Consider the following 288,358-nt stretch of genomic DNA (forward strand, 5'->3'; position numbering starts at 1 on the left):
AGGTAATCAGTCTCCTAGAACTTACAACTACTTAAATCTAACTAACCTAAGGACATCGCACACATCCATGCCCGAGTCAGGATTCGAACCTGCGACCGTAGCAAGTCGCGCGGTTCCGGACTGAACCGCGCGGTCACAGCGGCCGGCTATTTAATAGTACTTCTTCGGATTCATAGAGAGTATTTGTAACGTATTGCAATCTGCATTAGTCAAGTACACCGCCCGTCCGGCCCAGTAGCCAGTACCAGCTGTGCGACCATGAAAACCAACATCTCCTCCCCTTCCAACTCCTCAGCAAGCTACGTTTTTAGTGCAGGGTGACGACTGGTAATAATTTGATATGTAACAGACAGTAAGTTTCGCTGCACCTGCCTGTCGTTCCCATATGGATGGATAGTTTGTATGTACGATGGTTGAATGAAAAGTAATGCCTCCACCTTCGTTAATTGGTACTGGGTGGGAATACTTTAATAAATCAAACGCAGAAATAATCCTTAGACTGTGATCTTTAATTACCAAAATTCACTTTTCCACATAATCACCAGCCAATTGGATACATTTCTGACAACAAAGAACAAGTTTCCTGAAGCCATCAGAAAAGAAGTCGACACTCTGTTTCCGCAACCACAGTCTCACAGTTCTCTCAACGTCTTCATCAGAAGCTTAATGATGTCACACAGATCGTCTTTCATTATCGGAAACAGATAGAAGTCAGATGGTGCTAAATCATGGACTGTATGGAGGATAATGTACAGTGGTGATTCAGTCTCTGAAGTTCTGCTGTGGTGGCATGGGAAGTGCGTGGTTTGGCATTGTCATACTGCAGGAAAACATTTCCCTTTTTATTTGAACCCTTGCTAGCCATCGTTTCAGAGTTTGCAGCATTGTGAAGTAATGCTCTGTAGTTATTGTTGTTCCACAATCAAGGAAATCGACATGGAAAACACCGTCTGCAAGTATTGGGCCAAGGGTGGTTCTGGAATACTCTGCATTGTTGACCAGATGCATCCAAGATGGCGTCGTGTAGACTTGGCAACAGCGCAAGACGTCATTCAAGATGGTGGCCAGGACGTCATTCAAGATGGCGAATTTCGGTGGGAAGTTTGAATTTTGGCGGGAAGTTTGAATTTTGGCAGGAAAGTGCCACACCCCACCTCCCTAAGAAAAATGGCAGTAAGTCTAAATTCCAACACAACCACGGTTATCTCTACTAAGCAAATAAAATTGCGGGGAGATAGCTCACTTGACCTAACTCCACTAGTCTATGTCACCCAACTGCCACCTCTTCCTACAAACTGGGGCCAAGTTTGAATTTTGGCAGTAAAGAAAGGTCACTTGGGGTTTCACTACCAACTTAAGAAAATTGCTGGAAAGAAAGGAAATTTGGACTAACCACAGTCACCCAACCGCCACCTCCTCCAGGAAAATGGCGACAAGTCATATTCCAACAGGATAATGCATCACACTGCAGTTATATCTACTAAGCTAAGAAAATCGCGGGAAGATAGGCCACTTGTCCTACCTTCACTAACCTAAGTCACCCGACCATCACTTCTTCCTATGAACTGGCACCAAGTTTGAATTTTGCCAGTAAACAAAGGTCAATTCCCATATCTCTACTAAGCTAAGAAAATGGGGCGAAAGAAAGGACACTTGTACTAACCTCTGTCACCCGACCGCCACTTCCTCCTAGTGATTTGTGGGGAAAGGACTTGCACATAAGTCTTTATTTAATCATTTTCATGCAGTATGGCCAATCAGTGTGTTCACTATGAGGCGTAGTAAACATCGCCACCAGCAGAGGGCGCTCTCATTTGGGACGTAATCCAAGATGGCGTTAAACAGTGCATTCACCAAGTACTCCAAACGCCAACTGACTTAGTACACAGTACCGGCACCAGAGTGAGCTGTCGTTCATGACGTCATCTAATGACACAACTACCGTTATTCAAAATGTTGGCATACATTGTGGTCACCACGAGGCCTAGTACACATTGACTCCACCAGAGGGTACTACCGTGGACTTGGAATGAATTTTCGTGAATGCCACACCCACCTGGACTTGGAAGGAAATACTTAAACTCTTCACCACGATCCTCAACCGACCACCACGTCCCCTACCAACCAATGTTGTCGGGCTAATGTACACTAATGTGCACTAAATTGTACTAATGTGTACTAAAGTGAACTAACGAGCACTAACATGTACTAATGTCCACAGTGAATGACGTCATCCAAGACAGTGGGGGGAAATGGCGTGAAAACGACTCTGCCTATGATGGACATAAGTTTTTATTTTGCAAGCAATGACTTCACCATGAGATCTAGACTCCAACTGACCTAATACACATTACTGCCACCAGAGGGTTCTGTTATCCCTTCTGTGACCTAATTCCAGATGGTGGTCTTTATGGGGAAAATGGTGTGAAAATGACTCAGGCTGCGCTGGGTTGCTGGGGAGAGTAGAGAAGCAGTGCACTCTATTTATTTTGGAACATTTTGTTTAGGGATGGAGTATATTTATCACACTGACACATAACACTCGCCCTTATGTGCTTCAGGTCACAATACACAGTCTACAGACACTCATGCAACTCCTAATTTTCCCAAATAATTTCAGTACACACCAGCAATCTGTTCCTAAATAATGCAGCAAGTGATATGTAGACATGCTCAGTACTCGTAAACTGTCCAAATAACGCATATCACAACCCACAGACATGCTTGCAAAATAATGCAATCAACTCACGCAAGCACCCTCCGCAAACCCCTGTCCAGCAGAGCGCACAGTAGTTTAGCGGCAATCGACGGCAAGTGACGCAGCCATCAACTGTCAAACCACGCACAGCTGCCCTCAAGCATGTGGTGGCGACATCCCATTCATACTTGACACTTGACAAATTCCTATCCAAATACGAGTTCAACTAGACACCGGTGCAGACGCTGCCGGAGCGTGCACAGCCACAAGCCGACGCCGGACGCAGGTGAAAGTTTCCCCTAACACAACATACGAGCTGCGTTCTGCCATGCATACCCACAAAACGTCCACTTGGCGACTTGCCATCTAAAATGTTCTCAATGTTCTTCTTACGTCACATGGCTTTGTAAAAAATAACAGCCAAGTTGACCTCTCGGGAATTGTATAGTGTCCTAGAAATAGTTTAACACTCGCTTCCTTGATGTCTCAGCTTGTATGCTGGAAATTCTTGCCCTAACAGAATCTGTTAACGAAAATAACAACGAATGAACTCCGCCCAGCGCTCCTAACTTTATAGCCTTCATACTCTTAACATACGCAAATGTTCTCACCACTATGTAGAGGCTCCTATATCCCAGCAGAAAAGATGTGAATAAATGGAGCATTATGATTGGCTCTTATCGAATTTACCTGCCAAATTAGTGATGCCACCGGTATCGAAGCACCGTCAGCCTTTTTTTTCCGTTTGTAGATGAGACTGTCAGTGGTTATTTTACCAGATCAACGAACTGCAACGACAACTAAACCCGCAAAGTGCCATAAGTATCGTCAAATATGGAAAGAATCTTAATCACGCTGTTCTCCCACCGAGAACAGGAGCTTCAATATTAGACCGTGAAACCGACCTGCGACCCATCAATATATCAATGCGTACGCTACATAACATCAAATACTTAAAGACTCCTACTCAATTACTGTGTTCCCCCACCGAGGACAGGAGCTTAATATTAGTGCGTGAAACCGAGCTCCAACCCAGCTATATATCACCACGTTCTGTGTCAATGTAGTAAACATACAATTCATATCCTCTGCCAAACAAAATCATCCCTTTTAGATCAGAGTACCCTCAGCGGACCAAAGTCACATTCAGAACTGTTCTACAAATTCGCGAACGTCAGCCCTCAGCACAAACACGTTACTGTTTCTGATCTTGCTTGCTCGCTTTTCTATGCACATCTCCAGACTTGGGGATTACAAGAACACACGTATTTTCACCATAATATTACACCATTTTCGCACTACTTCTCGATATCTAGCACTAGGCAGCACCCTACCGATCACTAGCGCAACATAATTCCCAAGATATAGCCTGGAAATTATTTCTCTACAAACCCCAAACTTTTGCGAGGTGCAGTGTGCTGTAAACCACTGAGTAACTAGAAAAAAATAGAGGAAACTGATATTCCCACTCTCGAACACCGAAGTCGGCTATGTAACATATTCAAAATCATTCCTATAATTCACAAGCCAACTAAAGTCTTCCCCATGTCAATGGAACAGGCAAATGTGTCTTCCACACACCACAATTGATCTTATCTCAACTAAATAAAGACGCGAAATGTGCAGAATCAGTCAACCGAACAATTTAAATGGGAGGGAATAATGGTCCAGCGCAAATGCACCATCTTCTCAAATTTCCACTGATCACAAAAGCCACCCAACTCATACTAATTATTAGTTTGCTATTCGGTCGTCTAGACGATGGGAAAGTAAACTCAGATACATTCCTATGCTCCAACAGGCCTCTGCATTCGGACAGCTGCTGCCATTAACGGGAAATGTGAATCATTCCCACCACAGGCCATGCATGCACGGAATCAATCTAGAAAACCGGTCATATATATGTTTTATCATTATACTTACAAGTAAATGTTACGATCGTGATCTCATTGAATGGCATTCGACAATGAGCCAAGTATCGGAAATACACCCTGCTGTCGGCAGTGGCTATAGAAATAGAAATTCCTGCTTAGTAGAGATAACCCAGGTGTGGTGCATTATTGTATCGGAAAGACAGATTAGACACCGTAGAAGGTGGTGTCTTCATTGCAGTTGACAAATATATTGTGTCTACTGAGGTCGAAGTAGAGTGTGACTGTGAAGTTATCTGGACACGTTTAACAGGGCTAGGGGAAATAAAGTTAATTGTTGGGTGTTATTACCGGCAACCAGGTTCCACCGTGACAGTTATAGAATCATTCAAAGGGAGTCTACATTCTGTATCGCAGGAGTACCCGGATCATGCTATATTAGTCGGAGGCGACTTCAACCTACCTAGTATAGACTGGGATGTCTGTGGATTCATTAAAGGTGGTACAGACAATCTGTCATGTGAATTACTTTTGAACACATTATCCGAAAACTGTTTTGAGCAGCTAAATAGACAGGTAAAGCGTAATGGAAATATTTTATATCTGGTAGCCATGAACAGAGCAGACCTCATCGACGGTGTCAGTGTTGAGGGTTGGGTTGTTTGGGGAAGGAGACCAGACAGCGAGGTCATCGGTCTCATCGGATTAGGGAAGGATGGGGAAGGAAGTCGGCTGTGCCCTTTCAAAGGAACCATCCCGGCATTTGCCTGGAGCGATTTAGGGAAATCACGGAAAACCTAAATCAGGATGGCCGGACGTGGGATTGAACCATCGTCCTCCCGAATGCGAGTCCAGTGTGCTAGCCACTGCGCCACCTCGCTCGGTTGTCAGTGTTGAGACAGGGATTAGTGATCATGATGTTGTCATTACCACTATGGTTAAAAAAGTTGAAAATTCGGTCAAGAAGGCTAGGAGAGTATTCTTACTAGAAAGAGCAGATAAGTAGTTGTTAGCTTCCCACTTAGTAAATGAACAGACTTCATTTACTTCCAGTACGATGGACGTGGAAGAATTATGGGTAAATTTTAAATACATTGTAAATCACGCATTGGGCAAGTATGTGCCGAAAAGGTGGGTTACGGACAGAAAAGACCCACCTTGGTTTAACAGTGCAATTCGGAGAATGCTCAGGAAGCAACGACAGTTGCACTTGCGGTACAAGAAAGATCGGGAGAATGAGGACAGGCAAAAGTTAGTAGAGATTCGTGCTGCTGTAAAAAGAGTGATGCGCGAAGCATTCAACCACTACCACCGTCATACCTTAGCAAAAGATCTTGCTGAAAACGGTAAGCGGGTCGAAGGCTGCCATCCAGTCACTCACTGACCAGTCTGGCTTGGTAACGGAAGACAGCAAAACGAAAGTTGAAATATTAAATTTAGCATTTGATAAATCTTCCACGCAGGAGGATCGTACAAACATACCGCCGTTTGAGTCTCATACAGATTCCCGTATGGAGGACATAGTGATAGACATCCCTGGGGTTGTGAAGCAGCTGAATGTGTTGAAAATAAATAAATCGCCAGGTCCTGATGGGATTCCCATTCGGTTTTACAGAGAGTACTCTACTGCATTGGCTCCTCACTTAGCTTGCATTTTTCGCGAATCTCTTGCCCAAAGTAAAGTCCCAAGTGACTGGAAAAAAGCGCAGGTGACGCCTGTATAGAAGAAGGGTAGATGGACGGATCCTCAAAATTACATACCAATATCCTTAACATCGATTTGTTGCAGGATTCTCGAACATATTTTAACGAAATCGTCGAAATATTTGGAATTGATTTTAAATTTCGTTAAAGAAGAATAATAGATTTTATCTTTTTGCTTTTAAGTTAATTTTCTTTCGTGCGAACTTTGTTGTAGAACCACTCTCTTATTTTCGTGTGGTAATAAGAAATTTTACTTTCTTAATAATTACGTACATTTAAAGAAAAAATATTACGTGCACTCATATTAACTGGATAATAATATTAAGTTGAGAATTGAGTCCTTTAGATCATTCGGCCTTGGCATACACTTTCCTGATGCAGTGGGTTTTTTTGTTAAATATTTTTACTGAATTTTATCCCGGCAATAGCCATAGAACACAAGATTATCTCTATCAGCAGAAAATGTTTTAATTATTGCCAAGCCGACATTTATCACTGATCAAACCTACTTCACTACGCAATTGAGTTATTTTAAAGAACAAAACTGTTTAAATTTCAATGTTAACTAACATTAACTATCCCCCTACAAATGCACAAACGTATAATTAATTCAATTCTTATCAGCCACAGGATCACTGAAAAGGAAGAACAATTTCTTAATTCACTATTGATTTTTATGCATCTGTTCCCGATTTACGGGTTTGATAATTTTTTAAATGTGCCGCCTCTTCAGATCTGCGATTGTTGGTCGCGGCACAGCCCAGCAACACCGCTAAAAAATGCTGAAAAATTCTTAAAGAAATTTTATAGATGACGTGGGCAAGCTAATTTACATAAATAATTCACACTTTTGATAAATACTGATATATTTAGCTCAAACAACAATTCAACTCACATTAATTCGTAACGCATCGTCTAATGGCGGCTAAAACCAGACAGAGACAAAAGAAGTCTACACATTCGTTAAAAGCTTCTTCACAGCGACCTACCTCGACAACGTCTGATCAGAGACGACCAAAGAATACATAATGTTTAGTCCTTATATAGCATTTCCCGACTATTAACATTTCTTTGTAAATTATTCTTTTCTGGCAAATTTTTATATCTCTGATACCGTAAATACTGACACATTTTACATTCACATATTAAATACAGAAAAATTCCTGTCCTAAATACAGAGAAATATTACAATAAAACATAATGAGAATAACAAACGTATTTTATACCACATTCAGTAATATTTTTGTTGAATAATTACGATGTATATACAACTTGCCCAGAGCGGCGTATATGGTACAAATAAACTGTGAAAATGCCAGGGAACGTTACAATATTCTCAGTTCGAATATAATGAATTTCCTTGAGACAGAGAAGTTGCTGTCCATGCATCAGCACGGATTTAGAAAGCATCGTTCCTGCGAAACGCAACTCGCTCTTTTTTCACATGATATCTTGCGAACCATGGATGAAGGGTATAAGACGGATGCCATATTCCTTGACTTCCGGAAAGCGTTTGACTCGGTGCCCCACTGCAGACTCCTAACTAAGGTACGAGCATATGGGATTGGTTCCCAAGTATGTGAGTGGCTCAAAGCGTTCTTAAGTAATAGAATCCAGTACATTGTCCTCGATGGTGAGTGTTCATCAGAGGTGAGGGTATCATCTGGAGTGCCCCAGGGAAGTGTGGTAGGTCTGCTGTTGTTTTCTATCTACATAAATGATCTTTTGGATAGCAATGTGCGGCTGTTAGCTGATGATACTGTGGTGTACAGGAAGGTGTTGTTGTTGAGTAACTGTAGGAGGATACAAGATGACTTGGACAGGATTTGTGATTGGTGTAAAGAATGGCAGCTAACTCTAAATACAGACAAATGTAAATTAATGCAGATGAATAGGAAAAAGAATCCCATAATGTTTGAATACTCCACTAGTAGTGTAGTTCTTGACACAGTCACGCCGATTAAATATTTGGGCATAACATTGCAGAGCGATATGAAGTGGGACAAGCATGTAATGGCAGTTGTGGGGAGGCGGATAGTCGTCTTCGGCTCATTGGTAGAATTTTGGGAAGATGTGGTTTATCTGTAAAGGAGACCGCTTATAAAACACCAATACGACCTATTCTTGAGTACTGCTCGAGCGTTTGGGATCCATATCAGGTCAGATTGAGGGAGGACATAGAAGCAATTCAGAGGCGGGCTGCCAGATTTGTTACTGGTAGGTTTGATCATCAGGCGAGCATTACGGAAATACTTCAGGGACTCGGGTGGGAGTCTCTAGAGGAAAGGAGGCGTTCTTTTCGTGAATCGCTACTGAGGAAATTTAGAGAACCAACATTTGAGGCTGACTGCAGTATAATTTTACTGCCGCCAACTTATATTTCACGGAAGGACCACAAAGATAATATAAGAGAGATTAGCTCTCGTGCAGAGGCATATAGGCAGTCATTTTTCCCTCGTTCTGTTTGGGAGTGGAACAGGGAGAGAAGATGCTAGTTGTGGTACAGGGTACCCTCTGCCACGCTCCGTACGGTGGATTGCGGAGTATGTAGATGTAGAATTTGAATGTCCAGCCATTTTTCTTGGGGAGGGGGTGTGGCACTTTCCCACCAAAATACGCCATCTTGAATGACGTCATGGCCGCCATTTTTGATGTCGTCATGCGCTGTTGCCAAGTCTACACAACGTCATCTTGGATGACGTCATCGTCGCCATCTTGGATATATCTGGCAACAATGCAGAGAGTTCCAGAACCTCCCTTTCCCCAATACTCCTGCATCCCAGAACACAGTGGCCATGATTTTTCTAATTGAGGGTTGCGTCTTGATTTTCATTTTCTGGGGAGATTCTCTCTGGGACATAATGGTGTACCCATATTCCGTCTCCTGTCACAACTGAATAGAGAAAGGCGTCACCGTCATTCTCGTAAGGCACGAGGAGTTCCTGGCAAATTTCAAGCCTGTGTGCTTGCCCAGCAAGGCAATAATGTGATCCACACGCTCTTGTGAAATGCTTGCAATTTCTCTTTGAGTGATACAACGATCGTCCTGAATCAGTCTGTCAACTCGGTGGTTGATGTCACAGGATGTCCAACTCTTTGTTTGTCACGCAGGTAGGGTGGTTCTGCCTCAACATCTTTAAACTTACTCGCCCAACGACGCGCAGTACTCACATCAAAACAATCACCATAAACTGCTTTCATTCTCTGATGAATCTCCTTTGGTGTGACACCTTCTGCTGCCAAGAATTCAATGACTACACATTGCTTAAGGGGCTACGGAACGCCCTATACTTGCAATGTTAAAATAACGCATATAAATTACATCTTTCCTCACAAAGTATTTGAGGTAGGAAGTTGAACTTTTTACAGATTATTTGTTGGAATATGGGCTAAAACTTAACACAGGGATTTTACAAAATTTTAGTTCAGTTCTTAAAGATGATTTTTTTTCAGTTGTAATGAAGGTACTGTGTAACATTTACTGAAAGTTTGAAACAAATATGTTTGGAAGATCCTTAGAAAACATGTAATTAGTATGAGAAAATAAAAGTTTTGGGAATCGAGCGACAAAGATTGGATTAGCTTTTTAGTGCATTCCAGGTCCATAGGATGGATTATCTTCATCCTCTGCAAACTCCTCCTCCAGCTTCCTCTTGTTCCTCCTCCTGTTTACTCTTGCTTGTATTTCTAGACTCTTTACAGCCCTGTCTGCAGCCCGAAGGCGTTCGTTGTGTAAAGCAAGCATCGCTCGTTGTTGTGTCCGTAGATTTTGCTACCATTTTCTTCAGTTGCAGTTACTGCAACACTGTTCCAAAAGGTGGTCATGTATGAACACTTATCACATTTCAGTTGTATTTCACTAGCAAGTTACGTGCTTTATTATGGAGAGTTCCAGACCAACTTCACTACAATGAATACATCTTACACAGTTTGAAAAAATTCCTTTGAGAACCGACATATCAAATATTTCATTCACATCCGATTCGCCCATAAAACATTCATAGTTTTCACTCATTGAACCAAGCTTCTTCTGTGAAGTATTTTCTTTCCCACTTTGACTGCTATGGGCAGGTGTACTTGAGAGGTTAGGTCCACTCACTTGGTTATCGTCTTTATTGTTTACAGTAATAACACATACCTTTGGCTTTCCAACATTTCTCCTTTTCTTAAAAGCCTTCAGAGGATTTCTAATAACTTTACTTTTACTCATTATTATACTTCAACAAAACAGAGACTCAAGAAACAGAATTAATTACGAATATTTTCGAGATAACGACAGAGTAAATAAACATGAAACAATCGACAATCACACCAGCGATATATATTGAACCATCACAGGTTAGCCACAACACATACTTTATCTCACATCAGTAAAATGTACCTGATGAACACGGACGTTAATAATAACACCATTTGACAGCAGTTTAACAGCGCCACAGTGGGTCACGCCCATGTAGAACACATTTCCAAAAAAATTTAAAAATAGTTGTAGTCTTCGGAATTGAATAAATTATATATCTATTAAAAGGTAATAGTCTGCAGATTCAGAAAACGCAAAAAAGTAAAAATTGAACTTTTCATGGTTCAAATGGCTCTGAGCACTATGGGACTTAACAGCTATGGTCATCAGTCCCCTAGAACTTAGAACTACTTAAACCTAACTAACCTAAGGACATCACACAACACCCAGCCATCACGAGGCAGAGAAAATCCCTGACCCCGCCGGGAATCGAACCCGGGAACCCGGGCGTGGGAAGCGAGAACGCTACCGCACGACCACGAGATGCGGGCGAACTTTTCATGTTTTCAAGTTTTTAACAAGAGTTGAACCAGTATCAATTCCTGTGATTATTCCCCATTCTGTGTATGTTGCTTAAGTGTCTACATTTCCTGGATTTCTTAATGTGGATCACTGCTTGGTTTTCATGAGACAGGGATGAGAAATAGTTTATAGCCAGATCTCTGATGCCATAATACTTGAGTTTCTGCAAGAGAAAATTTGTGATCTGGACAACCAAAGGCTTTTCACAAGAGACACAAAATACCATCTGGCAATATTGAAAGTTTTGTATAATCTGATCTATGAATTGAAAAAGTCACATTCTGTGGAGAGATCCTTTTGAAATCCAAACTGATACTAAGAATCTTATTTTGGGATAGGTGTGTTTTGTTTGTGCATACAGTTTGTCACATATTATCACCAATTTATGCAATTTGCAAGACCTGTTATCTCTAATAACCATCATATTTGCTTCCAAATGCACATAAACAAAGACACACAAAATCCAGGGTCATTTGAATGCTTTAAGGGGCTCCGGAAAGGCTCAAAATCATGGAAAGTTCAATTTTTACTTTTTTGCGTTTTCTGAATCTGCAGACTATTACCTTTTAATAGATATATAATTTATTCAATTCCGAAGACTACAACTATTTTTAAATTTTTTTGGAAATGTGTTCTACATGGGCGTGACCCACTGTGGCGCTGTTAAACTGCTGTCAAATGGTGTTATTATTAACGCCCGTGTTCATCAGGTACATTTTACTGATGTGAGATAAAGTATGTGTTGTGGCTAACCTGTGATGGTTCAATACATATCGCTGGTGTGATTGTCGATTGTTTCATGTTTATTTACTCTGTCGTTATCTCGAAAATATTCGTAATTAATTCTGTTTCTTGAGTCTCTGTTTTGTTGAAGTATAATAATGAGTAAAAGTAAAGTTATTAGAAATCCTCTGAAGGCTTTTAAGAAAAGGAGAAATGTTGGAAAGCCAAAGGCATTTGTTATTACTGTAAACAATAAAGACGATAACCAAGTGAGTGAACCTAACCTCTCAAGTACACCTGCCCATAGCAGTCAAAGTGGGAAAGAAAATACTTCACAGAAGAAACTTGGTTCAATGAGTGAAAACTGTGAATGTTGCAATTTTCAGAGACTTAGCAGCACCTGAACTGTTGAAAAAGTGTATTCTCGGAAAAACTCAAAACCCCAATGAAAGTGTAAATAGTGTTATATGGTCGAGAATCCTCAAGACTGTATTTGTTGGAATAGAAACACTTCACTTTGGTGTGTATGATGCTGTTGCGACTTTCAATCATGGCAACATTGTAAGGTGCAAGGTATTTAGAAATATGGGAATGAAGTTAGGTTCTAACATGGTACGAGCGATGCTTGCTTTAGACAAGGAACGCCTTCGGGCTACTACCTGCTGCGTACAAATGCTGCCAACTATTGAAGAGTTACGAAGGTGGAGGCATTTCTTTTCAGTCAACCTTCGTCTGTAATTGAGAGCAGAAAAATAGAAAAAATTGCTGAAAAGTATTGAGTAGACTTTCACAGCCGGGATTATCTCCAACTAAAACTTATGTCCTCTCAGTCCATTGATAATATGTGAAACTACTCAGAGAAGAAGTGGTGGAGTGCATTGTTGGATGTGACAGACAAGAACTGACAAGAAACTTCGTGGCAGATTAAAACTGTATGCCAGACCAAGACTCGAAGTCAGGACCTTTGCCTTTCTTGGGCAAGAGCTCCACCGATTGAGTCACCCAAGCATGACTCACGACCCATCCTTACATCTTTAATTCTGCCAGTACCTCGTCTCCTACCTTTCGAACTTCCCAGAAGCTCTCCTGCGAACCTTGCATAACTAGCACTTCTGGAAGAAAGGACTGACAGTATTGTAGTACTAGCAGAATAGTTATAATTTGTAAAAGGAGGTGTAATTTTTACTTATAATAGAAACAGTTTCTAATTATTATTATTATTATAGTTATTTTAATTGAAGAAATAGTTATGTGAATGTAAAAATGTGATGGCAGGTAGTATTGTGTAGGTGGTAATAATGTAAATTGCATAATTTGTGTAAGAAGCAATACAACCTGTGTTCAAATTACAGGTAATAGGTTTAAATTTATGTAAGAGACAAAAAAATGTTTTATTGTTTGGAGTTTAATAAACTGTTATTAGCATCATCTGTAATTGCAGAGAATCCTGGTTGTCAATAGTTATTATGTATGGCAGTTAATTACATGCATGTTGTGGGCAACAGGAGCAATTTATAATACTTTGACTAGTGCGATCAGTTTGTAAATGGGCTCTCTTTAAAAGATACAAATGCAGTATTTAGAAAATGGAACAGGAACTTGCAGGGAACTCATATGGAATGGGATCCAATGATACAGGTGAAAAGTGTAAATAATAAATGTAACATTTTCTTTATCGATTTTTTACCCTATGTGAAGTAGTTTTTCCTAAGTGATCTTTAAAAATTACGTCATTAAATGTTTACAGTCAACAGGAATCAGAACATTCAATAAAATAAAGAGGGTGCTGTATGCCTCAGAACCTCCAGAAACCCTGTGGATAAGTTATGTTACAAGGAAGACTCTAATATATATATATATATATATATATATATATATATATATATATATATATATGGATAAGTTATGTTACAAGGAAGACTCTGACACACACACACACACACACACACACACACACACACATATATATATATATATATATATATATATATATATATATATATTGGTATTTACTATCTTTGGAACAAAATTATGTATTGTTGCAATTTTGCATGGTAGCGCATTCCATAGCTTTTTTCAATCTGGGCACGCGTTTTCCAGCAGGTGACAGTGCAGCAATGAATTAAGTAAGACTGTCGTTTGAGCAGTGCAAGGCCATATTGAATTGATACTGGACGTATGAGAACAGGATGGAGGTACAATGGCAATGGCGTAACGTGCTCAAAACTCATTCACCAACACGTACAACAGTTTATCGTAGTCAGGTTAAATTTGAAGCAGATGGTACTGTTCAGGATGTGCCTAAGGAAAAGTCTGGCGAACCAAAAATATCAACAAGTCCAGCTTCCATCACGGCTGTGATGCAACATTTCACTATGTTACCTCAAAAATCTGTGAAGCAGTTGAAGCAGAGTGTACATGAAACGGGGTAAACTGATCAAGCACATGACGAATTCTGAACATTGCAAAGTGGAAAGTGTACATTCCGAGATCACTGCATGCTATGAATGAGGACGTGCTGGATTAAAGAATGGATTACTGTGGTTGGTTTGAAGGCATGCTGTGCAGGGATGAACACTGTGCAGGGATTGTTATCTGGTCTGATGTGGCTATTGAACAGTACTGTAGCACCCAAAACTGTGTGGACTGAGTTCCTGAAGATCCTCACATTCACATGGACAAAAATATTAATCTACCAGGTGTTAATGTGTGGTGTGTTCTGTCATCATGCAGTTTGATTGGCCCATTCTTTGAAGGTGCCATAACTGGGCCCTCTGTGTATATATGAATGTATTTTTCAGATGATATAATTTAATCTATGCATCGATTCAAGAATAAAAAGCAATATTCTGGATTGATTTATTTTTGGTGTGGCAAAGGCTTTATACAAGAAGTTATGAGAGTCATTAGTTAACAGTTATTCATGCTAATCTTTTGCATGTGACTCATCTCTGTAGCTGAGCAACCAACACAGATGGCTGTAATGCAGAGGACCTGGGTCTGATTTTCAGTGCTGCCCAAGGACTTTTCCTTCGTGGGATAACAAGTATGGTGTCCATTCTGTATCATGTTGCCAACTGAGGCGCTGCTTGATTGAGAAGTAGCGGCTCCGTGGTCTGGAAAGTCGGTAAAATGGCCTGGAGAGCCATGTGTTGACCACATGCCCACCATACCGCATCATGCCAGAAGGTGCGAAGTACACTAGCAGTTGTATCAAGGAGTATGTAGTTTGATGTATAAATGTCAATGAGATGAGGTGAATTGTCGAATCTTTATCTTTCAATGTGCTGTCGTCCTCCCTTTTGGATAATATGATGTTGGTAACTTTCAGGCAAGGTCCATTTATGTGCAATAGAATAAAATCAGTTATATCATGCCTTGTGTGTTTTGCCTTCATTTATTGAAAAGTATCATCAGCGGCATGAAATTATACATATCTCTGAATATACTACTTTGATTAACAAGTTAGATATTGATGTGTAAGCGTGGGACTTTACAGGGAACTCATATTGAATGAGATTCAGTGTATCAAGTGAAAGGTATGAACAATAAATTTAAAGTTTTCCTAAGTCCATTTCTTGCCCCATTTGAATCAGTTTTTCCAAAGTGAGCTCTAAAAATTATTTCATTAAATGTTTACAATCGACAGTAATAAGAAAATCCAACAAAACAAGACACCATATGGATACGTTAAACTATCTGGAACACATTAATATGCTAAACAGTGTGATTAAAAACAGTATGTTCGTAAAGTCTGAAACTGACAGCTCAAAGAATGAAGTAAAAACTTTTTCGAAAATAACAAAAAGCGAGATTGGTTGGCGCAATGGACAAAAGACAAATGTACTTTAATCGCAGAAGGGCAGCAGCAGTATCATTTGTTCTTCACATTTGCAGTAATCGTTTTACTACAGCAGCTGTTCGGATTGGTTGTAAGGAATTTGTTACTAAGGCGATTTGTCTCCAGCAACAGCTATAGACAACACAATTAACCAGATTTGTGTAATCCTAATAACTTTAAACGAATTAGATAAATGTATCAGAAAAATTAAAAATCGAAAGCCCACTGGTGTGGACAATTTATCTAACAAAGTTCTGAAGTTCTACTTTATATTCATAAGTCAAGTATCATCTATTCAATGAATCGAGCAACTGAAATACAGCCAGACGGTGTGAGCGAGCGGTTCTAGACTCTACAGTCTGGAACCCTGCGACTGCTACGGTCGCAGGTTCAAATCCTGCCTCGGGCATGGATGTGTGTGATGTCCCTTGGTTAGTTAGGTTTAAGTAGTTCTAAGTTCTAGGGGACTGATGACCTCAGAAGTTACATCCCATAGTGCTCAGAGCCATTTTAACCATTTTGAACTGAAATACACTCTCATAAAATCACTTTATAAGAGAATTAATAAAACAAAGCTCTTCAATTTTTGTGCTGTTACACCAGTGACAAACATTTCTTAATTTTTTGAAAAGCTCGAGTACAATAGATTTATGGAATATCTTATCGCAGCATGCTCAACAAAAACCGATTTGGATTTCAAAAAGTCATTGCAACTGAAGTGACTGTGTTCTCATTTGTAAATAAAGATTAGAGTCCCTCAACAATAGCATGACACTAGTGGAAATATTTTGTCACCTCTCTACACTGTTCGACAGTATGAACCACAACATGTTATGTCATGGAAATGTGGCTTTAATTGTATTTAAATAACGGGAACACATGCTGTTTCTAAACACAACACCAGCACCCTCTGTCACTAACTTTTCCACATTTTTATAAAATAATAATCTGCTTATCTGTACAAGTGAAAACACACACTTAGCGCTATTTACTGATGACACTATCTTTCTAACTGATAGGTTCCCCCAACAACAGTCTGAACAGCCCTAGCACCACTACTTTTGAAAAGATTCTGGACTAATTTGAATCAAACAGTCTCTCTCCGAAAGTCAACAAGAATAGATTTATACAATTTTGCACAATAAAGGAAATTACAAGATAATGTGACCACAAAATGAAAAGATGAAGAAATATCAATGGTAGAATCTTCCTGATTCTTGGATCTAAATATCGTCAGCAGGTTCAGCTGGAGAGTATGCATATAGTTAGAGACAGAACACAGTACAGTTTCTATTCATATGGCTGTGTCTAACAGCTAAGAAAAAAGCGTAATATACCTGCAGGGAATCATTCGAAGAGGCAGGGATACTCACTGTGCCTTGCCAGGATATTTTCGCAGTATAAAACTTCTTTGGTATTATCGCTTTTGGAGTTTCTCCAAACAAGAATTCCATATTGTAAGTAATCATATAGCTCATAAAGAGAATGGTACACTGTACACAGAAGTTGCTTGTTAGCATAATTTGCAAGCCATTTCATGATAAATATTACAGTGCTTAACTTATAGCAGATATTGTATATATTGGAGCTTATTGTCAAAAATATTTCACAAAAAACTTCTAGATGTCACTTCTTCCTCTCTTGCTTCGTTTATGAATATTGCTATGTGATCATTCTTTTCTTGGTTCTGTCTGAGTAGCTGTATCATGTCATGTGTTGAAATAACAATATTTCATGAATTTTTTACATTTACTTATATCATGTAGCCAGCGTGCAGTATTTTTATATCCTTCTCAGTGACTTCTATATTGCTTATAAAGAGGTTGAAATAAGTGTTCTAAGAACAGATGCTTGAGGTATATAGTACTTAAAACCACTGATTTGATATATGCCTCCTGATTCTACAATCACAAACTGCTTGCTGTTACCACCATATCATTTTATCCATTGCGCTGCATTTCCACATAAGCCATAGCTATAAGGTTTTCTGTTGATGCCGCTTGGATGGTTATGTGAAAAGTTTTACACAAATCCAGACACGTAGCAGATATCAAGTTTATTTCTTCTAACGCATCTATAAGATATTGTGTTAAGTTTTTCTGTAGAGTTTCCTTTCTGTAAACCAAGCTGTACAGAAACCACTTCACTCACTCCACACACACACACACACACACACACACACACACACACACACACATACACACACTGGTGGTCTCTGGGCCATTCCCTGTAGCGCAACTTCCCATTTGTTATCCTGGAAAACTGAGTCAGCATCCCTCCATAATGAGTGAGATGTTGAGCTCAGAAAGAGGAAGAGGTGTTAGTCTTGTGCATGCATAGCTCAGGGGTAAGTATTTCTAGTAAGGAAAAACAGAAGGAAAAAAACATAAAGTTGGGATGTAATGTGGAATGTTGGATATTTTATAATCATTACTATTGTTATTATTATTATTATTATTATTATTATTTATTTGTATAACATTTTTTATCAAACCCCTACTCTGTTTTAGCTAAGTAATCCTTGAATGTATAAAATGTATTGCAAAACAGGTACTTTTTAGCTGCCTTTTTAAATAAGTGTATTTTTGCAATTTCTTTAATCTCTTTTGGTAGAAAATGCTGTTTTGAGTTTTATTTTTATTTTTTCTTGGCAAATGTAAGTTGAGTCTATCTCTTGTTGCATGGTCATTGACAGAGCTGTTTATGCAGTAATTACCATTGTTAGTTTTGATGTGTACAACTGACTGATAAAGGTTTTCACATGGAGTAGTTAAAATCCCCAGTGTTCTGGACAGATTTTTACAATGAGTTCGACTAGTTTTTTAGTTCCAGAATGAGATTTTCACTCTGCAGCGGAGTGTGCACTGATATGAAACTTCCTGACAGATTAAAACTGTGTGCCCGACCGAGACTCGAACTCGGGCACACAGTTTTAATCTGCCAGGAAGTTTCAGTATTTTTAGTTGTTATTCTTATGGCTCTTTTCTGGAGTTTGAAAATTGTGTTTATATTTTGTGCATTTGTTCCCCAAAAAAGAATTCCATATATAAGAATTGAGTGTGCATATGAATAATATGTAACTAGAAGAGACTGCATGTTACACACTGATGATAGTATTCTAAGGGCATAACATGCTGATGACATTCTGTCTGCAAGTACCTTCGTGTGGTCACACCATTTCAACTGAAAATGGTTCAAATTGCTCTGAGCACAATGCGACTTAACTTCTGAGGTCTTCAGTCGCCTAGAACTTAGAACTACTTACACCTAACTAACCTAAGGACATCACAAACATCCACGCCTGAGGCAGGATTAGAACCTGCGACCATAGCGGTCGCCCCGGTTCCAGACTGTAGCGCCTAGAACCACACGGCCACTCCGGCTGGCACATCTCAACTGAGAATTAATATTCATTCCTAGAAATTTAATTTGTTACACAGTCTAGAGAGGTGCCATCTACATTTAATTTAACATTGCCATTTTTCCTCTTCAAACTGAAATTCATGGCATTAGTTTCCTTTATGTTCAATGTCACTTTGTTACTTATTGACCAATCATAAACTTCCTTGAGAGTTTCATTTGCTTTCGTGGCAAGGAGTTTTCTTGTTTTCTCAAGGACTATAATATTGCTGTCATCAGCGAAGAGGATTTTTTCACCATGAGTAACACTACTGGAAAAGACATTGATGTATATCAGGAACAGTATTGGTCCTAATATGCTATCTTGTGGAACCCCGATATTAATGTATTTTGGTACTGATTAGTGTTTTACCAAATGTTTAGATCTATTTGAAGTGTGTGTTATCTCTACTGTTTCTACCCTATCTGTTAGATAAGATCTAAACCAGTCGTTAGCTACCTCTCTTATTCATAATGCTTCTAATTTATTTAATAGAATCTTGTGGTAGACTGTATTAACCGCCTTAGAAATATCCAAAAATATGCCTGTGACACACTCATCTTTATCAAGAGCATCAAGTACAACTTTTGTAAATTCTACTATGGCTGACTCTGTATTTTGCCACTTCGGAAATCAAACTGTAATTCGCTTAACAGAGTGTATTGATTCGTATAATTCATTATTCTGTCTTTCATAATTGCTTCTATTATTTTTGAGAATACTGACAGCACAGAAATGTGCCGATAATTCTCTATGTCTTCTGCATTACCTTTTTTAAGCAAAGGTACAACTCTTGCCTGCTTTAACTGCTCTGGAAATGTCCCTGATGTGAAGGATTGATTTATTATATTTATTAAGGGGCCTTGTATAATCCCTGTGCGTTGTTTTGGTACACACATTGGTACTTCATGTAAGCCTACTGACTTCTTATTTTTTAATTTTTGAATTGTTTTACTGACTTCATTCTCTGTGGTTGGAAGTAACATCATTGTATTTAATGCAACATTATTTACAGGTGTTATATTTGCTTGGCGTAATTTTTGCTGTAACTTTTCTGCAATACTTAAAAAATGCTCGTTTACATAGTTTGCTAAGATGTGTGGATCATTTATTACTTTATCCCCAATATACGCCATCGATTTCTCTTCTTCGTCATATTGGGTAACTATACAGCAAGTAGTTGTTACATGTGACATGTTCCATATCCGAGTAATACAGTTCCAAGGAACAGATCCAAGGAACAAGAAGTGAATAAAATAGAATATAAGTAATCGCTATATGCTCTCTTTATCGCTTCCTCCAGAATATCGATACATACAAGTCGATCACGTTCGCGTTTGATATATATTTCACGTTTGTTTATTTAGTTGACATGTGACAGCAAAATATATTCGTTTCCGTGTTTGTGTGTTTATGCAGTATGTATGTTTCATGCACTGCAGTTTTGTGACAGATGAAATAAAATTTTCCGAAATTATGACAATGATAATGACAGTTTAGTCATCGTTTTGAATACTTACAAATGTGATTAATGAATGCACCAAACAAAAACGAACAGAAAGGAAGTCACACTTCAGACAACATTAAATATTATCGTAGGCGAATGGTGAGTTGCGAATATGAATATTTGATGGATGGGTTAAGTGAGAGAAACAATTTGTTAAATGGATAAATGATGTGCCGACCGGTTTGTTCTGTATGTGTGGCGAAATTTTATATTAATGAGTTAGTTTCTGTGCTTTCTGTTGTCAATACGTAAAAACGGTTTATATTAATTGAAGGGTAGCTGAGAGTTAATTTATTTCTAAATGTCGAAAATTAGAACCAAGTATTACTTGCAGATTTAAACGTCTTTCCAGTTAAATCCACATTGGACGACTAACTTGGACTAGATCATCTACCGGTTCTACAGGTTTTTTTGGTGTTTTCAATTTCTCTTAGTACGCCACAGAATTGCATATTTCATGGGCACTCTGTCGATTAATTCACATAAATTTATAACGATTATTTGTGTATGTGTAACACTATACCAGCCTTTTTTTGCAGGAATATCTTGATCGCAATGTGTTAGAAATTAATATTTTTCACGAAAAAATCTCCAAATCTCTTTTTTAACCGAGAAACGGTAGAGTGGGCTGGACAGCTGAACTCAATCCGTAACCACATATTTCCTTCCCGCCCAAAATATTATGAGTGACAACTTTTAAAATTTCTTTCTCCACGCTCCTTCGTAACACATCATTTAAACTTGCTTCAACTTGAGGGCTACAGATTCTAATTAAATTCAGGAAGCGATTCGATGTTTAATGCGTCAAGGGTTTTAGTAACCCTTTGCTTTACGATTATGTATCCCGAATAGTTTGAGTTTCCCAAATTTCTTCGCTTTATCACAATCTGCTTCTAATTTATCATTAAGTTACACATCCATTCGAAAATCCCTTTACACCATACTGTGCGAATGTTTCCCTGTATTTGTCACAGGGAATCTGCTCATGACCTGTTGGCACATAATAATGAAACACCTTTTACTCCCTCACTCTGCAGCTATCGACGTATGTTACCATAAGTTACAGGAAGATTCAGATGTGACCTATGTTGTTTTTCATAGAATTTTTTATTCAGTGCAAGAAAATCACATCCACATTAAGTGTGAAATGGTATAATAAAAATTGAGCTATTGTATGGCTTAATCTCAAAATTGTGATGGGGATTTCTGAAACAAATCGAGAAAAAATATTTGTTCATTCCACATAGATGTCACATAATGGCCATGACGGTTATACTAGAATTGAATGGAAGGCATAATTTACTGTGCACCGTCTGACGTACATTGACTGTAGTGGCTTGTGGATTACGTATAGTTGTATGCATATAGGCTACAGAAATTATTTAGAAGGGAGAACTTTTGTAATATTCCTCATAGGTAATACTCCTGTTTGTGATTGTGTGGTATTCTAGTACTGTTCTAAATTAAGGAATGCATAAGGAGCAGATAGAGTTATAGCACACTAAAGTTAGGTACAGTCTAATTTTTGTTCTTCAAAAAATATAATTTAAGGTAATTACACGAGTTTATTATGTGAAAAAATATACATATCAGTATGGGGGGGGGGGGGCACACAATTGAATAAATAACTAATTTGCACTAAGTTGCACTAGATCATTTATAGCAATAACACACACATTCAGACACAGAACCACACAGATACCCAAACGCACACTCCTGTGATGATGGCAAGTCTTGCCTAGCCACAGGAGCCTACATTTTGGTACCAGTGTGGTTGTGTGGTGAGTGTGTGTTCTATTGTTAGGATAAGAACTATTGCTCAAAGTTAGTGTAAGTGCTGTTTTGTCCACTGTAGATGAGTGGTTGCCTTATCCACTATGTGATGAAAAGTATCTGGACACCGCCAAATTCGTATGTTTTTCATATTAGGTGCATTGTGCTGCCAGGTACTCCGTATCAGCGGCCTTACTAGTCATTAGACATCGTGAGAGAGCAGAATGGGGCGCTCCACAGAACGCGCAGACTTTGAATGTGGTCAGGGATTGGGTGTCACTTGTGCGATATGTCTGTATACGAGATTTCCACACTCATAAACATCCCTAATTCCACTGTTCCTGATGTGATAGTGAAATGGAAACATGAAGGGACATCTACAGGGTCAATCGATATGAAGTGGTCCAGTGATTGTTGCTTGGCCATTTTTAAATATTTTAATTTTTTTATATGTGATTGCCCTATATTTGAGAAGTTCAGAACAGTTTTTTAAAATAATTTATCTTGCACCTTTACTGGATGGTGGCCATTTTTATTTGTAGGCCCGTGACGATTTTTCAGTCTGGAGACATTAGCGAAAATTTGGATATCTCTGCACTGGGTTAAGTTACAACATTGCAATTGACATGATTGTTTTTAGAAAAGTGTCCTCTACAACATTGTCTATTACACGAAGTACCCTAAATTCAAAAATAACCACTCAAAATGACCTCCCAAGTTGGGTATCCAAATTCTCAAAAACCCACTTTTTAGGCCCAAAAATAACAAACAAGGCGTGATTTATGAGAGTCTATTTTTTTCCTATAGTTAGATAACATACACTACTAGTCTCATATAGAGGAAGAACACTTAGAAATGTTTTCTTAATTTTTTATGAATTTTTGAAATTTGAAAATTTTCATTTTTTTGTGAAGTTTAGGGTTGGTTATCTCAGGTGGGACTGAATATAAAAAATGATTTTTGCACAGTTTGTACACCTATATGATAGCAATGTACTGTAAAATTTTCAACATTGATATCTGACTGTGAACAAAGATATGAATTTTTGAAAATGAGGATATAATTCTTTTCCCAAGGGCATGCAGATTTACTGTATGGTTAAACGATGATGGCATCCTCTTGGGTAAGATATTCCGGAGGTAAAATAGTCCCCCATTCGGATCTCCGGGCGGGGACTACTCAAGAGGACGTCATTATCAGGAGAAATAAAATTGGCGTTCTACGGACCAGTGTGTGGAATGTCAGATCCCTTAATCGGGCAGGTAGGTTAGAAAATTTAAAAAGGGAAATGGATAGGTTAAAGTTATATATAATGGGAATTAGTGAAGTTCGGTGGCAGGAGGAACAAGACTTCTGGTCAGGTGAATACAGGGTTATAAATACAAAATCAAATAGGGGTAATGCAGGAGTAGGTTTAATAATGAATAAAAAAATAGGAATGCGGGTAAGCTACTACAAACAGCACGGTGAACATATTATAGTGGCCAAGATAGACACGAAGCCCACGCCTACTACAGTAGTGCAAGTTTATATTCCAAATAGCTCTGCAGATGACGAAGAAATTGAAGAAATGTATGATGAGATAAAAGAAATTATTCAGGTAGTGAAGGGAGATGAAAATTTAATAGTCATGGGTGACTGTAATTCGAGAGTAGGAAAAGGGAGAGAAGGAAACATAGTAGGTGAATATGGATTGGGGGTAAGAAATAAAAGAGGAAGCCGTCTGGTAGAATTTTGCACAGAGCATAGCTTAATCATAGCTAACACTTGGTTCAAGAATCATAAAAGAAGGTTGTATACATGGAAGAATCCTGGAGATACTAAAAGGTATCAGATAGATTATATAATGGCAAAACAGAGATTTAGGAACCAGGTTTTAAATTGTAAGATATTTCCAGGGGCAGATGTGGACTCTGACCACAATCTATTGCTTATGACCTGTAGATTAAAACTGAAGAAATTGCAAAAAGGTGGGAATTTAAGGAGATGGGACCTGGATAAACTGAAAGAACCAGAGGTTGTACAGAGTTTCAGGGAGAGCATAAGGGAACAATTGACAGGAATGGGGGAAAGAAATACAGTAGAAGAATATTGGGTAGCTCTGAGGGATGAAGTATTGAAGGCAGCAGAGAATCAAGTAGGTAAAAAGGCGAGGGCTAGTAGAAATCCTTGGGTAACAGAAGAAATATTGAATTTAATTGATGAAAGGAGAAAATATAAAAATGCAGTAAATGAAGCAGGTAAAAAGGAATACAAATGTCTCAAAAATGAGATCGACAGGCAGTGCAAAATGGCTAAGCAGGAATGGCTAGAGGACAAATGTAAGGATGTAGAGGCTTATCTCACTAGGGGTAAGATAGATACTGCCTACAGGAAAATTAAAGAGACCTTTGGAAAAAAGAGAGCCACTTGTATGAATATCAAGAGCTCAGATGGGAACCCAGTTCTAAGCAAAGTAGGGAAAGCAGAAAGATGGAAGGAGTATATAGAGGATCTGCACAAGGGCGATGTACTTGAGGACAGTATTATGTAAATGAAGAGAATGTAGATGAAGATGAAATGGGAGATAAGATACTGTGTGAAGAGTTTGACAGAGCACTGAAAGACCTGAGTCGAAAAAAGGCCCCGGGAGTAGACAACATTCCATTAGAACTACTGGCGGCCTTGGGAGAGCCAGTCCTGACAAAACTCTACCATCTGGTGAGCAAGATGTATGAGACAGGAGAAATACCCTCAGACTTCAAGAAGAATATAATAATACCAATTCCAAAGAAAGCAGGTGTTGAGAGATGTGAAAATTACCGAATTATAAGTTTAATAAGTCACAGCTGCAAAATACTAACGCGAATTATTTACAGACGAATGGAAAAACTGGTAGAAGCCGACCTCGGGGAAGATCAGTTTGGATTCCGTAGAAATGTTGGAACACGTGAGGCAATACTGACCTTACGACTTATCTTAGAAGAAAGATTAAGAAAAGGCAAACCTACGTTTCTAGCATTTGTAGACTTTGAGAAAGCTTTTGACAATGTTGACTGGAATACTCTCTTTCAAATTCTGAAGGAGGCACTGGTAAAATACAGGGAGCAAAAGGCTATCTACAATTTGTACAGAAACCAGATGGCAGTTATAAGAGTCGAGGGGCATGAAAGGGAAGCAGTGGTTGGGCAGGGAGTGAGACAGGGTTGTAGCCTCTCCCCGATGTTATTCAATCTGTATATTGAGCAAGCAGTAAAGGAAACAAAAGAAAAATTTGGAGTAGGTATTAAAATCCAGGGAGAAGAAATAAAAACTTTGAGGTTCGCCGATGACATTGTAATTCTGTCAGAGACAGCAAAGGACTTGGAAGAGCAGTTGAACAGAATGGGCAGTGTCTTGAAAGGAGGATATAAGATGAACGTCAACAAAAGAAAAACGAGGATAATGGAATGTAATCGAATTAAATTGGGTGATGGTGAGGGAACTAGATTAGGAAATGAGACACTAAAAGTAGTAAAGGAGTTTTGCTATTTGGGGATCAAAATAACTGATGATGGTCGAAGTAGAGAGGATATAAAGTGTAGACTGGAAATTGCAAGGAAATCGTTTCTGAAGAAGAGAAATTTGTTAACATCGAGTATAGATTTAAGTGTCAGGAAGTCGTTTCTGAAAGTATTTGTATGGAGTGTAGCCATGTATGGAAGTGAAACATGGATGATAACTAGTATGGACAAGAAGAGAATAGAAGCTTTCGAAATGTGGTGCTACAGAAGAATGCTGAAGATAAGGTGGGTAGCCCACGTAACTAATGAGGAGGTATTGAATAGGATTGGGGAGAAGAGAAGTTTGTGGCACAATTTGACTAGAAGAAGGGATTGGTTGGTAGGACATGTTTTGAGGCATCAAGGGATCACAAATTTAGCATTGGAGGGCAGTGTGGAGGGTAAAAATCGTAAAGGTAGACCAAGAGATGAATACACTAAGCAGATTCAGAAGAATGTAGGTTGCATTAGGTACTGGGAGATGAAGGAGCTTGCACAGGATAGAGTAGCATGGAGAGCTGCATCAGACCAGTCTCAGGACTGAAGACCACAACAACAGCAGCAACAATTCACATTACTGTACAATTGATCTTAGGGTGGTTGCCTATTTAAGTGATTTATTGTTTCTTTGTAATAAAATTTAATTGTGACATATTTAGTTAACACCATCACCCAATATTCATCTAGTTTATTTATTTTTAATAATGCAATATTAAACAATAGGAGCTTTTGCTTTTGTTTTATGGTAATAAAAATACCCATGTACGTTTAGGTTTATTGTCAATAAAGAAGTACATTATTGCTGGGTGTGGCATTGTGGAAGTACATTATTGCTGTGTGTGGCCTTGTTGTAGTCAGTATGTTCTGAAACCTCTGTTAAAGTGGATGTACATACTTCGAGAGTGTAGGCTGTGTTAAGTGCTTTGTTCTGTGTGTAATTTGTAATTAATTTTGAGAGATTAACTTGGATGAACAGTGCTCTGTTGGATGGATAGCATGTGAAGTGTGTCACAAAACAGTTTATGGTTCAGTTTCAAAAAACTTGAAAAAGTCATTGACTTTGATGAAGTTTGACAAACCCTGTTTAAATTCTGAGTAAGTTCTTCTGTAACATCAGTGTGTGAGTATCATGAGAAGAAACATATTCTGAAGTACAATCACATTTTTGGAAGAAAGTGCTGTGATCTACTTAAAGTTCATAAAAGCCTATTACTAAACGTTTGAGGGAAATAAAACTTGAACATTTTTCCTTGTTATGTGAAACAGCTTCCCAAATGAAACGTAATGTGATTCCTGGAAATTCTCTGTGCCCAAATTGTTACTCAAAAATATTTGTTGTGAAAATCCAGAGCCAGAATCATGTAACCTTGTTAATGACATCTATATTCCTACTGAGGAAGCTGTTAGCACATTGGATTTTGCTTGTTCTAAGTTAGACGTATCTCCTGCGTCGAAAATAATAAAATGAAGTAACAGAAAAAGAAAAGCATCTATTGAAAATAAGGTTCAACAATTTTCAGACAAAATTAGAAAAGACTTGGAATCCTGCTTTAATAATACAGATACTGTACCAACATTATTTCTAAAGAAGAAGGAAACCTACCACCAGCATCATCTGACACTGAATATTTGAGCTTAATAGAGAAATTAAAATTAAATGTTCAATGATATCTAAAGAGGAAAAAGTTAAAATTTTAAGTTTGCTCCCTGACTCATGATCAAGAGAAAAAATAGTTCATGAATTCAATGTTTCTCATTGTTTGGTTAAACTAACCCGAAAATTAGTGAAAGAGAAAGGCATTCTTCCAGTTTTAGGAAAGAAAAAAGGAGTAGGTATAAGTGAAGATTAGATTTTAAATTATATTAGATTAAGTATTCATTCCATAGACCCATAAAAGAGGGAATCATCCTGGGTGTGGAATATGTCAGACAAAGACATTACAGAAATATAATTAGAATAACTTGAGTTTCATTAATTTTAATGATCCCCAGTCAGTAAACAGTAAAATTATGTACATGAATTAAATTTTAACTTCTAATATTTACAGGTTTAATACTTACATCTGCTTTCATTAAATCCATCATTCAAACATTTGCTAGTTTGTTGGCTATTACAGCCAAAACAATTAAAAAGATCCAGCAGTTTTTTTGAAGATGATGAAAATAGTAGAATGTGCCCAGGTTGCAAAGATAGCAAAAGAGTTGTTATAAATGGAGTTAAAGTAACAAAGCAGAAACGACCAATGCTGTCAACTTTAAGTGAACTTTATGTAGCTTTCAAAAATTCTCATCCTGAATGCAAAATTGGAAGGCCAAAATTTTCTGACCTCTGCCCGAAGTGGTGTATTTTGGCTGGATCCTCAGGGACACACTCCGTATGTGTTTGTTTATATCATCAAAATGTCAAACTGATGAGTGCGGGTGCATAACTCAGTGATCTTAACTACAAACAGTTACTAGATTTAATGGTATCACGAATATGATGAGGAAATGCCAGACAGTATTACCTTCAAATAGTGTGTCACAACTGACAGGGCAGAAATGATAACAATGGTTAAATCTCAGGAAGAGTACTTGGAATCTTTAATTGACAACTTAACAAAAACTCAGAAGTCACCACTATGTTTCTAAATCCAAAGTAAGTTTTTAAAGGACAAAAAAGCACAACTTCATGAAACTGAAGGCAAAGTGCTAGCTGATTTTGCGGAAAATTTTACATTTGTGATTGAGAATGCAATACAAGGGTACTACTGGGCCAATGACCAGGCAACAGTGCATCATTTATTCTCTACTTTAAAAATGAGAAAGATGAAGTTTGCAGTTCTTCAATTTGCATTCTAAGTGACTACTTGGAGCACAACACTTTGGCTGTACATGTGTTTCAAAAGTATTTAATAAATTACATAAAAGAAAATTTTCCCTATGTTGAGAAGCTGATATACTTTTCAGATGGAAGTGGTAGTCAGTATAAGAACAAAAAGAATTTTTCAAATTTGTGCAACCACAAAGTAGACTTTGGGTTGGAGGCTGAATGGCACTTTTTGCATCTTGCCATGGTAAAAATGCATGTAATGGAGTAGGAGGTACAACAAAACATGAAGTAAATAAAGCCAGCCTACAAAGGCCAACCACAGACCAAATGCTCACAGTACAGGATATATAAGGCTTTTGCAAGGATAATATTAAAGGCATTGCATATTTTCTGATCAAGAAAGAAGAAGTGGTTCGGGCATATGAAAACAACACCTCAAATCAGGTTTGAAAACTGTATAGCTACAAACGGAAGAAGGCATTTTCACAAATTCCTTGACATTGCAGAAAACTTAGTTTGATGTTATGTACCATAACACGAGAAACCGAAATTTATGGGGATCATTATGTCAGTAAAATCACATCTCTGTCTTTAATGTTGAATGGCATAGCAGCATGTGTGAAAAAAGGTACATTGGTGGCTCACAGAGGTTGAAAGAACAAGTTTGGAGAACATTGATGTTTTTGTGCATTTTTACTACCATGCTGGTCCAAGAACATCATTCAAGAAATCTACTAGTGATAAAGTTTAGATACCAATGAAAAATGTTTTAAGGAAACTTTCAGTGCTTGAACTTACCACAGCAACTGAGAGGTCTTCTTCTATATCAAAGAAGCTGTCTGAAGAAATAAGTGTTCTTAACATTCACCACCAGTTTTAGGAACAGTCGCATCTCAAAGGATGTTAACTGAAAATATTTATTTTTAGTATGTCAAAATAATATAAATGTTACTTTCAGTAATGCTTCCACTTTTTGTGTATAATTCAGTACCTTACTTCAATAATAATTGATTATATCCCGCCAACATCACATATGAATAGACTACAGCCATAAGATCAGTTGTAGAGTAATGTGAAGTATCTCCTCATTTTCAAACATTCATATCTTTGTTCACAGTCAGATATCAATGTTGAAATTTTTACTGTATGTTGCTATCATATAAGTGTACAAACTGTGCAAAAATCATATTTTTATATTCAGTCCCGCCGGCTGGTGTGGCCAAGTGGTTCTACGCACTTCAGTCTGCAACCGCGCGGCCGCTATGGTCGCAGGTTCCAATCCTGCCTCGGGCATGGATGTGTGTGATGTCCTTAGGTTAGTTAGGGTTAAGTAGTTCTAAGTTCTAGGGGACTGATGACCTCAGATGTTAAGTCCCATAGTGCTAAGGGCTATTTTATTCAATCCCACCTTAGACAACTAACCCCATACTTTACAAAAAATGAAAATTTTCAAATTTCAAAACTTCATAAAGAATTAAGGAAACATTTGTTAGTGTTCATGCTCTATATGAGACTAGTAGTGTATGATAACTAACTATAGGAAGAAAATAGACTCTCATAAATTACTCCTTGTTTACAAAATTGTTGAGGCTTGTTTGTTATTTTTAGGCCTAAAAAGTGGATTTTTGAAAAATTGAAAACCAAACTATGGAGGTCGTTTTGACTGGTTATTTTTTAATTTAGGGTATTTTGTGTAATAAACAATGTTGTAGAGGACTCTTTTCTAAAAACAATCATATCAATTGCAATGTTGTAACTTAACCCAGTGCAGAGATATTCATATTTGTGCTAACGTCACTAAACTGAAACATCGTCACACGTTTACAAACTAAAATGGCCGCCATTCCGTAAAGGTGAAAGGTAAAATTTTTCTAACAACTGTTTTGAACTTCACAAATATAGGGTAATCACATATAAAAAAATTAAAATATTTAAAAATGGTCAAGCAACCAACTTAATTTTTATTGGACCACTTCATTTGGATTGACTCTACAGCACAAAAGTGTACAGGCCAATCTTGTCTGTTGACCGACAGAGACCGCCAACAGTTGAAGAGGGTCATAATGTGTAATAGCCAGACATCTATCCAGACCATCACACGGGAATTCCAAACTGCATTAGGATCCACAACAAGTACCATGACAGTGGATTTCATGGTTGAATGTATGCTCATAAGCCCCACATTAGGCCGGAAAATGTCAAATGACACCTCACTTGCTGTAAGGAGCGTAAACATCGGACGATTGAACAGGAAAATAACACTGTGTGGATTGATGAATCGCGGTACACAATGTGGCGATCCAATAGCAGGGTGTGGATATGGCAAATGCCCGATGAATATCGTCTGCCAGCATGTGTAGTGCCAACAGTAAAATTCAGAGGCGGTGGTGTTATGGTGTGGTTGTGTTTTTCGTGGAGAGGCTTCCACCCGTTGTTGTTTTGTGTGGCACTATCACAAGTACCATGACAGTGGATTTCATGGTTGAGTGTATGCTCATAAGCCACACATTAGGCCGGAAAATGCCAAATGACGCCTCATTTGCTGTAAGGAGCGTAAACATTGGACGATTGAACAGGGAAAATAACACTGTGTGGAGTGATGAATCGCGGTACACAATGTGGCGATCCGATAGCAGGGTGTGGATATGGCAAATGCCCGATGAATATCGTCTGCCAGCATGTGTAGTGCCAACAGTAAAATTCAGAGGCGGTGGTGTTATGGTGTGGTTGTGTTTTTCGTGGAGAGGCTTCCACCCCTTGTTGTTTTGTGTGGCACTATCACAAGTTCCAATCCTTAGGCATTACCTCCTTTATCCATATTTCCTTTATCAATTCATGGACTGCCTCCTCCATTTTCTTCCCCCCATATTTTAATAATTCGGCCTCTATGCCATCTTCTCCTGCTGCTTTATTATTTTTTAGGCTCTTGATAGCATTCTTTACTTCTTCTAGCTCTGGTACTACTTCCTCTTTCCGATCCTCTACATCTAACTCTGATTCCAATTCTGAGTCCTGTTCCCTTTCATTCTCAATCACGGTTCCTTCTTCTTTATCCCCTTCTTACCATCAAGCAGTTTGGTAAAATACTTTTGCCACCTTTCTAGGACTTTACTTTTATCTCCAATTAGATTTCCATCCTTATGCTTATAGAAAACTGCGCGCGGTTGGAAACATTTCTTCAAATCTCTTGTTCTTTCATAGAAACTTCTGATCCCTTTATTGTCTTACATTTCATCCAGCTGCTCTATCCTTCTCCTTTCATGCTGCCTTTTCTTTACCCTACGAAGCTTAATCCGCTCTTTTACCTCTTTTCTCTGTATTCTTCTGCTGCTAACCTTGTATTCCTTTGCAACATTCTCCGTCTCATTTCATTTCTCTCATGTATTACCGTTAAGCATTCCACAGCGAACCACTTAACCACCCTTTTGCTCTGTTCTCTCCTCAGTATCTCTTCTGCAGCCTCGCTAATTGCAGTTTTCAATGACTCCCATTTAGTTACCACATTATCTTCATTCCCTGTGTTTCTCCTTGCTTCCAGTATCTCTTCTAGTTTCTTCCTATATTTTTCCTGTGTTTCCTTCATTTGGGGTCTTTGTATATTGTGTTTCATTCTTATCTTATTCTTTTGGTTTCTTACCAAATCTATCTTCTGCCTATATCTAATTCATACTAAGTAGTGCCCTGTGTCTCCATCTGAACCTCTGCAGCTGCTAACTTCCATAATATCTGTTGCATGGCTTTTGTCTATGAGTATGTGATCTATTTGTTTTCTTGTGTTTTCATTGCGTGATACCCGTATACATTTCTTAATATCTTTCCTTGGGTGATAGGTGCTTTTTATTATCATGTTCTTCTCACTGGCGAAGTCCATCAGTCTGAGCCCATTATCATTACTGTCATCGTGTAGGCTTTCCTTTCCTATTATACTTCTATATATCTCTTCTTTCCCTATTTTTGCATTTAGGTATTATTTTCACATTGTGCTTTTGAATTTTACCAATTTCTTCTTCCAATTTGGCATAAAATATCCTTTGCTTCTTCATCTGCCTCCTCCATAGGGGCGTAGACATTCACTGTTGTAACATTAAAAAATTTTGCCCTTATCCTTAGAGAACACATTCTCTCTCTTATTGCCATAAAACCAATTACATTAGCCTTCATAGAACTATGTAGAAGGAAACCAGTGCCATAAAATCCTGTATCTCCACCATTGCACATCATTAAATGTTCCTCCGATGCTATCATTCCTTGCCCTTTCCATCCAGTTTCTTGTATTGCTGCTATTTTCACTTGATACTTATCTAGTTCATTCCCAATTTCTTGTAGCTTTCCAGGCCTCTTGAGTGTCCTCACATTCCATGTAGCTATCTGAATATCCGTGTTCCTTCACTTTAACTGTGTTTCTTGCCGGGTCATCAACAGGCAATCCTTTCCGTTCTGAGGCACGTGTATAGTATCTGCAACAGCACTTTTTTCTGGGGTGGAGTTGTTAGCCACACGCCCAACCCCCAACTTGTGAGGACCTGGATTTTTTTTAAGGTTACTCATCTAGGAGGGTTGGCTGCCCTACGCCTATAGAGACCCCCCACCCCCGCCCTACGTTGTGGGACACACTTTGTCTGACCCCTCCATTGAGACCAATCTGGCTTGTGTGGCCCTGCCAGTAGCTACACTACTGCCGGCACAGCTCTGGACTTTGTCAGAGCACGCAAACACTCCCGCCCAGCACTGAAGGTGCCTTCGATAAGGCGATGTCCCCTGGGAGGGAATGCCTATTCTAAGCAGCTCTAATATGGTGCCTATTATGTCAGTACATACACATGGCAACGAACATGAAAATACATATAAATAAGTCAATAACATCTCCCTCCAAAAATACAGGCAATCTAACAGAAAAACTGCGGAAATTGGGGGGGGGGGGTGTTAGGGTGGGGCAAGCTAAATATAACAGTAAAAAAAAATTGCACCACTATCCCAAAACACACAAAATGACGAGAAAAAAAAACCAACAAAATTACAACATTCCACAAAACCAACAAAAGTCTATAGGTATTGGACAATTCACTTGACCTGTATAGGTCAGCCACAGCTGACAATACCAAAAGACCAACACCTACAATTAAAACTACGAAAATTGTAAAGGGGCATTTCCCTTATCTATATAGATCAGCCACAGCTGACAATACCAAACACCAATACCTACAGCTAAAACTACAAAAATTGGAATTGGACATTTCCCTTGACCCAAATAGGTCAACCACAACTACTGATACAAAAAAAAACCAACACCTTCAACTACAAAAAATAAAACCACAAGAACTTAAAAATCAAAATATCCTGATGCTTGATAAACCTTATCCTAAGCACCTCTAAAGTGTTAACATTTTCAGAATGAGATTTTCACTCTGAAGCGGAGTGTGCACTGATATGAAACTGCGAGATACTGGCAGAAGTGAAGCTGTGAGACCGGGCGTGAGTCTTGCTTCGGTAGCTCAGATGGTAGAGCACTTGCCCGCGAAAGGCAAAGGTCCCGAGTTCGAGTCTCGGTCGGGCACACAGTTTTAATCTGCCAGGAAGTTTTGTTAACATTTTGTTTGTTGATCTCATACACCCATTTCTTATCTACAATCATTGTGCTGTTTTGGAAAGCTCTATTGCTTCTACGCTTTTCACATGTGATTTTTATTTTATAGCCGAAGCCTAAGAAAACAGTGTGTAATTGCACTTGTCCATCATACACACAATAAAGACATCTTTTTACTTCCTTAAACATTAAATCTGTATTACTAATCACATTTCCTCTGTTTTCTGTAGATTATAAAGTAATGAAATTGCTTTTCACTTTTTTCGTTGAAGAACTTGGTGTGTGGTTACAGTTATTAGCATTCCCCTGCAAATTACTGTCTTTTTCCATGATAACATGCATTTTTTTTAATTTGAAAATGTTTTGCACTTTTTTGTTTCCAAATCAAAAAGTATCATCTCAATAATCGCAATAAAGCAGCTACAGAAAGTCATATGCACACTCAATAACATGACACAACTGAAGCAACAAAAAGTTCTAAAGAGAACAACTGAGGAACTGAACATTGCGTGACAAGTATGAGAAATTTATAGTGACATCTGGCCTCTGAGAAGTATGAGATGTATGTGTGAAAGGAAAACTCAGTCAGGAAACTAAAAGTTCCGTGTTAATGGCTGAAGTGAGTGTGGAATGTTCAAATGTGAGTTGGAATGAGAACAGTTCATTAAAATATGACAAAATAGAAGAGTCGGGATTGAAGCTTAAACATATCATAAACTTCACTCTTAAATGTGTGAGAAAGATAATATGAGGGAACAAAGATCCATTTTGGTTTGATTGCAATATTAGAAGAATCCACATCTACATAGATACTCCACAGGCAACTGTACTGTGCATGGCGGAGGGTACCTTGTACAACTATTTGACATTTCCTTTCCTGTTCCATTGCAGATTGAGTGAGGGTTAAACAACTGTCTATATACCTCTGTATGAGCCTTGAGTTCTCATATCTTATCTTTATGGTCCTTATGCGCAATGTATTTTGGCTGCTGTAGTATCGTTCGGCAGTCAGCTTCAAATGCCAGTTCTCTAAATTTTCTCAACAGTGTTTCTCGAAAAGAACGTCGCCTTCCCTCCAGGGATTCCTATTTGAGTTCATGTAGCATCTCCATAACTCTTACATGTTGTTCAAACCTACCGGTAACAAATCTAGCAGCTCTCCTCTGAATTACCTCAACGTCTTCCTTCAGTCTGACCTGGCATGGATCCCAGACACTTGAGGTGTACTCAAGAATAGGTCGTACCAGCATCCTATATGTGATCTCCTTTACAGGTGAACCACTCTTTCCTAAAATTCTCCCAATAAGCCGAAGCCTACCTATTGCCTTCTCTACCACAGTTCTCACATGCTTGTTCCACCTTATATCGCTTTGCACCATTATGCCCAGACATTTAAATGACTTAACTGTGTCAAGCAGGACACTAATAATACTGTATCCAAACATTACAGTTTTGATCTTTCTGCTTATCTGCATTAACTTACATTTTTCCACTTTTAGGGCTAGCTACCATTCATCACACCAACTTGAAATTTTGTCTAAGTTCACTTAAATCTTCCTACAGTTCATCAACTTCAACATCTTATCATAACCACATCATGATCAGCAAACAACTGCAGATTGCTGCCCACCTTGTCCGCCAAATCATTTATGCATATAGAGAACAACTGTGGTCCCGTCAAACTTCCCTGGGGTGCTCCTAACGATACCCTTGTCTCTGATGAACACTCGCCGTTGAGGACAAGATGCTGAGTTCTATTATTTAAGAAGTCTTCGAGCCACTCACACATCTTTGACTTATTCCATATGCTTGTGTCTTCATTAACAGCCTACAATGGGGCACCATGTCAAATGCTTTCTGGAAATCCAGAAATATGGAATCTTCCCATTGTCCTTCATCTGTAGTTCTCAGTATATCATGTGAGAAAAGGACAAGCTCAGTTTTGCATGAGAGATGCTTTCTAAAACCATGCTGATTCGTGGATATAAACTACTCAGTCTCAAGAAAGTTTATTATATTTGAACTGAGAATATGTTCAAGGATTCTGCAGCAGACAGAAGTTAGAGATTTTGGTCTGTAATTGTATGGGTTCATTCTTTTATCCTTCTTGTACACTGGAGTCACCTGCTCTTTTATCCAGTCACTTGGGACTCTGAGCTGGACAAGAGACTCATGATAAATGCAACCTAGGTGAGGGGCCAGTGCCATAGGGTACTCTTTGTAAAATTGAACTGGGATTTCTTCCAGACCTGGTGATTTATTTGTTTTCAAATCTTCCAGCTGTTTCTCCATGCCAGGTATGCTTATTACTATGTCGTCTGTACGGGAGTCTATCCAATGGTCAACTGATGGTATGTTTGTACGTTTCTCTCGGAACTTGGGCTTTCGTTTTGCTTTTTTCAACTGCCACACCAGACTGATTAACAAGAGACTGATTGGTAGCCTTGGACCCACTCAGTAATTTTACATAAGACCAGAATTTTCTCAGGTTCTCTGTCAGATCTTTCATTAAGGCGTGACGGTGGTAATTGTTGTATGCTTCACGCGTAGATCTTTTCACAGATGCACGAATCTGTGCTAAACTTCACATGTCGACATTTGTGCATTCCCCTTTGAACCGAGAGTGCAACAGCTTCTGCTTCCTTTATCTACTTACTATTTACATAACTCTCCAGACCATGATTTACAGTCTGCTTAAACTTTGCCCATATTCCTCTATATCTACCTTACTGGAACTGAGTGATGACAATTCACTACCTAAATGAGATGCTAATAACCGCTTATCTGCTCTGTCTAGCAGGATACTGACTTTGTCGATAAGGTCCAGCCTATTTTTAGCTACAGGGTCTAAGATATTTACACTGCATGTGAGATACCAAGTTAACTGCTCAAGACAATTAAAAAAAAAAAAAAAAAAAAAGTAGCGAATCATGTGGCCAGTGAAAACATCCAACAGTTAACTTTTTTTCACCTACACCATTTCTACGCGACCAGATGACCTTGACTGTCACACTAAACTTCAATTTCAATAGAGAAGGTACTTTGTCAAATGCAATGAACACTTCCCCTCCTATGGCATCTAACCTGTCTTTCCAATATACATTCTATTACTCGCTAAATATCTTGGAACTTTCCACTTCAGGTTTCAGCCAGCTCTGGATTCCAAGAGTAATTCAAGCACGAGAACTTTCCTCGAGGGCATTAAATTTGGGAGCTTTATTACATATACTTCAACAGTTTACTGATAAAATTCTCACAGTCGAACTGTCTTTACTCTGAACTCTGTTTGCCTTCCCTTGCTGCATATCGACTGGTGATTGCTTATAGCACCTCAAACTAGTGCCTAGGCTAAAAAACCCTCATGCGCACTCCACAAGTACTCTGAGTAATTGCTTCCTTTGTGTATTGCACCCCTGACCTACCAAGGGGAGTCCTACAAATCCCCATAAGATAATGCAGGTCTAGAGATCTTCAGCCAAGACCTTCACAGAATTGACAAAGCCTTTGTCTGATCAGCCGCAGTAACGATGCTGCAAATTGTGTGCTCTGGTTGCACTCCCCGTGTGTTCAGCAGTCTCCACCACCTCCACCGGTCGCCCATACGAATGTTGCAGTAGCAGATGTGTGCGTTGCATAAAAAGAGAAGGTAACATAACTAATAGGGAAACAACGTAACAAGGATCTCTTGTGCAGCGTAGATTGATGCATTACACGAAAAGACCTCAGTATACTCCTGTTCTTAAAAATGATTAGAGAACAGATGTACAAAATTACATTCCAGTATCTGCATCATGTGTCTGTTGCAGAATCCTGGAGTATATTCTTAGCATAAGCTGTAGCTAATTTCAACAAACCAGCAAGGGTTCCAAAAAAGACGTCTCACATGAATTCCTGAGTATGTTTCAAAGAAAATGGATACCTACATTTGTACAAACAGAGTAGTTTACAGTACAGTACAATTTCTCGTGAAATTTCACAGTGAACATTCCTATGCAAGTAACAGAAATTTTCAATACTTGAATTTAGATAAAGAGATAATTTGTAGGAACTGTTGGTTATGTAGTTTGTTCTTATTTCTTTTTATTTTCTGAATTTATGAGGTTTCTCAATTTTTTGCTTTATATTAAATGAGGTACTGTTAAATTCCTTTACTCCAATGTACATACCTCCACTCTGAAGTACATTAAAATTATTTTTGGTTGTACTATTGTGATTTTGCAAATCACTGTGCAGCTGAAATGGATATGCCAAGGTTACTCAAAGTACATTTCTTTAATGTACTTTGTAATTGTAACCATGGACTCACTTGTTACTAAAATATTTATTTATTGTCGTGCCAAAATGCATAATGTGAAATTATTTGTTTTATATTTTTAATACTGATGTGTATTTTGCTCGACATAGAGTTTCACGACAGCATGGCAGTTAAATTTTAAATGTATTGCTACAAATAATTTTAAATTGTTCACCCTTAATTTTTTCACAGGATTATCATGCAGTTTTTCTTTCAGGCTCAATGGATAAATCAATAGAAGATATAAGAAAACAGCATTCAGAACAGGAATTTCTCGAAAGAACCATTTTGTCTCTAAATCAAGATTCACATGAGATCAGTCCAAGTGATCTTATTGTTATTTTGTTGTACACGTTGATGTTGGAAAGTGAATTCTCTCCATGTGAAACAGACTGTGGAGGGATCCATGAATCTGAAACACTAAATAGTGGAACTGCGAGTAATCTCCCTAATGCTTGGAAAGATGATCAGACTAATGTATACAAAATAACATTTATACTAAATCAGATTGCAGAACATAGATGCAGGCTTGTTGGTTTCTTAATTGGTGATATTTTGGAGCTTAATCTGATTGTATCGAATATTGTCCCAAAAATAGTATTTGGTTTGAGTTTCCGTTGTTCTGATGTTATAAAGAAGACTCAGCCATCGACTCCTGTGTTAGCCAGATATACAAATATAAGACAGTTAAAAGAGAAATTAAAGAAAGAGCTGCTGTACCCTGTGAGGTGTATTATTTTGAATGAAGTACATGTATTAAATGGTTCCCTCCTGGGTATTCCAGATGACCTAAAACATAAAATATACTCACAACTCAAATTAAATGATATTTATAGTTTATTGATGTCATGTCACTACATGAACAACTTAATTGTGTCTGACCGACGGCTGTGGAAGAAATTGTTTTGCAGATATTATCCAACTGCTTACAATGAGCTAATTGTAGACAACCGAGAAAACATTGACTGGAAAAAGGAATTGCAGAAGAGGAGGCAACAAAGGATTGCATCAAGGGGACCTTTTGGCTTTTCAGATTTCAGGGTACTGTCTTATTGATTGTGTGTTTTGCATGGGTATTTGAAGTGTGCTGTGTGTTCTTGTCACGTAAATATGTAATATTTTGTGTTCAGATTTAATAAAATTAGTGGTCAATTGATGCACTGAGAACCATAAGAACGCAAAGCACAGAGAGAAAGTTTTGAGAAAAACACATTTGTGAAAATCGACTTTATAGACAAACCACCAGTCTCAAAGGTCTGACTTATTTTTTAATGAAGTGTTAACTACTATATTTTGTATGAAAAAATAATGTACCCATTTTATTAATGTTAATTCATGATATATCTATATCTATGCTGGTGACAGTAGTGTCTTTTAATATGTGTAAAGTTTATAATTAATTTTAAAATACAAACAAAACATAAAGAACAGACACATACACAGTTATGACCTATTCCAACAGTTTATTGTCCTCCTTAACATTATTTTCACAAAGCATATTCTGTGACTTGAGGTTCAGATAAAACTGCTGATATACCTCTGGTTAAGAAGTACTACTACTATGTATGTGATGTAGACACTAAATTAAGTTGCCAAACCTAGATAACAATTGAGCAGCGTAGAGCAACACAGTTATGCATTTTGTTATGGGTCTGTATGGAAATAAATGTGCGAGAAATCAGGGAAACAGTTTTTCATGAATGTTCATATATACAGTGTTGGCTTACAGATATGGGCGAAGCTGGTTCACCATAAAATCAAAAGGTGTCAGGAAAATGCATACATGCTTAAATCTCAAAATCGATTATAGTGGGCTTTAAGTACTTGTGGTTCTCAGCACGTCAATTTGTTTAAACAATTGAAAGTCCAGGTTGCAATATCAATGATATTAGAAAAGTATAGATTCCTACTCATTATAAAGATGACACATTGAGTTTCAGACAGGCATGAAGGAAAGACCATTACATATAAGCTTCCAGCTAATGCCTTCTTCAGGAAGGAGAAAAACATGCACACATTTACACAAGAAAGCACACCTCATACACATGACCACTACCTCCAGCCAGACTGGCTGGAAGTAGTATTTTGTGTGTGTGTGTGAGAGAGAGAGAGAGAGAGCGCGAAGTGTGCTTGCTTGTGTGAATGTGTGCATGTGTTTCTCCTTTCTGAAGAAGGCTTTGGCCAAAAGTTACATGTAACAGTCTTTTCTTCTTGCCTGTCTGCAACTCAATGTGTCATCTATATAGGGTGAGTAGCAGTCTATCCTTTTCATAATACTGTCGACCAGCTTATTTTGTAAGCGGGTCATGTTTGCCATTTTACTTGTATGGAGTAGCAGTAATCTCATATCTTTTTACACAAAATTTCAATTGGTAAACCAATTTTGGTTTAGCAGTCATTTTCATTTGCCTGTGTAATGATTGTTGCCATAAGGCTGTGTAAGAATATGTTGAGGTTCACCATATGTGCAAACATTATCAGTATAGTCTATTTATAGGAGCATTACACATGTGGTAATCATTGACTTATCTTGACTGATAGATAGAAATCAGGATAGATGCTGAATTATTTGATGTGGCTGTAATAAAATTTATTATTTTTTTATACAAAATATGTAACTGAGGACTTCCTTACTATTTATTTAAATCCATGATGAGTGTGATAGAAAAACTTATTTCAGTATTCAAAAATCACACGATGCTTCAAAATTGGGTTCCTCTTCTTCAAAAATGATGATAAAATTGATTAATGATATGGAAAGACATTCCTTTTGGTAGCCACTTACATTTTATCTATGTGAACTTCAGGCCTTTGTTTTTATGCTGTTCTAAGTTCAACTTCAGGCTTCCATTTTTATGCTGTTTTAATTGAAGTTTTGTGTAACAAGCAGCTTCATTGATTTATTCCAATCTTAATTTGTTGGGCCAACAGTGTATACTTGTATACAGAATAAATCTTTCACATTGCATGAGAAAATATGCCGTATTGAAACTCAGTAACTTATTAAAATTGTGTACTAAGCCTCTGCCTTTGTCCACTGACTGCAAATCAAACATGAAAATTGTAAAATGAATGCCAAAGTTGCAATTCTGATACATTAGCTATCACAGGCAAGTCATGAATAGCTACTAAGTGCGACTGTGGTGGGTGGATGCCATGTAAATTAATCACATGGCCAAGATAGTCAATTTCAGTGAGCAAGAAGGAATACTTAGAATGGGTGGATGTCAGTGTTGCTGTGGACAACACTGGAAACAGTGCCTCTGAATTTTTTTAAGTGTTCTTCTGGCATACGTCCAGATACAACTATATCATCTAAATAGTTAGAACAAGAAGGTTACTTGCAACATCCTTTGCTCAAGGTTTGAAAGGTAGCTGGGACAGAAGTGCTACCGAATGGTAACCGCTGAAACTGGAATAATTACTTGTGTGTGTTGATCACAAAAATCTTCTTTGACTCTTCATCTAAAGGCAGTTGCAAATAGGCCTTCTGGAGATTACCCTTACCTTGACCCTGACCTAAGTGGTTCATCAAATCCTCAGGGCAGGGCGACAGAAAAGAATCAACAACAGTTTGTGGGTTGACAGTTGTTTTAAACTCGCACAGAGTCCCAACCCGACCGACGGTTTAGTAAGGACCGCCAGGGGTGACACCTATTGGCTGGTCGACACTGGTTTGATGACATCACTGTCCTGCAACTCTGCAGCAGCCTGGTCCCGTAATGCATAAGAGACAGTATGAGCGCAAAAAAACCGCACATTGTGTTTCAGTCCCTTGGGTCTCAAACCCTTGGGCCTTGTCTAAACTACCATGGAACAGAGAACTGGTCTTATCACATAATGCATTAATATTGGCAAGGAACTCAGCTGAATTAATTTTAACACCTTTTTGTGAACTGACAATCCAAAAAGGTCAAAGCTATCCTTGCCAAAAATGTTAGTAGACTCACAAGAGCACAACACATGAAATAACACTTTTTTAGTAATACCACGGAATGTGGCTGGCAAACTGCTCACTCCAAGCACTGGATTAGGTTTGTCCATTGTATGCGGTCAACAAGTTATATGGTTGCTGAAGCTGTTCCAACGTGTTTCATACGTGGCATTTTTGAGCATCGTAACAGCACCCCTAGTATCTAAGTGGAAATTAACACATGCAACTGAACATACAACTTATTGGATAGCTGGTTGATAAGTTCAGAGTTTGTGTCCTGGCAATCTGCCGAAACAACAACAGGATTGGCAGATGAGCTCTTTTGGCTCCTAAACTGTTTTCCTCTTGTTACTCTTGACAGTAGATAAAGCAGGTGCTTGATCATGCTCTCAGTTACATCGACAGTGTCCTGTTGTGACTCAATGATTGACAGTACTGTACTGAGCTCAGGGTTTGGATGCTTTATTAATGCAGCACGAATATGGGACTCAGACATGTTCTGAGTAATTGCATTGCTTATCATAATGTCACTGTATCTTAACCCACATGGAAACTGAAGGAGACATTGTCTAGTAAGACCACTAAGTTCTGTTTCCCACTATTTGTAGGACTGTCCTGGCTGCTGTTTTAATAGGAAAAACTTATAACAAGTTGCTGCTACATGCACTTGTGATTTAAAATGATTTGACAGTTTATCAGCGCACTTGTCGCAGGGGGCCTTAGGAGGTTGATAATCTGGAAACAGTTTTACATCTGGCCGGAATACAGCTACATCTACTTCTACATCCATACTCCGCAAGCCACCTGACGGTGTGTGGCGGAGGGTACCTTGAGTACCTCTATCGGTTCTCCCTTCTATTCCAGTCTTGTATTGTTCGTGGAAAGAAGGATTGTCGGTATGCCTCTGTGTGGGCTTTAATCTCTCTGATTTTATCCTCATGGTCTCTTTGCGAGATATACGTAGGAGGGAGCAATATACTGCTTGACTCCTCGGTGAAGGTATATTCTCGAAACTTCAACAAAAGCCTGTACCGAGCTACTGAGCGTCTCTCCTGCAGAGTCTTCCACTGGAGTTTATCTATCATCTCCGTAATTCTTTCGCGATTACTAAATGATCCTGTAACGAAGCGCGCTGCTCTCCGTTGGATCTTCTCTATCTCTTCTATCAACCCTATCTGGTACGGATCCCACACTGCTGAGCAGTATTCAAGCAGTGGGCGAACAAGTGTACTGTAACCTACTTTCTTTGTTTTCAGATTGCATTTCCTTAGAATTCTTCCAATGAATCTCAGTCTGGCATCTGCTTTACCGACGATCAACTTTATATGATCATTCCATTTTAAATCACTCCTAATGCGTACTCCCAGATAATTTATGGAATTAACTGCTTCCAATTGCTGACCAGCTATATTGTAGCTAAATGATAAAGGATCTTTCTTTCGATGTATTCGCAGCACATTACACTTGTCTACATTGAGATTCAATTGCCATTCCCTTCACCATGCGTCAGTTTGCTGCAGATCCTCCTGCATTTCAGTACAATTTTCCATTGTTACAACCTCCGCCACACACCGTCAGGTGGCTTGCGGAGTATGGATATAGATGTAGATGTATACCACAGCATCATCTGCAAAAAGCCTCAGTGAACTTCCGATGTCATCCACAAGGTCATTTATGTATATTGTGAATAGCAACAGTCCTACGACACTCCCCTGCAGCACACCTGAAATCACTCTTACTTCGGAAAACTTCTCTCCATTGAGAATGACATGCTGCATTCTGTTATCTAGGAACTCTTCAATCCAATCAAACAATCGGTCTGATAGTCCATATGCTCTTACTTTGTTCATTAAATGGCTATGGGGAACTGTATCGAACGACTTGCGGAAGTCAAGAAACATGGCATCTACCTGGGAACCTGTGTCTATGGCTCTCTGAGCCTCGTGGACTAATAGCGTGAGCTGGGTTTCACACGATCGTCTTTTTCGAAACCCATGCTGATTCCTACAGCATCTGAGCCTGCGGTGGAGGAAAATAGTAAATACGCTGGTTACCTGTTATGCCATAGGCATTGAAATGTGCCATCAACTGCTCAACATAAGCAGCTCATTCTTTGCTTTACCTCAGAATATCTTTGAATTTAGGCGGTTGAACTTCTTATGGAGTTGTTTCTGATTGAACAGGCTGGGGTAGCAGTCATGGTGCTGCCACAATTTCTTGCAGTGCTTGTGGTATGCAACAAGCCCACTAAAGAGACAGCTTACACTACACTCGTTCGTCCTCTGTTAGAATATTGCTGCATGGTGTGGGATCCTTACCAGGTGGGATTGACGGAGGATATCGAAAGGGTGCAAAAAAGGGCAGCTCGTTTTGTATTATCACGCAGTAGGAGAGAGAGTGTGGCAGACATGATACGCGAATTGGGATGGAAGTCATTACAGCAAAGACGTTTTTCGGCGCGGCGAGCTCTATTTACGAAATTTCAGTCACCATCTTTCTCTTCCGAATGCGAAACATAGGTAGGAATGATCATCAAAATAAAATAAGAGAAATCAGAGCTCGAACAGAAAGGTTTAGGTGTTAGTTTTTCCCGCGCACTGTTCGGGAGTGGAATGGTAGAGAGATGGTATGATTGTGGTTCAACGAACCCTCTGCTAAGCAATTAAATGTGAATTGCAGAGTAGTCATGTAGATGTAGATGTAGTAATTGTTTAGTCCTTTGTCATGTGACTGTATAGCTTGCATTAAAGACACACCTGGAAGATTTATCATGAAACTCAATACGACAACATACACAAACAGAAAAATAACACTGCTGCAAGAGAGGGTTAGTGACACAATATGCCACAGTGACCTAATCACGAGCTGCAGCCTCATCGACACTTTAGTTTTTGTGTCTGACTTCTTGGACACTAAGGTGGCTAGTAATAATACAGTTAATTAGAACACTCTGAATAAGTAATACTTTATTAAGTACAACAAAACTTATCTTTGCTCACCAGGCTCGGCTGTAACTATGAAACTGCACATGTGGACTTGTGGTTCAGAACACACTAAATGAGCCATGATTACTGAGTGGTGAATTGAAACAAGTTCAGAATGGCCATAGTATGGCTTCACTACAGTCACTAGAAAAAGCAAGTTTTTAGCCTCTTGTTGACACAGTTCTGATGGGGTTGGTGCATAGGCAAACCTCTGCCCCCCCTCCCCCCTCCCCCTCCTGCACACACACATACCAACACACATGAGACAGAACTGTCTTCACTCTGAGTAGGCAGGATGACGACGTTACTCTGGCAGGAACTTTTCGGAAGTGGGCTGAGTCCAACCTCGAACAGAACTGCCCTCCTGTCCTCTGGTGATACTGTTTCAGGGCAGAGCCACAGTGGTAGCACCTCGGAAGTACAAGAGGCACTGCTTTTTCCTAGCACCTCATTGGTGTCTCATGATACCTCTTTGCTGTGCAGTATCTCTGTGGTGACTAATTCTTTTTCCCCTGCTTTCGATACTTAAAAGACACCGCAAAAGTCCTAAATTCTGTCTTCCGAACATGCTTAATTGAAAATCACCATAGAGCGTACCATTCATTCCACTGTCATGCAAATGAGGTAATGAAAGATATAGAAAGAAATGAGCACATAAATGAAACACAATTCCAGTTTTTCAATAGAGGAAAGGCCACAAGATTTGATGGTGTGCATTGTAGATTCTGTATTCAGTATGTGGAGGAACTGGTCCCACTTGTAGCATTATTTTACCATAGGTAAAGACTAATGTGCCAAACTATAGGACTATCTCATAGACATCAATTTTTTGCAGGATTATGCAAAATGTGTTCTGCTGTTGTTTGATGACTTTTCTGGAGACCAAACAATCCCATTGTATGAATCAAGCACAGATCCTGTGAAACTCATCTTACTCTTTTCATTCACAAGTTCCAGAAGGTAGTAAAGTGCACACCATTGCCCAATAAACAGAATATGTATGCATGGTATGTGTCAACCTGTTTGTAAATTACAAAGTTGTGGCTGCAAAATAGGGACATGAACATGATAATTGGCCATTGCAAAGATCTGCAGGTGACCCTAAACATAAGCAAATGTTATGTAAATGTTGTAGGAGAGTTCTTGTAGAATGTAAATTTGTTTTGATTAAAAGAGACCACTCACTGAAAAACAGAAGGGTTAAGCAGTCGACAGGCACACACAAAAGAAAGAAACATTGCTAGCTTTTGCAGGTGGCCTTTGATGAGCTAGAGTAAAAGCATCCTGCCCCCCCCCCCCCCCCCCCCCCCGCCCCACACACACACACACACACACACACACACACACAAACAAACAAACACTGCTGTTCCCCTAATTGGTGCTGACTAGGTTAACAGTGCCTAGGGTAGGGACTGGGGGTGGGTGGCTAGCATCTGGGAAAGAGGCGGCTGGTTTTTTGCCTAGGAATGCAGGAGGGAGGGGTGGCAGGTATATGGGTCTGCCTCCCTCTACCCACTGCATGCAACAGTACCCCCACCACAACCATTCCCTCTACCCATTGCATACAACAATACCCCCACCACAACCATTCCACCTGCCAAAAAATAACATTGGCACTGTTAACATAGCCAGCACCCTGTAGGGACATAGGTGTGTGTGTGTGTGTGTGTGTGTGTGTGTGTGTGTGTGTGTGTGTGTTAGTTTTACTCTAGCTCATCATAGGCTAACTCCAAAACCTACCAAGGTTTCCCAAGGTTTCTTTCTTTTGTGTGTGCCTATCGACAACTCAACGCTTCTGCTTTTCAGAGAGTGATCTCCTTAAATGCACATATAAATAGGTGAAAAGGTTGAACATCATTTGAATATATGACTGGCAATTGATTAGTGGAATAGGTCACAACCTTAAATGTTTTACGAGTTTATCCGCAGTGATTTAAAGTGGAATGATGGCATAAAGTTAGCCCTTGAGAAGATAGATGTCTTACTCATATCTGTTGGCACTATGAAGCTTGGTTATTAGGGGAGGACAGGGATGAAAGTCGGCCGTGCCCTTTTAAAGGAACCATCCCGGCATTTGCCTGGATGATTTAGAGAAATCACGGAAAACCTAAATCAGGATGGCCAGATGCGGGATTGAAACATCGTCCTCCCGAATGCGAGTCCAGTGTGCTAGCCGCTGCGCCACCTCAAACAAACACTGTGCATAATGATCATAACACTGTTGTTGTTGTTGTTGTGGTCTTCAGTCCTGAGACTGGTTTGATGCAGCTCTCCATGCTACTCTATCCTGTGCAAGCTTCTTCATCTCCCAGTACCTACTGGAGCCTACATCCTTCTGAACCCGCTTAGTGTATTCATCTCTTGGTCTCCCTCTATGATTTTTACCCCCCACGCTGCCCTACAATACTAAATTTGTGATCCCTTGATGCCTCAAAACATGTCCTACCAACCGATCCCTTCTTCTAGTCGAATTGTGCCACAAACTTCTCTTCTCCCCAATCCTATTCAATACCTCCTCATTAGTTACGTGAGCTACCCACCTTATCTTCAGCATTCTTCTGTAGCACCACATTTCGAAAGCTTCTATTCTCTTCTTGTCCATACTAGTTATCGTCCATGTTTCACTTCCATACATGGCTACACTCCATACAAATACTTTCAGAAACGACTTCCTGACATTTAAATCTATACTCGATGTTTACAAATTTTTCTTCTTCAGAAACGCTTTCCTTGCCATTGCCAGTCTACATTTTATATCCTCTCTACTGCGACTATCAGCAGTTATTTGGCTCCCCAAATAGCAAAACTCCTTTACTACTTTAAGTGTCTCATTTCCTAATCTAATTCCCTCACCATCACCCGACTTAATTTGACTACATTCCATTATCCTTGTTTTTCTTTTGTTGATGTTCATCTTATACCCTCCTTTCAAGACACTGTTCATTCCGTTCAACTGCTCTTCCAAGTCCTTTGCTGTCTCTGAAAGAATTACAATGTCATCGGCAAACCTCAAAGTTTCTATTTCTTCTCCATGGATTTTAATACCTGCTCCGAACTTTTGTTCTGTTTCCTTTATTGCTTGCTCAACATACAGTTTGTACACCTTAGGGGATAGGCTACAACCCTGTCTCACTCCTTTCCCAACCACTGCTTCCCTTTCATACCCCTCGACTCGTATGACTGCCATCTGCTTTCTGTACAAATTGTAAATAGCCTTTCGCTCCCGGTATTTTACCCCTGCCACCTCCAGAATTTGAAAGAGAGTATTCCAATCAACATTGTTAAAAGCTTCCTCTAAGTCTACAAATGCTAGAAATGTAGGTTTGCCTTTCCTTAATCTTTCTTCTAAGATACACTCCTGGAAATTGAAATAAGAACACCGTGAATTCATTGTCCCAGGAAGGGGAAACTTTATTGACACATTCCTGGGGTCAGATACATCACATGATCACACTGACAGAACCACAGGCACAGAGACACAGGCAACAGAGCATGCACAATGTCGGCACTAGTACAGTGTATATCCACCTTTCGCAGCAATGCAGGCTGCTATTCTCCCATGGAGACGATCGTAGAGATGCTGGATGTAGTCCTGTGGAACGGCTTGCCATGCCATTTCCACCTGGCGCCTCAGTTGGACCAGTGTTCGTGCTGGACGTGCAGACCACGTGAGACGACGCTTCATCCAGTCCCAAACATGCTCAATGGGGGACAGATCCGGAGATCTTGCTGGCCAGGGTAGTTGACTTACACCTTATAGAGCACGTTGGGTGGCACGGGATACATGCGGACGTGCATTGTCCTGTTGGAACAGCAAGTTCCCTTGCCGGTCTAGGAATGGTAGAACGATGGGTTCGATGACGGTTTGGATGTACCGTGCACTATTCAGTGTCCCCTCGACGATCACCAGTGGTGTACGGCCAGTGTAGGAGATCGCTCCCCACACCATGATGCTGGGTGTTGGCCCTGTGTGCCTCGGTCGTATGCAGTCCTGATTGTGGCGCTCACCTGTACGGCGCCAAACGCGCATACGACCATGATTGGCAGCAAGGCAGAAGCGACTCTCATCGCTGAAGACGACACGTCTCCATTCGTCCCTCCATTCACACCTGTCACGACACCACTGGAGGCGGGCTGCACGATGTTGGGGCGTGAGCGGAAGACGGCCTAACGGTGTGCGGGACCGTAGCCCAGCTTCATGGAGACGGTTGCGAATGGTCCTCGCCGATACCCCAGGAGCAACAGTGTCCCTAATTTGCTGGGAAGTGGCGGTGCGGTCCCCTACGGCACTGCGCAGGATCCTACGGTCTTGGCGTGCATCCGTGCGTCGCTGCGGTCCGGTCCCAGGTCGACGGGCACGTGCACCTTCCGCCGACCACTGGCGACAACATCGATGTACTGTGGAGACCTCACGCCCCACGTGTTGCGCAATTCGGCGGTACGTCCACCCGGCCTCCCGCATGCCCACTATACGCCCTCGCTCAAAGTCCGTCAACTGCACATACGGTTCACGTCCATGCTGTCGCAGCATGCTACCAGTGTTAAAGACTGCGATGGAGCTCCGTATGCCATGGCAAACTGGCTGACACTGACGGCGGCGGTGCACAAATGCTGCGCAGCTAGCGCCATTCGACGGCCAACACCGCGGTTCCTGGTGTGTCCGCTGTGCCGTGCGTGTGATCATTGCTTGTACAGCTCTCTCGCAGTGTCCGGAGCAAGTATGGTGGGTCTGACACACCGGTGTCAATGTGTTCTTTTTTCCATTTCCAGGAGTGTAAGTCGTAGGGTCAGTATTGCCTCACGCGTTCCAACATTTCTACGGAATCCAAACTGATCTTCCCCGAGGTTGGCTTCTACCAGTTTTTCCATTCGTCTGTAAATAATTCGCGTTAGTATTTTGCAGCTGTGACTTATTAAACTGATAGTTCACATCTGTCAACACCTGCTTTCTTTGGGATTGGAATTATTATATTCTTCTTGAAGTCTGAGGATATTTCGCCTGTCTCATACATCTTGCTCACCAGATGGTAGAGTTTTGTCAGGACTGGCTCTCCCAAGGCTGTCAGTAGTTCTAATGGAATCTTGTCTACTCCGGGGGCCTTGTTTCGACTCAGGTCTTTCAGTGCTCTGTCAAACTCTTCACGCAGTATCGTATCTCCCATTTCATCTTCATCTACGTTCTCTTCCATTTCCATAATATTGTCCTCAAGCACACACAAGTCAACACTAATGTTCGAAAAATTCAAGGCTTCTTTCTTCCTTTGTAGCATCCACGAATGCAGTAGGAAAAGGGAAAAACTATTCTGGTACACCATGTACCCTCTGCCACTCAGTTTATTGTGACTGATGCAGGTAAAAGTGAATGACACAGTTAAAGTCAGTTAAGTACTTAGTAAGTGCCCCCCCCCCCCCCCCCACACACACACACGCACACACCCCTCTACTTTGATGTAACACTGTGGCAGTGCTCCTGCATCTTCTTTCATCTGCAGATGAGTGTGTAGTCGCCTTTTTTTTTCCTGAAGTTTCTACCATCATAATACTATCTTAACAGCCGAGTATCATAAAGACTGTCTGAAAGCCTCAGTTGTCAGTACTGTCAATACCTCTCTCCTAATGGTCAAATTAGACTGTGCACCAGATATAGAATCACACCTAGATCCTTGCCTTTCAAAGTTGATGGAAAGGAGGAGAGAGATACTGTCAGATGAAAGGTTTCAATTGGGATGTGAAGTATTCTTAAACATTGCCTGTGAAAGGCAGTGGTCAGGTGTGAGTTTGTATGGCACACAGGTTTAATGTGTCAGTAATTTTAACTTAAATTTTTTGCCTCGCATAGTTATTCCTAATTTGACATAATTGAATGATCGTGGTCTTTTTAAATTCGAAATCACTGAATGGCATTACAAGTATGCTCTTATGTCATGAGTTGAGATTTGTTATAATTTTGGTGATGGGTTTGAAGCTAGGAAAAAGCATTCAACAGTGCAAGAAGTCAGTTATATTTAGATAAATAGTAAAACACTAAGGTAATACTCAATTCTAGTGAACCCAGCAAAAGTTTGCAATTGCCTAGTATGTATGGAAATTGAATAAACATCCTAAACTCCTTCCTCCCCTCTCTGTCCATCTCCTCTCTCCGACCTTGAGCCTTGTTTATTGTTATTGCAAATGTTGGGAACTGAATTCGCTTAAAATGAATGGGTAAATCGGTTGGGATCATTGTTTTATGGGGCAAAAGAGACGCCGCTCCAGCCACTGGATCTGAGGAACACAAGTGGGTAGGATTATAAAGTTTTGGAAGATTCAAATTCCATTGTGGTATTCTGATCATAAGTCATAAATACAACTTTCATATTGTCTGTAAAACTGACACTAAGTAAGAAAACAAAACAGCACATCATTGTGTATATAATTTTGTAAAAAAATTATGTATAAGAAGAAAAAAATTATATGGGAGGAACAATTTGTCTAATGATTTATGTGCCCTACTAGTGCAGTTAAAACTTACTTTGAGGAAAAAAAAAAAAACATACATTTTCACACCACAGCGTTTTCTTTCTCATATCGAAGAAGCAATGAAGGAAATAATGTAATGGTTTGGAGGTGGGATTAAATTTCATTGTGAATGGGTGTCAGTAATGAGTTCATTGATTATGTTACTATTCTTTGTAAAAATATTGCAGAATTATAAGACCTGTTGACTGGAATAAACAGTCTACTGAGCTCACAATATGGATTAAGAGTAAACAAATTAGTATTGAGGAGAAGCAGATATGAGATAAGTGACAAATTTAACATGAAAAAATGGCGGCCACATGGTAAATGAAGTGAAGGAATTCTCCTGAATCTACTAGTATCAAACATAGGTCTTAATTTGAGAAACCAGTCTTTCTGTATCTAATTGCATGATATTATTTCATGTGGCTACATCTGACTTATCGATTGCTTCAGTTTTGTGTGTCGATGATGAATCTTCCTTCTGTGCTCATGCAGACATTGATTTTGAACATAGTTCAAACCACTTTTATAACAGTAACTGTATAATAATCAGCCATAACTGCCCTGCTGTTTTGTGCAGGAGGTGCTTCTACAATCATGGCTACCAAGTGCCTTCCCTATTAACTAACTACTAACTACTTGGCACTGTGCAGTTGGTGTGCTCAGCTGCATATATAAATCACATAGCATGGCTGCCAACTCCAGCATTCCCTCTGTTGAGGTGAGCATTTTTTGCTTCATTATTTATATTTTTACATTGCATTGAATTCAGCTGGTGCCTAGATGTGGCATCAGAATCCTTTACAGAGCAAAATTAAGATAATAAGTCAAAGCTTTATACATATCTTACAAAAATTCAAAATGGGTGTCCTTCATGATATGGTAAATATCTTTTCAATGGTTCATTACCTACCATACTCAAATCAACATGTCTCTTGTAATAACAGCAAAGGCTTTTTGATCCACTCTTTCAGCTCTGTCAGGTCTTCAGGTAATGGTGGAACAAAGACACAGTCTTTGATAAAGCCCCATTAAAAGAAGTCGTACCAAGAGACCTCTAGAGCCATCTCAACAATGCTTCATCGTCAGCAACAATGTGACCTAACCAAACTGTCAGAGATGTTCATTCAGATACTCTCTCATGTCATAATGGAAGTGGCTGCAGCTCCAACCTGTTAGAAAAGAAATCTCAGGAGTCTTCCTCAAGTTGTGGTATCAAGCACATCTGGAGCATGTCAGGTATGAGTGTCCCATTACAATTTTTCTGCAAAGGAAAATGCCATAAAGCATCATTCTGCACATGGCAGTGAAGATTTTCAACTTGGTAAAATCTCAGGCATGCTCAGTGATTTGCCGAGAATGTTCTGCACCCCAGCTTTGAATATTATGCCCCTGTTGACTTTGCCATTGATATGGAAGGTTGCCTCACCAGTGAAGGCTACCCTGTGAATAAAATTGACATTTTGTGGGAATCCCAAACTGTCTCCACTGAAGACAGTGGGTGCCTTCACAAGTTGCAGTTTGTAAAAATTTGATGCCAAACACTCTTATGAAGAATGTCCCAGATTGTTGAACTAGGCAGTGCTAAACCATGGCTCACTTTTAGAATTCACTTCGCAGGCTGCATTGGAAGGATTGCCAAACTCTATCCACTGTCTTCTCTGAATGCAAAGGACAACCTGTATGTTTGCCTTGGCATAGTGAACCTGTCTCCATAAGTCGCCTATGCCAGTGTTTAATGTATTCGTTGTCAGATGGATTGAAACCAAACTCCAGCTGAAAGCTGGAATGAGATGTGGTAACGGACATTGTTTTTGCATATTCTGCTAGTCTGCAGGTAGACAGATATCGGTGCACGTGTCAGAGTTCCGAAGGATAAGGGGAAGTGGAGAAAGCTAACAGCGGGATGCCTCCTGTGTAAGAATAACCCAAATTAATAGTAGATGAAATAAATGCAACAGATTGCTTTGGACAAGACAACAGACTAAGACAAGGACAAACAACCTACATGACAACTCGGTGCTACACAAAGCCATCACCACAACAATGACAAGAAGGCCAAGAACAGCAGAGAGACAAATCCAAGATGCAATCAAAGAGAGTAATCAGTTGACAAGCAAGGTAATTATCGAGCAGTCCCAGTACAGTGAAGATAGACCCTGAGGTACCAAGCGCGAAGACTGAAGTGCTTTGCAGCCACCTATATACCTGCCTCATGGAATGCTATTTGCTGCCGTACTCACATGGCGAGACTGTGGCATTCTCACTGTGCAAGCATAGCACTGTGTGGGTGCATTGCCCCCTAAGGGCTATTTAAGTCAATCTCCTCTGGTGGGCACTCAACATCTGTGCCGCCTGGTACCACATATTCTACAGCACCGACTCTCTTTCGTTGTTTGGAGGCAATCTGGAAAAACTCGTGGTGTTGGGAATGGCAGATATTCAAAAACGGATGTTCAAAAACTGAAATGTACTGCTGGGTGACATTCAATACAGTGTTGCTACATTTTCTGCATTGTAATATAGTTGGTTCCTCCTTGGTGTACTATACACATGATGAGCAAGATATTGCTGCACAACCCTATCCCACTCAGACAGTGGCTCTCCTGAGATTGTCTTGTGTCTGAGGATGATTTCTGTGATGATGCACTGAAAATTTCAGCTGGTCCCAAGTTGCTAAATCAAGTTCATGTTAGCATGTATGCAGGTCATTCCATTAGGTTGATTAGTACCTCCTGGAAGAAGGCATTAACAGATGGGTGTGGTGTGACTGCGCAAGCTTTCCCAGTGTAATAACTCTTGGTAGTCCCATCATGTTCGCTGCTGGATTCCAAAATCAACAAGACTCAATATTGTGGCAATCCTTCTGTCCAGCATCTTCAGGAAAGATGCTGCTGTTGCTGCTGAGTCCAGTTGAAACCTGATATGAAGGCCAGAAACCACCATCCTATACAGACCCCCTTACTGCACACAGTGCCTGGGCCACACACCTCTGGTGCTGCCCCAAAGACTGGGTTTGTGGCATGGCTCACAGTGGACACCCAAGCCAGTGTTATATCATAAAGGGTCTGGCTGCACCAAAGAACACTGAGCTTTGATGCAGGATAATACAGGGCTCCATGTCCTGCTAAGAGGAAAACTGTTATATCTATTAATCAAGATGTCAGCCAACATAATTTCAGTTGACTCCTTATAAACAACGGAAAAAAAAAAAAAGAGAGCAGTCATACTGGCTACTATCTGGGTCGCATCTCATTTCATTCCAGGGCCTTCGTTGTAACTATGCTTTGCTACCAGCAATTTTTCAGGTTTTTGTAGCCTCATGTGACAGCAGTCTCTCATGCAGCTGTCATGAACTGCGTGACTCAAACAGTCAGTGCAAGTTTTCCCACACTAATACAGAATTTTATATATGCTGGCCTTCCTGAGTGCCAAATCATGCATTACAGAGCCAAGTAGTGCCCTAACACTGGCGGATGGACAAATCTCCTTAAAATTATTCCAGTCTTAAAATATATGCCCCCAGCATGCCTCGTCATGCACCTCTGCTCCAAACTCCTGAGGCTGATGAATCTCTCTCTTGGAGTATCCATTTTCCTCAAACTTAGATGCCATGTGTGCAGGTTCCTGTGTTGGACTATGTACATCAGAAATGGCATAATTATGCTCTGTGTACCAGTGTCCTAAGGATGACACTGTGTTGGTACTGTGTGTGGCATCTCTTTGTATGCAGATATTGGTCAGTATGTGTCTATTACATCCAAAAGTAGAAGCTATTCATCACTTTCCTCCATGGTAAATTTAATGCTGGAATGATTGGGGAGATTGAGTAAGAGCGTCATGTCCATGGGTGTGATGTACTTGTGCTTTATATTCTTGAAAGACAAAACCTTCATTGGAATTCTGTGTGTACTAGAGCTGAACAGCGTGTTGGATGATCCTGTCTCGATACAGTTCAGCTCTCCAAATTACCCTCAAGAGGGATAAGACATTTGGCATTCATAGACTATGAGATAGCGCGCCTGAGATATGCATTGGTGGTTAATCATCTCCAGCCACTTCTTCAACGATAATCAGGTGTCAGACAAATCCTGCACTCATTGGTGAAGAGAACCTGATGTCATTGACCCGGGTTCAGTTCCAGGTGTTCCTTACTCTGCCTCCTTCATACACCATGCTTCTGAGGATTGATACGTTGTTCGTAATGATGCCCAGGGACCATATTGATCACATGGAGACAGTTACATTAAAAAAGGCAGCACTCAGTTCTGTTGCATTGTTCTTGGGGTACCTAGGAGCTTTAAATGTGAACATTTTAGTTTAGGCTTTACCATGACTTATTGACATTAAATGAAACGACAAGTTTACTGTTACCAGTCACTGTTTATTTATTTCCATGATGTGTTTCAAAGATTTAAACCTCCATCATCAGATGGATTTACATTTATGACATTTGTGTGTGTGTGTGTTGCGTTATGATTTTTTGGAGAAACTTGTGGCACTGTCTAGTGGAGAAACAAAACACTATTTCAGAACATGGTTTTGGGTTTCTTTTGACAAAAAATTAAACGTGTATCTAATGGTAAACATAAAATAAGGAAAATAGAGTTTCAGTGTTACAACAGTGAAAGGAACCTGTGACCACTGGAGGTACTCAATTTTACTTATTTTGTGTTTATCGTTACATACACATTTAATTTTTTGCCAACAGAAACCCAGAACCATGTTCTGAAATAGGTTTTGTTTCTCCACTAGACAGTGCCACAGGTTCCTCCAAAAAATCGTAGCACAACACACACACAAATTTCATACTAAGAAATGTAAATCCACCTGATGATGGAGGTTTAAACCTTTGAAACATGTCGTGTACCTAGGAGCCATAATATGTAAATAGTGGTCAGCAAACCAGCCGACTATCACTGTTGTTGTTACTGTGGGTGACCTCCAGATTTTTTTTGTCTCATGATAGCAGTTAATTGAATGATCTCATTGCCATGTGCACCATTTATATGGGCTACTTTCTGTGCTATCAATCCGTCACATCTTAAAGCAACAGTGTGCACACTGTCTAATGTTGAAGTGACCTTTCAAAGCATGTGAACAGTGTACAGAAGCCACATTGTCCTGCTCATGGTTGGAGACGCGGCCCACACTGCTGAACTGTACCGAGAATGCAGGTTTACTTTTACCTCCATTACGGAGGTGGCTTTGTGCAGAGATTTTCTATGGTCTGAAAACTACTGAGGACAATTATCCCAGTTATTATTATTCTTTTTAATACCAACTGTGCAGGTCATGAGGCTCCTGCAAAAGTTTTTCAACAGTTTATATTGGAGCAAAATTTTATCCGCTTATCTGTTTACAACATGCTTCCTCTCTACTAGTTTGAACTTCTACATTGTTCCACATTTGTAACCTTATTTGTTTTTGTATCTTCATAATCTGTCTTTATTTATGAAACTCAGTAATATAAATATTCAGTGCAACTCAACACAGTGACCCTTATCATGTAAAGAAATTTTAGTGAGAATTTATTAAAAAAAAAAAAAAAAAAAAAAAAGGAAAGAAAGAAAGAAAAGGGGTGAAACTTCCCATTAACAACAGTAGAGGTGGTCTTGGGCAACAGACACCAGATTTTCCATTGTTATTGTTTTAGTTATGAAATCTTAAGAACATTAATACCTTTTGTATAAGTACTACGTTTCAAATTTATATTTTGTAGTTGATTTCAAACAAATATATTGAGCACTTAACCTGATTGAACTGTTTGTTTTAGGCTGACTCATTCCATTATCTCCCACTTGACTGGATAGAATAATATATTCCCAATATGACAGAATTTTTGGCTGACAATAACCCATGTGGTCAAACAATCTTACGTCTTGTATCCAGAGGAAATGCTATTATAGCAGAATTATTACGGCTGAAAGATTATGTTCCACCTGTTTTCAGGTAAGAGCATTATAGTCTTATTTATTAATTCTACTCTTAATGGGAAATGTTGTGTGTTTTGTGTCATAATAGAATAGCAGTGTTGTTTTGAATCACTGTTTGCCTCATTCATACACACATCATGTCCTGCAAAATACATAATGATGGACTGTTGTGTAAAATTAGTCAGTGTATGAGTTAAGATAAAAGTAGCTGTCAGAAATTACTTGTTCATGCTATATTAACTATTCTTGAAGGTAGCCTGATGTACTCTGTTTGTGCTTAAGAAAGAAAGAAAAAAGAAAGAAAACTAGTACACAAACCACTTCTATCAGAAAAGCTGCTGCTTGTCTAATTATGCTTAATAGCTTTAGAAGCTTAGGCAAAACTTTTAGAATTGCAGCATGTATGAGGATTCATGAGTGGCTGCTATTCATTTCATAGTGCAAGTTCTTCATTTCTTTGACAGTATTTTCACACATCTTCTTCTGCAAATACCAACAGATAAAGAGTAGTTTCAGGAATAAAGAAAAAACTGAGAAATGTAAATACTTTGGGAGTAAAGGAGACAACTCATTAAAAGGCAGAAGCATTGAATTGTTGACAGGCACACAGAAAAGGGCAAAAAACTTGCTAGCTTTCAGAGTACATCCATTTTACACACACACACACACACACACACACACACACACACACACACACACACACACTCGTACTTATACTTACTTTTCTTCTGACGATAATTCAATTAATAGAAAAGATGTTTGTAATTTTGCAAATCCACCGCAGCTTCGTATTGCTTACCCAAACCCTTTAGATCATTCCAGACCCTTGCATTATGTTATACACTCTTTCCATATTTTGAAGTGCATCAGAAATAATTGGTTGAATTTGAAAGATGAATGTCTGACATTTTACGTCCCGTCTATACGACTGCAAGCTTCATTTTAGGCAATTAGCTCTATATTTGATATTGAAAGCAACAAATTATTAAAATTTGGGAATGGTTTATGTATGAAGTCACCGGGCCTTCTTCGTTAGAAGATAAAATGTAAAGCTTGGTTGTCAAATTTTCAGTGACAACAACAGGTGTAGTGTGGTGTTCGAACCTAAAAATGACATTGAAAATTATGAAGGAACTGCCGAATTTATTAAAATAATAAGCATGTGGCAGAAAATTTTGGATCTGAAGTCTTCTTTCAAAAAATGGTTCAAGTGGCTCTGAGCACTATGGGACTTAACATCTGAGGTCATCAGTCCCCTAGAACTTAGACCTACTTAACCCTAACTAACCTAAGGACATCACACACATCCATGCCCGTGGCAGGATTCGAACCTGCAACCATAGCTGTCGTGCGGTTCCAGACTGAAGCGCCTAGAACCGATCAGCCACACCGGCCGGCAAAGTCTTCTTTGAAAGGCATTAGACATACGGAGGAAATGCAAAAGCCTATAACAAGCCACAAGGATGATGAACCACATGGATTTGTCAGTTGGCCAGCTCAGTAAAGAAATACACTGCAAATAATCATACAACATATCTGTTATTAGAACTGAGAAATTATTGTCAGTCAGAACTTGAAATGTCATATATGCCAACCAGAAAATTTAAGACTGATGCCTTAGAATCCAGGTTTGGACTGTATTGACAGCTTTGTGGATCCCAGTACCATGTATCAACAAGGAAAATATTTGAGGCAGATGGAAAGCTGAGATTTGCAACTTTGTTAGCATTTTTTGTACAAGATGACCCAACTAAGAAAATTGTAAGTAGATCTCTGCAGATGTGTAATGTTTGTATATTATTATATCGCTAGTTTCGCTTTGGACATATACGTATTCAGCTTTTTTAATTTTATACTGAAGCCTCATACTGCCACTTAGGAGGTGTTAACTATTTACAGGAAGTATACTTTTTGTAAAAACTGCAGGACATAGTAAGGCTTCATTCAGACTTTTGACTTCAAGCAGGCTATGTAATAAATCTAGGTGAGACTGTATTCTTTCATATCCAAATGGAACAACACAATGTGCATTCCATTGTTCTGTATGATTTATTTTGCTGACAAATTGTATACTCAGTTAAATTAAAAGCCTCTCACATTACACTTGCATTTTGTGGTGTGTAATGCTCACTGTGCTGTGTTGGGTGTACTGTTTGTTGGATACAAAATCCAAAACGTAAAATAGCTCTACTGCTTTTTTTTCTTGTAATATTGATTTGCACATTTAAAAGTGTGATTTTCACACTTTTTGTTTTCCTGCAAATCTGCTGCAAACCCAAAAATTTGTGAACCATTAATTTTGCAAAGAATGCCTGGAAGATGATATCATTTAAAAATAGTTTTTGTGTGCATTTATTGTTACATATTTCAGTAATTTTGTGCCCTTATGAGTAATGTATTGAAAAACGTTCTTAATTATATGAAACATAGTTACATCAGCCTCTTAGCTTATTATGGAATTTTGTTGCAGGCTGGAAACGAAACAAGAGCAACAGAAATATGGGGAAATTATTTCAGACTTCAGTTATTTTAAAAAGTCTGATGAGTTTGATTCCAAAATAGATAATAATGAGGTAAGTTGTAGTTTATAGTCTTTGACGGATCAATAATTTTTGTATGCTCATAGAAACACAATAATTAAAGCAACATTGGCCGACTTCAAACAGTAGATACGGGACGAAGGTACAAAAAATCAAATTCTGTCTTCACATAACTACAAAAGGAGTTCCTTGAGAAGGAGAAAAACACAGACAAGAAATGGAAGTATAAGAAATAAAAGTAATAGAGAGTAAGAAAGATGAGAAGGTATGGCAAGGTGGTCAGAAGTAGTGTCACTAAATGCCCAGAATAACTCAGGTATGCCCTACATTTCACCCTTCTGTTCAGTGTTCCGGAAGCATTTAAGAAATATCTTGAAGGCAATTCAGCTATACAAGCATCAACAATGTTAAGTGGAACTCTTTTTCTTATGCAATTTCATGTGCAAGGGAAAGGGCATCTGCTGGTGTATTTAGTTCCTAATTAACGTTGGACTATTTGTGTCTTGAATTGTGCTATGTGTTGCAGTTGATGTGGCAGTGCTTTATTTTCTCTCTGATAAAAAGTGTAGATATTGGCTTATGATCAGTGACCAACGTAAACAACCAGTCTTTAAGCCGTGGGAGAATTTCTTTATGGAAGCATACAACTTGTGGTCATATGATGACCATCTGTGCTGTGACATAGATAGTTTTGGAATGAAGAATGCCAACATCTCCCAGTGTTGGTCTATTTGTTGTTGAAGTTCAGCACCTATTCCAGTATTAGATGCATTAACCATCAAAGCAAAAGATTCTTGTGGAAAAGTGTGTGGCCCCAGCTATAGCAGTATTCACTTTGTTAAAAGCAGTTTCTGCTTCCTAATCCACTGTAATTTATCATGTGGTTTCAGTGAACCTTGCAAGAAGGTGGTCAGCAGCACATTGTTATGCACAAAGCAATGACAATAGTTACAGAGAGTATATGCCCTGTGACAACGGGAAATCCAGGAAAAACATGGGAATTTTTTCATCCGGGAAAAGTCCGGAAGAAACCCAGGAATTTTTAGAATTTTGGAAATTTTTTATTTTTTTAGTTTTCAGTTAAATTTTAGTAATTTTGACTGGTATGAGCTGATACTCTAATGAAGAATTTTACCTTATCCCGCTAGTGCAGAATAACAATGCAGCTACAAAATATACATGAGAGAATAACACCGAAATAAAACTTTAATTGCAAAGAAAATGCATCATATACAACAATAAAACATAGTGCAGACACAAATGTCTACAGACAACAAAATGTATCAAAGGCTTTAGGACGAAAACTCTGCACTACTTTGTATCAACAAACTGCTTCGTATGTGTGTGATGTCACAACTGTTTACATTTCTAACTGGCCGCTGTAAAATATTGTGAATGGTAGTTTGAGAAGCGTTACTTTCAAACTAAATTTTGTTTTATGCAAGATGAATTATGTTGCTTGTGAGAATGTGCAATAAATTTCGTAAATCATGGAGCATTTGACTCTCGTTCAGAACTTTATGCTTTGAGGACCAGCTACTTCGAGAAGTTTCAGGCCCAGAAGACCAGCTATTCAAGCCATTATGTAAAATTTTACTGGCATGTTTGTGTTTGATAGACTTTAAAGGGTAACACACACAAAAAAAGACCAACCTTCCAGGTTACTTTTTCGTACTTATTTTAGTTCTTTCATAAATTACAAATTATGAAATAGTGATAGAAAAAAGTATAGTTATCCAGAAAAAGGTTTGGGGGGGGGGGGGGGGGCAAGTGAGTTCTTGAGCAATATCAGACGTTGTTGGCTTTTCCATGGAAGAAAAATTGAAGTGCTTGGCAGGACACGTAATCAGGTAACCCATGAAATGTTCAGTGCACAGCAGTGAAATTTGTGATCATGCTCATCAGTAATTTTCAGCTGCTGTGATTTAAGCTGTGCTCTTAGGATCCTGCGTAACAACAGCCTCTGGGGAGGGGGAATGATGACCAGTATTATCGGTGAAAGATTACCGTAGCTTTTCTTGTAACTATACCGTATGTATTTTGTTTGGCTTACTGCATTACATGTCCTGTGCTCTGAATATCTGCTGTCGTTGGCTGGTGAGGTCACTTGACATGGAATGTGATTAGCTGAAAATCTTGCTTTCAGTGCTTAGGAAGCTACTGTACTGTATTTCGTAACAGAAAAATATGCAGTTTACGTGTCACTGCTCATCAAAGATTTTCCCCAAACGCTTTTTTTTTTGAGTTTGATGTCTGAAAGTGCCAAGAAGTTCTACATCGGTGTATAAAACCTTCACCATTCAGAGGATTGAAGTTTTACAGTTCTGGGGGAGAAGGTGTATTTTCGCCCAGCAAAAAGTGAATTTTTAACTGGGAAATCTGGGATTTTTTTGTCCTCATGTACACCCTTTAATTAAAAAAAAAAATCATCCTTTGCAGCATGTGGGCTGTGGACTGCCTTTCACTCACTCTTACATCAACCAAATTCTTGGGTGTTTATGGCATGACCCAGGAAATGAACTGATGCTCCACATATGCACTTTGATGTATTGAGGAATAAACCATGTGAGTGGAGATAAGTGAAGATTTGCTGTAAGTGGTGCAGGTGTTCTGTTTCGGAGCTGGAAATCACCAAAAAAATCATAATCAGTAAAGACATAAAAGAATTTGAAATTGTGTGTGAATTTGTCCATAAAGGGCTGGAAGGTGTGCAGTGTTGCATAATCCTAAAGGAATCCTAGTAAATTCGAATAGGCTGAATTTAATGCCAACAGTGATCTTAGATATGTCTTCCAGAGCACTGTGCATTTCATAGAAAGCCCGTACCAACTGTGTTGTTTAGAAGATGTGTTTTCCATGGATATTGAATGAGAAATGTTCAACATACAGGACAGGTCATCTGTCAGAAATAGTTGTAGTGTTAAGTTGCCTTTAATCGCCAAGTGGATGCCATCTATTGCTCTTCTTTAGAACTTTGTGGAGAGGCGAGGCCCAGCTGCCGTTTGACAGATGACCGATCCCTTGGGTGAACATAAGACAAAATTCCTGCTTCACTATCTTCAAATTCTCAGGTGGTAATTGACAGGGTTGAGCATGAATAAGCAGTCCTGGTATTGTTAGAACATAGTACGTTGTTTTATGCTGTATGGGCTCTAGAATGGGTGGCTGCTGAGTAATGTCAGGAAATTTCTTAAGGAGTTCTAGATATAGGATATTACAAGTGATCATGCATACAGCAGTGTTGTCTACACGGTGTTAACACCCGCGGCTAGCTAAGTTAGATGTTGTGTCAAGAAGATGGTGGTGTCGATGGTCTGATTGCAGGCCACAAAATCATAAAATATGCTCCAAGGATGGTGTGGATCATGTCTGTCGCTATGATTTGCCACTTACACTCACAATGAAGCTGGAGTTAAGTGAGAATGTCACATGAATATATGTCTTGATTGTGGAACAATTGGGAACAAAGTGGCTACGGCCATCACTGTTGCAGCGAGATAGCCGAGAAGAAAGGTATATCGATATATCAGCACTAACACTCCACACATAAATTTTTTTGTGCCATGGGTGCTGATGGGGGCTTTTGGAACCTAAAATTAAAAAATGCTGGGGATCAGCTGACCTTGATGTGAAGCTTTGGGGGACATCACTTCGCTCACGAAAGCATTGTTCCTTTCCAGGCCAGGCACTGCAGTGGTCTTGAGCTTGAGGAATGTGTAGGCACCACCCTAGCTGGTAACAGCTCCGCACTGTGACATAGTGTGGACAAGTCGACCCATGTGCACATGTCAGAACAGTTGTTGTAGCTAGCCACTGTGCCCATGCTCATAGGAATATGAAAAAAATGTTCTAGTCTGTGAAATAACAACTATATCTTCATACATATACAGTGCCTCATGGCACCGTCTTTCATGTACACTACTTAAAACATAACTAACCCCTTGAAAATGCAGTGTCTACTAAATAAGCACTAGTACTCTCACTGCAGCTGACTACTGGCAGACTTTTCCTTCTCGTGGGAACTGCGGGTATTGTCGAAATATACTCTATGGGTCCTTGCTGTAAAGAACTTGGCATAGTGGCAAACTAATATTCTCATGTTTTAAACTGTTCATGACTTGTGTTTATTTCCGCAGTATGTACTAAAAAGATGTCCCTAATTCCTCATCAGTGCACACCACTGGGTTTGATTGTCGATGGTGGTGAGAAATCCAGATCTGCCTTCATTTGATTCAAGAAATTGGTTCCAAATTTCTGACTTAAATTGATATCCATTGTCACTTAAGATGCACTATGCCTTGATTATGTTTTCAGAAAAAATTCCTTGCAGTATCCTGACCATGATGTTTTCATTGGCCTTTCTAAAGGGATAAAGTTTTACAAATTTCAAAATCATTGCTTGCACTAATTTTTGTATGGCGGTAGGGAGTGTGTCATGAATAACATGAAAAATCTCCACCGGTGGGGTGGGGTGATGGCATTTAAAGGTAAATTTTTTATGTTTTTCTGTAACAACTGGAAAACCATGTCTTGTAGCACAAATGTTTCCCAGTACAAAATTAAACTACTTTCAATTTCCTGCAAAAAGGTCCTATTCACTTTTTTCTAAAGGGCTTACAGCTTCCCCATTGCAAGGGATGTAAAAGTTATAGATTGTTAAAAATAGTATTTCAGTAGTATAAAATTAATGTTTTCTGTTAAGTGAAGTGGGTTAAGAACAAATATTAAGTGAGTGTACTATTTGTAAGAGCAGTAGAGGCATATTAAGGGATAACTTGTGTTCGGGGGCTGTATTTCGGTCTGGAGGGTCAGGGGTGGAGGATAGAAGCGTGAGGGAAGGTAGGTGTCAGGTTGAAGTCATGTGCTTCCCTCCTTTATAGATCTGAAAACTGAAGAGCAAGCAAGGGATTCTCCACTCTGTTTACCCCACTACACCACTACATCACAAGAAATAAATACAAAAAGAAAGATGATGAGACTTACCAAACAAAAGCGCTGGCAGGTCGATAGACACACAAACAAACACAAATATACACACAAAATTCAAGCTTTCGCAACAAACTGTTGCCTCATCAGGAAAGAGGGAAGGAGAGGGAAAGACGAAAGGATGTGGGTTTTAAGGGAGAGGGTAAGGAGTCATTCCAATCCCGGGAGCGGAAAGACTTACCTTAGGGGGAAAAAAGGACAGGTATACACTCGCACACACACACACATATCCATCCACACATACAGACACAAGCAGACATATTTATGTGTGGATGGATATGTGTGTGTGTGCGAGTGTATACCTGTCCTTTTTTCCCCCTAAGGTAAGTCTTTCCACTCCCGGGATTGGAATGACTCCTTACCCTCTCCCTTAAAACCCACATCCTTTCGTCTTTCCCTCTCCTTCCCTCTTTCCTGATGAGGCAACAGTTTGTTGCGAAAGCTTGAATTTTGTGTGTATATTTGTGTTTGTTTGTGTGTCTATCGACCTGCCAGCGCTTTTGTTTGGTAAGTCTCATCATCTTTCTTTTTAGATATATTGTTTCCACGTGGAATGTTTCCCTCTGAAATAAATACAAAGTTATACTGACCTTCTACGGTACGTCTTATGAATCACTGGTGATGCAGTGCGCAAATGTGCATGGAATGAGAAGGGGGGCAGCTGTTTATTTTCCACAAAGTGTTTTGACACTTCATGGAATGCAGATAAGAGTTATGAATAGTAGTAATGCAAGACCTCATACGTTCAGAATTTATGTAAATTGGTTCTTACTCACCCTGTACCGCAGCTGTAGCATTCGTTCAGAAAGGCAGCTTACTTCACCATGAGTGCTACTCGCTTTTCATTTTGCAGACAGAGTATAGCTTCGCAGCATTTCCTGTCCAGTTCTTTTATGTGAGTAGACAAAATAAGTTCACTGAGCTCCTGTTTATATGTTGGAGTTATTCTCAGTTTATTAAATGTAAGTACTTATCTGCAGTTGTTAAGTGAGTTGTTGTAAAAAAAAGATCATCAGCTGGAGCCTGCAACTGTCTTCCAAAATGAAGAGTCTGTACCAAGGGTAACATGCTGTCAATATGTATTCGACAATGTTGCTTTCTTTCTATCTATTTAACACTAGTTACCAGCAGATTACTCTTCTAGGCCTGAGGTCATTGGTCCCCTAAGCTTACACACTACTTAAACTAACTTAAGGGTAAATTTGGAAAAGGGAGTGCAGGGGTAAAAAATAAAAACCTTGTGGTTTGCCAATGGCATTGTAATTCTGTCAGAGATGGTGTAGCACAGTTGAACGGAATGGAAACTGTTTTGGAAAGAGGTTATAGGATGAAAATCAACCAGCGCAACACAAAGATAATGGGATGTAGTCAAATGAAATCGGGCAATGCTGAGTTCTTTAAATTAAAGATTGAGGCACTGAAAGTAGTAGATGAGTTTTGCCATTTGGGCAGCAAAATAACTTGTAGAGAAGATATAAAATACAGACTGGCATAAAGGGGATATAAAATTCAGACTGGGAGTAGCAAGAAAAGCAATTTTGAAGAACAAGAGGAGTTTGTTAACATCTGTTATCAATTTAAGTGTTAAGAGGTCATTTCCGAAGGTATTTGTCTGGAGTGTAGCCTTGTATGGAAGTGAAACATGGACAATAAACAGTTCAGACAAGTAGAGAATAGAAGATTTTAAAATATTGTGTCCTAGAAGAATACTGAAGATCAGACAGGTAGATTACATAACTAATGAGGGAATACTGAATCGAATTGGGAAGGAAAGAAGCTTATGGTACAACCTGACCAGAAGGAGGGATTGATTGATAGGACACATTCTGAGGCACCCAGGAATCTTTGAGATGCCAGTGGAGGAAAGTGTGGAGGTTAAAAATTTTAGAGGCAGAACTTGGCTTGAATACGGTAAGCGGATTGAAATGGATGTAGGATACACTACTTTTGCAGAGATGAAGAGGCTTGCACGACTGAAGACCATAACAATAACAGCATATCCAGTGCCGTGTGAGTGTGAATGATGTGCTCAGTCATTCGACTGTTGTGGATCCCTACTTATCTTGCCACTCGGGAGTACCTTATGATGCTCCCATTGATATTTATGGTCATTGTTGTTTGCATGTTGTTCTTGCATGACTGTTATGGTACTGAGATTAGGAAGGACCACTGTCTTAATGTTTGATAAGTGTGTGGACTACTCATCATCTTGGAGTGTAACATTTTTATATCTTAATTGTTTTGAATGTATGAATTTACCTTCAAAAGTGTGTGTAAATGATATTCAAAGCTGTATTTAGGTTTTGAGCGATAAATTTGTGTTGTGACATATTATGTGATTTAAATACATTTTTAGAAAAAAAATGAAATTTGTATTGATAAACCGGTGAGATTTTTCAGTGACAGCAATATTTCAGTGACAGCAAGCATGAAAGTTGTCACTGAGAGCTACTGAAAATAATAGAGTATTTTTCTACTATTCCAGTGCATAATGCAAATGCTGAATGTGTTTCTTACTGGTTTTTCCCCAGTGGAAATATGAAAGAGAAAGATTCAATATTAACCCTCAAAAGGCTGCTATATTACTGAAATACTATAACAAAGATATTAGTTGCTCAGTAGTTGTTCAGAGAAATATGGTTAAAACTTCAAGAAAAGTGTTGATATCTGTGAGTACAGTATACCAGGGTAAGTCAGTAAATAAGTCAGAAATATCAGTTTACCTTATACAGTGATTCAATTACATGCACATGTTTTGGTGGCAGGTTGCGGCAAACATATGCTTGTCTCACAGGCTGCTAGATATAGCAAGGCAGCCAGTGCAAGATGGTGATTGTGCCACATGAGTGTACTGGGGTAGGACAGCATGCGATCATGCACTTTGTGGACCAAAAGACTGTTCATAGAAGTAGTGCATTGCAAAATGCGTCCTGTGTATGGTGACAACAGTTTATCACAGGAAGCTGTGTTCAGTTGGATCCAGGAGCTTAACAAAGGAGGGAAAAGCATCAAAGATTGAGAGCATCTGGGTCATCCTGTAGTGGTGACAATAGATCATTCGTTATGACCAGCATGTGACGATTGGTGACATTGTACGTGCTGTAGGCTGTTCACATGGAACTATGTACAACACCATGCATGAGCAGTTGAATTTTCATAAAGTTTGTGAACAGTGGGTGACCCACATGTTGACTGAGGAGCATAGAATGAACAAAATGGCTGAGTCTTTGAAGCACTTGTTTGGTACTCTGAGGAAGGAGAGAACTTCATAACATAAATTGTTACAAGGAACGAGCCTTGGGCTCACCAGTTTTAACCATAAATCAATCAGTCATCTGTGGAGTGAAAACATTCCAGCTCCCAAACAACAACGAAGTTCTAGGCTGTTCCATCAGCTCACAAGTTCATTCTCACCGTGTTTTGGGATGTGCAAAGGGTCATACTAATGAAATGCCAGTCTCACATTGCACCACTCCATAGGAAATCCAACAGGGTGCTCGCTGCAGATGACCTGGTCTCCTAACAAAGAAAGCAATTTTTCTGGATGACAATGCCTACCCTCACACAGCAAGACAAACACAGGAGGTTTTGTGAACATTTCATTGAGAATGCTTGAAACATCTGCCCTATGATCCAGACTTAACCCCAAGAGACTTTCGTTTGTTTAGGCACCTAAAATCTCATTTGGGTGGCTGACGTTTTGAAAATAGTGATGATGTAGTCAAAGAGGTTGCACATTCACCGTGACAGCAACTAAAATACGAGTACTTTGCTGCCTTATATCAAAGACTTTTAAGGAGATTGTGTGTGTCTGAATGTATACATGTGTAAATATCGGGAAGCTACATTGATTATTATTGCTGCTGTTCTGTTTTGTGACTTACTTGTTGACTGACCCTTGTATAAAGTAGTTATGTTTTAAAATAATGAAATAATGGAATGTCAAATCTTAGCTTTCAGTGTCTGATCCTCTGCTGTATCATGATGTTTTATGGTGAGGCCTACATTTTACTCCTTCATGTTCTACATTTCTCTAAAACGATCTAGTAACCTCACTCAGAAGTAGTACACACACATTACTTAATACCATGGTTTGTGAAATGTGATGGTGTGATTTAGGTGCTTTGGCAGTTTGAGGGGTCTGGCACTCATTTGAAAATTGATGTTGGAATCATAATTTACCTTTTATAACTAGATGGAGATTGTATTACCATATGCAATTTCCTTGTCTCTGTCACCATTAACTGATAGGAGTACAATAATGTAGCTATGTTAGTGAGGTTCTGTATTTGAACTTAGCTACACCAGGATGCCTGATCAGATTAAATTTCTGATTAAATTAAGTTTTGTTTTTCAGTTTGATGATTGTGTGTTATGCTTTTTATGTTCTGTGATGGTGCTTTCGTAAGACAGTATTCACAAAAATTCACGTGATGGTGCTTTCATAAGACAGTATTCATAAAAATTCACTACTGTAACTTTTTTAATGTGTGATATTGTTATTCTGTTCACAGCAACTACAAGATTTAGATGAGGAATTTCGAGAAAATTATACAGAAATTTTGACCAGGTTCTACTTAACATTTGAAAGTATTCACAAGTATGTGACCGATCTCAACCACTTTTTAGAAGAGCTGGAGGAAGGTATTTATATTCAACAAACTTTGGAAGGAGTACTTCTCGATGAGGAAGGACGACAGTTACTAGTAAGCAGGATTGATTTTTTGTGGTTGTTTGTTTGTTAATGCATTGATATTCTGTTCTCTATTGATTCTTAGCTATGACTCCATTAAAATTATCAAAGCAGGAATTATTGATTAATTGGAAAATATTAAATAAACAACTTTTTGGACATCTACTCAGATATTTACTGAAAAGTTTGTAGTTCAAACTGCTTCACCAAGATCTTCCACTTGGTCTTCTATTCATGTTGTTGAATATAACAGCACCAATGTAAATGTTGCCGCTTTTTCCACGGTCATAAAATACTATCCGTCCATCAGGTTGCTGAAAAAGCAGGAGATGAAAGATAGTAGATTGGTAAGTAAGATGCCAGCTTCAGTTCAGAGTTGATAGAAGGGACAGAGTGGGAAAGATGGATTAAAAATTGAAAAGAAATTAAATTTAGAGAGAGTAATTCAGTTATTGAATAGAAAAAAGGAGAAAATAAGGAAGAGGAGAAAAAAGAGGGTGAGAGACAAGGAGGGAGTTGGGGGTATGAAAAAAAAGGGGGGGTTAAGTAAATAATTATGTAGAGGAGAAAGGGGAGCTTATGCCAGTTGAGATTAAAACATGGAAGGGTGCAGGATGAGGGGATATGTTGAAAAGTAAACAGTAGCCAACATGCCAGTTGGTAAACAGCAAGATTGGTTTTAGAAGTTGCTGTCTCTTAACTGTTGTAGGATTTACCAGTGTGGGTCTGGAGTTAAGTGGTTGTGGGTAAGTGCATTGGCAGGCCTCACAAAGGGAATGATTACAGGAGCAACAAACTTGCTGCACTGTAATGTTCACAGACCGTTGTCCACACCCTACTGTTGTCATCATGAAATATTTTCACTGTTAGACAATCTTGTAGCACTATCTGATTGATTTTGCTATGTCACTTACATGCTCTCTGATGGATGGCTTGAAACATTAGTAGACTAGTGATAAGCCTCAGGCACTGATGAGCTTTATTTAGTTCCAACATTTGCAACTCCATATCCTGCCATGCGGTATGAAACCCATGTTTCACTTAAAGAAAGACAATTTTTGTTTCATGAAACTTGGCAGTTGAGTTGTGTAACTTATAATGCCATACTTCCTGTGATTTAAATTTTTTTCAACTTTATGTGTTGACAATGTTAATTACCTTAAATTTGAATTCAATGTAGGGCTCCAGTGCATGGTACATTTTCAGATTTTCTTCTGTTTCCAGTGTGAAGGTCTGTACCTGTATGGTGTGATGCTGCTGTTAGTTGACCTCCACATAGAAGGAACGGTCAGGGAGCGCATGCTTGTTTCTTACTATAGGTACAGTGCACAGAGATCCAGTGCTGACAGTAACATTGATGATGTGTGCAAATTGTTGCGCTCTACTGGCTTTGTAAATACTCCTGGTGCGAAAAAAATACCAAACTATCCAGTAGAATACTTCAGGTAAATGTCCTGTACTGATGCCAGAGTTTTTACGTCTATTTACTTTCTTTAATTGTATTATTCAAATTTGGCACACTTTGTGAACTGTATGGTGAAGTTACTTATTACCAGCCGTCATTAGAATTCAGAAACATGCTGTATGAAAGTGAATTTGTTCGTGACTTTTGTAAAGGCCTTCATGCTGATCTGCTCTATGAAATGCTAGTAAGTGTAATAAAATTCAACACAGAATACATTCCTATTCAGTTTAAATTTGCAGCCCTAACTATATGGCCATTCAGTTTTTGCCAGTTTAGAGTGTAAGTTCTGATAACTTTATCTCAGTTATCATTGCATTTTAGATCTGCTTCTTATGTTCTCCTTGATTTATCCATCATCAGGGTCTATACACCCTAGGATAACCAGGAATTTTATCATATGGGCTAAAACAGGGAAAAACCCATGAATTTTTTAGAATTCCAGAATTTTTTGTCTTACCGTATTTACTCGAATCTAAGACGCACTCGAATCTAAGCCGCACCTGAAAAATGATACTCGAAATCAAGGAAAAAAAAATTTCCTGAATCTAAGCCGCACCTGAAATTTGAGACTCGAAATTCAAGGGGAGAGAAAAGTTTTAGGCTGCACCTCCAAATCGAAACAAAGTTGGTCCATTGTAATATGAAAGACAATTTAGGTCGAATGAATGACGATACAGCTACAGTAGTTTGGTTCGAGTCATAAGCTTAGCAGTTAAGCTTTACCAGGTAGCCATTTCTATGCGTCAGGCACTCCGTCCGTATTTATACGGGTACCCTTCCTTTTTCACGTGCTTTGTCTGGTTTGAATTTATTGCTTATTTTTCTTTGATCTGATAAGTGCTGTTCTCTTTGTTTTAGGCGTTTACGTCACTCTAAGCTGAAAATGCATTACTGTACTGTGTCATGCATTGTTTGTCACATTCTGATGATGTGTTTTTGCGAACCGGCCGCGGTGGCCAAGCGGTTCTAGGCGCGACCGCTACAGTCGCAGGTTTGAATCCTGTCTCGGGCATGGATGTGTGTGATGTCCTTAGGTTAGTTAGATTTAAGTAGTTCTAAGTTCGATGACCTCAGATGTTAAGTCCCAAAGTGCTCAGAGCCATTTGAACCATTTTTTGTGTTTACGACCTGTTGCCGCTCGCAGCATGGCTTGCTTTTGTGCACGTTACCGCCGCTTACAATTAAAAAACGAAAGAGAGGAATCGTCTCATTAGCAAAACAATGGCAAGAGACTCCTATTTGTTGTTACTTACACTGCTGCTTTCTTCAATAATGATCAACAAGAACCAAATAATAGACTGCGTATGATAGAAGATGTTCTGAATGAGAGTTTAGCGAAAATTTTTCTCTGTTTGAAAATCTTTGCAGACACCTCTTTAGTGCATTAGATTCTGCACCGAAATTAGTCATCTTAGATTTAAAAATCTAGTCAATTGCCGTGCTTCATTTCTGACTGTACCACTATTAGGCATAAGAATAATACAAATATAAACATGACATGATATGTATATTTTTCCGCATTTGCTGTTGTCTCACTCAAGTTTCGTAGTTTATTAGGCAGACTGGATTTAAATGAGATAGCAGCAAACACGAAACAATACATGGCAAAATGTTTATATTCGTATTATTCTTATGGTGAAGAGAATACTGCATGTGATTCACAATACATAAAAGTTCCTATTAGCAACCATCTCTTCTCACAGGTAGGAAAAAATTCAGAACGTAGAGTTGGCCATATTGACAAACATCCCAAACAGTCTTGCCAGTCGGATTTTCGTAGTACATTGAAATGCTGCTACATTCGAAGATGAACAATACGGAATTTGTATTTACTTCGTTGGATAATGTATGAAAATGCAGTGGTCGAAACTAGGGGCAGAGAAAAAAGCTCATCTTCCACCTTTTTTTATTTTTTTTTTTTTTAATTTATTTACTTACGCAGAGGTTTTGGCACCAGTATCTATCTTTGTGCCTGCAAATCATGCCTGTGTAGCGCTTCATATATTCGATGGCAGAACTTAGTTGTGGCAGCACCTACCAACATTTTTCAGAACTTCCGCTTACTTTGCACTCAATTCTAAGCCGCAGGCGGCTTTTTGGATTACAAAAACTGGAAAAAAAGTGCGGCTTGGATTCGAGTAAATACGGTAGTTTTCAATAAAATTTTTGTAATTTTTACTGGTAAGAAATGATAATCTAACAAAGAATTTTACTTTAGCCTGCCACTGCAGAATAATGTGCACCAATAAAATGTAAACAAAAGAAAAAACTCCAAGATAAAACTAAATTGCAAAGAAAATGCTCAATATACAACAACAAAACACAGTGTGCAAGCAAACATCTGCCGACAGCAAAATATGTCAAAGGCTTTACGATGAAGACTGTGCAATGCTTTGTAAAAACAAACTGCTTTTGATGAGCATGATGTCACACTGTTTACATTTCTAACAGGTCACAGGAAAATATTGTGAATTATGGTTTGAGGAGTGTTACTTTCAAAGTAAATTTCCTTTTATGAAAGATAAATTACATTAAGTGTGACAATGTGCGATGAATTTCTTAAATCAAAGAGCATTGTCTCTCATTCAAAACTTAACACTTTCAGGAGCACCCACGGAGCAAAATTTCGGACCCATAGGACCAGATATTTTATGTCATTTAAAATTTTACTGGCACATTTGTGTTTGATATATCTTATAGGATAACACATTCAAAAAATATTGATATTATATGTGGAAGCTTAGCTTTTCTTCTACATCTACATCTACAAGGTTACTCTGCAATTCACGCTTAAGTGCCTGACAGAGGGTTCATCGAACCATTTTCATACTACTCTCGAATGGCGCCTGGGAAAAAGGAACACCTAAACCTTTCCGTTCGACCTCTGATTTCTCTTAATTTATTATAATGATCATTTCTCTCTACGTAGGTGGGTGTCAACAAAATATTTATGCATTCAGAAGAGAAAGTTGGTGATTGAAATTTCGTAAATAGATCTCGCCGCAAGGAAAACTGCCTTTGTTTCAGTGACTGCCATCCCAACTCGCTTATCATATCAGTGACACTCTCACCCCTATTGCATGATAACACGAAACGAGCTGACCTTCTTTTTGCACTTTTTCGATGTCTTCCGTCAATCCTACCGGATAAGGATCCCATACTGCGCAGCAATATTCCAGCAGAGGACGGACGAGTGTAATGTAGGCTGTCTCTTTAGTGGGTTTGTCGCATCCTCTAAGTGTTCTGCCAACAAAGTGCAGTCATCGTTTCGCTTCCCCACAATATTATCTATGTGGTCATTCCAATTTAAGTTGCTCGTAATTGTAATTTCTAGGTATTTAGTCGAATTGAAAGCCCTTAGATTTGTGTGATTTATCGTATACCCAAAATTTATCAGATTTCTTTTAGTACCCATGTGGATGACCTCGCACTTTTCTTTCTTTAGTGCTGACTACCACTTTTCGCACCATACAGAAATTCTCTCTAGATCATTTTGTAATTGGAATTGATCATCTGATGATTTTACTAGGCGGTAAATTACATTATCATCTGCAAACAATCGAAGGGGGCTGCTTAGATTATCACCTAGATCATTTATATAAATCAGGAACAACAGAGGGCCTATGACACTACCTTGCGGAACGCCAGATATCACTTCTGTTCTACTCGATGATTTGCCGTTTATCACTACGAACTGTGACCTCCCTGAGAGGTCAGTTTCCTCTCTGAGGGGAAATCACAAATCCAGTCACACAACTGACACGATACTCCATATGCACGCAATTTGATTAATAGTCACTTGTGAGGAACGGTATCAAAAGTCTTCTGGAAATCTAAGAATATGGAATCAATCTGAGATCCCTTGTCGACAGCACTCATTACTTCATGGGAATAAAGAGCTAGCTGTGTTGCACTAGAATGATATTTTCTGTTGGTTATGTATCAATAGGTCATTTTCTTCAAGGTGATTCATAATGTTCGAGTACAGTATATGCTCCAAAATGCTACTGCTAATTGAGGTCAGTGATATGGGTCTGTAATTCAATGGGTTACTCGCATTTCCTTCCTTCAATATTGGTGTGACCTGTGCTACTTTCCAGTCTTTAGGAACAAACCTTTCGTCAAGTGAGTAGTTGTATATGATCACATGACATGAGCTGTGATTGGCTAACAAAAACACATCACTATCTCGATTTCAGTGCTTCAGAAACGAACGTGCTGTGTTTGGTGGATTTCATGTTTATATTTTCGTATTATGAAAAATGTGGTGTACTTGCTGCTGCGCATCAAAGATATTCCCAAAACACCCCTCCCCCCTTTTTTTCTGCATTTTGTTCCCTAAAATGCCAGATGTTCGCGCTAGTGTATGAAACCTTTACCATTCAAAGGATTGAGAAGTTTCTCAGTTGTGAGGGAAAGTATACTGTCACTTGAAATGGAAGAAGTGTATTTTCACTTAGGAAAAAGCGTCTTTTTAACTGGGAAATCCGAAAATTTATTTCCTTGTCTGCATATACACCCTGGTCGTGCATTACTTTGCTTTGAAGGTAGCAGAATTCCTTCGCTTCATGTACTATATGGTCCCAAATTTTTATGTTAATTTTATCACTAATCTCATTTCTCTTCCTAATAATTCTTGTCTTGATTTGGTTTACTCATAGTCCATATACTGTGCTCATTTGACTTAATTGCGTTCAACAGGCCCTGTAATTCTTCGTCTGAGGATAGCAATGTCAGCAGTATATCTTACCAGTGGAATCCTTTCACTCTGAATTTTAATGCTATTGTAGAATCTTTTTTGAATTTCTGATGTTGCTTCTCCATTGTACAATTTGAATGGTAGGGGAGAAACCCTGCAGTCTTGCCTCACATCCTTTATTTTTCCTTAACAGTCAAATCTGGGCTTCACTGTACCCATTTTGGTGGAGTCCCTTAATATGCTGCAACTTAGCTGTGACTCTTGTCCTCGTCACAGAGATGGGATGGGTACTGTGGGTAAAAATGCTTAGGATCGTATACTACTGCATTGGATGATGAGTTTTGAACCTATGAACTTTTAATCATTATTTAAAGCAGTAATGTTGTGTACTGATTGATTTAATTTCTGTTTTCTTACAGGCGATTTACAATAAATCCACTGTATGTGGAAATGGTTTTGGGTCGTTTGCGGTCAGATGATATTTATAATCAGCTTTCGGCTTATCCTTTACCTGAGCACAGGAGCACTGCACTGTCAACTCAAGCTGCAATGCTGTATGTGTGCCTCTTCTTTGATCCAAATGTGCTGCACAACCAGACTGCCAAAATGAGAGAGATTGTTGATAGGTTTTTCCCTGATAACTGGGTAAGTTACATCATTCAGTAATACGTAGTCATCTTATGCCATGTAATGGGCCTAGGTGGTAATGTTTTAAAGTTAACCTTTTGTTTCATCATTTCACATTTTGTGATAAATGTTTTTTATAAATAACAAAAGTAAAAAAATCAGTTATGTTTGCCTTTTGCAGGCATTTGTTTGATAATGGATACATAGGTGACAGTTGGCTGCAAGATAACACACTGAAATAGTTACAGTTCATCCAAAAATGACAATTTTGTGTCATGCAGTTTTTAAGCAGACTTCTTCCAAAGACATCACAAAGTCTTCAGCCAAACTTCAACAAATTACAGTTTACTGGGTGGCTGCTGCTACTCACATTTCAGATCACTATGTATCAGTTACATAGAGCACACTATTTGCTATTACCAGTTCTATATAACAGCTCCCATTCTCCTTTCTTTCGTGGTTCTATATATAGTTTAAATCCGAGTGAATTCATACCAGTTCTTAAAAAATTATTTTAGGGGGCTTATTTCATATAGTTTATTTTAACATAAGTTTAGTTAATATCATAATAGAGTTAACACACACTTTCTTGTACCAGTTCATATTCTGTTTTAAGTTAAAATTACTGTGGTCCTACTTTTTATTGGTATGGAATCTAAACAGTATCCATTATTATGTTTTTATACAAACAGTTTCTTGTGTTTTTTTACTTTGTATGATACCGAAACATTCTGATCCAGCTCATGTAATGAAATATGTGCATAGCCATTTATTGGTCAAAATTTTTCAGATCTGGTTTGGTTAACTGATGAAGATAATTGTTGACTAAACTATTGTTAAAGCCTGAGTACTAGAAGGTATTCTTAAACATAGTGAATAACTCAGCTCAGTGTAGGTCTCTTTGAAGTTGCAAAATTATTAATGGTGTTCTTCTAGGTATACAGCCAAGTTGTTAACATTTTTTCCACATTATTTCGATGACCAACCCGATCATCTTCTTCAGATGCTGTGAGTTTTGCTGTTGTGAGTAGTCACTACCTGGGTTCCAAAACCAGAGTGAACTATTGATATCCCATGCCACCATTTATAGCTGAGTTCAACCCCTGACATCCACTATGCCATTTGACACTCGTCTGTTTTTCAGAGCCCATACCAACATTTCCTGAAATGCACGTTCTCTTAGTGTTTCCCTGGCCTAGTAGATGTGATAGTTAGAGACCTCTTAATAAATTGAGTGTCAACCCAAAGCCTCATTTAAATTGCAACCTCAACACTTATCAGTGCTGATACCAATCACCTGTAAGAAAGAATGAGTAACACTCAGAAACCTATGGCGGACAAAGAAACTGCAATTCTGACAGCCAATATGAGCATTGCTATTGTCCTAATGTCACATGTGGACTACAATAAAAAGATTGTAGATGTTGTGAATGGCATTACCTAGAGATAGCTAGATGTCTGTCCCACAGATAAAATCCAGAGGAAGACACTGACTCTTCTCAATGAGTCAGGCTGGCTGTGTGATGTCATTAAGGGTCTTGGAACTCAAGCAACTGTGCCACTACCATTATATGACCTTCCTAAGATAAACAAGGAAGCTATTTCTCTAAGATCCACAGTGTGTGGTGTGGCCACATGCAGCGATGAAGTTGGAAAGAGTTCCTTGAACATTTCAACTCTGTCCATCCTAATGTAACATTCACAATGGAAATTGAAAACGAAGGCAAGCTGTTGGTTAAGAGAAAACTGTATGGGTCCCTGGCTAACAGTGTATGTAGAAAATCCATGTGCACTGACTGTTATCCCCACATTTTGAGCCATTGTCCTCCCTCACAAAGAAATTCAGTATGAAAGACTCAGGTCCATAGAACTTGAACACTTTGACAGGGACAGCATCACCAAAGAAGTGAAACATCTACAAATAGTGTTATAAATGAACAGCTTTTCATTAATTAATCACACTGAAAAATCTAGGAGATCACACTGGAGAATCCTCTCTCTAATGGCACTCTTCTCATAGACAGCACAAATCCTGCATTTGGTCATGTTCAAAAAGATCTGCGTGTGTTAACAGTTACAAGACTTTATAATGACTGACTGTCAATACATGGTAAAAAGTGCCCCTGCAACACATTCTGGTGGTGAACAAAGCTTTTATGAATTTATGCTTCTTTAATAACATCAATTAAAGAAATGTGAAGCTATCATCAATGAGCTATTTGGTTGAACACTACAGTGTTTTACTAGGACTGATCCATTTGAAGGTGATATGCCCTCGCCTTTCTGTAACCTTTAACTTGACTTAACCAGATAGTTTTATAGGAACCTGTAGTTTGAGAGAGATTTTGAACTATGGTACAGCTTGGCAGCTTTCAGTTATACAAATCATTGCTATAGGCCAGGGCCAGCCAAACGCTGCACAGTGTGCAGACGTGTGGAAGTGCTGCACATGTGCGCACGTGTGCGACAGCGACATCTGTTATTAGACATGTGTCCTAAATGAACGGCGGCGGCTCCACTTCCCTGTTTATGTGGTACACGCAAGAGCTTGTTTGTGAAAGATTTTTCTCGGTGATGAAAATGAATAAATCAAGGTTTCGATCAAGTATAAGTGATGAAAATTGTCGCAACTACTTGCGTTTGTCAATGAGCCATGCTTTTGTGCCCGATTTTAACTATATCATTTCTCATGATGAGTGATAAACGTGTTTGGATTTATTCCTTTCATAATTAAAAATTATTGTTTACTAATTGTGCATTATTGCCTCATTCTGCTCCATGTTACACTATTATCAGGAAAATTGGTCATTAAACCGATTGTTCCAATATATACTTACATTTAGGGTTTTTTATTAATGTGAGAAGGGCTACGCTCAGCTGAAGTCGATAAAACATAACATTCATCTAATTGTCGGTTATTATGGAGATTTCAGACAGAACTGATGAAAGATATAGCAATAATGGTATTGAAATAGCAGGTGATCATTGAGAGGTCTGCGGTTATCATTCTGTTCAGAGGTCAGTGAGACAGAAATTATGTGGGTGTAACTGAGGGCACCGAGAATTAGTTATAGGAAACCTTGCATTAGTTTAATGTTATTTGAAATCATGAATAAGGTTCGTTGGAAGTCGCTAAGTGCTCTCTTTCTTAAATACTAGATCAAAAACATTACGCGTATTTACATGCCGTCAGTCAAACTGCCTTAATAAAAACCCACGGTTGTTAACTGTATTGCTTGTCTTACTGGGTTAAACTGTTAACATAAAAGTAGACGTCTCAATGAGCAGACTGTGACAGTAATGTTTAATACACGAAATACCTTCCCATGGTTGGCTTGCAAGCTGTGGAAAGAGCACTAGAATTCGCCGGTGCAGAGTATCCCAGCAAGTGGATAAAGCGACATATATGCGTAGAAACACGCACTACATGAACGCTGATGGCTGCGGCGTGCACGCTGTGACCCGGAAGTTGCACATGTGCAGGAGCACCGCACGCGTGCAGAATTTCTGGCCGGCCCTGCTATAGGCAAAAGAAGCAGTAAGTGTCAGAAAGAAATTCTTTGACTTACAGCAATGTAGAGAGAAAAAATATTTTTACAGGGCTACTTAAATGAAGCATCAGAAGGTATTCTGAGAGTAATGATAAGGAGAAATCATAGTTGTTTTCTCATTTTATGGTGTTTCTCCAATATTGTTGTCATGGAGTCAGGTAGAGATTTGAAGGAAAAATTATTTCACATTATAACTGTAATGAGTAAAGATACCATCTGACAACATAGTGACTAGTGGATTGGCACATAAACAAACATAGTAACTGGGCTTATGGAAATATATTTTCATGTGTCTTGCCAACTCAAAATATATTTCTTACTTCCATATACAGATGAATTACTGGAATGTCACCCATTACTGCTACTCCTATGACGGGTAGATATACAGACAAATGCAACAGTACAGCTATAGGCCCTTACGTGGGATTCTCTTATGCCTACATTTGAACAAAAATACAAATTTATTGTCTGAGCTACCACATTCAAGTTTTCGTTTACACTCTCTTCTCTCTCTCTCTCTCTCTCTCTCTCTCTCCCTCCCTCCCTCCCTCCCTCCCTCCCTCCCTCATGCTTCATATATACTAGCATCTTCTTACTGTACGTCTGCCTCCGTAGCGTTACCGCCTACCATGCAGGGGGCCCCGGTTCAATTCCCAGCAGGGGACTGGGTGTTGTGTATCCTTCATCATCATTGACTCGCAAGTCGCTGATGTGGCGTCAAATAAAATGGACTTTCAATACAGTGGCCTAACTCCACCGAATGTGGCCTCCCGGCCAACAATGACATACAGTCATTTTTTTTCCCCCCCCCTTACTGTAGAGTTTCAATTAGAAGGGGAGGGTCATGTATTTATGTTAAGAATGAACTCCAATATAAGGTAAGAAGTGATATTGTCTCTCTTGGTGAAGAAAAACACTTTGAAGTGTCAGCAATAAAGCTATCATATCAAAATGTTTCCAAAAAACCTTGTCATATTATGAGTATATCATTCTCCTAGTGATGATTTTGACATATTCTGTGCAAAACTAATATAGAGTCTAGAACAGGTATCAAACACAAAAAGTAACATTCTGCTATGTGGAGATCTTAACGTAAACACAGCAAAAATAGATAATGTTACTAATGCTTTTCTGAGCATTTTATGTAGCTTTGGAATGGCATGACTAGTCAGCTATGCAACAAGTATAACAACACACTCAGCCTCTACTATTGATCATATAGCCATTGATATTGGCACAGAAAACTGTGACTTAATATTCAAAAATCTGGGACTTTCAGATCATCTTTGTCAGATTGCACAAATAAATGTTCCTATGGGACTAGCAACCAAGCTACAGGTATACAAGAGAATTTACTCCAAATCAGCCATGCAAAATTTTGCTGTACAATTAAATCGTGAAACCTGGGACGATGTATATGCACAAACAGATGTTCTGTCATTTCATGTCATTGTTTAAGCTCAAATTTGGAGAATCGTTTCCCAAAGTTCTACTTCCTATTGGAGCACAGATCAAAATGAAATGGATTACCAGTGGGATTACAAAATCTGCCTAAACCTTTAGACAACTCAGCTCTGTAAAGAATACATGCAGTGACCCTGGTTTTGTAAGCTATTACAAAAACTACAAAAAAATCTACAGAAAATTACTTCCGGCAGCTAAAAAGTCAGCTAATGACAAACTGATAAAAAATGTAAATAAAAAAAGTAAAGCTGCTTGGACTTTAGTAAAACGTGAGACTGGAAATAAAAAAAAAAAATGCACTCGGACACTAAAATCAAGAAATCAGGCAATACAATCAGTGATCAAAAAGACCTGACTAACTTCATAAACTCATACTTCACCAGTATTGCAAAAGACCCACAGAGCAAATTTCCAAAAATGTTCCAGTGCAAAATTACATAAAAAATTCAGTGGTTCTGCACCCCACTACTAAGAGAGAAGTAAGCAGTGCCATAAAACAATTAAAAAACAAATCCTCAACAGGACTGGACAAAGTCCCACTTTGTGTGTTAAAATAGTGCATAGACAGCATTAAAGCCAGAATGAGATTTTCACTCTGCAGCGGAGTGTGCGCTGATATGAAACTTCCTGGCAGATTAAAACTGTGTGCTGGACCGAGACTCGAACTCGGGACTTTTGCCTTTCGCAGGCAAGTGCTCTACCAACTGAGCTACCCAAGCATGACTCGTGCCCCATCCTCACAACTTTACTTCTGCCAGTACCTCGTCTCTTACTTTCCAAACTTCACACAAGCTCTCCTGCGAACCTTGCAGAACTAGCACTCCTGAAAGAAAGGATATAGCGGAGACATGGCTTAGCCACAGCCCGGGGGGGGGGGGGGGGGGTGTTTCCAGAGTGAGATTTTTACTCTGCAGCAGAGTGTGCACTGATATGAAGTTGTGAGGATGGGGCGTGAGTCGTGCTTGGGTAGCTCAGTTGCTAGAGCACTTGCCCACAAAAGGCAAAGGTCGAGAGTTCAAGTCTTGGTCCGGCACACAGTTTTAATGTGCCAGGAAGTTTCATATCAGCGCACACTCCACTGCAGAGTGAAAATCTCATTCTGGAAACATCCCTCAGGCTGTGGCTGAGCCATGTCTATGTAATACCCTTTCTTTCAGGAGTTCTAGTTCTGCAAGGTTCGCAGGAGACCTTCTGTGAAGTTTGAAAAGTAGGAGACGAGGTACTGGCAGAAGTAAAGCAGTGAGGACGGGGCATGAGTCGTGCTTGGGTAGCTCAGTTGGTGGAGAACTTGCCCGCGAAACGCAAGGGTCCCGAGTTCGAGTCTCGGTCTGGCACACAGTTTTAATCTGCTAGGAAGTTTCAGCATTAAAGCCCTTTTAACTGACATCATTAACCAGTCTTTTAAGATTGGCTGCTTCTAAGACTACCTGAAACTAGCTAAAATCATACCTCTGCAAAAAAAAAAGGGTGATGTTGAAAACATAGGAAATTACAAGCCAATTGCTTTCTCTTCAAGTATTTTCTAAAATTGTGTAGACTTTTAATGAAAACTAGACTTATGAGCTACTTAAATAAATATAATCTTCTCTGCGAGGAAAAGCATGGCTTCAGACTGGGCAGAAGCACTGAAATTGCAATAGCTCAGTTTACAAAAATTGTTCTTGAATCATTAGACAAGGACAGTTCTGTAACTGGAATTTTCCTAGATCTATCGAAAGCCTCCAATACCGTTGATCACGACATTCTTCTACACAAGCTGGAGTCTCGGGGAATCGGGAGTGGTAAATAAGTGGTTCCAATTGTAACTAAATAACAGAGTGCAGGGAGTAGAAATTTCACATAGCACATCCAAATATGTGGTAAATCACTAATCTGACCCACAGTATGTTAATATAGTAGTCCCACAAGGAAGTGTTCTGGGCCCAATATTGTTCTTAATTTATATTAATGATTTCCCACAATGTGTGGAGCACAGAGAAAATTTACTTTTTGCCGGTGACAGTAATATACTGATTACCAGCAAGTCACCTGACCTGATATTGGAAAAAACCAATGAAGCACTAGCAGATGTTTATAAATGGTCTACAGAGAACAGAGTAATTCTCAACATTAAGAAAAGAAACAGCATGTACTTTAGAATAAACAAGAAGCGCAAGTCTATAAATTCAAAACTACACAACACTTGAATAACATATGTAACCAACACTAAATTCCTAGGACTGCACATCGACAGCCAACAAAAAGGAGATGAACATGTCATGATTATCTCAAACAGGGTCTCCACAGCATACTGTGCGCTTAAGAGTTCTTTCGTCAGTATGCAGTGACATCTGTGTAAGGTCAGCTTACTTTGGTTATGTGCATGCCATTCTTAGCTACGGAATAATCTTTTGGGGGAATAGTACCCAGAATCTACAAACAGTTTTCAGATTACAAAAGAAAGCTGTAAGAATAATGACAAAATGCAATAAATGAGCTCATTACAAGGAATTATTTTAAAACCTGTGCGTTCTGACTGTTCCTTGTGAGTTTATTTTCAGACCATAATGTATATCAGAAAAAAAATCTTGAAAATTATAGCTTGAATAACATTATTCATGATCACAACACATGGTTGAGTCATTGCCTCCATTTAGATAGAATAAATAGGCTAAAAGCTCAGAACAGTGTTGATTAACAAGGCGTGATAAGCTGCCACAGAATATAAAAGAAATTAGCAGTATGTATTCTTTAAAAAAAAAAAAAAAAAGACTGTAAAAGTGTTTTTGCAAGAGTGTTGGTTCTACACTGTGGACGAATATCTTAAATGAAAACCAATGAATTGTTGGGAACACCTAGCATAAGTTATACCTGACATATTTTTTTCATTCATGTATTATGTATTTATGCCTATGTATTTATGTCAGCTAGTTTCATGTCAACACACCTAGGGTATTTATAAATTATATTTTTTGTTTATGTAATAAGTATGCAGGGCTTTGTATTTATGTATGTTAGTTCTACATCAAAATACCTATGCTTATTAAACAATGTAAAAGGCATTTGTTAAGAAAATATTTAGATTTCATACCATAATTTGTACACTCACTGGCGACATCCATACAATGTAAATTGTCTTAAGAATGGATGAATAAATAAATAAATAAATAAATAAAATAAAATATATTTAAATTAAGATAGCTAGAGTTTGTGTAAGCTATTTAGCAATAATTACAAATAAATTAACCTTTATGAAGATTTTTTAATTTTTTGTAATGGTTGTGTATCACAGAGTGTTACTAAAATATTTTATTTGTTTGTAGGTCATTAGCATTTATATGGGTATAACGGTAAACCTGATAGACTCTTGGGAGCACTTCAAAGCTGCAAAGACAGCCCTCACTAATACATTAGAAATGTCCAATGTTCGAGAGTACGCTTGTAAATATTCATCCAGGTTACAGGTAAGAAACAGCGAAAATGCTACTTAATAATATTTGTGGATTTATGTACTATAAGACAGTATAAAGATCCCGTAGAAATCATATCTGTCAAAACCCATTGTTTCTTCATACTTTGGGCATGGACAAACAGTTACGAGAAACGAGATTACGAGGTAATTTAGTAGGAAAGCTGTGCCAAAGAAGCCACTGTGTTGGTTTGAAAGGGGATTCTGCAGCTGGGTTGACTGACCCACTAATTTCTCAATTCATCTCTTTTCTCCCCACAGTTCTTTCAGCTTTTACAAAAATTCTTGACACAAAAATTGTGTTCCAATTAGATATGTGGACCAAGATCCTTACTTTTTGTGGGCAATTATTCTTACAAACTGAGTTATTCAAACTTGTCTCATAACATAAGTTTGCCAGTGTCTCTCTTGCTTTGCACAGACTTCGCTGCAAAGTGAAAAGTCGTGCAAAAAAAACAACCCTTGAGCTACACGTTGGTTATCCTCCACGCCATACTTTCACCTGTTGTATCTGGTCCAGCAAGTACTTGAGAAGGGTTTCTGTGTAATTTTGAGTGTAGAAGTGATGGTGTAATTTTCTGTCCTAATCCACAATTCAATTACTGCTTGAATTTCTTCATTTCAATAACTTTCACAGTTTGTGATAAAGATTTATGTAAATAATAAACTCAGTGATCAGTAACCTTTGCCTGCTGCTGGCTTTTATTCAATAATCAACTCATTGTTGGATGATTGTCTGAAATGCAACACACTGAAACTGTTATAGTCCATCCAAAAATGTTAGTTTGCTCCTATGCGATTTTAAGCTCTTATTCAGAATTCTGGACAGAGATACCCCAAAGGCATTTACCAGACTACAGCAAATCAAGGTTCTTTCGGTGGCAAGTGCTCTTCATTGCCTAAAATACTGCACACCAATTACATACAGAGCAATACTACTACTACTACTACTACTACTACTACTACCACCCCACTAGTGATTTTTATTTATTATGGAATTAACATGCACTTATTTCTACCTGTCAACAATTCATATGCCTTTTTAAGCACTAATTACTCTATTGGATTGAGATTTATATGACCAATGAAATCTTCAAATTAAAATAACTTCCAACTATGGCAAGTTATATAGAATCAAACAGAATTATTTGATGAGGAAATTCTGTATTGTAAATTTGTTACAGGTCAATCGTCCAGTAAAAGTGTATTAGTTCAGTCAAAATTTTTAAAGCATATGGGGTTACGAAATTTTAAACATCAAGTTCTGTAAAATAAAAGTGCTTGTGAAAAAACTTAACTGCACCATAGGAATCAACAAAGCCCAAATTTCTTTCTGAATAATAAGAATTTAGGAAGAAAATTTCTGTGAAGTAATTGTGACAGTTATTTGGCAACATTGCTCAAAAGTAAATAAAAAACAGCATTTATTTGCTCTATGACTGATATCACAGTATAAGAAGCTCCTCCACTTTGCTACATTTTATGGTACTCCTGAAATTGTGTGAGAGGCCTAGATAACTCAGTCAGTAAGAGGACTACCCATTTAACATGAGGGTCTGGATTTGAGTTCTGACCTGGCACAACATTTTAAACTATTGGAATGTTTGATCCACTTTTTTTCTTGATGTGATGGATTGCTGAATGCTAGATAAACTAAAGAAGTCATAAAAATTATTTTCTTTTGGTTATAATGAAAGATTGCATGCATTTTTCTGTTGAAAGAAACTGATACCACAGACGCAGCAGCTGTTAAAAGAAGGAGTTTTAGTGGAAGAAAATGTGTTGGACCATGTCAGCAAGGTTACAAATATCATACGTGAATGTAACGTGACTTTGCGATGGCTTATGCTCCACACTGCAGCCCCAGGAGCTGGTAAGATTTTTATATTTCTCATACTTGTGAGTGTGGTAGTCTGCCAGTAGAGTGTCATGTAGCTTGGAGGTATAAACTAAGACATCTAGATGACTAGTTGCTCACTTTCATCCAGTCTGTAAAAATTAATTATTCTGTGGCTTGACACCGCATGAACCTATCCAAGGGTGTCGAGATGGAACTTGACCTTCAGATAGGTGTTAACTGTTTAGGAGAGACATCACACAACAGCGAGTCCCAGTGTCCAAATAAATTAGTAGAAGTAGAAGCTGAATTATTTTCAGTTAAGTTAGGAACTTAGTATTAAACAATGGAAAACCCAGCATAATTATAATAATAATAATAAAGTAAAATAATAGTGTTATAATAAAGTATTAATGTTTTGAAAAATGTCATCATACCTGCTCTTAAAGTAAAACATTATTTTATCCCTACACAGACCACTCATCCATAAATTTCCACGAAGCCTCTTTCTGTTCCTTTTCCCCACCCTTGGGGAACGTGTCTGGGATGTTTTTGGGAATGTGTTCTGCATTTTCAGTAGCCTGACATCAGAACAACTCTCCCCAGTTTTTCATTCCTTTTTTATTTCCTCATTCCCCTTCTCCTATCTTTCCTCTGCTTTGGCATTTGAGGTTCCTCTTTTTCTTCTTCCTGCCTGTGCACTCCCGAAGTCTCGCCCGTGCATCTGACAAGTAACAGGTGACTGGGTAATGCATAATTCCCAGCCCCAGGTCAATAGGTAGGGTTTGTACCTACCCCCTGGTAGAGGCCAGACCAAGGGAGGGTTGATTGCCTGAGCTGTTACCTTCCCAAATTGCCAATTGGTCCCTCTGTAAGCTGTTTTGGAGGTGCGACCTGAAGTGTGAACAATCACCTAACGTGTGTGCACGCCCCCCCCCCCCCTCCTTCTCTGAGGGGGCCCTCAGTTGGAAGGAGTGCACCATCAGAGACACTATCAATCGTGGGGGATGTTCTTGCAATTAGCCAGTCGTCTTCTTCACAGTCTGTGTCTACTACACATACCATATTTACTTGAATCTAAGCCGCACTTTTTTTCCGGTTTTTGTAACCCAAAAAACCGCCTGCGGCTTAGAATCGAATGCAAAGTAAACGGAAGTTCTGAAAAATGTTGGTAGGTGCCGCCAAAACTAACTTCTGCCATCGAATATATGTAGCGTTACACAGGCATGCTTTGCAGGCACAAAGATAAATACTGGTGCCAAAACCTCTGCGTCAGTAAATAACTTAAAAAAAAAAGTGGAAGACGAGCTTTTTTCTCCGCCCCGAGTTTCAACCACTGCATTTTTGTACATTATCCAACAAAGTAAATACAAATTCCGTATTGTTCATCTTCAAATGTAGCAGCATTTCAATGTACTACGAAAATCCGACTGGCAAGACTGTTTGGGATGTTTGTCAATATGGCCAACTCTACGTTCTGAATTTTTTCCTACCTGTGAGAAGAGATGGTTGCTAATAGGAACTTTTATGAATTGTGAATCACATGCAGTATTCTCTTCACCATAAGAATAATATGAATATAAACATTTTGCCATGTATTGTTTCGTGTTTGCTGCTATCTCATTTAAATCCAGTCTGCCTAATAAACTACAAAACTTGAGTGAGACAACAGCAAATGCGGAAAAATATACATATCATGTCATGTTTAAATTCGTATTATTCTTATGCCTAATAGTGGTACAGTCAGAAGTGAAGCATGGCAATTGAATAGATTTTTAAATCTAAGATGACTCTAATTTCTGTGCAGAATCTAATGTACTAAAGAGGCGTCTGCAAAGATTTTCAAACGGAGAAAAATTTTCGCTATTTTTTTATAACTCTCGTTCAGAACATCTTCTATCATACACAGTCTATTATTTGGTTCTTGTTGATCATTATCAAAGAAAGCAGCAGTGTAAGTAACAACAAATAGCGCCGGCCGGAGTGGCCGTGCGGTTCTAGGCGCTGCAGTCTGGAACTGAGCGACCGCTATGGTCGCAGGTTCGAATCCTGCCTCGGACATAGATGTGTGTGATGTCCTTAGGTTAGTTAGGTTTAATTAGTTCTAAGTTCTAGGCGACTGATGACCTCGGAAGTTGAGTTGCATAGTGTTCAGAGCTATTTTTGAACAACAGATAGATGTCTCTTGACATTGTTTCGCTTATGAGACAGTTCCTCTCTCTCTCTCTCTCTCTCTCTCTTTTTTTTTTTTTTTAAATTATCAGCGGTAGCACGTACAAAAGCAAAAAGCAAGCCATACCGGAAGTGGCGACAGGCCGTAGACCTCATTATCAGAATGCGACAAACAATGCATGACACAGTACAGTAATGCATTTTCAGCTTAGAGTGACGTAAACACGTATAACACAGACAACGACACTGATCAGATCAAAGAAAAATAAGCAATCAATTCAAACCAGACAGAGCACGTGAAAAAGGAAGGGTAACCGTATAAATACGGACAGAGCGCCTGACGCGTAGCAATGGCTACCTGGTAAAGCTTAACTGCTAAGCTTAAGACTCGAACCAAACTACTGTGGCTGTATCATCATTCATTCAACCTAAATTGTGTCTCATATTACAATGGACCAACTTTGTTTCAATTTGGAGGTGCGGCCTAAAACTTTTCTCTCCCCTTGAATTTCGAGTCTCAAAATTCAGGTGCGGCTAAGATTCGAGTGCGGCTTAGATTCGAGTAAATATGGTAAAAAGAATGAGGCTAACAATTTGAAGACCCTCCCAGTTGCACCACAGTTCCTCTTGGTTTCTTGTACTGAAGATTGTCTGTCCTTTGCCTATGGCAGATCTGTTTCTTATTCAGAAAGGTGTTGATGCAGTTGCTGACCATCTGAAATCCTGCTCTCGTTCATGCAATGGCACATTGTTTATGGAGACTACTTCTGATTCTCAAGCACAACAACTGCTTGCAGCTTCGCTCCTCAACAGCTATCGTGTTTGTGATGAGGCCCATCGAAAACTAAATTCTTTGTGTGGTGTTATTTACAGTAGGCTGCTTGATGGTAGGCAGAAATCCAAACGTACTTCTCGGATCAGGGTGTCACTGCAGTCCATCACATGAGGAAAAAGGTGAGGAAAAAGGTAGGTGCAGTGTTAGTGACCACACACACTCTTTTTCTCATGGTTGATAGATCAGTGTTTCCATCCAGATTCAAAGGAGGTTATGAAGTTGTCACAATTCAACTGCACATTCTGAACCCGATATGCTGCTACCAGTGTCGTCATTATGATGACACTGGAATGTCCTGTCAACATCCTGCCAAATGTGTAACATGAGATAGGGATGTTCGTGAGGGCGATTGTCCACCTCCTTCTCCCCCCCAGTATCAATTTCAATGGTGACCATTCAGCCTCCTCCTGAGATTGTCCCTTGTATTTCAATGAGCAGACCACCCAGAAGATCCGGGTGAAGGAAAAAGTGCCTTACCTCGTCGCTCGTAAGTTGTTGGCTAGTTGGAAAGCCTGTGTTTTATCATCTGGCATATACAGTACTGTTCTTGCTGCATCTTGCTCAACATAGGACATGGATATGTAGACATGTTACCTCAACATGGTTGTAAAATCGCCCAGTGTCACGGTAGCATCACTGTCTCCCCCTCCTCCAGCTTCGCAGTGAGCCACCGAACTTTCACCTCGTGGGGCAAATTCACCTGCTATACAACTGGCAGGCCAGGAAGGACAGAAAGAATACTCCCGCGAAGATTTTTTACGTCCCTCCCTCCAACGAACATCTGATTCATCATCTGCCACATGTAAGGGCTCCAAGAAATCAGAGGCAAATGGTCTTCTCCTTCGCTGACTCGGAGATTCTCATCAACGGAGTCGCCTTGTGATACTGTCACCTGGCCAACCTCTATATTGCTGGTGCGCACCGCCAACCGTTTTTCTGCCCTGGGCTATGCAGACTGACAGAGGGAGAATGCTGACACCTCTGTAGGTCTCATAGGGCAGGATCCTCCAGCCTCTGCACCCTGTAGCAGTGAGTCTTCGAAGGCTGGCACTTGGCAGCCACCGAGGTGACACCCCTTCATTTTTTTCCCTCCTCCCTTTTTCTCATCATGATTCTTCTCCAATGGAACGTTTGTGGCCTTAGATCCAACAAAGGGGAATTATGGCTGCCCTTGGAATTGCAGTGTCCACTTGTCCTCTGAAAACAAAATTGCGTCCTCATGCCCGCTTTGACCTCTTACATATCTTTCTGGTCCACTTTGACCTTCCCCCCAAGGATGGAGTCATGGGGGAGTCATGCTGCTCATCCCGGATGAGCAGCATGACTACCTGGCTTGAAGCTGTGGCAGTCTCCATTTTCGTTCCATACTTAACCTTTTCCCTTTGTACCATTTACATCCCTCTGTCATTCGGTGTCACCAGGGCAGATTTCCCCCAGCTTATTGGGCAACTCCCTCACCCCTTTCTGCTGCTCAGTAACTTTTAAAGTGCACCATCCCCTATTGGGTTCTCCCTGAACCTGTCAGAGAGTTACACTCTTGGCTGACCTTCTGAATTAACTTAACCTTATTTGTCTTAACAGAGGAGCACCCATGTTCCTTTCAGACTCCATGCACACCTATTACCATTTGGACCTCTCCTTCTGCAATGCCCAGCTTGCCCGCCATCTTGAGTGGTCTGTTCTCTCTGACACATACTTGAATGACAATTTTCCATGTTCTATCCATTTGCTGACGCTTACCCCACCTAATGTGCACACCAAAATGGCAGCTTTTTTAAGGCTGACGGGAGGTTTTACTCCTCCCTGACCTTCGATGAACAACATTTCCCCAGTTGTAATGACCCAGTAGAATACCTTACAAACATTATCCTTATCACTGCAGAATGTTCCATTCCTCGCACTTCAACTTAAACGCGCCGTCCCAGTCCCTTGGTGGACTGAGGTGTGCCGCGATGCAATTCATGCACAAACACTTGCTCTCCACTTTTTTATCCATCATCCTACGATGGCAAACTTCATTCGTTATAAACTATTGAGCACACAGTGTCTTCGCATTCTCTGTGATAACAGTTCCATTCCCTCTTCCATTGTGAGGGCTAATCTCCGACAGCTCTCTGGGTCCAAGGTCCATTCCTCAATTTCCAGCCTGAATGTAGCAGATGATGTCATAGTGAACCATATTCCTATCTCCAACACCTCGGGGTGCTATTTTGTGGAGATTTTGTCCTCCACCCACTATCACCCTGCCTTCCTTCATAGGAAACAAGTAGAGGAGGCTCGAGCGATACCCTTCTCTTCTCAGAATGGTGAGTGCTACAATGCCGCCTTTACTATGAGGGAACTAGATCATGTTCTCACTTCATACCGATTCTCTGTCCCAGGGCTCGACAATGTTCACATTCAGATGTTGCAGAACATCTCTCTAGTGGGCAAGCACTTTCGTCTTCATACATACAATCGCATCTGTGCATAGGGCATGTTTCCTAGCCACTCTCATACCCGTCCCCAAGCCCGGTAAGGATGAGCACCTTCCTTCTAACAACCGCCCCATTTTTCTCACTAGCTGTGTTTGCAGGGTGACGGAATGTACTATTCATGCCCGGCTGGTATGGTGGATCGAGTTTTGCAATTTCGAGCCTGCTGTTCTGTAGTTGACTGTCTTGTCACTTTGTCAACCCATGTCGTGAATGATTTTCGCAAAAATACTCGACTTTATCCATGTTTTTTGGTTTGGAGAAAGCGTATGACACCTGTACTCATTACGCTTGGGGCTTCCGTGGCTGCAAGCCCCATTTCCTTCAGAAATTTACAAAAGACCAAGTTTTCAAGGTATGTACAGGTTCTACCTTGTCAGACACCTTTATCCATCCTGAGTGTCATCATCTTTGCTATCGCCAGTAACCCTATTATGGCCTGTCTCCCACCGGGCATTTCCGGCTCCCTTTTTGTTGATGATTTTGCCACCTATTGCAGTTCTCTACAGATTTGTCTCCTTGAGCAGCATCTTCAGCATTGTCTCAACTGTCTTGACTCGTGAAGCATCAACAGTGTCTTTCACCTTTCCACTGACAAAACCGTTTGTATGAGCTTCTGGTGGCACAATTGGTTTCTTCCACTGTCTTTACATCTTGTGCACGTTACTCTTCCGTTCATTGAAACTATGCAATTCCTGTGGCTCATGCTCGATGGGAAACTTCTTGGTTCTTCCACGTCTTACCTGGCATCCCTTTGTACGTGATCCCTCAGTGTCCTACGTGTCCTCAACGGTACTTCCTGGGGAGTGGATCGGACCACCCTCCTTTGATTGTACCAGTCTCTTGTCCGTTCAAAACTAGACTATGGGTGTTTTGTTTATGCACCTTCTCAGTATAATCCACCATTGTGGCATCTATTTGCCCACTGGTGCCTTTTATACCAAACTACTGCTGTCATACCGCCGTGAGTTTCTCCTCAGCAGATACACATGCCATTTGTCTGCCATGCCTGGCCACCCATCCTATGTCTCCTTTTTCTATGACTCATTTGATCGCCAGTATGGGGCACGTCCCTCTTCTCTTTTGGCCGTTGCTCTGGCATCTTCACTTCACACTACCTGCCACTTTCCCAATGGGTGTGAACCCTTCACCACCTTGACTTCGTGTGGCGGCCCGTGTTAACCTTGGATTTAATTCGCTTCCTAAAGACACTACTCCAGGCTTGAACTGTTGCCATTAAGTTTCTCGACCTTCGCATCGAATTTCACGATAGTATCTTTGTACCTTCATCATTGGCACGAACGATTTTTGGTATCAGCTTCCGGAACACTGCTCAGTATTTACAGTGGAGCTCTTCACCCTGTATCAGGCCATGTAGTATATTCGGCGACACAGGCTCTCCAATTGTGTCATCTGCTCCGACTCTCTCAGTGCCCTTCAGAGCCTCTGTGTGCTGTATACCATCCATCCCTTAGTGCAATGGGTCCAGGAAAGCTTTCACTTGTTCATTCATGATGGAGCCACTGTGATGTGTATGAGGGTCCCTAATCGCGTCGTTATGACGGCAAACAAGGCTGCTGGCACTGCTGCCAAGGCTGCAGTCCTCGTACTTTGACCCACTAGTTCTTCCATTCCCTCCAGTGATCTGTGTGTTATTGTCAGCATGTGGTGTCCCTTTGGCATAACCACTTGCCTTACCTTCATGGGAACAAACTCTGGGAAATTAAACCTCCCCCAGTGGCTTTTAAACCATCGCCATTTGTTAAGTGCTGATCCCCCACCACTTTGTTCTCATTGTTCTCGGCCGGTGATGATTCATTATTTCCTGATGGAATGCTCTTTTTTTTTAACCACTTACATTCTTATTTATGATTGCCGTCTGAGTTATCAGCCATTTTAGTGAACAATGCACGGGCTGTCAACTGCGTTTTACTTTGTACCCTTCATAACAATATGGTGAAGGGTTTGTACTGTAGTCACTTGTAACTCCTTTTTCGTCTTCGTGTTCTACCTTTCTGATATGGACACATGTGGCCCTAGTTTTTTTTTTTTTTTTTGTGCCCTAAAATAAAACAAAGCCTCTAAATAGTCCTAGTTGAATAGAATTTAAGCTTAAGCCTGATGTATGTAACAACCAAAATATATCTGTTTGGAAAAAAATTCCACTGCAGGCTCTCTCAAATGAATACAAGTGTTGACTGCACAGGAATTTACTGTACGTCTTTTCTCACACAAAATTTTCTAGGTGTTGGAAACTGAACATAACTTATAAAATCAGTGCACCCAACTAACTGTCCAGTTAAAACTGTATCTGTCTACAACGTGTGCTGTCCTGTCTCTTAAAAGTTAACAGGGATCTCAACTGCCTACTGCTCACTCATGTGCGACTTTAAATACTCCAAGGGCACCTGCTTCAGTTTTCTGTTACCTTTAACTGCCAAATTAAGCTACATTTTACATTATAATTTCTACACATTAGGAAAAACACACTGTGAGGAAAAAATTAAAGTTTTAACCATGTAAGAAACAAGATTGTTAGTTGAGAACTCCATGTATTTTGGAAATTACAGACTCTTTGAAAGTAAAACAGACAGAAGAATCCTTGAAAGACACACATCATTTGTTGTTGCCATTCACAGTTTCACAGAACATTCTTAGTTCCAAAATTAATATAAAGACTGTAAAGAAAAGATTAATGTAATTTTCCTTGAAGTGTGAAAATAAACGTACACTGTAATTAATGCACATTTGTCATCAACCAAGAAACTTAATCAAATCCAGAAAATATAAATAACTCATGGAAAATGGTAGAAAATATAGTCTTCAAAACTCCGTAAAATCACGTGAAAATTCTGTTGGGTGTGTTTAATGGGCGCTTTGGGAAAGAGAGAAAATGGAGGAAAATGACTGGTGAATTTGTTACCCTTTTCCCATCTATGTGCTATAGTCTAAAAATATTAAAGACTGCAACAATTAAAACAAAAGAACGCAGGCACACTATGCAAGTCCCTCTCACTGCTCTGATATGTGACAGTTTTCTGGGGACACAAAATTCATAGCATAACTGTTGTTTGAAATGCAAGAAAGAGCCATAAGAATAATTTGTGGTCTTCAAGAGATGGTGTACTGTAGATTTCATTTTACTGAGCTTTGTGTTCTGAATATTCCCTGCTTATTCACTTATGAAACTTCCTTGCTTATTAGGGACTACCAGCTGAGAAAGGTCAAAATACTACAGAACAAGAACGTGTACAACTAAGTACCGGAAAGAAATCAGATATACACCAAATCCATTTCAGACCAACATACTATCCGAGGAGTGGGATAACATTGGTCTCATACTACACAACAAAAAACCAGATGAATTGAAAATTGTTACATATCCAAAATTTAAAATGAAACTAAAGGCAGTTCTAATAAAGCACTGTTTCTATTCTGTAAAAGAATTACTGAATATTTAAAAATAAATGTTACTGAAACAATTAGATTGTAAGAATACCTACCTAATCTTAGTTAGCATACATATTCTGCTGATAATACCACTATGTATTGTATCCTTATTTTGACCTACCTTAAACAGTAATGATATTACAGAAGGAAAGTTGCTACTCACCATATAGCTTAGATGCTGAGTCACGATAGGCACAACAAAAAGATTCACACAATTATAGTTTTCGGCCATTAAGGCCTTTGTCAGCAATAGACACACATGCAGATGTGTATGCAAGTTGCGTTTGCATGAGTGTGTGTGTGTGTGTGTGTGTGTGTGCGTGTGCGTGTGTGTATGTGTATGTGTGTGTATTGCTGACAAAGGCCTTAATGGCCGAAAACTATAATTGTGTGAATCTTTTTGTTGTGCCTATCGTGACTCAGCATCTAAGCTATATGGTGAGTAGCAACTTTCCTTCTGTAATATTGTTACATTCCATCTTGGATTTTCCATTGTTTGATTTAAACAGTAATGATGACTTTAGGTTATAAGAATATCTGCCTACTTACTTTCACTCTTGTTTTTGCTGATACTAATTTTGACTGTATCTCCATTTTGACCTGTCTGATATCAGGTGTTTGAATAAATAGACCAATCAAAATGACGTCTGGTATCACAAGCAGAGGAACAAATCGTGATACAGATCACTACCTAACCCATGTGAAACTAAATTTAAAGCCCCAAAAATTCAACAAAAGGATTTCAGTAATGTCTAAAATTGATATGAGTAAAATCCAGCTGCTGCTAGTAGCATACCAACTTGATCAAATGCAGGCACAAAATTGGGAATGAATTGAAAACAAATTAATCAAACTTCCCCAAAACCGAATTACAAACATTGAAAAAGCGTTACAAACATTGAAAAAGCGTTGTTCATGGAATGAAGATTGTTAACAGGAAGTAAAATACAGCTACAACATATCCTACACATACAGTAGTAACAAATCAAAAAATGCTCTTGAGACATTCATGGCTACTAGGAAAGAACTTAAAAATTAATTAGACAAACAAAAAGATAATAAGAGAACAGTTGACTCTTGAAATTGAAGAATACTTCCCAACAGACTTGAACATTTCTAGATGTGAAATGCAACAACAAATAATGTGGCTAATTAGAGAAGGTTATAATCCTGTCTTATTCACTTGCCAACTGTTGCCTCCCTTGAATGTCTTTTGACTCTTGTAATTCCAGTCTGCTCTTGTTCATGTTATAGATAACTTTCTGCTTCATATATTTTACTCCTGTTAAGTTCAAAATTTCAGAGTTTCTTCCTGTCAACATTGTCAAAAACTTTTCTAAACGTATAAATTTGGGACTGCAGTTCTCCAATCTTGTCTAATGTGTAGTAGGTTTAGTATTGCTTTGCATGTTCTTACATTTCTCCAGAACACAAATTGATATTCCCGCAAGTTAGATTGTACCAATCATACCATTCCTGTGTAGATAATTTGTGTTAATATTTTATGACCGTGACTGATGTTTCAGTAACATGCGTCACCACTTGCCTTTTTTGATATTCTTAGACTCTTCTCGAAGCCTGAGGGTATTCCACCTTTTCATATAGCTTGCCTGGTGGGTGGAATAGTTTTGTCATCATTGTTTCTCCCAAGGATCTTAATCATTCTGAGAGAATGCCATCTCCCTTATGTGCCTTCTTTTGGGCTAGACTTTCAGTGCTCTAACAGACTGTTCTCTGTAGTACTGCATTCCTTATCCCCCTTTCATCCACTTCCTCTCTACACGTACATCTACAGCTACATCTATATAGATACTCCGCCAGCCACCGTAAGGTGCTTGTCAGAGAATGCCTTGTACCATTACATCATTTCCTTTCCTGTTCACTTGCTCAGTAGTGTTCCTCGAAAAGAACATCACATTTCCTCCAGGGATGCCTATTTGAGTTCCCGAAGCATCTCTCTAACACTTGCATGCTGTTGGAACACACCAGTAACAAATCTAGCAGCCCACCTCTGAATTGCTTTGATGTCTTCCTTCGATGTGACCTGGTATGGATCCCAAACACTTGAGCAGTACTCAAGAATAGGTTGCACTAACTTCCTGTATGCAGTCTCCTTTATAGATGAACCACTCTTTCCTAAAATTCTCCCAATAAACCGAAGTTGATCATTCACCCTCCCTACCCATCCACAAATGCTCATTCCATTTCATGTTGCTTTGCAATGTTACACGCAAAAATTTGAACAATATCACTGTGTCAGGCAGAACACCACTAATGCTGTATCCAAACATTTTTCCTAACCATCCACATCATTTTCCTTTTTTCTACATTTACAGCTAGCTCCTATTCATCACACCAACTATATATTTTGTCTAAGTTATCTTGTATCTGTAGCCTCCTACAATCACTAAACTTCAAGACCTTGCCGTACACCCCAGCATCATCAGCAAACAACTGCAGATTGCTGGTCACCCTGTCTGCCAAATCATTTATGTACATATAGAATAATAGCATCCTATCACACTTCCCTGGAGCACTCCTGATGATACTCTTGTCTCTGATGAACACTCACCATTGGGGACAATGGGCTGGGCTCTATAGCATTTAGGGAATCTTCGAGCCACTCACATATGTGTGAACCTATTTCATATGCTCACACCTTTGTTAACAGCCTGCAATGGGGTACCATGCCAAATGCTTTCCAGAAATCCAGAAATATGGAATCTGCCTGTTGCCCTTAATCCATAATTAGCAGTATATCATGTGAGAAATGGACTAGCTGATTTTCACCTAAGTGATGCGTTCTGAAACTGTGGTGATTCATGGACATAAGTTTCTCGGTCTCAAGAAAATTTGTTATATTTTCATTGAGAATACGTTCAAGGATTCAACTCTCCCCTTTCCATAAAAGTGTCTTCAAGTTTTTTTTCCATTTTATAGCCCTTCCATATTTTCCTTCCACCTTTTAATCTTCTCTTTTTTTGCCTAGTAGTGGTTTGCCATCTGAACTCTTGAAGTTCATTCTGGTTTTGCCAAACGTTTCTTTAATTTTCCCATTCATAGCATCTACCTTTCCCATAGTCACGTGTGCTTTTACAGTTTTGCATTTCGTCTTAAGCCATTCCTGGTTTGCCATTTTATACTTCCCGTCAGTCTCAAAATCCACATTTGGCCTTGGGAATGTTTTGTGGTCTAAAATCTTGTTTGGAAAGTGAAGTCATACAATTATGTGATTTATCTGAAGCTTTCCAAAGTTTCCATGTGTCTTCCAAACATACAACCATCTTTCATTGTTCTTAAACGGTGTTGCAATACTTAAATGTAATCTGTGCAAAATTCTACTAGGTGACTTCCCATTTCCTTGCTTTTCCCCAGTCCGTGTTCTCCTACTATTTTTCTTTTTCTTCCTTTTCCTACTATTGGATTCCAGTCCCCCACCACAGTTAAATTTCCATGCTGCTTAACATTCTGAAAACTTATTTTGTCATCAGACCTTTTTCCCAATGTTTTCGCTATTTGTGGAGTTAGCAGGTGTATATACTTGTTACAGTTGTAACGTATTTTGTGGCTTTCTGGGCTATGATAATCTTTTAACTAAGCTGTTCATAAAGGGATGACCTTTTAAATTTTACAAACAGGCACTAGAAGGTGACACTGAGATGTAACAGTAGTTTTGTTTTCAAAATTTATACACTTTTAGCTCTTTGTGTTAGTTTTAACTTCTCTATTAAACAAAAAAAAAATTACTGCCCCCCACAATATGCCATCACATGTACTGCATGCCTGTTAGCTATTCTGCGCTGTATTAATTAATTTTTGTAAGGGGAGAGGTAATGGAAGGATGACAATTAAGGGAATGGAGAGAGGGAACTGTGATGATAACTGTGGGAAAGAAAAAGAACAATATATGTATCATGTAATGTAATTTATAGTTTGTTAGTACTCCCATTCTTGAGAAATAGGTGCATCTGAAAACTAAATACCCAAGGAATGATTTGAAACAGTGATAATGCTTTCAGTGAAATTTTGTAGTAAATTTTTGATGTGGCATGTGCACTTAAACCAATTTTCCAAAAACACCAAAAATGACTTCCTCAGGTAAATGCTACAGTTCCTTAATTCTAAATGTACAATTTGCTGATGTGCTCTTTCCTTTCACTAAGGTCCATATATTTTCTGTTGAATTTATAGGCAGTGGTAAGGGGCCCACGTGTGCTGCTCAGGCAGTCAAACTCGAAGATGCTTATGGTACCGACTTCCTCCAACATCTCTACTTTCATATCAGTTTTCCCCTGCAATGACTGGTAGCAACTGAGTTACAAAGCTCTGCCAGCAGCTGCATGAATTAAGTGCAGTGGTGCCACATAAATCCTGTCTACTATAAACACCTGTTTTGTAGTTGTTGCTTCTTACGGTGCTACCTGGACAGCAGCTGTGGCATAAATGTTGCTTTGAAAGGGAAGTTGAGCCACTAGTTTCGCTGTTCCCTAGTGAAGTTTGACTGAATCAGCCAAACCTGGCAGCCAGTATAATGAGGATTGCCATAGTCCGTCTATTATTTAGGCTTGATGTGGCAATTAATCTTCAGTAGCAATCAGGAGTTTATTTCCTAGACAGACACACACACACACACACACACACACACACACACACACACACACTGTTTGGTTTTCCCATTAATCTCTCTCTCTTTGTCTGCCTGTCTGTCTTCTGGAGCATATAACACCCTCCTTATTTTTTCATCTTTTGAACACATTCAAATAAAATGTCAGTTATTTAATTTGTGTGTGTGGGTGAATTTGATGGAAGTGTTGTAAGGATAACGCACAGCACTCGACAAAAGATTAGAGATGAGATAGGGACTTGAAATGCTTTTGCATGTGGAGATATGATGTATTTTATTGGGTACTGTGAAAAAAGTGCTGTTTATTTCTCTGCATTCAACTAACAATGTACACTAATTACTTTTCAGCATGGGATGGAAATAAACGGTGTAAACAGATACGTGATCAAGTAATAAATGATGCAAAATACACTCCTCTTCAGGTGTTTGAACTGCTTTTAAACACAGCAGAGTTTGAACTAAAAATAAAGGATCTTTTTAAGCATGTATGTAGAATTCTACTTAATTTGTTATAATATCTAAATGAAAAGTTTGTTTCATCATGTTATTGCTATGCTTCTGTTGTAACTTGATGAATATTAATATGCTATTGAAAGTCATCTCTTTTTCAGTTACTGTTAGAGAAACACAATAAGTGGGATAGCTACAAAATGGAAGGAAGAGAAAGGATGCAAGAGTTATCAGAAGTATTTTCTGGAACTAAGCCACTCACTAGAGTGGAGAAGAATGGTATTTTGAATTTAAAGCTCTTGACACTATGCATTCCAAATAAGTCTCGAGAAATTGAATTTTGGTAATTTATTTTTCAACAGATAATTTGAAGATGTGGTTTTCTGCAATGGCCAAACAAATTGATTCCTTGAAACATGACGATGCTGCAGCCTCTGGAAGAAAAATCGCTCGTCTCATACAAGCACTTGATGAAGTTCAAGGTAACAGCTAAATGTAGATGTATTCAGGATAGAAGAAAAAATTATCAACTGTATCTCAGTTTTTTAAGTACAGATTGCTCTTTAGAAAAAGTGTTTCCTAATGTTTAACAACAATATGAAGAGGACAGGCCGCTACTCATAACATGCAGCAATTTGCTTTCCTAGGTTATGAGGGTTATGGTGACACATGGGATGGAAAAAGGGGAGGGATAGCAGTGTAGGGGGTGGGGGAAGATGCTGTGTTGCCTGTAGTACATGGAGCACAGGAACTAGCGAATGTTTAAGGCTGGGGGGGAGTATTACAGGAACAAAGGATATGCTGTGTGGAGAAGTATCACCAGTGCAATTCAGAAAACCTGGGGTTGCTTGGAGGAAACCAGATGACACAGGTTGTGAAGCAGTCATTAAAATGAAGCACATTGCGCTGGGCAACATGTTTCGCAACTGGGTGGTCCAAATGTCTCTTAGCCACTGTTTGGAGGTGGCTACTAATGCAAACAGAAAATTTGTTAATTGTCATGATTGCAGCTTAGTTTGTTGCTCCTACAGGTAGCCTTGTCTTTGATGGGGTAGGAGATTTCTGTGATGGACTGGAGTAGGTGGTAATGGGAATAGGAGTAAGTATAGGACAGGTTTTGCATCTGTAATTGAGTCAGCATGAGTTGATCCCTGACAGATTCAGTGGGCTGGTTGCAACAGCTTCAAAGCCCCACCTCTGCTAATAACCCAATGCAATTTTGTGAACATCTCTATGGCAGTGCCTCATTATTTGCACAAGTATGTAGGTGGATACTGTTTTCACCTGCAGCTGTTAACTTTTTGAAGTTGAAAGCTGGCAACAGTGCTGAGAGCTTTCAAGGATCTTCTTGCACCATGTTGACTACAGTTCTATTGCAGAGGTATGAGCCGTGAGGAGAGGGCATGGGGTGAGGGGTGGAGTTGGGGTATACAAGGATATTGTATAGGGTCAGTGGGTGGTGTAATACCAGTGTGGGAGTGGTGGGGAGGATATTCCTCATTTCCGGGCATGATGAGTGTTGGTCGAAACCCTGGTGGAGGAAGTGATTCAGTTGCTCCAGTACCACCCACGATTCTCGTCATGTCAGATGCAGCTGCAGTTGAACCCTACCCCCGGAGCCAGTTACACTGTGTGTGTGTGTGTGTGTGTGTGTGTGAGTGACTGTTTTATTTTGGAAGACGAACATTGTCTGAAAGTGTAATGATTTTTGCAAGCTTTTTCATTGTTCCAGTCTATGACAGCACACCACCTCTATGTGGTGAAATACAAGCTATCCATTCCATACTGTTGTTATTACATCCTGAACTTTGTCTTGTTTGAGTTTTTGTAGTATTTAAGTAGTGTTTGTAAATTTATTGATACACTCTGCTCAAAAATGTCTTGCTATACCTCCATATCTGTAAATGGATATGGACCTAGATCCGAGGAGAACAGGGAATGAAAAGATAAACCTTATGAAAAGAAAAGAAAAACTTTACTGTAAAATAAAAACAAAACGATAACCAAAATAAACACACTTCCCTTGAAACTGCACATTTTTGCTATCAGAACATTCAGTTCTGTGTTTTTCCACCTTATGCATTGTAATGTGCTAGGATCCTCCTTTGCATTCTGCCCACAGTGTAGTTGAGATGTTGCTGGTCAAGCCTGTTGTACTCTTCAACAGCAGTTTCCTGAAGCCATTTGATGTGTGATGAGAATTCCTGCAATAAAACACAGCAAATTTCAACTAGTCCCCACTATGCTCAGTTAGGTTTATGTCAGCAGATATTGCAGACTTTTCCATTTGGTTGATTTTCCTGCTTCTGGGATGAATGTGTAATGAGGTGGGTGGGGTGCACAGTAAGACATGAGGTGACTGAAGAAACTTTGTGCTGTGATGTAGCAGTTGTGATCAGAAATGAAAGGAAAATGGAAAACATTTTTTTATTATCTGACATAAATATAGCAGCGTGTCTTATTTTCCAAAACGGATTGGAGGTCTAATTTTGTATACAGTGTAGATAACATATGTATAATATTTTGTGGCTCAGCTATGTAGTGTGTGTCACAGCCTTAGGATATTTAAAATTATTAATGCGATTTATTGTCAAATTATTGTTTATACAGTATATTTCAAAAATACTTTGACGATCTTGTGGGATAGGTTCTTTACACAAAAACAAGGAAAAAAAGTCTAGTAAACATGGAGTCAAAAAAGCGTACCTTAAGAGCCATGAGGATTTGTCCATCTTCGGCACTGTGAAACACATCTCTTGTACTGTAAGTTACTGTGAAACACATCTTACTGGACTTTTTTCCTTATTTTGTTTTAAGGCACCTGTCCCGAAAGTTTGTAAAAGCATTATGAAACACCCTTTGTAGTAATTGCTTAAAGTTGAATTCATATGATCCTCCACAAGTTGCTATCATGTACCAAATCATTTCAGCAAGAATTAAAAAAAAAACACTGAGTTAAAGCATTCAAAGATGTATGGATAGAAGAAAGACATACTAATAGAGATGTGTATAATGCATCACTTTCTTCAATTTGTCTTTTGAAATTCGGAAATTAAGAAGAGCTAAATATCGTTGTTGGTATTCAGAGTGGTTATGTAAAGCTGGTATTTCGGACTGGGTTCTTTACTTACCACAGGATAATGGTGTACTGAATGCATGTTAATGCACTCATGCTGTTATAACTGTCAACAAGTTATTGTATTCAGGATAGCTTTCTTGAGAGATGCAATATTTAGTGTAAAGACTGATTGTTGGGGACTGCATCAGACAAAATTGAAAACCTGAGATCTTAAAGGTGGAAGACAGAGTAATATGCAAGACAGAGATTACTACTAAAACATCGTGCATGAGTTAATAAGAGTGAGAAGCTCAAGAGCAATGTACGTAACAGAGGTGGGAGGGAGCGGTGAAAGTTAGACGGGAAAGACAATGAAGAATGTAGAAAACTAAAACGAAGTGAATCAAAGAGTAGTTACAGTGAAGAAAAGCTGAGAAGGAAGAAATTAACATAAATTAAGGCCAGTTGGGTGGCGAGAACAAAGGACATGTTGTAGTGCTAGTTCCCACCTGCGGAGTTCTGAGAAACTGGTGTCAGGGGAAGAATCCTGATGGTTTATGTGGTGAAACAGGCGCTGAGGTCACGAATGTCATGTTGTAGAGCATGCTCTGCAACAGGATATTGTGAGTTGCCAGTATATACCCTCTGCCTGTGCCCATTCATCCTCATAGATAATTTGATGGTAGTCATGCCAATCTAGAAAGCTGAATGGTGTTTACATAATAGCTGGTACATGACATGTCGTTTTGCAGGTGGCTCTCCCTTTGTTAGTGTATGTTTTGCCAGTTAACAGGGCTATTATAGTTGGTGGTAGGAGGGTGCATAGGGCAAGTCTTGCAGCGAGGACATCACAAAGGTAGGAGCCATAGGGTACGGAGACGGGTGCAGAAGGAGCACAGGGTCTGACTAGAATATTGCGGAGATTGGGAGGGCAACAGAAAGCTATTCTAGGTGTGGTGGGCAAAATTTCAGGCAGGATGGACCTCATTTCAGGGCATGATTTTAGGAAGTCATGGCCCTGTTGAAGTAACTAGTTAACACATTCCAGACCAGGATAGTGAGTCACCAATTGTGTGCTCTGAATCTGTTTTGTGAAGGGATCAGCAGTACCAGAGTTGGGTGTGATGGCTCGGGAAATCTGCTTTTTAACTATGCTGGTGAGGTAGTTACATGCAGTGAAAGCTGAGGTGAGAATGTTGGTGTATTGCTGTAAAGAGTCTGCAGCCGAACAAATATGTTTGCCTCGGATGCCGAGGCTGTGTGGGAAGGAGCATTGGACATGGTAAGTGTGTCAACATTTTGCCAGTTGCCATCCTTTCTATGTCAAATGTTCAGTTCAACCCATTTAACTGGAACCAGTTGCCTAAGGTATCCAGTGTGCTTACAATGGAGCTCGAAATTTTTTTATGCATCAGCCTCTTCAATTAAAATTGAAGTATTGTCTGCAAACAGAACTGACGCGGAATTTATATTTATGGGTAAGTCATTTACGTAGAATGGGAACAGGACTGGCTCCAAAATGGAGCCTTGTGATAATGTACTCCATTTAGAATAATAATTCACTGCATCTGCAGTGATAGTTACCCTTTGTTTTCTGTTGTGTAAGTATGATGTGAGCCTATTTAGAGCTTTGTCCTTAATCCCGTATTTGTCTAATTTGTAGATAAGCAAGTCGTAGTTCACGGGGTCAAATGCTTTTGTGAGATCACAGAAGATACCTGCAACTTTACTCCTCTGATCCAGTGATTTGCATATCTTTTCAGTAAAGTTATTCACTGCATCCAGAGTGTTTTTTCCTGGTTGGAATCCAGCTTGGTTATTTATAATAATATCATTTTTTCCAATAAAGTTTTTGATCTAGTTTCAAGCAACTTTCTCTAACACTTTTGACAGGACTGGAATAATAGAAACAGGGCAATCGTTTCCCATGTCTCCCCTCTACCCTTTCTTCAACACACCGTTTTAATCACTTTTGTGGGTATCCGATCCCACCCAGTGGAGTTTTTATTTTGTAATGATGATATAACATTTTCCACATTCTTTATTGTGACTTTTTTAAAATCTGTAAGATACCCAGCTTCTTGGTGGAGTACAAAGGAATTTACTTTACTTTGATACTGTGCTACATCAGTATCTCTGTCTTTGTCACATTTATGAAGAATTCATTTCAAAGACTCTGATATTTTAGCTGGGTTTACGATAAAGCTATCATCTACTTTAATCTTAGATGTTTCCATACTATTAACTCTTAACACCCAACTCAGATTTGACAACAGACCACACTGCTTTTGTTTTACTTTTATGTTCTACAATTAACTTTGTTTGCCATTTGTTTGGATGCCTTCACAACTTTTTAAATATAGCTTTATAATGACGTACATACTCAGTAAAATGTCTGTCTTTATTATATTTCAGCTCATTGTGGAGTTTTCTCTTCCTGGCACTAGAAATTTTTATAGCCTGAGCTATCCATTTAAGTTTATTAATAGTTTCATTACATGTGGTTCTAAGTGGAAAACTTACATTAAATATTTCAAGAAAGCTACTAAAAAATTGTTAAAGTTACTTTTACTCAAAATATAGCTGTTGTGTGGCCATTCAACTTCTCTTAACTTATTTCTTAATGTAATTGAATTTTTTCAATTGAGTTCCTTTTCAAATGGCTTTTGTTACATGAAATTTCTTTGTTCATTTTTGATATGCTTGCCCACTTGTATTTATTTTTGGTTCTTGAGACTTTTCAGCATGAGAACCATAGTGAAATAAAAACAGTAACAGCTGAAAGCAAATATGGTGTCATTTGTATTTCACTGTTGCGATACGGCATTTGTGCTATATATGCTCTGTCAGATTTAATATATGTATGGAAGCTGTGGATCCATATTACAAGAAAGCTTGACAAAATTATTCCATCTGGTGTGCAAGATATATGATACAGGCTAAACAAACTCAGACTTCTGGAAGAATGTAATAGTTCTAATTCAAAATAAAGTGCTGACAGGTGTGAATATGACTGAACCATCAGTTGATTGCAAAATATTTACAGAAGGATGGAAAAAAAAGTAGAAGCTGATCTCAGGGAAGATTAGTTTGGGTTCTGGAGAGAATTAAGAACACGTGAGGCAATACTGACCCTGTGAGTTATCGTAGAAAATAAGTTGATGAAAGGCAAACCTGTGTGCATAACATTTGTAGATTTTTGAGAAATCTTTTGACAGTGTTGACTTCACTAGACTCTTCAATATTTTGAAGGCAGCAGGGATAAAATACAGGGAACAAAAGTTTATGTACAACTCTTACAGAAACCAGGCTGCAGCTGTAAGAGTCGAAGGACATAACAAGGAAACCATAGTTTAGAAGGGAGTGTGATGGGATTATAATCCATCCTCAATGTTATTTAGTCTGTACAATGAGCAAGCAGTAAAAGAAACCAAGAATAAATTTGGAAATGGAATTAGATTCCAGGGAGAAGAAGTAAAAACTTTGCTTTTTGTGAAAGACATTGTAATTCTGCCAGAGACAGTAATGGATTTGGAAGAACAGATAAACAGAGTGGATAGTATCTTGAAAAGGCGTTATAAGATGAACATCAACAAAAGTAAAACAAGGGATAATTGAGTATAATCAAATTAATTTAGGCGATGCTTAGGGAATTAGATTATAAAACGTGAAACTAAAAATAGTAGATGAGTTTTGCTATTTGGCCAGTAAAATAACTGATGATGGTCGAAGCAGAGAGGATATAAAATGAAGGCTGTCGTAGTACCAAGAAAAGCATTCCTGAAAAAGAGGAATTTGTTGACATCTAATATCAATTTTAAGTGTTAGGAAGTGTTTTCTGAAGGTATTGTTCTGGGTTGTAGCTTTGTATGGAAGTGAAACCTGGATGATAAGCAATTCAGACAAGAAGAGAATAGATGCTTTTGAAATGTGATGCTATAGAAGAATGCTGAAGACTAGGTGAATAGGTCATGTAACTAATGAGGAGATACTGAACTGGACTGGGGAGAAAAGAAATTTATGACACATCTTGACTAAAAGAAGGGATTTTTTGATAGGACACATTCTGTGGCATCAAGGAATGTCAGTTTGGTATTGGATGGAAGTGTGTGTAGTAAAAATTGTGGAGGGAGACTGAGATTTGAATACAGTTAGCAGGTTCAAATATATGTAGGTTACAGTAGTTTATGGAGGGGTGAAAATGCTTGCACATGATGGACTAACATGGAGAGCTGGACCAAACTGAATAAAACAGCAGCTGCGGCAGCAACAATACCTTAATCTATAAATACTTAGTCCTGTTTACAGTATATCACTATTTGTCACATAGCTTTGCACCAAACACTGCTACTGGCATTGGCATGTAGCTAACATAACATTCTGTCCTTTGTATATAGATAATCAGATAATCTGTAGAAAGAGTTGCTCATAGTGTGTCTTGTATTTTGGCTTTGTAGATCACTGTTCATCTGATACTGATTTTTGCTGTCAACAACAATAGGCATTAAGTAGTAAAAGTGCTGGGAAGTGGGTGTAAAGCCTAATTTATACTGAGTTTAAAAACATGTGTTGTTTCCAACATTGTTCTGAACAGTCTGCAGCAGAATGAGATTTTTACTCTGCAGCGGAGTGTACACTGATATGAAACTTCTTGGCAGATTAAAACTGTGTGCCGGACCGAGACTCAAACTCGGGACATTTGCCTTCTGCGTACAAGTGCTCTACCAACTGAGCTACCCGAGCACGACTCACACCCCGTCCTCACAGCTTTACTTCTGCCAGTATCTCGTCTCCTACCTTCCAAACTTTACAGAAGCTCTCCTGCGAAACTTGCAGAACTAGCACTCCTGAAAGAAGGGATATTGCGGAGACATGGCTTAGCCACAGCCTGGGGAATGTTTCCAGTGCTCGCACTTGCCCGTGAAAGGCAAAGGTCCTGAGTTCGAGTCTCGGTCCGGCACACAGTTTTAATCTGCCAGGAAGTTTCATATCAGTGCACACTCCGCTGCAGAGTGAAAATCTCATTCTGGAAACATCCCCCAGGCTGTGGCTAAGCCATGTCTCCATAATATCCTTTCTTTCAGGAGTGCTAGTTCTGCAAGGTTCGCAGGAGAGCTTCTGTAAAGTTTGGAAGGTAGGAGATGAGGTACTGGCAGAAGTAAAGCTGTGAGGACGGGACGTGAGTTGTGCTTGGGTAGCTCAGTGGTAGAGCACTTGCCCGCAAAAGGCAAAGGTCCCGAGTTCGAGTCTTGGTCCGCACACAGTTTTAATGTGCCAGGAAGTTTCAAAGTCTGCAACATGTTTGCAACTATGTTTGTTGTTCATGTCCTTGTCCACAAAAATGTCAAACACTTCTGTGTGTGTGTTCACATTGTCTGCAACACTGAAGCTGGCAGCAAACATTTCACATTGTGTACTATGCCATTTCTTGACAAGAGAATGAGTTAATGACATGTCTGGACAGAAATATACTATAGCAGATAAGGAGGGAATGATATGCTGCATGACCTGAATGTGGAAGGTGGCACTACTTTCCGTAACTGCACTAGGATGACACCCTCCCCCCCCCCCCCCCCCACCACCACCACCACCACCACCACCACCACCAACACCAACACGAGCTGTATCTCAAATAGATCCTGCAGCTTGTGAAACATTGGTGAAAGGATTATGCAGAGGCAATTCAATTATGGAAATAACACTGAAGTATCTTTTACTGTATGTTGAATACTTATATTGTATCATATACAATCAAATGCTCTATTTTAACAGCATCTACTACCTCTTCTGCATTAATGTCATAGTCAGTTCTAACAAACGTGATGGGAAACCTGTATTGCTATAGATCCCCACGCTAGATCCAAACTCACTGATGCTTCCTCTGTGCTTTTTATACATTCACTTCCACCTTATAGTGTACATGAAGAAATTTGTTTCTACTGTGTTATCAGAGACCTCAGTGTCGTTCCTATTCCATTACTGCAGACGTCATGTACAGCACCAATTTTCTGTATGGATTCCTATTTTAATAAGAATTTCTTATAGTTTGCACCTCACCTCTTCCACAGGCACTCCCTCTGCATCAGTAGTGTGTGATAATATCAAACGTCTGTTGTTTTGACATGGCTATAGGGCTTTGAATTTGTCACACTTTGTGAGGCAACACAATTATTATGCTGTGATGCAAGTCCCCGTGAAGTTAGTCGTGACATAAATAAACACTAGCACCATATGGTGACGTTAAGCAATAGGCCAGAAACAATGTTTGCTTTGATCTGTACCAGTAAAGCCACGAATTGCTATTTTTGTTTTTGCAGCATAGACCAGTGTTGTTGTTGTCTGTTGTTGTAGTCTTCAGTCCTGAGACTGGTTTGATGCAGCTCTCCATGCTACCCTGTCCCGTGCAAGCTTCTTCATCTCCCTGTACCTACTGCAACCTACATCCTTCTGAATCTGCTTAGTGTATTCATCTCTTGGTCTCCCTCTACGATTTTTACCCTCCACGCTGCCCTCCAATGCTAAATTTGTGATCCCTTGATGCCTCAGAACATGTCCTACCAACTGGTCCCTTCTTCTTGTCAAGTTGTGCCACAAGCTCCTCTTCTCCCCAATTCTATTCAGTACCTCCACATTAGTTATGTGATCTACCCATCGAATCTTCGGACCAGTAGTACCCACAAACAAGGTTGCAAACATGGCTGCAAAACGTATTTCAAACTCAGTGTAAACTCAGCTTAAAAATTCAAAGATCCATAAAAAAAGTATCTGCAGTATATGCAGTTATTTACTTTACACACTATTCTTATTGCTTGGTTTTGCTGAACAAATTCGTTGCTTTAGATTATCTGTCTCAGATGAGTAATTTTTAAATGGGAATAAGTAGTCAGTTACACTTCTGTTTAATATCTTCACCAGTGACCAACCACTTCCTCTCCACACAATAACCGTCCTATTTGCAGACAACCTGGCATTGACAACTCAAGGTAAGAATTTTGAGACAGTAGAAGAAAATCTCACTGCTGCTCTGAAATTTCTCTCAGAATATTATGAGGAAAATCATCTCAAGTCAAATCCATCAAAAACTAAAATATGTGCTTTTCATTTGAAGAACAGAGCTTCTCGACAGCTGCATGTGAACTGGAATGGAAAGGAATTGGGACACTGCAGTGCTCCAGTTTACCTTGGTGTTACCCTGGACCGCCCCCTGACCTTCAAGGCACACTGCACCAATCTTAAAGCCAAGGTTTCATCACGAAATTGTCTACTGTGCAACGTGGCTGGTTCTGGATAGGGTGCCCACCCCCAGACAGTAAGAACAACTGTCCTGGCACTCTGCTACTCTGCTTCCGAATATGTCGCTCCAGTGTGGTACAATGTTGCACATGCAAAAAAAGTGGACACCGCCCTGAATGAAACCTGCAGGATGATCGCAGGCTGTCTGAAGCCAACACCAATACAGAAGCTGTATACACTTACAGGTGTAGCCCCACCCAATATTAGACGCGAGATAGCTGCTAGCAGCGAGAGGCAAAAGGTCAGCAATAACCTGCCCAACCCCTTGCACGAACATCAGCCACCACCACCTCGACTGAAGTCCAGCAAGAACTTTCTACAGTCTTCTGTTCCAATTGACAGAGACCAAAGTATAGCCAGGGTTGAACTGTGGAAAAAAAGACATCCTGTCCACCCAGAGCGAGATGTAATTGAAGAAACTCTGCCACCTGGTCACCAAGAAGGATGGTGCACATGGAAGTCCTTGAACAGACTGCGCTCCAGCATTGCAAGAATGAAGGACAACTTGAAGAAGTGGTGCATTGCACAATGTGGAAACACATTGTGTTAGTGTGGAGATGAACAAACTACAAGCCATCTCCTGAAGTGTCGTTTCTGCCCATATTCTTGTACAGGACTGGAACTGGCCTTGGCTTATAGCAACACAGTCAATGTTGCCAAATACTGGACACAAGTAGTGCAAATGTGTCTATTATGTAAAAATTGATTTCTTACTCCTATGCGTCTTATGTAAATATTGATTTCTTGCTGTTGTGTGTATTATGTAAATATTGATTTCTTACTCTTTTTTCCCTATGTGTTCAATTTATTATCTTTATATGTCTTTGAATTACTCATGTATACAAATATGTATATTTTTAAATCAGCACAGTCTGTGTCCTGGTACTTCTGACACGAATAAATAAATATCCTGTAAATGATCTGTCTGTAGCAATAACATTTGTTGTTAGTATGATCTATGGTATATGGAATCAAGTGACTTACCAGCACAGCTACATTCTCCCATCACTGTGAGTCAACTGGAAAGTTCTTTATCTACACTTGTACTCAACGAGTGTAAGTGTGTGGTGGAGGGTATGAAGTGTACTACCAGAATCATTCGCCCCCACTTTTCCCCATTTGAAAGCAGGGAAGTTGTGAATAAAAATTTTTCATTGGTATTTTTGGATCCTTTTTTATGCCACTGTTCATTTATTGTTTATAATGTTATCACAACTAAATTAACAATTGTCTTTCTACAGCATTTCATCAGTTGGAGGCCAATATGCAGGTAAAGCAGTTCATTGTAGACACAAGGCGTTTCCTGATACAGATGGTGAGGACTGGAAACATAAAAGAGGAAGTCCTAATCACATTGCAAATTGTAGGAGATCTCAGCTATGCGTGGGAGGTAATTGACCCATATACTTCTTACATGCAACAGGGAATTAAGAAGGATCCATCTCTTGTGATAAAACTGAGAGCAACATTTCTCAAGGTAATTTCAGCAATATCATAATGCTTTAAGATATTTTTTTAAGTTATTCATTACAGTGGATGAAATGGATCGACGAATTTTAAATTTATTCAGAGAATGATTTTTATTCAGCTGTGACTGTTTAACATGTCTTTTTACATGTTTTCCCTGTTTATGCCCTGTGTAGTATTTAATCAAACTGAGATAGTCGTGATGTTTGGTTCTCCAAAGTTTGCTCTCCAGTCAGACTCCTACCACTCTAAGGAAAGAGAATTTGGATTGCATGTTTGTTGGCGTAGTTAGTGATCTCTTTTTTTAACCACATTCAGAAACATTGTTAGTACATCTCTTACCTCTTATTCCAGGCAGCTAAGTAGTGCTTCCTTTAGGAGTTTCATACAGTTCCCTCCTTCCAACACCTTGTATAGCACTACTTTCTAGCTTATTCTGAGCAATCTTTTCATTAATATTCCCCCAGGGACTAAAGCCATCCTCACATGCAACATGGACCCTGATGTGTATCTGGATGTGATTTCCGATATGGTCGGTGTGCATTGTGTCACAATCACACAGGGTGTGCTCAGCAAAATCTACGTTTACATATATATTCTGCAAGCCGCCATATGTTGCATGACAGAGGGTATCTTTTGCCACTACTATTCATTTTCTTTCGTGCTCCATTTGTGTGTATAGCAGGAGAAAACTATCTATATGTCTTTATATGAGGCCTGATTCCTCTTATCTTCATGGTCCTTAAGTGAAATGTATTCTGGCAGCAGTAGAATCATTATTTAGTCAGCTTCAAATGCCCATTCTCTAAATCTTCTCGGTAGTGTTCCACAAAAATTTTTAAATGGAAGTGAGTAGTCAGTTACAATCCTGTAAATGATCTGCCTATAGCAATAACATTTGTTGTCGCATGACTAACCAGCACAGCCACATTCTCCCATCACTGTGAGCCAACTGGAAAGTTCTTTATTTACATTTATACTCAACTTGTATAAGCATGTGATGGAGCACAAAAAGAAAATTGCCCTCCTTCCATGGATTACCATTTGAGTTCGTGAAGCATCTCCATAATATTCGCATGTTGATTGAACCTACCAGCATGCCTCTGAATTGCTTCGATGTCTTCCTTAAACCCACCAGTTGGGTAGCCCAAACACATGAGCAGTACTCAAGAACAAATAGCGCTAGTATTCTGTACAGTTTCCTTTGTAGATGAGCTACACTTTCCTAAAATTCTGCCAATAAACCAAAGTTGATCATTCAGCTTAGCTACTACCATCCTTATCTGCTTGTTCCAGTACATATCACTTTGAAACATTACATGTACACAGGTATTTTACCAACATGACTGTGTCAAGCAGCAGACTATTCTACTCATCTGCATTAAGTTACTTGCTTTCAATCCGGCAGCAGTTATCAGCTACATCTGGCACAACAAACATGTTTTACTTCTGAAAATGAACTGTAGTTAGTTAGTTACATTAACTTCATTATTGATTCTGGAAGGTGCATGGAATAAATTCAGAAAAACACCATGTAAGTGTCAGTGGATTCAAAGACACTTAACACTTGAAGAAGGATCTCTCAAAATGTTCCATTTCCTCTTAACAAAATACCATTATATATATAGTTATAATAGAGGGAAACATTCCACGTAGGAAAAATATATCTAAAAACAAAGATGATGTGACTTACGAAATGAAAGTGCTGGCAGGTCGACAGACACACAAACATACACACAGAATTCAAGCTTTCGCAACAAACTGTTGCCTCATCAGGGAAGAGGGAAGGAGAGGGAAAGAAAAAAACCCACATCCTTTCGTCTTTCCCTCTCCTTCCCTCTTTCCTGATGAGGCAACAGTTTGTTGCGAAAGCTTGAATTCTGTGTGTATGTTTGTGTTTGTTTGTGTGTCTGTCGACCTGCCAGCACTTTCGTTCGGTAAGTCACATCATCTTTGTTTTTTTTTTTAATATATATATATATATATATATATATATATATATATATATATATATATATATAAAACAAAGATGATGTGACTTACCAAATGAAAGTGCTGGCAGGTCGATAGACACACAAACATACACACAAAATTCAAGCTTTCGCAACAAACTGTTGCCTCATCAGGAAAGAGGGAAGGAGAGGGAAAGATGAAAGGATGTGGGTTTTAAGGGAGAGGGTAAGGAGTCATTCCAATCCCAGGAGCGGGAAGACTTACCTTAGGGGGAAAAAAGGACAGGTATACACTCGCATACACACACATATCAATCCGCACATCGACCTGCCAGCATTTTCGTTCGGTAAGTCACATCATCTGTGTTTTCAGATATATTTTTTTTTCCCACGTAGAATGTTTCCCTCTATTATATAGGGAAACATTCCATGTGGGAAAAATATATCTAAAAACAAAGATGATGTGACTTACCGAACGAAAGTGCTGTCAGGTCGATAGACACACAAACATACACACAAAATTCAAGCTTTCGCAACAAACGGTTGCTTCATCAGGAAAGAGGGAAGGAGGGGGAAAGACGAAAGGATGTGGGTTTTAAGGGAGAGGGTAAGGAGTCATTCCAATCCTGGGAGCGGAAATATAGGAATCAAACACAGACCTCCAGACTGTGAAAGCAATACATTCTGTAACAGAACACAATATAAATGTCATCAAACTTTGTACTTGTGCCTTCCCTGTTAGTCTCAAACCAAGTTTTCATTTATACGTGATCAATGGGGATACCTATAGGTGTTAGCTGAGAATAACATAAGTAGAGGTTTATATTTCTATCCTATACCTTTGCAGTTTGAGATATGGCAGAACATTGACGTAACAATTTACCAAACGATGTACTCTGTTTAGCCTACAATGTAGAAAGTGATCTTGCATTGTTTTGTTTTATAACACATTGCAGAAATCCATGTGAATGCTTTCAAATGTTAAATGGAATGGGCTGGGTCTTTTTTTCCCCATATTCTTCCTGTATTCAGGCTAATTCTGTGTGTCCAATGAATTTGTCATTTACAGGCTGCCAAACCATAATATTCCTTCCTTTTGTCATCCAATCTGTAGAAATTTGCTGATCATGCAAGACAATATTACTCCCAGCAGTTTTTTTATTGCCTGGGGTGCCCGCTCATGTCTCTTGTTGAAAGGATTTACTACTCAGATTTACTACTCTACGTGTCTGCCAGCTTAAATTATTATCCACTACTAGTATTACCAATGCCACAAATTGCCGCCACCACACTCCTTTACTTGGTGTTACTATCTAGTATACTTTTTTAGTAAATATAACTTTCCCCACTTATAGCCAAACTTATTCTGTTTTCCATGTCATGTAATTTTTGTTCCAGCTTTCATCTGCATTGGAGATTCCTCTGTTACGAATCAACCAAGCTCGCAGTGCTGATATGGTGTCAGTTTCACAGTATTACTCTGGTGAGCTGGTGTCATACGTTCGTCGTGTGCTACACATTATCCCAGAAACAATGTTTGGGTTGATGGCTCGTATTGTGCACCTGCAGACAGATGTCATAAATGAATTGCCAACACGGTTAGAGAAAGAAAGGCTGAGAGAGCTTGCACAGTTAGAAGAGCGCCATGAGGTACGTTGTCACTGTCCATCTACAAAGATGCAGGATTCGGTTAAGGATCATTTTGTTTTTTGTTACATAAGGTGTAGTCCATATCAATTCAGCTAGGACAGGAAATATCTTACCTTCATAGTCTAGTATGTTATTGAATTTAGCATATGTTAAAATGAAGGACTATGTAAGGAACACACATTTTTTTTTTTTGTTTTCTCCAAAAAAATTTCTGCTCTCAAGATACAACTCTCCAAAGATGACTCTGCGTATACCATTTTGAAGAAGCGAATTTTGGAAAAAATTTTAGAATGCTGTATCTCTGGAACGGTTCTAGAAATTTTGCTGGCTTTTTTATTTGGAAGATGATTGCTTTATGATTACAAAGAAATCCTACATTTGGACTTATCTGTCAATGTTCTTTTACTATAGCATTCTGAACTTTTTTTAGAATTTATGGAAATTTTTTTTTCAAAAATGCCAGTCCATAAAATTTTAATTTTTTTTTCCTACCTATTAGTACCATATAATCCTACACTCCCTGAAAAAACAATTGAAATTTTTTGCCATACATAAAATCTGTTTTATTACCACATTATCACATAACAGGCTCATAAAAACCTAGTCTTATTTAACATAATTTCAGTTTTGAAAAATGAGTAAGAGACTCATGTTTCAAACATTTTAAATGGTTCCAAAATGTACATGAAAGGTACAACTTCCGTGCACTCTGTTTTGTACTGAAATGAGCCAGTCAATGAAATAAAAATGTGTTCCACTGCTTCAGTATCTTCCTTTTATATGCAGTGATGCCTTCCTGTTGAACCAATAGAAACTGGAGCACTTACAGTCTTCAAAACATTGTGAACAGGAAGGGAGCACTGATGGCATTGTTGCTGTCCTTCAGCTGGAAACCTGTATCCAGCAGCTGGTCCATGTGGTAGCATAAAGTTCACTACAATTTTGTTTAACTCATAACTAGTGTCTATAATTTCTGCAATCCACCAGTCACAGTCATAAACACACTACAAAGATCCCCTTTGTCAGGTTGTGAATCTGAATATTATCTTCTGAATTCGTTTCACAGGAGTAGTTTGTTTGGACCATTCTTCTTTTTTCTGCTCTCAGACTTCTTTAATTTCCTCTTTTGACAAAAGAATGAGGGCTGTGGACATGTAAGATTTTTTTAATGCCTAACTAATTATCATTAACATATGTGAGTATAATCTGCATTTTTATAAAAGAAATAGGTTGGCCCTTAGTCATAAAGAATATACCACCAGATCTAATTTTGTATGTAATTGATTTTCTAATTTATTTTGACTATGCCTAGTTAGTTTGTTTTGTCATAGGGTGAATTCAGTAATTGTTTCGTAACTTAAATTCTATTGTTGACTTATAAACAAATATAAACTGAACTATTTGTAAACATTTGGAGGGACAACTTAGAGTATTCTTATAGGATCTAATTGGCTCTATTTGAAAACATGTTCGCAAAGCTAGCCTTTAATTAATTCCAAACTAATTAACAGTTTTGTCAGAAGTATTGTGTGTGTAATGATATTTGTTAATTTCACAATTTAAACAAATCATTCTGCTTAACTTTTGAGTCGAAGAAACTGTTAAAAAGAAGGAAGTTTTCGATGTATTCAACTAATAGAATGAGCTAAGTTTTAATTGTAATTTCTGTAAATTAAACATCCAACAGTGTGTAGTTTCAGCACCTATTATTGTGATAGGGCCCGATTTTTGGTCCCGAGACAGTCAGACCACGCCAGAGTTTCAGACGCAGAACCCATGTTGGTTCGATTAACAACAGTGAATCAACTTAACTTTGAAATAAGTTTTACACCAATAGGCCATGTGTTAAAGCAATGACAGTGTCTGTTCAATTTATTTGAAAGACTGTGAAATGTATGGTTAGGTTTTTACTGCTCGTAGATGTTCAACCTTCCCCCATGAACCATGGACCTTGCCGTTGGTGGGGAGGCTTGCGTGCCTCAGCGATACAGATGGCCGTACCGTAGGTGCAACCACAACGTAGGGGTATCTGTTGAGAGGCCAGACAAACATGTGGTTCCTGAAGAGGGGCAGCAGCCTTTTCACTAGTTGCAGGGGCAACAGTCTGGATGATTGACTGATCTGGCCTTGTAACATTAACCAAAATGGCGTTGCTGTGCTGGTACTGCGAACGGCTGAAAGCAAGGGGAAACTACAGCCGTAATTTTTCCCGAGGACATGCAGCTTTACTGTATGATTAAATCATGATGGCGTCCTCTTGGGTAAAATATTCCGGAGGTAAAATAGTCCCCCATTCGGATCTCCGGGCGAGGACTACTCAAGAGGACGTCGTTATGAGGAGAAAGAAAACTGGCATTCTACGGATCGGAGCATGGAATGTCAGATCCCTTAATCGGGCAGGTAGGTTAGAAAATTTAAAAAGGGAAATGGATAGGTTAAAGTTAGATATAGTGGGAATTAGTGAAGTTCGGTGGCAGGAGGAACAAGATTTTTGGTCAGGTGATTACAGGGTTATAAATACAAAATCAAATAGGGGTAATGCAGGAGTAGGTTTAATAATGAATAAAAAAATAGGAGTGCGGGTTAGCTACTACAAACAGCATAGTGAACGCATTATTGTGGCCAAGATAGACACAAAGCCCATGCCTACTACAGTAGTACAAGTTTATATGCCAACTAGCTCTGCAGATGATGAAGAAATTGATGAAATGTATGACGAGATAAAAGAAATTATTCAGGTAGTGAAGGGAGACGAAACTTTAATAGTCATGGGTGACTGGAATTCGTCAGTAGGAAAAGGGAGAGAAGGAAACATAGTAGGTGAATATGGATTGGGGGGAAGAAATGAAAGAGGAAGCCGCCTTGTAGAATTTTGCACAGAGCACAACTTAATCATAGCTAACACTTGGTTCAAGAATCATAAAAGAAGGTTGTATACCTGGAAGAATCCTGGAAATACTAATAGGTATCAGATAGATTATATAATGGTAAGACAGATATTTAGGAACCAGGTTTTAAATTGTAAGACATTTCCAGGGGCAGATGTGGATTCTGACCACAATCTGTTGGTTATGAACTGCAGATTGAAACTGAAGAAACTGCAAAAAGGTGGGAATTTAAGGAGATGGGACCTGGATAAACTGAAAGAACCAGAGGTTGTAGAGAGTTTCAGGGAGAGCATAAGGGAACAATTGACAGGAATGGGGGAAAGAAATACAGTAGAAGAAGAATGGGTAGCTCTGAGGGATGAAGTAGTGAAGGCAGCAGAGGATCAAGTAGGTAAAAAGACGAGGGCTAATAGAAATCCTTGGGTAACAGAAGAAATATTGAATTTAATTGATGACAGGAGAAAATATAAAAATGCAGTAAATGAAGCAGGCAAAAGGAATACAAACGTCTCAAAAATGAGATCGACAGAAAGTGCAAAATGGCTAAGCAGGGATGGCTAGAGGACAAATGTAAGGATGTAGAGGCTTGTCTCACTAGGGGTAAGATAGATACTGCCTACAGGAAAATTAAAGAGACCTTTGGAGAGAAGAGAACCACTTGTATGAATATCAAGAGCTCAGATGGCAACCCAGTTCTAAGCAAAGAAGGGAAGGCAGAAAGGTGGAAGGAGTATATAGAGGGTTTATACAAGGACGATGTACTTGAGGACAGTATTATGGAAATGGAAGAGGATGTAGATGAAGATGAAATGGGAGATAAGATACTGCGTGAAGAGTTTGACAGAGCACTTAAAGACCTGAGTCGAAACAAGGCCCCGGGAGTAGACAACATTCCATTAGAACTACTGATGGCCTTGGGAGGGCCAGTCATGACAAAACTCTACCATCTGGTGAGCAAGCTGTATGAGACAGGCGAAATACCCACAGACTTCAAGAAGAATATAATAATTCCAATACCAAAGAAAGCAGGTGTTGACAGATGTGAAAATTACCGAACTATCAGTTTAATAAGCCACAGCTGCAAAATACTAACACGAATTCTTTACAGACGAATGGAAAAACTGGTAGAAGCGGACCTCGGAGAAGATCAGTTTGGATTCCGTAGAAATGTTGGAACACATGAGGCAATACTAACCTTACGACTTATCTTAGAAGAAAGATTAAGAAAAGGCAAACCTACGTTTCTAGCATTTGTAGACTTAGAGAAAGCTTTTGATAACGTTAACTGGAATACTCTCTTTCAAATTCTGAAGGTGGCAGGGGTAAAATACAAGGAGCGAAAGGGTATTTACAATTTGTACAGAAACCAGATGGCAGTTATAAGAGTCGAGGGACATGAAAGGGAAGCAGTGGTTGGGAAAGGAGTGAGACAGGGTTGTAGCCTCTCCCCGATGTTATTCAATCTGTATATTGAGCAAGCAGTAAAGGAAACAAAAGAAAAATTCGGAGTAGGTATTAAAATTCATGGAGAAGAATTAAAAACTCTGAGGTTCGCCGATGACATTGTAATTCTGTCAGAGACAGCAAAGGACTTGGAACAGCAGTTGAACGGAATGGACAGTGTCTTGAAAGGAGGATATAAGATGAACATCAACAAAAGCAAAACGAGGATAATGGAATGTAGTCAAATTAAATCGGGTGATGCTGAGGGAATTAGATTAGGAAATGAGTATTGCTATTTAGGGAGTTTTGCTATTTAGGGAGTAAAATAACTGATGATGGTCGAAGTAGAGAGGATATAAAATGTAGACTGGCAATGGCAAGGAAATCGTTTCTGAAGAAGAGAAATTTGTTAACATCAAATATAGATTTAAGTGTCAGGAAGTCGTTTCTGAAAGTATTTGTATGGGGTGTAGCCATGTATGGAAGTGAAACATGGACGATAACCAGTTTGGACAAGAAGAGAATAGAAGCTTTCGAAATGTGGTGCTACAGAAGAATGCTGAAGATAACGTGGGTAGATCACGTAACTAATGAGGAGGTGTTGAATAGGATTGGGGAGAAGAGAAGTTTGTGGCACAACTTGACTAGAAGAAGGGATCGGTTGGTAGGACATGTTTTGAGGCATCAAGGGATCACAAATTTAGCATTGGAGGGCAGCGTGGAGGGTAAAAATCGTAGAGGGAGACCAAGAGATGAATACACTAAGCAGATTCAGAAGGATGTAGGTTGCAGTAGGTACTGGGAGATGAAGAAGCTTGCACAGGATAGAGTAGCATGGAGAGCTGCATCAAACCAGTCTCAGGACTGAAGACCACAACAACAACAACAACAGATGTTCAACAGTAAACTATTGTAGCAGTATGTGGATTATTGCCTGAAATGTATTATTGAGGCTTATCGAAAGTTAAAAATTAGTGCACTGGCCAAGTAACTGTGTATTATTGTGGGTGGGGAGGGGGTGGGGGGGGGGGGACACTGAAAGTAAAGAACTGTGAAACACAAATGTGCACCTGTCGGCTACGTCATTTAAAGTAGTCAGTGTTGAACTTACACCCTCCATTTTTCAGCCAGTATCACAACGCTTTTTCTTCAACACCAAGGACAATCAACAATGAAATAAAGCAGGTGAACATCACAGACTCTTGTAAAATCCTCAGCATTCTGAATCACAGCTGTATGTGGTCTGGAAAGATTAAGTTTTGTAGCATGGTGGTTCAGCAGGTGTACTACACCATCACAGGGACCCTTCCCATGACCAGTAGCACCCTATACCTAGTCAGTTGGCACAAGCGACTTACTCCATTCCAATAGCTGGTAACGATTTTTAAAATGACTAGGAGCTCCTTCAGAAATAATGATGATCTTCTCTGCCCCTGTTTGCAGTTGAAGAATTTTGCGCATCACTAGCAAAGCGTGTGCTGAGTCATCACTTATAACTGCTACACTTGTGATCTTGTTTTGAAAATATGTTACTCCTGTAAAAATTGAAACCTGTTCGTTACTCCAATGATACCCTTGTACTTCTTGTGGGAGAATTACAGACCAGTTCTCAGCAAAATCACAGTGAAGCACGAAACATAGTTCTTCAGCCTGTACACACCCTTTCACTTCTGCAATGTGTCGCTGCTGCAGTTTTTTCAGATGCTGGTGTGTTACTGCTTTCACTGACCATTTACCAAGTTCATCAGTGAAACTGTCAAAGGCAACAGTTTTCTTGATTAGTTTATTTTCCTCCCATGTCACGTATCTAATTTCTGCAGAGTTATCTGCTATGTCTTCCAGGCCAAGAGTCTGTAAAGACAGACCTCCTTTTCCAGGGCAGTCACCATACTCTTGAAACAAACAAGTCTCTTGATTTACATCACAGACCACTAACGACTTCACACACCCAACCAAGATGTTATGTGTCATGTGCTCCAGCACTTTTTTCAAAGTTACTACACAATCAGTTCTAAATTTGCACATTACACACATAAACAGACATATCTAGGTGGGTGTGGAACTACCCACTTAGGTCTTTGTGCACAAAATTTTGATCTTCCAATATGTGAAGTTGTATAGCTGCTCTTATAAATTGCAAAAGTTTGTTTAATATGGTCAGTCATGTACCTCTTCACTTTCACAATGTTTTGACCTTCAACTGTTACAGTTATAGGGTCTTTTTTGTTGGCACTCTGACGAGAACAGTCCCATTTATCTTCCAGATAAAATGTCTGCACTATTTGAACTTGAGCTGGTTCTACAGGATGACAATAATAGGGACCTGGTCTTCCAAAGACTTCTTTTACAGATCTCACATTTCTTGATTTGTCTACATGTACTTTGATACTAATGTAACATGGTACAAAAGTGTTTTCTTTGAAAATGTCTCTGGAATGATAGTTAAAACTTGCAGCTTTTCACTTTAGGGTGCACAATATTCAAAAGCTGAATTGATATTTGTGAAAAATTCCTGGTGATAGGTGCAAGAGTGTTTTGGTTCATTTTCTCCTGAAGAAGGAATTTCTCCCCCCATGAACCATGGACCTTGCCGTTGGTGGGGAGGCTTGCGTGCCTCAGCGATACAGATGGCCGTACCGTAGGTGCAACCACAACGGAGGGGTATCTGTTGAGAGGCCAGACAAACATGTGGTTCCCGAAGAGGGGCAGCAGCCTTTTCAGTAGTTGTAGGGGCTACAGTCAGGATGATTGACTGATCTGGCCTTGTAACATTAACCAAAATGGGGTTGCTGTGCTGGTACTGCGAACGGCTGAAAGCAAGGGGAAACTACAGCCGTAATTTTTCCCGAGGACATGCAGCTTTACTGTATGATTAAATCATGATGGCGTCCTCTTGGGTAAAATATTCCGGAGGTAAAATAGTCCCCCATTCGGATCTCCGGGCGGGGACTACTCAAGAGGACGTCGTTATCAGGAGAAAGAAAACGCATTCTACGGATCGGAGCGTGGAATGTCAGATCCCTTAATCGGGCAGGTAGGTTAGAAAATTTAAAAAGGGAAATGGATAGGTTAAAGTTAGATATAGTGGGAATTAGTGAAGTTCGGTGGCAGGAGGAACAAGACTTTTGGTCAGGTGATTACAGGGTTATAAATACAAAGTCAAATAGGGGTAATGCAGGAGTAGGTTTAATAATGAATAAAAAAATAGGAGTGCGGGTTAGCTACTACAAACAGCATAGTGAACGCATTATTGTGGCCAAGATAGACACAAAGCCCATGCCTACTACAGTAGTACAAGTTTATATGCCAACTAGCTCTGCAGATGATGAAGAAATTGATGAAATGTATGACGAGATAAAAGAAATTATTCAGGTAGTGAAGGGAGATGAAAATTTAATAGTCATGGGTGACTGGAATTCGTCAGTAGGAAAAGGGAGAGAAGGAAACATAGTAGGTGAATATGGATTGGGGGGAAGAAATGAAAGAGGAAGCCGCCTTGTAGAATTTTGCACAGAGCATAACCTAATCATAGCTAACACTTGGTTCAAGTATCATAAAAGAAGGTTGTATACCTGGAAGAATCCTGGAGATACTAAAAGGTATCAGATAGATTATATAATGGTAAGACAGAGATTTAGGAACCAGGTTTTAAATTGTAAGACATTTCCCGGGGCAGATGTGGACTCTGACCACAATCTATTGGTTATGAACTGCAGATTGAAACTGAAGAAACTGCAAAAAGGTGGGAATTTAAGGAGATGGGACCTGGATAAACTGAAAGAACCAGAGGTTGTAGAGAGTTTCAGGGAGAGCATAAAGGAACAATTGACAAGAATGGGGGAAAGAAATACAGTAGAAGAAGAATGGGTAGCTCTGAGGGATGAAGTAGCGATGGCAGCAGAGGATCATGTAGGTAAAAAGACGAGGGCTAATAGAAATCCATGGGTAAAAGAAGAAATATTGAATTTAATTGATGAAAGGAGAAAGTATAAAAATGCAGTAAATGAAGCAGGCAAAAAGGAATACAAACGTCTCAAAAATGAGATCGACAGGAAGTGCAAAATGGCTAAGCAGCGATGGCTAGAGGACAAATGTAAGGATGTAGAGGCTTGTCTCACTAGGGGTAAGATAGATATTGCCTACAGGAAAATTAAAGAGACCTTTGGAGAGACGAGAACCACTTGTATGAATATCAAGAGCTCAGATGGCAACCCAGTTCTAAGCAAAGAAGGGAAGGCAGAAAGGTGGAAGAAGTGTATAGAGGGTTTATACAAGGGCGATGTACTTGAAGACAATATTATGGAAATGGAAGAGGATGTAGATGAAGATGAAATGGTAGATAAGATACTGCGTGAAGAGTTTGACAGAGCACTGAAAGACCTGAGTCGAAACAAGGCCCCGGGAGTAGACAACATTCCATTAGAACTACTGATGGCCTTGGGAGAGCCAGTCATGACAAAACTCTACCATCTGGTGAGCAAGACGTATGAGACAGGTGAAATACCCACAGACTTCAAGAAGAATATAATAATTCCAATACCAAAGAAAGCAGGTGTTGACAGATGTGAAAATTACCAAACTATCAGTTTAATAAGTCACAGCTGCAAATTCACGCGAATTCTTTACAGACGAATGGAAAAACTGGTAGAAGCGGACCTCGGAGAAGATCAGTTTGGATTCCGTAGAAATGTTGGAGCATGTGAGGCAATACTAACCTTACGACTTATCTTAGAAGAAAGATTAAGAAAAGGCAAACCTACGTTTCTAGCATTTGTAGACTTAGAGAAAGCTTTTGACAATGTTAACTGGAATACTCTCTTTCAAATTCTGAAGGTGGCAGGGGTAAAATACAGGGAGCGAAAGGCTATTTACAATTTGTACAGAAACCAGATGGCAGTTATAAGAGTCAAGGGGCAAGAAAGGGAAGCAGTGGTTGGGAAAGGAGTGAGCAAGCAGTAAAGGAAACAAAAGAAAAATTCGGAGTAGGTATTAAAATTCACGGAGAAGAAGTAAAAACTTTGAGGTTCGCCGATGACATTGTAATTCTGTCAGAGACAGCATAGGACTTGGAAGAGCAGTTGAACGGAATGGACAGTGTCTTGAAAGGAGGATATAAGATGAACATCAACAAAAGCAAAACGAGGATAATGGAATGTAGTCAAATTAAATCAGGTGATGCTGAGAGGATTAGATTAGGAAATGAGACACTTAAAGTTGTAAAGGAGTTTTGCTATTTAGGGAGTAAAATAACTGATGATGGTCGAAGTAGAGAGGATATAAAATGTAGACTGGCAATGGCAAGGAAATCGTTTCTGAAGAAGAGAAATTTGTTAACATCGAGTATAGATTTAAGTGTCAGGAAGTCGTTTCTGAAGGTATTTGTATGGAGTGTAGCCATGTGTGGAAGTGAAACATGGACGATAACCAGTTTGGACAAGAAGAGAATAGAAGCTTTCGAAATGTGGTGCTACAGAAGAATGCTGAAGATAACGTGGGTAGATCACGTAACTAATGAGGAGGTGTTGAATAGGATTGGGGAGAAGAGAAGTTTGTGGCACAACTTGACTAGAAGAAGAGATCGGTTGGTAGGACATGTTTTGAGGCATCAAGGGATCACAAATTTAGCATTGGAGGGCAGCGTGGAGGGTAAAAATCGTAGAGGGAGACCAAGAGATGAATACACTAAGCAGATTCAGAGGGATGTAGGTTGCAGTAGGTACTGGGAGATGAAGAAGCTTGCACAGGATAGAGTAGCATGGAGAGCTGCATCAAACCAGTCTCAGGACTGAAGACCACAACAACAACAACAACAACGAATTTGTACTTTGAAGAGTGTGGTCAGTTTTGCTGTAGTGTATTCATCCATAGCTTTAGTAATTGCTCTGCACTTTCTTTATGCAGAGAGCTTATGACTAGACCTCACTGACCACAGTTTCTTAACAGGACTAACACCTACCTTTGTAGTTCACTGATTCAGGGTATTTAATTCTTCCTCTATTGATGCAAAATCTGCATCATCTACACCATGGGAGGCTTCACTTGTTCAGATAGTATCATTGTTGTTATTCTGTCAAAACATTTAGAACACAAAAAGTCATCACTGGAAAAATCTTAACTTTGAAACAGAGTCTTCAAATGAGAACACTTATTCCCAACCTGAACAAAGTCTGTTTTTTTGTTTGTCTTACTTATCACTCATTTCACTCATTTATGGATATGCAAATAGTCTCCTATGGCCCTAGTCAGAAGACATTTCAAACAGTTCTTTTTGCAGAACACACTGCAACTGTGTCAACTGGAAATTCCTCATGAAAACACAGAACTCACAGGATGGTCTCAGATTTCTTAGAAGCCTGTTCAGTAAACAAATTAGCACTGAACAACTACAATACAGAAACCTGCAATGAACAGCCACGACAAAGAAACTGACAAGAAACTATAACAAAGTGTAAGAAATATATGCAACAATGAAAGTGAAAAGAAAAACTGCAACAAAGAAAGTGATAAGAAATAACTGCAATGAAGACAATAGAAATAAACATTGTAACAAAGAAATTACTAAGAAACAACTTACGTGAAGACATACATTACCCATGAAAGTTAAAAAAAAATGATTTTTTAAAATAAAACCTGCCCAAAGTAAAAGTGGAAGTTCTCCTTTACAGAGAATATAATACTACATGGTACTAATCAACAGATAAAATCTAACTTTTCTGGACTGGCATTATTTGGAGGGAAAAAAAACTGTAAATTATAAAAAAAATTCAAAAGATGGCTGTAAAAGAATTTAACAGATATGTCCAAACAGAGGAGACCATTGTAATCATAATGCAATTATCTTTCAAATTAAAAAACTCTAACAAAATACCTACAACTGTTACAGAGGTACTGCATTTTTTAAAAAAAAAATCCGAAATTAACATCTTGAAAATGGTGTTCGCAGTGTCATCGTTGGAGGCCTCTATCTCGAGGCAGGAAATTTTTTGGAGAAAATAAAAAAATACATATTTCTTACTTACTCCTGAATTTTAACATATGCTAAATTCAATAACATCCGAGACTATGAAGGCAACCCTGTGCCTGAAGTGATAAGGATTATGCCATAAAGAGTAGCTTATGGTACATTATTACAGCTATATTTTTTTATTTGTTATCACACATAAAATGCGTTCTATTTGTCATCTTACAAATATTGAGCTCAACTTTCTTCATTCTTTCCAACTCATAATTTTTTTAATCATTAATTTAATTAAAATGCAGTTTTTTACCAACATTTCATGATTTATGCTATCAGTTGCTTTAAAAAGGTCTCCAAAAATGTAATCTGGCTCTGTTTCAACCTGTGGCATATTTATTGAGAGAAACTGTAAACAACGTCCTCAGTTGATAAAGATTTATTAACTATTTTCAATGGCGACCTATTCTTCATCTTCAGATGAGGACATTGACTTTGGAGATAACAATTTTTATCAGGGAGAAACACGGTGTGTGCAACTGCCAGTTGAAAAAAAGCAATTAGACAGCAGTGCACTTTGTTATCCAAAAGCTCCGTTAATGTGAAACTAAATTGTGTTATGTCATACTAGATAGTAATATGTCTTTGTTAATGCTAATTGCATTTCATTTCGGTTATATTTGGGCAGGATGCACATATACAGTTGTATGGTCCTTTATATCATATCTGCAAAGTGATTATTATTTTATAGTTCCTTCTCCTTTCAAAGAAAATGTTCTTAGAATTTGAAGTTAATGGTCATTGATGGAGAGTTTGCTGAATGTTGATAATCTACTTTTACTTTGTCAGGTTGCACGCTTAACACATGCTGTTTCAGTCTTCACAGAAGGTATTCTAAAAATGAAAAGTACGTTAGTTGGTATTATCCGTGTGGATCCAAAACAGTTACTGGAAGATGGCATTCGCAAAGAACTTGTTAAACAAATAGCTACTGCACTCAACTCATTACTGGTTTTCAACCAGAAAAGCAAGGTTAGTGTAAACAGATTCTATGAATTCTGTTACAATAAGATCTAAATTTTTATAATGCTGTTGACATCTTGTTCCCCATCAGATAAACTAGTATTTTTCGAATTGCTGGTAGATGTGTGAAAATCTTTTCATTCAGTACCTCTTGTTACCTAACATTAATTGTAACTGGATCAATAATTTCATAGGCAAGACACAGCATATTATCCTGTATAGAGAGTCAGGTATAGACGCTAGAGTAATGCTGTACTTGGTATGAACTAGAGAGGAGCTATAGGACAATTATTGTTCATGCTATACATTAATGATTTGATAGATACTAAATATCAGTTTCACTATGGTAATGGAAAGTCCTTGTAGAATGTAAATAGAAATAACTTAGGGGTAAAAGTAACAACTTGCTGCACAGTAGAGCTGTTGAATCATCAGAAGGCAAATAAATAAGACTGATAACTTCAGCTGAATCTATTTTTTGAGCTAGACTACACTTACACACACATACACACGCCCATCAGCCTGTGTGAAAATAAGTTCTTAGGCTGGAGGAATACAATGTAATACATTTCTTGAAGCATAAATGTTATGTAGCCTTTGACTACTACTTTAATGGCTCCTAACCTTAGTTAGTAATTCATGCCACTCAATTGATACTAACGATGTGCCAAGATATAACATGGAACAGTCACATAGTTGTAGGTGAAGCAAATTGTAGGCAACAATTCCTTGGTAGGATAATGTGTGTCACCAATTTTTCTATAAAAAAGATTGCATGCAAAACATTTGTATGGCCCATAGGTGGGAATACTGTTCAAGTGTAGGGGTACTGGCATCCAGTTTATGCAAAGAAGGGCAGTACAAATCATCAAAAACATATTAGACTGATAGGAGAATGTCACAGAAACAGTAAAAAAATCTTGACTGGCAGACACACAATGAAAGACACTGTACATCTCACACAAACTGATTCAAAGCTCAAAAATCTTATCTTCAGATCAGAAAGTATTAATATACCTTGGTCCCCTAAGTATTGATCCTGTAGAGGCCATGGAGATAAAACTAGGAAAATAACAGCTCAGTCAGAAACTCAACAAGCAGTCATTCTTCCCATGCTACACCTGTTGTTTCTCCACTATACTCACTTCATGTCCCACTAAAACTTGATGTGTAATTTTTGTAATTGCTACAGTATTGTATTCTACTCACCTTCATAGTTGTACAGGGTGATTATAATTAAAGTTAAATTTTCAAAACACTGTAGAAATAACACCACTTGTCAGATTGATGTCAAATTGCAACGGAATATTATTGGAGAAGGGGGAAAATGTATGGCAGAAGAAAAAAAAATTGTGTGAAAATTGATCAGTAGATGGCATTGTATGTATCAGAATACGTAAATGTAAATGCCTGTCATGTGCACGACCCATTGAAGTTGGTATAAACATGCTGGGTACAAGGCTTTTCCTCCTTTAGCGTCTGCGACGTTTTCCATGATGTCGCAATTGAGGATTGTGCTCTGCTTGTAAAGCTGTATTACAAGAATGATGACTGTGCACAAGTCGCACTGCAGAAGTTCTGGACACTGAAGGGTCTGAAAAAAGGCGTTGGTCCGATGACTGCTGTGGGTCTGGAGAAAATGATTCAGAAATTCAAAAAGATGGGTTCTTTTCGTGTGCAACCTGGTAGAGGGAGGAAACGAATTGATTCAACATCACTGAAAGCAGTGGCCACAGCGGTGCAGGAGGAGACGAAGTGGTGGTGTGCAAATGTGTAGTGCACGGAGAATTGCCCGAACATTGGACATACCCATGAGCACGGTGCATAAAATCCTATGAAACATCCTTCTTTGCTATCCATTCAAAATTATCCATGTGCACGAGTTGCTTCCTGTTGACATGATTTCTTACTTGCATGGAAGTGGAAAATGATTAGCCACGGAAGATTTTGTGGACAGACAAAGCCCACCTCCATCTGACAGGTTATGTCAGTATAAAGAATTGTCAAATATGGGCAATGGAAAATCCACATGCAAATCAACCAGTACCACTTCATCCTGAAAAGTTCATTGTGTGGTGCGGGTTTATGGTATCATTTATCATAGGGCCTTTTTTTTTTTTTTTTTTTTTTTTTTTTTTTTTTTTTTTTTTTTTTTAAAGCAACACATGCTTCCAGTCCTGTTACCTATAACGTCACTGGTAAGTGCTAGGAGTGTCTTTTGTGCAACTGCATCATTCCAGCAGCGTGGATGTGTGGATGGGTTCATTTTTATGCAAGACAGTCCACCTCCGCATGTAGCAAATCCAGTTAAGCAGCTGCTGAAGCGCCATTTTGGAAATGCTAGAATTACCAGCTGCCATTTCCATACAACCTGACTGTCCCGTTCACCAGATCTTAATCTGTGTGACTTATGGCTGTGGGGCTATCAGAAAGATGTTGTGTTCAGTGTTCCGATTGCATTGAAGGCAGGCGTTGCATAGCACATTCTGAACGTGTCCCCGGAAACACTTCTCCGAGTTGTGGAACATGCTGTTCCTCAGTTTTAACCTGTTGCAGAAAATGGCAGAAAACGGTGGACAGCATATTGAACATGTTTTACGCCAGTCAAACAGAAATTAATAATCCGATTTGATTTTTATTAATGCTATTTATGCTGTTTTTGGCCTCAGGACAATTAAAAACTTATTTTTCCCAACCCATGTGACATGACCTTGCCGTGGTGGATGGGCTTACATAACTAACAGTATCACACCTGTACACCATAGGCATTGTTGTGTAATTCATTTGTCATTTGTAGTCAACTACTATTAAATTATGATGCTTACAGTGCCATCTATTGCTGCATTTTGTAATTATTTATTTTTCTTCTGCCATATGTTTTCCCTCTTTTCTGATAATATTCCATTGCAATTTGACATCATTCTGACCAGTGGTGTTATTTCCACAGTGGTTTGAAAGTTTAACTTTTATTGTAATCACCCTGTACAATAGTTGTGTTCCAGCTTGTGAAAGCAGGGCCTGTGGCTTTAATGCTTAACACTTTGGGTGGGGGTCTCATGGGTAGCAGTAATTACCTGGGGACTGACTAAAATTTGTGATTTTTTTGGAGGTTATAACTTGTGTGTTGAATTCTGTAGTTGGAAATTGAAAGCATTTTTAAGTTTATTCGACTACCTACTTTAAACATGCTTATTTTGGTATGGCTGGGATTAAATTAAACTCCAATTTAATAGTATTGGCTGCAGAAAAAAAAAATGAAAAGGAGTTCTAGTGTTACACTATTTTCAGATGACTTATTATGTGAACCTTCATTAAGTACTTCATTTTCATGTTCTGGAGACTTGTGAGGGACTTAGCAAACCATTTGCTCAAAACATTTCTCCTCTTCACTGCACTTTTTGAACACAAAATCAACACAAAAATGCACAAAAGCATGAAACAGAAGTTGATTGTCAGTTAATGCCTACAAAGCAAGGGACAACAATAAAGACTTCAAAAATAACAATTATTTTCTCCAGTGATGCTGCTACCATCATCAGCCATCGCAGCAGAAACAATGAGGTCTGCATACCTCACAGAAATTTGTGGGAGTCATAAATATGTGTTGGAGAACATGGAAAATGATAGTAATGATATGACGTAAATTATTTCCACTGCACACTCCAATTCCTACAATAGCCATAGTATTATGTCTGTTGCACACTAAGTGTTAAATTCAATATAATGAAAAGGATTGTTGCTACGCACCATATAGCGGAGACACTGAGTTGCAAAAAAAGCCTTCAGCCAACAAGGCCTTTATCAAAAACAGACAGCATACACACATGCACCTGTGCACACACACACACACACACACACACACACACACACACACACACACACACACAAACGCAACTTACACTCACATGACCACAATCTCTGGCATCTGGAGCCAGACTTGAAGCAGCAACACATTGTGGGAGAGCCAACTGGGTGGGGGTAAGGGAGGGGGGTGGGGGAGGGAGGGAAGGGATACAGGTTAGGGTTGGGAGATACTGAAGTCCTGCTGGGAGCATGCAGGGACAAGGTGGAGAGTAGGACAGCTAGTTGCAGTTGGGAGGTTAGATGGATGGTGGGGGAGAGAGGGGAGGTAGTGGAAATACAGAAAAGTAAAAAGACTGGGTATGTTGGTGGAATGACGACTGTGTAGTGCTGGAATGGGAACAGGGAAGGGCTAGATGGGTAACGACAATGACTAATGGAAGTTGAAGGAAGAGGGTTATGGGAACGTAGGATACATTGCAGGGAAATTTTCCACCTGTGCAATTCAGAAAAGCTGGTGATGGTCTGAAGGATCCAGACGGCACAGTCTGTGAAGCAGTCATTGAAATGAAAGACATCATCGCAGGGGGCATGCTCAGCAACAGGATGGTCCAGTTGTTTCCCGGCCACAGTTTGTTGGTAGTCATTTATGTGGAGAGACAGCTTATTCGTTGACATGCCCATGTAGAAATCAGCACAGTGGTTTGAACTTAGCTTGTAGGTCACTTAACTGGTTTCACAGGTAGCCATGTCTTTTATGGGATAGGTGAAGTTTGTGACTGGACTGGAGTAGGTGGTGGTCTATTACAGGTAAATGAGCCATGAGGCAACAGGTTGGGGGGGGGGGGGGCAGGGGTTTTGTAAGGATGGATGAGGATAATGTGTAGGTTTGGTGGGTGGTGGAATACCACTGTGGAAGGATAGTGGGTGGTAGCCTCCTGGCCTCAAACTTCGTCAGTCATTGGACTTACCCACCTAGCCCCTTCCCTGTTCCCATTCCAGCACTACACTACCCTCATTCCACAAATGCACCAAGTTTTTTTACTTCTCTCCTTTTCTGCTCCCCTGCCCTCACTCTAACCTCCCAACTGCAGCTAGCTGCCCTACCCTTGCACACTTCCAGCTGCACTTTACTGTCCCCCCAGCCCCACCCTGTGTCCCTACCCCTCTCCTGTCCAGCCCCCTCTTTTCCACCCCATTGCCTCTCTCATAATGCGCTGCTGCTCACAGTCTGGCTCCAGTGCCAGAGACTGCGGTCAAATGTGTGTGTGTGTGTGTGTGTGTGTGTGTGTGTGTGTGTGCGCGCGCGTGTGCGTGTGTGTGAGTGCGCCTGCGCCTGTGTGTGTGTGCGCGCGCGCGCGCGCTGTCTGCTTTTGACAAAGGCCTTGTTGGCTAAAAGCTAACTTTCCAATAGTCTTTTTGTTGTGCCTTTCTGCGATTCAGCGTGTCTGCTATATGGTGAGTAACAACTATTCTTTTCATTATAACGTTACACTCCATCCTGGATTATCCACTGTTTAAGTGTTAAATTCATTACATGATATGCAAGATGCACATTTAAAATTTGGGATGTGACAGTAACTTGAATTGACAAGTATAATTCCCACTCCTAATTTCGTATTGACGTGTGAAAAGACATTGCTGCAGACATGCAGTGTCACCAAATACTACTACTAATAATAATAATAGTAATAACAATAATAATAACAGCACTTGAATCACATTTAGAACTGCTGCATGTCTCAAGAACAGATAAAGTGATGTTCACCACATTACAGAATAGAAGTGAAATATTTTGTGACAAGTATCCAAATGCTTTCATGTATAGCAAAGAATTTGGGGTGTTGCAATTAGATAACAAGAATGTGCACCTCCAGCTGTGCAATTGTGTGGGAAGAGGTGGCATTGGAATGTAGTTAACCTTGATACTTCTGGAACTACCAAACATCCTTTCATCTTTGTCTGCTTTGCTTTACTTTTGAGCCTTAGCTTTAGAGGAGCTGTAGAGGACATTGTTGAGTAATTGTGCTATGATAATGGTTGACTTAGAAAAATGACACCACATTAACTTCAATAGTGTGCGTACTGCACTGTGAATTTAAAAAAAAAAAGGATATATACAGGACTTTTGAGCATCTTTAAAAAGCCAGGAAAACCTGGGAATTTGATTTTTAAGTATTAATTTTATATATTTTAACAATGTAGGAAAACATAGATTGCTTCTTACTGTAAAGAAGACATGTTAAGTTGCAGACAGGCACAATTAAAAGACACTTATGTGAAGCTTTTGTGCCACAGCCTTCACCAGCAAAAGGGAACCAGAGAAACACACACCATTCATAGACACAAACAAGCTCAGGCCAGAATGCCAATGGAATTCTGGCCTGAGCTGCAGGAGTTGGCGGTCATGTGTGTGTGAGGTTTGCTTGCTTGTTTATATGAATGGTGTATGTTCTTTATTTGCTGATGAAAGCTGTGGCTTCTTTGTGCAACTGTCTTTTAGTTGTGCCTGTCATTAATTTAACGTGTCTTCTTTATGGTAAGTAACAATCTATCTTTTCCTACATTGTTGATATTCCTATGTGGAGTTTCCAATGTTTTATATATTGTATATTAATGTGTAGGACTTTATTATTTTGAAGAGGAATTAAATTTATTATGTAGGCAATACTTTATGACGTCACTTCTACAAACACAGTGCAACACATCCGATTAATTTTACTTTTTTGCTTGATGTTCTTCACTTTTGGTAAACTTCGATTATCAGACTGGTGATAGCTCCTGCTGCAGTATGCAGTACAAAAGCTATGTGCGCTTAACATAAACATGGTATGTTAAACATGCATAAACACCAGGTCAAGACCTCCAGTATTATAAAACAGCAGGATTACAGCACAAGATGATGCCACAACAAACAGCATCGGGTTGGGGGACTTAACTTCATAATTGCAAATGGTAACATTTTTTGTTATTTGCCACTGCGTGTAGTCCATAGTCCTCTTTTTTTTTTGCAGCTGGACTTAGTTGATTGATAGCTGTTTACTGTAAGAAAGGTAACTCATAGAATTTGTTTGAGTTTAAACAAAATTTAGGGTTAAGTGTATTGTTAATTATGTTACAAAAGTTGTGTTGTAGTCTGCAAAATTAATGTTAGGAAATTTGATAGCCTTTAATTTCTCATTGCCTTATGTATTGATTTTTAAGAATGTTTTAATGCAAATTAAAATGCTGATATGATAATAATAGACATGCAGGGAGAAATCATTAAAGTAATTTTTTGAAGCTGATACACAGTATAGGAATGCTTTATGCATTTAAAACAAGAGAGTTTTTTTGCATGGAAAGATGAAAAAATATCCAATTATTTTGAACTGTTTAAAATACATAAAATACTATATTTAAACAATTAGGTGCCTTCACACTGGCAACAAACACCAATAAACTGAGTTTGCTGTAGATTATACACTTTCTAATATTATAGATATAATCCACTTTATGAGTTGGAGTATCCTTGGGTTCGAGCTGATCCAAAATCTGAAACCTCTGTATATTGTAGACGGTGCCATAAAAGTACAGATGTAGGATCGATGCGAGGAACCGCCCTCCGGAGTGATACTAAATCAAATCAGCACAAGCAGTATCTTGATGTTGTTGTTGTTGTTGTGGTCTTCAGTCCTGAGACTGGTTTGATGCAGCTCTCCATGCTACTCTATCCTGTGCAAATTTCATCATCTCCCAGTACTTACTGCAACCTATGTCCTTCTGAATCTGCTTAGTGTATTCATCTCTTGGTCTCCCTCTATGATTTTTACCCTCCACACTGCCCTCCAATGCTAAATTTGTGATCCCTTGATGCCTCAGAACATGTCCTACCAACCGGTCCCTTCTTCTTGTCAAGTTGTACCACAAACTCAGTTTCTCCCCAATTCTATTCTATACCTCCTCATTAGTTATGTGATCTACTCATCTAATCTTCAGCATTCTTCTGTAGCACCACATTTCGAAAGCTTCTATTCTCTTCTTGTCCAAACTATTTATCGTTATCTTGATACTATAACAAAAAATGTGAAATTAAGCTATTTTTCCAATAGTCTTCCTTAAAACAGGAGAGCATTGCAGAAAATAGTGTTATTGGTGAGATATTTTAGAAAACATAATTGTTATTGAATTTATCCGACAAGCGTGCACAAGGTACATTGTTGCAAAATATATATTTTTCCTAGAAGGCAGAGAATCGTTAGTGACAGCACAAGTATCCAACTCTCAACAAGGAAGCACGTCTGAAGCACCGGCACCAGCCATAATCTCAGGAAGTGGACTCAGAAATTTGTAAGCAGAAATAGTGTGGTGTTTGACTGCAGTTGAAAGACATTTCTATTTTCTAAGTGCAGCAGACACTGCTACAAATTTGAAAGCTATGTTCCCCTATAGTGAATTTGCAAGAAAAATACAATTAAAAAAGGACAAATTAGTACAAGGGTGGTTTGAAAAGTTCTCAGAATCACCACATGAGGGCAGCACTAGCGCAACGAGTTGTTCACGATATTCAATGGACTGTTGCCTGTAAACACGTGCCACATCAGTGCTCTTGGAGGAGAGCTGTGGCGGTGACATGGCTCTGTTGTTCCTGCGTAGTGATTTGCGAAGATGGAAAAAATCGAGATTCAAGCAGTGATTAAGTATTCCGTAAAGAAAGATATGAGAGCAAAGGACATTCATGCCAATTTCCAGAATACACTGGCGGACTTTGCTCCTTCATATTCAACTGTTGCCAAGTGGAAAAATGAATTTAAATTTGGTCCGAAGAGCTTAGATGATGATCCACCTTGTGGTCGGCCAAGATATGTTACTACTCAAGAAATCATTGCAAAAGTGCCCAAAATGGGTATGGAGGGTTGCCAATTGAAACTGCGTGAAATTGCTCATGCTTGCCAGATGTCATTTGAAAGGGTATATCACATTTTAACTGAAGAATTAAAAATGAAAAAATTATCTGCAAGATGGGTGCCCGCATACGTGCTGTCGCCGTGGCAAAATTACTTGAACTATGGTATGAATTGTTGCCATCCCTGTCTTATTCACCTGATATGGCTCTGTCAGACTTCAATCTCTTCCCAAAACTGAAAATTTTTCTTGGTGGATGAAGAATCACTTCAAACAAAGAATTGATAGCTGGAGTTGGCAACTATTTTGCAGGCCTGGAGGAAACTCATTTTCAGGATGGGGTCAAGGCACTGGAACATTGTTGGACCAAGTGCATTAATCTACAAGGAGTCTACATTGAAAAATAAATGAAGTTTTAGTGACTTTTTCCCTATTCCGTTCCGAGAACTTTTCTAACCAACCTCATATGTACCATGTACACTGAAGAGCCAAAGAAACTGGTACACCTGCCTAATATCGCATAGGTCCCCCACGAGCACACAGAAGTGCCACAACACAACATGGTATGGACTCGACTAATGTCTGAAGTAGCGCTGGAGGGAGCTGACACCATGACTCCTCCAGGACTGTCCATAAATCCGTAAGAGTATGAGGGAGTGCAGATCTCTTCTGAACAGCATGTTGTAAGGCATCTCAGATATGCTCAATGATGTTCATGTCTGGGGAGTATGGTGGCCATTAGAAGTGTTTAAACTTAGAAGAGAGTTCCTGGAGCCACTCTGTAGCAATTCTGGATGTGGGGGGTGTCACATTGTCCTGCTGGAATTGCCCAAGTCTGTCAGAATGCACAATGGACATGAATGTATGCTGGTTATCAGACAGGATGCTTACATATGTGTCACCTGTCAGAGTCATATCTAGACATATCGGGGGCCCCATATCACTCCAGCTGCACACGCACCACACCATTACAGAGCCTCAACCAGCTTGAATAGTCCCCTGCTGACATGCAGGGTCCATGGATTCATGAGGTTGTCTCGATAACCGTACATGTCCATCTGCTCGATACAATTTGAAACGAGACTCGTCCAACCAGGCAGCATGTTTGTCATCAACAGTCTGATGTTGGTGTTGAAGGATCCAGGCGAGACATGAAGCTTTGTGTCATGCAGTCATCAAGGGTACACAAGTGGACCTTCAGCACCAAAAGCCCATATTGATGATGTTTTGTTAAATTGTTCGCACACTAACACTTGTTGATGGACCAGCATTGAAATCTGCAGTAATTTGCAGAAGGGTTGCAATTCTGTCACATTGAACAATTCTCTTCAGTTTTTGTCGTTCCCGTTCTTGCAGGATCTTTTTTCAGCTGCAGAGATGTAGATTTGATGTTTTGCTAGATTCCTGATATTCACGGTACACTCATGAAATTGCCGTATGTGAAAATCCCACTTTATCACTACCTTGGAGATGCTATGTCTCATCGCTTGTGCGCTGGTTATAATACCATGTTCAAACTCACTGAAATCTTGATAACATGCCATTGTAGCAGCAGTACTTGATCTAACAACTGCGCCAGACACTTGTTATCTTATATAGGCATTGCCGACCTCAGCTTTGTATTCTGGCTGTTTATTTGTATCTGTATTTGAATGCGCATGCCTGTACCAATTTATTTGGTTCTTCGGTGTAGTACATGGTGTACCTCCATATTTTCAAAACAGATTTTCAACAGATCTTGACAACTTCTCATGTCTCCGCTATATCCTTTCTTTCAGGAGTGCTAGTTCTGCAAGGTTCGCAGGAGAGCTTCTGTAAAGTTTGGAAGGTAGGAGACGAGGTACTGGCAGAAGTAAAGCTGTGAGTACCGGGCGTGAGCCGTGCTTCGGTAGCTCAGATGGTAGAGCACTTGCCCGCGAAAGGCAAAGGTCCCGAGTTCGAGTCTCGGTCGGGCACACAGTTTTAATCTGCCAGGAAGTTTCAATTATTCAGTTGTCTATGAATGGTCCAAGAGTGAACTTGAAGGTTATGAGAGAGCTCAAATCTGACCCAAGGGATGCAAATCTTATTAGTGCTACTCTCCTTTGATATATGTAGTTCTGGCTTGCATGTGGTACATCCTGCTTTTAAAGATGGCATGATAGCTACACAGTGGAAAATAATGGAATTTTTGATCAGTTTATATTTTCTTTGCAAAGATTCACTGTCTAGAAGAGGATACTTCATGCTGAGTACACAGTATAATGTTTTTCCTCTAAAGTTTTATGCAGTTCATTGGATTGAAAAGGTGAGGGTAGCCATGAGAGCAAATATAGTGCTAGGTTCCTTGAAAAACCCTCTGAACAAAATAATCATAATTTCAAAGTTGTCTCAAACACTCTGAAATATAAACTTCTCCCAGCAAAGGTATCATTTTTTATTACTGCTTCAACATTAGTTGAACTGTTTTTGATATGCTAAGCACCCAGAAGCAGTGGTTCTTGGGAGCAAAAGCAGACAAAATACAGCAAAAGCAATTTGCCTGGTGCAGCTGAAGCAATACAGAAATTCAATTTGGACACACAGACTCTGGATAAATTCTGGTTTTCTTTCTTTGCAGTCTTGCCAAAGCCTTGTTCAGTATCCCTTTTGTTTGTGAAGATGGTACTTATTCTTTCTCGTGAAAATATTGCTCTTGAAAAAGGGTTCTCTGTTAATTCAGACTGCTTAATAGAGAATCAGCATGAGGAAAGTCTTGGTGCTTTGTTGGTTGTTCACAATGCTGTACAGAATGTTGGTGGTGCGTAGTGTTTCAGTCTCTTAAGAGCCTAGTTCACACTGCACAAGATGCTCATTCAAAATATGTGGAATTTTTTAAGAAGAAGAAAGAACAGAGAAACAAGACAGTTGTGCAAGAAAGGCAAAAATGGCTACTTCAGAAGAAAAAAGAGCTAGAGATCAAAAACAAAATTTTTTGCAAGAAGCAGCACCTAAAGCATCAGAAATAGATGTAGCAATTGAGGCTATGCCACATTTTTTTTTTATTTTATGTTTATTTTCCAAAGCTACACTGGTATATGGTGGACATTTGTGTGAAAAACAATTAAGTCAGTGGACTAGTTTAAAAATAACAACTAAACTAATGAAGAATTAAAAATTGCCATTACCTCAAAGAAAAACTTATATGTTACATTAAAAGTATAATATTTCTAAAACAGGAAGACTGTGTTGTTACTTTTATTAATATAATTCAGATAAAATTTGGATGGGAAATTAACAATTTTTGAAATTGAAGAGATAAGACTTTCTAATTTAATCATGTTTTTAACAATATGTACGCAACTATTTTTGTTTTTATAATTATTTAGATATTATGTAACAATTTGGCTTAAAAGAATATTTTGATCTGCCAGATTAGTTAACTTTTTGTAGCTGGATCCTGCAAGGATTTTGACGGGGGCAAAATTTTTATCAGTGTTACTTATATTTTGTTACTAAAATAAATTACAAAGTAGGATTTCTTTGTGGCTTGTGCACTCTGGTAATAACATGTAAGTAGCAAGCTCGAATGTGCATAAACACTTTTTCGCCCTTACCCTGTTAAAATCTTGTATAAGGTTTAGTGTGGCTCCAAATGAGTGTAGCAGTTGATAGGACTATAAAATCCTCAATCGACTATCAAAATATACATCATCTTAAAAATTAGAATTAATCCATAAAAAAACCTGGAAGAAACGAGGCATTTGAAATTTGGTTTGGAGTAGACAGCTTGTTGGAGTATTAATGAAATTAAAAAGTTTCCAGTGGAATGTATTCAAATGTTAAAGGAGGTGTTTGGCAGAAAACAGTTATCTGCAGGTCAGTAAGAGGTGAAAGTTGATGAACACCCAAGTTGACCTGTGACTGCAGGAACTGAAGAAAACATTCAAAGAATTAACGAATTCTCTGCAAAGATTGGCACGTATACGATCACCAGCATAATAAACACTAACAGTGAGTCTGTAAGACAAATTTAACATGATGAATTCAACATAGCAAAAATTTATGCAAGAATAGTGCTGTCAAACAAAAAGGCAATTTGAAGAACATATGCCTTAACATCATGGGACAACTCGCACAACAACCTGACTTGCTCACAAGTGTCATCACAGCTGATGAAACATGAATTTTTTTAGGATGATCTAGAAAGACACTGGAAGAACCCCAGATCACTAAGAATCAAGGGTGTTCCATGTGACTGAATGGTTGCCTTGGAGTCAAACTATTAGTCAGAAATACTACAAAGTAGTCATAACCCAGCTGTGGGAAAGAGTAATGGATAAAGGTTCACATCTGTGACAGAAAAACTCTTGGATTCTGCACCAGTACACCATTCCAACTCACTGTGCACTATCTATGAAGCAGTTTTTAATGGAGAAACACTTTCTTGTGCTCTAGCATTCTCCATATTCACCAGATCTTGACCCACACCCCCACCCCACTCGGCGACTTGTTCCTGCTCCTAAAAGTGAAAAATGCATTGAAGGGAACACAATTTGTCTGTGGACCAGGTAAAAGCAAAAAGACAAGAATTATTGAACAAGTGCTACAGTTCTGCTTTGAATAATGGAATGTAATATGCAGCATTGTATAGACAAGAGAGGAGAATATGTTCTTTATTTTTAATAAATCATGTTTCTATTGTTATTTGGTTGCTATATCTTGTAGGTTGGTGCTGTGGTGCACTTGCGTAGTATACATATGACAGATTTTAATATGAAAATAAAAATTCAGTCCTACAGTTTGATTGAATTCTCCTTCTTACAAAGAATTTACTTTTCTATATGTCACCCTACTACATTGTGCTGGTAAAAGAAATATCACCAAGTGGTTGACAATGCTTTGTACTTTTAGGTGGACAATGCTTTGTACTTTTAGGTGGTAGGATCTTTTTATGCAGTTAGTGATGTGCGCCCTTTATTTCTTCGTTGATTGTCCTTGGAGTCGACGTACTGCATTGCTACACTGGCTGAAAAATGGGGGTGGAAGTGAACAGGTGCACATTTGCATTTCACAGTTCTTTACTTTCACTGTTCACAACCCCCAGTAATACACAGTTATATGGCCAGAATAGGTTGCAAGCAAACATCAACATATTGCTACAATAGTTTCCTGATGAAGATATACGAGCAGTGAAAACCTAACCACACAGTTCTTGCTGCGTAATATGGTATGTATTGAACAGACACTGTCATTGTTTCAGCACACGGCCTATTACACCTATTTCACAGTTAAGTGGATGCATTGTTGTTGATCTAACCAATATGGGTTCCTTGTCTGAAACTCGGCCATGGACTGACTGTTTCTGGACCAAAAATTGGGCCCTTATATATCATCACAATAATAGGCACTGAAACTACACATTACATGTATAATTTACAGAAATTAAAATTAAAACTTAACTCATTAAATTATCTGAATAAATCGAAAAATTGCGTCTTTTTAACAGTTTCTTCTACTACGTGAGTTATTCCGAATTATTTGTTTCAATCATGAAATTAACATGTATAGTAATGCAAACAATATTTTGATAAAACTGGTAGTAACTTTGTAATTAATATTAAGAGCTGGCTTTGCTAACATGTTTTCGAATTGAGCCAAATAAATACTTAAATAATGCTATTAGTTGTTCCTCCAAATGTTTATAATTATTATAGAATTTATATTTGTTTATAAGTCAACAGTAGAATTTAAGTTACGAAACAATTACTGATTTCACCCTATAATGAAAGATATTAATTAGGAATAGTCAAAATAAAGTAGAAAATCAATTACATACATAAAACTAAGCACAAAATTATATCTGGTGTTATATTCTTTGAAACTGAAGGCCAACCTTTCTCTTTTTATGGAAATGCAATGCTCTCAAGTATCCAGAAACATATTATTGAAAACTAAGATAAATCCTGTACCTAATAAGTTCCAAGTAGAGCTGTTGCAGAACTTGTTCCAATATACCCATGAAACAATTCTGGCTGTTCTGAACTCCCTTGTGCAACTTGGAAAGTCCTGTATCATCGAAGGGTGGGTATATCCCGGTATAAAGGAAATTTGAAGAAAGGTGCTACGTTAGTACTTATGAGTGCTGTGGATATTGCAACCTTAAGGTTGCAGCAAATAACAAGGCTATTCAGGCTGGTTTTTTCTGGACTAATTTTGAAATTTAAGCACCTGAAAACCTTGGTGGACACAATTTCCATTACCACCACAGGACATACTATATTAATAGTAACAATGTAGGAAAAGGCAGAGTGCTACTTACTGTAAAGAAGACATGTTAAGTTGTGGACAGGAACAATTAAATGACACTTACGTGAAGCTTTCGGCCACAGCTTTCATCAGCAAAAGAGAAATGCACACCTTTCATACACACAAGCAAGCACACTTCATGCACACATGACCACCAACTTCAGCCAACTCCAGAGTGCATTCTGGCAGAGATGCTGGAGTTGGCGGTTACAAGTGCATGAGGTGTGTTTGCTTGTGTGTATGAATGGTGTGTATTCCTCTTTTGCTGATGAAGGCTGTGGCCAAAAGCTTTATGTAAGTGTCTTTTAATTGTGGCTGTCTGCAACTTCAGGGTGTCTACGACCCGGGAGATCCGGGAAAACCCCGGGAATTTTTTCATCCGGGAGAAAACCGGGAAAAACCTGGGCATCTTTTTGAGTTCTGGGAATTTTTCATTGTTTTAGTTTTCAGTTAAATTTTTGTGATTTTGACTGGTAAGAACCAATACTCTAACAAAAAAATTTACTGTATCCTGCTTCTGCAAAATAATACTGCAGCAACAAAACATGAACGAGAGAGAAAAACGAAAATAAAACTTAAGTCGCAAAGAAAATGCGCCATATACAACAACAAAACACAGTGCTCATACAAGCTTCTGCCAACAGCAAAGTGTGTCAAAGGCTTTAGGAAGACTGTGCAGTGCTTCGTAGCAACAAATTGCCTCCAATGAGCGTGACGTGACAGTTTTTTACATTAGATTCGTTTTAATGCAAGATCTTTTAATGTTTCACACGTACGAACATGCGGGCTTCCTGCATCGTAGCTGCGCAAGTGCAGTGACGCCTGTTATCTGGCGCTCTCTGGCAACTGCTGAAACGTACCTTTCTAATAGGTCACGGAAAAATATTGCGAATATTGCTTTGAAAAGCATTACTTTCAAAGTAAATTTCCTTTTATCTAAGATAAACTATGTGAGAGAGTGTACGACGAATTTTTTAAATCACAGAGCGTTTGACTCTCATTTAAAAATCAACTCTTTGGGGACGACCATATGAAGAATTTCGAGCCCAGAAGATCAGACATTTACGTCGTTATTAAAAAAAGTTTACTGGCGCATTTATGTGATGTATGACGTGCAAAAAAGATCAACAAGCTTAGCTTCTCTTGCAGTTTATCAGTCTTATATGTGATAGCTTTGCTTTTCTTGTAGCAACAATTGTACATTAATTTAAGCCATTAATTTTTCTTATTTGTGTGTTCGTGCTACTTAAGAGTGATCTTGCTATTGGCGGACTACATCACGTGACAAGTGCTGTCATCAGCTGGCGAGATCAGGTGACATGAGCTGTGACTGGCTTACAAAAGCACGTCACAATCTCGATTTTAATGCTTCAGAAAGTAACATGCGGTGTTTGGTGGAATTCGAATTTATACCTTCATAACACGGAAATATGCAGTGTTTATATTGCTGCACATCAAATATCTTTCCAAAACGTGTTTTTTCCCCTGAGTTTCATTTTCTAAAGTGCCGGGAAATTCTACGCCGAGGTATAAAACCATAAACCATAAAAGTATTGATAAGTGCGGAGAAAAAGTATACTGTCACTTAACACGGAAAAAGTGTATTTCAACCGGGAGAAAGTGCATTTTCAACCGGGAAATCTGGGAAAAATCCGGGAATTATTTTTCCTTGTCCATGTAGACACCCTGAACTTAATGTGTCTTCTTTACGGTAAGTAGCAATCTGTCTTTTCCTGCATTTTTGATATTCCTACCTGGAGTTTCCAGTGTTTTATATTATTAATAGTGTATTTTTAACAAGTTGACTGGTTATGTTAGGTTTGTTTTAATACTGTAAATTACAATTTTGCTTAATAATTGTGTTGTTTCTATTTTATGGGGTCTTGGACAAGAACAAATGAATAAAAACCACAGCTTGAGTGCCACAGGACATTTTATCTCACACACACACACACACACACACACACACACACACACACACACACACACACACACAAACAAGTGTATACCCCAGAGGCTAAAGTGCAAGTTAATGTAGGAACAGACCTATGCCTTGATCCAATTGGCTTAAGTAGCTCCATGATAACACCAAGCAGGCAGAGTACATCCCATGAACATGCCATACCACTTGATAATATTAAGACACATGGGTATAGCATGTTTGGGCAGTTATCTACATCTACATAGTATGAATTATTTTGGAATTTGGAGGAGAACGTTGGTGACTTAAAGTTTCGTAAAAAGATCTTGTTGCAATAAAACCCATGATTGCCACACCAACTTACTTATCACATTCACGACACTCTCTCCCCTGTTTTGTGATAATACAATATTAGCTGCCTTTTTCTGAACAAATTTGTTCATTATAGTCACATGCCCTACTTTTGTAAGCCAAGTTTTAGGGGTTGCAACAATGTGTAAAAAACCACACATGACACCACTTGCTTTGTTTGTTTACCCTATGAAGTTCCATAACTATTGCTGTTAATATATATGAGAAAGTACCAGCATAGTTGTATCTTGAGAATGTCTTTATTGTATCACACAAATAGTTTTGGCAGCACATTACCGCCATCCTCGGGCCCCACTCCTGCCAAAAGAGTATTTGATTTCCCTGGTGCATTTACTGTGGAATCCGTGTTACTAGCACACATGGGCTAGCTTTCATCAAGAGTCTATACTCGACAACGTGTTGTCTCCAATGCACATTGATTATACACTCCTGATGAAAGCTAGCCCCTGTGTGCTAGTAACATGGATCCCACAGTAAATGCACCAGGGTCATTCCATGTCAATCAACCAATTTGAGAAAATGTTCCAGCTGATAGTCTCAGATTTGGCTGAATTTAGCACACCAATGCTACCAAGTGTGGAACATTCATGTACAAAATTTTAAGCTCCCCTGCCAATTAGTGAAAGAAGGTGGCGTGACCCAGAAATTGCAACCTGCATCTAGCAATCTATCTTCAGACTCAACTTCAGGTCTTAATAACTTCGGAACTATTCTGCACAGTCCAGTGAAGTTTTTACAACCCAGTAACATCCACTTAGAGAACACACTCTATGAATCAAAACACCAACAACATATTTCTGAGGGAAAATAAAAAATTCCAAAATGTGATTAAAAAAATATAATATGTTAAAAGGTACATGTTGTAGGTGCCCTATGCCAAATATAATTCACTCAAAAAGGGTATAAATTTTTTTGCGGTAAGCTTAATGTGGCCTAAACACACACAGAACTCATCTTGCCCATATCAGTCACACAAACAGAGTTACATGCACATGAAAATACAAAAATTTGAAAAATTACCTGAAAAACATGGATTTTCTAAGTGTGGTAGCACAAAAGGGACAAGTGATATCCAAGCCAAATTTCAAACATTGCATAAGTAGACAATAATATAATATGTGGTAAAATTTCAACTTGTTATTGCAAGGCATTTGTGTACAATAAAAGCTGACAGAGATGTATTTGGTTACGTTTCTTTTAACATGATTTAGCAAGTAATAGTGATGATGCAGACAGCTTGTTTCAGATAAAGCTACAGCAATTGTTGGGAACCATCAGTCAACAGAAAGTTAAACAATGGTAGTTTTCAGGGACAGAATGAGTCATTGTTAGGCAGGAACAACAAAGGAAGCAAGCAACAATTAGACGTTACTCATGTTTTTAAGATTCTAGTTCAGACTGGTTAGTACTGTTGTGGAAACTGTGGGCCGGCCGGGGTGGCCGTGCGGTTCTAGTTACTACAGTCTGGAACCGCGAGACCGCTACGGACGCAGGTTTGAATCCTGCCTCAGGCATGGATGTGTGTGATGTCCTTAGGTTAGTTAGGTTTAAGTAGTTCTAAGTTGTAGGGGACTTATGACCTCAGAAGTTAAGTCCCATAGTGCTCAGAGCCATTTGTTGTGGAAAGTCAGTATAGAGGCAGAAGAGTGTACTAGTGGTGCTTTTGTTCAAACAAGTTGCAGTATTGGTAGAGCACAAGTGTCTGAATGTCATAAAACAACATATGGAACTAAATGTGGCATTTGCTTTGTACTGTATGATCTGGATGAGTTGGACCAAGATTTGTTGCTATGGAGATCCGGGATACACCCTGTGGGCAGAAGTAGTACAGTTCCAGAAAAGTTTAGTGTTTGTAATCATCATATGAAAGTGTTTCTGGATAAGTATTCTTTCCTACAAAGAAGTTGCTTTGATTCATTTCGGATTCATAAGAAGACAGTGAAGTACAGCCTCAGAGAAATTGATATAAAATCAGTATTGAAAGTGAATCAGTGCATGGGACTTAACATGAAACCAGGACAGAAGTTATGTTCCAGGTGTGTTACACTGCTAAAAAATGGAGAATATTCTGATAATTTACATGACAGTGACGAAGAGTATCAGCCACCTACAACCCCACAGCGGATGAGCAATTAAATACTTCAGTGATTGCTCTTGGTTTGTCTCCCATGAAGACACAAAAGTTGGGAAAAGAGACAGGTCCAGCTATGGTAGAAGAAAACTACAAGAAGCTCAAATGGAATTAAAACACAAAATAGCTGACACACTAATGGTGGAAGAGGAAGAACTATCTGCTCCAGAGGAACAGAAATCATGCCAGAAATGCTCTGATTTGGAAAAAATTGTGCATGATTTGAAAGAAAAATGTGCCATATCCACACGCCAGAAAAAAGTAGCTATTCTTACCCTTGTACCTTCCAGCTGGTCTATTGACTACACTGCAAAGGAATGCAATGTTTCTACATATATGGTAAAGCAAGCTAGGAAAATAAAAGCAACCCAAGGAGTGCTTCCACAACATCAGCAGGCTCAGGGTAAGCAATTGAGTTCAGAAATAAAGGTGCTAGTGACGGAGTTTTAGGAAAATAATGACTACAGCCGAATAATGCCTAGAACAAACAGACTATGTAACGGTGAAAATGGGAAATGTACATGTACAGATGCAAAAAAGACTGTTGCTATGCAACATATCAGACCTATATGTAGAATTCAAGGAAAGGAAAAGCATCCCAATACCAAAGTAGGTTTATCATCTTTTTTCAATCTTCGGCCAAAATGCGTTGTGCCTGTAAGTCCAAGGGACACACACAGTGTTTGTGTATGTGAGATCCATCAAAATGCTAAGCTGATGTTTGCTGCTGTAAAGGATTCTGGTCTGGATTACGAAGGTGCAATGAAGCTGCTAGTGTGTGAGATCAGTTCCTACCAGTGCATGATACACAGGTGTGAAAAGTGTCCTGGTAAGGCAAATCTTGCAGATTAGATTAGATTGGATTAGATTAATACTAGTTCCATGGATCATGAATACGATATTTCGTAATGATGTGGAACTAGTCGAATTATCCAATACATGACATAATTAGGTTAATTTAATAACATACTTAAGTTAATATAACAACTTTATTTTATTGTGTTTTTTTTTCTTTATTTTTTATTTATTTTTTATTTTATTTTTTTCTTAATTTATATCTAAAAATTCCTCTATGGAGTAGAAGGAGTTGTCATTCAGAAATTCTTTTAATTTCTTCTTAAATACTTGTTAGTTATCTGTCAGACTTTTGATACTATTTGGTAAGTGACCAAAGACTTTAGTGCCAGTATAATTCACCCCTTTCTGTGCCAAAGTTAGATTTAATCTTGAATAGTGAAGATCATCCTTTCTCCTATTTAGTATTGTAGTTATGCACACTGCTATTACTTTTGAATTGGGTTTGGTTGTTAATAACAAATTTCATAAGAGAGTATATATACTGAGAAGCTACTGTGAATATCCCTAGATCCTTAAATAAATGTCTGCAGGATGATCTTGGGTGGACTCCAGCTATTATTCTGATTACACGCTTTTGTGCAATAAATACTTTATTCCTCAGTGATGAATTACCCCAAAATATGATGCCATATGAAAGCAATGAGTGAAAATAGGTGTAGTAAGCTAATTTACTAAGATGTTTATCACCAAAATTTGCAATGACCCTTATTGCATAAGTAGCTGAACTCAAACGTTTCAGCAGATCATCAATGTGTTTCTTCCAATTTAATCTCTCATCAATGGACACACCTAAAAATTTGCAATATTCTACCTTAGCTATATGCTTCTGATTAAGGCCTATATTTATTAATGGCGTCATACCATTCACTGTACGGAACTGTATGTACTGTGTCTTATCAAAATTCAGTGAGAGTCAGTTTACAAGGAACCACTTAGTAATTTTCTGAAAGACAGTATTGACAATTTCATCAGTTAATTCTTGTTTGTCAGGTGTGATTACTATACTTGTATCATCAGCAAAGAGAACTAACTTTGCCTCTTCATGAATATAGAATGGCAAGTCATTAATATATAATAAGAACAACAAAGGACCCAAGACTGACCCTTGTGGAACCCCATTCTTGATAGTTCCCCAGTTTGAGGAATGTGCTGATCTTTGCATGTTACGAGAACTACTTATTTCAACTTTCTGCACTCTTCCAGTTAGGTACGAATTAAACCATTTGTGCACTGTCCCACTCATGCCACAATACTTGAGCTTGTCTAGCAGAATTTCATGATTTACACAATCAAAAGCCTTTGAGAGATCACAAAAAATCCCAATGGGTGGTGTTCGGTTATTCAGATCATTCAAAATTTTACTGGTGAAAGCATATATGGCATTTTCTGTTGAAAAACCTTTCTGGAAACCAAACTGACATTTTGTTAGTACTTCATTTTTACAGATATGTGAAGCTACTCTTGAATACATTACTTTCTCAAAAATTTTGGATAAAGCTGTTAGAAGGGAGATTGGACGGTAATTGTTGACATCAGATCTATCCCCCTTTTTATGCAAAGGTATAACAATAGCATATTTCAGTCTATCAGGGAAAATGCCCTGTTCCAGAGAGCTAGTACACAGGTGGCTGAGAATCTTACTTATCTGTTGAGAACAAGCTTTTAGTATTTTGCTGGAAATGCCATCAATACATGAATAACAAACTGTATGGTGAACTCCTTATGGATGACGATGAACTTGTTGCTTATAAACAATGGGCACACATGGATTGCACAGGTCTTGAAACAAAGCTAAGTACAGTGGAAGATTTGGTTGAAATGTGTTTTCAAAAAACAGACAAACTGACCACACACAGCTTCACAGCAACAGCACAATCAGCTTATCTCCAGTTTTGTAAGGATAATTTGAAACAAGATGAAATTATAGTAATACTAGACTTTTCTGAAAATTATTCATTTACAGTTCGATGCCATCCAAGGATATCATTGGGACAACAGTCAAGCAACTCTCCAGCCGTTTGCGATTTACTATAGAGGTGAATCAGGTGATGTGTCGTCATGAACCTGTGCATTTTTAGTGACTGTTTAATTCATGATGCCATTGCAGTTCATGCCGATATTCCCACTGTCATGGCATATGTGAAAAACAAGCTGCCTCACATACAATTTGCGAAATACTTCAGTGATGGGGCAGCTAGTGTGTACAAAAACTGTAAAAATCTCAAAAATTTATGCATGCATTACCATGATTTTCAGATTCATGCAGAATGGAATTTTTTCGCAACAAGTCATGGTAAAAATGTATGTGATGGTATTGGTGCTACCATTAAGTGCATGGCATCACGAGCTAGTCTGCAGCACCCTACAGAAGGTCACATTCTAACACCTCTTCAGTTATTTACCTGGGTACAGAAAAATATCTCTCGCATACAATCATTCTATGTTCTGAAAGATGAGGTGAAATCAGTCAAAGAGTTGCTAAAAAGCAGACTAGAACACGTTAAAACTGTTGCAGGCACAAAGAGCCATCATCACTTCTCTCCAGCAGACTTGGACAATATGCAGATGAGCAGACTGTCCGGTTATAACTATAGGTTCATGCACAACATGTGTCTTCACAGTGTGTCCGACTCAGGATTCAGAAGCAAAAGCAGCAACATGCAACCAGGTTGCTATGTTATTGCTGTTTATGATGACAAATGGTACTTAGGATGTGTTGCAGAGTGCTGTGAAGCAGAAGGTGATGTATTTGTGAACTTCATGGCACCAGCAAGATTATTTCATTGGCCATGTTTGGCAGACAACTGTTGGATTCCTTTTGAACATATTCTTATGACAGTTCCAGTTCCTACCACAGTGTCAGGAAGACAGTACAATTTGCCACTCAATCTACAGTGTACAGTAGCTAAAGTGTGGGAGAACTTCTGTTCGAAGCACAATCGACTGGTTTTTAGCAGTTAAGGTGCAGTAAACATTAATGATAGGTTGTGTTAATCTGTCTGCCTGTTATTGCTTAGTGATTAAACAGTTGTGGGAGAGGATAAGAAGAGGCAGAACAGTTTACGATATGTTTTTACAAAATTGTGTTGTGGTACAATGGCCACATCACCAAATACATCTGTCAACTTCCATTGTACACAAATGTCTTGCAATAACATGCTGAAATTTTGAGATATCTATCATTATGGTCTACTTATGCAGTGTGTGAAATTTGGCTTGGATACCACTTGTCCCTTTTGTGCTACCACACTTAGAAAATCCATGTTATTCAGGTAATTTTTCAAATTTTTGTATTTTTGTGTGCATGTAATTCAGTTTTTGTGACTAATATGGGCATGATGAGTTCTGTGTGTATTTAGGCCACATTAAGCTTACAAAAAAAAATTTATACCCTTTTTGAGTGAATTACATTTGGCATAGAGGGCACTTACAATATGTACCTTTTAACATATTACATTTTTTTAATCACATTTTGGAATTTTTTATTTTCCCTTCAAAATATGTTGTTGGTGTTTTGATTCATAGAGTGTGTTCTCTAAGTGGATGTTACTGGGTTGTAAAAATTTCACTGGACTGTGCGGAATAGTTCCAAAGTTATTAAGACCTGAAGTTGGGTCTGAAGATAGATTGCTAGATGCGGGTTGCAATTTCTGGGTCACGCCACCTTCTTTCACAAGTCATAATTCTGGAACTAATTTGCAGGGGAAACTAATACTTTGTACATGAGTGTTTCACACATGGTAGAATTAGTGTACTGAATTTCAGTCAAATCTGAGGCTATGAGCTGGTGCCCCTGGTTGAAATGACATGAAATGACCCACCAAGGAACTCAAATACACTTTTGGCAGGGGTGGGTCCTGAGGATGGTGGTAATGTACTACCAAAACTAGTCATGTGAAAAATAAAGAAATTCTCAAGATTTAGCTGTGGTGGTAATTTTTCTCAAATATATCATGAGCTGAAGTCCCTCGTCCATGCAATAAGGTGGGCATCCATACATTGTTGTCAAGTGGTGTGTGAGCTTTCCTTATCAGTGTTAATTGACAATAACTACACAAGTATTTTTTGAATCTGTAATAATGTGCAATCTCAAACAATCAGAAGACAGTTTCTGAGCACAAATATTAAAAAGTATTGAATCAAATTTTCAGTTGGTAATACAATGTATTTTTAAGGAGCTTTCAGTATTCTGTCACTCAAAAGTACTAAGTCTCTCATTGACTCTTTTTGATGTTGAAGAATAAATGTGTGTTGTTGTTAGTCATCTATTTGTGAGTACAAGTGTATAAATATAAAGCAAGATGTCAAAGTTTCATACATTGTGATACCATTTTTTCCATAAACTCTAATTGCAAGAGACTTTAAGATATTTTTGTTAGGAACTACTTGTATGTATACTAATATTTATACATGTAATTTTTTTTACAGACAAGTGAACTTATGACGAAACTAGAAAGTCTGGAAAAGATAATGGATGGATATCGTCGATCTTTTGAATACATTCAAGATTATGTTAACATATATGGGTTAAAAATATGGCACGAAGAAGTATCTCGGATAATAAGTTACAATGTGGAACAAGAGTGCAACAGCTTTTTGAGGAATAAAGTGCAAGACTGGCAAAGTGTGTATCAAAGCAGGACAATTCCTATTCCTCGCTTTCCTCCAGCTGATAATACATCTGTCAATTTTATAGGCAGGCTAGCAAGAGAACTTTTGCGTGTGACAGACCCTAAGTAAGTAGTTAAAGAGAATTCAGTAAATAATAACTCTGTTCATAATTATAATAATTATTTTTACTTCACTTTTGCTATTGAATTTTTTCAGGTCTACAGTTTACATAGAACAGAAAACAGCATGGTATGACATGAAAACACACAATGAAATCATGAATATCAAAAGTTTTTCCAAAATAACACGTTCTGTAGGAACTGCGGGACTGACTGGATTGGACAGACTCTTCTCATTTATGATAGTTACAGAACTACAGGTACTGTTTACTGGAAGCCTATGAATACTATCTGCTGATGATCTGTGACAATTAATTAATTAATTAATTGTATTTATTAGATGGATGGCAAATCACAAAATATAATGCACTTAACATTCGTCTTTTGATATTTGGTTTCTGTATTGTTTGATATTGTGTGGCTGAATGTGAGTGCTAAAGATGTAAAATATGTCACTAATGTATTTCCATTTTTCTTAGTGCAAGTTTTTGATTTAAAAAAAATTTGTTCATATGGGCCTACCCTTGTGGGAAAGGTCCTTTCTTATATCTCAGAAAAGAGAGGAAGAAAGCTAAATTGTAAAACAGTTGAGAATAGGCTGTAACATGACTATGTAAGCAATATCCATGTTTCCAAAACACTCTGCTTAAGCAGTGGTTTGTCTGATTGATAGTCTGATTTCATTTTAATTTAATGCTGATCACCGAATACAAAATAATCAATTAAGTCAGGACCTTAAGCCCATTTTCAATCATTTAACCTCTATTAAATTTAGATACTATGGCAGAAGAAGGAGTGTCTTTATACAGGTCTTTTTCATAGCTAGTTTATTCAGTTATTCGTCTTAAATAGTGAAAAAATGTAACCTAGTATTTTGTAGTGCAATGTCTGAAGGAGTGCTGTGTGTTGTTGTTGTTGTTGTTGTTGTTGTTGTCTTCAGTCCTGAGACTGGTTTGATGCAGCTCTCCATGCTACCCTATCCTGTGCAAGCTTCTTCATCTCCCAGTACTTACTGCAACCTACATCCTTCTGAATCTGCGTAGTGTATTGATCTCTTGGTATCCCTCTACGATTTTTACCCTTGACGCTGCCCTGTAATGCTAAATTTGTGATCCCTTGATGCCTCAGAACATGTCCTACTAACCGGTCCCTTCTTTTTGTCAAGCTGTGCCACAAACTCCTCTTCTCCCCAATTCTGTTCAATACTTCATCATTAGTTATGTGATCTACCCATCTAATCTTCAGCATTCTTCTGTAGCACCACATTTCGAAAGCTTCTATTCTCTTCTTGTCCAAACTATTTATCGTCCATGTTTCACTTCCATACATGGGCTACACTCCATACTTTCAGAAACGACTTCCTGATACTTAAATCTATATTTGATGTTAACAAATTTCTCTTCTTCAGAAACGCTTTCCTTGCCGTTGCCAGTCTACATTTTATATCCTCTCTACTTCCACCATCATCAGTTATTTTGCTCCCCAAATAGCAAAACTCCTTTACTACTTAAAGTGTCTCATTTCCTAATCTAATTCCCTCACCATCACCCGACTTGATTCGCCCACATTCCATTATCCTCGTTTTGCTTTTGTTGATGTTCATCTTATATCCTCCTTTCAAGACACTGTCCATTCCGTTCAACTGCTCTTCCAAGTCCTTTGCTGTCTTTGATAGAATTACAATGTCATCGGCGAACCTCAAAGTTTTTATTTCTTCTCCATGGATTTTAGTACCTACTCCGAATTTTTCTTTTGTTTGCTTTACTGCTTGCTCAATTTACAGACTGAATAACATCGGGGAGAGGCTACAACCCTGTCTCACTCCCTGCCCAACCACTGCTTCCCTTTCATGCCCCTCAACTCTTATAACTGCCATCTGGTTTCTGTACAAATTGTAAATAGCCTTTCACTCCCTGTATTTTACCCCTGCCACCTTTAGAATTTGACAGAGAGTATTCCAGTCAACATTGTCAAAAGCTCTCTCTATGTCTACAAATGCTAGAAATGTAGGTTTGCCTTTCCTTAATCTTTCTTCTAAGATAAGTTGTAAGGTCAGTATTGCCTCAAGTGTTCTAATATTTCTACGAAATCCCAACTGATCTTCCCTGAGGTCGGCTTCTACCAGTTTTTCCATTTATCTGTAAAGAATTCGTGTTAGTATTTTGCAGCTGTGACTTATTAAACTGATAGTTCGGTAATTTTCACATCTGTCAACACCTGCTTTCTTTGGGATTGGTATTATTATATTCTTCTTGAAGTCTGAGGGTATTTCGCCTGTCTCGTGTGTAATGAAGTGTAATAACAAGGTGGCATGTTGTAGAACACTCTTTCAGAGCAGTACTTCAACTGAGATGAAGGCAGTGCATAGAAAAATGTGATGGGACACCCTTTATGAAGTAAGATACTTAACCAAAGAGACTGTCCAGGTATGCCAAAGGGACTGTCCAGATATGTATGTGAAACAGTGCATACCTTAAAATTAGTATTTTGAAACGTTTTTCAATAAGAAACATGACTACAAGGTTTTAAATAGCCCATGCCTTAAAATTGTATTTTAAAACATATTTCCATGAGAAACAGTACCACAATGGTACTGTTGCTTCTGCCATTAGCAGAGTTAGAGAAATTACAACCCAAAGGACAAGAAGAGCCTGTAACTAAGGGTGCCACCTGGCCTGTGGGCTTCTTTGGGGACAGTGCTCGTATAGTGCATATTGAAGGTGCTCCGCCATTTAGACATCAGCTGGATTTTGTGTTCTTTCGACACTGTGCAAGGTGTGATACCACAGGCTCACTTGTTGAAGGTTCATTTCTATCACTGGTTCACTTTGTGTAACTCCCACAGGGCTTCTTCAGTGCAGGTGCTCAACTAAATGACGTAATGACTTTTTAAAGAACTCTTCTATGTTTGGTTGTTCTGTGTAACAATTACAACATTGGTCTCTTATCAATCAGGACAACATACTGACATTTCTCTTCAGCTTCTTTCAACTGTTTGTGGCTGTTGTCATTGTAGGCAGTGCCTCTTGTTCTCTGCCTACCAGAACACCACCAAGCCGTGACACATGAGCATAAGTGATCCCTTCACAACAGGTGGAGATGGTCAATTGGTGTCGCACACTTGGTTACATTCTGTGCTTGCACATCTTGCTGCAACACTGTGCATTGATCAATCTGGTGCATGTTCAAGAAAAATTCTCTACATGCTAACTACTTAAAAATGTTTTTATGTAAATGTTTTTCTTCTGATTGTGAGGAAAAGGTGGAACAACCTGTTGCATCACAGATCCCCCCAGTAAGATGAAAGATGTCATGTAAAATAACTTACTTAACTGATTGCAATCCTCCACCTTCCGATAAATTCTTATCACTATTAAAATTAATGTCTTGTAGGACTGAATTCAATTTCATTTCTCCACATAACAGAACATGTATGATAGTACATCTTAAGGCAGTCATTTTGCATTGTGATTCCTAAGCTTAATAACAATGTCATTTCCCTTTTGGTCATATCCTGTCTCGTTTCCTTAAACTACTATTGCCATCCGACTACTTTGTAATTACATTTTTAGATTTTCATAGAGAAAGAAAACCCATAAGAGAATTGCCATGTTTGACAAGGCTTGATCATTATTTCATTACATTTACTCAAAGGTAATCAGTTTTATGCTGTCATTAAATTATTGTATGTAACAGCACTATGTTCTCAAATTTATTGAGATAATCAAGGTGTAAGTCTCTATTTACAATAAGCAGTTACATGCTGATGATTACAGTTCCTTACATTTGTAAGAACTGCACTTACATCTTATCTTTCAGACAGGTACTGTGTACATACATTGTTATCTTTGTGATGTGGGTGCCCCATTCTTTATCATTATACATAAAAGAAATGGTACAGGTCATTCCCATACCACTGCTATGTGTAGAAAAAAAGATATTGAGTAACAACACGTCAGTCAGCAATGGCAAACAGTCTTTTATTTGTCAGTCTGTAGTCAATGGTTGCTCACAGTATTTCATCAGTGTGAAACATACGTATTTGATTGTAAGTACCTTTGTACTTAACCACTGACAGTACCTACTTAACACCTTATATTAATTAACCTCCCCTAAAATAGATGTATAAAACCCAACCGATATTCGTAATAGGAAAGGAAAGGTAGAAAATCCCATGTACAAAACATGCAAAATAACTGTTCTTTAATTTGATTAATAAAGAATCTACTCATCAAGCGGTGGCAGAACACACACATAAAAGACGGTTGTAATTGGTCAGCTTTTGGAGCCAATAGCTCCTTCTGCAGGCAGAAGGGTTGAAGGGGAAGGAAGAGGGGTGAAGGTAAAGGACTGGAGATGTCTATGAAAAGGGGTAGATTTCGGGAAAATCACCCAGAACCGCATGTCAGAGGAGAATCACCTTACGGGATGAGAAGGAAAGATTGATTCTATGTTCCATTTAGTAATTGGCATAAAAGCAATTTCGTCTTGGGGCTGTTACAGCTTCCCTAAGTAGTTGCCCTATTGGAGCACTGCATTGCTGACACCTGCGTGTGGGCGAATCAATGTAGTGTTGAGCTGCTCCTTAGCTGACCAGCCACTGCAATGCGAACCGATGCTGCTCTGCCGTCACGTTGGTTGACTGCTGCCGGAAGTTGTGACCGCCCTCATAATTTCAGAATCAGCAGTCACAGGTCTTCCATTTTGTCAGTGTAATGTCGTTTAATTCACAAATCAAACATTTCTTCAACATGTAAAGATCTTTCACTGTTGGCCAGCTAGCTGTGGTCAACCAATTACATTTACCTGTCTCTTGTGACAGTTTACACTTACTTGGTTTTTACAATCATCTATATTGCTATTTCTTGAGGTTGGCAATGTAGTATTTTCTTTTGCTACTTTTTAAAGATTATTCTTATTTTTGAAAAAGATCTCTTATTTCAGCACCTCTTACCTATGTCCTTCACTTGGGGTTAAAACCAATTCTGTCTCAGGTCTAAGGCAGATGAACTATTTAAAAAAGGCTTCAGATAGTTGAACTGAACCAACAATTTGACGAGCAACCTGCTACCCTAGTACTCTTCATGATAACTTTTACCTTGATTATCTTCTTATATGGTCGCCTTTCTTGAGTTTTGTTGCTGCAGTGGATGTGATATGCTGGGCCACCAACTCTTGCCATGTGACTTCTTTTTTGTCTGCAGAGGGTCAAAGGCTGTAAACGATCTTTATAGTATTTACACTATTAAGTGACATAACGACTTTTTAAAGAACTGTTTTCGTACTTGGTTGTTCTATGTAACAATTACAAATTGGGTGTACAGACCTCTTATTAATCAGAACAAGATATCCAAAGTGTATCACAGAACAGAACAGAAGAGAAGAGAATGACATTTCTCTTCAGCTTCTTTCAAATTTATTTGTCCATTTTCATTGTAGGCAGCACCTCTTAATCTTTGCCTTCCAAACCACCACCAAGCTATGATACCAAAGCATATTGTTACACATAGCTTATTAGCATTTGTCTCTGGGAAGGTTTTTCAAAGTATAGCAGATAAAATTTGCTATTGAAATAATGTCAGCTACAAGATTTTGTTGCATATGTTTTGAAATTTTGTACTGTTTAGTTAGTACGTCAGTGCAAATAACATATAGCAGACTTGCATATTATGCCTAGTATATGTTGTAACTGCATAGGAATATTATTTAGCACAATACTATAATTAGAACTTTCTTGTTTCAGAATTTTGTTAATTCGCTGCAGAGAGGCATTCTAAAAGACAAAGGGTGGCTTGATGTGTTTAGTGTGGTGTCCAAAGGGTTGTCACCAAATACCGATACAGTCAGTAAGTAAAACACACAAATGACCACACATTATTTATTGTAAAGAAATATGCTGTCTTTAACTATCTACAATTTTGAGCAAGTGTCCAGGTTTAGATGTTTTTTGTGTTTCAGATGTTTTTGTGAATTTTACATTTGCATATGTGCAACAATTCATATAAAACGAGCAGGAAGATGCTCCTATTGGAGCACAGAAAAGCTGAATATGCGCCTGTTTAAAAGAACCTAACTGAAAAGTGGAGTACCAACCACCTCATTCTACCTTCCTCAGATCCTTTAAAAAATTTCCCAAAAATTTTGGCATGCAAACATATTCACCGTATTTTTAGTGTGCAGCTTACCTCTCACGCTCTCCTATCTGTAACTCACTCAAACCTACTAGTCCAACACTGTAAGTCACTCATATTCATCCACTCACACATCCCCATTCTCACTCACTCATTCAGCCCATCTCATTGTCATTATCTATTTGTCTCTCTGTAACTGTCACTGTCTCCTGTCTCACCGCCACAGTCTCCTTCATCCTGACCCAATACTACTTTCTCCTCTCACTGTCACTTGTCACTGTCTCCCTCTTACTGCTACTATCTAATTCATTCCTTCCCACTGCTGCTGTCTCATCTCATGCTCTCTCTATCTCTTTTGCTCATTTTCAGTGTCAAAGACAGTCTCTCGTTATCACTGGCTCTCAAGCACTTCTATTTTCTCCATCTCTTTATTCCTTTCCCACTGGCACTGTCTCCTTGAGTGTTTTCCTAGCACTGTTGTGTCCCTGTCAACTATATTTCACTGCCTCTGTGCCCCCTATTTCCTTTCACACTGCCGTTGTTTCTTTTGCTTTTTTTCTACCACAACCACTGCTTACTAGATTCTTACTTTTCTGTCTCTTTCCCAATATCACTGTCTTCTTCTCTCAGCATAAAAAAGTGCAAAAATGTTCACATGCCAAAATTTTTGAGAAAATTTTTAAAGTTGCTGAGGAAGGTAGAATGAGGCAGGTGGTACCCCATTTTTCTGTCAGTCTTTTAAACAGGAACATATTTGCCTTCACTGTGGTCTGATAGCAGCACTTTTTCACTGGTTTCCTTCTTTTCCCTGGTACAGCAGGGGTGTCACATGTATGACTATAACTGTATGGGTCAGTGACATTTTGGTATTTTACTTATTTGAAACTGAAATAGTACGAAATTAATTTTACATCACAAACTGGATTTTATGTGTGCACATAAATTTTGCATGTGCCTCAGTACTACAGCATGCGGTTTCCAGAACTGATCTGATGATAATAAGACACACTTTACAGCATAATTTTGTGTGCTGCTCCAGTTTATAAACTACGTTTTGCCACAATAGATTGTGTGTGCAAATTTTACATGCACAGCTAGGGTAACTTTGAACCTCTGTATTTCAGAAATGCCTAAAGATATCAATAAAATTCTTGAGGTTGTTTGAGATCATAATAATAAAAATATATTGTAAACATTTCAGCTGTGTGTTGTACATAGTCATCTTGGAATCCGCAAAACTATTTTCGGGTTCCCTGAAGAACCACCCACAAACTAATGTGCCTCCACAAGCCGTTAACTTTCTCTGTAGACCACATCAAATACTAAAAGAACCAAATGATTTTCTCCATTTGCCTAAGCAGTAGGAAGTGCATAATATTCATAGTTTGATTCTGTACTGTAGGATAGCGACACTAAAATGATCCTTCTCTTGGATATACAAATCATCCCTAGCCCAAGGGCTGTCCCAAACACTTGACTCTACCTTTCTATCACCAATAGAACCCGAGGTATCAGCCCAGACGAATCCTGTTTTTATGCATGGCATTATGGAACACATTAGGTAGTGCATGCTGTTACATATGTACCGATTTTCAGATTCCAGTTGTTGATAGGGTGAAGACGTGGGTGAAGGCAAGGGGCATGTCACTTTATCATTACTGTTAAATGTTTATATAATTCATTTTGAATGAAATATGGAAAATAAAATATTCCTTCGACACATTTGAACCGTTTTACTCTTCATAATATGTTGTTTGGCTTATGCTAAAGCTTTGTGGACATGTAGCCATGTATTACTGCAATTGTAAAACATCAGTTTCTGTATTTCATTTTGAATTGCTATACTCATTAAAAAAGGACAAAAATGCAACTGTTTTCTTGAACTTTTGCACCAACTTCCCACACCAAGTCTTCAGTGAAGACAAATTTGTAGTTCATCATGAACATTAGTACACCCTTTTTGTTACCATTCCATCAGTCATAGTGTTTTCTTCATAAATTACACTGTTCTGTTTAATCAGAACTTCACCAGTGCCAGTGTGTCTGTCACGTTCTAATCCTGTGCACCAACTGCTTCTGCCTCCCACGTTCCAATCCTGTGTGCCCTCTGGCCAACAGCCAGCCGTCTCCAAGCCTCCTACACATTGTGTGTGTGTGTGTGTGTGTGTGTGTGTGTGTGTGTGTGTGTGCGCGCGCGCGCACATCATCCCTAGCCTAGCGTGCGCCGTTAAGACCTTCGTCAGCAATAGACAAACATGAGCGTGGCGTGCGCGTGCCCCCACCCCTCCACACACACACAAACGCAATTCACACACACGACTGATGATAACATTTTCTATTCTTCTTCTAATGTATTAACAGTACTGGAAACTCAAGGACCAAATTTATTGTCAGGCTCTTGTGTAGATAAAAACGTAAGGGACAAAAATTTTCGGGAAGCGATGAGTCTGTAATGTGCTTTGTAAGAGTGGGTGGTTTTGGGGAGATTGACTTTTTTCCACCAAAATGGTCTTTGTGCCCGTGTAATCCATTATTCTATATATGCTGATTCACACAGCCATCCAGTCTGTTCTGTGTTACTCATATAATCAAGTTTTACATTATACGTCTAGTCTGTATACAAAACTTCTCTGCTGCTTCCACTGTTTCTTCCAAAGTTGAAACATCATTTTTACTGATGAATTTGGTGACTTTTCAGTATCTTATTGTATGTTTACATTTGAAGCTTTTTGCCCTGGTATCACCAGCAGTAAATTGAAAAATCCAGGATGGAATGTAACAATACCAGAGAAGGAAAGTTGCTACTCACCATATAGTGGAGATGCTGAGTCGCGACAGGCACAATAAAAAGATTCACACAATTAAAGCTTTTGGCCATTAAGGCCTTTGTCAGCAGTAGACACACACACACACACACACACACACACACACACACACACACACACAAAGGCAACTTGCACAAACATCTGCAGTCTCAGAGAGATGAGACCACACTGCGAACAGCAGCACCAGTGTATGATGGGAGGAACAATACGAATGTAGGTTGTGGACAGTTAGGAATGTGGGTCTCACGGGAAGTGTGCAAGGGATACGTCCCTGCAGTCGCACCATCCTCTATGCCCTCGGTGACTCAGATGGATAGAGCGTCTGCCATGTAAGCAGGAGATCCTGGGTTCAAGTCCCGGTCGGGGCACACATTTTCAGCTGTCCCCATTGAGGTGTATCAACAACACCTGTTGGCAGCTGAGGGTTTTGATGAATTATCGTTTCTTTATAGAGAAGCTGTATGGTCATTATTGGTATCTGTTCTTTTGGAACAATTACTATCTTCATATAATGAAGAGCATTGGTGAAATTTTTTTAAAAAATTATCATAAATAGTTGTTGTTTCGGTGTTTAGAACAATCACTTAACTGGTAGGAAACTTGTTTGATTTTCATTTTCCAAAAATGTTATAAGTTTTTATGGAAAATCACTGCAGACACATTTAGAGAAGCTGTTTCTCAACTGTTGGGACCATTACAAAAAGTCGGTAAACAGTTGAAATAAGAAACCTTCAGCAATGTATAATCAAAAACAATTCCTTTTTAAATATATTAGTTAATTAATTAAATGAAGGTAATTGTAACTAAATTGATCATGTAGATTGAACAGTTTAACAGTTTAAATATATTTACATATTGTAATCAGTAGCTTAACACTGTGAAGAATGAAATAAAAAGGATATATAGATACAGTAGTGGTGGGAACTGAACCTGAGTCTGCGAATTGCCTGTCGGTGCGCTTGACTACAGCACCATGTCACTTACTTGACAGATGTTACTCAAAAACCCCTCACTTAATACTGGAAAATTTTTAAAGTGTTTTACCTTGTCCTATGGCTGAATCAGGTATGATACTGTAGGAACTTGAAAAGGGCATCTACTGGCTACTACTCACAAAGTTGCAGCCAAATCACTGAGATGACTCAATGCGTTGAGAAGGACCAGGTAAAGTGGATTTGAGAGTGTAATGAGATTATTGAGGAAAGAGCAAAGACTCCACCACAGTGGTCCTGAATCATAGTGACTGTGCCTGAGGGCCTCTGCCTCTACCTCTGCTTACAAGCCTTAGAACAATGGTCCCATCCCAGAAGTCCAACATGATCTCAAGCAGCTCCTTAAGGCCTTATGAAACGTGGCACCTGAATCCAGCTCCCTTCTCATACCAGTAACACCCCTGCACTCCTACATTTTACCTACTCCCAACACTCCTCATTTGTGGTCATCTCATTGTGGCTGAATAAAATGTCCCCACAGAATGAACTTATGCCTTTTTTGACCAACACCTTCCAATAGTTGTCTGTAATCTCCCATCCTACGCTCAAGACATTGCTCACTTTCTTCTCTGCCTCTCCACAGCACCTGTCAGACTCCCTGTTGGTCACTGTGAGTGTGATGTCCTTCACACCAACAATCCATGTGCCAATAGTGATGGAACACTCTCTTTCCCATTGTCCTCCTGATACCAAACCCACCACGTCTTCCTAATCCTCCTAGCCCTCACATCCTGACCCACAGTTATTTCACTTTTGAAGGCCAAATTTAAAAACAAATCCATGGTACTGCCATTGGTACTCAAGTGACACAATCCTGTGCCAACTTATTTATGAGCCATCTGGAGGAATCATTCCTATCCAATTAACATTATAAACATCATGTCTGCTTCAGATTCATAGATGACCTTTTCATGATCTGGACTCACAACAAGGATCTTTGCTCTTTCCTTGATAACCTCAACACCTACTCCCAAATCTGCTTCACCTGGTCCTTCTTAATTCACTGAGCCACCTTCTTAGATGTCAATGTCCCCACTCCGACGGCTTCGTAAGTACATCTGTCCATATCAATTGCGCTAACTACCACCAGCAGGAGCGGCGAAAATATACTGGTAACCTTACCAGAGCCTTTACTGACAGAAAGTATCCTATCCAGTTCATCCATAAACAAAGCTGATGTGCCAGCTGCTTGTCAGACACCAGAAAACGTGTCAATGAGCCTCCTGTCAGCACCCGCCCGTTCACCCAGACTCACTCTGGTCTTGAAAAGCTCAAGCGCGTCATCCACTAGGGCTTCAATTACTTTTCTTTGTTTCTTGAGATGAAGAATATTCTACTACCCAAAATTCTACCCAGTAGTGTTTCGCCACCCACCCACCCTACACAATATTCTTGTCCATGTCTATTCCAATCCTACTCCCAATCCTGCACCCCATGGGTCGTTACCCTGTAGTTGGGCCATATGCAAGACCTGTCCCATACACCCACCCACCATCTCTTACTGCAGTCTGGTCACAGACATTTCCTACCCATTAAAAAGCAGGGCCACATGTGAAAGCAGCCATGTTATATATCATCTATGCTGCAATTACTGTACAGCTTCTATGTGAGCATGACAAGTAACCAACTATCTATGGGCATGAATGGCTGTGACCAAACTGTCACTGTGCTGCACGCCACAACACAAATTACTTCAACAGCTGCTTTACTATGTGGGTCGTTTGGGTACTTCCTTTCAGCACGAGTTTCTCTCATCTATATAGATGGGAATTCTTTCTCCAGCATGTCCTGCATTCTTCCAACCCCCTGCCCTAAACCTCTATTAACCTGTTCCCACTGCCTCAGATTACCATTTCCTTTCTCTCTTCTGTCCACACCACTCTTCTCCTGTCCAGCTTGTGAACTACCTTCTCCCACCACTCTTCTCCCCTCCACAAGCAGGATCCCCCCCCCCCCCTCACACACTCTCTTTCTCTCTCCCTCTCTCAGAGCCACCTCCCATTTTCTAGCCATTCCCATCACTCTCTCACTGTCTCCCCTCCATTTCTCCCTCTTTCTCTCCACCTGCCTCTCCTTTTTCCCCATCCTGCCTCCCCCTCCCTCATCCTATATCCCTTTTTCCTCTACCCTCTGTGCTCTAGTATCAAGAATAAGTCTTGGCATGCCAACGTGAGTGTGTTTTTGGGTGTCTCTCTGGTTATCTGAGAGAATGTGTGTAGTTTCACTAGAAAAAGAGCAGATGCTTGAAAGATAGTGTGAATGCTGTTTTCTGTTATATGTCTCTGTACTCTGTGCATAAGTCTGCTGTAGGTGAGTGGCTATCTTTCCCTTATTTTAAGTATTGCTCCATCAAGGAATTTCCATTATTGTGGTTCTTATGATGCTGTACCCTCCCCCTTTCCTCCTCCTCGATTAGATCCGTGCCTGTCGAGTACATTGTGCATGTATTCCCAGGTGATTGAATGGGTCTTAAAATATTGGCTTCACACAAATTTTTTCACTTGTTTTCACTGTCTTTTGTTAATTACATTCTAAGTGTGATGAAGCAACAATAATATAGAGTCTGCTGCGACAGAAATTAAGAAAAACTAACACAGCTGTGTGTACCTTAACACATTTATGATGAGAGGAGATGGCTGGAAGTTGTTCGAATTTTCTCTCTCTGTGCACTGATATTTGCATTTTGATATAATTGAATGTAGGTACTGGCTTATGTTGTCAGTTGGATTGGTTGTAAATGTTATTGGATTGGTTTTAAATGTTACAGGTAATCCTGGACGTTTCTATTCCCAGTACACTTCTAGAGCTCAAAAAGTTTGGCCACAGATCCTTGAGTGGGTGCTGAAGGTTGGCCAGATGCAGGTTATAAAGAAGCACATAGCCTATGAACTCAATATTTCATGCAAGTTTGAGTCCAAGAATTTGGCTTCAGCATTGCAAGCAATGAATGAGTAAGTAAATAATAACAGTATTGTGTCCTATGGAGTGTTGCTCATGTAATGTGTTATTACAGTGTTGTATTGACACACATTGGGAGTAAGATATAGTCAGTCACTCTGCATTAGGAATAATGAAGGAATCCTACTTTGCTGCCCAAGTGGAGGTCCTACTAATTTTGTTGCTCATTGTCCTGTTACCTGTTACGAAGTGTCAGGTTGCATATCTGTGTTGTATGGATGACTGTGATGAATGCATGTGCAATGTAGTGTTGTGTTCATGTCCTTATTGACAAGTAATGAATGAAAAATTGGGTGAAAGTAGAACCCAGTCACACCCCTAAGGACTCTGCCACTGTTAAATAATCTACATCTGCATCTGTACTCCAAATTCACTGTGCAGAGAGTATGTAGCATTCAAGCCGCCCCACCCCTCTCCTCCACTTCTCTACAGTCTTGGAAAGAAAGACTATTGGCACCCTCTATATGAGCTCTGATTTCTCTAATTTTTGTGTTATGGTTATTTCATGAGATTTTTGCAGGACACAATTTCAAATGTGGTTTCTTAATTCTTTTTGGCTAAGACCCCCTGCAAAGCATGTCATTTTTCTTATAATGTCTCTCACTGGAATTTGGTGAGCATTTCTGTGAGTCTCATGCTGAGTAAACAGATTTGAGGCAAATCATGCAGCTCTTCTTTGAATTTTTTCTCTCTCTTCCATTACTCCTCAGATTACATTACATTTGTTTATGTTTAGAGTCAGCTGCCAATTAGTGCACCAGATAGGGGCAGCTGATAGTTAAAGGTTCTGAGGTGGAGCTGCCTCAAAAAATATATTAAACTACATTTCTCACTAATTTATTCCAGAATTGAAATTACAGTAGAGTCTCGATAGTTCGAGTTTCCAATAATCCGAGCCTCTTTTTTCTTAAAAAATAAATAAATAAATAAATAAAAAAAATAAATAAATAAAAAAAAAATAAGAAGAAGAAGAAGAAGAAGAAGAAGAAGAAGAAGTTGCAAACTTCTACCTTCTTTTTTTTATTACTGACATGATAAATAATCAAAAGATCATTGCAAAAGATTGATAAGGGGAGTACAGCTCAGTGACAAAGCAGACAACAATGGAATCAACACCGACGATTAGCTCGCTGCCCTGTTGCACAAACATCTGTTGTCAGTATGGCACGAAATACCCCGACTGCTGCCGGCTGCTACCGATCAAAACTGGGGAGTTCATACGCTGCTGTAGTTCCCAGTACCTGTACTGTACAGTGTTGTGTGTCATTTTGTTTGTTGACTGTGTGTTCCATTGTACACTTTACAAAGATGAATGCTGTAGCAAAAAAGAGGAAATTTGTGCCTTTGCATCTAAAATTAGAAGCACTAAGACGACTTGACAAAGGAGAGGGGGGGGGGGGGGGGGGGGGGAACTTGCTCTCGAATATGGTGTTGGTGAAGTTACTGTTGGTGACTGGCGAAGAAACCGACTTAAATTGGAACAGTTTTCTTCACAGAAATGCTCACACGAATCTCTCAGTCGAAGAAGTATAAAGAAGTCAGACTTCAAAAAAACAAGTGAGGCATTGTTCATGTGGTTTACCCAACAGAGACAGAAGGGTGCTCCGATTTCTGGCCCAATCTTGCAAGAAATAGCTTTTTTTTTCAGAAACTAGCTGCAGGAAGGAGATGACAATTTCAACGCTCTTGCGGGCTGGCTTGACAACTAGAAGAAGAGGTATGGAGTGCGTCAACTAGACATGTGTGAAGAAAAACTCTCTGATAATGCTCAGGCTGTTTCAAAATTTATCGTCGAGTTTAAAAAAATCATAACTGACGAAAATTTGTCTAATGAACAAATATATAACTGTGACAAAACTGGGCTAAATTTTAAAATGTTACCAGCAAGAACACTTGCTTATTGTCAAGAACACTTGCTTATTGTGAAGAAAAAAGTGCTCCTGGGCACAAAAAAAGCAAAGAATGGCTCACAGTTATGGCAGCTTCAAATGCAACTGGAAACCACAAACTAAAACTAGTTGTGATTGGGAAGTCTGCCAAGCCAAGAGCATTCAAGAATGTATCCATCTCAGCTCTTCCGGTTGTCTATACACATCAGAATAATGCCTGGATGAATCAGGTAATTTTCAAGAATTGGTTTTTTAACTCATTTGTACCTGACTGCAAGAATTTTTTAAAAGAAAGGGGACTGCCATGCAAAGCAATTTTGCTCATGGATAATGCGTCCTCACATCCAAGTGCAGGAGAACTGCAGTGCGACGATATCCGCGCCTTGTTTTTCCCCACCAAACATTACCTGTCTCATTCAGCCCATGGATCATGGCGTTCTGGAATATCTAAAAACAAAAAAAAAGTATCGACGGTGATTGCTACTGTCAATTCTGCATTCCGAAGACAACGAAAGCATTGTAGGACCTTTGAAGAAAGTGACTTTGAAGGACGTCGTCTACTGTATTAGCGAATCTTGGAGCGAAATAAAGTCGGACACAATTTCTAAGTCATGGAGGAAAATTCTACAGGAAAGTATTCCAGACACAGAAACTGAATATTTAGCAGACGAGAACGATCAGCCATTGTGTAATTTAGTCAGAAGATTGCCAGGGTGTGAAGAGGCAGAAGAGGTGGAAGTAGGCAAGTGGTTAAAATCGGACGAACAGTTGGAAGTGACAGACTCTTCTATAATTGACATGGTTAACATTCCATCGCAGTGTGAGTGTGACGAGGATGACGAGGCAGACAGGCTGCACAGATGATGAGTCACACCAATGGCTACGCTGCTCTCGAGGCCACCATATGCTACATGGAACAACATCCTGAGGTGGCACCAACTGACCTACTGCTCCTGAGACGGTGGCGTTGACATTGCCGCGTGGAAACATTGCAGCTTCGCCAAACAAAAGACACTTCACTATTACTTGGCTAAATAAATAATTACTGTTATTCTGCCAATGCAAATGCATGTGTAAATACTTTTATTTTAATAAAGTTCTTATTTTGACCTGTATTACTTACAGTATCATAATATTTCCTTTTCCCATTTAAATTTTGATAGTCCGAGTTTTCGATAGTTGAGGTGGTTCTGGTCCTGTTCACCTCGAACTATCGAGACTCTACTGTATCAGGATGCATTTCAAATATTTTCCACACCGATTTAACTGACAGTCAATATTTTTTTTGTAACTGTGATTATTGAGTGATGTTTTTTTCAAATAGGCAGAAGCCATTCTTTAGGCTGCACCTTGAAAAGCCAGGTAGCTATATGTAGTACAGGTCTGACTCCTATGGAATACAGTCTTATGGGTCACTCAAAGGCTCTGTCCATTCAGCTTAAGTGTGTCCTACCAACTTCCACACGATTGTCATGTTCTGCTGCTTACATTAAAAGGGAATGAACAGGATGGCTAAACTTTGCTGTCAAATCCCTGTCTCTATATATCTCTGTTATGCTTTGATGTGCCATTAATTGGTGTTGTTTATTAATGTTTTGATTGTGTTTTAGATTTTTTTTTTAATTTCTGTCATTGGCAGTTATATCCACTGTAGGAATAAGTTTGTAAGTGCCTCACTATAGTGCACTAGAATATGGTGCTATAAATGTCACCATGTAGTGAGAGTTTTAGGAGTCAATACAGGAAATAAGCATGTGAAACATTTCCCATTACCACAGTCTAAACATATATAGTCACAACACTCCTGCAGATTGTTGTTATAAGCTGCGACAGCAGCACACGGAAGTTATAGATAAGCTACACTGCTGAATAAAATATTTGGTGAATGTGAGTATCATCGTTTACACTGATTTTTATCATGGTTCTTACAAAAGGGATCATATGTAGCATAATAAATTGCAGAAATAACAGAAGGAAGACATTACATTGATCATTATTTAGATTTCTTAAGGATGCTGAAAGGTATGAAACCATCATTACAACTGTCAATGAATAGAAAATTGCCACATAGATGTAATAATGAAACATCAAAACAGGAAAACTCCTTCCTGACAGAAAAGAAACTGATTCCACTGTTGTCCTACATGAGAGCCAGAAACAGATCCACTGATAGCAGAATCTCCAATGCAGACCTCATTTGAAAATTAAGTAATTAGATTACTTAAAATTATTCACTTGTTGGAAAATAGGGTGAAATGTGAAAATATCCAAATCTTTAGCCTTCGTGCAAAATTATTACTTGGCAAGGAAAGTGCCTGTCAGGAATAAGCAGCAACCAAAATGTTGTAGAATACAGGTGAAAAGACAAGCTTATATTAAAAAATATTGTATTCTGATACTTAAAAAAAGACATTCTTTATGTACTGTTAAGCCAAATCAGTATGTCATTGAATGGAAAACTTGGGGCAAGATGGAAAAGTTTCCACTAAATTGATTGTATTAAATTACTCAGCATGCAGTTTTTTGTCATCTTGCTTTATTCTTACAACAGTGTGTACCTTACAGATGTATGTTGAAATATGCACAAATAAAAAGTGGGATAAATAATTGTATATTCCATGTTTTAAAGACGAAGATGCAACAGTTATGAGAAACTGATAAAAATGTTATTTGTTTATGGCTGAGATGTCACCAGTGCAAATTTAATGTATGATAGCTCTGCTGATTGTGATACTGGATTTGAGGACATGGTTTCATACAGCATGGTTAGCAAACTGGATTGATTGATGATTAATGACATCTTTTCAAATTTTAAACAGTTATTACCACATATTCAAAAAGATTTCGGGCTTGCAGCTGGTCGTCGTTAGCTTCCATCCACGATATTTCGACTGGACAACTGCCAGCCATCCTCAGGTGAGACATCGAAGACTGACAAAGACGCCCTCCGTTCCGCAATATATAACGTGCAGCGAGTATTCCGCACACGCGTCAAAATAGTATTGACAGAGGAACCACACCGCCCGCCAGCAGCGCCCTTGCTGGTGGAACTGCAGAGCTCAGCTGTCTTCGGCGTTGTCAATTGCCGCGGCCATCGGAGTACTCTGACATCTTCGTCTGCAGCAGATCTTCGAGATGACGGGGTTCCACACATTATCTAGCTGGTAGCCATTGTCACGGTTCATAAGATTGTCTGCCACGCGAATTTCCACTGATTCTTTTATGACGGAGTCCCAAAAGGATTTTGCTGTGGCCAAAATTGTTGTCTTGTCGTACTCCATTGAGTGTCCAGTGGAAATGCAATGCTCAGCAATTGCAGACTTGCTAGGTTGCAAAAGGCAAGTACAGCGTTGATGTTCAGTGCAACGTTCTTCTACTGTTCGCAATGTTTGTCCTATATATGACATGCCACACTGACAAGGTATTTTATAAATTCCCGCCTTCCGCAATACCGGATCGTCTTTCACTGATCCCAGCAGGTCGGAAATCTTCGATGGTGGACGGAAAATCACTTTCACTTCGAAACCGTGGAGGATTCTTGCAGTTTTGAAGAAAATGTTGCCAACAAAGGGAAGAAAAGCTAAAGATTTAGTAGGCGTGCTCTCTTCTTTCTCCTCTCGCTGTTTCTTTGGCTTAATTGCAAGTGCCTTTCTAATTTGCCGGGTAGAATATCCATTCTCTGTGAAAACCCTCTTCAGGTGGGCAAGCTCTTCAGGCAAACTTACTGCATCTGACACTACGTGAGCTCTGTGTACAAGTGTTTTAAGTACACTCATTGTTTGCGATGGGTGATGGCAGCTGGATGAATTTAAATACAAATCAGTATGTGTGGGCTTTTGATAAACTGAATGCCCCAGAGAGCCATAACTCTTCCATCTAACTAGCACATCCAAGAAAGGGAAGCAACCATTTTTCTCTAATTCCATGGTAAACCGAATGTTCTCATGAATGGAGTTGAGGTGATCTAAAAACACCATTAACTTGTATTCTCCATGAGGCCATACTACGAAAGTGTCATCCACGTACCTCCAAAAAAACAGTTGGTTTGAGGGCTGCTGAATCAAGTGCTCTCTCCTCAAAATCCTCCATAAAAAGGTTGGCCACCAAGGGAGACAAGGGGCTACCCATGGCGACGCTGTCAATCTGTTCAAAATATTCTTGGTTGAACATAAAATATGTTGAGGACAGAGCGTGGCCCCAAAGCAGTGATTCCCACCTAAAACTTATTTCCAATCAGTGCCAAGGAGTCTGCGAGGGGTACCTTTCTAAAATGAGACACCACGTCAAAACTAACTAAAAGATCGGAAGTACTTAGTCGGAGAGCCCCCAGTCTGTTGATAAAATCGGCCGAGTTTCGTATGTGATGTGGACATTTGCCCACAAATGGCGTCAGCAAGGATGCAAGATGTTTGGCTAAATTGTAAGTGGGGGCCCCAATATTGCCACATTTTTTTCGAACTGACCATTGGGAGCTGTGCATTTTACTTGTATATTTTCTGATATTGTCAAAATATTCACGGAAATTTGGTTGGTTGTGAAAGCGTGTGACTGACCAAGGCTCATACTTTGTGGGATGAAGGCACAGACTGAGAACCACACCAGTTAATTTGTTGTTAGAAAATGAAGGGAGAAAGATGTTCTTTTTATGACACCCCACATTTGATGAACAATATAAGAAATAATTCATTCACTTATCAACAGTAGGCAATGAAAACTTGTAACTCCACCTGTCTGTGAAAACTTGTAACTCCATCTGTCTGTGAAAACTTGTAGTTCCAATAACCAAACAAAAACAAACACTGTCCGAACAGGACTTGAAGGCTCAACGGTACTGATGGGCCACCATGTCATCCTCAGCCCTTGGGCATCACCGGATGCGAATATGGAGGGGCATTTGGTCAGCACACTGCTCCACTAGCCATTGTCAGTTTTTGTGACCAGTACCACTACTTCTCAATCGGATAGTTCCTCAATTGGCCTCACAACGGCTGAGTGCAGCCTGCTTGTCAACAGCACTTGGCAGACCAGGAGAGTGACTCATTCAAGTGCTAGCCATACCTGACAGTGCTTAACTTCAGTGATCTGGCGGGAACCAGTGTTATCATTGTGGCAAGACCGTTGGCAACTCCAGTAACCAATAACTCCATTACCAAAGAGATGTGAAAGTCCATGCGTTTCTCTAATCTGTCGATAACTAGACTTCTACTATATAGTTCCGACACTTTAGCACAACAAACTGTACTAAAAATAACATCTTTTGGTGAAATCTTTAATGTGGTATATGACTTAAATTACATATTTTCCTATACCAACAAATACCATATGTTAGCTTCACAAACGTTTAAAACATGCTGGCAGCTACACAGTTTTCTTCTGTCCACCGATCAAACTACAAGGCCCACGACATCATGAAAACATCACTGCTTCATCTCTAAACTAATAAATGCTGAGGACTGATCACTGATAAAACTTTAAAATTCTCAAGTTTGGAACAAAATAAATAAATAAAGATTAAGCCAGTAGTTAAGCTAACACGTCACATTAAAAATCTTTTCAAAAGGTGTATTTTAGTATGATTTGTTGTGGCAGTGTCAGAAATATGATATTGGTCTACCTATAGAACATATCTTATAGTTAGCTTTGGTGTTATTTAGTGGTCAGTTATGAAATGGAAAGGAGGTACAGGATGTAAACTTTTGGCTAGAGTGAGACATGCCCCCCCCCCCCCCCTTTCTTCCCCGCAAGAATTTTGCTTTTGGTGACAGATTGAGCTATAATGTAGCATGAGGTCCAAGTTTTTTCCAATTAGTGAATTTCGCAGTCTTCCGCGATCTGGAAACCATGAATCATGCCTACATCAAGTGCTGATCCAGATAGAAATCCTTCTGCATTTTGTAACAAGTTTTGAATGATGTCACCTATCTGTACACAAGTGCATTGCCTTTGAAAAACGCCATAGAGCTGAGAGAGAGGGGAGGGGGAGGGGGAGTGGAGAGGAAGGGCAGGGGGGGGGTGTTGTTATATTGTTGGTTTGATGCTGTTCTTCATTCCTGTTGATTGCCAGCTATCTTCTTTAGTTCATCACAACTGCTTCATTGCACATCATCAACAGTCTGCCTTTTGTGCTCACTTCAAGACTGCCCCTGCTGTCCTTTCCTTCGACCATTCCTTTAGTAACAGTTTTCAGCACCAAAGTTATGTTGTAATATGTGCCCAACCATTCTGTCTCTTCATTTCATTATGTTCTTTGTAACAATAATGGAAATTTTTGTGTGAAAAAAAATACGTAAAAAATAAGGGAAAGGCTACCACATGCCAACAGAGAAATGATGCATTGCACACTGAAATCCATAATAGAAAACAGTTAACACTAGCTTTCGAGCTCTTGTTTTTTTTCTAGTAAGAGTACACACATTCATACACACCACACAACACCCAAATCTATATGCTCACCACAGCGGTAGCGAATCTTACTGCTAGCTCATGTGTGTATGTTTTGGTGTCAGTGTGATGTGTGTCAATGTGTGCATTTTTACTAGAAAAAGAGCAAGAGCTCAAAAACTAGTGTTAACTGTTTTCTTTTATGGATTTCGGTGTGCAAAGTGCCAATCCTCTATAGGAAACTGGTTTCCTTTTCTATGTTTTATCTATCATTCTGTTCTTTATTAGACTTTTTTTGTCATTGATTTGTTGCAAAATATAGTGACTACTTACTCAGTCAATCCATCTATCTTCAAAAGTCTGCTGTAACACAAAATTTCAAAGGTGCCTAATTGCTTCATTTCTGTATTCCCTTTTGTCCATATTTAGAGCTGTGCTATGGATGTACCTTTCCATTAATCTCTTTCTGGTCTCAAGGTTTGTATTTTCTAATTTTATGAGCAATTTCTTTTTATGGAAAGTCCAGTTCTTGTTGTTATGTCTTTCTTGAAAGTTTGACATTTAGCTACCCAACATGTCTACTGCTGCACACATCTTAACCTGAGTTTTGTGAGTTAGTTGCAATAGTCTCTCTGTGTAAGCAAATTTGGTAATAGTTGACTTTAACCAGAATGTGTGTGATTTGAAATGGAAGGCATGATCACCATTGTTGATAAAAGCAGAATTTTTCTTATATCGTTGTCTACATTGCACTTTGTGCCCAGGAATCCTAATGTTTATGGAATACTTCATCTTCCTGATACATGTAATTCCATTTCGTATGTTACACCCCCTGATTTACTTCCTTCGGTTAGTAGGTAGTTTATACAGGATGACAATTATTGAACTATATAAAATAAAATAATCATAACTTGCATTAGGACATTCAAACTGCGCAGTTGGCCGTGGGGAATGATGGAAATTAGTATGTTTTGGTTTAGCACCAAAGCCCACTTTCATTTGGATGGGTTCATCAATAAGCAAAATTGGCGCATTTGGGGGAATGAGAATCCACATTTTGCAATTCAGAAGTGTTGAATCCTCGTAACCAGCTTCAGTGTTGTCTCGTTGTCTCTTTAGAGCTGTACCATGGGAAGGAAGGAGAGTATGTTGGTTCATAGTCGGTATCCTTGTTCTGTAACACAAACTGCACACAATTATTAACTAGGTTGTTTATTCATAAACAAAGAGCTACTTAACTTAGGCTTCCTTGTGCTGTGGTACAAGCTCTCCGATATAGTCCACATTAGCCTCACTGTGGTTGAAGTACAAAGTTAGCGTAACAGGCTTGAACTGACTGGCCCTCTGGTTCATGGCGGCTATATAAATACTGGTGGCCGAGAGGGCATTGGCGGCGCATTTCCAGCGAGTCTGTCATTGGTCTCGATCGATCTTCTTGTGCCTTCTATGCCGCATGGTGTGCTGGCACCAGCTTACGCCAGTACCTTCCTCCTGCCCCAAATGCCACAAGGTTGTCATGTAGTGAGACTGCGAATGAAGATGAAGAAGAAGACAGAATGTTGGATGTTGAGACGGGCCTGGAGCTGTGTATGTGGAGGACGGCATACTCCCGACTGTGCTCTGCCATCTGGCTTGTGATGCAATAGGAATGTCCTCTGGAAATCTTCTGCCAGGGCACACATCCAGGCCTGAGAGCATTTTCTGGGGTGATGATGGCAACTACGACGGCATGTCCAGGACCATGGGGTCGGCGAGGGGGGATGGCAGGGGCAAAGGCGCATCCTCCATCCGCTCCTCCTGGGGTGCCCTGGTAGCACAAGCGGGCTGCTGTGAAGGCCTGGCGGTCCCATGAGGCCGTGAATCTGGGGAAAGAAAGGCAGCAGAATCAAGGGGGCAAACTACATGCACAAATTTGGTTCTGGTGGCAGTGCTGCAAACCATCAGGACCTGCAATTAAGTATGTATATGAGCCGATGCATTTCTGGATCACACTTTGCTTCCAGTGCCCACAGTTGCCATAAACCCTCAAAAGAACAAGATCGCGCAGCGCAAAGCGATACTTGTGGACCATTGGTGGTGCCGGATGCTGCAGTTGGTGTAGCAAGTGTAGCAGCGTCCAATGGCAGCAGCCTTGCAAAAGTTCTGCCAGTGATGGTCTATCTCTTGGTTGGGAGCGATAGGAGGCAAGAAAGAGTTGCAGCTCCTGTTCCTGTGTGTGGGTGGTGTGAAGCTTGGCCATCTGTTGCTTGAAAGTGTATATGAAGCATTCTGCTTCTCCATTGGACTGGGTGAAATGGAGTACTTGTTAGATGATGAATGCCATTTGATGCACAAAACTGTTAAAAAGTCATGCGAAGTGAACTGTGGCCCATTTTCTGACACAAGTACTTCTGACAAACCTTCTGTGGAAAATACAGAGGACAATGCGTGAATGGTTCTACTTAATGTGGTAGAGTTCCTAGGCAACACAAATGGAACTTGCTAAAAGAGTCTACCACTATGAGCCAACAAGTGTTTCAAAATAATCCTGCAGAGTCTATGTGCACTTTTTGCCATGACAATTGAGTCTTTGGCCAAACTGAGAATGTCTGTGGCGGAGCGGATTGGTTCTCCGCGCATATGCGACACTGTGCCGTCATCTGTTAAATGCCCTGCCAAGGTAACTGTTTAGGGCATATGATTCGCCAATGTTCTTGATGGAGCAGTCACAATACACCCTTCTGGGAATAATCACACGGGCTTGTTCATTGTCATTTTGAACTAGAAGCACACCTTGTTGAACTGAAAGGCTATGCCAACATGCAAAATATCGGGGCACAACTGAGTTCTGGGTACTGTTCAGTGAACGAGGCCAAGACGTGCAAATTTAATGCAACAAAATCTTGACATCTGGGTCAGCTTCCATGGCCTGTAGAATTTTTATGTAGTGCAAGGGAAAAGATTCCAGCAATTCAGAGCCCTGCCCATCGATTTGGCAACAAGATGCAGCAGATGCATCAAAATCAGAGTCTGGGCCAATGGGAAGGCGAGATAGGGTGGTGGGCATTGCCATTATTTGCCATAGGTCATACACAATTTCATACTGATACTGCTAAGCAAGAGAGCCCAGCATTGCAATTTTTCTCGTAGTAGTGCGTGTAGAAACCGTAGTTGATGGATGAAGCAAGGACTGCAAAGGCTTGTGATCTGTCACTAAATAGAACTTGTGACCATACAAATAATGCTTGAATGCATGGAGCTGCGATCTGCGCAGCGTTTGGTATGAACCGAATGTAGTATGTCATCTTGCCTAATACTGACTGCAGTTCAGACACATTGCAAGGAACAGGCAGGTCACGGATTGCAAGCAGATGAGATTGGAGGGGTGCACACCCTGATTGTTTATCACGTGAACTAAGTATGGTCAGTTTGAAAACAATCACACTTTTTGAGATGACACTTGAATCTTACTTTGACAATGCTCAAAAAAGAGTACACAAATTAGCAATGTGTTCCTCTGGTGTAAGACCGGGGGCGACAATATCGTCACGGTAGTTTGAATAAAATGGCACTTTAGCAGTCAGTTGTTTCAAGTTATGTTGAAATATGGTGGGTGTGGAAGCACTGCCAAAGGGGAAATACTTGATAGGCCTAAGTGTGTATTTACAAGAAACACTTCCTGTGGTTCTTCATCCAATGGAATTTGCAAATAGGCATCACGCAAATCTATCTTTGAAAAGTAACACCCTGCACCAAGCCTGTCCATGAGTTCCTCAGGGCAAGGTAACGGATAAGTGTCAACTACTGTCTGTGGGTTGACTGTAGACTGGAAGTCAACACAAAGACGAATGCAACCAGAAGGCATAGGCAATAAAACAAGTGGAGTGGCCCGTTTACTAACTTGAATGGGAGCAATTAGACCATGAAGTCAACACAAAGACTAATGCGACCAGAAGGCATAGGCAACAAAACGAGTGGACTGGCCCGTTTACTAACTTGAATGGGAGCAATTACACCATTATCTTGCAGTTCTTTCAATTCACTGGCTACTTTGTATCTTGAAGCAATTGGAAAGGGGCAGGCCCAAAAAAAGGTTAGGCTGTGCATTGTCTTTTCATTCGGAAAATAGTTCTGGAAATACTTTAAGGAAGCTAGAGACATTGGCCTTATTGGCATATCACAAGCTGATATGGAAAGTACGTTGTCTTGGATGCTAAGGCCAAATAAATCAAAAGCCTCTAAACAAAAATGTTCTCACTGTCTCTTGATTTACCACAGTAAAATTCACTGTCCTAGTGTGAGATTTGTAAGAGGCAGGCAAAGTACACTGTCCAAGCACTGGAATTTCCTGTCCATTGTAAGAGGTGAGGTGCTTGCTGGATTTAGAAAGGCATGGTGAGCCTAACTGTTCATACACGGGACGATTAAGCAAAGTGACCGATGCACCTGTGTCTAACCGAAAGTTCACATGATGGCCATTGATTCATAATTAGACAAATAGTTTGTTAGAACATTATTGCACAGCACTAGGGCGAGAAGGAGACACGACCTTAACCTTGCTTTTGTCAGAACCTGTTGTAGGTTTGGAAAACACAGCGTACATGGCATGTGCACGAACCTGTCATTTTCTGAGAGTGGGCAAAATTGGCATTTTAGTGTAGTTGTAGACAAACTGCTTGGACATGGCCTTTTATTCCACATGTGTAGCACGTTGCATTACATGATGGGCAATCTTGTCTTTCATGGTGAGCAGATCATCTAGGGCAAGACTTCAGTAAGTTCACAGGTCCATTTACGTGTTTACGTGGCTGTGTACATGCTCGCTATTGTTGCTGCTTGGGGTGGTAGCGAGCAAGGGGAGTCTCCACCCGACAAATCTGGGTCTGGTCATACTTATCGGCTACTATGGCATCTGAATCATATTGCGCTAAGATGTGCAACACTTGAGGAAGTGAAGGATCAGAATACTTCTGGATCTGTTCCCACATCCTGCTGTCTGGTACATTGAATGTTATAGCATGCCATCTTCGTTGCCATTGTTGAATCCTTGTTACCAGATTTTATGTTGTCTTGTTGTCTCTGTAGAGCTGTACCATGGGAAGCAAGGAGAGGATGCTGGTTGGTGGCAGGTATCCTCATTCTATAACACAAACTGCACGCAATTAATAACTAGGTTCTTTATTCATAAGCAAAGAGCTACTTAGCTTAATCTTCCATGTGCTGTGGTACAAGCTCTCCTGTATACTCCACTTTAGCCACACTGCTGTTGAAGCACAGTGTTTGCTATGAACACTATTATGTTTGCTATGTGCTGCCTGTCTCTATGCCAGAGGCTGTGACTGTGGTTCCATCTCGGTGCTGTACTAGAAATCACACGGTGTGCAGACTTAAACTAACTCATACTAACTAGGATAACAGGCTCGAACTAACTGGCTCTCTGGTCCGCGGTTGCTATCTAAATACCGAAGGCCAAGAGGGTGTTGCGGCGTGTTTCCAGCGAGTCTGTCATTGGCATTGATCGATCTTCTTGTGACCTCTATGCCACATGATGTGCTGGGCTAGCGTACACCAGTACAAGAAGTCTCTCCACCTCAGTGGGTGACTGTGTGGTGTGCAATGTTCAGACACGGAATAATTTGTGCAATATTACTTGATGGCATGGTGACTACTGAACAGTACGTGAATGTTTTGGAAGATGATTTCATCCCCATTATCCAAAGTGGCTCTGATTTCGACAAGATGTGGTTCATGCAAGACAGAGCTAGACCGCATCAAAGCAGAATATTGTTTGATATACAGGAGGAGCACCTTGGGGATCGAATGCTGGCTCTGGGACGCCAAGAGACCACTGGCATAGGCCTCAATTGGCCGCCATATTCTGTGGATTTGAACATATGCAATTCCTTTTTGTGAGGCTATATTAAACATAAGGTGTACAGCAATAACTGCAAAACCATTGCTGAGCTGAAAACAGCCATTCAGGAGGCCATTGACAGCATCAATGTTGTGACTTCAGTGTTCTGACACTTCAGCGGGTCATGCAGAATTTTGCTATTCGTGTGCACCACATCATCGCCAATGATGGGAGGCATATTGAACATGTCATAACTTAAATCTGAATATCTATAGTGACGTTTACATGTTGAATAACGTGTGTGCACGCTGTAGTTTGTAAGTAATTTACTTTTTTCATATAGCTCAATAATTGTCACCCTGTATATTGTACATATAGAATCTGGCCCTTTTTGTCCACTATCCTTTGAACTTAGAGATAGAAATCTCTGAAGTAGAATCTTACAGCATTACCTTTATGATTTAAAGTGAGAGAGTTAGTTGGTTAAGTGTCAAAAAAGTTACACAAAGTTACTGGCTTCAATTTCTAGTGGGTGTTACGATTATTTCCTCCCACTTAAAAATACTTTCATCTCTGGAAGAAAATTTTGAGAGTGCAAAAAAATTCAAAGCAACCGCCATGTGTATCATCCCTGCATACGTTTGTTACCTGGTTGTTTCTTACTAACGACAGCAACCAGTAATCTGTAAATGCAGATTGTCCTAATGTATGACCCTGAATTAGAATAGCTCTTGTCCTTCGTCATAGGAGTGCATTGCACACTCTTATGCACTTGTCCTGGAGCTGCTCTGGCTGAAAATACAAGTCTCACAAGTGTTTACGCATTTGAAACAGTCCTGTCTGGCAAGTTTTCAAATTGAAAAAATATTGAATGACAGCACTCCTTCAATTTTGATGTTCATCGTAGGTGAGGGTATCATCTGGAGTGCCCCAGGGAAGTGTGGTAGGTCCGCTGTTGTTTTCTATCTACATAAATGATCTTTTGGTTAGGGTGGATAGCAATGTGCAGCTGTTTGCTGATGATGCTGTGGTGTACGGGAAGGTGTCGTTGTTGAGTGACTGTAGGAGGATACAAGATGACTTGGACAGGATGTGTGATTGGTGTAAAGCAGGGCTTCACAACATGCGTGCTCGCGGAGCAAGCTGTGAGCAGCAAGGCGCGAGCACGGAGCAGCGCGAGCACGCTACCCCCACTACCGGACCAGCGCAGAGAGTGGGGAGAGTCACGTGGGGCACACAACAGCTGCCGCCAGTCACTGTAAATCCGCGGCCACCTGCAGGGATATCACTCATGAATTATTACTGCGACAAATGAAACAAATAAAGGAGAACGTACACATACTACATAATTTTATTAGCTTAGTGTATGCCTCTACATTCGCATTAATTTGTGAACTGTTACACAATAAAAGGTGTCACTGAAGTGTGGGATTCTCGGTTATCTTGTACTTTTTGCCCTTTACAATTGCGTCTATGTTCGGAGTAATTGTTCTTGTGCATTTTAGGCGCAGCGTGCAGTTTAAATTTCGATCAGACAACGCGTTTCTCAGGCGCGTCTTGTTACATTTCATTGCAGAGAACAGTTGTTCACAAACATACGTGGAACCGAACATTGATATTATTGTAGCTGCCAGTTTGTGCAAACGAGGAAATCTATCCTGAGGGAAGTGTCTGTAGAATTCCAAAATGTTTTTCTCGTTCTGAAATTTGTCTCTGTATTCTCTGTCACACTGCAGGTCAATAATTTCTTGCTGCAGCTCAGGACGAATCTCTTAAATATTCGCTGAATATGGAGAGAACAGATCAAAATCACTGTCTAGTGCTGTCAGATCTTGAAAGCGCTGATCAACTAAACTATGTGAATAACGTTCACAGTCCTTGTGAACATCTTGCATGGATGATAATTTAGGAAAATGAGCTAGGTTTCCTGTTTCCAGCTGACTCACCCAAAGTGTCAATTTCATTTTAAAATCTCTTATTCGATCTATGAAATGAGTAATTAGCAGATCTTTACCTTGTAGTAAAATGTTCAAAGCATTCAGATGGCTAGTTAAATCTGCTAAGAACGCGAGATCACATTCAAACGTGCGCGCGCATTTCCCCTCCCACCCCTCCCTCCCTACTCCGCGACCTTGCACCTGCTCGCGAGCATGTGCGTGAGCAGACGCGAGTACTCGTGCTCAAAACCGGCCAGTTGTTAAGCCCTGGTGTAAAGAATGGCAGCTAACTCTAAATATAGATAAATGTAAATTAATGCAGATGAATAGGAAAAAGAATCCCGTAATGTTTGAATACTCCATTAGTAGTGTAGCACTTGACACAGTCACATCGATTAAATATTTGGGCGTAACATTGCAGAGCAATATAAAGTGTGACAAGCATGTAATGGCAGTTGTGGGGAAGGCGGATAGTCGTCTTTGGTCCATTGATAGAATTTTGGGAAGATGTGGTTCATCTGTAAAGGAGACCGCTTATAAAACACTAATACAACCTATTCTTGAGTACTGCTCTAGCGTTTGGGATCCCTATCAGGTCGGATTGAGGGAGGACATAGAAGCAATTCAGAGGCGGGCTGCTAGATTTGTTACAGGTAGGTTTGACCATCATGCAAGTGTTACGGAAATGCTTCAGGAACTCGGGTGGGAGTCTCTGGAGGAAAGGAGGCGTTCTTTTCGTGAATCACTACTGAGGATATTTAGAGAACCAGCATTTGAGGCTGACTGCAGTACAATTTTACTGCCGCCAACTTATATTTCGCGGAAAGACCACAAAGGTAAGAGAGATTAGAGCTTGTACAGAGGCATATAGGCAGTCATTTTTCCCTCGTTCTGTTTGGGAGTGGAACAGGGAGAGAAGATGCTAGTTGTGGTACGAGGTACCCTCTGCCACGCACTATATGGTGGATTGCGGAGTATGTATGTAGATGTAGATGTAGATGAAAAGACACTCTTCAGGGATTAACTATGATAGTTGCCAAAGACAAAGGAAAAATGAGGCAGATAGTTCTCAGGATGAAAGGAAAGCAACATTAGGAGTTCCTTTCCTCATTAGCTGTTTTTGTGTCTCCCTTTACTCAGAGTTGTGAGTGATACCTGCTCATTTGTTGAATAATTCACTACTCCACTTCCTTTCTTTGTTTTTATTTATTTTTGTTTATTCGACTACTAAGTAGAAGCTGTTCTACCTTGACACTGTAACTACTCAAATAAAATCTTAGTTTACAGGATGGAGAAACCTAAAATTAATTTCGGCCATGTTTCCTTGTACGTTTTATGGTCTTAGTTCCAAAAGCTATTTTCCAGAAATACAATTTTCACACTATTGTTAAAGCATGAATTTGGCAGCATGAAGTTGCTAATTACATTCACTATCTGATCAAAACTATTTGGACACTCCTATGTATTGCAGAATTGACCACTAGATGTGGACCAGCCTGTAGAAAAGGAAGCAGGGAGTGTTGTGTTCTTGGTAGAGAAGCAGTAACAGCAGAATGAGTTGGTCATGAGAGCTCAGTGGTTTCAAACATGGACTGATCATTTTAACTCTTCTAAAGCTGCTCAAGTCCACTGTTGGTGATATAATTGTGATGTGGAAATGCAAAGAAATGTTGTTGTTGTTGTGATGATCTTCAGTCCTGAGACTGGTTTGATGCAGCTCTCCATGCTACTCTATCCTGTGCAAGCTGCTTCATCTCCCAGTACGTACTGCAGCCTACATCCTTCTGAATCTGCTTAGTGTATTCATCTCTTGGTCTCCCTCTACGATTTTTACCCTCCACGCTGCCCTCCAATACTAAATTGATGATCCCTTGATGTCTCAGAATATGTCCTACCAACCGATCCCTTCTTCTAGTCAAGTTGTGCGACAAGCTCCTCTTCTCCCCAATTCTATTCAATACCTCCGCATTAGTTATGTGATCTACCCATCTAATCTTCAGCATTCTTCTGTAGCACCACATTTCGAAAGCTTCTATTCTCTTCTCGTCCAAACTATTTATCGTCCATGTTTCACTTCCATACATGGCTACACTCCATACAAATACTTTCAGAAATGACTTCCTGACACTTAAATCTATACTCGATGTTAACAAATTTCTCTTCTTCAGAAACGCTTTCCTTGCCATTGCCCCTTGTGCATGGATTGGTGTTGAAAGAGAGTGTTTATTGTCTCCCAAGCTACTTGAATGACATAAACTTCCGAACTTTAAACCTTCTGTATTCACACTTTCCCTTACAAAAACAGTCTTGTACAAAAAGTGGGTTGACAGATCCTTTTTGCTTGGATAAGACCAAGCAAGAAGTATATCCACACAAGCCAGCTCAGCAGTAATTTGTTGCAGCGTCCATTGTAGCCGTGACCTTTCTTTCTTTTTCTCCTTGTCTTCCAAGCACCTTCAAACCGTAACGCCAAGGAACAAGTTGTCCCACTCCGCAGGTCAGGGTGCCCACTTGCCATCCTGTCTTATATATACAGTGTAATGGGTTGAAGACATTCTTCCTAATGTGCATATTGTAATATCATCTCTCCCAATGGAATGTTCTGACACTTACTACTAAATGTGACAAACATCTCTCATTGTCACAGAAGCGTGGAAGTGGGACATATAATTTCATAAAAATTTCATATCACATTTCAACCATCATCACCATATTGAGGGTTTCCCAAAGTCAATCCCACTGCTGTGGGTCTCTCCTTGCAACACATATCCAGATACTTTTGATCAGATTGTTTATGTGCCATCCTCTTTTTTGTTTATTTAGTGTATTTTTTATAAGTAAACTGTCCACTTGGGATCACTTGACAAAGTCACGTGTTTTTCTTTGTTGCTAGCACTGCTTCATGGAGTCAGTGACCTTGTGCCTTAAGCTTGAAATGCTTTTTACTGTAATAAAACCCATGTGATTGTATGTATTACTCTGCAAGTCTTCTGTGACATAAGACAAAGATAACAAGACAATGTACTTTGTCCAATACTTCAGGCTCAAGGTGAAGTGAAGTGAAGAGGAAGCCTTTCATGTAGTGATGCATTAATGAACTTTATTTTTGAAACTGTAATTGTTTGTTTGAGTGATACTGAAGTTGCAGTTTCTTTTATTTTCAGAGCACTGCTATCTGAGATAGCAGCTCACTACAAGGATCCAAGTAAACCATATCCAAAAGAGAGTAATCCATTAATGTACGAACTGTCAACGTATTTAGATTGGGCAGGAATGAGTAACCCATACTCCAAGATATATATAACCACCAAAAATTTGCAGTACTTGGCATTGTTACTGTTCCTTTTTGCAATATCACAGCTGGGAAGACTGCATTATGCTCGTAACTTAGGTAAGTTTGACAAGCCTAAAATACATTTATTTGTCCACTTTTCTTGCTCATGTGTGACTGTATGTTTCATATGAACATAGGTACACTGATCAACAAGAAATCTCAAGAGCCCCTGGATGGCATTCCATTTGTGGTGGGTGTGCAGACAGTGCTGCGACAGTTCCATCCAGAGATCAGAAACCAGTTTATCTTGTACGTGGGCCAGTATGTGAAATCGTATGTGGAATCTGGAATAAGGTACGGAAAACCCAAAGACACACAGTTTAATGATCTGAGCTAATAAAATTCGCTGTTCAGATACTGCCGGAATTTGTTTCAAACATTCCACAGTTCATGATAAAGGTTTTCATAAATAACAAAGTCAGTGTTGAGTAATGGCTTCCCGACTATTGACCACCTTGTGCAAACGCACATGCTATGCCCGAACTCGTACGGGACTTGGTAGATTAATCTGCCACGAGTAATGAGTATGATGGGCAAACATCTATTAGGCACACTACGAATGTTGTAGTGGTGTGGACATGTTGGGAATGTGGGTCTCACGGGGAGCGTGCAAGGGATAGGTCCCTGCAGGCGCTTTAACCTCTGTGCCCTCGGTGGCTCAGATGGCTAGAGCGTCTGCCATGTAAGCAGGAGATCCCGGGTTCGAGTCCCGGTCGGGGGGACACGTTTTCAACATGTCCCCAATGAAGTACATCAACGCCTGTTTGCAGCTGGGGTGTCCATTTAATTATCACTTCATTTCTAGCAAAGCTGCATGATCATCAACAGTAACTGTTCTTTCGGGAACAGATACTGTCGTCATATATACTATAGAAAGTGTCTCTGATAATACAGAAGTAAACAATAGGAATTCAAAATGCAGGTATGAGGGTGGGGTGGGGAAGGGTAAATGGATGGTGGCTGAAGAGGGATGGGAGGGATACAGGAATATACATTGTTAAGCCAGGACTTATAAAATTAAGGTGGTTAACAGTGTAATTAAGAGAAAGAGATGGGTTTGGAATCAAATATTGGGGGGGGGGGGGCGGGGGGCATGTCTAAGGACAATAATGAGTTGGAGAAATGGGAAAAGCAGTGTTAGATTTTCATATAGGCAGGGGAAGGTGTGACATTTTCTTGCTTTATTTCTTCATTGATTGTTCTCGGCATCAACGTACTGCGTTGCTATATTGGCTGAAAAATGGGGGTGGAAATTCAACACTGACTACTTTAAATGCTGTAGCTGACAGGTGCACATAAGCGTTTCACAGTTCTTTACTTTCATTGTTCACAACCCCCCAATATACACAGTTAGTGTGGCCAGTTAACCATTGTTTAACTTTCGATAAGCCTCACTAATAGGTTGCAGGCAAACATCCACATACTGCTACAATAGTTTCCTGTTGAATATCTATAAGCAGTAAAAGCCTAATCACACATTTTATAGTTCTTGAAGAATAAAAAGGTACATATGGAACAGACACTGTCATCGTTTCAACACACGGCCTAATTGTGTTACACTTATTTCACAGTTAGGTTGATGCATTGTTGTTGATCTAACCATTATGGGTTTCTCGTCAGAAATTTGGCTGTGTACTAACTGTCTTGGGGACCAAAAATCAGGCCCTTATATATCCTCACAATGATAGGCACTGAAATTACACATTGGTTGATGTTTAATTTACAGAAATTACAATTAAAACTTGACCCATTAAATTGACTGAATACATTGAAAAATTATGTCTTTTCAACAGTTTCTTCTACTACAATAATTAGGCCAAATAGTCTGTAAGCCCCATTATTTTACTTACATTTCTTACCTTGTTAGCCAGTGGAGTGCATTCTCAAAAAATATCCTTACTGCAGAGACAGGCTCCCTAACCATTAAGACCCTAACATTATTCATTATTTTATTATTTCATAATGGCTTCATTATTTAATAAATAAACATCTGCTCTGCTAATATAATGCAAAATTAATTCTACTGAAAAACACTCCACAGTAGCAAATCCTTATGCTAAGACGAACTTAACTCTCATTATTGATCAGACAAAACTATCATTTAGGGCAATATACATACAAATTTTGCTTATACATTCCACGCATTACTCCAGGCAACTATGTTTGAAGTTGTAATTTCTTAATGTTAGAAAAGACTGTACCATGACACCATATACTGCCTGCACTGAATACAAACTCTTCTATTATACCACAGTTAATATTATCTGAGATGGTTTTTACTGCATATTGCCTCTGCTGCTGCACCAATAAGCTGATTACTTCAGATGTTAACTTTTGTACACTTCATTGTCTCTTTACCTTACCTCTTTATTTGACAGAAATTCTTTAGCCATGGTACCAATTTACTTTCTTCCATCCCCTTATGACCCATTACTTATAATTAACACAACATAATATATACATACACTAGAGAAGCCTTTTCTAAAGTATTCTATACTAAAGTACTCTGCTGTACAACATTACATGAAAGGCAAAGTAGAATCTCTCTGATTCACTTATAAACTACAGATTGGATAGGAGAAGAGTTTGACTGCCTCAGGATGCTCGTAAAATGAGACAGACAGCTGGGGTAAGCATTATCGCCACATAATGAATCCAACACAGAATGCTGAACCCCCTACTTGCTCGTAGGTCTTACTTCTGGTTCAATGCTCTAGTAAGTTCCTCCTCTCCTTTCATGGGTTAAACATTGCTACTCATACCATCATTCAACATCTCAATAGAATTAGTAATTATATCCATCTTACTACTATCATTTACATTACCCTTACCTGGCTTTTCATCACAACCTGCTCTAGTGCGAACCAAAACTGGAGCATTAGCTAGTTTAAATGGTTTGATCAAGAATTAAAATCATCTCCTCCATTTCTTTTACTTGAATTTTGCCTACCATTTCCATGCCCATTCTGGCTATCCTTCACCCAACCATTCCTTGAATTTCTACTGTAATTAGTCCTGTTCGTCCTATTTACCTGAAATTCTCTCCCTGATTGATTATTGTCACCAAAATTCCTCCTATGATCTTCCACTGAGGGCTTCACCCTCTCCACTTTATCAACATAATTCAAGAAATCACTAATATTACCCTTAGGGGCAGGTACTAGCAATTCTCTAACTTTCTGAGGCAACATAGTTTCCAAACTCATATTTATTGATTCACTACCTAGTTCTTTGTCCAAATATTTGAATTTGTCTATCCAAACAGAAACCTTTCACAGTATCCTTCCTAGAGTTAAATCTCTCTCCTCCCCAAAATTCACTCAAAATTCCCTGCTGCTTCTCTTTGGACCAATATTCATCTAGAACTGCTTTATCAAAGCTTTGCCATGAAGTACAGCTATCAGCTACCTCAGCTGCCCATCCATAAGCATCCCCTTTGAAAAAACTTCTCACAAATGATATTTTCTTTTTGTCATTCTATGTTCAAGCCAAATCATTAAATTCCCTAATGAAATCCAGTCGATGCACTTCTCCATATGGATCAAAATTATTAAATTTCTTACAACTAACAAATGAAGGACAGTTGGGTACACTGCATACTCTTTGCTTTAGATTTTGTACCTCTTCCACCTTTTTCACTGTTTCAGCCAATTTTGAATCTACATTTTCATTTACTTTTACCAGTTTTTCCTCTACCACTACTGCACACTTGGTTTCTACTTCTGTTTAAAAATCATGTTTAATCTGATGGATTTGTTTCTGAAGTTTAACCCTGTTTTCAGCACAACATTTCCTGGTAGCCTTGACTTCATCTTTAAACTGTTTTGTAGAAGCTTCCACCCTCCTACTATAGTCATCATAAAGCTTCTTTCTCTCTCCTACACATTTACTACTCATCAATGTTAATTTCTCATTAGGTTATGTATTATTTTCTGTATCTTGTCATCGCCATCTTTAGCTACCGCCTCAACCTTGTTATTTAATTCTGAAACATTAGAACTGACTACCTGAATCTCCTTTTTAATTTCTTTCTTCATTTCCTTCTTTAAGCTAACCATGTCAGTTCTAAAGCTATCAGTTTTCTTTTCCACCCTACTAATGTCTTCTTTCATACTATTTTCCACCCTACTAATGTCTTCTTTCATACACATACTACTCATAATTTGCCTTAACATCGCTTCCAATTTTCCATCTGCTATAACCTGTTGCCCTTGCTGACTTTCACTAGTATATTCTTTCGCTACTATATTCTTTCACTACTAGATTCCTCCTTCTTAACCTTAATGATTTCATCTGCTTCATTACTGTTTTTGTCCATTTCGCTCACATCACCGTACAATGTAGATGACGCTTTTATCATTCCATCTACAATAAGACTTTCATCCCCATCATTCAAAGTTACATTCATGTCTGATTTATAACCACTAGCATTTACAGAACCAGTCCCACTTAGGTCTTTCTGTTCATTTAGCATCTTAACCTCTACAGCTTTGTTCTTAGTCACACTGTCTTGTTCATTAATGCCACTCATTATGTATCACTTAATATAAAACAGCTTTTGCTCTGAAATTACCTCACTCTTCTTCTTCTTCTTCTTCTGCGTTTGTCATTTCGATTTAGCGTCTGCACAGTTGTTGCAAGTTGTAATTTTCTCGACGAGGCGTCTTGTTTATCCCAGTTGGCTGTGCTGATTGGCTGCTCCTGTACGCAATTCCATATAACCTGCTCACTGATTGGCTGCTGTCCTTCTGTGGCCATGAAACCCAAGCACTGATTGGTTGTTGCATCTCCTTCAAATCACTGCACTGTAAACCGCACTGAAGTTCACTGTCAGAGTTCGCAAGTTCTAGTTTATTGTGCCCTATTACAATACTCCTCACCTGGGGCACCATATGTGACTATCACCTTCTTTATTTCTTAGATGATTGTCCTCGGTGTCAATGTACTGCGTTGCTATTCTGGCTGAAAAATTGTGGTGGAAGTTCAACATTGACTACTTTAAATAATGTAGCCGACAGGTGTATATTTGCGTTTCACAGTTCTTTACTTTCAATGTTCACAACACCCCAATATACATAGTTAATATGGCCAGTTAACCATTGTTTAACTTTCGATAAGCCTCTTTAATAGGTTGCAGGCAAACATCCACATACTGCTATAATAGTTTAGTGTTGAACATCTATGAGCAGTGAAAGCCTAAACACACATTTCACAGTTCTTGAAGAATAAAAAAGGTACATATGGAACAGACACTGTCATTTTTTTAACACACAGCCTAATTGTGTTACACGTATTTCACAGTTAAGTTGATGCATTGTTGTTGATCTAACCATTACAGGTTTCTCATCAGATATTCGGCTGTGTACTGACTGTCTCGGGCCCAAAAATCGGGCCCTTATATATCCTCACACTAATAGGCACTGAAACTACACATTGGTTGATGTTTAATTTACAGAAATTACAATTAAAACTTAACTTATTAAATTGACTGAATACATTGAAAAATTGCATCTTTTTAACAGTTTCTTCTACTGCAAGAGCCAAGCTGAATTATTTGTTCAAATGATTAAATTAACAGATCTCGTTATGCGAACAATACTTTTGACAAAACTGTTAATTACTTTGGAATTAATTAAGGGCTGGCTTTGCTAAAATGTTTTCGAGTAGAACCAAATAGATCTTTTAAGAATATTATTTATTTATTTATTTATGCATTTATTTTATCTGGAGAGATTAGGGTCTTCAGGACCTCTCTTACACCTAACCAGGCATACTCAGATTGAACGAATTTCAGTTTGTACAGAACATTATGGACATTTCACGTTTTATACAGTATTAATGTTAAAGGGGAAAAAAAGAGATTATAACAGTAGTACAAGGATAATTATAACAATCAAAAGAATAATTATAACAATCAATAATAATAATAATAATAATAAACCCTGTGGAGGCCCGGGAAAAGAATAGGCCTCCAATATGTTCTGCCAGTCGTAAAAGGCGACGAAAAGAACAAACCACTAATAGGGCTAACCCCCCTTTTAGTGTGATTAGTTGGTTCAGGACAGAACTAAAGAAGCCTCAGACAAGCGCCGTCATGGTCGGGGACAACACTTGAACCCTATGCCCGCCCACAGTGGTAATGACACTGCTAACCACACGGTAAATGATTTAAATCCAAATAGAGGTGTTTTGCAGGATATGCTTCCTGCAACCACCCTAGAAGGAAAACAAAGACAGAGGATGAGGTGGTCAGATGAAGTTAACCGACACCTCATGTTCTGTTATTACCAAGCAACAAACCTAGGAACCAACACAACTGGATACAGATCACAAGTATACACTACATTTATTACCAGATACCCAGAATTAAAATTTTTAACAGAACAACGACTAACTGATCAGATCCATGTAATAATAAAAAATAACAGGATACCCCAGTCAGAATTAGAAAACATCAAACAACAAGTACAACAAATACTGGAACAAAATAATGTGCAATCAGAAGAAGAAGAAAAAACAGTAATGGACTCAAACACCCCAGAGCAAACAAACAAAGAACAACTCGCATCAATTAAACAATCAGAGGAAAACGAAATCTTAAGACAGCCACCAGAACAAGCACAAATAGAACACGAAGTGACATACATGTTAGATATAGAAGAAAAATTTCAGCTGACATATATAGAATACAAAGACACAAATACAGACATTAGACCATTTTTGCATAGACTGCCAAATAACCCACAAGTCGAAACAATGATTAAAACTCAACACAATAATACAGAACAAGATAAATGAAAACACAACGATGGAAGAGTTACAACTACTGGTTTGTATAGGAGCACTCACTACACTAAATATACACACTAGGCAGAGATCAGAACCAACCAACACACAGAAGAAACCCACAAAACCAGCATGGCAACACAGGCTACGGATGAGAATAGAAAAACTGAGAAAAGACATCGGACAGCTAACACAGTTTATAAGAAAAGAAATATCAGACAAAAAACGAAAAAGGTTAGGTAAAATCTCACAACAAGAAGTGATAGAGCAATTAGATTAAAAGAAGCAGAAATTACAAGCATTGGCCAAACGACTTAGAACATACAAAAAAAAGTGAAAACAGAAGGAAACAAAACCAAACATTCAACACAAACCAAAAGAAATTTTACCAGACAATAGATAACACACACATTAAAATAGACAATCCACCAAACATAACAGACATGGAACACTTCCAGAGCAACATATGGTCAAACCCGGTACAACATAACAGACATGCACGGTGGATACAAGCAGAAACAGACACATACAAGATGATACCACAAATGCCTGAAGTGATAATTTTGCAACATGAAGTCACCCGAGCAATTAATTCTACGCACAATTGGAAAGCCCCTGGAAAAGATAAAATAGCAAATTTCTGGCTAAAGAAGTTCACCTCAACACATTCACATCTAACTAAATTATTTAACAGGTACATTGCAGACCCATACACATTCCCTGATATACTTACACATGGAATAACTTATCTGAAACCTAAAGACCAAGCAGACACAGCAAACCCAGCAAAATATCGCCCCATAACATGCCTACCAACAATTAAATATTAACTTCAGTCATTACACAGAAATTAATGACACATACAACACAGAACAAAGTTATAAATGAAGAACAAAAAGGCTGTTGCAAAGGAGCACGAGGGTGTAAAGAGCAACTGATAATAGATGCAGAGGTGACATATCAAGCTTAAACTAAACAAAGGTCGTTGCACTACGCATACATTGATTACCAAAAAGCTTTTGATAGTGTACCTCACTCATGGTTACTACAAATATTTGAAATATACAAAGTAGATCCTAAATTGATACACTTCCTAAACATAGTAATGAAAAATTGGAAAACCACACTTAATATCCAAACAAATTCAAATAATATCACATCACAGCCAATACAGATTAAGCGTGGAATATACCAAGGAGACTCATTAAGTCCTTTCTGGTTCTGCCTTGCTCTGAACCCATTATCCAACATGCTAAATAATACAAATTATGGATATAATATTACTGGAACATACCAACACAAAATCACACACTTGCTATACATGGATGATCTAAAACTACTGGCAGCAACAAATCAACAACTCAACCAATTACTAAAGATAACAGAAGTATTCAGCAATGATATAAATATGGCTTTTGGAACAGACAAATGTAAGAAAAATAGCATAGTCAAGGGAAAACACACTAAACAAGAAGATTACATATTGGATAACCACAGCGACTGCATAGAAGCGATGGAAAAAACAGATGCCTATAAATATCTAGGATACAGACAAAAAATAGGAATAGGCAATACAAATATTAAAAAAGAACTAAAAGAAAAATATAGACAAAGACTAACAAAAATACTGAAAACAGAATTGACAGCAAGAAACAAGACAAAAGCTGTAAATACTTATGCTATACCAATATTGGCCTACTCATTTGGAGTAGTGAAATGGAGTAACACAGACCTAGAAGCACTCAATACACTTACACGATCACAATGCCACAAATATAGAATACATCACATACATTCAGCAACAGAAAGATTCACATTAAGCAGAAAGGAAGGAGGAAGGGGATTTATCGACATAAAAAAACTACATTATGAACAGGTAGACAATTTAAGAAAATTCTTTATAGAACGAGCAGAAACTAGCAAAATACACAAAGCAATCACTCATATAAATACATCGACTACACCATTGCAATTTCATAACCACTTCTACAACCCTTTAGATCACATAACATCAACAGATACAAAGAAAGTAAATTGGAAAAAGAAAACACTACATGGCAAGCACCCGTATCATCTAACACAGCCACACATCGATCAAGACGCATCCAACACATGGCTAAGAAAAGGCAATATATACAGTGAGATGGAAGGATTCATTATTGTAATACAGGATCAAACAATAAACACCAGATATTACAGCAAGCATATTATTAAAGATCCCAATACCACAACAGATAAATGCAGACTTTGCAAACAACAAATAGAAACAGTAGATCACATCACAAGCGGATGTACAATACTAGCAAATACAGAATACACCAGAAGACATGACAATGCAGCAAAAATAAGATTAGATTAGATTAGATTAGATTAATACTAGTTCCATGGATCATGAATACGATATTTCGTAATGATGTGGAACGAGTCGAATTTTCCAATACATGACATAATTAGGTTAATTTAACAACATACTTAAGTTAATATAACAACTTTATTTTTTTTGTGTTTTTTGTTTTTCTTTATTTTTTATTTTTATTTTTTTAATATTTTTTTCTTTTTTTTCTTAATTTATATCTAAAAATTCCTCTATGGAGTACAAGGAGTTGTCATTCAGAAATTCTTTTAATTTCTTCTTAAATACTTGTTGGTTATCTGTCAGACTTTTGATACTATTTGGTAAGTGACCAAAGACTTTAGTGCCAGTATAATTCACCCCTTTCTGTGCCAAAGTTAGATTTAATCTTGAATAGTGAAGATCATCCTTTCTCCTAGTATTGTAGTTATGCACACTGCTATTACTTTTGAATTGGGTTTGGTTGTTAATAACAAATTTCATAAGAGAGTATATATACTGAGAAGCTACTGTGAATATCCCTAGATCCTTAAATAAATGTCTGCAGGATGATCTTGGGTGGACTCCAGCTATTATTCTGATTACACGCTTTTGTGCAATAAATACTTTATTCCTCAGTGATGAATTACCCCAAAATATGATGCCATATGAAAGCAATGAGTGAAAATAGGCGTAGTAAGCTAATTTACTAAGATGTTTATCACCAAAATTTGCAATGACCCTTATTGCATAAGTAGCTGAACTCAAACGTTTCAGCAGATCATCAATGTGTTTCTTCCAATTTAATCTCTCATCAATGGACACACCTAAAAATTTGGAATATTCTACCTTAGCTATATGCTTCTGATTAAGGTCTATATTTATTAATGGCGTCATACCATTCACTGTACGGAACTGTATGTACTGTGTCTTATCAAAATTCAGTGAGAGTCCGTTTACAAGGAACCACTTAGTAATTTTCTGAAAGACAGTATTGACAATTTCATCAGTTAATTCTTGTTTGTCAGGTGTGATTACTATACTTGTATCATCAGCAAAGAGAACTAACTTTGCCTCTTCATGAATATAGAATGGCAAGTCATTAATATATAATAAGAACAACAAAGGACCCAAGACTGACCCTTGTGGAACCCCATTCTTGATAGTTCCCCAGTTTGAGGAATGTGCTGATCTTTGCATGTTACGAGAACTACTTATTTCAACTTTCTGCACTCTTCCAGTTAGGTACGAATTAAACCATTTGTGCACTGTCCCACTCATGCCACAATACTTGAGCTTGTCTAGCAGAATTTCATGATTTACACAATCAAAAGCCTTTGAGAGATCACAAAAAATCCCAATGGGTGGTGTTCGGTTATTCAGATCATTCAAAATTTTACTGGTGAAAGCATATATGGCATTTTCTGTTGAAAAACCTTTCTGAAAACCAAACTGACATTTTGTTAGTACTTCATTTTTACAGATATGTGAAGCTACTCTTGAATACATTACTTTCTCAAAAATTTTGGATAAAGCTGTTAGAAGGGAGATTGGACGGTAATTGTTGACATCAGATCTATCCCCCTTTTTATGCAAAGGTATAACAATAGCATATTTCAGTCTATCAGGGAAAATGCCCTGTTCCAGAGAGCTATTACACAGGTGGCTGAGAATCTTACTTATCTGTTGAGAACAAGCTTTTAGTATTTTGCTGGAAATGCCATCAATTCCATGTGAGTTTTTGCTTTTAAGCAAGTTTATTATTTTCCTAATTTCAAAGGGAGAAGTGGGTGAGATTTCAATTGTATCAAATTGCATAGGTATGGCCTCTTCCATTAACAGCCTAGCATCTTCTAATGAACACCTGGATCCTACTATATCCACAACATTTAGAAAATGATTATTAAAAATCAACAACTTGCCAGACAACATAAACTAATAAAACAACACGTTCCCACATACAAGTATGCACCACAAAATGTACTGGAGAATGATGAATACAAATTATACTGGAACAGAACCATTATAACAGATAAAACAACACCACATAACAAACCTGACATCATACTCACCAATAAAAAGAAGAAATTAACACAACTGATCGAAATATCCATACCCAGTACAACAAATATACAGAAGAAAACAGGAGAAAAAATTGAAAAATACATCCAACTGGCTGAGGAAGTCAAGGACATGTGGCATCAGGATAAAGTTGACATTATACCAATTATACTATCAACTACAGGAGTCATTCCACACAATATCCACCAGTACATCAACGCAATACAGCTACATCCAAACGTATATATACAGCTACAGAAATCTGTAGTTATTGATACATGTTCAATTACCCGAAAGTTCCTAAATGCAATGTAACATATACCATACAGTTAAAAGAAAGTCACGCTTGATCAAGGTCCGCGTCACTTTCCATTTCTAACGAGACATAACGTCTGAGAAAGGGAAGAAATAATAATAATGGTAATGACTATGTATATGAAAGTAAACATATTTTTATTTTATGAATGTCAGTGCTATTGCTAGTTGGGAATTTTCTCGTTATGTTCTTGCAGCTTTTGAGACATAAGACGATAGAATGGGTGAAAGAGATATAGAAGAGGTAGCTAGCTTAGAGGAAGAGAAATAGAATGGTAAAATTCGAAGCTATGATGGAGAGGAGAAGGAGAGAGATGAGAGGGGCACAACAATGGTGGCTATACCGTCCCTAATATGTAAATTTTGAGGTCCCTCTTGAATGTTGAGTGGTTCCGGATAAGACGCAGATCACAGGGGAGCGCATTCCATAGTCATATGGCTGAGATGGAGAATGACATGGAGAAAGATTTTGTGTTACGTAAAGGTACAGCCAAGATGTTAGATGTATCCAATCTGGTATTGCGGTTGTGGAATGATGATAGGTGTTTAATGTGAGAAGATAAGTGTTGGGGGCACCAGTGACTAAGAAATCGATGAAGTAAGCACATCGTGTGGAGATCACATACCTTATGTGGGCGTATCCAACCTAGCTGGGAGTATGAAGGACTGATATGATCATACAACCATATATTGCGCACATATCTAAGGCAAGCATTCATCACTAGCTCGAGGCATCTCGAATTTTCACTATTTGTGCTGTGTTGAACTACATCGCAGTAGTAAAGATTAGGCAAGACTAGTGTTTGGACTAATTTTTGTTTAACATGGGTTGGAAATATTTTTCTAAATTTTTGGATTGCATGTAGGGAGGAGAGCGATTTCCGGCAAGCTGTGACTGTTTGTTCTTCCCAGTTTAGGTGTTCATCCAAGATTATTCCAAGGTCTTTTACTGTTTTTTGGTATGGTAGTTGGGTACCATTGAGGAGTATTTGAGGGACTGTTTCGTGAAAGTACCGGCTGCTTAACTTTGGATGAGATATAAGAATGACCCGGGATTTCTTGGGGTTTAGTTTCAGACCTAGGTTCTGTGCCCATCGAGAAACAAGGCAAAGATCTGCGTTCATACTCGCTACTGTGTCAGCAATGTTCTTGGGGCTTGCGCTTATGTACAGTTGGATGTCATCGGCATATAGATGGTAGTTGCAGGAGTGAATCACTGAAGAAATATCATTAATGTACAGTGAGAAGAGTAATGGACCAAGGACGGAGCCTTGGGGAACTCCAGAGCGCACGTTTTTTCATGATGACTTCTCCGACCCACAAATGACTTGTTGACTTCTGTTTTTGAGGTAGCTGTCGAACCAGTGTATTGCGCTGTTTGAGAAATTCAGCTGCTTCATTTTAATTAGTAATACACTCCTGGAAATTGAAATAAGAACACTGTGAATTCATTGTCCCAGGAAGGGGAAACTTTATTGACACATTCCTGGGGTCAGATACATCACATGATCACACTGACAGAACCACAGGCACATAGACACAGGCAACAGAGCATGCACAATGTCGGCACTAGTACAGATCCACCTTTCGCAGCAATGCAGGCTGCTATTCTCCCATGGAGACGATCGTAGAGATGCTGGATGTAGTCCTGTGGAACGGCTTGCCATGCCATTTCCACCTGGCGCCTCAGTTGGACCAGCGTTCGTGCTGGACGTGCAGACCGCGTGAGACGACGCTTCATCCAGTCCCAAACATGCTCAATGGGGGACAGATCCGGAGATCTTGCTGGCCAGGGTAGTTGACTTACACCTTCTAGAGCACGTTGGGTGGCACGGGATACATGCGGACGTGCATTGTCCTGTTGGAACAGCAAGTTCCCTTGCCGGTCTAGGAATGGTAGAACGATGGGTTCGATGACGGTTTGGATGTACCGTGCACTATTCAGTGTCCCCTCGACGATCACCAGTGGTGTACGGCCAGTGTAGGAGATCGCTCCCCACACCATGATGCCGGGTGTTGGCCCTGTGTGCCTCGGTCGTATGCAGTTCTGATTGTGGCGCTCACCTGCACGGCGCCAAACACGCATACGACCATCATTGGCACCAAGGCAGAAGCGACTCTCATCGCTGAAGACAACACGTCTCCATTCGTCCCTCCATTCACGCCTGTCGCGACACCACTGGAGGCGGGCTGCACGATGTTGGGGCGTGAGCGGAAGACAGCCTAACGGTGTGCGGGACTGTAGCCCAGCTTCATGGAGACGGTTGCGAATGGTCCTCGCCGATACCCCAGGAGCAACAGTGTCCCTAATTTGCTGGGAAGTGGCGGTGCGGTCCCCTACAGCACTGCGTAGGATCCTACGGTCTTGGCGTGCATCCGTACGTCGCTGCGGTCCGGTCCCAGGTCGACGGGCACGTGCACCTTCCGCCGACCACTGGCGACAACATCGATGTACTGTGGAGACCTCACGCCCCACGTGTTGAGCAATTCGGCGGTACGTCCACCCGGCCTCCCGCATGCCCACTATACGCCCTCGCTCAAAGTCCGTCAACTGCACATACGGTTCACGTCCACGCTGTCGCGGCATGCTAGCAGTGTTAAATACTGCGATGGAGCTCCGTATGCCACGGCAAACTGGCTGACACTGACGGCGGCGGTGCACAAATGCTGCGCAGCTAGCGCCATTCGACGGCCAACACCGCGGTTCCTGGTGTGTCCGCTGTGCCGTGCGTGTGATCATTGCTTGTACAGCCCTCTCGCAGTGTCCGGAGCAAGTATGGTGGGTCTGACACACCGGTGTCAATGTGTTCTTTTTTCCATTTCCAGGAGTGTATATCAAAGTCAACTGTATCAAAAGCCTTGCTAAAGTCAAGCAGTGTTAGGATGGTAGCTTCACATCTGTCCATAGCATGTTTAATGTCATCAGTTACTTTGATTAATGCAGTTGCTGTACTATGGTTCTTTCAGAAGCCTGTCTGATATTTATCATGGGTGTTACGAGTTTTGAGGTAATCCGTCAGCTGTTCATGGGCGATGTATTCTAGGGCTTTAGATATTACAGATAGTGTGCTGATTGGCCTGTAATCACCTGGTGACTTTAGGTTGTCAGTCTTGGGTGTAGGTTGAATTAAACTTTGCTTCCACTCAGTAGCATATGTACTACTGACTCGGGTGTAGGTTGAATTAAACTTTGCTTCCACTCAGTAGGATATGTACTACTGACAAGAGACAGGTTGAAGATGTCTGTGGTAACTGGAATAATAGTGTCTACAACATTCTTAATCATGCCAATGCTCACTCCATCATTTCCTACTGCCTCGGAAGAGATTCTCATAATTGCCTTGTGCACTCTGCCTGCAGTTACATGTTTTATGAAAAACTTGTCTTTCGAGAGATTGATAGCTTGGTGCTGGTAATTTGTTGCTGCGTGACAGTTTACAGCTGTTGAGAAGAAATCGTTTATATATTATTAATTGTTCCTCCAAATGTTTATAATTAGTACAGAATTTATATTCATTTATATGTCAACAATAGAATTTAAGTTACTAAACAATTACTGATTTCACCCTATAACAAAAGATGCTAACTAGAAATAGTCAAAACAAATTAGAAAATGAATTACATCCATAAAACTAAGCACAAAATTATATCTGGTGTTATATTCTTTAATACTTATCTGGTGTTATATTCTTTAATAATGAGGGCCAAACTTTCTGTTTTATGAAAACACAGATTATACTCACATTTGTTAACGGTAATTAGTTAAAAGTGAGAAAACGGGGAAGCAAAAATATCCCAGCTTGCTTCATCACAAAGGGGAGGGAGGTCTTAATAAAATTATATTTGATTAAATGTTGAATCAGAAGAAGTGGGAGAATGTTGGGGTGGTGGTGGGTTGGGGGGAGGGGGGCGCAAGATGATGCAAGAGTGGTTGGAGGCTCAAAGTGGGTGGTGTGTGTGTGTGTGTGTGTGTGTGTGTGTGTGTGTGTGTTTGTGTCAAGAGACTGTGATATATAACAACAAACATGAGGACAGGAAGGGAGGGGGAGGGGGGGGGGGAGCTGGGTGGGGAACATTGTTAGTAAGATATGATAAACATTATTCACTGGTGTATACAGTTGTGTTAAAGTACAGTTCTGTCATTAGGTGTTTGCCATTAAGGCTCTATTATCCCATGTTATACTGTTATAATGCATTTAAATGTTTGTGCTGAATATCACAGTTTCCAACCATAACCTATTTTTGCCATGTATCCCAGGTGCTCACATGGTGACTAAATTGCAACATATTGATGTGAATCCTTGTGGCACAAAAAAAGAAAGATATGTTCCGTTAAAATTCTTTATCTCAAAAGCCCCAGATACAACAAATTCTTTTACTTACAGCAAATGTTGTAATATAATATTTTTCTAATGTACTGTGCCTGTTGACTTGCATCATAGCTACAATATTTAGCTATTATGCTATTTGTTACAGTAAGAGACATTTTACTTACATGTTGCCCATAGTTTTCCCAAAACAGTAGATGTGACAAAGGTATTATTATCTAATGTACACTGTTAAAAAAAATTCATGTAAATGAAGTGTAAGAACATTGTATATATTGGATGCTGCATTGTAGTTTGTGTGTACAAGTGCATCTATTTTTATTGCTTCTGTCAGTGGCAAAATGAACATTAAATCTTCTTTAAGTCACACCGTATATACAATGTTTAACACTTTTATGTTCATTGCTAATAAGACACGGTGTACATGTGTACAGATATATTACTGCTTAGTTACACCAGAATTATTTTATTTGGGTGCTCTTTGCCTACTAAGGAGCAATTACTCCAGACTATGGAATTTATAATGCATTGTTACATTCCTGCAGGCATATCACAGCTGTTATATACTTTTTAAAGTGTTACATATGCATGGACCTTGCCGTTGGTGGGGAGGCTTGCGTGCCTCTGCGATACAGATGGCCGTACCATAGGTGCAACCACAACAGAGGGGTATCTGTTGAGAGGCCAGACAAATGTGTGGTTCCTGGAGAGGGGCAGCAGCCTTTTCAGTAGTTGCAGGGGCAAGAGTCTGGATGATTGACTGATCTGGCCTTGTAACACTAACCAAAACGGACTTGCTGTGCTGGTACTGTGAACGGCTGAAAGCAAGGGGAAACTACAGCCGTAATTTTTCCTGAGGGCATGCAGCTTTACTGTGTGGTTAAATGATGAAGGCGTCCTCGTGGGTAAAATATTCCGGAGGTAAAATAGTCCCCCATTCGGATCTCCGGGCAGGGACTACTCAGGAGGACATCGTTATCAGGAGAAAGAAAACTGATGTTCTACAGATAGGAGCGTGGAATGTCAGATCCCTTAATCGGGCAGGTAGGTTAGAAAATTTAAAAAGGGAAATGGATGGGTTAAAGTTAGATATAGTGGGAATTAGTGAAGTTTGGTGGCAGGAGGAAAAAGACTTTTTGTCAGGTGAATACAGGGTTATAAATACAAAATCAAATAGGGGTAATGCAGGAGTAGGTTTAATAATGAATAAAAAAATAGGAGTGCGGGTAAGCTACTACAAAAAGCATAGTGAACGCACTATTGTGGCCATGATAGACACGAAGCCCATGCCTACTACAGTAGTACAAGTTTATGTGCCATCTAGCTCTGCAGATGAAGAAATTGATGAAATGTATGATGAGATAAAAGAAATTATTCAGGTAGTGAAGGGAGAAGAAAATTTAATAGTCATGGGTGACTGGAATTCGAGAGTAGGAAAAGGCAGAGAAGGAAACATAGTAGGTGAATATGGATTGGGGGGAAGAAATGAAAGAGGAAGCCGTCTGGTAGAATTTTGCACAGAGCATAACTTAATCATAGCTAACACTTGGTTCAAGAATCATAAAAGAAGGTTGTATACGTGGAAGAATCCTGGAGATACTAGAAGGTATCAGATAGATTATATAATGGTAAGACAGAGATTTAGGAACCAGGTTTTAAATTGTAAGACATTTCTGGGGGCAGATGTGGACTCTGTCACAATATATTAGTTATGAACTCTAGATTAAAACTGAAGAAACTGCAAAAATGTGGGAATTTAAGGAGATGGGACCTGGATAAACTGACTAAAACAGAGGTTGTACAGATTTTCAGGGAGAGCATAAGCGAACAATTGACAGGAATGGGGGAAAGAAATACAGTAGAAGAAGAATGGGTAGCTCTGAGGGTTGAAGTAGTGAAGGCAGCAGAGGATCAAGTAGATAAAAAGCCGAGGGCTAGTAGAAATCCTTGAGTAACAGAAGAAATATTGAATTTAATTGAAGACAGGAGAAAATATAAAAATGCAGTAAATGAAGCAGGCAAAAAGGAATACAAACGTATCAAAACTGAGATCGACAGGAAGTGCAAAATGGCTAAGCAGGGATGGCTAGAGGGCAAATGTAAGGATGTAGGGGCTTATCTCACTAGGGGTAAGATAGATGCTGCCTACAGGTAAATTAAAAAGACCTTTGGAGAAAAGAGAGCCACTTGTATGAATACCAACAGCTCAGATGGAAACCCAGTTCTAAGCAAAGAAGGGAAAGCAGAAAGGTGGAAGGAGTATATAGAGGGTCTATACAAGGGTGATGTATTTGTGGACAATATTATGGAAATGGAAGAGGGTGTAGATGAAGATGAAATGGGAGATACAATACTGCCTGAAGAGTTTGACAGAGCACTGGAAGACCTGAGTCGAAATGAGGCCCCGGGAGTAGACAACATTCCATTGGAACTACTGACGGGCCTTGGGAGAGCCAGTCCTGACAAAACTCTACCATATGGTGAGCAAGATGTATGAGACGGTGAAATACCCTCATACTTCAAGAAGAATATAATAATTCCAATCCAAAAGAAAGCAGGTGTTGACAGATGTGAAAATTACCGAACTATCAGTTTAATAAGTCACAGCTGCAAAATACTAACGCGAATTATTTACAGGCGAATGGAAAAACTGGTAGAAGCCGACCTCGGGGATGATCAGTTTGGATTCCGTAAAAATATAGGAACACGTGAGGCAATACTGACCCTACGACTTATCTTAGAAGCTAGATTAAGGAAAGGCAAACCTACGTTTCTAACATTTGTATACTTAGAGAAAGCTTTTGACAATGTTGACTGGAATACTCTCTTTCAAATTCTAAAGGTGGCAGGGGTAAAATACAGGAAGCGAAAGGCTATTTACAATTTGTATAGAAACCAGATGGCAGTTATAAGAGTCGAGGGGCATGAAAGGAAAGCAGTGGTTGGGAAGGGAGTGAGACAGGGTTTTAGCCTCTCCCCGATGTTATTCAATCTGTATATTGAGCAAGCAGTGAAGGAAACAAAAGAAATATTCGGAGTAGGTATTAAAATCCATGGAGAAGAAATAAAAACTTTGAGGTTCGTCGATGACATTGTAATTCTGTCAGAGACAGCAAAGGACTTGGAAGAGCAGTTTAACGGAATGGACAGCGTCATGAAAGGAGGGTATAAGATGAACATCAACAAAAGCAAAACAAGGATAATGGAATGTAGTCAAATTAAGTCGGGTGATGCTGAGGGAATTAGATTAGGAAATGAGACACTTAAAGTAGTAAAGGAGTTTTGCTATTTGGGGATCAAAATAACTGATGATGGTTGAAGTAGAGAGGATATAAAATGTAGACTGGCAAAGGCAAGGAAAGCCTTTCTGAAGAAGAGAAATTTGTTAACATCGAGTATAGATTTAAATGTCATGAAGTCGTTTCTAAAAGTATTTGTATGGTTTGTAGCAATGTATGGAAGTGAAACATGGACGATAAATAGTTTGGACAAGAAGAGAATAGAAGCTTTCGAAATATGGTACTACAGAAGAATGCTGAAGATTAGACGGGTAGATCACATAACTAATGAGGAGGTATTGAATAGAATTGGGGAGAAGAGGAGTTTGTGGCACAACTTGACAAGTAGAAGGGACCGGTTGGTAGGACATGTTCTGAGGCATCAAGGGATCACAAATTTAGCATTGGAGGGCAGCGTGGAGGGTAAAAATCGTAGAGGGAGACCAAGAGATTAGAGATGAATATACTAAGCAGATTCAGAAGGATGTAGGTTGCAGTAAGTACTGGGAGATGAAGAAGCTTGCACAGGATAGAGTAGCATGGAGAGCTGCATCAAACCAGTCTCAGGACTGAAGACCACAACAACAACAACATGCATGCTTGGATGCTGCACTGTTGTGATGCAGTTAGAGTCCCTTAGTCTCTATTCCTATTTATCCCCCCTCCCCTGACCCCCATTTGCCCCCTGCCTTTCCTACTCCCAAAACATTTTCCACCCCTCCAGCTCACTATTTTTCTTACATTCACTACCCAAACATGCAAAGTTTTGTATATATTGCCTCCAAGTCAAGTCATGGTTAACTTAATGGCTGGAAATTCTGTAATCTCCCTGTAATTAATAATCATCCTTGTAATAAATAAGTTCTGTATCTGTTGTGATTAAGATAGTTGTACAATTACGCTAATCTGTTTATGCTGTGTAACTCAAAAGTGGCTTTCATGAGTTACTTTTTCCTACTAAGGAGCAGCTACTTTGTTTTATGCAAGTGTAATGCACTTTTACATTTCAATAAGCATATTATGATTACTAATAGTTTTCCTACTTTTACTATATTTCATAAATATGGCACTGTGACTGCAGTCTCATGTTTTCTATCCACCTCGGACCCCAACCCATCCCACACCAAACCCCCTCCAAAATGCGTACCCCCCCCTGTTTCTGGTGTGTCTCCCATTCTCTCACCCCCTGCCAGCATTACTAAATGTGCCTGATCTAAAGGATCACTACCCTTCCCCACCCAGCCCCTTTCTCCCTCCCTGTTCCTCAATGCTTTGTTTGACGTTATATATATCACTCTCTTTTGTCATCCCCCAACTTTGAGCCTTCAACCACATGCCTATGGGTAGATCCATTGAAGTTTCTTGCCCCCTGCCCCCAACCCACTGCCCCAACTTTCTCGCACCTCTTTGCTCTCATTCTGATTTCTCCTGATTCAGCATTTAATCAAATATACACTCTCATCCCTACTGTCATTTTGTTCAGCCCTCCCTCCCCATCCCCTGCATTTACGCACCTCTAACACTGCTTTTCACACTTCTACATCTCACTATTGTCTTTGACATTGCCCCTACCCCCATTCCCCGCTCCCCCCCCCCCCCTCCATATTTGATTCCAAACCCATCCCTTTCTCTTAATTACACAGTTAACCGTCTTAATTTTGTAAGTCTTGGTTAAACGAGGTATATTCCTGTATCTCTCCCATTCCTCTTCAGCCACCATCCGTTTACCCTCCCCCACCCCTGCATTTTTAATTTCTGTTGTTAACTTTTGTATTATCACTGACACTTACTATATTCTTATATGTGATTTACTGTCTTTGAATTTTACTTCATTTTGTTCCTTGTAGACTTTAGTTTCTCATCCAGCTTAAATAGGTTCACTTACATTTGTTGATGATCTGATGTACAGATGTTTATCGCAAAAAAGGTGGTGTACATTGCCTCCCCAAAGATAATTATATATAGTCTGAAGATATTTAACATTGATAGTCATTTATCTATGACACTTTGTCATTTTAGTATTCAGGTGTTCTATTACTCATACTCTTTGATTTCTTTATCATTACATTTCAAGGACATGTGCTCTCCTTTTATTTACCAACGTAAGCCTGTGTTTACTAAATATATCATGCTCCCACGATTATTTACTGATCTCTTACAAGATGGTGATTTTGCATCAGGTATTACATGAGGAGCCAATATTTTTCTTAATAGACATTTTACAGGGGACTTATGACCTCAGCAGTTGAGTCCCATAGTGCTCAGAACCATTTGAACCATTTTGAACCAACATTTTACATTTTTTGAAATTTTTGCCTTTAGTAAATACTTGAAATGGCATAAAAGTCCGAAATGTGGGCTGTATTGAAATAAACAATAAAACAGTCAAATGGCAGTGTGTTCCTTTAAAAAACAAATTGTATTTATTTAATGAAAAATCTGGTGTGCTCTTTTGGTAGCACTGGTCAGATGCTGTCAATGCACATTTTTTTTTTTTTTTTTTTGATCTTTCAAGGCATTTGAAAGCTGGTCACTCTTTAATAATGAAGGTAGAGCTATATCTTTCAGTGTCTGTTGCTAACGCACTATTCCACTTACATAGTGGGTCTTTAAACATGATTTCATAAATTGTTTTCTCATAATTGTTGAAGCAGTTTTTATATTTAAGTAAAAAAGCTGCAGATATTTACTCCCAGCCAAGCCAAAATGACTAACCAGGCAAGTGTCTCAAACATCAAAATACATTCAGGTATATCATTTGATGGAAAAAAATTGGGTCTTAATCTCTAAATTTACATTAAGCTTTATCAACTTTGTTTTGCATAATTAGAAATTATTCCCTGTAACCATAACATAAATGTCAAAGTCAAAATGGAGGTATTGGCTGACATCAACCACTGTCCCTCCTAGAAGGTTTCAGTTTTGCAAAGCAGTACTTAATGTTTATTTATTATTTGTTGTGAGACACCAGCATACAGTAGTATGCATAGTGGTCCTACTTGTATTGAAACCTCCAAACTATTTAGTCATTCACTCAGAAACCAACATGAGATCCCCCCTCCCCCTCTAGGTTCTTGGAACACTCCTATAGAATACACTAGTATTCAGTGAAGTATGTCAATTTGTAGTCCATGGTCATACTACTACTTCTGATAATATTTCTCTTTATGAATCACAAGTAATCTATTAATTAGTTACTGTATTTCATGAATTACTAAAATGATAGAAATTAATTAATAGTTAAAATAGGATTGAAAACGCGGAGTGGAAAACAAGCAATTTCAAGACCTTGTAAAGAGTAAAAAAGAAGTTTAAATTTATATACCACATATTTATAACTAACAAATAATTTTAAGTATTAATTTTGAAGTACTCTGTGACATTTAGTGCCCAATCTAATTAAGTTAGGCAGCAAAATGCAGTGGAGAATTTGAATATTGTCAGTGTGCATGTTTATTTGAGCAAGTTAGTGATGGATGAATGATTATTGGAGATGGGTATCTTTAATTTAAATTATGCTTTGACTTGCTCTTAACACTTGTAATAAGAGGCACAGCATGTTTCCCAAAATTTGATTGTGAACTGTCAGTGTCATTAATGTAATTATTTACTTCTACAGTTTATTTTATTTACTGTAATTAATGGGCCACAGAAAACAACCTAGTCTGTGCTTAAGGATACAAATATAAATTAATTTCAAACAAAATATTTCATTTTTGTTGTTTACTTGCAGCTCAAAATCGCCAGAGTTTTCTGCTGAAGCTGCAACAGGGCTGCACTTCCTGGAAATGCTTGTGCATTACTCGGGCTTGCCACGAAATACCTTGGCAGACCACATACCTGAGCCTGTCCTCGATCAGTACCAGTCACTTGTCAGTGCATAATTGACAGACAGTGTCTGTAATTCCATAGTCTGTGACAGTTTTTCTTGAATCTTCTTAAATTTTTGGGTATTTATTGTAAATTGTGATTTACTGTTGTAATGCTCAATTTCTTGCTTTTGTAATAGCAGAACACAAAGCTTTGTAATGGACTGATTATATTTATATATTATTATAGTATCCTTTTATTGTTATTTAAAGTATGTTAAATCTTATTCTGAAAGGACATATCTTTTTTGTATGTTGTTTTTGTTACAGAAAATGTCAGCATTGGGTTATTTTACAGTAAATTGTAAGAAGCTTCATTCTCTGTTTTTGTGCTATGTTTATAGAGTGCTGATTTGGTTAATATGTTAGTAACCAAGATTCCTGCTGTTAGTTGTAGTGTTTTGTTGTATGTTGCTAAAAGGGTAGAAAAAATAGATATAAAAACCTGCAAGATTCTGTAAGTATTGGCTATTAGTCTACACCAATAGGAAAAAAAATGTTATAGATCAGTAAGACATATGCAGTCTATCCCACACCAAATTTTTTTCTGAAGCCCAACACATGTATGTAGGCACAGGTCAATAATATGAAGCCCAGAAGGCAGAGGGCCATTACAAAAATGCAGTTCCATTTTGTTTAGCTATGGCATTATTTCCATTAACGACTACTGCTAGTTCTTTAAAATTGCTGTTATCCGCAAGACACCAACATTAAAGTAAGTTAATTCCCATAGGAACATAATTATCCATTTATTTGTTTGTTTATTTATTTATTTATTTACTATCCCTGGCATCACGTGGTGTACAATGCACAAAGATATAGGACATGGTTTATAGTAACAGTGTGGCAATTGTTCGAGTTTTTATAAGACATAGTACAAACAGTATTAAAATTAAATAATTTCACATGTATAAGCTTACATGTATGGTGGCATAAGAAATCATCAAAAAACTAAAAACAGATAGGGGACAGTTTTAAGTGTGTGATTGAATTAAATTTTTTCGATGAGATAATACAAACAGTATTAACGTTAAATATTTTCAAATGCATAAGCTTACACGTATGATGCCATTAAATATTGTCAGAAAGCTAAACACACATAGGGGACAGTGTACATTTATGATTGCATTGCTGGTGCTGCCAAACTACTGCTGATGGAACCAATGTGATGTTCAAGTGGGTCGCTGGCCACGTCGGAGTGTGGGGGAATGAAGCTGTCGATCCTGCTGCTAAAGCTGCAATCCAACTACCTAGGCATTTAGCTATTTTGTCCTTCAGATGATCTTTGTGTTGCCACACATAGGAACATTGTGTCGCTCTGGCATGTACACTGGTCTTCTCTATATGGGAACAAACTCCATGAAATTAAAAACCTCCCAACAGTTTGGGTGACTTCCTCTTGCCCCTGTCGTCGTGAGGAGATACTTTTAGCTAGGCTGCATATTGATCACTGTTGTTTCAGTCACTGTCATTTGTTAAGTGGAGATCCCACACTGCTATGTACTTACTGCAACTAACCATTGACAGTGCGCCATTTTCTGACACAATGCCGATTTTATAGTCATTTATTTTCAATGTATGTTTGTCATCTGAATCATCAGATATTTTAGCAGATACAGCATGGGCTGTAGATTGCTTTCTAATGTTTATTTGTCATAGTAACGTAGCAAAGGAAATTTAATTTTCAAATGTTTGAGCAACCCCTCAAAGGGAAAGTGATTGTTTTTAGCTATCCCTCTCCTCCAGTCAATTATGCTCTGTGTATTATCAACTTCAAATTCATTCGGTAATTGACCATTTTAAGTCATGACATGGGTGCTTAGGACCTCAGCTGTTTTGTGCCCTAAAGCAATAACCAACAACAACAACAACAACAACTACGGCCATAAGTGAAAGGTAAAATGCAGTCAAGGTTCAGGTTTGACCACAGCCACCAACCCCAGATGAGAGGCAAATAGATAACAGGACTGCCATAAGGGATGGGGAGAATATTTAAGGGGACTTGGATAAGGAATGAAGGAAAATGTGAAGGTACTTGATGAAGGTATGTCTCAAATATGTGAAAGGACTATCTCAAATTCTTCACATACAACAGAATTAAAATAAGATTCTGTCCTTAATATTAAAATTTCTACTTCAGTTTTCTCTGGATTACCTGTTGAACTTCCTGATCACTCACATTCCTCATGTGTTGTGAAAAAGGAACCTGAGGCAGTTACTTCAGCTGAATCTTAACATTGTTCTAAAATACCTAATTTCTTACTAGTGCCTGAAATTTGTTTTTGACTCATATTTAATTTGCCAGACTGTTCATTTACCTTTTTTGTGATTACATTTGGATTCAAAGTTTGGTATAGTTGTTTTTAACTCTAATACCATTTGATATATCTGAGCCCTTATGTGATGTGACTTTGCAATGTGTTCCTCAAACTTACTGGTTTGTTAGTCTATTTTAGCCTTAGCTGTATCTAATTTGGCATGTAGTTTAGTGGTTTCTCAGGTAGAACTTTCTCAAACGTAACACTTAGAGCATATGAGTTAACATTAGTTTGTTATCATAAGTAATTTGTGCACTAAACGTTTTCAAAAAACTTTTCAAATGCTCTTCCATGTTTCAAGTTGAAGCTGGCATACAATCCAAATAACATTTTGTACACAACATTTCCCCAATTCACAGCAGTTCCCAACACATAACGAGGAATCACTGCTTACAATGGACCCAGTTTTTACTTAACACACGATGTCACATAAGGCAGAAAAGTAAAAAAAATAAAATTGTTCTGAATAAATACAGCTCACTTTACACTGCTGTGCAAAACACAGCATTCTAACATGGAGTGCTGTGTGCCACTGCAAATCAGAGATGCTGTGAGTTGTCTCTCACATTGGAAATCATTGCTTAATTCCAGGCCATCAGCTGCAGTTAGTTGCCATCTGACAAAGCAGCTTCATTTCCTCATCTTCAGTATTCTCTTAGCTGAATGTAGTGCTGTGATCTTAACTGCCTGTAATCTGCAACAAATTTCTTCATGATAATAGCCTTTTAACACAGTTAGCATATGCACTTACTTGCTTCAACCTGTGATTTATATTGGTGCCAATTGTAATGGCTCAGTTTCATAAAAATTCTGCAGGTAAAATAGGTTATTTTTCTTAAATATTTTCATTCAGTAATCTCTCTTATTGCTATTTGTCTAGTACTTCTTTCTTTTATCACTCTCTGTGGTATCCTTTACTCTCATAACAACGTTTTAGTTTTCATTACTCTTCCAGCAGTAAACTGAACTATGTTCTGCGCTTATGTACCACAAATGTGGTATTTGAGTAGCTTTTGTAAAACAAATGAATGATGTTCTTATTTTCTATGTTCTTATCATGTCTTCCTGTAAGGCTGTTTTTGGAGAGTGTCAAATTTATCTGTAGTGTTCAACAATGTGCCATGAAGTTTGGTCCCAAAACACATTAATAAAAATATTGGTCAGATGTAGTTGTCATACAGTTGACACCCTGAACAGCACATTTTAGAAGTGTTGCAAATGCACGTAGTACAGAAGAGAAATGCAAAAAGTTTGTTTCAGAACATTTTTTCACATCATCCCCATCTCAGTAGGGATTTCTTACTCCCCCAATGCTTTTGTACAAAAAATATGTCGTGTACATACCAAATTTGGTTGAAATGGTTTCATGAAAATAATCACAAAAACTTGAAATCCTATCACCCAATTTACCTTTCTCCCCCTATTTCTGCCATCCGTCTTACACCCTGCTACCCTGTACCTCTTCCAGCTGCCTCTTTACACACTGCCCCTCTTCCATCTACCTTCCCACAACCAATCCCACTTCCCTCGTCAGACCCTCTTCCCCTGCCAGCTGCTCTCTACCACTCTCCATGTTCTACCTGCCTCCTACACCATCTCCTTCCCCCTTCCTCTGTCCATCTCTCTCTCTCTCTCTCTCTCTCTCTCTCTCTCTCTCTCTCTCTCTCTCTCTCTCTCTCTCTCTCTCTCTGTCCTCATCCCCTCCCCCCTCACTCTGTCCACATCCTTCCCCCTCACTCTTATATGTCAAACCAATCCTTCCCCTTCTCTCTGTCCATCTACTCCCCCCCCCCCTCTCTCAGTCTGTGTACTCCTTCCGCCTCTCTCAGTCCATCTACCCCCCCCCCCCTCTGTCCACCCCCTGCCCACCTCCTCCTCTGCCTTTCTCTGTCCATCTCCTCATCCCCCTCTCTCTCTGTCCATATCCACATCTCCCTCTCTCTGTCCCTCTTCCTCCCACCATCCCTCTGTCCAACTCCTCATCCCTCTCTCTCTCTGTGTCTGTCTCCTCCTTCCCCTCTCTCTATATCAATCTCCTTCTCTGCCTCTCTCTCTGTCCATCTCGCCCTCCCCTCTCCTCTGTCCATCTCCCTCTCCTCACTTCTCCGTCTATCTCCTGCTCCTGTCTTACAAGCATTCTTGACTAACGTCAACTCACAACATTGAATCTCAGAGGTAACTAACACTAATGACTGTTACAGCCTGTATTTAAAGCAAACATGATTTGCATCCTTGTAGTGGTGCTATTAGTGCCACTCATGTGTGACCAGCGTGAAATTTGAATAGATGTCATCTTTCAGATGTATGAACATGTGTACCAACTTTTGTTGTCACACAACTCCTTGTTGTTGTGATTTACTTTTCCACATGTTCTCATTGATTTCCATATTTTGTTTTGAATCTGGGTAATGGTTATGATTATACATACTTTTAGTCGGACTATAACTGATCTTCAGGCCAACTTTAAACCTTACTTTAAAATATGCTTTGGTTAATGAAGTTTGTCTCCACTAGAAACAAACAGCATAACGTCATAAGCATACTGAGCGAGTTTCAGGTATGTTCCATTAATGCGTATTCGTTTTTCGGTTTCCCATTGTAATGATTTGAAAACTTCTTATAGGGAGTGAGTGAATATTTCGTAAGAAGTTGTGACTGTGTCCAAATTCAGCTCAAAGTTGTGCAGTCTATCTTGATGATGCCGTAAGCCAATAAATCACAGTAATTGTCAAAAATACCTTGGAATTGTACTTGGCAATTCCTGATTTTTCCAGATCTGATGTCAGAATGTGTTCTCTTTCATCTAGGTGGTTAGTTTGGATGTCCTTTGCCATGTTACCAGTAGAGCAGAATCTCTGAAGTCATTACAGACATGTCAGAAGTGTAAAGATGGGATAAGAGAGGAGCAATTACTAATCTATGAGATAACCTGGTTTTCATTGAGAACGACTTTGTACTATTTTGTCCTATGATGCCTCTGAAGTAGTGATTTTTCATCAGGTCCTTCATGATGCCAGTTGAGTCTATCAGTAGATCGGATTGCACTAGGCAAGGCCTGCACCTCAATAGGTATGGGAAGGGGAGGCTGGCAAAGCCTATAGGTTACAATGTACTGGGTGGTGGTGGGATCACTCGTGCAAAAATTCCTGTTGTAGTTGGTGTTAGACAGCACCTTTTTTAGATTGAAGTCAACTGATAAGTATACCTGCTTAAAGGAAGTTCCTCAAACAAAGCAGTCGCCTTCAGAGGACGTGTTTCCAAGTAGAGAAGGAATTAACATATTTCATCAAAATACAAGAGGTATTAGAGATAATAGCGAACTGCTTATAGATGTTGACTCTGATATTATCAGTATATCGGAGCACCACTTAAATAATTTGACAATTCAGGGGCTTCCTTTACCGGGATACAGATTAGCTGGCCGTTTTTCAAGGAGTTCCTTGCAGAATGAGGGAGTGGTCATGTACGTAAAAAACAGTATTCCGTTTGAGTCCATAGATGTATCATGGCACTGTACTGAACAGACATTTAAATGTTGTGCAGGGGCAGCTGAATTTAGTGAAACTAAACTTCTAATTGTATATCTAAAAACAAAGATGATGTAACTTACCAAACGAAAGCATTGGTATGTTGATAGACACACAAACACACACACAAAATTCGAGCTTTCGCAACCTAAGGTTGCTTCATCAGGAAAGAGGGAAGGAGAGGGAAAGACGAAAGGATGTGGGTTTTAAGGGAGAGGGTAAGGAGTCATTCCAATCCCGGGAGCGGAAAGACTTACCTTATGGGGAGAATAGGACAGGTGCACACACGCACATATCCATAGGCAAATATACAGACACAAGCAGACATATATTTCAAGGATCAATGTTGGGGCCACTCCTGTTCCTTATTTATATGAATGATATGCCCTCTAGTATTATGGGGTAATTCTAAAATATTTCTGTTTGCTGATGACACCAGCTTGGTAGTAAAGGATGTTGTGTGCAATGTTGGTTTAGTTTCAAATAGTGCCGTTCATGACATAAATTCAAGGCTTGTTGAAAATAAACTAATGCTAAATCACTGTAAGCCTCAGTTTATACAGTTTCTAACACACAATTCAACAAAACTTGACATTTTAATTTCACAGAATGGGCATATGATTAGTTAAACTGAACAGTTCAAATTTCTGGGTGTTCTGACAGATAGTAAACTGTCATGGAAAGCCTACATTCAGGATCTTGTTCTGAAACTTAACCCTCGCACAGAAAGGTGTACAGTATACTGCTGCATCCATTTTCAATAAGCTATGACAAGAATTTAAAAATTTAGCAGTAATCCATGTGCTTTCAAATCAAAATTGAAGAGTTTCCTCATGGATCACTCCTATTCTGTTGAGGAGTTCCTTGAAAAATTAAGCAGATTCTTATGTTATATTGTTGATTGCATTTACTTAAACTTGTGGCTTGACTTTTTTTGAGTTCATAAACATTTTATTTTTATCTGTTATTACCTTTATGTTGTAATTTCATGTACTGACATGCTCCTTGACCTTGGAGATTTGCTCCTCAATTTGGTTCTAAGGAACTTGATGTGTAAATAAAATAAAAAGTAAATGAGTCTGGTAAGTTCTGAGCAGGGAATCATTTTCTTAAGCATTGACTGGAGCTATTCATCACACACTGTCATAAGTGGCAGTAAAGTCCACAAAGCCAACCACAATTTTTAATGAGTTCTGTAATCTTCATTCAGTTTGTGGTATGATATTTCCTTGACATACAAAAAACTAACCAGATAAAACTGAAGAGTAGAAAAACCACAATAACAAAATTGGCAGGAACAACCTCAGGACTGCAAGCAGATATTGTATGCATGACTGCACAATATCACATGTATTCTTCCACAGAGAGGTGTGCACCAGTATGGTTCAAGATCAGGCAGACTAATGAAATGGATGTACAGACGAATATGGAGGATGGATTTTGTCAAAATGGATGCACACTTAAATGAGTCGGTGTGCATTTTAACTGGAATGCTGATATCTACACACCACTGTGGCTTCATGCACTTGTAGAAATAGCTCTTCCACACCTGAGATGAAAACAGGTTAATTTTAGACAATGGAACAAGCGTCATGCTCCCATACTCCCAACAACACTTCCAATTCACATCATACTGGACAATGATCATATCTGAAGTCTTGCAGCCCTGTGTGGGAGGATTACGCCCTGTTTCTTTCTGAAGCAAACACAAATAGAGATGGAAGTCTAACAAAGATTTCAATCATGATGGCTATATGGATCATACTGTATCAGTGCAAGTGGCTGAACTGCTGAGGAAGACTTGGTGCAGCCTACACAGGATCTGAACAGCCCATACTCGAACTATGGCTACCACACAGTTCGAGAGTCATTGATCTTTCTGAATGTGACAAATGAGCTGATCATGGACATCATGCAACAATGCAGCAAGAGAAGGGGCTCTGAAAAAATTGAATAACATCCTGGAATGTGCAGTGAAAGATGTTAACTGGATATCTAACACTGATATAGGTTTGTGTACATATAACATTGTGATATTATTGTGTAGAATTAGTAATTTTGAACTTGTAGATCCTATTTTGCTTATGACCAATAAATAAATTATACCCTTGTCAACTGATTCGGAACAGATTCCGTACTCTAATATTTGTGTAGTAGTGTTCCACTGCACTGTTTCTATATCTTTTCATCTCATTCTTCAGATGATGACACAGCAGTATGAAGGAAACAGACCTTTACCAACTACTCGAAAGGTGCTTAATGACTTCCCTCATAGCCAGCACAGACTTGTGATATACGAAATGGGCATCCAAATCCCCCTGATCACAACCAGCCCTCGAACACGCTGGAATTTCAATAAGGCCAATTGGCCTGGCTTCACAGAAGAACTTGATAATTGTATACATCGAATACCACCTACTTATGAAGCTTATGAATGATTTATAGGAGCTATGATATCTGCAGCAAAGAAACATGTCCCTAGAGGGTACCGCAAAGAATATATTCCTGGGTAGAGTGAAGAAAGCGAAAACCTTTACCAACAATTTACTGGGAGCAATGACCATGAAATTGCAGATCATTACACAGCCTAGATGCCGCCAGGAGGAAAAAATGGGAAGATAAAGTTAGCTCACTTGACTACACAAAATCAAGCCGAGAAGCTGGGTCTCTTCTAAGGACGCTTGGAGATGGAAAAACAGTTGCATGGACAACAAGATTGCCTCGCGTATAGTCATGATTTCCAAAAACAAATGGAGCAAAAATCTTACTAGGGATATAAAGAAAGAAATGAAACTCCTTAAAGGTAGCTCCCCAATGACACAACCCAAACCATTCAACGCAAAAGACATAAACACCGCCATCAGTGGCACTAAATTAGGTAAAGCCCCAGGTGAGGATGGTCTACACCCAAAGTTCTTCGCTCACTGTGGAGGACAGGATAGGGCCTGGCAAGCCAAATTCTACACTCATTTTCTTGAAAGAGGCCAGTTAACAAAACTCTTCAAACAGACAAAGATTATTGCTATACTGAAGAAAAATAAACCAAATGAAAAGCCAGAAATCTGCCCTATTGCCTTGCTCAGCATAGCATATAAACTCCTGAAAAGACTTTTACTGAACAGAATTGGTCCTGATATACTCAAGATAATTCCAGTGGAACAGGTGGGCTTTAGGCCACACAGAAATACAACAGATCAAGTTATGTCTCTTACAACTTACGTAGAAGGAGGCTACCAACGAAAATTCAAGACTTAAGTGGCTTTCGTAGATTTAACAGTGGCCTATGATACAGTATGGAAATATGGAGTACTCTACAAGCTCCTTAAAGTTATACCGTGTAGAAGAACTGCACGACTTTTGAACACCATGTTGAGCCAAAGATAATTACGTGTGTATAAGGGGAATGATATAAGCAATAAAAGATCGTTGAACAATGGGTTACCTCAAGGGTCGGTTCTTGCTCCCTTGTTTAGTCTGTACATTTCAGACATGCCAGAGACGCTTTCAAGGAAATTCGGATGTGCAGATGACTGGGAAATTTGCTATCGGAAAACAAACCATTGAACAAACGGAAGAAATCCTGACAGAAAATCTCAAGAAACTGACACAGTACTTCAAAAAGTGGGGACTCAAATCAAACACCAGTAAAACTGAAGTTAGTAGCTTTCATCTAAACAACAAAATGGGTAATTGGAAGGTAAAGGTGTGCATGGACAACCAGCAGTTGAGACACAACAGATACCCTAAATACCTAGGGTATCATCTCCAGAATGTTGCTGCAAAGATAAGAACTCTCAACAACATAATTCATAAACTATGTGGAACAACTTGGGGAACTACAGCCGCAACTCTGCAATGCTCAGCTCTAGGGTTGGTGTACTCTACTGCTGAATACTGTGCTGCTGTTCGGCTCAATAGTGCCCATACAAATATCATAGATACCCAACTAAATACCACAATGCGTCTTATCACTGACACAATCAAATCTACTCCCACACATTGGCTACCAGTACTAAGTGTTATCCCCCCGCCAGACCTCAGACGTAAAGACGTTCTCTTAAAAGAGAATTCAACAAAATAATGGACAATCCAGAACTACCGATACATTCTGACATCAGAAACGCAAATGCCTGCTTTCGAGAAAACCACCGACAAAAGATGGCATGAACTTGATGAACAGCAACTACCAAACTACTATTGAGTGGCAGAGGAGACTTAACGACAAATGCTGCCCAAGAATGCCTCCTGTGAAGAAGACGTCGCCACCTGGTTTCAACCTCCCTCGCAGACAATGGTCTACACTAACCAGAATTCGAACCAACGGTGGGAATTGTGCAGCCTCGCACATCAAGTGGAACATAACTTCAACGTCTGAGTGTGACTGTGGTGCTACATAACAGACGATCCAGCACATCATCACCAAATGTAGGACAAGAAAGTATAATGACAGTGCTAGTGACTTTGCTCTCGTGACTCCACAAACTATAGACTACATTCGTAATCTAGATATGCAAGTGTAAATTTCAGTCATGATAGATTTGTATCTCTAGCCATAAGCTAAATAAATAATAAATGTATCACGATATAAAGTTCGTCTCAATGTACCCTGCCATCATACTCAAAGACACTGAACTTGTTTGTACACATCTGCAAAATTCATGTCTCTCTAACATTATGTATCTTCATTAATGTAGTTTTTGTAAACTGCAGCTTACTTATTCCCTTACAAATGGATTCCCTCTACCATTTTTGAATAATTCTCCTTTAATAATCCCACAGATCTAGGATAGATTTTTTTTGCCGTGTTTGTGAAGAAGTTCTGGTGCATGTTTAAGATTACTTATCGTGAGGTTTCTTCATCTTTGCAAACAGTTTCTCTTCTCACTCAAATTGGCATATTACACAAGCCATTGTGCTCTGTGAGACACCAAGAATGTTGCAAACTTTTTCTCACATACTTTCTCTTTAAAGCTTGATGTGAACCTCTGGACAACATGCTCGTTCCTTGCAGAATAACAAATAAACTACATGTTTATTTTTATATTTTATAAGATAATTTTTTGAACTTCCGAACAGTGGTAACACCTACTTCCAGTACAGACGAAGCCGTCCACAGGTACGTTATCAGTCTGAATAATGCATCTAGTGAGTTGATAGCTCAGTTGATTACATATTAGGATTGTGATGTGGCAGTTCCAGTTTTCAACCTGATTATGCTGTTACCGTGGCTTCTTGCTACCGTGATGTTTTTGCATAATTAATTCACTACATTAGTTTTGTCTATAACCAACGTTTTCTAAGGAATTATGCTTATATCATCTTGATATTGTTTCGGTATCTGTGCTGGATTAAGCAAAAGTCATAAAGCATAAACGCTTATTTAGTATAAAACCGGTCATTATGGATAGAAATGGGTGTCATTTCTTAGATACAAAAGCATAATAAAATATATCACACTTATTGTTGAAGAATCGGCAAAAAATGAATGTTTCCTCTCAAACTGATATTTCGTCTTCTACTTCTGTACAAGCGGCGAAATAAATGAGTCAACGTGCGACAAAAACGGAAATTCGCTGATTAAGTATAATTCAGTCGTTAGTAAGGAGAAAGAAATGTCAGTGCAATTCTTTCACATGGCCGACTGTAAAACCGATAACCACCGCATTAATATAGAGAATTTCAGAGAAATCAGGTTGACTGGCCTACTACTACATGTGTAATACTAATACAAGTCGTTCAGTTGCTAAATTAGTGCTTGATTTAACTTATAAACGGGAAAGCTGTGCCAGGAAGTGACAGCTCCATTTAGCGTAGTGCGTGGTGACATTAACTCGGCCGTTTTTCTGTCACGTGACTTAGATATTAGAGCAGCATTTGTTACATGTGCTAAAATATCGCGAAATATGGTTAAAATCAGTGACTCGTTGGTGTATGCTGCCCTGCATTTTACACCCTGGCGGAACCCGCTTTGTGAAGCAACGCCACTGCCCCGAACCACGAGGTCGGCCGCGACAGAGCGGTGGCAGTAGGTGACGTCAGTGTCTGGGTGCCGCCTCTGCCGCCGGATGGCGCCACGAGCCCTCGGAACGAGCTGGCCTGACTCAGCTAGAGGATGGAGTGGGGGTAACCTAGTCAACAGGAATCCCTGCGGACTGCGCTGTGCACGCCATCGTCGCTCAGGCCTTTTGGTTGCAATGCGTGGGGCCCCGCGCGCGACATGCGACGATCGTCACATACACTAATTGAAAAAAATTGCAACACCAAGTAGGTGTAAAGTGACAGAAACGAAAGTTGGTAGGCATGTTTCTACGCCTGAAGGATGTCATTTCAAATTTCACTCCAGTTGCGTATGAGTCGCGCTAGTACCGCCACTCAGAGAATGCATTAATACACGCTGTGACGGTCGTGAGAATTAGTTACTTTTGTGATTGGAAATTGGACGTCGTGAGTTGATGTTAGGCCGTATTACACTATCAAATTTCTTTGTCAAAGATTTGATCAAAGGTGTGATCAAATATTCGTCAAATATATTTGAGAAAGATCTTTGAAGTGGCGCTAAAATGGGGTATTACACTGTCATCATATTTTTCGCCAAAGTTCAAGATGGCTGACAACAACAACTTGTTGTTAACCGCAGCAGTTGCATGTACCACAACTGCACTGTGTGCACATGCGGAAGAGAAGCGGGGGAAAAAAAGAAACGTACCTGGATGAAGCCGTGGGTTTTACAACGACACGATAAAAGCATTCAACAAAATTTGTTACGTGAGCTTATAGTGAAGGACGTCAAGTCGTACATCAGTTACTTACGAATGGATGACCATACATTTCAGTATGTGCTCAGTGAAGTGTTTCCTCATATCACAAAGCACAATACTTACTTAAGAACTGCTATACCTGCAGAAGATAGGCTCACTGTAACACTCCGATTCCTATCTACAGGAGAGAGTTAGGTTAGGTTATGTTAGGTTAGGTCAGGTCAGGTCCCCAATCTTCTAAATCTATTTTTGTATTCAGGGTGCCTCACGTTGAAAAGCGCCTCATCAGCTATATACATCTCTATTAATTTTGTAGTTGTCGGTACAAAAAATGGCTCTGAGCACTATGGGACTTAACTTCTGAGGTCACCAGTTCCCTAGAACTTAGAACTACTTAAACCTAAGTAACCTAAGGACATCACACACATCCATGCCCGAGGCAGGATTCGAACGTGCGACCGTAGCGGTCGCGCGGTTCCAGACTGAAGCGCCTAGAACCGCTCGGCCACTCCGACCGGCAGATGTCGGTACACACCAATTGTATTTACCGGCAATGTTTATAAAAACACTACAGACGGCAGAACGCTGCGAGATGCTAGCGCTCCACGTGGTAACATGTCACAGTGCAGTGAACAGAAGACAAGCGACTTCTTTGATCAAATTTACAGCGAGGCCCTAGATTTGATCAAATATTTGACGAGGCTCCCTATTACACCATCAAATTTCTTTAGCAAAGATATTGGGCAAAGAAATTTGATAGTGTAATACCGGCCTTAGTCAAAAATGTTTTTAAGACGACAAAGACGCCATTATCAATACCTCATTGACTTTGAACGCCACCCCCCCTCCCTCCCCTCTCTTGCGGACCGCCCGTATTGCCACCGGAGCCGACCCCGCCAGTCAGCCCCCGCAAGCTATTAGTTTGTTTCTTTCGTCAGTCGACTCGACTAAATCGTGTTATCGAGTAGTTGTACTTTCCTATGTAGCACGCGCGTCCGCGTCATCGTATTTTATACGTTTCTGCTTGGCCCATAGTCAGCTAACACACATTTTTCTTTTACGCTAGCTCGATATCTTTAGTGCCCCCTCCTTGAGGTTTTTCTGTTTTCACGACTGGAACGAAGTTGTGTAATAGGACTACGACGAGCTGGATGTTCCTTCTGCAATATTGCAGGAGGACTTGGGAGAAATGTACCACTGTACAAGATTGTTGGGAGGGGTGGACACGAGAATGTACAGGGTGATTCAAAAAGAATACCACAACTTTAGGAATTTAAAACTCTGCAACGACAAAAGGCAGAGCTAAGCACTATCTGTCGGCGAATTAAGGGAGCTATAAAGTTTCATTTAGTTGTACATTTGTTCGCTTGAGGCGCTGTTGACTAGGCGTCAGCGTCAGTTGATGCTAAGATGGCGACCGCTCAACAGAAAGCTTTTTGTGTTATTGAGTACGGCAGAAGTGAATCGACGACAGTTGTTCAGCGTGCATTTCGAACGAAGTATGGTGTTAAACCTCCTGATAGGTGGTGTATTAAACGTTGGTATAAACAATTTACAGAGAATGGGTGTTTGTGCAAAGGGAAAAGTTCTGGACGGCCGAGAACGAGTGATGAAGGTGCTACTGTAACTGGACTACAGTATCTGGAGATGTTAGAGAATTGGCTGTTCCCTCAGCTCAAACAAGAAGCACAACAATTCATATTTCAGCAGGATGGAGCGCCACCACATTGGCACTTATCTGTCCGTAACTACCTGAACGTCAACTACCCGAGGCGATGGATCGACCGCCAGGCAGCCCGTGACAGAGCACTTCATCACTGGCCTCCAAGAAGCCCTGATCTTACCCCCTGCGATTTTTTCTTTTGGGGGTATGTTAAGGATATGGTGTTTCGGCCACCTCTCCCAGCCACCATTGATGATTTGAAACGAGAAATAACAGCAGCTATCCAAACTGTTACGCCTGATATGCTACAGAGAGTGTAGAACGAGTTGGAGTATGGGGTTGATATTGCTCGTGTGTCTGGAGGGGGCCATATTGAACATCTCTGAACTTGTTTTTGAGTGAAAAAAAACCTTTTTAAATACTCATTGTAATGATGTATAATAGAAGGTTATATTATGTTTCTTTCATTAAATACACATTTTTAAAGTTGTGGTATTCTTTTTGAATCACCCTGTACTTTCGCTTCGGACGGCCACGTGGTACTACCGAGGGGGAAGACCATCGTGTTTGGCGTATGGCTGTGGCGCATCGTGGTGCCCCCGCAGCAGCAATTTGAGTAGCAATTGGCACCACAGTAGCACAACGAACTGTTACAAATCGGTTACTTCAAGGACAGCTCCGCGCCAATCACCCTGTAGCGTGCATTTCAATTACCCCAAACTACCAGCGTTTGCGACTTCAGTTCTGTCAAGCGAGACCTTATCGGAGGGCAGGGTGGAGGTTTGTTGTGTGTTCCTGGTGAAAGCTGGTTCTGCCTCAGTGCCAGTGATGACCGTGTGTTGCTTTGGATTAGGCCAGTTGGTGGCCTGCAACCAACCTGTCTGCATGCTAGACACACTGGACTAATACCTGGAGTTGTGGCCTGGGGTGCGATTTCGTATGCCAGCAGGAGCACTCTCCTGGTTATCCCACGCATTCTGACTGCAAGTTTCGTAAGTCAATCCGATGACTGAACCTTTTGTGCTGCCATTCATGAACAGCATTTAAGGAGGGGTTTCCCAAGACGATAACGCTCGCTTGCGTACCGATGATGTAATCCAGCATGCTTTCCAGAATGTTAATATTTTGCCTTGGCCTACTCGATCACCAGATCTATCTCCAATCGAGCACATATGGGACATCATGGACTACAACTCCAGCGCCACCCGCAAACAGTATTAACCGCCCCTGTATTGACCGACCAACGGCCTGGAACTCAACCCCACAAACTGACATACAACACCTGTACAACACAATGCATTCTGGCGGTTACACCATTTGTTAATGCACCAACATTTCATACTTGCAATGGCTTACTACTTGCGCTTACATTAACCTGCGATCTTGCAATGCTACTTAGGAAAACATATTCCCAAAATTTCGTTACTCCACATTAATTACTTTTTGGTGTTGCGATTTTTTCCGTCAGTGTATATTCCTTGATTGCAATCACGATTTTTTACACCGGAAGTGTGCCTTGTATATTAGTAATCTACACAATTACTCTGTAGTTTATCCTTTAGTGTTTAGTAGACGATGTTGGACATGACAATCAAAAAATTCATGTACTCTTCCACTCTGGAACAGTGCGTAGAAAAATTGAACATCTATACCATTCCGTGTGAGCCTTGATTTCCCTTATTTTATCGCAGTGAGTATTTCTCCCTGTGTAAGTCGGAGGCAACAAAGTATTTTAGCAGTGTGAGGAAAAAAGTACCGATTAAAATTTTGAGGAAAGATTTTGACACAATGGAAAATTCCTTTGCTTTAATGATTGTCGATCCCAGCTCGCTTATCATGTCCGCGGCACTCTCCTCCCTGTTTCGTAAAAAATAGAAAATGAGCCGCCCTTCGTTGAACGTTGTCGATCTCTTCTATTTGGTAAAGATCCCATGCCATTAAATGGACCTTTTGCAGTTTCTAAGTGTTTTTTCAATAGGACACAGTCTTTGGCATTTCTGTCCCTATATATTTTTCGAGCTGTTACTAACTGTATTCCTTAGACGTTCAGTTGAATCGACTATCTCTAAATTTGTGAAGAAATTCAAAGGAATTCTCTTTGTACTCATGTAGCAGACTTTACATCAGGGAAGGGCACTTTTCAAGTCTCTTGTCTAGAATTTTCGCGAGGAGCTTGTAGATGATAGATTAGTGACTAGCTTGTAGATAACAGATTTGGAGTAATATTATTTTGTTCTTGCTCCCATTTTGTAGTATTTTCCTTCCTGCAGACATACTGCGAAAGCTTCATACAGAATTCAGCTGATAATGGACGAAATTGCAGCAGTTATTAGCCTGTCTAGCTGACATCAGAGAACGCTAGACAATTGGCAGTGAGTTACCGCTTCAGAATTCTATGCACTATGTCCAGTGTGCATTGGGGAGATGAACTGCAACGTCTCAGCAAGCACCATGGACTCTTCAAAGGTGTGTGCACCGCTCTTACTCAGGAGTGTTTTTGCATGCCAGTAGAATACTTGGATCATCACACAGCGTGTACACTGATCAGCCGGAGCATTATGAACGCCTACATAGTAAGCGGTATGTCCACCTTTGGCACGAATAACAGCGGCGCCACGTCGTGGTATGGAAGCAATGAGGCCTTGGAAGGTCGCAGGAGGGAGTTGGAAGTTGGAACCACATCTGCACTCACCCACACGTCACCTAATTCCCGTAAATTCCGAGGAGGGGGACGATGAGCTCTGACGCGACGTTCAATCTCAACCCAGATGTGTTCAATTGGGTTCAGGTCTGGCGAGTTGGGGGGTCAGCACATCTATTGGAACTCTCCACTGTGTTCCTCGAACCACTTCATCACACTCCTGGCCTCGTGACACGACGCATTATTGTGCTGAAACATGTCACTGCCATTGGGAAACATGACCGTCATGAAGGGGTGTTTGTGGTCTGCAGCCAATGTACGATACTCCTCGGTCATACTGGTGTCTTGCACGAGCTCCACTGGACTCGTAGACGCACACGTGAATGTTCCCCAGAGCATAATGGAGCTGTCGCCAATTTGTCTCCATCCCTTAGTACAGGTGTCAAGAAGCTGTTCCCCTGAAAGATGGCGGATTCGTGCTCTCCGATCAGCATGGTGAAGGAGGTATCGGGATTCATTAAACGATGCAACGCTCTGCCACTGCGCCAACGTCCCGTGCGAATGGTTACGTGCCAATTTCAGTAACAGTTATCAATGTTGTGGTGTTAACATTGATATATGCATGGGTCTTTGGCTGTGGAGGGCCCTCGGTTAAACTCACAAGGGGAGGCCGCCAATTGTGCAATTCAGATTCGATTCATACTGCGCATAATAAAAGCTCATGGCCAGAGGTGTAATGTGGCAAAGCACCAAGATGCACTTCTCAGCCGTTGTCGAGAAAATCGACAGTTAAAAGAAAACGTTGCGGTGAAATACTCTCTACGATTAATAATTGTCTACAGCGTCGTGGCGCAGCGGTAAGCGCTCGGCTTCGTAATCCGAAGGTCGCCGGATCGAATCTCGCGCCACGCAATTTTTTTAATTATTTTTTTGTAATTCTAATATATATATATATATATATATATATATATATATATATATATACCGTGCACTATATATATATATATATATATATATATATATATATATATATATATATATTCCTGGAAATTGAAATAAGAACACTGTGAATTCATTGTCCCAGGAAGGGGAAACTTTATTGACACATTCCTGGGGTCAGATACATCACATGATCACACTGACAGAACCACAGGCACATAGACACAGGCAACAGAGCATGCACAATGTCGGCACTAGTACAGATCCACCTTTCGCAGCAATGCAGGCTGCTATTCTCCCATGGAGACGATCGTAGAGATGCTGGATGTAGTCCTGTGGAACGGCTTGCCATGCCATTTCCACCTGGCGCCTCAGTTGGACCAGCGTTCGTGCTGGACGTGCAGACCGCGTGAGACGACGCTTCATCCAGTCCCAAACATGCTCAATGGGGGACAGATCCGGAGATCTTGCTGGCCAGGGTAGTTGACTTACACCTTCTAGAGCACGTTGGGTGGCACGGGACACATGCGGACGTGCATTGTCCTGTTGGAACAGCAAGTTCCCTTGCCGGTCTAGGAATGGTAGAACGATGGGTTCGATGACGGTTTGGATGTACCGTGCACTATTCAGTGTCCCCTCGACGATCACCAGTGGTGTACGGCCAGTGTAGGAGATCGCTCCCCACACCATGATGCCGGGTGTTGGCCCTGTGTGCCTCGGTCGTATGCAGTCCTGATTGTGGCGCTCACCTGCACGGCGCCAAACACGCATACGACCATCATTGGCACCAAGGCAGAAGCGACTCTCATCGCTGAAGACGACACGTCTCCATTCGTCCCTCCATTCACGCCTGTCGCGACACCACTGGAGGCGGGCTGCACGATGTTGGGGCGTGAGCGGAAGACGGCCTAACGGTGTGCGGGACCGTAGCCCAGCTTCATGGAGACGGTTGCGAATGGTCCTCGCCGATACCCCAGGAGCAACAGTGTCCCTAATTTGCTGGGAAGTGGCGGTGCGGTCCCCTACGGCACTGCGTAGGATCCTACGGTCTTGGCGTGCATCCGTGCGTCGCTGCGGTCCGGTCCCAGGTCGACGGGCACGTGCACCTTCCGCCGACCACTGGCGACAACATCGATGTACTGTGGAGACCTCATGCCCCACGTGTTGAGCAATTCGGCGGTACGTCCACCCGGCCTCCCGCATGCCCACTATACGCCCTCGCTCAAAGTCCGTCAACTGCACATACGGTTCACGTCCACGCTGTCGCGGCATGCTACCAGTGTTAAAGACTGCGATGGAGCTCCGTATGCCACGGCAAACTGGCTGACACTGACGGCGGCGGTGCACAAATGCTGCGCAGCTAGCGCCATTCGACGGCCAACACCGCGGTTCCTGGTGTGTCCGCTGTGCCGTGCGTGTGATCATTGCTTGTACAGCCCTCTCGCAGTGTCCGGAGCAAGTATGGTGGGTCTGACACACCGGTGTCAATGTGTTCTTTTTTCCATTTCCAGGAGTATATATATATATGTATATATATATATATATAGGGTGTTTCAAAAATGACCGGTATATTTGAAACGGCAATAAAAACTAAACGAACAGCGATAGAAATACACCGTTTGTTGCAATATGCTTGGGACAGCAGTACATTTTCAGGCGGACAAACTTTCGAAATTACAGTAGTTACAATTTTCAACAACAGATGGCGCTGCAAGTGATGTGAAAGATATAGAAGACAACGCAGTCTGTGGGTGCGCCATTCTGTACGTCGTCTTTCTGCTGTAAGCGTGTGCTGTTCACAACGTGCAAGTGTGCTGTAGAGAACATGGTTTATTCCTTAGAACAGAGGATTTTTCTGGTGTTGGAATTCCACCGCCTAGAACACAGTGTTGTTGCAACAAGACGAAGTTTTCAACGGAGGTTTAATGTAACCAAAGGACCGAAAAGCGATACAATAAAGGATCTGTTTGAAAAATTTCAACGGACAAAGAACGTGACGGATGAACGTGCTGGAAAGGTAGGGCGACCGCGTACGGCAACCACAGAGGGCAACGCGCAGCTAGTGCAGCAGGTGATCCAACAGCGAGCTCGGGTTTCCGTTCGCCGTGTTGCAGCTGCGGTCCAAATGACGCCAACGTCCACGTATCGTCTCATGCGCCAGAGTTTACACCTCTATCCATACAAAATTCAAACGCGGCAACCCCTCAGCGCCGCTACCATTGCTGCACGAGAGACATTCGCTAACGATATAGTGCACAGGATTGATGACGGCGATATGCATGTGGGCAGCATTTGGTTTACTGACGAAGCTTATTTTTACCTGGACGGCTTCGTCAATAAACAGAACTGGCGCATATGGGGAACCGAAAAGCCCCATGTTGCAGTCCCATCGTCCCTGCATCCTCAAAAAGTACTGGTCCGGGCCGCCATTTCTTCCAAAGGAATCATTGGCCCATTTTTCAGATCCGAAACGATTACTGCATCACGCTATCTGGACATTCTTCGTGAATTTGTGGCGGTACAAACTGCCTTAGACGACACTGCGAACACCTCGTGGTTTATGCAAGATGGTGCCCGGCCACATCGCACGGCCGACGTCTTTAATTTCCTGAATGAATATTTCGATGATCGTGTGATTGCTTTGGGCTATCCGAAACATACAGGAGGCGGCGTGGATTGGCCTCCCTATTCGCCAGACATGAACCCCTGTGACTTCGTTCTGTGGGGACACTTGAAAGACCAGGTGTACCGCCAGAATCCAGAAACAATTGAACAGCTGAAGCAGTACATCTCATCTGCATGTGAAGCCATTCCGCCAGACACGTTGTCAAAGGTTTCGGGTAATTTCATTCAGAGACTACGCCATATTATTGCTACGCATGGTGGATATGTGGAAAATATCGTACTATAGAGTTTCCCAGACCGCAGCGCCATCTGTTGTTGAAAATTGTAACTACTGTAATTTCGAAAGTTTGTCTGCCTGAAAATGTACTGTTGTCCCAAGCATATTGCAACAAACGGTGTATTTCTATCGCTGCTCGTTTAGTTTTTATTGCCGTTTCAAATATACCGGTCATTTTTGAAACATATATATATATATATATATATATATATATATATATATATATATATATATATATATATATATATATATATATACTATTAATGAATTGCTTATGCATGTTGGTGAAGGTGGATCGCTCTCCAATTGTACCGCCTCCATTTTTCCGTTTTTTTAACAGGGTGTACCAAAGCTCTCCCGTCCGCACTGATTTTCGACGGTGTTATAAGTTGCGCTAGGGACCGCATCTACCTTCTTTCGAAGTTAGCAGGCAACTACGCTGTTATGCGGCGGCTCGTTTCGGCCCATTCAACATCTGTCCTTCAAGTGTAACGAGCGAGTAACAGAGTTTATATTTCATACCTGCCACAGCAAATTTGTGTTCGTGGGGTCTCTATTCTAATTCGAACGTTTGACTTACGCTGTACGTATTCGTTTCGGAATATCGTTTCTACGTCTTCCGTTAACTATACGTGGTTAACATTATGAAGACAATTAATAACAGTTGTGAAATACAACTTTGTTTGCGGAAAACATAATGATGTTCGAAGTCGCCAGTTTTTCCACGACAAACGACTTTCAACAACTTATTATATGCATAATTGTTGCAACCGATTGCCGGGAATTATATATATATATATATATATATATATATATATATATATATATATATATATATATATTTGTAAAAAAATTGCATGGCGCGAGATTCGATCCGGTGACCTTCGGATTACGAAGCCGAGCGCTTACCGCTGCGCCACGACGCTGTAAATGATTATTAACCGTAGAGAGTATTTCACCGCAACGGTTTCTTTTAACTGTCGATTTTCTCGACAACGACTGAGAAGTGCATCTTGGTGCTTTGCCACGTTACACCTCTGGCCATGAGCTTTTATTATGCGCAGTATGAATCGAATCTGAATTTCACAATTGGCGGGCTCCCCCTGTCAGAGCCATTTGAACAATTTTTTGTACACTGACACCGGAAACGCGAATCGGAAGGAAACAAGACATACTTCTTGGCCCTGGATCGATACCCACAACCTTTAATTCACCACCAAACGACAAGACAGATGTAAATATGCAAGAAGGGATTACAATGTATACGCGACATGGAAATATTTAGCTTCCCGGATACTGGTCGACGAGATCTCAACTTTGATTTACGCAAGTCGAATGCATATTTCAGCAGCGTCAGGTGTTCAGTAACATGGATTAGTTTTATATTGTGGTCGTGCATCTGGATTTAGAGATGATTGGGGAAATGGAAGAAATCTTGTCGCAAAAAAATTTACACTGCACTAAAGGAAGCTCTCGTAAGGTGCTGTGCACTATCACCCGAACGGCGATTACAAAAGATTTTCGCAGATGAAAACATGGGCGGTAAAACTAAGCCACAAATGTTCAAAACTGTACTTATATGAGTAGGGCCAGAACTTCTACCTGAACAGTCTTTATGCATATTATGGCTTCGTAAACTGCAAGCCACCATCCGCACCACCATTGCGGCGCGAGCAGATGTACCATTGCAAGAGTTAGCAAAGAAGGCAGACACCACTGCAAACAGTGTAAATGAGGCTTCCATGCGTGCTAAAATCAGCAACAGACAAGACCTGGGGGCACGAGAATGCAAGGAAGTGGAACCTGACGGCACTGGTCCCGTAAAGTACAAAAATCCTTCGCACCAACAGCACACATCGGACGACTCCATCTTGGAGCAAATAGCAACAGAAGTGGCAAAATTAAATATGTAGGTAGGCACGTACCAGAGGCAACTATGAGGCCGCAAATGGAAGAACGAGAAGGGTGGCACTGGTATCACGGGCGTTTTGACAGCTTCGTACGTTGGGCCATCCAGGTTTGGTTTTTCCATGGTTTCCCTAAATTATTTAAGGCAAATGCCGGGATGGTTCCTTTGAAAAGGCACGGCCAATTTCATTCCCCATCCTTCCCTAAACCTACCTTGTATTCCGTCTCTAATGACCTCGTTGTCGACGGGAAACACCAATCTCCTCCTATAACTCCGTACGTCAATGCAATCAACTCTGCAGTCATCCATATTTCGAAGACGGGAGCTAGAGGACGCTAGCGCCCGTCGACAGTAGGATAAGCGCCCAAACCAGAGATAGAGAAGAAGAAGATATGCAAACGCCACGTTAGCAGCAGTCAAACACTCACACCAATTCTTTATACAGGATCAGTTATCCCCAGGTGAAAAGTTTATTATCGACACAGGTTCGGAAATTAGTGTCTGTCCAAGAGGTTCTGGTGACATACCGACGGCAACAGTGCAACACATACTTACTGCGACCAACAATATCCTAGGGTCGTTACCTACGGTGAAAAACGATCGACTCTACACCTGGATTCAAACTTCCACCCGACACGGACTTCTTCGATTGCAGACGTGCCTCATCACATAATCGGAGCGGACTACTTGCGTCATTATCGACTTATGTCCGACCCAGTTAACAATTGATTAGTGTCAGAAGGCACAGCACTCATACCTTATACCGTCCTTTCCGCGTCAGAGCAAACTCAGTGCTACCTGCCAGGGGTTTTCCGCACGAAGATGTCCAGCGTCGCTACTGGGTCATTCGTGTCGGAGTAAATTGAATCGTTTCCGTACTCGCAACAACGGGAGGCGCACACTTCTGCGTCACGTAAGAAGAACGCCAGGCGTTGTAATGGCTCATGTGCAGTAGGATAAATCATGGCGTCATCGGAGGAATCACCTTTTCATAGCCTAATTTTAGACTTTCCAGCAGTTACCGAAGTCTTCTGTGTCACCAGGAAACGCTCACACAATACTAAACATCGCATGCGCATCACACGAGACTAAATATTTATCATTTCCTGTTTTTTATTCGCAGTATATTTCTTAAATTTCGTGCGAGTTTTTCTGTTTATGAGGTTTAATCTCACGTTTTTGTAAATGTAAATTCATTCAGCCTGTAGCGCAGTAGTTGTTCATTTGTTTTGTTTTGAAGATGACCATTCGTTTCCTGAGTAAGCCTGTCAGTTATGCCCCAGCTCTTGGCTGATACACATCTACAGAGCAACAAGTTAAGTGTTTATCTATTCCTGTGTTGCCCTCGTAGTATATTTCTTAAATTTCGTGGGTGCTTTTCTGTTTGACATGTAAGCTTGCATTTTAAAGTGTAAATTCAGGTAGTCTGTAGTGCAGTTTTAATTTCTTCTGAGCAGCAAGCTACCTAGGTCATTGAGGTATCATCGTCCATTGGTGACACACTGCAAGTTGCATATCTTGGATTCTGTCTGCTTTTATAGTTCACTTCTTCAGTTTGATTTTCTAGGATGGTTATGATGTGTGCAAGCTGTGTGTGCAGGAGGAATTGGCCGCAGTTCGCGAACAGTTGAATGCACTTTTGGCTACAGTCAGTCAGTTTCAGGCTGCTCTGTCTCGGGGTGTAGTGGTGGCGGAGAAACTGGTGCGTCGAATGGGATACCTCGGCTGTCGCTTGTTTTACCCAAGGGCTCTACTGCCGTGGCTTCTCTTTGTGTACACGAGGCGGTAGATCTACCCTCACAGCAGAGTGAGTGGCGTGTGGTAACACGATTAGTGGGACAACAGGGGCATCACCCCACGTTGCATTATTGCCAAATTTATTCAAGATGGCGGAGATAGATGTGGCTATGTCGCAGTGCGTCATGGCAGGAAGTTCAAATTTTGGTTGGAAAATAGGTCGTCTGGGCCACCTCTACTAATCTAACACCCACCCATCCGCTCCCCCCTCCCTCTCGCCCCCCCCCCCCCTCCAGATACAGATACATAGCTTTCAGAGATGATAGATATTGTGTGATGCTATCATCTGAGTTATTGTTTGATGAAATCGCATGAAGCATTTAAAAGTTTTTAATTGAGAGGTTCATTGTGAAAATGTTTATTTGCTGTGAAATATTAACTTCTGTCGTTATAAAGATATTGTAATATTGTTACGTCTTTTGGTGTGCCTCATTTTTCTGAGACTGCAGATGTATTCAGATTCTCTTTAATGTGTAACTGTGATTCATTGTCGAGGTTTAGACAGTTGTAACTTAGCGAAATTTAAGATTTGCTGACACTCCGCTATTTCTTGGACATAGTCTGTGCTTCTAAGCGACTGTCCTGGGATTTAGGCACGTCCAGTCCTTTGCTGCTAGTCTGAACCTGAACTCGCTCGTATCCGTCACCCAGCCGGAAAAACTGCTTCGGCGCGCCCAGAGGCCTGGGCCCGTTAGCGTTCAGATGTAGAAAAAATTCATCTTAGCTTGTGGCAGTACTGGGTGGCCGATTAGCTTACCTAAATACATGTGGCCTTACAAGAAGCGAACTGTGAATAAAAATAGGTATATGTAGCCATAAAAAACTCTATACTGCCTATGTAGAAGGTGTATGCTGCATAAACTCACTTAATAATTTTAAGTATAGTTTAGCTCCTTAGTGTGCTTAAACTTACGGCGGATTCACGATCTTTCGTTTACAATCATTTTATCTTCAAACTTTTCCATTGGTCCATGTTTGCATGAAGCAAAAATTGTGTTCCTTTGTTAATGTGCAGTGTAACATAAATTCGTAAATGAAGTAATGCAGGGTAGCATTTATGCTGAACTATCAGAAGTAGAATGTACCGGGTGATCAAAAAGTCAGTATAAATTTGAAAACTTAATAACCCACGGAATAATGTAGATAGCGAGGTAAAAATTGACACACATGCTTGGAATGACATGGGGTTTAAATAGAACAGAAAAAACACAAAGGTCACAAAATGTCCGACAGATGGCGCTGGACAGCAAAACGTCAGTGACTGCGCATGACAATCGTGTATAAAAGGAGCTGTAATGAGAGAGAGAATCACATGCGCCAGCAGTCGCATTATGTTGACGTTACCTGAAAAGGCGCTTTTAGTGAAGCTGTATTATCAGAATGGGGAATGTGCTAGTTCAGCGTTACGATCCTATCGCCATAGGAAGGGGATTCGAACTGGTAAAGGTCCGTTGACAAATGCAGATGTGGCGAGAATGATTTAGAAGTTCGAAGCCACGGGTTGTTTAGACGATAGACCCCGTAGTGCCCGACCGAGCACAAGGCGTAATGCTGCTGAGACAGTTCAGAAAGAAATGGAGACTGTAGCGGGTTCGTCTATGCACGGGGAAGTCAGCGCTCGTGCAGTCGCACGTCGCACTGGCATTCCATACACTACTGTTTGGTTGGCACTGCGGCGTACCCTCCGATGCTATCCGTACAAAAACCATCGGCATCATGAACTGTTACCTGGCGATTTAGTGAAGCGGAGGGCATTTGCGGTGTGGGCGTTTCAAAAGATGGCGGAAGATGACGACTGGTTGAGTAACGTATTGTGGACCGACGAAGCTCATTTCACGCTCCGAGGGCTGTCAACGCCCACAACTGCAGTATTTGTGCTACCGAAAATCCTAGAACTGTCGTGGAAACTCCATTGCACGACGAGAAAGTCACGGTATGAGATGGATTTACCACATCTACCGTTATCGGGCCTTTTTTCTTCGAGGAAATGCGTGATTCTGGTTTTGTAACTGCTACCGTGACGAGTGAGAGGTACGCCGATATGTTACAGAATCGCATCATCCCCAGCCTGGCTGATAAACACCTGCTGGAACGTACGATGTTTATGAAGGATGGCGTTCCACCCCATATTGCTAGACGCGTGGAAGACCTCTTGCGCGCGTCGTTTGGTGATGATCGTGTGCTCAGCCGCCACTTTCGTCATGCTTGGCCTTCCAGGTCCCCAGACCTGAGTCCGTGCGATTATTGGCTTTGGGGTTACCTGAAGTCGCAAGTGTATCGTGATCGACCGACATCTCTAGGGATGCTGAAAGACAACATCCGACGCCAATGCCTCACCTTAACTCCGGACATGCTTTACAGTGCTGTTCACAACATTATTCCTCGACTACAGCTATTGTTGAGTAATGATGGTGGACATACTGAGCATTTCCTGTTGTTGTTGTTGTTGTTGTGGTCTTCAGTCCTGAGACTGGTTTGATGCAGCTCTCCATGCTACTCTATCCTGTGCAAGCTTCTTCATCTCCCAGTACCTACTGCAACCTACATCCTTCTGAATCTGCTTAGTGTATTCATCTCTTGGTCTCCCTCTACGATTTTTACCCTCCACGCTGCCCTCCAATGCTAAATTTGTGATCCCTTGATGCCTCAAAACATGTCCTACCAACCGATCCCTTCTTCTAGTCAAGTTGTGCCACAAACTTCTCTTCTCCCCAATCCTATTCAATACCTCCTCATTAGTTACGTGATCTACCCACGTTATCTTCAGCATTCTTCTGTAGCACCACATTTCGAAAGCTTCTATTCTCTTCTTGTCCAAACTGGTTATCGTCCATGTTTCACTTCCATACATGGCTACACTCCATACAAATACTTTCACAAACGACTTCCTCACACTTAAATCTATACTCGATGTTAACAAATTTCTCTTCTTCAGAAACGATTTCCTTGCCATTGCCAGTCTACATTTTATATCCTCTCTACTTCGACCATCATCAGTTATTTTACTCCCTAAATAGCAAAACTCCTTTACTACTTTAAGTGTCTCATTTCCTAATCTAATCCCCTCAGCATCACCCGATTTAATTTGACTACATTCCATTATCCTCGTTTTGCTTTTGTTGATGTTCATCTTATATCCTCCTTTCAAGACACTGTCCATTCCGTTCAACTGCTCTTCCAAGTCCTTTGCTGTCTCTGACAGAATTACAATGTCATCGGCGAACCTCAAAGTTTTTACTTCTTCTCCATGAATTTTAATACCTACTCCGAATTTTTCTTTTGTTTTCTTTACTGCTTGCTCAATATACAGATTGAATAACATCGGGGAGAGGCTACAACCCTGTCTCACTCCTTTCCCAACCACTGCTTCCCTTTCATGCCCCTCGACTCTTATAACTGCCATCTGGTTTCTGTACAAATTGTAAATAGCCTTTCGCTCCTTGTATTTTACCCCTGCCACCTTCAGAATTTGAGAGTATCCAGTTAACGTTGTCAAAAGCTTTCTCTAAGTCTACAAATGCTAGAAACGTAGGTTTGCCTTTTCTTAATCTTTCTTCTAAGATAAGTCGTAAGGTTAGTATTGCCTCACGTGTCCATTTCCTGTAAAGAACATCATCTTTGCTTTGTCTTACTTTGTTATGCTAATTATTGCTATTCTGATCAGTTGAAGCGCCATCTGTCGGACATTTTTGAACTTTTGTATTATTTTGTTTCTAATAAAACCCCATGTCATTCCAAGCATGTGTGTCAATTTGTACCTCTCTATCTACATTATTCCGTGACTTTTTGGTCACCCGGTACTTGTACATCTACATGATACTGCGCAAGCCCCGTAACGTTATGTGGCGGCGAGGTGGTGGGGGGTGGGGGGCGGTGCTTGTAGTACCACTATCTGATCTCCCCTTCTGTGTTACAACGCCGCCGCCGCACGGGAAGAATGATTGTCAGTTAGCCATTGTATGAGCTCTCTTTTTTCGAATCTTCTCGTCGTGGCCATTTCGCTAGATGTATATGGGAAGAAGTAACATGTTTTTCGACTTTTCGCAGAAAGTGCACTCTCTAAATTTCAATAGTAAGCTTCTCCATAATGCACAACGCCTCTCTCGTGACATCTGCCACTGGAGACTGCTGAGCATATGTCTAGCGCTGTCGCGCAGACTCAACGATCCTGTGACAAAACACACCGCTCTTCGTTTGATCTTCTCTATCTCTTCTATCAGTTCTAAGTGGCAAGGTTCCCAGATTGATAAACAGTACTCAAGAACCAGTAGAACGAGCACTATGTTAGCCACTTCCTACGCAGATGAGTTACATTTCCTTAAGATTCTTCTTATGAATCTCAGACCGACATCTGCTTTTCCTACTGTTTGTTTTATGTGATCATTCCACTTAAAGTCGTTCTGGATAATTACTCCTAGATATTTTATGGTGGACACTGTTTCCAGCAATCTGTCATCAATGGTGTACTTATACAGCAATGGATTTCTTTCCCCACGTACACGCGATAGGTTACATTTATTGACTTTCAGGATTAGCTGGCAGAATCTGTACCATTCATTCCTCAGCTGATCGATAGTGTCTTCTCGCTTTGCTACTGTCTTGTAGACAACTGCATCATCTGCGATCAGTGTTAAAGAGTTTCCGAGGCTTTCTACTAGATCATTTATATAAATTATAAACAGTAATGGTCCTGTCGCACTTCTTTGCTGTAATCCGGAAATTGCCTTTACATTGTCGATTTTGTCCCATTAAGAGCGACGTGTTGAGTTCTATCTGCAAGGAAGTCTTGAATCCAGTCGCAAATCTCGCTCGTATTTTTTTCTTTAAACGGTAATTTGTGAGATGTCAAACGCCTTCCTGAAGTCAAGGAACACGTCATCAACCTGAGCGCCGTTTTCTACAGCACTATGGATCTCATTGAGGAAAAGAGCGAGTTGAATTGCGCAACATCTCTGTTTGCGGAATCCATTTTCATTTAACAGAGGGGATTTTCGTTCTCCGAAAACGTCATAATTCTTGAGCATAAAACATGTTCCATAATTCTACAACATATTGATCTCAACGATACAGGCCTATAATTATGCGCATCTGCCGTATGACCCTTCTCGTGAAAGAGAGTGCCTACGCCTTTTTCCAGTCGCTAGGTACTTCGTTGCTCCAGCGATCTACGGTAAATTACTGCTGGAATGGGGCATGTTCTTTCGACAGATCTTTGTAAAACTTTGTAGGTATCTCATCTGGTCCTGATGCCTTTCCACTACCAAGCAATTGTAGTAGTTTTTCTATTCCGCAACCGGTTATCCCAGTATCTGCCGTTTCGACTTTCGTACGATGACTGAAAGGAGGGACCGTATTACGATCTTCCGTGATGGAACAATTTCAGAAGACCGAGTACAGTATTTCAGCCTTCGTTCTGTTGTCCTCCGTTTCGATGCCTGTACACTCAGTGAATGAATGAATGCAGGGTTTCGAACGGTTTACTGATTTTAAGCAAGGCCAAAACCTCTTAGGGTTCTTACTCAGCTCATTTGACAAAATTTTACTTTTAAAGGCATTGAGCGCTTCTATCTTTGCTGTCCTTACGCTCATTTTCGCTTCGTTCACCTGTAGTTCGTCAGCTAGGTTTTGACTTCTCGTGAATCTGTGACGAAGCTCTCCTTGTTTACGTAGCAGTTCTCTGACACGGCTATTAAACCGCAGTGGGTCTTTGCCATCCCGTAAGACCTTGCTCAGAACAAGGCATATTGAATTCTTTAAAAATTTTCCGTTTGTGCACCACATCTTCGTCCTCAGGACTGAGTATATGATTGTGACTACTGGGATACTCTGCAATTTGTGTCCTGTCAGTGTTTCTAAGAAAAGTTATTTTCCTACTTTTCTTAGCATTCCCTGTAAAACTCGTAGTTGTAGTTGCTACCATAGCCTTTTATGATCACTGATATATCCCTCCAAGTTAATTGATGCGATAAGTTCAGGTCTATTTGTTTCAGGTCTGTTTGTTGCTAGGAGGTCTAAGACGTTACCTTCACGAGATGGTTCTCTAATTACCTGGTCGAAGTAATTTTCCGACAATACATTCATAAAAATGTCACACGAGTCCCTGTCTCTGGCACCAGTTTTGATGGAATGACTTTCCCAGACTATACCTGTCAAGTTGAAGTCACCCCTTATGATCGATATTCTGCAAGTTCTCTGAGAAGCGCTGTGCGACTACAGCTCCTGACGCAGGTGGTCTATAAAAACATTCGATTACCAAAATGTTCAATGTGTGTGAAATCTTACGGGACTTAACTGCTAAGGTCATCAGTCCCTAAGCTTACACACTACTTCACCTAAATTATCCTAAGGACAAACACACACACCCATGCCCGAGGGAGGACTCGAACCTCCATGACTGCAGCGCCTTGGACCGCTCGGCTAATTCCGCGCGGCATTCGGTTACCATTTCTGATCGTCCTCTGATGCCTAGCATCTTCATGCACATTCAGAATCCGTAATAACTTCGCTAGATATTATCAAATTTTGTAGTGCAATAAATACGCCGCCAACGCTAACTACTAATCTATCCTTTGATAAATGTTCTAACCTGAACTAAGGATTTCGTTGCTATTCACTTCCAGTTTCAGCCTACTTTCTGTTCCTCCTAATAGTATCTGGGCATTATAATCTTAATTAAGCGACACTAATCTGGGATCTTTCCGTGGATGCCCTGCAGTTACTATCATATTAACTTTTTCTGTATCCAATTTGCGAGGACGTGAGTTCTCTGAGGACGTTGTGGCTGACGTAACTTCGATTTTGGCAGGCAGTTGGTCTCTGATCCCAAGGGGAGGGGGGTCACTAACATAAAAAAACACCATGTGCACACCATACGTTCTCCGTTACCCTAGTAGCAGCTTCCTAATTCTAGCACACGCCTAACGCATTAAAGAGAACGCTACAATTCTCCACTTGCAGGAGAGATCGAGAAATTCACATCCGATACCGTCGCAGAGTCAAATGAGTCTCTGATTTATGCCGAACACTGTGCTCCAAATCTGAGAACCGCGATCGAACCTGGGTAGGATGTCACAAATAGACACCTTAGTTTGCACCCTGCATGCTAGTTACCTTCACCAAACCAGCTACCACCGAAAGGAACCAAGGATGGCCTCAGAAACCAGACAGCAGGCGTCATTCCTTTTGACATGTGCCACAATTAGGAGCCAGTTGTACCCAATGCGCTCGATAGCCACCGGCAGAGCCTCTTCCACGTCACAGACGAGACCCCCGGGAAACATACCAAGTGCACATTGCCATTCTTTACCCGTCTGCATGATTTTTCCGTGTCTAATGTTGGAGTTCCCAATGACTAGCATTCCAGTGCTTGGCACGTGTCTGGACTGGGCAGTAAAATCGGCCGCAGGCCCAACAGGAGAGGCATCCCATGGTGGCTCAGTTGTCAACACTGAGTAGCACCTCGTACCCGTTGCTAAGGTATAAAGAATAAGCGGTTTGGCCTGCTCCTGCTGTCGCCTTCCGCCGGGTGACACGCACAACCACGACTGTCTGCCTCTCAGTCTAGAATGAAGACGAGCCGATCAGTTGATGCGTATCTGGTCATCAGGGGGTTCCAATGGCACTAAGGGTGTTGCAGGTGTCGCCAACGGCACCCTGATGCCCCTGCAACTTTGAGCAGTAGCCGGAAGCCAGTCGACCGTGGCCAACGCAGCCTCCAGGTATTTACTGATAGCAGCCAGTTCTCCTTGTGTCCACTCACAACAAGCACAGTCCCTATCCATATAGTACTAGGTAAAAAACAAGAAAACTAGATGTTGTTGTCATTGTGGTCTTCAGTCCTGAGACTGGTTTGATGCAGCTCTCTATGCTACTCTATCCTGTGCAAGCTTCTTCATCTCCCAGTACTTACTGTAACCTACATCCTTCTGAATCTGCTTAGTGTATTCATCTCTTGGTCTCCCTCTATGATATTTACCCTCCACGCTGCCCCCCAATGCTAAATTGGTGATCCCTCGATGTCTCAGAACATGCCCTACCAACCGATCCCTTCTCCTAGTCAAGTTGTGCCACAAACTCCTCTTCTCCCCAATGCTATTCAATATCTCCTCATTAGTTATGTGATCTACCCATCTAATCTTCAGCATTCTTCTGTAGCACCCCATTTCGAAAGCGTCTATTCTCTTCTTGTCCAAACTATTTATCGTCCATATTTCACTTCCATACATGGCTACACTCCATACAAATACTTTCAGAAACGACTTCCTGACACTTAAATCTATACTCGATGTTAACAAATTTCTCTTCTTCAGGAACGCTCTCCTTGCCATTGCCAGTCCCCTCTACTTCGACCATCATCAGTTATTTTACTCCACAAATAACAAAACTCATTTACTACTTTAAGCGTCTCATTTCCTAATCTAGGTTGCGCAGCATCACTCGATTTAATTCGACTAAATTTCATTATCCTCGTTTTTCTTTTGTTGATGTTCATCTTATATCCTCCTTTCAAGACACTGTCCATTTCGTTCAACTGCTCTTCCAAGTCCTTTGCTGTCTCTGACAGAATTACAGTATCATCGGCGAACCTCATAGTTTTTATTTCTTCTCCATGGATTTTAATACCTACTCCCTATTTTTCTTTTGTTTCCTTTACTGCTTGCTCAATATACAGATTGAATAACATCGGGGATAGGCTACAACCCTGTCTCACTCCCTTCCCAACCATTGCTTCCCTTTCACGTCCCTAAGATCTCGAAAAAAAAAAAAAAACAGTTAGCAGCAACTGAGGAAGTACGAGCAGATCCCCGCAAAAGAGAAATTTACCCAAATGTGGCGCTACTGAGGTTGGAATGTACACAAAATATAAACGAGGATAACAAACAAACACTAAAATCTGCCTTGCAGAGAGTTCTCGCTACAGCCTAATACCGCCAGATCCACTAGGTCTTAAGACAGAAATAAATTTCTCCGCTAAAAATGGATGCTCCAGTAGTTACTTTTTGCTAGAAACTCTGCTTACACGAAACCTACTGCAGGAAATTAATACGTTAACTCTAAAACACTGATCTAAACTGTATGCTGTGTACTAACACGAAATTTAAGCTGAGTCACTTGACGTGGCTCTTCTGGCGGCAGTCGCCTCACACAGGTATATACTAAAATTTAGGCAAAAAAATTTAAGTGTAAGTTAGTAAACAATAGCGTGACTGTAAAATATACAGGTACAACCCACTTCCTTCGCGACTACCGCTACTTGTGTGTTTACATATTTAACAATGATTTGTAATAGCTGAGTCGTTCTATAGCTAGTGATCTCATCGCATATGGATCTAGAGAGTTCGAAATAAATAAATAGTAATAAATAAATTGATTTACTGGTGGCGCCAGAATGATGGAACAGTTTTATACAGATTTGGATCAATACTGGTGGGTTTCAACTAAGCCCCTTAATCCATCAGTTCACCCGTGCCAAACTTATGTTTGTTTTGAACCGTACCACTCGGGATTCTAGGCAATCCAATAACATCCAGACTGAAGCCTCCTCCTTTTTCAGAAGAGAATCGCCTTACAATCAATGGAGTTGAACTATACCTGGTGTGTCAGCACCATAATTGTAAATACATTATTATTGTTTTTATTTTTACAAAACAGATCTAATTTAGACCGCGAAGTAGCGACTCTACGAGACGGCATGCAAAAGTTAAGTAAATTTGAAATTTTCTCGTAGATGGTTACGAATACTGAAATACCGCTAGCTGTTTTCTTCTTGACTGTCTAACAAGGTTTGCGGACTGAGTGGTTTGGTTAGTTGTCGGTGAGCAAGTTTACATTGTCACTGTCTGGGCGGACATCGACTTACGACCGTTCCGGTCGGCCGTCAGCTGGCGACACAGCAGAATATGTACAACAAGTAAGGGATCTGATGATTCTACAGTATCATAGACAGACCATCCAAAACCTCTGCAACATACAGAAAATAAGTTATGGTACATGTTGAATGTATTTTGTCAGAAGAATTGCAGCGAAGTTTGAGCCAAGACTGCTTCAATACTATCAGAAGCAACATCACGTGGAGGTCTGCAGAGAACTCAAACAACTGCGTTTTGATCTAAACTGTTCAAACGTGGTAACTGGTGATGAAAAAAAAATTGGTTCAAATGGCTCTGAGCACTATGCGACTTAACTTCTAAGGTCATCAGTCGCCTAGAACTTAGAATTACTTAAACCTTACTAACCTAAGGACATCACACACATCCATGCCCGAGGCAGGATTCGAACCTGCGACCGTAGCGGTCACTCGGCTCCAGACTGTAGCGCCTAGAACCGTACGGCCACTCCGGCCGGCTAACTGGTGATGAAAGTTGTGGTTATGGCGTTTGATCGAGAAACTAAGCAACAATCGCCGCAATGGAAGAATCCTCCTTCACCCCGGCCTTAAAAAAAACTCTACAAGTCAAGGGTGACATTAAGTCCTTTCTGCGTAGTTTTTATTTTGTTTAATTGAGGTGGTTGTTCATAATGCGTTCGTACCACCTTAGCTGACGGGCAATAAAGAGCTATACTAAAGTGCGGAAAGCAACTGACATAGGCATGCTTATTTAAATACAGAGATATGTAAACAGGCAGAATACGGCGCAGCTGTCGACAACAAGTGTCTCGCGCATTTGTTAGATCGGTTACTGCTGCTACAAAGCAGGTGATCAAGATTTAAGTGAGTTTGGTCGTGGTGTTATAGTCGGCGCACGAGACATGGGACACAGCATCCCCGAGATAGTGATGAGGTGGGGATTTTCCCTTACGGCCATTTCACGAGTGTCCCGTGAATATCAGGAATCCGATAAAACATCAAATCTCCGACATTACTGAGGTCGGAAAACGATCTTCCAAGAACGGGACCAACGACCACTGAAGAGAATCGTTCAACGTGACAGAAGTGCAACCCTTCCGCAAATTGCTGCAGATTTCAGTGATGGGCCATCAACAAGTATGAGCGTGCAAACCATTCAGCGAAACATCATCAATGTGGGCTCTCTTAGCCGATGGCCTGCTCGTGTACCCTCGATGACTGCGCAACACGAAGTCTTACGCCTCGCCTGGGCCCGTCAGCACCGAAATTGGACTGTTGATGACTGGAAACATGTTGCCTAGTCTGACGAGTCTAGCCGGCCGAAGTGGCCGTGCGGTTAAAGGCGCTGCAGTCTGGAACCGCAAGACCGCTACGGTCGCAGGTTCGAATCCTGCCTCGGGCATGGATGTTTGTGATGTCCTTAGGTTAGTTAGGTTTAACTAGTTCTAAGTTCTAGGGGACTAATGACCTCAGCAGTTGAGTCCCATAGTGCTCAGAGCCATTTGAACCATTTTTTTCTGACGAGTCTCGTTTCAAATTGTATCGAGCGGATGGACGTGTACGAGTGTGGAGACAACCGTATGAATCCATGGAAACTGAATGTGAGAGGGGACTGTTCAAGCTGGTGGAGGCTCTGTAATGGTGTGGGACGTGTGCAGTTGGAGTGGTATAGTACGCCCGATACGTCTAGATACGACTCTGACACGTGAGACGTACGTAAGCATCCTGTCTGATCAACTGTATCCATTCATGTCCATTGTGCATTCCGACGGACTTGGACAATTCCAGCTGGACAATGTGACACCCCACACGTCCAGAACTGCTACCGACTGGCTGCAGGAATACTCTTGTCAGTTTAGACGCTTACGTTGGCCACCAAACTCCCCAGACATGAACATTATAGAGAATATCTGGGATGACTTGCAACATGCTGCTCAGAAGAGATCTCCAGGCTCTCGTACTTCACTAATTTATGGGCGGCCCTGCAGAATTCGTGGTGTCAATTCCCTCCAGCACTACTTCAGACATTAGTCTAGACCATGCCACGTCGTGTTGCGGCACTTCTGCGTGTCGCGGGGTCCCTACTCGATATTAGGCAGGTGTACCAGTTTCTTTGGCTCTTCGGTGTATATTGGGATGTTCTAAGATTTTTGACGGATGACATGAGGTGATAACGTCCATGAAGTGGGGCTGGGTGCCCCACCATGACAATGCACGACCACATACGCCTGCATTATTCAGGAATTTTTGACCAAATACAGTCGATCCTCACCTGCCGTACTCATCATACTTGGCCCTATGTGACCTCTTCCTCTTGCCCGACATGGAAATCAAGTTGAAGGGGCGAAGATTTCGTATATTGGAGGATATTCACGCAGAACTGCGCATGTTTCCGAACACTTAAACAAAGAAAGACTTACAGCCTTTACAGGAAGCATTTCAGATGTGGCAGAAAAGTTGGGATCCGTGTATTCGCCCCCAAAGGGACTAATTTGGAGGTGCTGGTAGAGAATAAGATCCAGGTAAGACGTAATAATTTTAACTTAATCAATATATTTCCATGAACATTTGGATACCACCTTATAGACAGTCTTGATAAAAACACTTGGTAACTTTCTCTGAAGCAATTAACGTTTTCCCATTGCACAAGAAAAGATTAGAAAGGAAACAATAATGTGTTATTAATAAGAATCTCAGAATTGCTTTTCTGAGTGCTATCTATTATTTTGTGATAGACGGAACATTCTATGGTGAACTTTTACTGAACTGCGTTTGTTTTGACCACGCGAAACTACTTACGTCCAGCCATAACTGTGGTTCTTTAAATGCTCTGGGAGAAGGCTCATCAACTAGAACGTATGTAACATTACTTCACTTCATTACAAAAATGAATGAAAGGTTTACTTTCACACAACTTTTCGCCACAGGGTTGCTTGATAATTTACAACTGTCACTTGATGCACAGCTTAACCAACTGTTCTCTTGCACTACAAAATGCAACGTTTACGAAAGTACATTTCGCCAGAAACCTTAACGACTGTCACTGTTCCACGCGACGATGTTGACTGCTGCAGCTGAAGTCACGAACTGGGGCTGAGCTGTTGCATGCTCAGCAGTATACCGACAGCGTGAAGGCGGTGCTATGCTGAGAGGTAGCGGTCAACTGGAACGCCTCCCATGTGTCGTTGCCGAGTGCAGCGAGCCCTGGCTAAACGTTTGTAGTATCAATATGTGTTGCCGACTCTGGGGTGTGGCACAGTGATGTCTCAACGATACCACAGCATTAATACGTAGCATTACTATTTAGCGGTTATTCTGTTGGTGATATTTCTCTGTTGAGTGGGATCCATGCAGTACCACGGGGAAAAATATCCTCTGTGACTGGCAGCTGAATGCATGGCGGTGCCTGGTCCAGATTGCACCCCACACAACTTTGAGAGATGACTCTACCCGATGGCCATTGATTATATTAACGTCCAAAATCTTGAGCGACTTTGCGGTATACCTGGAGCGTCGCACGTTATGCCTGGCAGGCAAGTGTTCCGAAGTAGCATTATAACATCTGAAACTTCCTGGCAGATTAAAACTGTGTGCCCGACCGAGACTCGAACTCGGGACCTTTGCCTTTCGCGGGCAAGTGCTCTACCAACTGAGCTACCGAAGCACGACTCACGCCCGGTACTCACAGCTTTACTTCTGCCAGTACCTCGTCTCCTACCTTCCAAACTTTACAGAAGCTCTCCTGCGAACCTTGCAGAACTTCAGGAGTGCTAGTTCTGCAAGGTTCGCAGGAGAGCTTCTGTAAAGTTTGGAAGGTAGGAGACGAGGTACTGGCAGAAGTAAAGCTGTAGGTACCGGGCGTGAGTCGTGCTTCAGTAGCTCAGTTGGTAGAGCACTTGCCCGCGAAAGGCAAAGGTCCCGAGTTCGAGTCTCGGTCGGGCACACAGTTTTAATCTGCCAGGAAGTTTCATATCAGCGCACACTCCGCTGCAGAGTGAAAATCTCATTCTGGATTATAACATCTGTCCATTGGAGTTCTGCAAAATTCACACATGGCGTATCCTTAATTTGATCGTCCAGCCAATTGTCTTGCCAAACAGACCTCATCAAGTTTTGTTGCTCTCTCAAACGCCCTTTCTTACTACACTAGAAATCATTTGCAAAATATGTAAATTCTGAAAGATTTCCAGAATAAACTTTAGTTTAATAAATGCCTTTGGGACTCTGGAAACTTAATGTCCAGTGGAGTCGTAGATATTGTAAGGGCTCTTTGACTGATTCTTCTATTGTGGATAACAGTCCTGACCAAAAGGCGAGCGAAACAAGAAAAGGGACTCCTGAAAATAAAATGGCATGATTAAGCTAGCCTGGAGCGCCATTATCCAACAAAATGCTTCCTTCTCTCGGGGACTGTCGTGTAGAGACAACGAAGTGGTTGCTGTGAATCATCTTATCACTAACACCACTACCAATTTACCTTATCCCAAATGCTATCTAACTTTGCTACTGTGATGCGCATTGAGGATTATAATAAAGAAACAGGCTATGGTCATTACAGATAGGACTGCTGGATTCCTTGGCGCTTTCAGAAATGGCAAATAATATCTCTACTGAGTATTACATATCAATGAGAATTAAAATTCCGGAGCTGCGTCGTTTATACCAGGACATGACAGCAGGCGACCAACGCGAATGCCTTTGTTAACAGCACGACATCGCCTGCAGGGCCTCTTCTGGGTTCGTGATCATACAGTCGGATCCTAGAGACTAGAAAACAGTGGCCTGTTCAGATGAAGTCCGATTTCATTTGGTAAGACCTGATAGTAGGGTTCGAATGTAGTGCAGACCCCGCGACGCCATGGACCCAAATTATTAACAACGCACTGTGCAAGCCGGTGGTGGCTCCATAATGGTGCGAACTTTGTTTATATGGAATGGACTGGGTCCTATGGTCCAACTGGTGCCAAATATCTTACGCTGTCCAGAACTTGGACCATGACGAAAGTCAGGGAACAGCGATATGCAAAATGTAGATGGCGCTAGTATCACGTACGCAAAGCATAAAAGGACGGTGCATTGGCGGAGCTGTCATTTGTACTCAGGTGATTCGCGTGAAATGTTTCCGACGTGATTATGGATCTCGGCGTGAATTAACAGACTCTCAACGCAGAATAGTAGTTGGAACTAGACGCATGGAAAATTGCATTTCGAAAATCGCTAGGGATTCAGTATTCCGAGATCCACGGTGTCAAGCGTGTGCCAAGACTACTAAATTTCAGGCGTTACCTTTCACCATGGACAACGCAGCGACCGACGGCCTGTATTTAATGACCGAGAGCAGCGGCGTTCGCACATAGTTGTCAGTACCAACAGACAAGCAGCACTGCGTGAAATAACCGCAGAGATCACTGTGGGACGTATGACGACTGTATCCCTTAGGACAGTGCAGCGAAATCTGACGCTAAAGTGACGTGACAGCGGGTGACCAACGCCTTTGCTAACAGCACGATATGGCCTGCAGGGCCTCTCCTGGGCTGGTGATGATACCAGCTGGATCTTAGACGACTGGAAAACCGTGGTCTGGTCGGATAAATCCCGATTTAATTTGGTAAGACCTGATGGTAGGGTTCGATGGTGTGTAAATCCCACGAAGCCAAATTGTCAATAGGGCACTGTGCAAGTTGGTGGTGGCTCCATAGGGCCTCTCCTGGACTGGTGATGATATCAGTTGGATCTTAGACGACTGGAAAACCGTGGCCTGGTCGGATAAATCCCGATTTAATTTGGTAAGACCTGATGGTAGGGTTCGATGGGGTGTAAATCCCACGAAGCCAAATTGTCAATAGGGCACTGTGCAAGTTGGTGGTGGCTCCATAGGGCCTCTCCTGGACTGGTGATGATATCAGTTGGATCTTAGACGACTGGAAAACCGTGGCCTGGTCGGATAAATCCCGATTTAATTTGGTAAGACCTGATGGTAGGGTTCGATGGGGCGTAAATCCCACGAAGCCAAATTGTCAATAGGGCACTGTGCAAGTTGGTGGTGGCTACATAATGGTCTGGGTTTTATTTACATGGAATGGACTGCGTCCTGTGGTCCAAGTGAACCGACCATCGACTGAAAATGGCTATGTTCTGCTATTTGGAGACCATTTTCATGAACTTCGTGTTCAAAAACAATGGCGAAATTTTTGTGGATGGCTATACGACTTGTCATCAAGCCACAATTGTTCACGATTGGTCTGAAGAACATTCTAGACTATTCGAGCGAATGATTTGGCCACCCAGACCGCCCGACACGAATCCTATCGAATATTTATGGCACATAATTGAGAGATCAGTGCGTGCACGAAATCCTACACCAGTTACACTTCCGCAACGATGGACGGCTATAAAGCCAACATGGCTCAATATTTCTGCAGGAGACTTCCAACGACTTGTAGACTGCATGCCACATCGAACTGCTGACTATGCCATTAAAATTGCTACACCACAAAGATCACGTGCTACAGACACGAAATTTAACCGACAGGAAGAAGATGCTGTGATATGCAAATGATTAGCATTTCAGAGCATTCACACAAGGTTGGCGCCAGTGGTGACACCTGCAACGTGCTGACATGAGGAAAGTTTCCAACCGATTTCCTGGTAAAACGTTGTTGTGATGCCTCGTGTAAGGAGGAGAAATGCGTACCATCACGTTTCCGACTTTGATAAAGGTCGGATTGTGGCCTACCGCGATTGCGGTTTATCGTTCCGCGACGTTGCTGCTCGCGTTGATCGAGATCCAATGACTGTTAGCAGAATATGGAATCGGCAGGTTCAGGAGGATAATACGGAACGCCGTGCTGGATCCCAACGGCCTCGTATCACTAGCAGTCGAGATGACAGGCATCTTATCCGCATGGTTGTAGCGGATCGTGCAGCCACGTCTCGATCCCTGACTCAACAGATGCAAGACAACAACCATCTGCACGAACAGTTCAACGACGTTTGCAGCAGCATGGAATGTCAGCTCGGAGACCATGGCTGCGGTTACTCTTGACGCTGCGTCACAGACAGGAGCGCCTGCGATGGTGTACTCAACGACGAACCTGGGTGCACGAATGGCAATACGTCATTTTTCCGGATGAATCCAGGTTCCGTTTACAGCATCATGATGGTCACATCCGTGTTTGGCGACATCGCAGTGAATGCACATTGGAAGCGCGTATTCACCATCGCCGTACTGGCATATCACCCCGCGTGATGGTATGCGGTGCCATTGGTTCCACGTCTCGGTCACCTCTTGTTCGCATTGACGGCACTTTGAACAGTGGGCGTTACATTTCAGATGTGTTAAGACCCGTGGCTCTATCCTTCATTCGATCTCTGCGAAACCCTATATTTCAGCAGGATAATGCACGACCGCATGTTGCAGGTCCTGTACGGGCCTTTCTGGATACAGAAATGTTCGACTGCTGCCCTGGCTAGCACATTCTCCAGATCTCTCACCAACTGAAAACGTCTGGTCAACGGTGGCCGAGCAAGTGGCTCGTCACAATACGCCTGTCACTACTTTTCATGAACTGTGGTATCGTGTTGAAGCTGCATGGGCAGCTGTACCTGTACACGCCATCCAAGCTCTGTTTGACTCAATGCCCAGGCGTATCAAGGCCGTTATTACGGCCATAGGTACTGATTTCTCAGGATCTATGCACCCAAATTGCGTGAAAATGTAATCACATGTCAGTTCTAGTATAATATATTTGTCCAATGAATACCCCTTTATCATCTACATCTACATTTATACTCCGCAAGCCACCCAACTGTGTGTGGCGAGGGCACTTTACGTGCCACTGTCATTACCTCCCTTTCCGATTGCAGTCGCGTATGGTTCGACGGAAGAACGACTGCCGGAAAGCCTCCGTGCGCGCTCGAATCTTTCTAATATTACATTCGTCATCTCCTCGGGAGGTATAAGTAGGGGGAAGCAATATATTCGATACCTCATCCAGAAACGCATCCTCTCGAAACCTGGACAGCAAGCTACACCGCGATGCAGAGCGCATCTCTTGCAGAGTCTGCCACTTGAGTTTGCTAAACATCTCCGTAACGCTAACACACTTACCAAATAACCCTGCGACGAAACGCGCCGTTCTTCTTTGGATCTTCTCTATCTCCTCCGTCAACCCGACCTGGTACGGATCCCACACTGATGAGCAATACTCAAGTATAGGTCGAACGAGTAAGCCACCTCCTTTGTTGATGGACTACATATTCTAAGGACTCTCCCAATGAATCTCAACCTGGTACCCGCCTTACCAACAATTAATTTTATATGATCATTCCATTTCAAATCGTTCCGAACCCATACTCCCAGATACTTTACAGAAGTAACTGCTACCAGTGTTTGTTCCGCTATCATATAATCATACAATAAAGGATCCTTCTTTCTATGTATTCGCAATACATTACATTTGTCTTTGTTAAGGGTCAGTTGCCACTCCCTGCACCAAGTACCTATCCGCTGCAGATCTTCCTGCATTTCGCTGTAATTTTCTAATGCTGCAACTTCTCTGTATACTACAGCATCATCCGCGAAAAGCCGCATGGAACTTCCGACACTATGTACTAGGTCATTTATATATATTGTGAAAAGCAATGGTCCCATAACACTCCCCTGTGGCACGCCAGAGGTTACTTTAACGTCTGTATACGTCTCTCCATTGAGAACAACATGCTGTGTTCTGTTTGTTAAAAACTCTTCAATCCAGCCACACAGCTGCTCTGATATTCCGTAGGCTCTTACTTTGTTTATCAGACGACGGTGCGGAACTGTATCGAACGCCTACCGGAAGTCAAAGAAAATAGCATCTACCTGGGAGCCTGTATCTAATATTTTCTGGGTCTCAAGAACAAATAAAGCGAGTTGGGTCTCACACGATCGCTGTTTCTCCGGAATCTATGTTGATTCCTACAGATTAGATTCTGGGTTTCCAGAAACGACATGATACGTGAGGAAAAAACATGTTCTAAAATTCTACAACAGATCGACGTCAGAGATATAGGTCTATAGTTTTGCGCATCTGCTCGACGATCCTTCTTGAAGACTGGGACTACCTGTGCTCTTTTCCAATCATTTGGAACCTCCCGTTCCTCTAGAGACTTGCGGTACACGGCTGTTAGAAGGGGGGCAAGTTCTTTCGCGTACTCTGTGTAGAATCGAATTGGTATCCCGTCAGGTCCAATGGAATTTCCTATGTTGAGTGATTCCAGTTGCTTTTCTATTCCTTGGACATTTATTTCGATGTCAGCCATTTTTTCGTTTGTGCGAGGATTTATAGAAGGAACTGCACTGCGGTCTTCCTCTGTGAAACAACTTTGGAAAAAGGTGTTTAGTATTTCAGCTTTACGCGTGTCATACTCTTTTTCAATGCCATCATCATCCCCGAGTGTCTGGATATGCTGTTTCGAGCCACTTACTGATTTAACGTAAGACCAGAACTTCCTAGGATTTTCTGTCAAGTCGGTACATAGAATTTTACTTTCGAATTCAATGAAGGCTTCACGCATAGCCCTCCTTACGCTAACTTTGACATCGTTTAGCTTCTGTTTGTCTGAGAGGTTTTGGCTGCGTTTAAACTTGCAGTGAAGTTCTCTTTGCTTTCGCAGTAGTTTCCTAACTTTGTTGTTGAACCACGGTGGGTTTTTCCCGTCCCTCACAGTTTTACTCGGCACGTACCTGTCTAAAACGCATTTTACGATTGCCTTGAACTTTTTCCATAAACACTCAACATTGTCAGTGTCGGAACAGAAATTTTCGTTTTGATCTGTTAGGTAGTCTGAAATCTGCCTTCTATTACTCTTGCTAAACAGATAAACCTTCCTCCCTTCTTTTATATTCCTATTTACTTCCATATTCAGGGATGCTGCAACGGCCTTATGATCAATGATTCCCTGTTCTGCGCTTACAGAGTCGAAAAGTTCGGGTGTGTTTGTTATCAGTAGGTCCAAGATGTTATCGCCACGAGTCGGTTCTCTGTTTAATTGCTCGAAGTAATTTTCGGACACTGCACTCAGTATAATGTCACTCGATGCTCTGTCCCTACCACCCGTCCTAAACATCTCAGTGTCCCAGTCTATACCTGGTAAATTTAAATCTCCACCTAAGACTATGACATGCTGAGAAAATTTATGTGAAATGTATTCCAGATTTTCTCTCAGTTGTTCTGCCACTAATGCTGCTGAGTCGGGAGGTCGGTAAAAGGAGCCAATTATTAACGTAGCTCGGTTGTTGAGTGTAACCTCCACCCATAATAATTCACAGGAACTATCCACTTCTACTTCACTACAGGATAAACTACTACTAACAGCGACAAACACGCCACCACCGGTTGCATGCAATCTATCCTTTTCAAACGCCGTCTGTGCCTTTGTAAAAATTTCGGCAGAATTTATCTCTGGCTTCAGCCAGCTGTCTGTACCTACAACGATTTCAGCTTCAGTGTTTTCTATCAGCGCTTGAAGTTCCGATACTTTACCAATGCAGCTTCGACAGTTCACAATTACAATACCGATTGCCGCATGTCCTGACTTTGCCCCGCACCCTTTGAGGCTGTTGCCCTTCCTGTACTTGCCCGAGGCCATCTAACCTAAAAAACCGCCCAGTCCACGCCACACAACCCCTGCTACCCGTGTAGCCGCTTGCTGCATGTAGTGGACTCCTGACCTATCCAGCGGAACCCGAAACCCCACCACCCTATGGCGCAAGTCGAGCAATCTGCAGCCCACACGGTCGCAGAACCGTCTCAGCCTCTGATTCAGACCATCCACTCGGCTCTGTACCAAAGGTCCGCAGTCAGTCCTGTCGACGATGCTGCAGATGGTGAGCTCTGCTTTCATCCCGCTAGCGAGACTGGCAGTCTTCACCAAAACGGATAGCCGCCGGAAGCCAGAGAGGATTTCCTCCGATCCATAGCGACACACATCATTGGTGCCAACATGAGTGCCACCCGCAGATGGGTGCACCCTGTACCCTTCATGGCATCCGGAAGGACCCTTTCCACATCTGGAATGACTCCCCCCGGTATGCACACGGAGTGCACATTGGTTTTCTTCCCCTCTCTTGCTGCCATTTCCCTAAGGGGCCCCATTACGCGCCTGACGTTGGAGCTCCCAACTACCAGTAAGCCCACCCTCTGCGACCGCCCGGATCTTGCAGACTGAGGGGCAACCTCTGGAACAGGACAAGCAGCCATGTCCGGCCGAAGATCAGTATCAGCCGGAGACAGAGCCTGAAACCAGTTCATCAGACAAACTGGAGAGGCCTTCCGTTCAGCCCTCCGGAATGTCTTTCGCCCCCTGCCACACCTCGAGACGACCTCCCACTCTACCACGGGTGAGGGGTCAGCCTCAATGTCGGCAGTATCCCGGGCAGCCACAGCCGTAGTCCGATCGGGGTATGCGTGGGACGAGCTGGCCGTCCCCGACAAACCCCCATCCAGACCCCCACAGTGATGCCCATTGGCAACAGCCTCAAGCTGTGTGACCGAAGCCAACATTGCCTGAAGCTGGGAGCGAAGGGATGCCATCTCAGCCCGCATCCGAACACAGCAGTTGCAGTCCCTATCCATTCTAAAAACTGTTGTGCGAAGAACGTCTGAACTAATCTACAGAGAGCACAAACAATTCGACACAAAATTTAAACAGTTATTAAAATACAAGATTGCCTAGTAAATGCAGTAATGCTGCTACTTGCGCACTGCTGACACACTCCTCGGCTACGGAAGGAGACTACGCGATTTTACACTATTCAGGTACTAAAACGCGATGCTACAACTCTCAAATACTATAATACGTCCGAAATTTATGAATTAAACAATGCAAGTACCGAAAAACACGCAAAGAAATTAAGAATTAAAGTATGTAACAAATAAGTCAACTAAGAGTATACGACTTCCTGCTGGCAGCTGCTTATCATCTGCATTTCTTCTCGGTGTAGCAATTTTAATGGCCAGTAGTGTATTACGAGGTATCCCATGACTTTTGTCACCTCATTGTAAGTTTCAGCGTAATAACCCTGTTTTCTTTTTTTTTTCAACGAAGCAGACTTTCTCATAGAAGCCTGTCGTAATCCATAAGACATCATTGATAAAATATTCTACGTATTTCACTGCATTCACTGGACACAGGAGCTTAAAACTTATGGATTGTGTTAGTCATGGATTCACATATTATGTGGTTTTTGGAAATTATGGCCTTCAATATGGCACTGTGGCATAATGAAAGAAGTGCGTCCCTTTGTGGTATCTGTGTTTTCTTCTTGCTCGACGGAGGATTTATTTACGAGCGAACCAGCTGAACGTTGCGCCATCGGGACAAACAGCGCTGACCTTGGATGTGCGCCAAAGTATTGTAACACGTTATTGTTGGTGACATATAAAAATGAGTTAGGAGACAGCAGTAGTTTTAACCTTGAGCTGGAGGTCAGGTAAACATGAAAGATATTAGTCTGCAGGAGATCTCAACGTTTCGCATCGCGCGTGTTCTTCAAACTACGTGCTGTAAATACTCTTCCTATGCAAGTGACTTAACAAATCTTCGTGAAGGAGTTCGCTCCGTAACACAGGACAAGAAATAAACATCTGTTTTCGCCTTTGATTTGCTATACAAGTGCCGGCTAGTGTGGCCGAGCGCTTCTAGGCGCTTCAGTCTGGAACCGCGCGACCGCTAGGGTCGCATATTCGAATCCTGCCTCGGGCATGGATGTGTGTGATGTCCTTAGGTTAGTTAGGTTTACGTAGTTCTAAGTTCTAGGGGACTGATGACCTCAGATGTTAAGTCTCATAGTGCTCAGAGCGATTTGAACCATTTTGCTATACAAGTGCGCAGGGGTGACAAGATTGCAAAAAGTTGCATGGGGATTCGCAATTGAAAATATTGTGGAGGATGACTTACATTTCCCATCTCTGTTTTTACAATCATGGGAAACTTCCCAGAAACCTTGACTACCACCGCTGGATTGAAGTAATTCATGTTTGTTGCTGGGTCAGTACTGTCCATGGCACACAGAGGGTCATTACTCTTTTGAGACATGTTAGCAATAGAAAGTGTGCAATTTTTTCCCACTTTTAGTGATCCAGTCAGAACACAGTACGTAATCCTACACAGAGAGAAAATACCCAAACACACAAGTAATTTTACGTGTACGCGCGACAGGGTCATTACCGTTCAAATATCGTACGAGAACGCAGCCGTGTGAGGTTATTGACAACCACTGATATTTCGACAGCTGCACACCCTGTCATATTCAAGGCAAAACTGTTAGTATTGCCTGGAAAATGACATGATGTGCACCTGTGGAAGTATCGGCGATCGTCGACGACGTCACCAGGCTGCATTCCCTAAGTTATTTAAAAATTGTATACGCTGGGAGGAAAGGACCTGGAAGAAATGTTGAACGGAATGAATAGTGTCTTGAAAGGAGGATATAAGATGAACATCAATAAAAGCAAAACGAGGATAATGGAATTAAATCAGGTGATGCTGAGGGAATTAGATTAGGAAATGAACCACTTAAAGTAGTAGATGAGTTTTGCTATTTGGGGTGCAAAATAACTGATGATGATCCAAGCAGAGAGCATATAAAATGTAGACTGGCAATGGCAATAAAGGCGTTTCTGAAGAAGATAATTTTTTTTAACATCGAGTATGTATTTATGCGTCGGGAAGTCTTTTCTAAATGTATGTGTATGGAGTGTAGCCACGTATGGAAGTGAAACATGGACGATAAATAGTTTAGACAAGAAGAGAATAGAAGCTTTCGTAATGTGGTGCTGCAGAAGAATGCTAAAAATTAGATGGGTATATCACGTACCTAATGAGGAGGTAATCAATGGAATTGGGGAGAAGAGGAATTTGTGGCACAACTTGATTAGAAGAAAGGATCGGTTGGTAGGACATGTTCTGAGGCATCAAGAGATCACCAATTTAGTATTTGAGGGCAGCATGGAGGGTAAAAATCGTAGAGGGAGACCAAGGGATGAATATACTAACCTGATTCAGAAGGATTTAGGTTGCAGTAGGTACTTGGAGATGAAGAAGCTTGCACAAGATAGAGTAGCATGGAGAGCTGCATCAAACCAGTCTCTGGACTGAAGACCGCAACAACAACATACGCTGAGAGAAACTCAGCTCTCACAGTATCATTACTATCTATTAAGTTCCACGTTGTATAAATCGTAATTTCATACTTTTAGGCGATAAAGAGCTTATTTTTCGTGAAAGTGTTATCTCATGAAATTTCTATTAGTAGCGAATCAAATCGGGATAGTATCTACCTGAAGCTACAGCGGATGGTAAAAAATAAGGAAACACCAGAAACATAGCACGTTACGAAGCCTTGTACTATGTAGGAAACCCACTGGCATTCAAAAGAGCTTCCAGTCGTGTCGTGATGGATAAATATAGCTCATTATGATTTTCAAGGAATCTTATACCATTATTGAAAGGGTACAGTACCGCCCGACATTGAAAATAGGTACAACATACTTCATTATTTTTGTCAGAACAACACATTTTTTTCTAATAATAACTCAATTTCAATTAATACAGCGAAGCCGGATACCAGTGTGGGAAAGAATCACAATTTATTTATTTAATTGATCACATGTGCACTCCCACAAAATAAATCCCTACATCCAGTTTGGTGAGATCTGTGAAATGAATGAATGTATGGTCGTCTGCTAACCGCAGATGGTGAATGTGAGTATATGATCATCTTTGAGTCGATCCTTTGGCCACCTTTGGTGGGACCATAGAGATGAAATTTACCAGAGCTTTGAGCGCCTGAAATGTGGCTGACCAATACGGTAGCAAGGTGCTCCCCCACCTCGACAGAGATGGGAGATGACCTGGAGAACGGCTATGTTTTAGCACTCTGCCGCTGGATCTTGTGCTGTTAAGACTTGTTTTGGTTGTGCTCCGTAATGACGAAAGAGTGGAGACATGGTATGCATGTGGAGTAGTTTGAAATAATAATTTCTCTATTTCAGGAACTTTTGTGGGGAGAATTAAATGTCAGGCAGGTAATATTAATGGGATTGTAGGAATCTTCAGAAGTGACCAACGGTCACAATGAAACCACGTGTAGCAATAAGTTGAAATACTTCCGTGTGCTTAAGTTAAGCTGAATTACTAGCGTGTGTACAATAAGTTGAAATATTTAAGAAATAGCGTGTGTACCATAAGTTGAAATATTTAAGAAATGGCGTGTGCAGGACTTGAAATTAGAGACGAGTACTTCCACGTGGTGAGTACTGTGTGAGTCTCAAACTGTGTATGAGACAAAAGATAAAGAGAAGTACTCGTCCATGGTATCAGTTGAGGACTCGCGTGTATGATGAATATGTTCTTAATATTACTTTGCGTGATATGATTTCGTGTGACGCCAGATTCAAACTGTGAGAGAGAAGCAAGGTGAGTCGGCCGTCTATCCAGCAACGCCACTTGGCTTGCATTGCACAGGAAGACGTGCAAATATCTCCAGAGTTCATAGTAGGAAAGTAGAATTACAAAGGTGGGCAGTGTCGTGTGAAACTGGGATAAATACTAATTGAAGTGGGAAAGCTGAAAGTGATAGTGTTGTGACTATTTAGTGTTTTGTATTTCTTATTGCAGTGTGATGTATATCATGTAATTTGGGTATGTGTGGTTTGCATGGGAGAGTAGCAAGGTAGTTTCAAAAGATTAGTGGGTTATGCGTGTTCCTTTTGTACTGCTCGGTCTGGAGGAAAGTTTCGTGATGATGATTGTGAGAGTCGAAGTGTGAGAAATAATAAAAGATCCACCATCCTATCCAGAAAGTGCACAGTTACGAGACCATAATATAGAGATTCACCAATGTAAAGCCATGCCCACTGGGCGGAATTTCTCATGTGTTATTGTTGTAGGTTATAGAATTTGTGTGTTTAGGTTAGAGAATTTATCGGAATAAATGAGATAGTGAAAAGAAAAAGATTGGTGGACTTTTGCTTCGAATTGTATGTTGTCATGATGTCCCGAATTTATAATGTGTGCGCCATTCATATTCAGTGCGGTGACCACGTGTTGATAAAATCCGTTAAATAAAAGACCAAAAGAAAATGTGGTATTGCCAGTGCGTAGTGTACAGTCAGAGTTCTGTAAATTACTGATAGTCAGATGTGCGTTTCCGTTGCATATTAATCATATAGGAGGATAACTTGTAACTTAAGTGTGAGTACTAGAGTTCATGTTACTCGATAAATAAGAATGAATCCACTCGCTTGGCAGACCACTCATCTTGCAGGCGTGACTGCTTGATGCCACAGTATGAGCAAGGCATGTGGGTGCCTCTCATTATTACTGTGGCAAATGAAGATAACGATGACGGAAGTCGATAGGGATCACGCACCATTCTCTCCAAAGCAGTTGACGAAGATTCACTAATATTGAGATCGGGCGACTGTAGTGGCCAGGGGAGATAGGACACTCCAGCCTGGTGCTCACAAAACCAGTCCTGGAAGATGCGAGGTGAGTGAACAGGGGCCGTGTCTTCTTGGACAGCGCATTATCACTGGGGAACAAAATTATACCATTGGATGGACTTGATCAGCCAAAATGGCCACGTAATCCTTGACAGCAATGCGACCATGCAGAGTAACCAAGGGGCCCTTGAAATACCACGACATGGCTGCTCAAATCATCACCGAATCCCCACCATGTTTCACTTCTGGGACGTAAACTTTGCCACAAGTTGGAAACAGCGTCAAACAGGACTAATCCCACGAAATGACTTTTTCCCATTGCTCGATAGTCTACGTTTTGTGGCTCCGACACCATCTGATCTGTGGTTTTGGAAACCCAGTTCGCTCTGCAATTCCCTACTTCTGGAGCTGCGTTTTTGTTGTTTTGGCGCCGATAGGGTTCGCGAGAGCGACATTCAATTGTACAGTGAGTTCATAATTCTTTACAATGACCATTCGTAACTATCACTCAATACACAGTTTCGTCAGCGTTGCGGCTCAGCAGTTGATGTTTTTAAGCTTTCCTTGCATGCGGCATGAATCCTCGATATGGTGCCTTTCGAAACAGCAAGCATTTCGGCTGCATTGGTTACGGAAGTATTACCATGCGAGCACCAACAATTTGCCCACGTTCGAATTCACTCAACTGACATAACGCAATCACAACTATAGATAACACTATTTTGTCTACGACTGGCTGACGCTTGCAACGAAATGAGGACCCTGCACAGGTACCGTTAATGGTCAAACACAACAGCACAATATGCAGACTTGGCTAACATTTGCGTTTATGTTCCAGTATGTATTTCTCTCGGTGTTTCCATATTTTTGTCCAGCCACAGTAGCAGTCAATACAGAGAAAAGCTTAAATATGACGTCATTGTGTATTACAGTATAGATGTGCTAGAGCTGGAATCATCAAAGCTTTTCAAATGATTGGGAGTAATAATGTCTTTATATCTCACGAGGAACTATCACGTTGATCCAGTTGTGCGAAAAGCAAATGAAGGGCATCGTTTCATTGGTGAAATACTGCGAAATTGCGGTTTGTCTACAAATGTGATTATTTCCAGAGCACGTGTACGGCCTATACTGCAGCACTGCGGAAATATTTGGGATTGTAACCAGCCGAGCTTGACAGAGGGCATCTAGTGCACACAAAATGGTCACCACAGTCGATGGTGGGGTTTCTTACTTCTGGAAAGCGTATAATGGAAATGCTGAAAAATCTAAACTGGAGTCGCTGGGAGAGAGAAGCATAATACCTCCCGAAAATCTGTCTGGAAAATTCTGACAAATAGTTTCGACAATGAAATACATGGGTAGTGTTCCACACCTTGTGCATTCACTCCTGTAGTAGTATTGAGGAAAAAATTAAACTTTTAACAAACTGCACGCACAGAGTCACACTTCTTGAGCTAAATTTCGGTTACATGGAAAATCACACGACTCTAAAGGCTGTCAATTAAACTAAATACCTAGGACTTACCATTACGAACAATGTACGTACATTGGAATGATCACATAGGTAACGCTACGGGGAAGGCAAACCAAACACTCTGTTTTATTAGTATTTTGACATTGGCTTCTCAATATATATATTCCATACTGTAATTTCTTGTTAACAATATTAGCTTATTCCCAAGAATAAGCAGCTTTCACTCGATTAATACTCGGCAGAAATCAAACCTGCATTTGTATCGGACTTCCTTAACTCTTGAGCAGAAAGGTGTGCAGTATACTGCTGCACCCATTTTCAATAAGCTACCACTCGAAATCAAAAATCTTAGCAGTAATCCACGTGCTTTCAAATCGAAGCTGAAGAGTTTGCTCATGGGTCACTCCTTCTGTTCTGTCGAGCAGTTCCTTGAAAAATTAAGCTGATTCTTACATTGTATTGTTGATTGCTTTTACTTAAACTTATGGAGTGAGTTTTTTCGGGTTCACAAACATCTATTTTTATCTGTTACTACTTTTCTGTTGTAATTTCATGTACTGACGCGTTCCATGACCTTGGAGATTTGCTCTTTAATTTGGTTCCACGGAATTTGACGTGTAAATAAATAAATAACACTTGGAAGACGCACAACGTCTACTAAAGATAAAGCCTGCACCATGATTGTCCGACCTGTTCGGAGTACTGCTGTGCGGTGTGGGATCCGCACCGGATAGGATTGATGGAGGACATCGAAAACGTTTTGTATTATCGCGAAACAGGGGAGAGTGTGTTGTGGTGTCACCGCTAGACACCACACTTACTAGGTGGTAACTTAAATCGGCCGTGGTCCTGTAGTACATGTCGGACCCGCGTGTCGCCACTGTGGGATCGCAAACCTAGCGCCACCACAAGGCAGGTCTCGAGAGACTGAGGAGACCTCGTCCCCAGTTGTACGGACAACATAGCTAGCGATTGGACGTGCTAAGCCTTGCTCTCCTTTGCCGAGAGATAGACAGTAGAATAGCCCTCTGCTAAATTAAATGGCAACCACCTAGCAAGGCGCCATTTGTATCAGTGCCTATAGCTTACTAATATTCAAGAGAGATGTATTCCAAGGACTAATTAAAAGTTAAGTAACAAGCATCTACGTACTTTTCTTCTTATTCATTTATAAGTCTCATGTTCCAGACTTCACGCCCGTCTGCGTTAGCATTGCGTGCCCTATCGGCAACAGCATTGTGTCTAGGCTGTATGGTCTAGACACAACAAGTGTCACGGATACGATACGCGAGTTCGTTTGGCAATCATTAAAACAAAGATACTTGTCGTTGCGGCAGGATCTTTTCGGCAAATTTCAAACAGCACCGTTCGCAGCCAAATGCGAAAATATTTTGATGGCGCCCACTTACATCGGGAGAGATTGTCTTGTGATAAGATAAGAGAAACTAGAGCTCTGTTCGAGAGTAAAACGGTACGGAAATGGCTTGAAGGTGGTTCGATGAATCTTCCCGCGGTCATTTAATTGTGAATTGCAGAATAGACATGTAAATGTAGATGAAGAAACAGGAAGGAATGGTATTACAACTACTCGTATAAAATTAATGTGTGTGTGTGTGTGCGTGTTTGTGTTTGTGTTTGTAGGTTTTAACGTAACAACGGGACGCTTGGAGGAATTTCAACCGAACGTGTTGCACATACAGAGTGCATCAGCTCCGACAGGACATCCAACATACACTCTAAGAAAAAGCCTAAAAAAAAAGAAAAAGAAACGATGCACCACGAAGGAATTATCAGTATGGGACAGGAATCGGTAGAGCTAACGTACATGCACAAACAAACAGCCGATCACAATTTCAGAAAATTGGATGATTTATTCAAGAAAAAGAGTTTCACAGACTGAGCAGATCAATAATGTGTTGGGTCACGTCTCGTCCGTATGCAAGCAGTTATTCACCTTGGCCCTGATTTCCGGAGTTGTTTGATTTCCTCCTGAGGGATATCTTTCCAGATTCTGTCCAATTGGCGCACTACATCGTCAAAATCACGAGATGGGATAATGCTCTACATGTTCTCATCTGGGGAGAGAACCGGCGACCTCGTTGGCCGAGGTACGGTTTTCCAAGCACGAAGACAGGCAGTAGAAACTCTCACCTTGTGCGGGAGAGCACTGTCTTGCTGAAACGTAAAGCCAGGATGGCTCGCCATGAAGGGCAACAAAGCGGGGTGTAGAGTATCGTCAAGTACCGCTGTGCTGCAAGGGTGCCTCGAATGAAAACCAAAGGGGTCCTGCTATAAAATGACATGGCACCCGGAACCATCACTCCCATCTATCGGCCCCTGTCGCCAGGTTGGTATCCCACCACTGTCCAAGCCGTCTCCAGACACTTCTCCGCTGATCATCTGGACTCAGTTCCAAGCGGGACTCACCACTGAAGACAAGTCTACTCCAGTTAATGAGATTCCAGGCCGCAGACACCCCGAACAGTGGCGGGGTACCAACCTGACAGTCGACCGCCATAAGGCCCGACAACGTGGAGTGATGGTCTGGAAGTGTCATTTATTTTCATAGCAGGATCCCTTTGGTTGTTATCCGTGGCGCTCTTACAGCACAGCAGTGCTTCGATACGCCCCATTTTGTTGCCCTTCAAGGCAAGCCATCCTGGGCTTACATTTCAGAAAAGATAGTGCCCGCGTGTGCAGATTGCTAAAGTTTCTGGTGCTTCTCTTCGTGCTTGCCAATCTGCATTGGCCAGCAAGGTCGCGGGATCTCTCTCCAACTGAGAACGTAACGAGCATTATGTGCAGGGCCCACGAATCATCTCAGGATTTTGTCGATCTAATGCGCCCGTAGGACAGAATTCGGCACTATATACCTAAGGAGGACATCAACAACTCGATCACTTAATGCCAAGCCGAAACTGCCTGCGTAATGGCCAGCAGTAGACCACGCGTTATTTACTTGCTCAGTTTACGCGCTCTTTCCTTTGAATATATCATCCAGGCAGTTTTTCAAAAAATTATAATCATTTGCTTGTCTGTGGAAGTACATCAAATCAACCGATTTCCGTCCTATTCGGATTTTTTTTTCCGGGGGTCCCAGAATGTGTATCCAGAAAGAGAAAATTTATCGCGGTGCGATTTTCTTCCAGCTATAGCCGATTTTTCTGACGTATGGAAGTTATTCCTATCATTCATGTTTGCCGAATTACGACACTGACATTTTAAAATTCCGTCTTCATACTTCTTTATGTAGCTCTGGAAAGAGTACTCGAAGAGGAAAATTGGAAAAATTTGTGGTAAGTTCTAATAAGGCTCTGAGCACTATGCGACTTAATTTCCAAGGTCATCAGTCGCCTAGAACTTAGAACTAATTAAACCTAACTAACCTAAGGACATCACACACATCCATGCCCGAGGCAGGATTCGAACCTGCGACCGTAGCGGTCACGCGGTTCCAGACTGAAGGGCCTTTAACCGCACGGCCACACCGGCCGGGAAGTTCTAATAAGTCACAGCTGCAAAATACTAACGCGAATTCTTTACAGACGAATGGAAAAACTGATAGAAGCCGACCTCGGGGAAGATCAGTTTGGATTCCGTAGAAATGTTGGAACACGTGAGGCAATACTGACCTTACGACTTATCTTAGAAGAAAGATTAAGGAAAGGCAAACCTACGTTTCTAGCATTTGCAGACTTAGAGAAAGCTTTTGACAATGTTGATTGGAATACTCTTTCAAATTCTGAAGGTGGCAAGGGTAAAATACAGGGAGCGAAAGGCTATTTGTAATTTGTACAGAAACCAGATGGCAGTTATAAGAGTCGAGGGGTATGAAAGGGAAGCAGTGGTTGGGAAGGGAGTGAGACAGGGTTGTAGCCTATCCCCGATGCTATTCAGTCTGTATATTTAGCAACCAATAAAGGAAACAAAAGGAAAGTTCGGAGTAGGTATTAAAATCCATGGAGAAGAAATAAAAACTTTGAGGTTCGCCGATGACATTATAATTCTGTCAGAGACAGCAAAGGACTTGGAAGAGCAGATGAACGGAATGGACAGTGTCTTGAAAGGAGGGTATAAGATGAACATCAACAAAAGCAAAACGAGGGTAATGGAATGTAGTCGAATTAAGTCGGCTGATGCTGAGGGAATTAGATTAGGAAATGAGACACTTAAAGTAGTAAAGGAGTTTTGCTATTTGGGTAGCAAAATAACTGATGATGGTCGAAGTAGAGAGGATATGAAACATAGACCGGCAAATGCAAGAAAAGCGTTTCTGAAGAAGAAAAATTTGTTAACATCGAGTATAGATTTAAATGTCATGAAGTCGTCTCTGAAAGTATTTGTATGGAGTGTAGCCATGTATGGAAGTGAAACGTGGACGATAAATAGTTTAGACAAGAAGAGAATAGAAGCTTTAGAAATGTGGTGCTACAGAAGAATGCTGAAGATTAGATGGGTAGACAACATAACTAATGAGGAGGTATTGAATAGAATTGGGGAGATGAGGAGCATGTGGCACAAGAAGGGATCGTTTGGTAGGACATGTTCTGAGACGTCGAGGGATCACCAATTTAGTATTGGAGGGCAGCGTGGAGGGTAAAAATCGTAGAGAGAGAAAAAGAGATGAATACACTAAACAGATTCAGAATGATGTAGGCTGCAGTAGGTACTGGGAGATGAAGAAGCTTGCACAGGATAGAGTAGCATGGAAAGCTGCATCAAACCAGTCTCAGGACTGAAGACCACAACAACAACAACGTGGTAAGTTCTATGGGACCAAACTTCTGAGGTCATCAGCCCCTAGGCTTACACACTACTTAACCTAACTTAAACTAAGTTACGCTAAGGACAACACACACACCACACACCCATAACCTGACTCGAACCTCCGACGGGCGGGTTGGGGGGGGGGGGGGGGGTGGAGCCGCGCGGACTCGAAGAGGACTTCAGCGATGTAACATGAGTGGAAATTGATCTACATCTACATGGATACTCTGCAGGCCACTGTACGGTGTTTGGCTGAGGGTACCCTGTACACCCACTAGTCATTTCCTTTCTTGTTCCACTTGCAGATAGTTCGACGGAAAAACTACTTTCTGTATGTCTCTATGTGAGCCCTAACTTCTCGTATCTTATCTTCCTGGTCCTTACGTGCAATGTATATTGACGACAGTAGAATCATTCAGCAGTCAGCTACAAATGCCGGTTCTCTAAATTTTCTAAAGAGCGTTTCTCGAAAAGAACGCCGCCTTCCCTGCAGGGATTCCCATTTCAGTTCCCGAAGCATCTCCGTAACACGTACGTGTTGTTCTAGCCCACCGGTAACAAATCTAGCAACCCGACTCCGAACTGCTTCGATTTCATCGTTCAAGACGACCTGGCACGGATCGCAAACACTCGAGCAGTATCCAAGAATAGGTTGCACCAGCGTCCTATATGCTGTCTCCTTTACGGATGAGATGAACCACATTTCCTTAAATTCTTCCAATAAGAAGTTGACCATTCACCTTCTCTACCACAATCATCACATACCCGTACCATTTCATACCGCTTTACAACGTTACGCCCAGATATTTAAACGACGTGACTATGTGAAGCAGTTCACTACTAATGCTGTATCCGAAACAATCACAGACTGCAGCCCACCTTGTCTGCCAAATCATTTATGTATACAGAGAACAATAGCAGGCTTATCACACTTCCCTGGGGCAATCCTGATGATACTCGTGTCACTGACGAATACTCGGCGTCGAGGACTACAAACTGGATTCTATTACTTAGGAAGTCTTCGAGCCACTCCCATATCAACTTATTCTGTATGCTCATATCTTCGTTACAGCCTGCAATGGGTCACAGTGTCAAATGCTTCCCAGACATCTAGAAATATGGAATCTACTTGCTGCCCTTCATCCGTAGTTCTCAGTACATCATGTGAGAAAAGGCAAGCTGAGTTTCGCTCGAGCCATGCTTTCTAAAACCATGCTGATTCGTGAATTCTCAATCTCAAGAAAATTTGTTATACTCGAACTGAGAATAAGTTCAAGGATTCTGGAGTAAACCGAAGTTAGGAGTATTGGTCTATTATTTTGCAGGGCCGTTCTATGATCCTTCTCATGTACAGGAGACACCTGTGCTTTTTTCCAGTCGCGTGGGTCGTTGTGCTGGGAGAAAGATTAGCAGTAAACGAAAGCTACGTAAGGGGCCAGAGCCGTAGAGTACTTTTTGTAAAACCGAACTGGAACTCCATTCGGACGTGGTGACTTACTTGCTTTCAAATCTTTCAGTTGTTTCTCTACGCCAGGGATGCTTATTTCATGTCGTCCATACGGGAGTCTCTCCGATAGTTAAATAAGGGCATGTTTGTACGCGATTCTCCTGTGTGAATGATTTCTTGAACGCGAAATTTAAATCGGTTTTAGTTTTGCTATCTTCAACAGCCACATCAGGCAGTTCAACAAGGGACTGAATGGAAGCCTTAGACCCGCTTAGCGATATTACATAGGACCATAATTTTTTCGGCTCCTCCGCCAGATCTTATGCTAACGTATGACGGCGTAAGTTGTTGTATGCTTCGCGCTTAGTTTTTTTTCACAGACGCACGAGTGTCTGATAACCTCTGCTTGTCGTTACTTGCGTGTTCTCTTTCGAACCGAGAGTTCAATAGACACTGCTTCCTCAGCATAGGATTTCGTTATTGAACCATAGTTGGTCTTCTTCATCCTTTATCTACTATGCACATAACTCTCCAGATCACGATTTACAATCTGCTAGAACTTTGCCCATAATCCCTCTATGTCCGTCTTACTGGAACTATGTGACGTCAGTTCACTCTCTAAGTGAGATGCTAACAGCTGCTTATCTGCTATATCTAGCAGAAACACTCTCCTAGCCTTCTTTACTGATTTATTAACTTCGTAACCAAAGTTCCTATATTATCATGATCGCTATTCGTCGTTCCTGCACTGACATCGTCGATAAGATCCAACCTATTTGCGGCTACAAGTTCTAAGATGTTTCGGTTGCGTGTGGGCTGCCGAGCTAGTTGCTCAAGGCAGTTTTCAGAAAGCGTGTTGAATAGTAATTCGTCCGAGTGCCCGTCCGTACCTGCTGCAGTGAATCCGTAGACATTCCAGTCTATAGTTGTTAGGTTAAAGTCGCCTCCAACTAGTACGGCGTAATATGGGTATTTACGCGCTACTGACCGTAGATTTTCTTTGAATGACTCTAGAACTCTCAAGGCGGAATCGCTGTTCGGTAAAAAATCCAACAGTTAACTTGGTTTCGCCTACACCTGTTATACGCGACCAGATGACTTCACTGTCGCACTCCACTTCGACCTCAGTAGAGACAAAAAGTAAGAAAATAACTGGGCCGTCAGATGACACAAATGTCTGCTCTGCTGTACCAAACATAAGCAGTCTTGTAAGTCCGGTATGGTTGAATGCGCGTGAAGCCTGTCAGTGGTTGTTAAGCAAAATCATGCTCTTCATGCGGCTCAATATTTATGACGTCATATCTCCTGAGCTATGTGTCGTACAATGATATAACTTTAAAAGTACATCCAGTGATATATGTAAAAACTGCCCGCAAGCCGTGTTGCGAATAGAGTCGATGATAAAGAAGTAATGAAGCTAATGTATTTAACAACCATTTCTTAAGTGTAGGTGAAAAAATTCGAGAGAATAGTTCAAAAGAAAATGCCAAGCAGTACATGGAAGAATCACTTTTGAGAAATCCTATTCAGATTAATTTTCATCTAACAACCTCTTGTGAAATAAAGAAAACATTAACCTTTGAAAAATAAATGTTCCGTTGGAGTAGATGACATCTCTAGCGATATATTGAAACAATGTGGAGCAGTTACAGCTGATGTTCTGGGTCACATCTGTAATGCATCGCTAACTCAAGGTATTTTCCCAGATAGGTTAAAATATGCCGTTGTCAAGCCTCTCTACAAAAAATGGGACATCCCAGATGCCAAAAATTACCGGCCAATATCCTTGCTTACAGCATTCTCAAAAATCGTTGAGAAAGTAATGTTCTCAAGAGTGGTTAACCATTTCAACAGTAATGGGATACTTAATAAATCACAGTTTAGATTTCAAAAATTCTGTTCCATTGAGACATCAATATACAATTTCACTGCCAACGTAATAGAGTCTTTAAATAGTAAAATGTCACCAATAGGAATTTCCTGTGACTTATTCAATGCGTTTGTGAACCATGACATTACAATTCTATGGTGTAAATGGAACAGCATATGAGTGGTTTAAGTCATATCTACAGAACAGGAAGCAGTTTTCTTACATGGTTTAAGTGATTCAAAGAAGTTTCCTACTTCATCTAACTGGGGTGAAATTACATTAGGTGTTCCATAGGATTCGATCATGGGTCCCCATTTGTTAGTGATATATGTGAATGCTCCCCCCTTCTTATCTGAAATAAGAAGCTAAACTGACACTGTTTGCTGATGATGTAAGAGAAAATGATACAAATAATGTCTTTGGAAAAGTTATTGATTGGTTTCCTGCGAATGGGCTTGCTCTGAACTTTAAAATAACACAGTATATCCAATTTTCTACTGCAAGGAGTGCAGTTCCTCCAATAAATATAACACATCAACAGAAGTCAGCAGCCATGATAGAGCATACTAAGTTTTTAAATGTACATATTGATGAGAATCTTAACTGGAAAATTCACAGTTTGCATCTCCTAAAGCGACTAGTTTCGGCAACTTTCTCAATCAGAGTAACTGCTAATTTTTAGGATACAGAAATTAGCAAGCTAACATACTTCGCATACTTTCACTTTCTAATGTCACAAGGAATAATACTTTAGGGTAATTCAAATGTATTCACTGCTCAAAAGAAAGTATTTAGAATAATGTGTGGGGCTCATAATCGCACATCTTGTAGACATCTCTTTAAAAGGTTAGGAATTCTTAAAACAGCCTCACAGTACATTTAATCGCTAATGAAACTTGTTCTCAACAACATGGACCAGTCTCAAAACAACAGTGACATTCATGATTATAATACCAAAAGAAAGAAAGACTTACAGTATCCTCTGTTTTACCTATCTATGGCACAGAAACGGGTAAACTATGCTGCTGTAAGACTTTTCGATAAATTACCAGATGAAATAAATTCTGACAGACAGCAGTAATAGTTTTAAAAATAAATAGAAATCATTTCTCCTTGACAACTTCTTCCATACCATAGATGAATTCTTGAATAGGAATAAATAAATCTATAGGTATAATATATACATTTTGTGCCATTTAAAGGAATGAGGTAGGCAACAAAAATTTTGAGTTTAAAAAAAAACTTGACTCATGTGAATATTGGGACAAGGGCAGTTCTGCCCCACAGGGTGCCCCAAAAGTTCCGTCACGTTGACGCCATCCAATATGGCGACGATGACGTCACGCCCAACTCAGAGGGCACTACCCCACAGGGTGCTCCAAAAGTTCTGTCACAATGACGTCATCCAAGATGGCGGCCATGACGTCAATCAAGATGGGTGATTTTGACGGAATGTTTGAATTTTGATGGGAAGATAGGTCAATTGGGCTACCTCCACTAACCTAACCCCCTCCCACAGAACATGTTGGGAAGTTCAAATTTCATCAGGACAATGCAACACCTCTACTAACCTAAGAAAAATGGTTGGAAAGAAAGGGCAGTTGGGCTACCTCCACTAAGGCAAGTCATCCGACCGCCACCTCATCCTAGGGATTGGTGGTACGTCTGAATTTTGAAGGGAAGATAGGACAATCGAGCTACACAACTGGCCATTAAAATTGCTACACCAAGAAGAAATGCAGATGATAAACAGGTATTCATTGGACAAATATATTATACTAGAACTGAGAAGTGATTACATTTTCACGCAGTTTGGGTCCATACATCCTGAGAAATCAGTACCCAGAACAACCACCTCTGGCCGTAATAACGACCTTGATACACCTGGGCATTGAGTCAAACAGAGCTTGGATGACGTGTACAGGTACGGCTGTCCATGCAGCTTAAACACGATACCACAGTTCATCAAGGGTAGTGACTGGCGTAATGTGACGAGACAGTTGATCAGCCAGACGTTTTCAATTGGTGAGAGATCTGGAGAATGTGCTGGCCAGGGCAGCAGTCAAACAATTTCTGTAACCATAAAGGCCTGTACAAGATCTGCAACATGTGGTCGTGCATTATCCTGCTGAAATGTAGGGTTTCGCATGGATCGAATGAAGGGTAGAGACACGCGTTCGTAACACATATGAAATGTAACGTCAACTGTTCAAAGTGCCGTCAATGCGAACAAGAGGTGACCAAGACGTGTAACCAATGGTACCCCATACCATCACGCCGGGTGATATGCCAGTATGGCGATGACGAATACATGCTTCCAATGTGCGTTCACCGCGATGTCGCCAAACACGGATGCGACTATCATGATGTTGTAAACAGAAACTGGATTCATCCGAAAAAATGACGTATTGCCATTCGTGTACCCATGTTTGTCGTTGAGTACACCATCACAGGCGCTCCTGTCTGTGATGCAGCGTCAAGCGTAACCACAGCCATGGTCTCCGAGCTGATAGTCCCTACTGCTGCAAACGGCGTCGAACTGTTCATGCAGATGGTCGTTGTGTTGCAAACGTCCCCTTTTGTTGACTTCGGGATCGGGACGTGGCTGCACGATTCGTTACAGCCATGTGGATAAGATGCCTGTCATCTTGACTGCTAGTGATACGAGGCCGTTGGGATTCAGCACGGCGTTCTGTATTACCCTCCTGTACCCACCGATTCCATGTTCTGCTAACAGTCATTGGATCTCGGCCACCGCGAGCAGCAATGTCACGATACGATAAACCGCAGTCGCGATACGCTACAATCGACCTTTATCAAAGTCGGAAACGTGATGATACGCATTTCTCCTCCTTACATGTGGCATCACAACAACGTTTCAGCAGGCAATGCGGGTCAACTGCTGTTTGGTATGAGAAATCGGTTGGAAACTTTCCTCATGTTAGCACGTTGTAGGTGTCGTCACCGGCGCCAACCTTGTGTGAATGCTCTCAAAAGCTAATCATTTGCATACCACAGCATCTTCTTCCTGTCGGTAAAATTTTGCGTCTGTGGCATGTCATCTTCGTGGTGTAGCAATTTTAATGGCCAGTAGAGTATCTCTATTAACCTAAGAAAATGGCGGGAAAGAAAAGGCATTTGAGCTACCTCCACTAACATAAGTCACCCGATTGCCACCTCGTCTTAGGAAAAGGTGGCGAGAGGACTCGAAATGTGCTAGACGTAAGTTTTTATTATTTTGCATGCACTATTTACTTAAACAATTTGATGCAGTACACCCATCCAGTGTGTTCACCACAATGTCCGGACTCCAGCTGACCTAGTACACAATACCACCACCAGTGGGAGCTGTTGTCCATTCCGTGACATAATCTAAGATAGCCACCATGACATCAGCTGAGATGCAAAATACCGTTATCCGAGATGGCGGGAAACAGTGTGTTCACCACGAAGTCTGGGCCTAGTACACAGTACTGCCACGGCGCCATTGTCCGTTCCGTGACGTAACCCAAGACGGTGGGGTGAAAAATGGCGGGAAACAGTGTGTTCACCATGAGGTCAGTACCTTGTACACAATATTGTCACCAGAGGGCGCTATCGTCTGTTCCATGACATAAATGAAGATGACTGTCTGGAGGGGAATGACTCAGCCTGTGCTGTGTTTCTGGAGAGAGGAAGGAGTGTACCTTATTTATTTTGGAACAATTTATTTAGGGATGAATTTGAGATAGTATATTTATCACACTGATACAAAACACACGCTCTGACATGTTTGGGGTCACACCACACAGGCCACAGACCTGTAAACTACTTGTAAATAATGCTCTGCAGACACGCAAACAACTCCTGAATTGCTGAAATAATTTCAGTAGAAACATGCAAACTTCTACTAAATAATGCAGTACACTAATGTGCAGATATGAAATCAACTCGTAAACTGTCAAAATAATGCATACCACAGCCTATAGACCTGCTCACAAAATAATTCAACAGACACGCAAACAACGTGCACAGACACTGCCCATCACCCACTGTCCACTAAACTGCACAGGACACTATCGCACACGATCCCAGAAGTCGAGATGCACTGGCAGCTGTCAAACCACGCACAGGTGCCTGCAAGCATGAAGCAGCGACATCCCTTTCATACTTGACACCCGAGAAATTCCTCTCGAAATACGTGATCACCTAGGCATCGTTGCTGACGCGGCTGGACGGGAACAAAGACCTATTTGCAGAGCGCAGATGCTCCAAGGGCGTGAGGCACCGCCGGACACAAGCCAGTGCGAGCCATCACCCTCACGCCTCTGCCGATGGCATGTGAAGGTCTTCGAGTGTTATACTGACGTCACATGTCTATCTAAATAAGTGCCAAGTAATCAACTGGACTGCACGCGCGTGTGTTCACCACTGCCGACGTCATCCCTCTCTCTACCTGCGATCCATCAAAGACCTATTTCCAAAGCGACTCACCCTCGCAAACGCTATAAAAAACTCTTCCACCAATCATGATATGTGACACACATACTGACGTCACAGATCATGCAATAGAAAAACGATTCCACTGCTCGCAAGATGTGTGTGTGTGATGCGCAAACTGATGTCATAGGTCATGCTCGCGACATGTGTGATGCGCATACTGACGCCTCGTTGCACATAGCTACAAAATTTGGCAAGTGCATCTAACAAGGTTCTCAATCTTATACTGATGTCACATGGCTATGTAAAAAAAGAACTGAGGCGACCTCTCGGAAATTGTATAGTATCCCAGAAATAGTTAATGCGTGCTTTCTTGATGTGTCAACTGGAATGCATGGAAGTTGTTGCCCTACCAGAACATGCTTACGAAAACAGTTCAGAATAACCTTGAAAGACACGTAACGTGTATCCACAGGACATGTGGCCTGTAATTGAAGAAGTGTCATGATGATCTCTCCATTGGTAAAAGATTCCGGAATAGTCCCCCATTCGGATCTCCGGGAGGGGACTGCCAAGGGGGAGGTTACCATGAGAAAAAGATTGAATAATCAACGAAAGGATAACGTTCTACGAGTCGGGGCGTGGAATGTCAGAAGCTTGAACGTGGTAGGGAAACTAGAAAATCTGAAAAGGGAAATGCAAAGGCTCAATCTAGATATAGTAGGGGTCAGTGAAGTGAAGTGGAAGAAAGACAAGGATTTCTGGTCAGATGAGTATCGGGTAATATCAACAGCAGCAGAAAATGGTATAACAGGTGTAGGATTCGTTATGAATAGGAAGGTAGGGCAGAGGGTGTGTTACTGTGAACGGTTCAGTGACCGGGTTGTTCTAATCAGAATCGACAGCAGACCAACACCGACAACGATAGTTCAGGTATACATGCCGACGTCGCAAGCTAAAGATGAACAGATAGAGAAAGTGTATGAGGATATTGAAAGGGTAATGCAGTATGTAAAGGGGAACGAAAATCTAATAGTCATGGGCGACTGGAATGCAGTTGTAGGGGAAGGAGTAGAAGAAAAGGTTACAGGAGAATATGGGCTTGGGACAAGGAATGAAAGAGGAGAAAGACTAATTGAGTTCTGTAACAGTTTCGGCTAGTAACAGCGAATACCCTATTCAAGAATCACAAGAGGAGGAGGTATACTTGGAAAAGGCCGGGAGATACGGGAAGATTTCAGTTAGATTACATCGTTGTCAGACAGAGATTCCGAAATCAGATACTGGATTGTAAGGCATACCCAGGAGCAGATATAGACTCAGATCACAATATAGTAGTGATGAAGAGTAGGCTGAAGTTCAAGACATTAGTCAGGAAGAATCAATACGCAAAGAAGTGGGATACGGAAGTACTAAGGAATGACGAGACACGTTTGAAGTTCTCTAACGCTATAGATAAAGCAATAATGAATAGCGCAGTAGGCAGTGCAGTTGAAGAGGAATGGACATCTCTAAAAAGGGCCATCACAGAAGTTGGGAAGGAAAACATAGGTACAAAGAAGGTAGCTGCGAAGAAACCATGGGCAACAGAAGAAATACTTCAGTTGATTGATGAAAGGAGGAAGTACAAACATGTTCCGGGAAAATCAGGAAATCAGGAATACAGAAATACAAGTCGCTGAGGAATGAAATAAACAGGAAATGCAGGGAAGCTAAGACGAAATGGCTGCAGGAAAAATGTGAAGACATCGAAAAAGATATGAATGTCGGAAGGACAGACTCAGCATACAGGAAAGTCAAAACAACCTTTGGTGACATTAAAAGCAACGGTGGTAACATTAAGAGTGCAACGGAAATTCCACTGTTAAATGCAGAGGAGAGAGCAGATAGGTGGAAAGAATACATTGAAAGCCTGTATGAGGGAGAAGATTTGTCTGATGTGATAGAAGAAGAAACAGGAGTCGATTTAGAAGAGATAGGGGATCCAATATTAGAATCGGAATTTAAAAGAGCTTTGGAGGACTTACGGTCAAATAAGGCAGAAGGGATAGATAACATTCCATCAGAATTTCTAAAATCATTGGGGGAAGTGGCAACAAAACGACTATTCACGTTGGTGTGTAGAATATATGAGTCTGGCGATATACCATCTGACTTTCGGAAAAGCATCATCCACACAATTCCGAAGACGGCAAGAGCTGACAAGTGCGAGAATTATCGCACAATCAGCTTAACAGCTCATGCATCGAAGCTGCTTACAAGAATAATATACAGAAGAATGGAAAAGAAAATTGAGAATGCGCTAGGTGACGATCAGTTTGGCTTTAGGAAAAGTAAAGGGACGAGAGAGGCAATTCTGACGTTACTGCTAATAATGGAAGCAAGGCTAAAGAAAAATCAAGACACTTTCTTTCATAGGATTTGTTGACCTGGAAAAAGCATTCGACAATATAAAATGGTGCAAGCTGTTCGAGATTCTGAAAAAAGTAGGGGTAAGCTATAGGGAGAGACGGGTCATATACAATATGTACAACAACCAAGCGGGAATAATAAGAGTGGACGATCAAGAACGAAGTGCTCGTATTAAGAAGGGTGTAAGACAAGGCTGTAGCCTTTCGCCCCTACTCTTCAATCTGTACATCGAGGAAGCAATGATGGAAATAAAAGAAAGGTTCAGGAGTGGAATTAAAATACAAGGTGAAAGGATATCAATGATACGATTCGCTGATGACATTGCTATCCTGAGTGAAACTGAAGAAGAATTAAATGATCTGCTGAACGGAATGAACAGTCTAATGAGTACACAGTATGGTTTGAGAGTAAATCAGAGAAAGACGAAGGTAATGAGAAGTAGTAGAAAAGAGAACAGCGAGAAACTTAACATCAGGATTGATGGTCACGAAGTCAATGAAGTTAAGGAATTCTGCTACCTAGGCAGTAAAATAACCAATGACGGACGGAGCAAGGAGGACATCAAAAGCAGACTCGCTATGGCAAAAAAGGCATTTCTGTCGAAGAGAAGTCTACTAATATCAAATACCGGCCTTAATTTGAGGAAGAAATTTCTGAGGATGTACGTCTGGAGTACAGCATTGTATGGTAGTGAAACATGGACTGCGGGAAAACCGGAACAGAAGAGAATCGAAGCATTTGAGATGTGGTGCTATAGACGAATGTTGAAAATTAGGTGGACTGATAAGGCAAGGAATGAGGAGGTTCTACGCAGAATCGGAGAGGAAAGGAATATGTGGAAAACACTGATAAGGAGAAGGGACAGGATGGTAGGACATCTGCTAAGACATGAGGGAATGACTTCCATGGTACTAGAGGGAGCTGTGGAGGGCAAAATGTGTAGAGGAAGACAGAGATTGGAATACGTCAAGCAAATAATTGAGGACGTAGGTTGCAAGTGCTACTCTGAGATGAAGAGGTTAGCACAGGAAACGAATTCGTGGCGGGCCGCATCAAACCAGTCAGTAGACTGATAAAAAAAAAAAAAAAAAAAAAAAACTTGAATGCATTCTTCCTCGCATTCCTAATGTGGCATCCCATCCATCACGTGTTACCCTTCCTGCTTTCAACAAATGCAAACGTTCTCACTGCTGTTAGAGACTCCTATATCCCAGCACAAAGGATGTTGTGTGAATGAATCGAGCATTATGATTGGCTCTTATCGAATTTACTCTCTCAATTACTGATGCAGCCGGTGTGGGAGCTTCGTCCACATTTCCTTTCTTTCTGCAGACGAGACGTTCAGTGGCTAAAAAAACTATTTTACACAGATCGCCATATTTCACCGACAATTAAACCTTGCAAAGTGCCCCTACATGTTGTCAAATATGGAAAGATTCAATTACACTGATCCCACACTGAGAACAGGAGCGTGAAACCAATCTCCAACCCAACAATATATCACTATGTACCGTGTCAATGTAGTAAACATACATTTCCTTTCCTGCACCATACAAAATCATCCCCTTTACATCATTCGTACATATACCACGAAGACAGACAGCACCGTATATACTCCTCGCAGCACTAGAAATTTCCATGCGAGGTTGGCAGTCATCCATCCAGACGGGTGACCAGAGCACCCTCAGCGGTCCGAAGTTACTCTCAGAATTGTTCTAGAAACTCGGGCTCGTTTCCCCTCAGCACAAACGCGTTACTGTTTCTGGTGCGGACCTGCTTGCTCGCTCGCTTTTCTGCACCCATCTCTAGACTCGGAGATTACAAGAACACATGTATTTTCGCATGGTATAATATTATTTTCGCGGTACTTCTCGATATCACGCACACGGCAGCATCCTACCGATCGCTCACGCAGCATAATTCCCAACATATAGACTGGAAATTTTTTCTCTGCAAACCCCAAACTTTAGCGAGTTGGAGCGTGCTCTAGACCACTGAGTAACTAGAAACTTGTCCCGCCTGCGAAGACCTTTATGTGAGAACTCGAGGTAAATAGAGGAAAATGATATTTCCACTCTCGAATACCAAGGTCGGTGATGTAACAGATTCCGAATCATCCTTATAATTTACAAAGTCAACTAAGGTGTTTCTCCTGTCTAGAGAACCGGCAAACGTGTCTTTCACCTGGTAGGTGCACACACCACCATCCATAAAGGCGCAAAATGCGCAGAAGCAGACAATCGCCCGTTTTTGTTACCCTTCATGGGAAGCCATCCTGAGCTTAAATTTCACAAAGATAATGCTCGCCCGCACGCGGCGAGATTTTCTACCGTTTGTCTTCGTGTTTGCCAAGACCTACCTTGGACACCGAAGTAGCCAGAACATTAGGAGCATTATTGGAAGAGCTCTCCAACCATCTCGACGATCTGAGGCGCCAGTTGGGCAAAATCTGGCGCAATATCCCTCATGAGGACATCCAACAACTCTATTAATCAATGCCAAACCGAGTAACTGATTACATAAGGGGCAGAGCTGGACCAACGCGTTGTTGACTTCCTTGGTTTGTGAAACTCTTTCTTTAGAATAGATCATCCAATTTTTGTGAAATTGCAGTCATTTATTTGTCTGTACATGTACATTACGTCTACAATTTCTGTCCCATTCAGATAATTCCTTTGTGGCGTGTCGCTTTTTTGTAGAGTGTACAGTGTGTGTGTGTGTGTGTGTGTGTGTGTGTGTGTGTGTGTTCGGAGTTGCATGTATGTATGTATGTGTGTGCAAATCTTTTTCAAAGACTGCTGTAAATTTATTTTTAATATTTAATCTCTATTTAGGGATTGTCTAACACTTACATTGTCATACACACATTCTCTACACTTGTGTGCTCAGTTTTCGTACGAAAACAAGACGTGAAGATGAAGTATATTCTCAACGTGGTTATTAATTATTAAAATAAATTTACAGAATTCTTCGAAAAGTTACAGAGATAATTGATAAGCTAAATAATTCACTATTAGCCCATAAAGTCAAGTTACCGTGGTCAAAAGAATACACAAATAGCGCGCTTCTTTGTCGCGTGGACGTGACGAAGGAGCACATGTGTTTTATCATGGTGGAGGAGGAAAACATAAACATAGAACCATTTTGTTTGCAATGGACGTACCATCAAGCGAATCCCAGACATCACTCTTCCCCTAATTGTGCATTTTGTAACTGTATACTCTATATCACTTAAACTTCATCCTACGCACCCCAGTCTCACAACGCAGAGTTTTGTTAGAGGCCATTTGATCCCGACAGTCGATCATGTCGCCCTGTCAGTGATATTTTGTAATAGCAAGATGATGAAATAAACTTCAGCATTAAGCCACGGCTGTCGTTACACTCCTACATGCCTCAGTAAGAGAGCGAGTCGACGAGTAGGAAGTGAGTGCAGAGCAGTCGTTCTCAGACTCGTCGTAGTCGCGAAACTCCGGTTGGAAGGAAGCAAACCCGTATAGTAGTGACGTAACACCCACGCCTTGATTTCTAATGTATGCAACCCTCAACAGTAAACTCGTACTCGCTCTGTTTCTGATCTCTTAGGTTCAGTTGTATGGTGAAAGGTATGCTGATCCAGTGAAGGTTGTCTGTCTTTGCGAGCACTATGAACAAATTTCTAGAAAGTGGAAGCGTGATGAATGAAACATGCCAATGAAAAAGAGTGAAAAAGAGCAGAAAGCAATACGAGAGAAATGAAACTAACATTCTAGCAACATTATCTCACAATGTCCGCTCCCGGTAGCTGAGTGGTCAGCGTGGCAGAATGTCAATCCTCTGGGCCCGGGTTCGATTCCTGGCTGCGTCGGAGATTTTCTCCGCTCAGGGACTGGGTGTTGTGTTGTCCTAATCATCGTCATTTCATCCACATCGACGCTCAGGTTGCCGAAGTGGCGTCAACTCGAAAGACCTGCACCAGGCGAACGGTCTACCCGACGGGAGGCCCTAGCCACAAGATAGCTTTTTTTTTTAATTTTTTTTTTAATCTCACAATGCACATGTCACTATAAGGCCGAGTGAGTATATGAGCCGACTTCAAAAAGTAAGTTACAATTGTCATGGCAGGCCAAGTAACTCTAATTGTATGCTGTGCTACACTCCAAAGTCACTCAAATACATGATACTGTTTTTCAACAGTCACCATGCCTCTGTTAACAATGGTCAAAATATCAATCGTTCAGGTTTCCTGTGATAGAAAACTGCTCCTTGGTCACAAAGCCATTCGACAACCGCTGCCTGAACATCCTCAGTGACGAAAAATGTCTTGTCTCCAGATGTTCTTCTATTGTCTGGACGTTATCGTATATGATCGATGTCGATGGTCTACTTTTCCGATTCATATAATTGACGTCTGAACGCCCTCGGTCAGATTGTTGGTACCATTCCACTACGACAGGACGTGAAATTGCATTCTGTCCACATACCTGTGATTTTGTGTGCAGTTTAGACATTTTGTCCATAAAAATTGTAGCGTCCAGCGTACTTAGACTGTGGAGTATGTTTATAGCTGCCACCACACTACACTTTTACGCTGTGTTGCATCTGTTCTATCTCTGCAGGAATCTCGGACTCTCTTCTGACAATGTGCTTCCCTTGTTACACAATGGTCTTAGCGTGATACAAGATGTGTAACTTATTTTCTGAAGGCCCTACGTACAAGTAGGTTCAGCCAACGAAGTGTTCTGCTTTCCGCATTTCGCTCCATCAACACTTCATGGTAAGGATTTTCAAATTTCATTACTGTTCTCTGAGTGGTGTACATGAAAACTGCGAAGTGACATGGCATTTCTAGCCAAGAATTTGTTTACAGATGAAGCAATGTTTACAACTCAAGGACAAATAAACATTCGCTGTATGCGCTACTGGCCAGTTGAAAATCCAAGCTGGCTGATAGAAATGGATAAGCAACAACCTTAATCTGTCAATGTTTGGTTTGGGCTTATCAAATATCACATCACTGGTTTCTGTTTTATTGATGAGACTCTACGAAGCCACAAGTGTAAACAGTTTCTAACAGTCCTGCTTTATAGTTACTGGAAGACATCCCGCTGGACATACGTCAATCCATGTGGTACCATTATGACAGATGCCTACTTATTTCGCACGGATGATTACAGACCTACTTAACAGGACATTTGGAGATCGCTGGATCAAGCTTTCGGGAAACATAAAATGTCCTAACACCTCTGGACTTTTAGCTGTGGAGAAAATTAAAACACGAGCTCTGCAAGAAAAATAGCGAAGACTTCAAAGGATATGAAATGACGTTTGACATGGACCTGTTTCGCGGTAAGTCCAGAGGAAGCTCAGCGTACAGTATTGTTGGTCCGGAATCGGTTTATAGCATGTATCAGTGCTCAAGGGCAACATTTTGAGCACTTGATACGACAGCCATAATAATGAACACAGGAAGAGTGACTGAGCTATGAGTACACTGACATTTTGTACGGGCGGCAAACTTCGTGGGACCTCATCTGCTGCTGGCAGTATAGTAGTTAGCGGCAATGTTATCTTCTTACTACTCGATCAAAAAGTTCTACACTTGTTTTATCATAAAAAATCTTTTCTAAGGTTCTTTCCAATGCCATAGACGGAAGCAAACCGAAAATAAAGTCATTGTCAAATTTGTCACCTATGAACGTTATAAATTACTTGCGCAAGTCAGAAAATTCGCAGTACTGTCTGCATAACTTAGTGAAATCTGCAACCTGGTGATTCACTACCTATAGATATATTTTGGGTGGCTGTTTTACAAGGGGATCACACGGCAATCGGATTTTTGTGATTCTTTGTATTTATGGTACTTGAAATTCAGAACTTCAGTCCAATCTCGCAAAGTAGTGCGACGCAACTCTAAAAAATTATCAATTTTCTCAACTTTGAAGTTCTGTGATTAAATATAAAATTTGTGAAATATATGGTAATTAACACTTATCCGATTATCATTGTTTATGAAAATACATGTGAATTGAGGGGAAAAGTGATTACAGAGAGCATCTTTTCATGGAGAGAATTAACAATAGGCCTACTTGCTCTCGTCGTATGTTTACAAACTTTGAAGAACGCACGTTACTATTAGCTGACACTGAACGGTGCTTGCGGAAACCGAGATTCCATGCTACTGGCCCGAAGATTGAGATTCGGTGTGGAAGATAGCAGGCTCGCTTGACTGCGTGAATGGCAAGGTGTGCAAGCCAGGCACTCTGCAATCTTTCTCAAAGGAGTGTATCTGGTAAAAAAATTTAATTGGCTCACATCTCATAGCTTCAGACATCAGATTCGTGATGATCTACCCATCATTTCATTAATGGTCATAGTTATTGTGGTACTTAGATTAAGTAAACTACTGGAATGCATCTGGATAATTGGCGTTGGGAAATAGGGGTCGCTGTGAATATGCGATTGGTGCATGTTACGTCATATAATGCTGCATGTGAAATGTAACTAGCATACCGAATTATTATTTAAACTTAGAAGGCTATAGCTGTCTATCACCAATCTTGAGAACATGGGTTGTATGTAGAGCACTCCCTACCTATCATGCACGTCAGCGAAAAACCCAGAAAGTTATATTCGTAACATTCCTTGCATCTCATAAACAGTTTGAGGTACCGAAACAAGATTTTGGCTAATACGCATGGAGTATTTTGCCGTACGATTAATATGCTAAACTTTCATATCTAGCATGATATTCAAGCAATTACAGATTTTTTAATGAAGTAATGTAACTTTTAGGGGCCATCGATAGTCGGTGAAACGAGAATTGCTTTGAGTAACAATATAAATGAAGAAATTATATGTTTATTTTTATACTATGGAAGAATATTTTCACAAACTATTAATTTGTATTGCTCTTGGTTAATAGTTAAATAACAAACTGTTTCAGGATTCTGTCGCATTTCAGCCGCTATAGAATATTGGCGAGATGAATATTTGTGACCTCTGCTATGTTTTGCCAAAGGAAATAAATTGTAAAATGCCTACAAGACAACTTGCGTATTACTCAGAACTCGTCACTGATACCGTTTCTCTGAAGAAAAAAGGGAATAAGAAGTCTAGGCAAAATAAATCGCTACTTCTGTGGAAATTTCGGTGGAATCGTCTATCTCAAAGTATTTTTAATAGTAAATGATGTGGATTAAAATTGGCCAAATGGATTTTATTTCTATAAGCAGCAATAGAATGAAAACTAGACAGATGGAAAATAAAGTAAGTAAATTGTTCATTATTTCGAAAGTAATCTGTTAGCTCATTTATCCGACTTTGAGACAAGCTAGCCAATGCCTTCATGGAAAATGTTTGGGGTTGCCTAGAAATCGTGACTGTACCCAGGCTTGCACCTCTTCGTCCAAAGCAAAGCAAAAACCTCGAATGTCTTTCTTTAGAGCCCAAAAATATGGACAACGTATGGGGAGAGCTGGGGACTCAACGGAGGATGTGTAATGACTTACCATCGAAACCACTGTAGCGTACTCAAAACGACCTTGGCAACGTATGGGCGACTACGCTGCAGAAGTTTCGCTGGGAAGCCCTCACACATCCTCCATACAGCCACAATCTCTCTCCATGCTATTTCCATAATTCTGGAGCCCTGAAGAAAGACATCCACGGTCGTCGATTTACTTAGGCCGAAGAAGTGCACGCCCGGGTACAATCATGGTTCTGTGGCCAGCTGCAAACATTTTTCCATGAAGGCATTGGCCGTCTTGTTTCACAGTGGGATAAATGCATTAACAGTTATGGTGACTGCTTTTGAACTAATAAACGGTTTATTTACTTTTTTCCATCTGTCTCATTTTCATTTGATTGCCTCTTATACTGTATAATGATGAGACATTTACACGGACAGCTGTGGACAGACCACAATTTATTGGTTATGAACTATAGACTAAAACTGAAGAAACTGCAAAAAAAAGAGAAATTAAGAAGGTGAAACCTGGATACAGTGAATGAACGAAAGGTTTTTGAGAGTCTCAGAGGCAACATTAGGCAACGAAGGGAAATGAACACATTATAAGACGAATGGGTAGCTTTGAGGAATGAAATAGTGAAGGCAGCAGAGGATCAAATACGTAAAAGGGCAAGGGTTAGTAGAATACTTCCGAGAGCATAGGAGACAATGAATTTAATTGATGAAAGGAGAAAATATAAAAATAGAGCAAATGAAGAATGCGAAAGGGAATACAGGTGTTTAAAAAAGTGAAATTGATAGAAACTGTAAAACAAGAACGGCTATAGGACTATTTGCAAGGCCATAGAAACATGTATTACGAGGAGGAAGGTACATATGCCGAAAGGAAAATTAAAGAGGCCTTTGGAGAAAAGAGAAGCAGCTGTATGAGTATCAAGATCTCAGGTCCGAAACCAGTGCTAAGGAAAGAAGGGAAACCTGAAAGGTGGAAGGAATGTATAGGTGGGCTATACAAGGGAAATGGTCCGTCTCGGTAGCTGAGTGGTCAGCGCGATGGAATGCCGTGCAAAGGGGCCCGGGTTCGATTCCCGGCTGGGTTGGAGATTTTCCCCGCTCAGAGACTGAGTGTTGTGTTGTCTTCATCATCATCATACACTATCATCCCCATGGACACGGAAGTCGCCGAAGTGGCGTCAACACGAAAGGCGACAGTTCTACCCGCCGGGAGGCCCGAGTCACACGACATTTCATTTCACAAGGTAACTGAATTTGAAGGCAGTATTATGGAAAGGAAAGAGGAGATAGACAAAGATGAGATGGGAGATACGATACTGCGAGAAGAATTTGGCAGGGCACTGAAAGACCTAAGTTGAAACAAGACCCCTGAAGAGGACTATATTCCCACGGAATTACTGAGATCCTTGGGAGAGCCAGCTATGAAAAAACTATTCCACCTTATATTCAAGATATATCACAAAAGCGAAATACCGTCCAACTTCAAGAACAATGTAATATTCCAATTCCAAAGACAACAGGTGCTGAAAGGTGTGAACACTACCGAACTATCAGTTTAATAAGTCATGGTTGCAAAATACTAACACGAAGTTTTTACAGAACAATGAAAAAATGCTGGCAGAAGACGTCAGGAAGCCGGCCGGGGTGGCCGCGCGGTTCTAGGCGCTTTAGTCTGGAACCAAGCGACCGCTACGATCGCAGGTTCGAATCCTGCCTCGGGCATGGATGTATGTGATGTCCTTAGGTTAGTTAGGTTTAAGTAGTTCTAAGTTCTAGGGGACTGATGACCTCAGATGTCAAGTCTCATAGTGCTCAGAGCCATTTGAACCATTTGAAGACGTCAGGAAAGTTTAGTTTGGGTAGGAAAACGAAGGATAATAACACCGAATTTACTTCTCTTACATGATAGCTTAAGAAAAGGCAAAACTATATTTATGCGGCCTTGCTAATTGTTTGTCCCTAAACTTTGAAAAAAAAAAAAAAGAATCACATGCAGTTCAGACCCTGTAAGAGTCCTACCCCCCTCTCCCCCTCCTCCACCTCCCCGTCCGGTATATGCCTAAAGTATGGCGACAAGGAGACAGAAGAAGCTGACAGCGTTAAATTCTTGGGATTATAGGTTGATAAAAAAATTCGCCTGGGAAGAGCAAACCGCATTGCTGCTGAAGCGCCTAAACAAAATCTTTATTTACAGTGTGGATGTTGCCAAAGATATGTGTTACAGAAACAAAAAGTTAGTTTACTTCGCTTATTTTCATTCATTAATATCATATGGGATCATTTTTTTAGGTAGCTTACCAAACCAAGCTAAAGATTTCCGAGTTCAAAAGGATGTATAGGAATTTTTTTTGTCTCAACTCAAGGACCTTCTTCAGAAGTCTGTTGAAGGAGCTGGAGATATTAACTATAGTTGTCCAATATATTTATTCATTAATGATATTTGTCATAAATAATATCTCTCTCTTTCAGACCCACAGCTCAGTTCAGCGAATCAATACGAGAAATTACAATAATCACAGAGATTTCAATTCACTTACTTTCATCCAAAAAGATATCCATTGCACAGGGAAACATATTTTCAATAACTTGTCAGCAGTCATAAATAGTCTTACTAATACAGCTCAAGAGGATCCTCAAGAATTTGTTCGTAGCCAGCGCCTTCTGTTCCACTGACGAATTCTTGGGAGATTCATATGATGTATAGATATTACCAATAATATTAAATTATTTAGTACTTAGGACTCAATGCGGTAATGTACTAAATATAAATGTGCTGTAAACTGAATCCTAACAATTATATGCACTTCATTTTATTGTACATTTTCATGTTTTGCGGCAAATTTGTTATTACCTTTTAAACTAAAATGTAAGAGTATTTGAGTTATTCCACATTCATGGGGACCGTTTCCCTAGTATCTGTGGAACAGACGTAAACATACCTAATTGCCGGCCGGGGTGGCCGAGCGGTTCTAAGCGCTACAGTCTGGAGCCGCGCGATCGCTACGGTAGCACGTTCGAATCCTGCCTCGGGCATGGATGTGTGTGATGTCCTTAGGTTAGTTAGGTTTAAGTACTTCTAAGTTCTAGGGGACTGATGACCTCAGAAGTTAAGTGCCATTGTGCTCAGAGCCATTTGAACCATACCTAATTTTTTTGTAAGTATGTATTACGTATTCATGTTGTATGAGGATATCCTCACTGTGGACAAATAAAAAGTAATCTAACTTAATATAATCTTATCTCTTCTTCTGGCTTTTCCGTGTTATTGCTCGTTCTGCAGCAACCAATTTAACGCCTACTCCAGGCTGGATTCTTTCGGTACTGCCGCCACAGTGCAATGTTACTCTCGTTTGGCTGGAACTTTGTATTATGAAAAATACACCCTGTACAAGGTAATTAAAAATGAAATTGTTACACTAATTACAATCATTACTATAAGTGTTTTCTTAATTATTACACCGTCTGTCCAAAAAGTTCCGAGACTGAATTTATTCCTGGCGTGTGAGCGACATGAGCGCAGTAACTACGGTGCCAATTTGAACTAAGAACTGTGAACAATAGATGTGCTTTTGATCAGTCAGTTGTGAGCAGGCGGTGTTAAGTAGTGGACATGTGACCGTAGGGCGCCAACGCAATAGCGATAGTGCAACATCTCTAAATCAAGTGTTCACGACATTCTTCAGAATATTTTGAAAAACAGAAGTGTGTGCCAAGTTTGTCCCCCCTGCCTGGACTCCTGAACAAAAGCAGCGGTGCGTGGACGTCCGGCGCGACTTGACTGAAATGCAAAACGCGGACAGTTCTTTTCTGCGAGAAATCATCACAGGTGACGAGACTTGGTGTCGTCAACATGAACGTAGCACAAGACGACAAAGCGCAGAAGTTCACACAAAGGGTCAATGCTTTGACATCATTACCGACATTCAAGTCAATGTGAAGCGAGAGTTGAACAATATCTCAAAGAAGAACTTTCCTGTCGGTTTCACACTGCTGTACGAAAGTTCCGTTGAGTCGTTCCGGAGAAGTGAGGGGGGGGGGGGGGTGTCGGCATGGGTGATAGTGAGAGAGAGAGACTACGTAGAACATCAGAACATCAGGAGCATTAAATCTATCATCTTAACTTTTCTCTAGTTTTTATTAATTCAATGTCAAATCGTTTTGGAATGACAGGGTACGTATAATACTAACAAGGGAACCTCCCCATCGCACCCCCGTCAGATTTAGTTATAATTTGGCACAGTGGATAGGCCTTGAAAAACTGAACACAGATCAGTCGAGAAAACAGGAAGAAGTTGTGTGGAACTATGAAAAAATAAGCAAAATATACAAACTGAGTAGTCCATGGTCCCGTGGTTAGCGTGAGCACCTGCGGAGCGAGAGGTCCTTGGTTCAAGTCTACCCTCGAGCGAAAAGTTTTCTTACTTTATTTTTGCAAAGTTATGATCTGTCCGTTCGTTCATCGACGTCTCTGTTCACTGTAATAAGTTTAGTGTCTGTGTTTTGCGACCGCACCGCAAAACCGTGCGATTAGACGAAAGGACGTGCCACTCC

At 40.2% G+C, this 288,358-nt stretch overlaps 2 protein-coding genes and 1 non-coding gene across 4 annotated transcripts; all 3 read left to right on the top strand.

Moving 5' to 3' along the window:
• The first annotated feature begins 20,480 nt into the window (after nt 1-20,480).
• On the top strand, nt 20,481-209,349 carry LOC126229552 (WASH complex subunit 5-like). Of its 2 annotated transcripts, none has more exons than XM_049942316.1 (21): nt 20,481-20,665; nt 57,746-57,921; nt 60,376-60,478; nt 69,946-70,137; nt 71,349-71,569; nt 76,708-76,933; nt 85,233-85,373; nt 87,101-87,251; nt 101,119-101,255; nt 101,382-101,499; nt 101,583-101,702; nt 112,813-113,048; nt 116,389-116,640; nt 128,776-128,958; nt 153,612-153,919; nt 154,011-154,173; nt 159,657-159,759; nt 166,629-166,812; nt 186,024-186,250; nt 186,331-186,487; nt 209,027-209,349. In XM_049942316.1, exons 2-21 carry the CDS (start codon nt 57,800-57,802, stop codon nt 209,175-209,177), a joined length of 3,495 nt encoding a protein of 1,164 aa, XP_049798273.1. In that variant the 5' UTR covers nt 20,481-20,665; nt 57,746-57,799; the 3' UTR covers nt 209,178-209,349. The 2 variants fall into 2 exon arrangements, with proteins under 2 accessions (XP_049798273.1, XP_049798274.1); XM_049942317.1 differs by lacking the exon at nt 20,481-20,665 and adding an exon at nt 53,094-53,208.
• Nucleotides 20,687-53,074, top strand: LOC126229554 (F-box only protein 7-like). The gene is made up of 4 exons (XM_049942318.1): nt 20,687-20,784; nt 38,768-39,591; nt 52,550-52,690; nt 52,944-53,074. Exons 1-3 carry the CDS (start codon nt 20,781-20,783, stop codon nt 52,595-52,597), a joined length of 876 nt encoding a protein of 291 aa, XP_049798275.1. The 5' UTR covers nt 20,687-20,780; the 3' UTR covers nt 52,598-52,690; nt 52,944-53,074.
• Trnat-ugu (transfer RNA threonine (anticodon UGU)) lies at nt 186,841-186,914 on the top strand. Its single transcript has one exon. It is a non-coding gene; the product is annotated as a tRNA-Thr (tRNA).
• Nucleotides 209,350-288,358: the final 79,009 nt, after the last annotated feature.

This window comes from Schistocerca nitens, unplaced genomic scaffold (genome assembly GCF_023898315.1).
Source record: "Schistocerca nitens isolate TAMUIC-IGC-003100 unplaced genomic scaffold, iqSchNite1.1 HiC_scaffold_375, whole genome shotgun sequence".
In the NCBI taxonomy this organism is placed as follows: domain Eukaryota; kingdom Metazoa; phylum Arthropoda; class Insecta; order Orthoptera; family Acrididae; genus Schistocerca; species Schistocerca nitens.

Excerpts from the sequence above, each read along its gene's own strand:
- LOC126229554 (XM_049942318.1), top strand. Across the intron at positions 39,592-52,549 it reads TTGGCTTTTCAGATTTCAGG|GAGGTGCTTCTACAATCATG; the intron begins GTACTGTCTTAT and ends TGTTTTGTGCAG.
- LOC126229552 (XM_049942316.1), top strand. The coding sequence starts at position 57,800 with ATGACAGAATTTTTGGCTGACAATAACCCATGTGGTCAAACAATCTTA. Across the intron at positions 70,138-71,348 it reads AGGAAGGACGACAGTTACTA|TGTGAAGGTCTGTACCTGTA; the intron begins GTAAGCAGGATT and ends TTCTGTTTCCAG. Across the intron at positions 101,500-101,582 it reads CACTAGAGTGGAGAAGAATG|ATAATTTGAAGATGTGGTTT; the intron begins GTATTTTGAATT and ends ATTTTTCAACAG.